General features: G+C 33.8%; 5 protein-coding genes across 6 annotated transcripts; 3 read left to right on the plus strand and 2 right to left on the minus strand.

Moving 5' to 3' along the window:
• Positions 1-6,616: 6,616 nt before the first annotated feature.
• Positions 6,617-11,643, minus strand: LOC131844843 (uncharacterized). Of its 2 annotated transcripts, none has more exons than XM_059193825.1 (4): positions 11,162-11,643; positions 10,862-10,972; positions 10,066-10,239; positions 6,617-9,002 (listed from the first exon to the last, which is right to left on the minus strand). In XM_059193825.1, the coding sequence occupies exons 1-4, from the start codon at positions 11,378-11,380 to the stop codon at positions 8,280-8,282; spliced, it is 1,227 nt and encodes a 408-aa protein (XP_059049808.1). In that variant the 5' UTR covers positions 11,381-11,643; the 3' UTR covers positions 6,617-8,279. The 2 variants fall into 2 exon arrangements, with proteins under 2 accessions (XP_059049808.1, XP_059049807.1); XM_059193824.1 differs by having other exon boundaries at positions 10,054-10,239.
• A 518-nt stretch (positions 11,644-12,161) lies between these two features.
• LOC131844846 (THAP domain-containing protein 2-like) lies at positions 12,162-14,356 on the plus strand. The gene is made up of 3 exons (XM_059193827.1): positions 12,162-12,401; positions 13,217-13,397; positions 14,050-14,356. The coding sequence occupies exons 1-3, from the start codon at positions 12,322-12,324 to the stop codon at positions 14,290-14,292; spliced, it is 504 nt and encodes a 167-aa protein (XP_059049810.1). The 5' UTR covers positions 12,162-12,321; the 3' UTR covers positions 14,293-14,356.
• A 1,969-nt stretch (positions 14,357-16,325) lies between these two features.
• LOC131844841 (probable serine/threonine-protein kinase dyrk2) lies at positions 16,326-183,370 on the plus strand. Its single transcript, XM_059193820.1, has 8 exons — positions 16,326-16,783; positions 174,750-174,897; positions 175,431-177,873; positions 178,302-178,488; positions 180,300-180,472; positions 180,978-181,203; positions 181,591-181,918; positions 182,156-183,370. Exons 1-8 carry the CDS (start codon positions 16,612-16,614, stop codon positions 182,643-182,645), a joined length of 4,167 nt encoding a protein of 1,388 aa, XP_059049803.1. The 5' UTR covers positions 16,326-16,611; the 3' UTR covers positions 182,646-183,370.
• On the minus strand, positions 88,391-89,245 carry LOC131844845 (probable palmitoyltransferase ZDHHC24). Its single transcript, XM_059193826.1, has one exon. It carries the CDS (start codon positions 89,225-89,227, stop codon positions 88,409-88,411), a length of 819 nt encoding a protein of 272 aa, XP_059049809.1. The 5' UTR covers positions 89,228-89,245; the 3' UTR covers positions 88,391-88,408.
• An 18,817-nt stretch (positions 183,371-202,187) lies between the features above and the next one.
• LOC131844847 (neurotrophin 1-like) lies at positions 202,188-233,721 on the plus strand. The gene is given in 5 exon segments (XM_059193828.1): positions 202,188-202,707; positions 227,556-227,753; positions 227,756-227,943; positions 230,872-230,990; positions 233,531-233,721. Coding segments are annotated over 5 exon segments (1,173 nt in total). The 5' UTR covers positions 202,188-202,230.
• The last annotated feature ends 25,561 nt before the right edge of the window (positions 233,722-259,282 follow it).

The following is a 259,282-nucleotide window of genomic DNA, read 5'->3' on the forward strand; positions in this document are numbered from 1 at the left end:
ACGTTATCCAGTGCCTCTGGAGCGGACAATCAGGTATATTCGCAACAGTTTTTAGGATGCTGTTTGAGCTCCCCCGAATTCTAGACATCAGTGATGCAGCTCTTTTACGCATTATGGCTTCAAATCCATCTGAGATATTTATCTCATCGCGATGATTTTTTCTTGTTGAGTTTTCTTGAGAACTTAGTCATTTCCGACAGAAAATTTATTGTAAAAAAAAGTAACAATAGTGATTATTTGTAATACATAAGTTAAATGGTTCGCAATTATGACTGTAAAATGGATATAAGTATTAAATAAATAAATTTTTAAACCGTTTTAAATGACAATTGTTAAAACTTATTTTTATTATTTATATATATCATTAGTAAAAATAAGTAGACAAAATAACCGAACTGGAGAAAATTGGATGGGAGATTAGGAATTGAATTCAATTAATAAAATAGATGATAACATTGATAACGGAATGGTGCATCCTGTGTATACGCTGTGTTGCCAGCAAAGAAAAATTGAAAGATTATGGATGAAATGCATCCAGGGAAATTCAAAAGAGCAGCCGACGGATTCAGTATTCTAGCGGTTTAGCACACTGCTTTACTTCTGATAGCCGCAGGGTCCATTCCTCACACTACCGTGCGAAATGTGTTCATATTCATGAACACATTGTTTATATCGGTCGGGGTGTCTTCTTTGTAGGTATATTATGTATCTGCTTACATAAAAAAGTATCTACGTATTTATATCAGTTAACTAGTACTCCTAACACAAACTGCTTGCCGTGAGACTAGATGGTGCTGTGTTAATTGCCCAATGTTATTTATTTAGTTCACTATGTGGAGATCAACTTGGCGGACTATATTGCAATTAAAACTAATCATAGGTTTCCATAAATAAAAAACAACAATTCTTGTTTGTAAATGACATGTAATTTAAATACTGTAAACAAGAGATCTGATATTTATTCCTTTAAGTAGGTACATAAAATTACATTTAATGTTATATTATAAAATTAAAAAAATCTAACACTATCCGTAAACTTCTTGAATTTTATAGTTGTATCTCGTAAGTTATGGGCACACTAAACTGATGTACAATCTAGGATTAAATCAATTAGCTTATTACTCACATTTGTTTTTTTGGGATCACATTTTGATGTGAATGATATAGATTCTTTGCATACCATTCAATACAATAAATTTATAGATAAATATAAAATAATATGTTAAAGTTATTGCACCCAAATCATTACATAGTATAAAACAAAGTCGCCGTGGCTGTCTGTCCATCGTTATATATGCTTAAATCTTCAAAACTACACAAAGGGATTTTGAAGTGGTTTCTTTTAATAGATAAGAGTGATTCAAGAGGAAGGCATATATATATGATACATGTTTACCCGTGTGGGGCGAGTTACTTTATAAAATATAGCAGAAATTTATATAAAACAAGTTGTCAAGATCGTAAAACAAATCTCTCAAAATAATACAGGTTAAATCCATGACTGTACATCATAACACAGGGTAGGTAGACTTGCTTAATTGTTTACGTTGTTAAAAGCGCAGCTGTCGTTTTATTTCATCTACGTAAACGAATTACGTGTAATAGAATTAATGCAATTAAAATTCAATTAGCAAAGTTACACTTGTATGTTAACTTACTGCTTTTTTGTTTCACGAAACAATTATAATACCACAGTCAGTAACAATTTTAACAAAAGCATAGACTAAGCTTGAGCACTTTTTTTCTTAGGCTTGAGCTGTATGTTATTTATATTTATTATTATTATTATACGCGCTAAATATTCTTTCGCTCTTTTGTATATACAAATATTATTATGTATATATTACGTATAATTTTTTATTCTGCTCGTGATCCTTCATTCTTGTCCCTGACGGACGGTAGCTAACAATACATCTATGCAGGTCGCAGTGATACAGATCTAAGCACCTGACAATAAAAATCTACTTGCATATACTGCTATATACGTAACTTTAAAATAAACTACATTTCACAACCATAAACTGAATATTTTATAGCATAACGAAAGATGTATATTTGAAAAATGTTAAATATATATGTAACTAAATATTTTAAGTGCATAAATTCTGTCACACGTAGTATACAAATACTATTCTACAGTAATTAAATTTGATATTATAACGATAATAATAAAAATGAAGTTATTTATTTAGTAATAAAATACAATTTATAAAATATAGAAAATATAGTGCAGTACCTATGCTTTCTAAAATTGAAATACAACAGTTTATACATATATAGCAGTTCGAAATAGTTAATAAAATCGTTGTTTACAATACGAAAACATTACGTGTAAATTGTCAAAATAAAAAAAAATTATTGGTAATAGCCTGAAAAAAAAATAAAACCTTGCATGTACATGTATGTATGTGTGAAATAATGGCACTTTGTATAATCTCTGTAAAATTGGCATAGTAAGACTTGCACGGTACAAACAGTTCATAAGTATGATTGTTTGTATCGGTCTGTCTGATTTCTTTGTACATTATGTATGTATAAAAAAAATATTTGCGTCACTTGTTCAGTACAAACAACACTAGCTCTGGCTTAGAACTAGATGGCGCTGTGTGAATTGTTGCTTGTGGAAATTGTGGTAGAATATATACCATATTATAATATGAAGCTCCTGAGATCATGCCATGACTGTTTTTCAAAGTACGTCCAACTTTTACAAAAGCTACGCGAGGTTACAAGAAATAAAATAATATTTTTTTCTATTTTATCCATAGTATGGGACACATTGCCATGTGCGTTGTAGCATGGTGCGGGTGGCAGTTTCCATAACGTTTTCATTTCACTCTTAAAAGTTGCTGCCTCAGTTGAAAATTTACAAATACAACTTAGTATTTTAGCTGTACCACATGCCTAATACATTACATCATTAATAACTGTAGTAAGTTAAATTTAACCCAGCCAGAATGTTCTAGATTCTAGTGTACCAAAAACAATAATATTAATAATCTCAGGACAATTTACACAGCGCCATCTAGACCCGATATAGACTAGATAACTGATACATAGATACATTTTTTTTCGTACATACATAGAAAATACCCAGACCGATACAAACAATCATACTCAGGAATACAAATGTTTGTGCTGTGCGTGGATTCGAACCCGCGACCATCGGAAGTAAGGCGGTGTGCTAAACCACTAGATCACCGAGGTCGTTGAAACTAATAAAAGCAACTGTCACTCGCGCCATGCTACAGCGCACATGGTATAAATGGTCAATATTAAGATTAGAACAAACGTCGCGATATTTTTAACGGTACAAAGTTAACATTAATAACGGTATAAATTTAATATTAACCGACTTATTAGTACTCTAAAGAGGTAGTTGTTAATTATTAATTTTATACTCCATGCACTGTGGTTCACGCGACTGTGAGTTTACATTTTGACACTTATTACTATAAGCAAGAGGTATAATTTTAATTGAAATTCATACTATAAATTATTTTCATGAATTTAAAGAAAATCACACTGTGTATGGAGTATAAGATATGACGACGTACAAAATATCTCGCATAGTTTACAAAAATGGGTGGACAGAACATGAGAAATATATAAAAAAAATATTGTCGTGCTTCTAGAACATTCCATAACATACAATTACATAACGTTACAAAAAAGTTAGAAAAGGCAGTGTAATAAATGGCAACACTGTAATTATTAATTAATACATTTAACGTTGCAAATACATTAAACTATTTTCTTATCATATATTTTCTGCAACATAGCAAGCTGTTTATTTTTCTATTCACGCTTATTTTTCTTTTTTTAAACTCCATGAGTAGTTATAATACATTTATACAAGAAGAAGCATATAAACTCTTCGTTTAGCTGCCATTATGTGTCACAAAGGAACATACTGTATACAGTTTTATGAAATAACTCTCACAATAACAATGTCTTTCTAAAATCATATAAAAACTAAAATATTATACACTTCTAAATAGACAACTCTAAAAAGTAGCACGTAATAAATATACAAAGACATTTTAGAAAAATAAATGCAGTAAATTAACAAATTATACACTTATATGATCTAATTTCGGAATATGGACTAAACCAAAAGTGGTATGAAAACGCACATATTGCGACATGTGCTTCGTTTCTGAAAGAGTCATCATAAAGATCATCATCAGAGCTTGGAAGCCTAGTGTTGACTGTGCGGCGTCCAGATGATACCATAAAAAAATATAAACCCATTAAGTAATAAAAAGGACTTCGTCAAAATAATACCTATATCAAAAAAAAATATATTTTATATAACTGGAGTGGCACACATTCTTATTTAACTGCACCTGATGGTAGGTGGTAACCATCGCCTGTTAATGTAAAACAGCATTGTTTCTTTTTTTATAACACAGGGGACAAACGAGGATGCGGCTCACCTGATGGTAAGTGATTACCGCCGCTCATGAGCACCCGCAATACCAGGGGAATTGAATTAAAAAGGAATAAGCTCTTTTCTTGAAGGTTTCATTATCGTATCGGTTTGGAAGGTGATTCCAGGATGTGGTTGTGCGTGGCAAAAAGTTAGAAAACTCTACTGTAGAGAACCGCCATTCATCCAGATGAGCAGGATGGTATTTTAGTTTCTGGCGGGTGGTACGGTGGTACTCAGCAGCTGGTATTAATCCGAACAATTCCTCAGAACACTCCCCGTGATATAAGCGGTAGAAAATGCACGGAGATGCAATATCTCGCCGGCGTATCTCTCGGTTATTCTATATGTATTACTTCCAATGTGTTTCCACTCCAGAGGACAAAGATATAATGTCTATTTATACATTATTTCGATTTCGTCATCTCATAATGAAATCTGTATAAACAATTTTAAAAAATACAATAAAATGAACTAAAATATACATTACTAGGAACAAAATAACCAATATAAAGCTATATTATCATATAAAGAACCAAACCATTGCACAGAGATACTACAATATATGGGACTCTACTAAATAAACTGACTAAATAATTATTTGTAAAACCTAAACACTATACAGTTATGTCTACCAACAATTCGAGATTTAAAGTGTTTACCATTAAGTAAAAACTAAACTACATTTATATTTGAAAGTATTATTTTGGCGGCCGTTACGTTAGAACCTCATCTCAAAATATCTTGTCTTAGCTATGTTTAAAAAAAACATTTTTTATACTTTCGTGTTTAATATACATTATTTAAATTATTAACCGGGTCTTAACACGAATAATTCTATGGCAAATGAAGGTATTTACCTCTCTCGACGTTTCGACTAGGTTGCACTAGCCGTGGTCACGAGCTGACTGTAGATCAATCAACTGTCAATGTAGATAGGTGACAGCAGTTTTTTCATCTACCGTCACTAGATTGTTCAACGAAAGTTACCGACACAGCACTCACGGTATTCGTACACTTACCGACTGTTGATACTACTGAACTTTGCTTGAATTTATTTATTTACCCGTTTAACAATATAAACAATGTGTATTAAACAAGAAAGTTTAAAAAGTTTAGAAGTAGTGTTAAAACTGTTGTTCACTATTCACAATAATATGCACGGCAATATTATCGCGATATCCAATGCCGTAAATAATAAAAAAAAGTAAAAAAATAAAAAGAGATTACGAGGGTGGGAGTCGTTTCGCCTTTGTCGTTGTCGAAAAAAGTGTTCTGATTATCGCTGTCGTAATTGTCGATATTTTATATAGATTTGTTAACTAAATTCGTAAATATTATTAGTTTAAGTACGAAATAATAAGGGAACGCAAGAGTTGATACTGGAAAGCATCTATTGTCGGTTTTGGCGGTAAACAGGTAACCCGTTCAAAAGGTAAGTTCGGACAAGCCCGGAGTTCTGGGAAGCCTTGCTGAAACCGAACCGGCAATCCTCGCAGTACAAGGTGAGTGCCTTCCAAATTATCAATTTCTTGCTCAAATCCTATTGTCGTAAATACAGTCCACTAAAGACAGCTGCATTCAAAATTATACGTTAGCTGTTTTCATAACAACTGTAGAGACACCCAATATTGATTTCTATCTAGTTATACATATGAACTATTTTATGTTTATCACTTATATTTTTAGCAAAAATTAAGTAATCACTGTATTATATCATGATAAAAAATTGTATACAATTCTACTAGTATATTAGTACATATGTATCTTAAATGTTTTATCACTCTATTAATTGTGAGGTATATTCTGGCATTGTTTAAATAGACATTTTTTTAAATTTAAAAGCTAAGCTCTTGTCAGTGGAGCTCACGCCACCTTCCACGATCTTCCATTAGTCCTTTTAACTGTTGATACGACACGACTCCAACTTTTTCTTAACTTGCTTGATATAGCTGTGTCTTGGTCTTCACCTTCCTCTCTTTCCACCTATTTTTCCTTCAATAATGTTGTTAATTAGTTCGTCGTGTCGTATCAAGTGCCCCAACCATTCCCCTGCCTATTCTCAATAATATTTATGATCTTTCTCTTTTCTTTAACCCTTTTAAATACTTCTTTTCTTATTTTATCTTTCTAGCTAATTCTTTCCTACCTTCAAGATATTATTTATTTATCAAATTTTAATTAATTTATAAAAGTCATTATAAAGTTTCTGGTATACAATAAGATGTCATGAGATGAGTTTCTATATAACAGACCGTTACAATTTGAGTGTATTTTGGCAGTGTACGATATTTCCTAATTAAGAGAAATTACTTTTTGAGATCATATCAACAATACATTCATAAATTTTATATTGTTAATGAAACAATTCATTCGTTTAGAATTTTAAATGAGCAATAAAATTTAAACATTTCAAGTAATTATTAAAATTCGACAATTTGGAATTCATTTACGTCAAAATTGGCAACAATGAAAATATAGTATTATATAAACATCAATATTTTAGGCGCTGTAACACTAGCCTAAATATAGGATCACATATATCTCCCAAGATTTTTTTTCGGACTACTCTATTGCTGTTGACCGCAGCTGGCCTTTACAGCTGCACCAGACAATAGGAGGCGAGTGCAGATGGCACTCCAAACCCGCGGAAGGACTTATGGAGCGGCTGAAGGCCAACTCCCGCCTGACGGATACGACTTTAGTCTGAGGGCACCGCTAGGGGTTCAAACCTCGGCCGTCATAATTTCCATCACCGTTTGAATTGGACGGGGAATCGATCGGTGGGGATCTCCCAACCAAATGTAATAAAATCTTAAAGACCACACCAGATCATTCCAATGCTTATTAGTTATCGCAAAACTTCTTAGTGACATTAACACTGAGTAGTCGGGCATTTTCCCACCAAATGGCGACTTGGCATGTCTTTTTATTTCGCGCTAAAATTCGAGTTTTAGTAAAATATTTTATATATTACGAACTATTTGATATTATTATGTTTACAAGTTTCCTGCGCCTTACCACTTCCCGTAACAAAATGAGTAAACTTATCTGTTGAGTTTTGTTACAGAAAAGAGTACGACCAGTTTAATCGTGTCCCAAAAACAGAGTGATAAGTACGACAGTATTGTCTTGTATTGATAATATGTATGATCCTATATATTTGACAGTATAACATGCGCCTAATGCATCAATAGCTGCAAATTGCTAAGCGGCGAGGCCGCTAGGTTCAATTTCGCTTGAAACATATTATTAAATTACACAACCATTAAAATCTATGCCCATGCAGCCACACTATATTCGGGGTCCACTAAATCCAGACATTACTTTCGAGTAACATTCACTATATTAAATTTATAATAACTTGTCAAGTATTTAAATAGCTAATGAACCTATGTTTGTAGATTACTAAGTTCATTGTAGATACCCAAATCAATTTCTAACTAATGAGTTACTATGTATTTATTAACATTATATCAAATAACAATACATTTACTAGTAATATCAGGCTTGTCCGCCAATTATTTCACTAAGAGTATTATCTGGATCTATATACCCTCATTTTCACGTCCATACTTAAAGAATTGGTCATATTTATGAGATTGTTCATTTAACTTGAAGTTGACAATTCAAATATTCATATATACTATAGCAAATTGCAAAGAACATCTTATAGAAATTGATTAAACTGTATAAAATTATAATCAGAAACAAATTTGACTAGTAAAGTAATGATTGCATGTCAAATTCAAATATTTATACACTCTATATAAACAGCATTTAAGCAGTACACAATGATCAATTAAATTCAACTGCCATACAAAAATCATACATAAAAGCTTTACAATTATGAGCTTAGTGTGTTGAGAGCACTTGTCTTATCACATATTTTGTTATCAGTCGAATGCAGAACTAATTTCTGCATTGGGTCTATAATTATTTTAGAATTGTCTTCATTCCTCATTTCTTGGTCTTTGCACACTTCACCTGTCGTATCTTTGATTGTACTGTCACTTACCATGCCATCAGATTCAACAGTTTTATTGTCGAAAACTGGAAAGAAATCATAATGCGACTTACCATTGCTCAATTCGTTATTGGACTTTTCGTTTTTTACTTTCTGCTTTTTCGTTTCATTTTCGCTGCTAATAGACGATATGTTACGTTTGGAAAACTCGTCCCAACCCTCTGTAGTTTTCCCATGTACAGGATTCCAATCTTTCCGGAAGGAGCTTGATGGTTTTGTCGTTTCATTCGATGAGAATTTCTGCTGTATATCATTTATTTGATTGTGATTCTCTCTGGTTGACACTATTTGACCATAGACCGGAGTACAATATGTGGTGTCATTATTGCTAGCGCTCCTGTTGTCTCTACTTGGATGGTTTTGATTTAATTGGCAATTGTTCATGCCTGAATCGAATTCTGATTTTTGACCAGCATTGAGGAGTATCTGTTTAGAAGATTTCACGATATTCTTCTTTTCGTTGGCAGGTCTGTTTGGGGAACAGTTGTCATTTCTAATTTTGTCATCATCATCATCACCACCAATACCGTCAATATCATACACCTGGAATTGGATAAAACATTTATTTAGACTTCATACAAATACTTTTTCTTTCATTAAAATAGAGTGTAATTTTAACACACAATTCTATCAATCTAATTCTAGTTATATTCAGATAGAATAGAAAATAATTTATTCAAATAAACTTCATTTAAACACTTTTGCATAGTCAACAATTTTTTTTTAAATCTACCGCTTATTTGGAAAACTGTCATCACAAGAAGAATAAGCAAGAAACTTGTGTGTTGCTCTTTTAAACAATCCTAATAATGATAAACTAGCGAGCCTGTATTCATATGACATTTTCATTCGAAAATCTAATTGGAATATACATAATATTTTTTTTTAATAATTGGAATAAAGAATTAATTTGGAATAGAATCTTTATTGAAATTAACTTTTTAATAGTCATGTAATATTATTTTTACTAGCAGCACCCGTGATTTGGTCCGTGCGGAATTTAACTTTATTTTTCTGAAATAATAGTAGCCTAAGTTATTACTTATTACATCAGCTACCTCCCAAAAAAAGGTCCCGTTAAAACCAGTCCAGCCATTTCAGAGAAGCCGGGACAAACAGACCGACAGACAGACAAAAATTTTAAAAAGTGGTTTTTTAGGTGTGTAAAAAAGGCTTATTTCAATATTACAAACAGACACTACAATTTTATTTATATGTATAGATGTATAGATTCTACTGCTCATTCTGAAAGCAGACATCTCAAGAAGGTGTGTGTTGCTCTCCTGATCTAAATAAATGTTATTTAATTAATCATAATATTTAATTAATAAGATTGGTTTAATTGGTAAAAATTTAATACACATCATACAACACACAAAATCTTTAATAAGTAATGCACTAAGATTTTATGTGAATAAAAACTATCAAATAAAATAAATAAAAAGGATATAAAAATAACATAAGTAATTCTATTAAAATGTTACCAAATTGAGAAGTATATCAAAACCAAATACAATAAAATTGAATCAAATTTTAATAGAGAAAGAAAAATAATGTAAGAAATATTTACAGTAAACAAAATTAAAAAAATAACCTTATACATTACATCTTGGCTCATTCCCTTTTCCCGTTCCCGTTTGTTCTGCACAGCCAGCCACACATCTTTCAGCTCACCGGCCAGGTCTCGATCTTTAAGGATGACAGGGTTTCGACTGAGTGATAAACCTGGGTTCATTGCTTCAACAAAGTCACAGAGGAGGCTGACCAGGGCTTCTCTATCCTAGAATTAAATCATAAAAGTCTATATTAGGTTAACATCTATATATGGTTTTACAATTGGTTTCTTCATATATGTGCAAGCAGGTATATTTACTTATGCATGAAAAACATATACAAAATCCAGTTTATTGATTAAAGCTTTATCTATATAAATTCCCTTAGTGTTGAAAATTAAAAAAGTTTAATAGTGTCAATTTAATAGTGTCAATTTGGGGAGTCCGTTTCTACACAGGGGAGCAGTTGTGAGGGGAAGGGAGCTGTTCTAATTCTCAAATCCCCACTTTGTTGGGAGCCATAGTTGTTGTAATAGTGAGAAAATCTTTAATTTGCCTTATTTGCTGTTAAGAATTTGTTATTACCTCTATTTCACTGTTGGTTTTCAAATAAAAAAAATTAAACTAAATTATTAATTTTAATGAAAGTTTATGTCTAAATACACAGATACACAAGTGATTCAAAAGTTTCTTGCTCATTCTTCTTATGATGAGTCTGCATTCCGAGTGAGTGGTAGTATAAAAACACTTGACTATTTATACGTGCATATATTAAGTTTATTTAAATAAAGATTATTTCTATGTACAGAATTGATAATAAAAAATATAAACAATGAAATTGATACTCACTGTGCGATTATCAGCGTTTTTTCCATTTGCCTTCAAGATGTCAGGATTTACCATAACCGCAAACACTAGTAGTGGAGGTTTGTTGCTATTCAGTCCACAGCCTTGAGGGATCTAATCACAGAATAACTTTATATGAATACAATGAATTTTATAAGCAATGATGAATAAAACTATTATGTACTTATTAATAATAATCTTCCACATTACTTATTAAACTTTAATATTGTTATGGTTAGTAAATAAATTATGAAAAATATGAAATCTTAAATTATAATTATGAGAGACAAATAGAATCCTTACCTGCATACCACCATATAACGGTATCGGATCTGAATATTGCTTGGGATTGGCTATTTTCTGCCATCCGAGCACATTTATGAATAATTTCTCTGATGTATCCTTTACTGTGTCCTGTATACACATATGAGGTTGCGGCGGATTTTTAAACTGGCGGAAGGCTCGTGAACCACGAACATACTGAATTGGAACGGATCTCTCCTGAGAATTTAGGTTTTCCATAGCAGTATTAATAAATGTAGAACGCGTATACTATTACTTTACGGTTGTATCGCTAAACATTCACAATAAAAACGAAAAATATCCATTGACATCTCGAAAGGTCCGACGTCCCAAGTTTATTGAACTCCGTGTAACCGCATCGAATCAACGATTACTTGTTACGAACTGATATATAACATTCAATACAATTTCTATTTTAAGTTTATGTTTACATTAATCAAGTATTACAAATATAGCCAAAGCTCAAAAATGTAAGTTAAAGAAAGAAATAAAACGCTATTTGGTACCGTCGAACGACGAAAGAGAAAGACTGTTTACTTTTTTATTATTTTTTTTTATCTTGGACTGAGCACAGAGTCAGCTGTCACTGTCATAGCTTTGTTCACGGACTTTCAAAAACTTCATATGTATGGTACTGATATTTATGCAACTGTATACATAATTGCAATTTAATTTTGATGAATAATTGTTAAAAATTAATTTTTGGCATGTATATATTTTGAAAGGTTTTGTCCGCTCATAACAACTCATGTAATGCTTCATTTAAAACGAAAAATTTATTCACTTTGAGTACAGATAATTCCTTTTTCTATTTCCTTTAATTTGAATAGTTTTTTTTCAAATCGGTCTTTGGTTCAGTCAATTCTTTTTCTTTTCTTTTTGTAATGGTTTGGGAAAATAGCAGTTTATTGATCATGAGGTTGATTGTCAACATGACATTGATAGTTCAATAACGTTAGAACTGTCATTGATCTGCTTTAGTCTAGTACCATTCTGTCAAAACAGAAATCATTTGTTTCATTTACAGTTATTTTTAATTTTTATGAAAATAGCAATAAATATTTTTTCCATAATTGAAATATAAGTTACTTATTATTTTAATGGATTTGACTTAAGAATCACGGATTTTTGTTTTAATATCTAGATATATCAAGAATAAGATGGTTAGCTGTGCAATCTCTAATTGTAAAAACAGTTCTGCGAAAATATCGAAAAATAAGGACGGAATCACATTCCATAGGTAAATATGGATAATATTTAATAGTATTAACTTAAACTTAGTCATGTCACTTAACTCTATTTTCGTATAATTTGAAAGGTGTTAAAAAATTACTGTTAGAAAAAATTGTAAATAGTGAATGAAATAATAGAAAACTTTAAAGTATCCTATATATATATATAAATCGTATATGGTCTATGTTATGAAGGTTGTATGAAAAAAATCTCAAAATGATATTAAAAACCATATAAACATAATTCAGAGATATAAACATCATCAGATTCAAAATAAAAAGTAATTTATTCATATACGATATTTTAGCCGCTTTTGAATGTATTTTTTTATACTAAAATTTCCTACCGTATAGTTCAGTATACAGATTCAATTGAGCAGAACTGGTAATAAACTCAATTAAGTTTCTTATTTTTTTAAAGTTTATTTGCAATGTTTATTTATATAGATGTTATGTCTAATGTTAAATGAAAATCTCGTGTATGAATAACTAAGCTTAACTTTATTCTGCGAAGCTTCACCTAGAATTTTATAAAAAAAAATTGTATGAGGTGGACTCAAATTCAAAGCCTTTATTAATTGACACAAAGTTATACAATCTAACATAGTTTTTAATTAAAAGTTTAAAATATTATAGAAATATTCTTCTTTTCTTCTTTCAGCATATATTTGTCCACTGCTGGACGTATGCCTCTTGCATAATCTTCCACTTCAGTCCTGCTGTCTTCCTGATATCAGACCATCTGGCAATCTTCCAGAAGTCTCTGAGTCAACATGTCTTTAGATGCCAATGATGTGGACTCAGATGGTTGTAATTATTTCAGATTCCCGAGAGACAAAGAGAGACGCCAACAATGGGAAGTGGCAGTCAACAGAGAGCAGGAATGGTCATCTACCACATCTAGTGCAGTTTGTTCGGAACATTTTGAAGCTAACGATTTCTACTTGACTGAGAGTGGTTTGCGTAGACTCACAGTAGATGCTGTGCCTTCTATAAATATTTCTGTAAGTAGACAGCATTTAATAACAGTTTATTTTCATTTATAATAATAGTATAGGATTATGGAACAAGTTGGAGGTGTCTTTTACCCATATAAAGGGACCAAATATAAAGAAACCAAATTTAAAATTGTAATTGTATTGAAAATACAGCTTAAATAAATATATTATCGGCATCACATGATAACTTGATATCCATGGTGCTGTTAATGTGGCAGTGACAGGCTATGGTGACTACATACCATAGGGGGGAAAGGGGATTGTTAGTAATGTGGATTGATGATCATATTGTGAGCAATGTACCATGTCAAGTTGGCCTTCACTTGGTTCCCCCTGGAAATCATCGTGATAAATTTCTGGTCAATTTATCATGATGGGCTAACAAGACCTTGTTCTCATTTTATCATTCTCTACTGCTAGTCCGCGAGCGTAAACCAGTTGAGTTCTCCATTTCATCGTCATTTAACTGACTAAGTGACCTGATCTCATGCTCATTTCTCATCCTTCACTGCTGGCCCGCGAGCATAAACCATTAGCGCAGGTGAGTTCACCATTCCATTATCATCCATAATACTACAATACCATAAGCTTCCTTAACATTCCAGTTACATAAAAAAATTCATACATCATTCTAAATTGATCAATTTAATATTTTCAGCCCTGCCAGGAACCTGAACCCACAATATCAAAACTACAACCTGTAGACATCACACCAACAGACACAGAGGAAATCATAGAATTAAAATACAAAGTGCGAAGATTAGAAATGATAGCCGAAAGTCGGAAGCGCCGGTTGAACCTCATGTGGCAACGGAAAAGGAGGCTCCGGAAGAAAGTTGAACGCATGAAATGTTTGATCAAACATTTGATCAAGAATAAAAGAGTCATGGAAAAAAGCTGAGGAGACTACGGCCAATAGAATACCTTTTAAAATACTATATGTCATTGAAATCTTTAAGAAACGTATGTGTAAGTGCTTATTCCTTCTTAAAAGGCCGGCAACGCACTTGCAATTCCTCTGGTCTTCTATTATTCTTGTGGTCTTCCGCAAGCTCTTATGGGCTGCTGGGCTCGTGCCTCGAGTATGTGCTCATTACCCGGGCGTACTGCTGAGGTCCCCTGGTGTTGCAGCTGCTCATGAGCGGCGGTAATCACTTACCATCAGGTGAGCCGCAAGCTCATTTGACCATAGGGGTCATAAAAAAGTCAGGAAAAAGAGGATCATTTGAAATAACTTGTCAGATATTAATTTACATGATATTTTGAATAGATTAACGTAAAAGTTAATTGTTTTAAAGTATTGTAAAGCTGAATAAAAATAATTTAATATTTGAAGTAAGTATCACAGGTATCCAGAGCAATAAGACTGTTTAAAAAGTAAGTACGATTAGTGCGTCATGCAGTGTCAACTCGTACGGAATACAGAGAAATATTTATAAACTTACAAAATACAATTTAATTTTAATTAATATAATTTATTTAGTATTTCCTTAAATGCCACTTCTCCCCTTGTAAAATGAGAATCACACACAAAAACGATGAGCTGTTACAACAAGGAATTGTAACGCATAAAAAAATCGTGTTGACTGATGATTACTATTAGAATAACTGTTACTATTAGAATAATTTAATATATAAAGATTTATTAAATTATTCTAATATATATATTTAATAATATTTATTCTGTATCTAAAATATAACCATCTTATCTTCTCCCATCGCGCAAGACCATGTTACACACACAATTTACGCGCTCTATTAATAAGGATTGTATCTAATAAAAAAAAGTGTTTGCTGTCATTTTATTTATTAAATTATTCAAATATACATTTTGAAAATGTACTTCGTTTTTTTTGTGACTGTAGAAAGAATTCTGAATGATTATTTGTGCTGATCTCTGAGCAATATATGAGGGGGGGGATTAGTAATGTGGAATGATACTCCATTAGTAAAAGTGTACTTAGAGTGTGAGGTATGTCCTCGTCTCATATCGACCACCAATAATCAACATCTGAGAGAAGCTTTGAGATTGATATTATCAGTTGGTTTTTTCGTTGGAAACCATCATTTTAAATTCCTGGTGAATTTGCCACAATTGGCATAAATACTGTTTACAATTTATATAAATTATAAATTTTTATAAATTAAAATTTATATTTAGGTATATATATAACTGACCTGACCTGATACACATCTTATCATCCTCCATTGGTGTTCCGCCAGCGTATACCACTGGTGCCCCGCCAGCGTAAACCGATAGCGCAGGCGGGTGCACAATTCCAATATCATCCTTTAAAAAAAAACTATCATATAGGGGGAAGGAGATTGTCAGTAATGTGGACTCATGACCTTATTACTAACAATGTACCATGTCAGGACCTCCACGCGGTTCCCCTGGAAACCATCGTGATAAATTCCTGGTGATTTTGCCACGATGGGCTAACTGACCTGACCTCATGATCATCTTATCATCCTCCACTGGTGCCCCGCCAACGTAAACCGTTAGTGCAGGCGGGCGCACCATTACATTATCATCTATAAAAAAAATATCATATTTATGAATATAAATTATTGTACCGTGCGAGGAATCGAACCCACACCATCACTAAGGTGGTGTGCTAAACCACATCACCGAAGCCTATTGATGTTCATGTATATGTATAGGTGAAGATTACCATTTTCCATTAGAAGGGCAGTTAGCTTACGTCTAAACGCTAATGATCATTTCACCCATAACAGTTCTATCACGCTGCAATTAATATGTAACGGTTGTGTTCTCTGATAACATATCTCTTATCTGCATTGGAAACGGCTACAGTTATGCCGGTTTCCAATAACTTCCATAGAAGCCTGCGCGCGCGCAGTGGGGGCGAAATCGGATTCTCCCACCAATCGCGCGCCAGTACCTTCGCTGTCGCTCGTGAGTGGCGCTCGTGTTGTGTTCGAAATTCAAATTTGAATCCGATTCGAAAACGTTCCGTTCCATTTAATAAATCTTTAACTGCCTTACATCTATTCGACTTTAAGAAGTGTTTGTTTGTTGTTCCTGTGTATGTGTTTAGTGAACGTGCAAGTATCCAAAACAATGTTGATATGTATGCACACGTATGTCATTGAATGAAACGCGTTAGCCAGTTGCAATCGGCGAAAATGTGACTGTTAGGTTGCGATACACTGGTGTTTTATTTGTACCAAGATGGCTATGTACTTTTGATTTATAATGTTTACAATGCGGGTCTTTAATAGGATTACGTTTGTGTGTGTATGCGCGTTGTTATTGGCCGTGCCTGTGAAGTGTGAGGATTCGACGGAGATTCAGGAGTCGGATGGAATTGTGGTGAATGATGACCAAAGTGACGCAAAGAAGGATGTTAAAAGCGGGGTTCTGCCAGGTAAGTTTTTTATTAGTATATATGGAGTGTTGCATTCGCTTGCATTAACAGTATATGCTGGTAGGACATTAATTAATAATAGGATGAAATCAGCTCAGTTAGCCCATCGGGGTAAAGTAACTAGGAATAAATCACGATGCTTTCCAAGAGAGACCGCGTGGAGGTCGACCTAACATGTTAGATTTCCAGCAATGTAGCCTACTAGTCTAGTCCCCATTACTAACAATCCCTTCCCCCTACTGACGGTATTTATGTATAATAAAGGTAGAGTCCTATTCGGAAATCTTTAAATAGGTAAATAATAAACTTACCATTACTAGACCGAAAGGTCAGCATTTATGAGCAAAGTTTACGACTGGTACACAGAATATATTTTAGCACAAATATTTTTATATCTATCTTTAATTTGTATTAAACATTTGTGGCGCAGTGGCATTCTAAATCAAATCAAAATATATTTATTCATGTAGGTCTTTTACAGACTTATTATATACACTTCTTCACCTTGTTTGCTATTCGGATTGAATGAAAGAAAACCTTGTTATCTTGCGATTATATCATTCATACATAGATAATATCTTTTCATCCTTCTTCCGTCCTTCGCTGTTACCTTTTTTGTAAGATTTTCCACAAAACGCAGGATCACGTTATCAATATGGGCATCAAATATATACATATACTAGCTTTTTCCCGCGGCTTCGCTCGTGTTAATTTATCCTCTTAGGGTTGGAATTAAAATCCTTTCTTAGGGGATGCCTACATCATAGTAGCTTTATGCATGCAAAGTCTCAGCCCGATCGGTTTGAAATTGACAAAGTTTCATACAAACTTTCATCCCCTATTTTATCCCCTTGGGGGTAGAATTAATCAAAATCCTTTCTTAGCGGATGCCTACGTCATAACATCTACCTGCATGCCAAATTTCAGCCCGATCCGTCCAGTGGTTTGGGCTGTGCGTTGATAGATCAATACGTCAGTCACCTTTGAGTTATATATATATATATATATTTAGATTTCGATATGTATAACTAGAGGAGTGAAGTATGAAAGGAATATTTGAATCGAAGTGGCAGAGGTAACTCTACTCCAGTAACTCGAATTAATTTTATTTGTTATCCATAACTTTAGACGAATACAGAAATACGAAATCAAAAATTTATTCTGGACATTTTAGGCAATTTTTGTGTATTAATATTTTTTCCCTACCAATTCATACATTTCATACATTCATAGCATACAGATTCAGTCGAGAAGAACTGGCACGAAACTCAACTCATTTCTTTTTTTTTATATATAAATAGACACATAAAGATTTTTGGGCACATTTGTAATCACGAAATCGAGTAATAAAACTACCAATCTCCTTAATCTTTATTTGTATCATATTCCTTATTAATTCTATATAAATTGTAAACGTATGTACTAACAAAACATAACCCAACTTACGTCAGCAGTCGGTTAACATTAAACAATACGCAAATCGAACGTGTATTAAAGAACAAACAAAAGACGTAGCAAAAACTCAGCCTCCACACTTAGTGGGCTACATAACACGGTAATGTAGCAGATTGGGTTATTCATATGTCAGATCGTCTGCCAATGCCATTATTTATTTGTTATCAAAGTATAGATATTTAGGAGGGTCTTACATTATCAATAAAAATAGTCATTACATTTTTTTAATCTACCGCTCATTCGGAAAGCTGTCTCATCACAAGAAGAACGAGCAAGAAACTTGCGTGTTGCTCTTTTGAATAACTTTATTATTACTTTACATTTTTAAGTTCAAGTGTATGAATACAAACCACCAATTAGCACTAATTCAATTAAATACTCAAATAGAAAAAATATTGAATATATAACCAACTGGTTAAACAATTAATCATTTATTCTCCCATCATTTTTGGTTTGGGATTTTTGTACACAATATGTGATAATGACGATCCCATCGTACCTATACTAAATAACAAATCTTAATTTTAATAATATATATAATATTATAAATGCGTAAGTTTGTAAGTATGGATGTTTGTTACTCTTTCACGTAAAAACTACTGACCGGATTTTAATGAAACTACAGTAATATATATACATCAGAATAACACATAGGCTATAAATAAAAAAGATATAATGTAAATTGAGTAATGCAGACCATTTTGCGCGGGTCACCTAGTATTTGATAATGTAATACCGCCTTTACAAGTTATATGGTGTCGTATGAAATAACATCAATGGGTGTTTTTGTTTTGACATTATGAATATCAATTTCAATATCATATGAATGATTTATGAGTTCAATACATATATATATATATATGTATATTTTGTTTATATAAATATGATAATTGGTTTGTAAATAATCATATTGTAGTATACGTATATAACTACCTAAAAATCTACAAAAAAAATATTGCGAAGTGAAATAACAGTCGTTTCAAATCTATATATATATAACTCAAAGGTGACTGACATAGTGATCTATCAACGCACAGCCCAAACCACTGGACGGATCGAGCTGAAATTTGGCATGCAGGTAGATGTTATGACGTAGGTATCCGCTAAGAAAGGATTTTGATTAATTCTACCCCCAAGGGGATAAAATAGGGGATGAAAGTTTGTATGAAACTTTGTCAATTTTAAACCGATCGGGCTTAACTTTGCATAGAGCTACTATGACGTAGGCATTCCCTAAGAAAGGATTTTCATAAATTCCATCCCTAAGCGGATAAATTAACGCGAGCGAAGCCGCCGGTAAAAGCTAGTTATCAATAAATGTGTTGTGTTTTAAAATAATAAGAATTTAAGCATTGTTACATAATATTTTATTACAATTGTTGTTAAATCCATTTTCATAACAATATTACAAGTTTGCCAATTGAAATGTTATGTAAAATATACATTGTTTGTTATCAGATAAAGTATTTTTATATTTGTAATATAGAGGCTATGCATAGATTAGACGGCCTCGGTGGTATAGTGGTTTAGCACCGCCTTAGTTCCGATGGTCGTGGATTCGATTCCGCACTTGGCACAAACAAATTTGTATTCATGAGTATGATTGGGTGTTTTTTAAATATAATATTTATGTATTTACAAAAAAATATATCTATGTTTTTGTATCAGTTACCCATAATACAAGCTTTAGCTAGCTTAACTTGGGTAGATATAAGCAGAGCTTGTGTTATGGGTAGACAACTTAGAAATAAATAGCTTTTTTTTTGTAAATACATACATAATATACATAGTGAACACCCAGACCGATACAAACAATCATACTCATGAATACATATTGGGGATGTGAGGAATCGAAGCCGCGACTATCGGAAGTAAAGCGGTGTGCTAAACTGCTTCAAACCTCATATATACATATTATATACGTTATCCTTACTAATATTATAAATGCGAAATTAACTCTGTCTGTCTGTCTGTCTCGCTGTCACGCCAAAACTGCTGCACCGATTTAAATAAAATTTGGTATACAGATAGTCTAGACCCTGAGAAAGGCCATAGGCTACTTTTTAATGCGAAGAAAGGGTTGTAACGGGTTGTAAGGGGAGATGAAACGTTCTATCGACATTATTAAAGCTAAAAGCTTGAAACGTATTTTCTAAGCTTTTGACTATCAATATGACATTCAAGGTTTGTACGAATTTTACCCTTAAGCGGGTAAAATAAAATAGGGGTTGAAATGTTAATTCCTCATCATCTGCTTCTTCCTTATCCCATTTATTTGTGGTCGTCGTAATATGTTTTTCGCTTCCATTCGTCCCTGTTCGCAGTCATCGCGTTATTTACTTACCATATCATCTTTCACACAGTCCATCCATCTTTTTTTCGGCCTTCCTCTGCCCTTATAACCGTCCACATTCATATGTAACACCTTTCTTAAAATATTATCCTCGTTCCTACGCATTACATGTCCATACCATGATAGACGATTACTCTGTTAATTGTTAATGTTAATTCCTCATTCGTCCTCAATTCCTTGCGAACGAAGTCGCGGGCACAGCTAGTAACTTATTACAAAGCATGTGAAATGTTCATTGCAATCAATCACGTTTTTTTATATATACAAAAACAATATTGTCGTATTGTGTACCTACTACATAAACATATTCATATTCGTAAGGCCTTTTACGTCTCTAAGGGCCAACTGGTTGCTTCATTAAATCATTTGTAACGTCTACGCAACTATAACTTACAACTCAAATAAACAATTCGTGGAAACAGCTTCGCCTATGTGTGATTAAGTAATTTATTCAATGAATTTCTAGAAATAGTTACTTAATGATTGATTACAAGATTCTAATACGCAAGTTCTAAGCTCATTATCTGCATATTTAAAAGAAAGCCATGGAGTCACTGTGCTCCTTAGCATTCCATGGTCCAACGTGTGATAGAGAGGGAAACCTCTACTATTTCCTGGGATTTGTCAATGGATTCACCGTGCGGGTGCCGGGTCCATCGCGTGACTGAGAATAAAACTCCGAGCATTCTCCGGGATTTATAACCCGGGTGTAAGTTTTATAGAACGTTTGCATCACTTAATTAACCACATTTTGTTATATTACAATAGAACCGATAACATTTATGATCTTCAAGACGGGCTTCATAGCAGCCAATGGATTCACCGTGCGGGTGCCGGGTCCATCGCGTGATTGAGAATAAAACTCCGAGCATTCTCCGGGATTTATAACCCGGGTGTAAGTTTTATAGAACGTTTGCATCACTTAATTAACCACATTTTGTTATATTACAATAGAACCAATAATATTTATGATCTTCGAGACGTGCTTCATAGCATCCAATGGATTCACCGTGCGGGTGCCGGGTCCATCGCGTGACTGAGAATAAAACTCCGAGCATTCTCCGGGATTTATAACCCTGGTGTAAGTTTTATGGAACGTTTGCATCATTGGATTAACCGCATTTTGTTATATTACAATAGAACCGATAACATTTATGATCTTCAAGACGGGCTTCATAGCAGCCAATGGATTCACAGTGCGGGTGCTGGGTCCATCGTGTGGCAAAGAACAACTCCAACCATTTTCCGGGATTTGTGACCCGGGTGTAGGTTTTACAGAACGTTAGCTTCACTGAATTAAACGCATTTCTTATATTACAATAGAACCTATAATATTTATGATGTAGTCTTCTACAGACCAATTTGCAAAAAGATATGTGAAGATTTTTTTATAGTATTTTTGAGTTTATTCGTTACGAACCAAAAAAAAACTTTCCTCTATATAATCTTTGGAAAAACACAATTGACTTGTAAACATTTTAATTTATTGTTGAAATCTCTTAGTCTACAAAGTGTGACGTTGTATGATGTCCTCGGTGGACAAGCGGTTAAGCACCGTCTTACTTCCGGTGGTCGCAAGTTCGATTCCTCCCACAGTACAATTAGTATTGGTCTGGATGTTGTCTATATATATTAATTATGAATTTATAAAAGAATGCATCTATGTATATATATCTCTTGTCTAGTACTTATAACACTAACTCTGTTTAGATTGAGACTAGATGGCGCTGTGTGAATTGTTCTAAGAGATTATCATATAATTATTATGACAATTACCTGAGAGGGGTCAAAAAATCATGAAATTTCTGTAGCAGTAGGTACTTATGGATAACCCCTAGTTGTTCCAGTAGCACATTTAATTGTAATACATGCAATACTACTATATCTTCTGCGTTAAATATGCATAAAAATGCATAATTAAAAGTCTCAGTCAATTAATATTTCATTAGCTCAGTTCATTTGACACAAATCATGTGAATATAAATAGCTTTTAGCGGATTTAGCCAGATTACTCAAGTAGGGTCAATGTGACATAATTGTGAAAAAGCCCTCAAACTGTTTGTCCATCTATGCATAAGCGTTTGTACTATACGACCGGACATATGGAGCACACACGTCGCTATTAAATTCCTTTAGAGGTATTTTATTTTTCGGACTATTCGTTCAGACTTTTCAATTAAATTATTTCCACGCTTTCAACTCGCTTGTAAATAGGAAATATCGACCTTCTTTGAACCGCACAACGCACGCCTCGCTTGCGTAACACCGCTGCCTGCGAAAGGCGTATTTCCATTACAATTGACGATAGTTAAAGTAATGCACCAACCTGTACGCCACGAGGAATACATACCAACTTGTCACTAAGTACCTACTTCCTACTGTTTAACTGTTACATGTCTGGCCACACTCACGACCGCTTTCTTAACTGTGTTGTAAGAACGGCACTAATTAGCTGATGGATTAGTATTGTTTTGTTCAATTTCGCTATTAGGATCACAAACATTCAATGCATTAGATTGACTTACTACTTCATTACTTTTAGAGTCTCCATGACCTTATAAATTAGTTTGTAAAATCTATAAACTATATTTGGAATATCTACTCCCGTTACTTCAAATGATTGCTCAATGAGTTAAACATAGATATCTTGAATGCATTTGTAGTTGTTGTTTAACCTTTTCTAGAATTGACCTGTAAACGTTTATTACCTACTAGAAAATTTATTAACGAATACTGCATGGCTACCTTAGCAAAGTTCAAGGAAAAATATGTACCTAATAGCTAATTCAATAATAAACAAAGTTGTAATTTGACCTAGATTGCTAAAGGTTTCAATTTTCACTTGGCAAGAAATCATTGGTTTTTAGACAAAATCGTGTGAAGATTATGATGTTTTTGCTCACGGAATAGTACTAAACACATGTTCTACATTTCCAAATTACCGAGCAATGGATAATGAACGAGCCTTTGATGGAAAATAATTTGTAACAGTATCAAGCGTATTGTCCTAAAAAATGTATGTTGCACATGTAGGAAATCCTAGTTTTGAGACAGTAAGTATACGTAGATGACTTTCTGAAGTCTCCTCAGACGGAGAGATGCGTGGTAATGCTCTAATACATTTGCAGGAATTCTAAATCCGCATAGCGGAAACAAAGAGCTGTTTTAAATAAAATTTCACACACGACAGTCGCTTACGTCCAGCGAGCATACAATTTCTTTGTGGTGCCGTACTTACGTATAGCTATCTGGGTATTTCGTAACAATCCCATTAGTCTCGCTTTGAGGTTTTGTGGTCATCGAACAATGAAAATCATTGTTCATCTCACTGGAATATGTTTTCGTTCAGTTATTTTTGAACGTTTTAATTTGTTACGGTTAAAAGATTTTTTAAATGTAGTTTTTACCCTTTATTTGGAAGGTTGCATATAATCCTTGTGCTATTTAAAATATCACTGCCCATCAATGATTTATTAGTGGAATGTTGTAAGCATTTTGTCCAATCAATAAACCATTGTTGGTATGTACTATTACTTTAGGAAAAATGACCTCCACAGGTTTGACATGTATAGATTTTAACGCTTTTCTATGTGTTACAACATTCTCCTATTTTTTTGGGTTCCCTTGATTAAGAGTTTCGATATGTTAACATTTTGTTGCGTCCGTCAAATTTATTACTTAGTCTTTTGTATCTGGAAGGTTGTGTTGCTCAATAATTACTGACGATTTATTTCGGGTATCATTGTAACGTACTTTCATATCCTAATATACATTTATTTTATTTATACGCTTTATTGCACCACAATACAAAAATTACACAACAAAAAAAAACAATTTAAATACAAAATATACATTGATGATACAAAAGGCGGTCTATTGCTAAGCAATCTCTTCCAGACTAACTTCCTTTACATTTTATAAATAAATTTTGATACAGCAATATATTAAACTAACTCATGTTAAAGTTGACACATTAAACTATTGCGTATCAACAAAGTCATGTTTTAGTTTTAGATTTAGATTTGAGTACCTCAATTTGGTAGCCAAATTAGTCAGTTTAAAATACAGAATTTTCTATAGATGGTAGTATTTCAAAATATCGCTCTTTGAAGAAGTAAATTTGCTAAATGACCTAGTAAGATAATGTGGCATTAATGATAAATGTACATTAATTTCTAATGCCAGCAAGTCACACCACTTCTATATTAACATTTTTATTTATAGCCTTTCTGGATTACAAAATTTTGCTCAAGAAAATCTTTGCATAGTATAAAATGAAGACGCTTTTGCTGTCTATTCGCTTAGATCTTTTAAACAACGCAACGGATTTTAATGCAGTTTTTAGTAATATTGATTGATTCAAGAAGAAGATTTATATGTATAATACATGAAGGTTCTTCATGTATTATATATATAAATCTTCTTCTTCGTCCGAAGATGAGATGGGTAGCTAATTAATAATAAACATGAGATGAAAAAGCTTGTTTTCTGATAATGAAGTGGTTAATAAATACTGAACACACGGCGTAAACAATATTTATTTTTAAATAAAAAGAAAAGTAAATTTATGGTGAACATAAAATTTACATACACAAACAGTCTTTATATCAACTGAGCGGAGCAGCCTCTTCCTGTCCAAACATGGGCTCGCAATTCACCACAATGGAAACGGCGTTTCCTCTCCAGAACAATAAGGTGCGCGCGCGCATGGATTCTCGTTGGCCTTTGACGGATTTTTATACAAACACGCTTATTGTTAATGCCAGTCGCGCTCTTTTGTGCTTTTCAATATTTCGATATCTGATTACTGGTGTTGTATTGTGTTTAATTATATTATGACAAGTTGCGTTTCTGATATCATTGTAATATAGGTCACGTTCAGCTACAAGCTAATTTCGTTTAAGTGCTATAAAATTATTGCTTTAGTATTTCTGTCTTTTTAAGTTATGATTATCTTTATTAACTTTTTACTTTGGTTCTTTATTATTTAACTCATTTGAATTGAACTGAATTAATTCTTATCGTGAACATGTACAACATTTATTTCAAAGTAATACCTACTGATTTAGCTGATTTTCTTCTCATGTCGAAATCATTCCGAAATGATATGTCAATATATTATAAGAGTCTGTAATAGATCTACACGAATAAAGATTGCTGTACTGTCAAATTTAGTTTAGTACTACTAGTACTAGTTCGTGCTTTTGTCCGCCTGGATTAGGATTAAAAATATCCTACGTTTTGATGTAATAAATTAGTGTATCATCTATGTTATTGTTTCTATATCTAATTTCAACGACTTGTGTGATTGTTTAATAAATAGGCAACCATCTATACATCTTTACTTAATTTTCCATCGATGAGACGATAGGAAAAAAAAAAAACAAAATATGACTTTCATTAGTAACGAGAGTAAATAGTTAATATTCATGTAGATTTAAAAAATTCGTAGATTTTCGTACTGATAAATACAAATGTTTGTGTCGTACGAGGAAAAGTACCCGCAAGCATTTTTTAAAAATTAAGATAGCCTATGTTACCTCTTATTACATCAGCTACCTGCCAATAAAAGTCCCGTCAAAATCGGTCCAGCCATTTCAGATATCAGCCGGAACAAACAGACAGACAGACAAAAATTGTAAAAATGTTTTTTTGGTGTATCTACAGCATCTATATTCATATGAATGTAGTAAAAAACGGTTATTTCAATATTACAAACAGACACTACAATTTTATTTATATGTATAGATTTAATTTAGTACAGATAATACTTCATTTGTGCCTTCAAATTGCTTATTCTGTTTTGTTGAATTATACTGAGGGCTATATGAGTTACGGTATACGCGCACGACTTCAAAATTGCGCAAAGCTTACCAAACATGAACAATGAATATTCAAAATACCAACCTTACTCTTTTTATTTAAAGTCTATAATAGCACATCAAGATCCACCTTTTGGTAGCACCATTTATAGTAAACCGATATGCAAATATGGACTGTATTGTTTAGAGATTACGAGTTGTAATAGCGTGTAGGTAATCTTAGCTCATGTGGTACAGATAATGTTATATGAGCATTGCAATTAGTTGGGTCGGTTTCAGTTGCATTTCTTATTTGGTAATATCCTCGTAGTTTGTGAGTAATATTTCTATATTTATTTGAGGTTGTGAGAGATTTGTGTAACATACTTTATCTGATGTACTTACGTGTTTATTACTATATAAAATCATTTAATAACTGTTAAAATTAAAATTTATGACTGCGTTCTGAAGATACGATGCCTACGGCTACTTTTTAACATCACTTCTCGCTATAAACAGGGAATTCGTCTTCACGCTGGAACCTAAGTGGTCTCGGACAGTGCGGTTCAGAGGAGCTTCCTCCCGCGTACACTTAGATTATAGAATGAACTACCTGCCGGGGTTTTCTCTAAAGACTCCACATGGTGTTTTTCGCCTATGAATAATCTATACATATAAATAAAATTGGAGTGTCTGTTTGTAATATTGAAATAACCGTGTTTACTACATGCATATGAATATAAATACGGTACATAACCAGAATAACATTTTTTACAATTTTTCTGTCTGTATGTTCCGGCTAGTCTCTGAAATGGCTGGATCGTCTCTGAAATGGCTGATGTTATGGATCGATTTTGACGGGACTTAAATTATTGGCAGGAATAAAAGAAAAACAAAAAATCTGACAACCATTACGTTATATTGTTGATTATGTTATAAGGATCAGTTATATTTTTTTATAAATATATATATAGACATCATAATTGAAAAAAAATTATTATATTTATGCTCGAACATATTCATTCATGTTATATATTTACAAAAAAAAATATCCATGTTTTTTATAAATTGTCTAATACATATATAACAAATTCTGCTTAGCTTGGGACTAGATGGCGCTGTGTGAGTAGTCCAGGGTTACCTTTATTATCTAAGTGTATAAGTACTTGGTGAATAAATTACATAAAGTTAGATTCATTTGATGACATTCCAAAACGCCCATACGTTTATATTGTGCGATCGTGTACCTATAAAGTTGGGACATACAGATGGTATACAGAATAAATTACGAGTACCTTACCTGACCTTAGTAATAATAGTGTTAGTATAGTGTTAGAAACTTACTTAAAAAACTTACTTAGTTTTACACGCGATGAACTATCGCGTGTATATAGGTAATGGGATTATTAAAAAAAACATAGCGTTCAATAAAAAAACATAGGTTATAAGTACTTGATTGACTTCGCTTCGCTCTGCTCACAATAAAAAACTAAATATTTAGGTCTATTACAGACTCTTATGATATATTATCATCACACATCTACCGTGAATTCGAGCTAAAAAGAACTGACATGGAACTCAGCTCTTATTCTTCTCAAATGAACTGGTACATGTTTACAAAATACATTTTTTAAAATTCAAATTAGAGAGAATAGATTGACCACCAGCATATGGTATTGCAATTCAAGATCATTAGTTTAGGTAGGACAGATGGAATAAAATTGTGAGTGTGTGAATTAGTGCTAATCGGTACTTTGTATTCACACACTTAAACTTAAATTGTAAGTAAGAATAAATTATTTAAAAGAGCAACACACAAGTTTCTTGCTTGTTCTTCTTGTGATGAGACAGCATTCCGAATGAGCGGTAGATTAAAAAAAAAATGTTATGACTATTCAAAGGTGCTTCAATGTAAGTTTATTTGAATAAATGATTTTCTATTTTATTCTATTCTTTTATTAAACTTCGTCTGCGTAGGTTTCTCAGTCACATCTATTTCCGCTAGCTTATTTTGTAAGGGTGAGATAAAAGAGAGAATCTCTACCCAACTACGATATATCACGCTCTTCGCGTTCAATATATATGGGTTTAGGATGTTGCTGGGACTGCTGGTTCTGCATCACTTTTTTTTTAATTTTATTTGTTTCACTGACATTATTATTTTTTATTAACATATTGACTTCAGCTGCGATTTGATACAGCAGAAGTTTTCGTAGGGCTAGTCGTGTTTCACTAGGTGTTTATTATATATATTTATATTCATGACACACATATACATATTTACATTATTTATATACAAAATAGTTTATGTTTATATATACATATATATGTTATTTTATATAATATTATATTTTATGTATTTACACATTTATAGTCATATGTGTTATTTATCTTTTTTAAATTATTCACTATTGTTTTAGCAAGTGCAACATAAGAAGCCAGAGTTTCCGGCTTCGTAATGATACTGGTCAACTTGTAAGGGGAGTCAATTTTCCTGTATAGAGATGTTTGCAGCATCGCGACAGATGGTATTCAAGCCATAATGCGCAAAAGAACTGCATCACTGATGTTAAGAATTCAGGGGAGAGCAAACAACCTCTAATATGGCAGATTGTCCGGTCCAGAGGTACTGGATATCGTTCCACTGTCGCAAATCCAGTGGTTCTGGACGTGGACACAGATATTTGAACTGAGAGCATATCTTTTTCATTACATAGTTACATAGTATAAAATAAAGTCGCTGTCGCTGTCTGTCCGTTTCTATGTATGCCTAAATCTTTAAAACTACGCAACGGATTTTGAAGCGGTTTTTTTTTAATATATAGAGTGATTCAAGAGGAAGGTTTATATATATAATATATGTACACCCGTGGGAAGTCGGAGTGAGTAGCTAGTATATTATAATTAACTAACATAGTTTATAAGTTTACCGTAACAGAATATGGATGTACATAATCCGAAATAAATAAGTAAATAATAAAATATATGAATATTTTAATTTTTTGTATGTACTTATGGTTTAAGAATTCCTCATAAGGTCAACGATAAAGTTCGTCCCAAAGTCAAATGAGGACGAATATCTTTGCGTCATAAAATAAAAGAGTTTAGTTAGGGACAATAATTAGTGTAAAATCGACAAACCTTTAAATAAACTGGTTTTATTAAATTATTTTGTTTCGTCATTCTCATTTAATTTACTAATGTAGCGTATAAGAAAAAAAAAACTTCACTAGGTTTACTAAGGTTATATACTGTTTTAAGTTTATAAGTATAATTAGTAATTCACGGGATCTTACCACGATTTATTTATCTTGAGTTCCCGATATTTCGGCAGTGTTTCAACCACCATGATCATGGGTAAACTGACGAGCAGCGGGTAGATGGTAGACAAACCACTTATGGGCAGACATACTTATTTGCCTATTTTTTTTAAACTGAAATGAAATGAAATGAATTGTTATTGCATAAAATGTGGTACATTGGATGTGGTATTTTGAATATTATTATATTGTTCGCACATTTAGTCATTTCTGACATGCAACAGACAATTGTCAATTGAAATATTGTCATTATACATTGCTCATCATTACATACATATATTATTATAATTAATTAATTTATTAGTATTAGTCACTTTTTCACCATTTGTGAAAAGTATTCGTCTATATTATAAAAGCAGTTAGATAAAAACCAATTATACAATTCTTTTTTTAATTTGCTTTTATTTAATTGTTTTAACTCCTTTGGCAACTTGTTAAATATTTTTATGGCCATTGGCCACTGGCATGGCAAAGGAGCTGACTGTCAACCTGGTGGTAAGTGGTAACCGTTATATAATACCTACACGAACACCATCACATATGTATTGTGATTTGGTAGACTATATACACTGTCATTTCTGAGAACTACAAGGCACGAGTATTTTCATAGAGATCTGTTGAGTTTAAAATAAGTTTATACTCATTCATACGGACCTTAGCCAAGTGTAGGCGAGGTTACGCTATAGGAAGATGTTATTATTATTATTCCAAAACACTCAAATTTACAATAACTTTGTACAAACTCTATCTTGCTCATTCCCATTGTATTTTTGTCTATCTACATCTTATTTTTCTCTCTCTATCTTCTATATTATCTCTCTCTCTCTCTATCATTTTAGGTACTTACATGTATTTATATAAATTATTTTTTAAATTAGCTATACTTGAGACTTCGTTCGCGTTAAACTTTATTTTTCTAAAATAAAACTAGCCTAAGTTACTCCTTATGACATCAGCTACCTACCAAAAATAGTCCCGTCAATATAGGTACAGATATTTCAGAGATTAGCCGGAACAAACAAATAGACAGATAAAAATTGTAAAAAATATTATTTTGGTGTATATATCATATTTATATTCATATGCATGTAGTAAAAAATGGTTATTTCAATATTGAGTTTATTTCAAAATTGGAGTGCCTGTTTGTAACACTCCAATTTTATTTATATGTATAGATATTGGTATGGATTTTAATAGACAGATACATTTATTAGTATAAATTCAAAATCATTTATTCATTCATATCTTTAACCGTCTTGGGCACGTTGTTTTTCAACACTATCGCTGCGTCCAGTTCGGCCAGCTACTTCAATTGAGAAGAACTGACCAGGAAATCAACTGGTATATTTTTTTTGTTATTTATTTAATAGACTGTAATCTTCTACAGTGTGAATTGGGCCTAATCCAAATGTTTAGAAGCGTGTGCCTACGCATACGTAATACACGTAGCCTCGCTGACTAGCTTCATTTTTATTATTGTTTTAAACGTTTGTGGGCGACGAACTTGAAATATAAACATAGTGTTAAGTTAAATTTACAATACCTTTAATCCTTACTTATATTATAAATGAAACAGTAACTCTGTCTGTCTGACTGTCTCTAAATCAAATTTGTTACACAGATAGTCTAGAACCTGAGGAAGGACATAGGCTACTTTTTAATCCGAATAAAGGGTTGTAAGGGGTTGAAAGGGGAAATGAAAGCTTATATGGAAATATCGACAATTTACGCGGACGAAGTCGTGGGCACATCTAGTATTCTATAATATAAGTTTACTTCTCTAAACGTGTTTACAGTCTCGCCCTGCCCATTCGGGCTGAGTGTAAATTGGGCTAGAAATTACAACCTCGTGTTTTATCTGCAGTTTGAGTATTCTAATGGGCCTCCCTAATCATTTATAGGGTGAGAAGGATAGTCTTAATAATGTTACGAGAGAGAGATGTAATATTAGTTGCGATTTAGAATTGAAATTACCTACTTACATCTATTAAATCTAAGTTTTTGTGGGGATTCGTAGTACTACTGTTATTTAGTTGTTACCTAATAGCTTTGGACATTATGTAAATCGACTATGACATATGTTTATCGTGTTTCCACAACGTACCTTGTTCTATTATTATACAGATTTTTGTAAACAATCAAGTTTTTTTTATGTCAAAACATTTTTATTAATTCCACTATACGTTCTGTATGTGGAACCTGTTTTTCTCTTTGTTTACGCATTTGATATTTTTTATGGTTAGTATGACAATATATTTTGATATTACTAGTATTGTAGTATTCTGTCCGTCCCTATGTATGCTTAAATCTTTAAAACTACGCAACGGATTTTGAAGCAGTTTTTTTAATAGATAGAGTGATTCCCGAAAAAGGTTTATATGTATAATACATGCACACCCGTGCGAAGCCGGGGTGGGTAGCTAGTCATATTATATAATTAAGTTGACGGCCTCGGTGGTGTAGTGGTTTAGCACACGCCTTACTTCCGATGGTAGCGGGTTCGATTTCTCACACGGTATTGACATCTGTATCCCTGACTATGATAGTTTGTATCAGTCTAGGTGTTTTCTATGTATATTATGTATGTATTACACAAAAACATATAATCATTTGTCTAGTAACCATAACATAAGCTCTACTTAGCTTTGGACTAGATGTCGTTGTGTGAATTGTATTGAAATATTATTGTAGGTCCAGGTAAAGTCGGATTGGCTAATCAATACATACATATTTTGTTGTAGTAGGTGGATTGAGCAATTTTTATATTTCAACATCAACAAAATATAGTAATAATTATATTTTGCACATTATCAATGAAAAAAAATTTATAATCAATGTATTAATAGAAAAATATATATCAATAGGTGATCAAAAAAAATTCAATAATGTACTTGGATTTTGAAATCTTTACAAAATGCAAAATATCCAACGGTATTCTGTATTTATTAAAACCAACTTAACCTCGTTCATTCTAAATAATGAATAGGATTATTGACACATATTCATTCTAAATAATCAATAGGATTATTGAACTTAACCGCAAATATGAATTAAGAAGCCGTGTTGCAATATGTGTGAGTTTTGTATTACGTGGTTTTTGCTAGATATCGAATAATAAACCATGTTTATTAAAACTAGACAGATTATAACATTTGTGGTGGAATTAGATAATAGTTATTAACACGGGAGTCAGCTTACATGAGAATTAGTGAAAAAAATATTATTTAGATATTAAGTATTATGCTACGTTTACATTCAGCCGCTTCCCCTGCCACTCGCGCTGCCGGAAATATTGCCGGGCGACAACTGAGCGAGAGGGCTGAATGTAAAAACACGCTGCCACTCGCGCTGTCAGTCCTTTGACTCGCGCACGAAAAACCAACAATCGCATGTGGCAGCGCCAATGGCATGGGAAGTGTTTCCACTCTCGCGCTGCTCACTTCCCTGCCCACCCAGGCTGAGTGTAAATTGGGCATTACATAAAATATGTGTCAGATATCGAACCCGCGACTACCGTAAGTACGCCGTCGCGGCGGTGCGTTAAACCGCTAAAACACTGAGGCTGCTCGAAAATAGGTTCCAACACTAAAATATTTTTTTAATCTGTATTAATAGTTCCTAAGATTGAAATGTTCAAACAACCCAACAGGGTGTAAGGGATAGCATGTTAGTGATGTGGACTGATGACTCCATTGCCAGCAATGTACCATGTCAGGTTGACCTTCAAATTGTTCCCCCTGGTGATAATTTCATGGTGAATATACCACGATGTGCTAACTGACCTGATCTCATGCTTATCCGATCATCCTCCACTGGTGCCCCGTCCGCGTATACCGTTAACACAATCGGGTGTACAATTCCATTATCACATTAGAAAAATCAACCATACAAACTTCTCAGCTTTAATATTAATACAGATAAACATAGAAGGACAAGGACAGTTGTATGTCACGACATGTCATCTAAAATCTGTCATGCACTTAAAACGTAACTATGACACGTACTGGAGTTGCTTACATCTACTAACTTGTACGTATGATGGTTAATCACGTTTTATGTCAACACACATGCCCTCTTTACGAGTTTTCTCAGCAAAGATCGAATGTTGGACGTGGCTGACAACATTTGAGAGTATTAATGCTAATTAACTAATCTTATAATGTCTTATTTGTATCAGACGGCCTCGGTGGTTTAGTGGTTTAGCACACTGCCTTACTTCCGATGGTCGCGGGTTTGATTCCTCCCACGGCATAAACATTTGTATTCATAAGTATGTTTGTATCAGTTTGGGTGTTTTCTATGTATAATATGTATGTATTTACGAAAAATAATATTTATGTATTTGTATCAGTTATCTAGTAGCCATGACACAAGCTTTAGCTAGCTTAACTTGGGTCTAGATGGCGCTATGTGAATTGTACTGAAATTATTATTATTATTATAGATATTGATAATTTAGATACAGCACTTTATGGATCTTACTAGCTACCTGCCCGGGTTTGCACGGGTGTATTATACATATAAACCTTCGGTCTGGTTGTTATCTATGGGTATGTATTTTTTTTTTATGGATGATAATGGGATACCCGCCTGCGCTAACGGTTTACTCTGGAGGGGCAGCAGTGGAGGATGATAATATGAGCATGATCAGTCAGATCGGTTATCCCGTCGTGACAAATTCACAAAGAATTTGTCATTATGGTTTCCAGGAGGAACCGCGTGGAGGTCGAATTGACATGGTACATTGCTAGCAATGGGGTTATCATTCCACATTACTAACAATCCCCTTTCCCCTATGGGTATATATTATGTATTTACAAAAAAAAAGTATTTATATCAGTTGTCCAGTACCTATAACACAAGCTTTGCTCTCTCTCTGTGTGTCTGGTTAGGGTAACCAGACACGTCTGGAGTATAATATTTTTTAAAACCACTAGTTATGATGACTTAGGCCCTCATTACAGCCACTGATAGTTCAGGGAGAGACCCCAAGTAGTGCCCATGACTTGTGACGCGGGAGTAGGTTTAAAGGGCCCTTTTAGAATGCATTAACACTCACCTTCACTACATGTGGTATCCTCCCAGTCCCAACTAATAAACTCCCCAATGCCTACAATATTCACAATTACCTAACTCTTATTTGTTTCATAATAATAAACACTCCAACCTTTTCGCTCCATAACTCCGCTGCGTCAGTTCCATCGATCCGTCAATCTACTTGTCAATGTCACAAAGATTATTTAGGCTCTGCCGTTTCATTTCAGGTTACTCTGAATGCCTTAGATAAAAAAAACATGATTATTGACTTTGCCATTTTTAATTAACTGTGTTTCACATGATATTTAACATATTATACTATGATAACGTGTCTGGTTACCCCGGCTGGAGTATAAGTATTGAGGATATGTGCTATATCTCACGACAATGTTCTCAAACCTTCCAAAGACATTGTCCACGGGCCATTGTATACACTGTACAAGATTGTGGTAATTATTTGTGGTAATTAATGTCGATGTAAATATACAATGGTGGTTGACATTGGCTGTACAATGTAGCGCGGCCCGGCCTTGTCTGCACCCTCCACGGTTGACATAAAAATATCGCTATATTTGTCTGTCTGTCAGTCAAATTAACAGCTGAATTAGGTGAGAGTGTTTTTAGTTGAGTTTCTTGCCAGTTTTTCTCATTTGAATTTGTGACTGAACTGGACGGTAGGGAAAATATTTGAATATACCTAGGTTTGTTGCCGGTATTTTGTGTATACATTGGACACATGTTGAGTCCGCTCCTCCGCTCGCCGAGGATTGTATGGGTTCCTGATGGATAAGAAATTTCAATCAAACAGTAGGTAAAGTTAGAAGACCTTTGCAGATATGTAAGCATTTTGTGGTATACTGCAGTCGATTATCTTTCGAATCAATCTTTCACATAAAATCAAAATAAATTAGCTTCGTTACCGGGGTGTTGTTTACACAACAGGAGACGTTGAGAGAAGCGTTTTTATTCTTAAAAATCTTGACCGATCTGATTTTTTTTAGTGATAAATGGTGGAAACCTGGTAGTCGACCTTCGATGAAGTTTTGATCTCGAACGATCGAGCCGTTTTGTTGATGAGTATTACATTAGAAAGAGTGCAAATCTGATCTCTAAGATTGTCCTGCTTCGCATTTCGCCCAAAAAACGGCTAAATTAACAATTACATTAACAAATTATTTTTGATTTCTATCCGACGTAGACGATTTTTTACAGTGTACAAACTTCTCAGGTAAAGACACGGATTCTTTACATAAGACTTGACAGCCTCGGTGGTCTAGTGGTTTAGCATATCGCTTTACTATCCTATGGTCGCGGGTTCGATTCCTCGCACGGTACAAACATTTGTCATTCATGAGTATGATTGTTTGTATCGGTCTGGGTGTTGTCTATGTGAAATATGTATTTATTACAGTTGTCTAGTACCCATAACACAAGCTCTGCTCAGCTTGGGATTAGATGGCATTCTGTGAATTGTCCTGAGATATTATTTATTTATTTATTTATAAGAGGCAAAAATATGCTATAAGAACATACAATTTTAACTTTGACTTGAGTACTCTACACTTGAATTAGTCATTCAGTTGGTACATAAAGGAAGTGATTGTGATGTGTGAGTGAAGTTTACTTCTACTGTTTTAATCTATCTGTCCCCGCTTATTACTGCTAAACCACGCAATTGGTTTAGTTACGGTTGTAAATATTTTTCTACTCGTTACACAAAACCACAATTATCATACCTACTCTATCATTAGCTTGGCGATAGACCAAAGTATATACTATTATAATAAAATAACAAATAATATTTGTGATTGAAAATTAAACCTAAGCAATGAGGGATAAGATATATTTTCTAACGACGTAGACTTGGAAAGTGTTCGTGTCACAGCGGGCACTTATGCATCACTTAAGCATGCGCTGGCGCTTTTCCCAACGCTGCTTTCTCGAACTGTACACGGTCGACGATGCGAAACGATAGAAACATAGCTATCCCGTTCCTTGTATAGGACTATCTCCGTCTATCGCTACAGATTATAGAATAAAAAATTATAACTTTCCATATAGAATTAAGTATAGACGGAGTTTTTAAACTACTGTTTACCAAGAATTCTTCTTTTCGTGATCAGAAAAAAATATTAACAATTTCCGCAAGTAGTGAACATGACAGTTACTGTTGGTTTTTTTGATGATTTAGATTAATGATCCATCACATTTATATGTTGAAATGATTATGTATATCGAATAGGTATTTTAAAAATCCTTGAATTTATTTAACATTTTACCAAGTGTTTTAAACGTAACGTTGCGTACAAAAGTACGAACAATACAAAGTAAGCCTCTTCACACAAACCTAACATCAGTGAGGAATTGTCAGGGGGTCTAATAGTAATATAGTTTTTTTTTAATTGATGATAATGGAATGGTGCACCCGCCTGCGCTAATGGTTTACGCGGGGCACCAGTGGGGGATGATAAGATATACATAATATCAGATCAGTTAGCATCGTGAGAAATTCGCCAGGAATTTATCACGATGGTTTCCAGGGGGTACCACGTAGAGTCAACCTGACATGGTATTGTGATGTGATGGTAATGAGTTGTTACTCCATATTATTAATAATCCCTTTCCCCTAATAAATATTAGTGAGATATAGTAGATTAAGGATGTTTGTAGACACTTAAAAAAAGTTAAGTAATATAATTTACTGACCAAATTGATATTATTATTGTAGTTATACATATTATCTATATAGATACTATGTATAACTAGATTATATATATTATCTAATCTATCTATATCTACTAGTTACTTGCCCCTGCTTCACACGGGTGTACATGTATTATATGTATAAACCTACATTTTGAATCACTATCTATTAAAAATGGCTGCTTCAAAATCCGTTGCGTAGTTTTAAAGATTTAAGCACACATAGGGACGCATAGACAGCGACAGCGACTTTATTTTGTGACTATGTAATGATGCTATAGTGTGTTTGTCTATCTGTTCTATAATATACAGCTGAATGGATCTTAATGAATTTTAATGTGAATATAGACTGTATTACGATGGTGGACATAGGCATCTTATATCCAAAAAATAATTAGGTACGGGATGAAAGTTTTTCAGATGAAGTCACGTGTAACAGTTGGTATTTAATGTACCTATCTAAGCAGTGATGTTAGGGAGCTCCGTAACCGTATCCGAAACTATCGGATATCCGATATGAAGAAATATCCGTAACCGTAACCGAATCCGAAATAAATGTGTCGGATAATATCGGATAGGGGCGGAGCCTAATTGAGACACGTTATGTAACCATTATTTTACTTTTGAAATTTCTTAAAAAAATTATATCCGTAACCGAAATTATCCGAAACTAACGGATAATCCGAAATAATTTCATATCCGCATCCGTATCCGTATCCGGTATAATAATCATTCCTATATCCGAAACCTATCCGTATCCGAAATTTCATATCCATAACATCCCTGTATCTAAGTAACGATTTGCATTTTGAGATATCGAAGCGGCTGTCGATTCGCTACCAACTCATTAAATAGGTAGATATCTATAATAATAATCTGATATTTATTTATATAATACTTGTTTGGATTACGTTTTGGAACTAGATATTATCATCTCCAAAAATAGTACGATTTTCCTTTCATCGTGTCCTTAAGACGTAATAATTATAAATATAGATGCCAAACTACGGACGGAATTTTTTAATGTATGAATATAGAATAATATTTACCGTTATGGCTGTATAGATCTTCTATAATTGAGAGGCTTTTGTAGCAAATCATTATTATTCTGACCTGACTGAATAACGGATGTGGAAGCATGCTAGCCTCATAACCTGCAGGTTTATATTAAATATATATACAATAATCGTGGCTAACAAGCATTCGGGGGGGGGGGAAGGGGATTGTTAGTAATGTGGATTGATAACCCCATTGCTAGCAATGTACCATGTCAGGTCGACCTCCACGCGGTTCCCCCTGGAAACCGTCGTGTTAAATTCCTGATAAATTTGTCACGATGGGCTAACTGACCTGACCTCATGCTCATCTTATCGTCCTCCAGTGGTGCCCCGCCAGCGTAAACCGTTAGCGCAGGCGGGTGCACCATTCCATTATCATCCACAAAAAAAAAAAACAAGCATTCGGGCCTTAGTAATGGTCATGGTAAAAGATTTTTGTAGAGTAACCTAAAACGACAAGATTGTCTAATTAAAAAAAAAATGCCCATGTTTATTTAGTCCAAATATATTATAAAGATATATAATGCGACTTGAAAATATAAAGTTTTTAAGATTTGTTAAAATAGTATGCAATATTTTTGCTCATTGTTCTTGTATTGAAACTGCATTTCGAAATTTAGATTTAAGAAAGGTAGATTAAAATTGTGACTAACCAAATGCGGTTAAATGTAAGTTTATGGAAGTAAATATTATTTCTATTACATTAGTCGATAAAATATATTATGATTTCATATATTTTTAGTATAATAAAATGTAGATTATTTATAAAGTTATTAGACGACAGAAAGCAATTACAGAGTAGGTTAGAATTTAGAGAATTACTTGATGCTTTTGTGTGCTAATAAATAAACAAATAAAGATGTCCGAAATGTCGAAATACAAGAGTAAACTCGTTTCTTTCTTTTATTTCCATAAACCAGATAAAGGTATATTCTGTGTAAAATATCTGTTTTACGGAGTCAAGTTTCGCAAGGACCTGTTAGCATTGACAACATTCCATCGCCCTCACGCTGCCGGGTTCCAACTGTGTCATATATTGTTTAAATGATCTTCCGATTCTATATTAAACTAGCCTTTATTCGCAACTTCGTCTGCTTTTTTAGATAAACGATAGAATTCAGTCAATTCAGTCGTTTAGTGGTGAAAAGGTTAAAAACAGACAGTTTAATGCAGATAGATTCATGTTATTTTGGTAGGTTGTATTTACAAAAATTTTGACTTAAAAATGCGAAGTTGTAATAATAATAATAAACTCTTTATTGTGCACATAGAATACAATAAGAAAAAAAAATGTTGTGTTGTACAATTTTGTTTCACAGAGCAGGAGATAAGTTTCTAAATCATTATTCATGAAAGAAATCGCGAAATTGCGTAAAATTTAATGAGTTTAGTTTATGTATTAAATGAATCTGACGAACATGAAAAACTTTGTCAGTTTCTGATAGAAAAACTGATACAAAATCATATAATCCATTTAATATCGGCCACGATGGGCCTGACCTGACTTCGTTCTCATCATATCCTCTTTCATTATTTATTTAAAAGAGCGACACGCAAGTTTCATGCTCGTTCTTCTTGCGTTGACTCTGCGTTCCAAATGAGTGGTAGAATAAAAAAATATGACTATACAGAAAACGTATTTATTAAGTTTATTTGAATAAAGATTATTTCTATTCCTATTACTGATGCCCTATTAGCGTACACCATTAAACAGGTGATGCACCATTCTTACTCATCTGATCTAATCCGAGAGACCAAGACACAGTTATATCAAGCAGATTAAGAAAAGTTGGAGTCGTCAGTCAGAGTCAGCAATGAAAGAGATTAATGGAAGATCGTGGAAAATATCAAGAGATGCACTGACAAGACCGCGGCTCTTAAATTGTGAATGAATGAATCCGAGAGGCTAGTAGGTTCGCTCCTGCTTAGTCAAAACGAACAAAAATAAATGTTTTTGACGATTCCATCTAGAATTAAAGTCCTGATGTGTATATTCTCGAGAGACTACAGCATGGGCTTTTTCAAGAAAGGTATATTAAGATTTCTTAAGGGTTGGCAACGCGCATGTGTGTTTGGTGTTTCAGGCGTCCATAGGCTACAGTAACCGTTTACCCTCAGATGGGCCGTATGCTTGTTTGCCACCTACGTGGTATAAAAAAAAATCTAAATAATTTTATCTATGAATACACAAATGATTCAAAAACTGGTATCTTATATAATTTCTTATTAGGCGTCATCTTTTTTGTTATTCAATTATACCCGCGTGGACATCGACATTTACATAATATTCCACGGATTATGTTAATTTGTTCTCGAACGAGTGAAACTGCCAGCATCTTACCAAATACTCGTTTTGGTAAATAGCTACTTGTAAACATGTATGTATATATGTATGCAAACTTAATTTTGTCTAATATAGTAGACTAGCTGTAGCCGAGGTTTCAACCGTGTGGAATTTATAGCCTACGTGTTATTCTGATTTAATTGTAAATTTTATTAAAATCCAGTAGGACATTTTAGCCGCTTATAAACGTCAAATATTTTATATTATATTTTTTTTCCTATCCCTATTCGCTATATAGATATAATTGAGAAGAACTGGCAAGAAACTCAATTGAATTACAATTTTATTCAGTATTATTTGCTTGAAACAGTAACAAACATACATCTATCCATCTATCTACACTCGCACTTCCGTGTCGGTGTACCAGTGGAGGCTGATATGATGAGCATTAAGTCAGTTAACCTATAGTGCCATGTATATCCGGAATTTATAAGGTTAGTTACCAGTTCTGCGTAAAGGAACCTGACATTACCAACAATCACTTTCCCTTTAGTTTAATCTTTTTATGTCCCGTCTCTTACTGTAGGTTGGCGATCATTTTGGCTCATTTATCCACTGCTCTTCTGAATAGGGATCTGGTGCTAATCCTGAACCACTGTCTTAAGTTCTTTAAACATATGGTGCGGCACCTGCCCTTTCTTCGTCGCCTCTGGATTTCTCCTTGAATTGAAACTATTTTTTTGCACTTTATAGCAAAAAAATAGTTGCAAAAGACCATATTTTCTATTTCGAATCATATGTCCAAGGTATTGCAATATTTACCCTTTATAGTATCCAACACTTCAAGTCTTTAATTTATAATGGAGTACACCCTCATTCCGCACTTTATCTCTCCTATTGTAGTTTAATACGTTTAAGATATAATAAACAAATCTGGCAAATAAAAAATAAGTAGGCTTGTAATTCGAACTGGACGAACAGTGGGTCATATCAGCGAGATCGATCCCGTCATGACATCGGCCCGCGGCTCCACAGCAGTTGGCGCTTTCTCCGCGACGCGACGAAAGTAAAAGTCGCTCGGACCAGTCACGTCTCAAATGTTTACAGTTGTGGCGGTATTGTGTTTCAATTATGGCGATAATACGCCTGCCAGATTGGATAATGTACGCACATCTTGATCCGTTTTGTTACGTCATTCTTTCTTGTTCCCTAATTATACCACAATCAAGAAGGACTTTAAAAAAATATATATTTTCTTATAAAATATTTATTAATTACTACACTATTGGCAGCTCCGCGATGGAGGCCGGTTCTTACAATACTGTCGAAATGTAATTTTGAATTGCTGCATCGTCAGCGAAACTGCACGTGGAAGAATTTTGTAGCTGATGGTACAGCCTAGATTACTGTAAGGGTTTACACACTATTGTATTAAGATGGCTGCAAATTATTGTTCTGTGTATAACACGTATATAACACCCTCACTGCTATTCTACACGATCTTCTCGACCAGCTGTCGTAATCGGTGTACGCACATCGTGATCAGGTCCGTTTTGTTACGTCATTCTTCTTGATAGTTCCTTCACTGCTGAGGATCGCGACTCTACACGATCTTCTCGACCAGCTGTCGTAATCGGTGTACGCACATCTTGATCAGGTCCGTTTTGTTACGTCATTCTTCTTGATAGTTCCTTCACTGCTGAGGATCGCGACTCTATACGATCTTCTCGACCGGCTGTCGTCATCGGTTGCGCTCAGGCGCCTGGTATAGTGCGGTGCTGACAGTTATATTCAGCTGACTAGATATCTTGTCTGACTATCGATTAGGATTTCACTTGAGGTCTTTTACAAACTTTACTTACGTACATATTTGTTACGTCATATTTATATGAGATAACTTGTGTTTTGCCATATCCTGGTATAGACCGAACTGTTTTTATATGCGTATATAGTCACTTTTAGTGTACAGAAAAAACCGAAATAATGTTTTTCTTAAACCTAATTATGTATCAGAAAATTGCAAACATTTTTACTGAAACTTTTTTTATACTACGAAACAATACGCCCAATCTGATGGTAAACGACTACCGTAGCTTATGGACGCTTGAAACACCAGGGGTATGCGCGTTGCCGACTCTTCAGAAACCTTAACATACCCATCTTGGAAAACCCCATACATACTGTAAGTCTTTCGAGAAAACCTCGAAGGTAGTTCATTCCACAATCTATGTGTACGCGGAAGGAAGATCCTTTAAAACCTCACTGTCCGTAACCACTTAGGTTCCAGCGTGCGGGGATGAATTTCCTGTCGATGGTGAGTGGTGCGATGGTAAAAAGTAGCCATGAACTATAACTAAAACATGTGACAGTTTTCGAAGATTAAACCAATATTCTGATGTATAAGCTGTATTACTGTAAATTTGCATTAAAATCCGTTCAATAGTTTTAGCGTGAATGAATAACAATCATCTATACTACCAAACTTTCGTTTTTATAATATAAATAAGATGGTTGCTACTTGGCATTTCATTATTTTCCATTCTTATATTACATAAGTAATAAAAATGTATTCTACATGTGCAGCATGATTATTATTATCATATTTTTATAAAACATATTACCTAGTCATCATAGAGTAGCACAAAATTATTATTTTGACATGAGATTTCATCCACTTAACAAACAATTTCCAATTACAGCACAATAGACTATAAATTGATCAGTCAGCATTTATAACTTTCATTTGTATATCTTTAGTGTCTGAGTGATATTTAAAATTTTTGTTATTTTACCGACATCAATATTGCCTACAATGGAACGAGAAGAGTCCTTGTTAGATAATACTGTTAAAAAAAAACGTAAGTAACATGTAGGAATTAGAGGTCAAATTGTACTTACTTTTAGGGTACTAAGGTTACCTCTTAGTTTGTAAAAAAGGCCTAAAAAAAATGTAGTACAGTGGACCCGCGGTAATCCGGCCCCCCTTGTAATCCGAAATTGTCTATTATTTGTTATTGAATATTACTTTGACAATATACTTCAGAGTGCATATACATACATACATATATAACATAGAATCTTATCACTGGATCTGTAATTTGTCGGATTACAAGATACTCTTTTGTAAAAAATTCCGGACTATAAGCAGAGGACCCTTAAGCAGCACTCTATAATCCGACAAATACGATGGTCCGACACTGCTGCAAAACTGCTGTATATGTATATAATATAAAGAATCATCATTGGATGTATAATTTGTCGGATTACTAGGTACTCGTTTGTAAAAAAATTCGGACTTTAAGGGGTCTTAGGCAGTACTCTATAATCCGACAAATTCGATAGTCCGACACTGCCCTGCAAAATGATTGTCGGACTAGCGGGGGTCCACTGTACTTCTAAAAAATCTAAAAACTTAAACAAATTTACTATAATACTACATATGTTTTTATATTCTTAAATCAACTTACTACATACTTACAATAACTATGTTTTTCATAATTAACTTTTACAACAGTAATTATATTGCTGTCCTGTATTGATTATATTTCATACTTGCTGTGCTCGCTGTTACCCGCATGAAATTACAGCCTATATGTCACTCTGATGTCTAAGCTATACTACTGTAATGTTTCATCAAAATCCGTTTAGTAGTTTTTACGTGAAAGAGTAACAAACATCCATACTTTCGCGTTTATAATAAGTATTAAGATTAACTTTATAGATGTTTTAAATAATTCTTATTTGTAAATAAAGATGTTCATATATACATACGCTATTACAACTGCCAATGACTACGCATATTAAAAAAAAATGTTTTTACTTTCCAATGAAATTCTTATGTCTGTGGTAATACCGGGTTGCCATCGTAGAGGACTGATGTCTAAAAATAAGCACAAACACTTAAACAATACCCACTACAATTATCTGCGAACATTTCATACAAGGTAACGGATACTTTTGGTAGATCAATCATTCCCAAATAAGTCGATTATTATAAAAATTTCCTCCATAAATCCTGGTAGATTACCAGCAAATATGGCGTTTATTTGACGTTGCTAATTGCTGGGCAATATTTGAATTTTAATTAACTTCACCTCGTAAAGCAATGTTAGTTCAAAACGAAGGTTGCTAGATCCATAAAAAAATTATGAAAACAGTTTAAAACGTACAATTCAAACTGATGCAAACACATGCGCGATGTGTATTTGTAAACAATAATTGGATTTGTTAAATATTTAATTAATTCACCTTTTAATCCACTATTAATTTGATATTTGAACAATGTTCCGTATATAGATATAATAATCATCAAATCAAATAATAATCTTTATTAAATTCAGAAGGATCGTTACAATATTATTTATACAATAGTGTACCTATTGTATAAATAATATTGTAACGATCCAGACAATATCAATCCTTTCAGTATTTATGTGTAGTCCTGGCTTCTGAACTAGCATTAGCCGTATGACAGAAGCCAGTTCCTTCAAACTGAAAATTAAACAGGCGTTTAAATATCTTTTATATCATATTTTATAATATAATAAGTTTATTATTGGACGAAGTCGCGAGTACAGCTAGTTGGCTGCACTCGCGACTTCGTCCGTGTGGAATTTAACTTAATTTTTTAAAATGAAAGTACCTTAAGTTAGTCCTTATCACAGCTACCTGTCAATAAAAGTCCCGCCATTTCAGAGAATAGCCGGAACAAACAGACAGACAAAAATGTTATTCTGGTGTATGTATGCATATACCTGTAGTACCTATACATATATAATAATTTTTTAACTGTACACATTATATTTACGAGTTTTGTAATAGGTAATAGCGTCGAAATATCGAAAGCTCTTAAATAATATTATTATTGTAAATATTGTATAACGTGTAAATAAATTATTATAAATTTCATAATAATTGGGTATATATAAAATACGTAATAAGTTTTTAAATAAGTTTTGGGTATGTATTCAATAAGTGTAATTTTCAAGTAGAAAAGTATTGTAATTTATTTATTTAATTCTAATACCTGTGATCTATATTATGTAAATAAACTATAATAGTATGTATATAATAAGTAACAAGTATGGACGAGTTTTTGGTTAAAAAGAAAAATTATATTTCTCGGTTATAATATTATAGACGACAACATATCAAGTAAATAACTACTTTATTAGCATACAACGTTATAATTTGATTTTCTCATTGCTTTCTTGATTTAATTGATTGATTTTAGAAATATGGAAGCGTAGCGGTTTTTGTATTAATTGCCGCATGCATTCTTATGTAAAATGTGAATACTATAACTATCAGATGGCAATTGTAAGTAACTTTGACGTAGTCTAGTGTTTTGAGTAGTCATTTAAAATGTTTGTGGCGGCGTGGTCGGGTCATTGGGCTCCCTAAAATATGGTCGAGCGCAGTGATGGCTGGCTTTTTCGTGAACGGGTGCTGCTTGTAGGGACTGGTCTGCTCTAATCACTATGACTGATTTCCTCTTATTAATTGTTTAACCAGTTGGTTATATACTCAATATTTTTTTCTATTTGAGCATTTAATAGAATTAGTGCTAATTGGTGGTTTGTATTCACACACTTAAACTTAAAAATGTAAAGTAATAATAAAATTATTTAAAAGAACAACACGCAAGTTTCTTGCTCGTTCTTCTTGTGATGAGACACCTTTCCGAACGAGCGGTAGATTAAAAAATGTAATGACTATTCAAAAGTGCTTCAATGTAAGTTTATTTGAATAAATGATTTTCTATTCTATTCTATTCTATATTATATACACTGTTTCGGCTAATACCTGAAATGGCTGGACCGATTTTGACAGCACTTTTATTGGCAGGTAGCTGATGTAATAAAGAGTAATTTAGACTATTTTTATTTTAGAACAATTCTGTTATACTTGAAAAATAAAGTTATATTCCACGCGAACGAAGTCGCGGGTACTGCTAGTTGTAAATAAAAACAAGTGTAAAAAGCCTGGATGGTATCAAATTCAAATTGAAAAATCATTTATTCATGTAGGACATTTTAGCCGTTTATAAACGTCAAATTTTTTACATTACAATTTTAATATTTTCCATACCGTCCAGTATCTGGATTGTGTATCATTGGAGTATACCAATACAAGTAATAATAAAAAAAACGGGTTTTATAGAATTACACAATATAAATTCCTTTTCTAAGTCAAATATTAAGCTACAGTGTAGTGCCAGTGAGATTGTAAGTACTCTATACAGATGAAAGTGGTCAACATATCGGCCTCGCAAACAGAAGTTTGCGAGGCCGATATGTTGAACACTTCCATGCTCCCAAGCATTGAGACCACCTACTTGATAGTGTTGTCATTATGGAATATCTTACGATTGGAACATCTATACATATAAATAAAGAGTGTCTGTGTGTAATACTGAAATAACAATTTTTTACTACATGTATTGAATATAAATAAGGTACATATACCAAAGTAACATTTTTTAAATCTTGTCTGTCTGTTTGTTCCTACCAATACAAGTAATAATTAAAAAAAACGGCTTTTATAGAATTACACAATATAAATTCCTTTTCTAAGTCAACTATTAAGCTACAGTGTAGTGCCAGTGAGATTGTAAGTGCTCTATACAGATGAAAGTGGTCTGTTCTGTTTGCGAGGCCGATATGTTGGACACTTCCATATTGGGAGCATTGAGACCACCTACTTGATAGTGTTGTCATTATGGAATATCTTACGATTGAAACATCTATATATATAAATAAAGACTGTCTGTGTGTAATACTGAAATAAATTTAACTACATGCATTGAATGGTTATAAGGTTATAAGGACAGAGGAAGGCCGAAAAAGAGATGGATGGACTGTGTGAAAGATGATATGGTAAGAAAGGAAGTAAATAATGCGATGACTGCGAACAGGGATGAATGGAAGAGAAAAACATATTACGACGACCACAAATAAATGGAATAAGGAAGAAGCAGATGATGATGATGATGATGTATTGAATATAAATACGGTACATATACCAAAATAACATTTTTTTTTAATCTTGTCTGTCTGTCTGTTTGTGGCTAAAAATGGCTGCAGATTAATGAGACAATTATATTGATGGAATAAAGTTCACTTAAAACTGTTATTTTAGAAAATTCTTTTATTTTATAGGAATGTTAAATTTTAAACGAAGGCGCGTGCGCAGCGCCAATTCATATAATTTAACTTTTAGTAACTAAAATACTGCTGTTTATGTCCCTATTTCATTGTCATAGTATGTGTTTGTGTGTTATATATATATATTGTTCATATATATCTGATGCGCAAAATGTTTTAACTCGCGCGCCACAAACATTTAAATATTGTTTGTCTTTGTTCGTTTTTAGCTCTGCCCGCGGTTTCACCCACGTGAAATATAGCCCATATGTTATTCTAATGCATAAGTTATATTAATGTAAAGTTTCATCAAAATCCATTCAGTAGATTTTGCGTGAAAGAGTAGGTAACAAACATCCACCCATACTTACAAACTTTCGCGTTTATAACATTAGTGAGATATTTACAAAAAACAATAAGTACCCACTATATCTGTCTAGTGCGCATAACAGGCTCTGCTTAGCTTGAATTCCAACTGTATATGTGCTAGTAGTGTAAGATTTATATAATTGTATATGCATATTGGTAAATCTAATCCTCCTAATAAAGATGGGTGACACTGCATGTTGTCAACTCACCCGGCCGGCCAGCGGTGGTTCTGGGCCAGACGGATAAGGTCTCGGTGTCACTGAGCAAAAACATCTCGGCTGGAGTTGTACAAAAGTAGAAATTAAATAAATATTATAATATTAAAGTAAATTGAAAAAGGCACGGACGAATATATCTGTGGAAAATTGTATTTAAATATAAAAAAAAAAAACTGTATATGTGCGGTATTGACCTTAAAATTGGCAAAATAATTAGATTAATGAGCCACAATTATATTCAATCCGTTCACAAAACGATGGCGAGCGGTGCGATGGCCAATTAAATAATACATAATGGTACTTTGCTAATTTGTAAGCAGGATAGATATTAGCATGAGTGTTTAGAACTGATGCGCAAAAGTCCATTAAATATTCGGTAGAACACAAAACAATGGGGTTTGAGAGGAGCTTCCTACCGCGTACACTTAGATTGTGGAATGAACTATCAGTCGCGGTTTCCTCGAGAGACTAGAGCATGGGGTTTTTCAAGAAGGGTATATTAAGGTTTCTTAAGGGTTGGCAACGCGCATGTGACATCTCTGGTGTTTCAGGTGTCTATAGGCTACGGTAACCGTTTACCATCAGATGGGCCGTTTGCTTGTTTGCCACCTACGTGGTATAAAAAAAAAATGGTTTACGCTAATCAATATATTGGCCCTAATTTCATATATGAATCTTTATATTTGTAATCATAAGATACCTACTTGATTTTTGAACATTTTCGCGTGTATCTAAAAAGCACTTCGAACTGACTATAGATGCAACATATTATAAGTCTCTGTAATAGACATAGAGTAGTTAGTACATGAATAAAAATAGTTTGCATCTTTCTATAATGTTGTTATAATAATATATTCTAAGTATTACTAAATAATATCTTATCACTATGACTGATTTAATCTTATTGTGTTTTTATATTTGAGCCTAAATAAATTAGTGCTGGTATCTACTTTGACACAAACGCGATTCACAGAAACAAGAGACTTAATATACAACGAGCAATGAGTGAGTGAGAGAACAAAAAAAAAATACAAACAAAATATAAGAACAAAAGACGAAAGAACGAGAAGAACAATAAATAAAACAAAAATACAAAACATAAAATGTAAGAACAAAATATAGTAAAAGACAATAGAAGACCAATAAATACAAAAGACAATTTATCACATATTTCCTTATTTCAATAACAAAATATAAAAAGAAATTAAATTAAATATATTCCTAAACCTAAGCTAAGCTTAATTTGCCGCAAATGTAACAACCAGCGTTAGTTGAGCTGTGACCATTATAACACCGGTTCAGACAGGATTCCATTTTAAATTAAACATTTGCAGATTGACGCAATGGTATACAAAGTCGCATATTTGTTTTGAATATGTCATTGTGGTTTCTAAGAATGTTTTATGGCAATATGTATTGTCCATTTGTATTTTGTTAGTGCGAGAATAACACTGTTTATCTCGTTTGTTGATTTACAGCATCGTTTTTGAGAGGAGTGTGTCCACACATTGCTATTACAATGTAGTTATTCTTTAGTGATAAGTCTTTTCATCTCTAATCAGAGACCTTGCATCTCCTTCAACCAAGCGATACTGTCAATCAAAATTTTCGATTGACATTCAATAATAATTTTAGTTTTCTATCTTTATATATAAATATAGCTACCCACCCGGCTTCGCACTGGTGTACATGTATTATACATATAAGCCTTCCTATTGAATCACTCTATTAAAAAAAACCGCTTCAAAATCCGTTGCGTAGTTTTAAAGATTTAAGCGTACATAGGGACGGACGGGACTTTGTTTTATACTATGTAATGATAATAATAATCTTAGGATAATTCACACAACGTCATCTAGACCCAAGTTAAGCTGACTGTTATGGTAACTAGATAACTGATACAAATACATAGATATCGCGGGTTCGTTTCCTAGCACGGCACAAACATTTGTATTCATGAGTATGATTGTATGTATCGGTCTGTGTGTTTTCTATGTATAATATGTATGTATTTAGAAACAAAAAATCTATGTATATGTATCAGTTATCTAGTACCCATAACACACGCTGTAGCTAGCTTAACTTGGGTCTAGATGGCGCTGTGTGAATTGTCCAGAGATTATTATTATTAAATCATTATTGAATTTATATTAATTTTAAAATTATTATGTTATACAATTTTTAAAACTACAAAGACATTGTTAATACGCAAAAAACACAAAAGAACTCAATCTGCCTTAAAAAGTTTCGAATTGTTTATTGTTTTACGAGTATAAACGGTTGGGTAAAGTTAAAAATCCTTACTGCTTTACAGCTTGAATATAAAAAAAAATCGTGGAATTATAACGAAGGTCTTATTAATCTTTAATCATAACTAATTATTCATAAGGAAGCTATGGTATTTAATGCCATAAGGCTTCATAACAAAACGTGATGTACTATTTATATTATACAATCAATAATTGGTAGGTACGTAAATATAATTGACCCGCGCATCGAACCTTGAACCGGAATAAACGTCTGTTCGTGGCCAGTACAATATAATCTAACAGCGTTAAGCGTATAATGAGTAATTAAACGATTATTACAATAAACTTTAATAAAAATTGTAAAATAATGATTAGTTATAAAATGCGTTTAAATAGTTATAAATTATAGGTATAAATATTTTAGTTAATTTACATAAATCTTTAACTAATTGTAAGCCCTAATGTTGTAGTTTTATTTTATTTGTGTGTAGGAAAAACAAAAAATATGTATATGTAATATATATATATATATAAAGATATGTATTGAGTAAAACTATTGACATAATAGAATGAAGTATAAAAGAACTAAATTCAAATACAAATTTAGAATAAAAAATACATTTGTGATTAGCCAGTTACAACAGTTAAGGGGGACCCCCTTTATAAGAAACGGTCAAAAAACAAACAAAAAATAGAATTACAAAAAAAATAGTTGCCAACCCTACACCATGTGTTTTTTAAAACATCAGCGAGCATATATCACTGCTTTTGATAGCTTTGACTTTTTTTTATCATGTTATATGTTTACTTTATAGACAAAAAGATATGTGCTAAAAATTAATTTTTAGAATATTTAAAAAACAGTGATATGCCTGCTGATGTTTTAACAAACACATAGTAGGTATAGGGTTGTCAATTTTTTTTATAATTCCTAGTCCAAAGTCAAGCTGTCTAAAGCTTATGTTACAGGTACTAGATAACTGATAAAAGAGTACATAGATAATTTTTTGTTTTCGTAAATACATACATATTATACATAGAAAACATCCAGAGCGATACAAACAATCATACTCATGAATACAAATGTTTGTGCCGTGCGAGGAATAGAATCCGCGACCATCGGACGTAAAGCGGTGTGCTAGACCGCCAGACCACCGAGGTCGTCAGTCAGTCATCAGTTTCTGAGAATAGTTTTGTTATCGTGAACATACAGGTTTGTTTTATAATAGAATAGAATAGAACATACTTCCGATGGTTGCGGGTTCGATTCCTTGCTCGCTTAATAAATTTGTATTCGTATGATTGTATCTGTCTGGGTGTTTTCTATGTATGTACAAAAAAATGAATACCCGGTGTCTACCCATAACACAAGCTCTGCTAAGCTTGGGACTAGATGGCTCTGTGAGTTGTGCTAAGATATTATTATTAATTTGTCTGTATAAATGTTTAACAATATGTCTGTACGTCATAATGTGTGGGATGCGATGTTTAAACACTACAAAGTAATGTAGTGGGCGATTGTATGTATATATATTTGTAGTTCACTCAAGCGATGAATGATGTCTTAATTCTGAATGTCGTAATGTACTCGTATTATAGAATTTACAAGTATGTTATAATGATAAACAACTTATCACAGTACATAATCTTTAGCTTCTTCCTTATCCCATTTATTTTTGGTCGACGTAATATGTTTTTCTCTTCCTTTCATCCCTGTTCGCAGTCATCCCGTTATTTTAATAAATAAATAAATAATCTCAGGACAATTCACACAGTGCCATCTTGACCCAAATTAAGCTATCTAAAGCTTGTGTTATGGGTACCAGACAACTGATACAAATACATAGATATGTTTTTTTTTTCGTACATATTATATATAGAAAATACCCAAACTGATACAAACAATCATATTCAGGATTACAAATGTTTGTGCCGTGCGAGGAATCGAACGCGCGACCATTACTAGCAATGTACCATATCAAGATGACCTCCACGCGGTTCACCATGGAAACCATTGTGATAAATTCCTGGTGAATTTGTCACGGGGTAATTGACCTGTCGTCATGCTCATCTTATCATCCTCCACTGGTGCCCCGTTAGCGCAGGTGGGTGCAACATTCCATTATGATCCAAAAAAAAGAGTTTTATAAGGTAACTAGCTGTTCCGGCAAATTGTAAAGGATAATTAAAATCCATTCCACTTAATCATTCCATCCCAGGACTCTGTCAAATAAAAAAAAATAGATCGCAAGAAAAGGTTAAACTGGATGAACACAATATAGATGTATTAAAAGTTTGTTTTTTTATGCTTAAGGAAATAAAAAATCAATCTGAATGGTGTCTGTTTGATTTTAACCAACGCCAGACGTTAGTTAATCTGAAGATTAACCTATCGCGGTTCTAATATTAGATAACCTTGCATTGATGTACTACTATCAAAGCAAGGTTTGACACGTTTTAATACTTACAATTATAATTGATAGTTTCATATGGTTTTAGTATTTCGCTTAGAACCGTGGTTATTAAGGACAAACACACATACCATCGTTTTAGTAGTCGAGATCGCGAGTAACGCACGGCTATGTAATGCAAGTGGGATGCGCTTGTTGTGTGTCCCAAGGGATGAGATGTTAGCGACGTTTGTGATATAATAAATTAGAGAGGTAGGTAGTAGGTTTAACACAGTTCTAATTTATTTTAATTCACAACACAATGCGCGCGCGCGTCAAGGCCGCTGTACGGTCAGTTCAGTACTGTAGGTAAGGGAGGGACAGAAACCGCGGGAACACAAACTAACGGACTCTAATATAATAATCTGTGCTTACGTTGATACAGGGTAGATTTTGAACACCCGTCAAAATCGGTCCAGCTCTTTCAGATATTAGCAAGAACAAACTGACAGACCTTTAATCTTTAATTTTTATTCTATGTACATTATATTTTCATTTGCATTTAATGAAAAGCCGTTAATGTGAAATTACAAATAAACACTTAAATTTTATTGATTTGTATAAATATAGATTTTAAAATAAGGTGCTGAATGTGTAGGTTATTTTTATACTACTTAGGTGGCAATGCATACGGCCTATCTGATGATAAACGGTTGCCGTAGCCTATGGACGCCTGAACCACCAGGGAAGCAACCTGCGCGTTGCCGACTCTTGAGAAGTTTTCTCGTGTTTGTCCATAAATAACAATTATTATATCGATAATCATTACTGCATACTATGTACTCGCCCCGGCTTCGCATTTATATATAAACCTTCATCTTGAAGTACTCTATCTATTAAAAAAAACTGCTTCAAAATTCGGTGCGTAGCTTTAAAGATTTAAGCATACATAGGGACAGACAGCGACAGCGACTTTGTTTTATACTATGTAATGATAATGTTTTATAATGGTACTGATACATATATATACATATATACATACATACATTAACGGAGCGACATATTTAAACGCCATTCGCTTACAACTCAAGCCCTAACTTAGGGTTGAGAGTTCAAGCAATGGGAAGGTTACCTCAGAAGGTCTGCAGAAGTAGGTTACACTATATGGTCATGTTTTTGTAATTTTGTTAAATATTTACATGGTTTTGATGGATTCGAACTGTAATGCTTGTAGGCCGTAATGACATTAACGACTTCTCATTTTCACGGTGTTTTGATATAAGTCTTTAAGTAGTAATGGTGCCGATGGTGATATAAATAATGTTTAGGATGTTTAAGGTAAAGGTCTAAAGCTGTGCCGACAAATATTGTTTAGGCATTTAAATTTCAATCGCTATTAAATTATAAAAAATAGGGGTTGATGATATAAGGGTGAAAACTTAGGGTGTATGTATTTTTTAATGCAACATTACTCATACATACATAGCCTCTAGTCGATACCCCTCTAGTCGATGTCCCCCGTCCAATTCAAACGGGGATCGAAATTACGACGGCCTGAGCCGAGGTTCGAACCCCTAGTGGTGCCCTCAGACTAAACTGGTATAACGTATCCGTCAAGCAGGAGTTGGCCTTCAGCCACTCCATAAGTCTTTCCGCGGGTTTGGAGTGCCATCTGCACTCGCCCCTAACGTCCGGTGAAGCTGTAAAGGCCAGCTACGGCCAACAGCATTAGAGTAGTCCGAAAAAAAAAAGCAACAGTACAATAAACGTTTAATTAAAAAAAAATTTTAGGTGTCTCACCCTAACCACTTAGGGGTATACCGAGGCTGCCTTTTAAGTCGTGTCGTTTGCCAACTTCCCGTGATTATTAAAAAAAAAAGCATATGACATTTACATCTTTTTGAATTTAGAATTCGAAAACAAAAGAATGTTTTCAGATTGGTCGAATAGTTTAATTGTATGTATTCAAAGGTGACAAGTCAGTTGTAAAAATGGAAATCTCTAAGGAAAATTTGCGTGCGATAATTTTCTACAACTTCCAAAGGGGATTATCGCGACTTCAGTGCTTTGAGGAAATCACTTCTATGTTTACTGATGTAGTACCATGTCTTAGAACTATAGAACGATGGTATTTAGAATTTCAACTTAGGCACTCTATCCTCAGTGACAAGCCACATGAAGGTCGTCCAAAAACCGCCATGTCGCTAGAGAATATCGAAGCCGTGCACGTACAACCTATAGGGATATATAAAAATTTGTTATAAACCTATTCTCAGACCTACTGAATATAATCTAGAATCGGTCGAGCCGTTTCAGAGGAGTATAAACACGCAACCTGTGACACGAGAATTTTATATATTAAATAAAGATAAATAACTAATTATCTTTTTATAAATACAACCGATTTTATATTTAATAATTGGATCTTTTATTATCGATTTTTCACCGATTTTTTATGCAATGTTGTAAAATAATAACACCTAACGATGATCTAAACATGGTCCAGAGGTTACAGAAAAGAAATACATTATTGAAAAGTTAATCAACAAACAAAACACCATAAACAATCATACTGATCTAATATATATACATATATGTATTTTACGAGGATCGAACTGGCGATCATCGCAAGTACATCTATTTATATAATTTAATTTCTACATTTTCTTATAATATTCATATATTAAACTGTCTTTTAAAATGAATTATGTTTTATACCGCTTAAAAATAAATTTCTTTCTTTCTTTTATTATTTCGAGCAACTATTAAATTTTTGTGTTGCACGGATACGGATACAGTACACGGAACAGACTAACGGAAAGTGTATGTTTAATTAAATTAATATTATTTCGTAAGTGATTGCAATGATGAAATAAGTCCATAAAATTATTCTTAAATAATTATAAATCAACAATTTTTTTTGTATTCATACTAAATAAAAAAAAATTGTATAAACTTCCTCAATTTAGGAAAAAAATTTGTTTGTTCGATTTTGAACTGGAGATTCAGGAAATTGGAAAAATAAAATCTAATTACTTAAGTAACATATCAGGTAGCGTAGATTTTATATTATACTAGCTGTTAACTGCGACTTTGTCTGCGTAGAGTTAAACTAGTTAATGAAAAATAAATAAAATTTCTAAGATAAAAATAGCTTAAGATACTCCTTATAACATTAGATACCTACGATTGAAAGTTCCAGCAGATTCCATCCATCTATTCTATCGGTCCAACCTTTTCACAGATGAGCAAGTACATACAGACTGACAATTTTTTTAAATAATTTATTTTTTCATACGCATTTAGTGATAAGTTGTTTGCCCGGCGGTTTCACTCGCCTTTTAATTTAGAAAAAATGGCAGTACCGAGGGATGATTATTACTTATGTTTGCTTAGTGTATATTTTAACTATTTCTTTTTGTTCGGCTACTAACAATCTCAACATGTTTATGAAGAAATACACTATCAAATTAACAAAAGGCTTTTTAAAAATTTGACTGGTATTTGCAGAGATTAGCACGAATCAAACAGATATACAAATAAACAAACGAACCCTTCAACTTTATACATTAGTATATATAAGTGCCAATTTTTTAATCATTTCTGACAGGTCACGACGCGGACTTCGCAGACGCACATTATGTTTCTTTGGGTGTTTTTTTTGACAGTTAATTAAATTTATTATAATTGTTAACATCAGACTTTTTTGTTGTTATTTTAAAATGTTCAGTGTGAAGATTATTTTTATACTAGCTGCGCCCGCGGTTTCACCCGCATGAAATTTATATCCTACATGTTATTCTTGTATATAAGCTGTTCAAAATCTACCCTGTACCATCGTAAGCACAGATTATTATATTAGAGTCCGTTAGTTGTGTTCCCGCGGTTTCTGTTCCCCTCCCTTACCTTCTGTTACAGGGGCCTGACGCGCGCGCGCCTGAAACCTACTGTGAAACTTCGAAGATATTTGAAGCCCAAGAAACCACCTAACATGACAAGCTATATCCCTATATGGTACTTTCCCTAACATTTTGGTAGCAGAGAGTATTTTCCCTGACATAAGCTATATTATGGTAAAATTTCATCAAAATCCGTTGAATAGTTTCTGCGTGAAAACAAAGTTTTTGAGTAACAAACATCCATCAATACTCACAAACTTTCGCGTTTATAATATTATTAAGACGACTTGAATGACAAGCAAGTAAGGGAGTGGATATAAGGGCCGAAAAAGAGGTGGATGGACTGTGTAAAAGATGATATGGCAAGAAAGGGAGTGAATAAAGAGATGACTGCGAATAGGGATGTATGGAAGAGAAAAACATATTACGACGACCACAAATAAATGGGATAAGGAAGAAGCGAATGATGGAATGCAAGCAAGCTGATACCTATATACATACATGAACAGCTCTACTGACATTACGTTTGCCCCTCCGATCCGCCCCGTCCAATTCAAAAGGGGATTGAAATTACGACGGCCTGAGCTGAGGTTCGAAACCCAGCAGTACCATCAGGCTAAAGTCGTATCTGAGCTAGCCTTCAGCCACTCCATAAGTCTTTCTGTCTGTCGTTTGGCTAAAGTTAGTAATTCGTTTTATGGCAAATGCGTAAGGTTTTACAATAAAATACCAGAGTCTGTTATAAATCTGCCAGAAAAAAGATTTAAATGTCAAATAAAACAGTTCCTTTGCAAAAAAGCTTACTATAAAATTGAAGAATTCGTTAACGATAATAATGTTTTTATAGAAAAACTTTAAATCTATAGCACTGACAATATTATCTGATTACATTAATAATGAGTGCATAGCGACTTCTATGTTGATTATCGCATGCCTCTTACTTGTTATACTGTAATTATTTATATAAAAAAAACATCTATTAAAAAGAGCAACACACAAGTTTCTTGCTCATTCTTCTTGTGATGAATCTGCATTCCGAATGAGTGGTAGAATCAAAATATGACTATTCAAAAGTGCTTGTAATGAGTTTATTTGAATAAAGATTATTTCTATTTCTATTTCCACGGGTTTGAAGTACCCTCTACACTAGCTCCCTATCCTCCTGTGAAGTTGCAAAAGCCAGCTGCAGCCAACAGCATTAGAATAGTCCCATTCATTACCATTCATGAGTACTAAGTTATACTAATATATTATTTACTAGCTATCCGCCCCAGTTTTGCACGGATTTACATGTATCATTACATAGTATAAAACAAAGTCACTGTCGCTGTCTGTCCGTCCCTATGTATGCTTAAAATTTTGAAACTACGCAACGGATTTTGAATTGGTTTTTATAATAGATAGAGTAATTCTAGAGGAAGGTTTATATATATATATATATATATATATATAATACATGTACACCCGAGCGAATCCGGGCCGAGTAGCTAGTTATACATTTAAACCTCTATTCCTAAAAATGCACTAAAATCCGTTGCGTTAAAAGATCTAAGCGAACAGACAATGGAATCGACCTCATTTTATACTATATAAAGATACTTAGAATCTTGGTCTTAAAATATATTTTAATTATGGAGTTATCATCAAAGGAAAATCTCCTAAGTAAACTATAATAGTAGAATCATTATCATTTTAATTTTGAGTATTTGCATAACATGTTATTAATTAGATTTATTATCACAGCGTTATAGCAAATAGGATTATAAATATGTTAAATATAACTCGAAATCATTCCGAACTGACCATAGATTTGGCATATCATACGAGTCTGTAATAGACTTACATGAATTTATATATATTTTGAATTTGAATTTGAATTTGAACTATTTATTTTCGACAACTAGTTATGTCCGTGACTTCGTTCTTATATATATAATAACTAGCTACTCGTCCTGTCTTCAACGAAATCAAATCCTCGGAACGGTGAGGTCGCTCCGAGAAGCCTGCGAAGACACCAGGAGTCTTCTGCGCTTCTGGGAGGAGCTTGGCTGGCTACTGTAGTAGTCTGGCTCTGCACGCACAGCGGGCCGAATGAGAGGCTAATTGCGGAAAATGGAGTCCAACCTACACTACACACTACACACTACTCGTCCTGTCTTCGCCCGGGTGTACATATATTATACATATAAACCTTCCTCTTGAATCACTCTATCTATTAAAAAGACCGCCTCAAAATCCATTGCGTAGTTTTAAAGGTTTAAGCATATAGACGGACAAACAGCGACAGCGACTTTGTTTTATACTATGTGATAACGATAGCACTGGCAAATAAATTAATATAACGCCATCTAGTCCTACGGTAAGCGGAGCTTAGTGTTATGGGTTCTAGACAACGGTTTTTTTGTAAATACATACATAATATACATAGAAAACACACAGACTGATACAAATAATGAAGTACATGAATACAAATGTTTGCACCGTGCGAGGAGTCGAACCCGCGACCATCGTAAGTAAAGCGGTGTGCTAAACCGCTAGACTACCGTAGCCGTCAAATATATCAATAGAATCAATGGTAATGTATATACATATATAATCTGGTAGAAATTTTGCGATAAGGCCGCCCACTGTTACCTCTACATTGTAATTATACTATGTTCTTTTTAAAAAAAATTATATACATATTAATTTAAGAAATCGTTATTTTCTTTCTGTGAGGAGGAAGGGAACAATAAAGAGTTTTTCATTCATTCATTCAATCTTTAAGGCACAATAATGCCTTAATCTCTACTTGTTAATATTCAAGGTTATATTGGAATATGGGTTTCATTGAACATCGAAATATCCAGTAAAGATTATCATAAAACTAAATATCATTAACTTGAAAATACTGAAATTATTTCCGATTGCGTACTACAATTTCCTCACTGAAATTTCAAGCAGATTTGCTTTGTGAAAAAGAGCAATATTATTGAGATTGGTGATTTCTATTCAATTTTACGCTATTGCTGAATATTTAATGGCATGAAGCTATTTATGTAATGCAAACAGAAACTAATTTTTTTAAGGTTTTGAACTTCTGAAATAATTTTCTGGGAGAAAATCCCTTAAGGTGTTAAGTCCGCCACATGTATTTGTGCATTAAATCTTTAATAAATAATTTTTATTTTAAGGTGATATGTAAGTACCATTTTTAAAGCTAGAAGCTTGATTTTAGGCTTACAATATTTTTCTATAACAGATTTTTAACTAGTGTTTTAAATCTTATACCTATCTGTATTATAATAATTTAAATAATAATAATAATCTCAGGACAATTCACACAGCGTCATCTAGACCCAACTTAAGCTAGCTAAAGCTTGTGTTATGGGTACTAGATAACGGATACAAATGCATAGGTATTTTTTTTGTAAATACATGCATATTATACATAGAAAACACCCAGATCGATACAAACAATCAAAACTCATGAATACAAATGTTTGCGCCGTGCGAGGAATCGAACCCGCGATCATCGGTCGTAAAGCGGTGTGCTAAACCGCTAGACCACCAAGGTCATCAAACGTCGTATTATCCAAAAACATACTAATGTTTATATAATTATACATAATATAAAATTTTACACGTTATAATAAACAATGCTTAAATTATGAATGCTCGAAGAGTTTTTTTTGCTATGTCGTGTTAACTATCGCGTGAGGCACTATTAATTAAAAATGGTAAAGTTAATAATCATGTTACTTCATCTAAGGCATTCAGAGTAACCTGAAAAGGAACGTCAGAGGCCAGAGGCTAAATAATCTTTATGACATTGACAAGTAGATTGACGGATGGATGGAACTGACGTAGCGGAGTTTTGGAGCGAAAAGGTTGAAGTGTCTATATTGTTATAAAAACAAATAAGAGATATGTAATTGTGAATATTGTAGGCATTGGGGGGTTTATTAGTTGGGACTGGGAGGATACCACAAGTAGCGAAGGTGTTAATGCATTCTAAAAGAGCCCTTTAAACCTACTCCCGTGTCACAAATCACGGGCACTATTTGGGGTCTCTCTCTGAACCATCTGTGGCCGGAATGAGGGCCTAAGTCGTCATCAAAACTAGTGGTTTAAAAAGTGCATTGCTAGAAATGGGTTTACTAATCCAAGTTGCGATTTCTAAAAGGGCCCTTTAAACCTACACCCGTGTCACAAGTCACGGGCACTATTTGGGGTGCTCCCCCTGAAGCATCGGAGGCCGGCATCAGGGCCATCTCCCTGGCCAACCGGCATCACGCCTAAGTCGTCAGGATACTAGTGATTTTAATAGTCGCATCAAGTAACAAAACCTCCCATTATTTTGTTGGTATACTTAATTTGACGGCCTCGGTGGTCTAGCGGTCTAGCACACCGCTTTACGTCCGATGATCGCGGGTTCGATTCCTCGCACGGCACAAACATTTGTATTCATGAGTATGATTGTTTGTATCGGTCTGGGTATTTTCTATGTATGTATTTACGAAAAAAAAATATCTATGTATTTGTATCAGTTGTCTAGTACCAATAACACAAGCTTTAGTTAGCTTAACTTGGGTCTAGATGGCGCTGTGTGAATTGTCCTGAGATTATTATATTATTATTATTATTAATGGCACCATCACGTTCTCGACTATTGGAGTATTAAAAACAAATTTTAAGTGGTTTTAAGACAAGCACGAATAACCAAGGTCTAAATTACGATTTAATTTAATTATCCAAATACTTGATGAAGATGTTATGCGAATGTTGTTCTAGGTGTATTTATGAGAATATGGTAAATTGAAAATGATGGAATTTGTGATTGAAATGTAATTAATTTAGTTATATATTCAGTATAAGACAACCTACGTCACAGTAGCTTTACGCATGTAAAATCTCAGCCCGGTCGGTTTAAAATTGACAAAGTTTCATACAAAGTTTCATCCTCTATTTTATCCTCTTGGGGGTAGAATTAATCAAAATTCTTTCTTAGCGGATGCCTACGTCATAACATCTACCTGCATGCCAAATTTCAGCCCGATCCGTTCAGTGGTTTAGGCTGTGCGTTGATAGATGACTATGTCAGTCAGCTTTGAGTTACATATATATACCTACTAGCTGTCACGGCAAAAGTTTTTTTGCCTTAAAATAAAAATTAAATTTAGGGGTCGACTACCCCTAACATTTAGGGGGATGAAAAATAGATGTTGGCCGATTCTCAGACCTACTCAATACGCTCACAAAATTTCATGTGAATCGATCAAGCCGTTTCGGAGGAGTATGGGAACGAAAACTGTGACACGAGAATTTTATATATAAGATTTATATTTAGAGATATATATAAATATATAAATATACATATATATATAAATACCATACATATTATGGTGCTTCTCACGATTTCCTCTCGGATAAAGATGACTCGCCGTGGATGCGGCTTTAAACGAATTTGTGACATTCAAAGGTTGGCGTTTGGAGGTAAATATGGTAGAAACGTAATTGCGTACTCAAGTTCAAAATAAATTATCGTATAATTTCTGATGTAATAACTTTTTTGTACAATACTAACTGCGGTTTCAGTTGCGTTTGTACAATACTAGCTGGGACTGCGGTTTCACTTGCGTGAAATTTACAACTTAGATATGTTATTCTGATGTATAAACTATATTATTGTAAAATACATTCAGTTATTTTTGCGTGAAAGAATATTAAACATCCATACACACTCACAAACTGGAAAGTTTCATCAAAATCCGGTCAGTAGTTTTTGCGTGAAAGAGTATCAAACATCCATCCATCCATCCATCCATCCACACTCAGAAGCTTACAGGTTTTAGTATTTATTAGTAAGATTAAGTACAATTTTTTTTTATTATGACCCCCCATCTTGTTTGTGAGGTCTGAAAGATTGTGAGATTTTTAATCCCTAAGCCTACTGTTGGCCCACTCAAATAATTTTCTTATGTTTTACATATACTGTTTACTAGCTGTACCAGCGACTTCGTCCGGGTGGAATTTAACTTTATTTTTGTAAAATAAAAGATTTTTTCCAAAATAAAAGTAGCCTATTACATCAGCTACCAGCCAGAAAAAAATTCCGTCAAAATCGGTCTAGCCATTTCAGAGATAAGCCGGAACAAACAGACAGACAGACAAAAATTGTAAAAAATGTAATTTTGGTGTACATACACAGCATTTCATATGCATGTAGTAAGAAATCGTTATTTCAATATTTGAATATCTCTCCACTCCAATTTTTTTATATGTATAGATGTTTCATATATATATCTAGTAGGTAGATCCAAGGTTATATAGATGTATCGTCATGTTTAAAGCTAGAAGCTTGAAAATTATTTTTTAGCCTATTGATTAAATATTTATTTTTATTTTTTATCATTCTTGAAGCTAAAACGATGAAACTTATTTATTTGAATAAGTCAATTGTGTTAATTGAGTTAAATATTTTTTCATTATTTACGCGGACGAAGTCGCGGGTACAGCTAGTACATATATAAAGGCTATATAGACGGTACAAATTCACAACGGAGACTCAAATACCTTACCTATTAAGTGCTCACAGGCACAACACATTTACAATTTACATGTCCAGGAAGCACAGTCATTTGCTATTAAAACTATGACGTTTTTACAGAACTATGGTTTTATAAATTGCAGGTAACAATCTGAATGGTCAGATAGCATTGTATTTCGCTAATCTGCGTCGGTTAATCGTTACATTGTTGGAGATCATTATACAATATACATACACAACACACATGCAAAACACGGAATACACTTTTTGTGGCGCTGTCGGTTGGCTATTGTTGTTTTTTGATATCATCATTACTTTAATTATGTTAAATAGTCACATTCGTAAATAAGATATTGCGCATAATTCTTTGTATTGTAGAAAATTTGTACTAATATATAGCTAGCTGAAATTTATAGCCTATGTATAAGCTATATTACTGTGAAGTTTCATAAAATCCGTTCACTAGTTTTTGCATGAAAGAGTAACAAACATACATACTCACAAACTTTCGCGTTTATAATTTTAATGATATGATATAATAATCTCAGGACAATTCATATAGCGCCATCTAGACCCAAGTTAAGCTAGCTAAAGCTTGTATTATGGGTACTAGATAACTGATACAAGTACATAGATATTTTTTTTTCATAATTACATACATATTATACATAAAAAACACCCAGACCGATACAAATAGATGGCGCTGTGTGAATTGTCCAGAGATTATTATTATATTATTGATTTAAATTTAGAAGTAAACTCTTTATTGAAATATACCATGTAGGTTAGTACAGTCTACACCACTTTACTATACATAATTTAATACCGGATGAAAGATGAACATGTTCTACTATATTTTTGTGATTGACTGTACCTCACACGTCCGTAATTACTAACATAATAACAAGTTGGATATTATGATGATATTAATGTGTTTTTTTTATTAATTCCACATGCATAACCTTGTAATTTTGTAAAGTGACATCTTGTCCATTTGTTTACAAAAATGTGTTCGAATACAGTTATTTACTTTTAGCAGATCTTAAGAATACAGTCAAAAGTGTGTATTTATATAAATGTTTATGATGTGCACAACAAAAATCTGTATATTTTGCCTGAAGAGGAAACGCTACTACACATCCTATGTGTTTGTAGCTCACTCAGGCATAAACGAAATATCTCCTTTGGAAAGTACTCTATCCTCAGAAGATAACGCCACAGCAACACGTGACATGGCTGCTTCTTCTTATTCGATTCGCTCTTGGCAGAACGGTGGTGGTCATTATGTAGCAGAGTGAGTGGGGGTTGTCATCCACCGTACAACAGCTCGCCACTTCTCCCTACTCGCTGCCATTCTGGTGCACTCAAATTCAAATTCAAATTCAAAATATCGTTATTCATGTAGGTCTATTATAGACTCTTATGATATGTCAAATCTACCGTCAGTTCGGAATGATATCGAGATGAGAAGAACTGACAAGAAACTCAGCTCGTATTTTTTTCAAATAATAGTGGAACATGTTTATGATAAATACAGTTATTAAAATTCAAATTTGGGAGAATAGAGTGACCACCAGCATATGCTATCGCAAAGAACAAAAAAATTAATCAGTGTTCACAACCTGAACAGACCAGTCCCCACAAGCAGCACCCGTTCACGAGTATGACGTATGAGCCAGCCATCATTGTACTCAACCATATTTGAAGCACATCGACCCGGCCCACCACGCCGCCACAAGTTTGAACTTTATAACGAGCATGACTGTTTCAGGTTACTCCACTACGTCAATTATATTATTTACAGCATAGGCTGTACCGATCACAGTTTTCACCCATTATAATATTAAATTTACATTATTTAATTTACAATATATCATTACAAAATTTATAATAAGTTTCTTTATTGTTATTACATTATCACCGCTCGTGGAGTGGACCGCTTACTGCTGTTTTTACTTGGTCGGTCCATCTAACCCATGGTTGCTAGCATGCTATATATATGTATATATTATTCTATTAATACGCAAGCCAATTTATCTATCTAAATGAGCATATGGACTTCACAATTGCCCCATAACCGGACAGTGTCCGGTTATGGGCCAAAATTTAAATATAAATTACTTAAAACGTACTATGATACAATCTAAGCGACACTTTCGCGTCGTCAAGGCGTGATGGGTTAATATACTCTTACACAATCATCAATGGTATCCATTAATAGCCATTCATATAAGTTATGAATGATCAGAAGGGTAATGATCATATTTCTCTGTTTTATGCCGAAGTTATAAAAAAAACATCTATTAAAAAGAGCAACACACAAGTTTCTTGCTCATTCTTCTTGTGATGAATCTGCATTCCGAATGAGTGGTAGAATCAAGTGCTTGACATGAGTAATGAGTTTATTTGAATAAAGATTATTTCTATTTCTATTTCTATTTCTATTTCTAAGTACTCTGTGAAAAATAGTCTGCATGGTGTCATTGCAATTACAAATTATACCTTAAATACTAGATATATAAAAAGGTTTGATTACGAGGTTATGGTATATAATGATTTATTTGTCTTTAACTGGCTTTATGTATTTTTATTGCTTCATTTTTTTATCGAATATGTAATGTTATATTAAGTAGTATGTATGTTTTTGTGTTGTGTAAAAGCAAATGTTAATAAATGAAATATTATGTACCCTGGGAAGGTATGTGACATCTGAGATACAGTATAATTCTATACTAGTTCAGATCGTAACGGTAGTCAAGTTTGCACTCTGAATATTTGTGGTCTCACAAGTAATCAGTGCTAATGTTTTTTTTTGTGGATGATAACGGAATGGTGCACCCGCCTGCGCTAATGGTTTACGCTGGCGGGGCACCAGTGGAGGATGATAAGATGAGCATGAGGTCAGGTCAGTTAGCCCATCGTGACAAATTCACCAGGAATTTAACACGATGGTTTCCAGGGGTAACCGCGTGGAGGTCGACCTGACATGGTACATTGCTGGCAATGAAATCATTAGTCCACATTAATAACAATCACCTTTCCCCCAGTGGTAATGATTTAGCGGATATATGAATTGTAGTGGATTTAAACAAAATAATATAAATACATTAAGTACTAGGTTTTTTATTTAAACGATACAGACAAGCATAACCGCCGCGTATCATGTGACATCGATCACTCTGTTATCAATAATCGAATCATTCCGATTTAATAGACGTTCAGTCATGACACAACACTAGCGTCATGAGTCTTCCGCATTCTTGTTGATTATATTAATGATGATTCTCTTATTATTATATACTACTTCACCCGCGCAGCTTCGTCTACTTATCTATTTATATAAAAGACTAGCTGACGGGGGTAAGCGACTTCGTCCGTGTAGAATTTAACTTCATTTTTCTAAATTAAAGTTTTTTTCTAAAATAAAAGTAGCCTAAGTTACTTCTTATTACATCAGCTACCTGCCAAAAAAGTCCTGTCAAAATCGGTCCAGCCATTTCAGAGATTAGCCGGAACAGACAGATAGACAAAAATTGAATAAATGTTATTTTGTTTTATGTGCTGTATATATATATTCATATGCATGTAGTAAAAAACTGTTATTTCAATATTACAAACAGATATTTGAATTTTATTTATATGTATAGATTAATAAAGAATTGCAATGGTCGTCGTCGTGGCATTTAGATCAACATTTTGTAACAAACTCAACTGTGATATCACAATAACTAAGCATATCACCCGAATATAATGTTTATCTCTAAATCAATCCAACGAAGCCATTGTTTCCTCATTTTGTAAAATGAAGTTACATAAATACCAATTTATTGCTTTTTATATAAATACTAACTGATCCGCGCGAATTTGTCTGCGTTTCATTCCCCCACCTTTTGCAATATTTTTCATTGCAGCTCCGCTCCTATTGGTCGTAGCGTAATGTTATATAGCTTAAAGCCTTCCTCGATAAATGGACTATCCAACACAAGAATAATTTTTCAATTCGAACCAGTAGTTCCTGAGATTTGCGTTCAAACAAACAAACAAACAAACAAACAAACAAACACTACACCTTTATAATATTACTAGCTACTCGCCCCGACTTCGCACGAGTGTACATGTATTATATATATAAACCTTCCTCTAGAATCACTCTAGCCAATAAAAAAAACCTGGGTACATAAAATTGTACATTTTATGTATCCAGGTTATGCGGACGAAGGCGCCGACAAAGACTAGTATTATCTATATATATTTCATGGGGTAACGTCAATCAAGGTGTTAAATAGGTACCTATTTGGTCACGGTGCTTTATTACCCACTGGCGTGTGAAAATGAGGGTAAATACTTGCCATCAACTAGCAATACTCAATTCTAGACCTTGTAAATATTATTCATAGAATCCATTATCAATATTCTTGGAATGAAAACGTTTAATGTTCACTTGGTTTTTTTTTTCAATGCAATACTCGTATTTAGTTAGAATGTTTATTCTATTTGATTTTATCATGCTTTAAAGTATCCACGGTAGATATTGTATATCTTTAACCTCTAACTAGCTAAGATCTGCGGCTACGCCTGCTTTTATGAGCTCTAGTTTGACCTGTCATTGAGAAACAATCGTATGTTTATGTCAAAATCCTTTCAGTTGTGAACAATAGATGACTGACATAGGGTCTTCTGTCTGTCAGACAGATAGTCAGACACTCTAAAGCAAAGTAGCTTTTGAGAATTAACTGTTTTTTATACTCATAAGCCACCTACTGTTTCAATAGTTTAGATAATATTCGGAGAGACATTTCCAAACGAGAGGACAGATTTATACTCATTTTCAACTTTTAATCTTTTCTCTTTTAAAGTTCTATTTGTCAACTAGCTACCCTACCACTTTCGAACGGGTATACATATAAACCTTCCTCTTGAATCACTCTATCTATTAACGAAAATCGCCTCAAAATCCGTTTGCGTAGTTTTAAAGATTTAAGCGTACATAGGGACGGACAGACAGACGACAGATGTTACTGCTATAAGGTATATAGTACTGCTATAGATTAATTAATCACAAAATACTTATTGATAAAAATTTACATATCAGTTTAGTATTTATTCAATATCAAGCGACAATCTCAGCGATTTAAAAAAAAAACAATATACAACATTATTTATTAACATGAGACCTTCCAGCCTTTTTTTGCGTTTATAATACTATATGCTGTAAATTTAAATATAAAATATAGCCTATGTGTTATTCTGATGCATAAGCTATATTACTGTAAAGTTTCATCAAAATCTGTTTATTACTTTTTGCGTTAAAGAGTAACAAACATCCATACTCACAAACTTTCGTGTTTATAATATTATTAGAATGAAGACATACAGTTTGATAAGCATCATCGACCGGCACTCATGACGAATATGGTCCTATACTATGAAGACGTGCGGGAGATAATCAGTTTTTGCGTTATAAAATTCACGAATACGATTTACTTGGGTATATTTCCAGTGACACGTACATTTACGTGATTTGGGACAAGTAAAAGGGATATTACATTATCATATATATCACTATATCCTATTTTAGTGTTATATAATTAGAGCATAGCAAAGAAATCTAATAGTGTTATATACTTCTAATAGAATAGAATAGAAAATCGTTTATTCAAATAAACTTAATTTAAACACTTTTGAATAGTCATAACATTTTTTTTATCTACCGCTCATTCGGATAGCTGTCTCATCACAAGAAGAACGAGCAAGAAACTTGTGTGTTGCTCTTTTAAATAATCCTTGTAAGTTCACATTTTTCAAGTCGAAACGTGAGTACAAACTACCAACCAGCACTAATTTATTAGGGTCAAATATAAATACACAATAAGATTAAATCAGTCGTAGTGATAAGAGCAGACCAGTCCCTACAAGCAGCACTCGTTCACGAGTACGTATGAGCCAGCCATCACTGCGCTCGACCATATTTTAGGTAGCCCAATGACCCGGCCCACCACGCCGCCACATATCTGGAATATATCATATATACGAAATATTGTAAAATTATAATGATATTATTGCAGTGTAACTAATATTATAAATGCGAAACTCGGGCTGTTTGTTTGTTAGAATGCTATGGAGTGAATGATAAAGACCAAAATCTAATATATCAAATTCTCGTGACACAGATTTCGTGTTTATATTCCTCCGAAATTTTATATTGTAACGATACATGTGTCCTTTGTTATATTGTTTGTGCTTTTTCTTTACTGTACGTTGCAAATAAAGTATATTCTATCTATCTATCTATCTATATGTATATTCAATAGGTCTGAAAATAGCTTTATAACTACTTTTTATACCTAAGTGTTAAGGGTAGCTTACTCCAACAATTTTTTCCCCGTTTTTCGATATTTTTTTTTATTTTTTTATTACATGGTATTAAAAATACATACAATCCAAAAATTTCACCCTTCTTTCACCAACCAACCGCTATTTTTTAATAGCGGTTTTATTTTTTATGGCAAAAACGTTTGTGGGGTCAGATAGTAAATATATAAAAATATGCAAAGACTTTGCATCACACGGTTTAATTACATGATCGGTAATTAAAAAAGTTAGGTTCCAGGTTTGATTCTCGGTCGGGGATAACAGTCGTTTAAGTATAAACAAAGATCACATCTAATGTTCGTAATTATACATACAACCTTCACGACTTTAATGCGGAGCGAGGTTATTGTCAATAGCATACAATACTAGATAGACTTGGTGTTTTTAAAACCACTAGTTATGATGACAACTTAGGCTCTGATGCCGGCCACTGATGCTTCAGAGAGAGCACCCCAAGTGCCCGTGACTTGTGACACGGGTGTAGGTTTAAAGGGCCCTTTTAGAATGCAATAACACTCATCACTACTTGTGGTATCCTCCCAGTCCCAACCAATAAACCCCCCAATGCCTACAATATTCACAATTACATATCTCTTATTTGTTTTTATAATAATAAACACTCCAACCTTTTCGCTCTAAAACTCCGTTACGTCAGTTCCATCCATCCGTCAGTCTACTTGTCAATGTCACAAAGATTATTTTGGCTCTGGCCTCTGCCGTTCCGTTTCAGATTACTCTGAATGCCTTAGATAAAGAAACATGATTATTGACTTTACGATTTTTAATTAATGGTGCCTCACGCGATATTTAACAGTATTTTTGAACCCAACTTGATTGCAGGATGTGTGCCTATTGCGATATCTCTTTAATTTGGTTTTTAATTGGTATTTTCTATCTCTGGACAAGTATTAAAAAGTATAAATTATCATACATTTGTTCTGAAGTTGAACTTACGCACTTTGATGTCTAAGTGGATACAGTAAATCACTCATATAATAATAATAATCTATACATATAAATAAAATTGGAGTGTCTGTTTGTAATATTGAAATAAACGTTTATTACTACATGCATACGAATATTAATACGGTGAAAAAATGTTATTTTGGTGTATGTAACACCAAATAACAAGTTTGTTTCTATTGTTTTATAGGTACTAGATAAATGATATAAATTCATAGATACATTTTTTTGTAAATACATACATATTATACATAGAAAATAGCCAGACCGATAAAAATAATTATACTCGGGAATGTCTGTACCGTTCGAGGAATCGAACCAGCAACCATTGGAAGTAAAGAGGTGTGTTAAACTGCTAGACCATCGAGTATATAGATACATTTTTTGTAAAACATACATATTATACATAGAAAATACCCAGACCGATACAAGCAATTATACTCGTGAATCTTTGTACCGTTTGAGGAATCGAACCCGCGACCATTGGATATAAAGCGGTGTGCTAAACCGCTAGTCCATCGAGGCATATTCATATTTGTTGTATAAAACAATGTTTTACACAACAATTTTAATTTTCTTATTAATGATAAGTACATGGCTTAACTACAGTGTTAATTGATAAGTGAAAGCGATTACTGGTATATCACAGCATTACGACACATCCAATTAGTTACAGCCAACAAAGCGTGTATGGAAACGAAATACTTTTGTATGATACAATACATTTTATACGGCGAATCTTATTTGAACACATGTTATGCAAATGTCTTATTTGTTCCGCGTGGGTACAGGAGAAAGTAGTTGTATTCAATTCTTTAAATATCTGTTTTTTTTTGTTCCGCATATAGCTTTAAAAATGATGATTCTTTCATACAACCTTTCATATCCGCTTTCAACCCCTTACAACAGTTTTTTTGTATTAAAAAGTGGCCTATGTCCTTTCTCAGGGTTCTCAAACATTTTTGAGTCGTAGACCCATACGTGCCATTTTTCGGTTTTGGGTAGACCCGCCATTCTTACCTAATATTGATTTTTTTGTAAATTTCTAACTGTAGTAAAGTTTAGTGTTAAAAACATAAAGTATTATAAAAACAATAAGATGACGGTAGTCGTAGACCCCTTGCAGTTTGTGATGGACCTCTGGGGGTCGATATAGACCACTTTGGAAATCACTGGTTAAGACTATCTGTGTAATAAATTTCATTCAAATAGGTTCATTACTTTTAGAGTGAAAGCGCGACAGACAGCTGTCGGTCTGAATTATTTTAAATTCAAAATTCAAATTCAAAATATCTTTATTCAAGTAGGTCTATTACAGTCTCTTATGATATATCAAATCTACTGTCAGTTCGGAATGATATCGAGATGAGAAGAACTGACAAGCAACTCAGCTCGTATTCTTTTCAAATAAATGTTGTACATGTTTACAATAATACACAGTCATTAAAATTCAAATTTGGGAGAATAGAGTGACCACTCTGCGAATTTCATATTTATAATATTAGTACCTACTGATATACCTATCTTGGTATTTGAATCACATGCTTGCAGAGATTTCTCTGCTCTAATAAATATGACAGATTTATTTTGTTACTCAAGTAGCTATTATATTTATTTACTTTTGTAAATCTTGCTACTTGGCAGTGTATTCATATAAATCTTAAATTAACATATGTTCAGCATCGACAACAATTATTTAAAAGAGCAACACTCATGTTTCTTTCTCGTTCTACTTGTGATGAGTCTGCGTTCTGAATGAGCGGTAGAATGATAATAATTACAAAATAACAGCAAAGCTAAGAAAATGCGACAATAGTGTATTTATTTATTAGAAATATAAATAAATATAAATATGCTGAACAAAAGACGGCATCATCGCTTAAAGCAATTGCAACCTAGAAATACAAAACATATCGTATGATTATAATTATTAAAGATTATTTCTATTAAAACGGTTAACTTAAACAAACACGTTATGTTTGCTAACAGGAAACGAATTCTAACAAAAATATAGCAATCATAGACACGGACTTATAGTTTAATAAAATCAAAATGTCCCAACACAGTTCCGAAATCGAAAATGAAGCATGCAAATTAGGCACTTCTTTCCGAAAAACCGTGACAATCGAATTGCAAGATCTTTGAACGGCAAATAATTGGACAGTCATGCTTATTAGGAGTAAAAAAAACCGTTTGTCATCCAACATCAAGTGTGGTTGTAAAACAGAGCGGACGAACTGGAGTGTCAGATAAATGCATATTTTGACCTACTATCCGGCCGGCAAGAGTTTGCGTTTCGGATAGGTCGGTAACTCGGTATCGAATGGGCAATGTAACATTGAACAGTCAGACAAAATTTTAAATATCTTTTATTTGCCTTATTAAGGAGTGATAACGTTAAAAATTTAATTATTATTCCAACTTACAATAAACGTATTAATTTTGGATTAATCTAAAAAAAATGTTCTAGACAACTATCGTATTTCAAAATAAAACAACCAACAGACAACCATAGACAATATTTAAAAATGTTTGTCTGTAAACTTTATTGTACAGTAAATACATTCAAATTAACTAAGGATACAGCGATCTTAAAAAATAAGTTGTATAATGTATTTATATCAGTTGTCTAGTACCCATAATACAAGCATTCTGTTCTTTATGACTAGATGATTCTGTATGAATTGTTCGGAGATATAATTATTTTAATACTATATAAACATTTGATATTTGGAAACTGTAAGTGTTGAATAGTTCATACATAATAACGATCTTTTCTAGTGAGTGCTAGTTGGTAGTTTGTAAAACTTAAAGTAACAATAAAATTATTTAAAAGAGCAACACGCAAATTTTTTACTCATTCTTCTTGTGATGAGACAGTGATGACAAAAAATGTGATGACTATTCAAGAGTGCTTCAATGTCAATTTATTTGAATTAATGTTTTTTTATTCTATTCTTTTCAATTTTAATAATTTTAAAATAAGATACAATTGCAGCTTGGATATTTTATCAGACTGCTTTAGACTCTACTACAGATATAGTAGTAGTTTTTTTTTTAATAATAAATACATGCTGCGAATGATATAACCGGAGTTACTTGTGAGTTTAATAAGAGATGTAAAAACTAAATCAATTTCGTCATTGCTGCCAGATCTCGTACATGATCATGATCATTAATTGAAATGATATGTGGACCATAAATCAAATTATCATTACAAATTAATTCTTAGTTAGGAGTTATCTTATAGTAATTAAATTTAACATACGATTAATGTGTTTTGAATTGCATATGATAATTTAATCCTAGTAATTATAAACCCACTTTAAAATATACTCACATGTCATCAGTAAGACGATGTTCAGTTATTACACTGTCAGTTTGTGACTTCAAATGACTGTTGATTGTCTTAGCTGTGTCTTGTCTTATCTTAGCTTGCTTTAGTTATTTGGAATTGTGACTTGTAGATATAGATTGTTTTTTTTTTCGGAGAACTAATGCTGTGGCCGATTTCTTGCTCTCTCCGCTTCTCTTGCTTTCTGCCGTCTCCTTCCTTGCCATTACCGCAGTATAATTAATGAATAAATAATTTATTATTAGGAACGATTGTTAATTCTATAAAATATTTTCACTGACATATATATTCAACAAAAAAGAAACTACGTTACATTTAGTAATGAAAAAGGTAAATTGACATAGAATAAATAATGGTATTTATCGTATATTCATCCATAATTATTATGTATTTACTGAAATATGTTTATTTTTAAGTTACGGTTATTACTCATCAAAATTTTTTCACTGTAAAATATGTATTTGCAATATAAATATACCTTTAAATATGAAAAACGTAAATTAACATTAAACGCAAATTAAAATAATGTCATTTATTTGATATTAATTTACAATTAACTAACTCTACACCGCGGTTTCGGCCGTGTTAATTTTCAATATAAAATATAGCCTATATGTTATTCTGATGCATAAGCTATATTACTGTAAAGTATCATTCAAGTCCGTTCAGTAGTTTTTGCGTGAAAAAGTAACAAACATCCATTCTTAAAAACTTTCGCGTTTATTATATTACTAAGTTATGTGACGGTTTATTTACTGAAATATGTTTATTCATGATTATATTTTTTCGTTTGCAGGTAAACAAACCTTACAGCTTCATTTCCAGCGACAACAGTAAGTGGATTAGTTACGGCTCTTTAAACGTCAGCACGTTTAACAGATTGCATTCACTCTGCATACATTTCTTCATGGCATTGACTAGTTTTAGGGTTCTGTAGTTTAGAGACGAGAGAACCCTTCTATAAAAGTCCATATCTATAAAAGATTAATCGGAAAGGGTATGCTAAAACGCTGACAGTGTAATATTACATAGTATAAAAAACTCGATATCTGTCTATATGTCTCTTTGTATACTTAAATCTTTACAACTATGCAACGGATTTTGAAGCGGTTTTTAGATAGTGGGATTCAAGAGGAAGGTTTATAAATATAATAGAATAGAATAGAATAGAAAATCATTTATACAAATAAACTTACATTGAAGCACTTTTGAATAGTCATTAAATTTTTTAATCTACCGCTCGTTCGGAAAGCTGTCTTATCACAAGAAGAACGAGCAAGAATCTTGCGTGTTGCTTTTTTAAATAATTTTATTATTACTTTACATTTTTAAGTTTAAGTATTTAATTGAATTTGTGTTCACATAGAACACAAATTCAATTAAATACTCAAATAGAAAAAATATTGAATATATAACCAACTGGTTAAACAATTAATAAGAGGAAATCAGTCATAGTGATTAGAGCAGACCAGTCCCTACAAGCAGCACCCGTTCACGAGTATGACGGATGAGCCAGCCATCACTGCGCTCGACCATATTTTAGGGAGCCCAATGACCCAGCCCACCACGCCGCCACAAGTCTGGACATTTTAGTGAGCATGACTACTCAAAACACAACAAACACACTTATAATTGTAAGTAGCTTTGACGTAGTCTAGTGTTTTGAGTAAGTTGGACTCCATTTTCCCCAATCAGCCTCTCAACTGGGCCGTTGTGCATGTAGAGCCCACGAGTATGACGGATGAGCCAGCCATCACTGCGCTCGACCATATTTTATAGCCCAATGACCCAGCCCACCACGCCGCCACAAGTCTGGACATTTTAGTGAGCATGACTACTCAAAACATAACAAACACACAATTGTAAGTAGCTTTGACGTAGTCTACTATACTATACTATATATCTACTGTAATTATTTATATAAAAAAAAAAACATCTATTAAAAAGAGCAACACACAAGTTTCTTGCTCATTCTTCTTGTGATGAATCTGCATTCCGAATGAGTGGTAGAATCAAAATATGACTATTCAAAAGTGCTTGTAATGAGTTTATTTGAATAAAGATTATTTCTATTTCTATTTCTATTTCTAGTGTTTTGAGTAAGTTGGACTCCATTTTCCCCAATCAGCCTCTCAACTGGGCTGTTGTGCATGTAGAGCCGAGATTAGTAAAGTAGCCAGCCAAGTTCATTCCAAATGTGCGTAAATTATTAAGCGAAGAAGTATTATATTTATGATTACAAATGTTTGTGCCTCGAATTTCACTACGATTACTCCATTTCTCGCAAGGAATGGAGTAATCGTAGTGAAATTCGAGGTAGTCAAAGTCAGATGTGTAATTAAATATACGGAACTCTATAAACAAGTTTAGTCTTGTCGATTTTTTACTATAGAAAAGTAACGACATTGCAATGGTTCACAATTCTTAACGATTATTTAACGGTTGTGAAAATGACGCCAAGACAGACCCATTGCAAGATGATCTTACAATTCACCTTTTTGTAATAAATGAACACGTTTTTTTATGCTTCTCCATTACTTTTTGCGAGACCGTAGAAGTGGTGACAGCAGTAATGTACCATGTTAACCAATAGTCATAATATATACGACAATTTATACAGCGCCATCTAGTCCCAAGCCAAGCAGAGCTAGTAGTACATCGCCTAACTCCGTTGGTCGTGTTGCGTGTCGCAACATTGACCACAATGTACACTGTAACTGTCCCGTCTACACTACCAAAGAACAGGACATCGGCGACTACATCCGGGCCCTTTTGGTTCGGACATAGTTGACGTTGTCCACCTATTTTTTATTTTTATTGGGTTGTTTGGGCTATTGTCAGATGTGTAGCACCTGTAGCACTGCGACCTACATAGATCTATTGTGCTCGCCCTTTTCAGAGTTCGCTACCTAGACCCGTCAGGGACAAGAATTGAAGGATATTCTTAGGAGCGATCGTTTTTATCTCCTCGGGATAGAGTGTAAACTTTCCAAAGGAGATATTTCGTTTATGCATGAGTGGGCTACAACCACATAGGATGTCCACCTAAGCTACCAGCTGATAATAATATTATTATAATAAATATCTTACTACATCTATATATGTCATATGTTATATATTATCTAATATATATATATTATATGTACTTATATGTTAGTCCTTAAAGTATATACATATATATTATGAGCCAAAATTGTTATATATACAAAACATTTCTTATACACAAAAATTATAATGTAAAAACTTGACGTTCATAAGCGGTTAAAATGTCCTACATGAATAAATGATTTTAGAATTTGAAATTAGTTACCTGAAGCAAATAAATAAATAAAATAAATATTTGTATTCCTGAATAGTCATGAATACAAACAAAACAAAAAAACACCTCGACCGATACAAACAATCATAGGATTTTTTGTATCGGTCATAACTTACACAACGTCACCTAGTCCCAAGCTAACCAGAGTTTGTGTTATGGGTACTAGTTAACTGGTAAAAATAGTTATACAGTTTTTTAAATATATACATAATATACATAGAAACATCTAGATCGATACAAATAATCATAATTATTAACACAAATGTTTGTACCGTACAAGGATTCGAACTCGCGACCATCGTTGTTGTATATGACCAAATAGTTATTTCAATCAAGTTTCTATTTTCATAATATACATAGAAACATCTAGATCGATACAAACAATCATAATCATTAACACAAATGTTTGTACCGTGCAAGGATTCGAACTCGCGACCATCGGTGTTGTATATCACCAAATAGTTATTTCAATCAAGTTTCTACTTGTCATTGTTCCTAGTGATATACTGTTGTTTTCATCAATTGCAAGTACTGAAGTCTTGACAGCCGATTTATATCGAATCAGACACTCATCGTGAGCACCCAGTGACATAATCGATTGTTGAAATTGGCGATCGGAAACTGATAATCGATTATTTCATAACGATTTGCGAAATCAACTTGCTGGTTACAATCAACTGATAAACATCGAAAGATGTATGAGTGTTGTATTGAAGTTTTAATGGAGATATTGACAGGTTATTTTGTGTACGTATATATTATACTAATTGTACATGCGGCTTCGCTCGCGTGGAATAGACGACGTACGAATTTCCATCCAAACTTTCACCCCCTATATTACTTCACTCTCTTAAGGGTAAATTATTTACAATTTTGAGTGTCATATTTATTTATATCTATAATTTAATAGTTTCACGCTTCTAGCTTTGAAAATGACGATAATTTCATAGAACCTATAATATCCCATCTCAACCCCTTACAACCCTTATTTCGCATTAAAAAGTAGCCTATGTCCTTAGGCTACTTTTTATTGCGAAATAAGGGTAAATAATGCGAGATAATCTAGACCCTGAGTAAGGTCTCAGGGTCTAGATTATCTGTGTACCAAATTTCATTTAAATCGGTTCAGTAGTTTTGGCGTGAAAGCACGACAGTTACACAGACAGGGTTTATTTCATATTTATAATATTACTAGCTACTCGTCCGGCTTCGTCCAGGTGTACATGTATTATACATATAAACCTTCCTCTTGAATCACTCCATCTTTTAAAAAAACGCTTCAAAATCAGTTGCGTAGTTTTAAAGATTTAAGAATACATAGGGACGGACAGACAGCGACAGCGACTTTGTTTTATACTATGTAATGAAGTAAGCATGACATATGTTTTGACAGGTAAATTTACATATATAATTTCAATTGAAATCTGCTGGGAAAAAAACTAACTACTGTATATTGTAAGGTCATTAAAATAATATTAGTACGACGTGCTGACTTTAATTTTGTAGCGCTTTAGCACAGTGATTGACCTCCAGATGGTCGCGGGTTCGATTGCCGGGCGATAGAAACATCTGTTATCATTTCATCACATTCTTCGTATCGGTGCCTACATATTACGTAATTTAAGTGCCTTATCTCATGCTTCAACCAAATTGGCTATACGGCGGAAGCAAATATAGTCCCTATTTTTTTTAAAGGATGATAATGGAATGGTGCACCCGCTTGCGCTAACGGTTTACGCTGGCGGGGCACCAGTGGAGGATGATAAGATGATCATGAGGTCAGATCAGTTAGCCAGTGACAAAATCACCGGGAATGTATCACGATGGTTTCCAGGGGGAACCGCGTGGAGGTCAACCTGACATGGTACATTGCTAGTAATGAGATCATCAGTCCATTACTAACAATCCCCTTTCCCCTCTATCGTCTCTATTGCAGAGTGCGGGCGAGTCCCAACAGTGTCTTGAAGGCAATTGCTTGTAAAATAGGCTGTCCCATTCTAAGAGACTGGGTGGGACAGGTAATATGTTAAAAGTTACATTTTTATTTTATATAATTGATAGATAGATAATTGATTTATTGCCAACATAACACAATTAATACAATTTACAATAAGACACAAAACAAGAAATAAATAATAAGATAGAAGTTGGCAATAGGAGCTGCCTCAGCTGTTGCTGATATAAGCACAACCTTAGTGAGGCACCTATACAGCGCTGGTTTTCAGGCACGCGATTTCGTCCACGTGGAATTTAACTTTATTTCTCTAAAATAAAAGTAGCCTAAGTTACTCCTTATTACATCAGCTACCTGCCAAAAAAAGTCCCGTCAAAATCGGCCCAGCCATTTCAGAGAGCCGGAACAAACAGACCGACAGACAGACAGACAAAAATTGTAAAAAATATTATTTTAGTGTATATACCGTATTTATTTTCATAAGCATGTAGTAAAAAACGGTTATTTCAATATTACAAATAGACACTCCAATTTTATTTATATGTATTGATTTTATTACTAACAAAATGGATCAGTTTGTTTGAAATAAAATTATTATTAAAATTAAAACACAGCTTCTTTTAATATTTATCATAATATATAAACAATTTATGTATTTCTATATATTATATATTTCAATAATTACGCATCATAAACAATTTTACTTACAGTATTACCATAAATACGAAAGTAAGTTTATTTGTTAATATTTCATATTTCAGCGACGTCACCTATTATTATGAAGTTTGTCATCAATCATGGTCAGATAAAGTCACAGATATAAGCTAGTAATAAGATGATCTCGGTGGTCTAGTGATTTAGCACTCCGCCTTACTTCCGATGATCGCAGATTCGATGCTCCGTACGGTACAAACATTTGTATTCCTGAGTATGACTGTTTGTATTGGTCTGAGTGTTTTCTATGTATATTATGCATGAATTTACAAAAATCTCATCACCATCTGCTTCTTCCTTATCCCATTCATTTATGGTCGTCGTAATATGTTTTTCTCTTCCATTTCAGTTCGCAGTCATCTCGTTATTTACTCCCTTTCTTCGACCTTCCTCTGCCTTTATAACCATCCACATTTATATGTAATACTTTCTTTAAAATATTATTTTATTCGTAGGAATTCGTATGTTATGGTATGGGTATATAATACGTAGGTATTATATACCCATACCATAACATACGATTAGATAACAGACAAAAAATTGTATCTATGTATTTATAACTCTTGTCTAGTACCCACAATAGATGGTAGATAAAAAACAAGTTGTTATGACTATTCAAAAGTGCTTAAATTAAGTTTATTTGAATAAATTATTATACTATTCTATTCTGCTTAGCTTGGAACTAGATAGCTCTATGTAATAATAACAATAATAATAATTTATTCATTATAGCAGAATACAGAGTAAAAATATAGAAAAACTTAAAAGCTAATATCGCGCTATGGGCTGAAAGGCCTTCCACTCAGCTGGTGCCGCATCGTGTCAATGCTGCACTGATTTTCAGAAGAGCCACTCGAAAGAAAGCAATAGAAATAAGAAGGAATTGTCCTGAGGTATTATTACTATAATATATCATCATGTTATGCAGAGGAACGATGTATAATATGAATGTGGATGGATGTAAAGGGAGGGGACGCGCTAAGAAAAGATGGATGGATTGTGTGAAAGATGATATGAATAAAAGAAGAGTATGTTCAGATATGACGACCGATAGAGAGCAGTGGAAGAGAATGACATACTGCGCCGACCCCAAATAATGGGATAAAGGCAAGGCAATGATGAATATATCAACGAAAACGAAAGTCCATTATATCATTATTCAGTGTGACCGGCGTAGTTACTGCGATTGAGAAACGATTTCAGGATTTCCGCACGATTTCTATCCTGTGCCAATGAAACCTATAACGTTTATTTCCTCAACATAATTTTAGTTTTTATACCTATAAATATATACACTGTGGCTGTAATCACTATTTCATTGTCAGATTATTGGTCATGTATTTATGTGTGTATGGTATATTTTTGTATATATATATGTATTTTATGTATATTTGTAGGAATATTTATGTATTCACATGTGTATATATATTTATTCATGTATATTCTATAAAATATTATAATATTATTTGCACCGCCCACAACTTATCTCTGCACAACTCATGGTTGCCTGGTAGAAAATGCCATCAGATGTTAAGTCCGCCATATGTACTCTTTACTTATGTATGACGTGCATTAAAGTTATTTAAATAAATAAAATAAATATAAATATACAGATTTGCTAATAAAATTATAACAACTAAATATCATAATTAAAGATCAAAACAACTCAGCCGTCTAGTACGAACAGGCCAGCCGTTTTAGAGATCAGCAAGAACAATTAGATATACAGACGAAATTTAATGTACGTATATATAACGTGGAGCATTATATTATATGTTATTTATATATTTACACTCATGAATAATGAGAATTACATATCGTCAGTTAAATAGAAAAATGACAGTATTCAAAATGTAATAAATAACACGACAAGCAATTAGTGTTTTTAAATTTATTTAAATTATTATTTGTTCCTTAAAGTTTTAACAAAAATTTACACAGAAATATTATATATCATTTTAAAAGTATTTAGATAATGATTAAGACGGCGTGGTTAATTTAATTGACTTATATAAAAGGAGGCAATTCTAGCTTCTAATTTTAAAAATTTCATTTTATTATTTTATCGACTATATATTGATTGACTTTAATAATCTTAAGTACCGTCTAAAATGTCCTGCATGAATAAATGATTTTTGATTTGTTTTGATTTGATATATATACCTTCATATGCATTTATGTGAATATCTGTTAACATGAAATTACAAACAGACTTTGATTTTATAATAAAATAAATTTGATTTAATTGTAAAATTGTTTGACGGCCTCAGTGGTCTAGCGGTTTAACACACCGCCTTACTTCCGATGGTCGCCGGTTCGATTCCTCGTACGTTGCAAAATTTTTATATTCATGTGTATGATTGTTTGTATCGGTCTGGATGTTTCTATCTATATATGAATATGTATTTAAAAAATCTAAGTATTTATATCAGTTATCTAGTACCAATAATACAAGCTCTGCTTACCTTCGGACTAGATGGCGCTGTGTCAATTGTCCAGGGAGATTTACATAATTCTCATTATGACAGACAGATCGACTTATATTACATTAATCCGGCATGTCTTTCTTTTCGCAAACAGCTTGCGCAACGTTGATATTTAAGTTTGACAGTTAGTGAGGTTGTTGTGTCTTTAAATTAATCATTTTTATAGTGGTCTCACGATGCTCCACTGATATTTGGAGTGGCACGACTTGGGTTGTCTGTACCGGTGTGCTTATGATTGCAGGAAAATGCGGGCATTATCATTCCGTGACATACAATTCATACATACAAATCTCACGTATTATTGGTAATTGTATAAAAATTAAATATGTATTAATAATGCATATTTATTTTTTATTTTTTTTTAAGTTTGCGGAAAACTGATGCCTGTAATAATAATATTTTATATGCAAATATAGGTCTTTGATAAGATGTTTATTGATTTCTTTCAAATATATAATAATAATAATAGTAATCTTAAGACAATTCACACAGCGCTATATATAGACAGCACTAGCGATACTGATAGCGCTAGACATCTAGACCCAAGTTAAGCTAGCTGATACAAATACATAGATAATTTTTTTTTCATAAATACATACAGAATCTAACCCGCGATCATCGGACGTAAAGCGGTGTGCTAAACTCTAGACCACCGCGTCCGTATATGTATACATACGGACTCGACAGTTTACCTAAAACAGCTTGCTGTCTAATTAAAAAACTTTTGAATATTATATAAACTCTTTTTTTCGTTTTTCAAGATTAACTTACCATACCCTATAAAGTTTTCGTCGTCGTGCTTGCCCTTAATGGTCGGCACCATTAAGGGTAGGCAACGAGCACGTGACACGGTTGGAGTTCCAGGGGGTACATATGGACAGCTAGTTTCCAAAACGGTACAGAAAAACAAGCCTACTGTCGTATCATTTGGTTTGTTATTGGTGTTTCCATCACCAGCGAGTCAGTCAGAAATATAAATTAACAAATAATTTATTTTGTAACAGCCTGATAAAAACGCGCTCGTTTGTTATTGGCGTTTCCATCACCAGCGGGTCAGTCAAAATGTAAATTGACAAATAATTTCTTCTGTAACAGTCTGACTAAAACTCGTGACCTTTTTGGTTTAAATCTGAACAATAAGTTACGCCGCTCTCAAATATTTATATAAGAAGCAATAAATTGTTTTTTATGTAACTTCATTTTACAAAATGAAGAAACAATAGCTTCGTTGGATTCATTTAGAGATAAATATTATATTATATTATTATATATATTACTAGTTCGAATTGAAAAATTACTTTTGTGTTGGATAGTCCATTTATCGAGGAAGACTTTAACCTATATATAACATTACGCTACGACCAATAGGAGCGGAGCTGCAATGAAAAATATTGCAAAAGGTGGGGGAATGAAACGCAGACGAGGTTGCGCGGATCAGTTAGTATTTATATAAAAAACAATAAATTGGTATTTATGTAACTTCATTTTACAAAATGAGGAAACAATGGCTTCATTGGATGTATTTAGAGATAAACATTATATTCGGGTGATATGCTTAGTTATAGTAATATCACAGTTGAGTTTATCACAAAATGTTGATCTAAATATCACGTCAAATCTCGAGGTCCTTGGCGTTGATATATCCAGTGACGTTCAGTTTTGCGGTCATTTGGAGGACAAGGCTAAAATAGCCTCAAAAAGCTTGGTGTGCTCAGTAGAGTGAGACGGTATTTCACGGCGGCCCATCGCTTGCAATTATACAAGGCGCAGATCCGGCCGCATATGGAATACTGTTCTCATCTCTGAGCGGGAGCACCACAATACCAGCTACTTCCATTTGACCGCATTCAGAACCGAGCAGCCAGAATCGTTGGTAATCAACGTCTATGTGACAGACTCGACCCATTGGCTTTGCGGCGAGATATTGCATCTCTGTGCATTTTCTACCGCATATATCACGGGGAGTGTTCTGAGGAATTTTTCGGATTAATACCAGCTGCTGAGTTTCACCACCGTACCACCCGCCAGAAACTGAAATACCATCCTGATCATCTGGATGAATGGCGGTCTTCCACAGTGCGGTTTTCTAGAAACTTTTTGCCACGTACAACCACATTGTGGAATCACCTTCCAGCAATGGTATTTCCGAACCGATACGATATTGAAACCTTCAAGAAAAGAGCTTATTCCTTTTTAAAAGGCCGACAATGTACATGCAATTGCCCTGGTGTTGCGGGTGCTCATGGACGGCGGTAATCACTTACCATCAGGTGAGCCGCATGCTCGTTTGGCCCCTGTGTTATAAAAAAAAAGTTCATTGCAATTCTTTATTAATCTACACATATAAATAAAATTGTAGTGTCTGTTTGTAATATTGAAACAACCGTTTTTTACTACATGCACATGCATATAAATACATGATTTGATTTGCACTCTTTGTAACGATACTTCTCCGAAACGGCTTGACCGATCGACATCAAAATTTCATGAAAGGTCAATTAAAATCTCCGACGTTTGCCATTCAAAAAAATTCTGATCTATCAAGGTTATGTTAAGAATAAACACGCTCCGCTCTATGTGACCTGGTGTGCAAACAACACCCTGGTAACAAACCTAGTTTATTTTCATTATATGAGAATACAAATTTATTCTATATATAATCGACTGCAGGTTACCACAAAATGCTTACATCTCTGCAAAGGTCATCGAACCTTACCTATTGTTTGATTAAAATTTCTTATCCATCAGTAACTATTCATCAGGAACCCATACAGTCCTCGAGCACGTGTTATAGCTATAACTGTCAATCAGACGCGTGCTCAGACTTCCTGCTACATTACCATGCGTTATAATGGCTACTTGCAGTGTTGCCAGCTATATGAATGTGATTTAGTTCATATAGTTCATATAAAAGCAATAATAATAATATACTTTGCTACTCTATTGTTTTAATATATATACTAGGGACGCTATAGACTTTGAACTGTTTAGGGATTTGAAGGAAGAACAATGAATGGTAAATAATTAACCTAAAATGATATATGCGAACTAGGATGTAATATATGTGTATACACATGTTATAGCACTAGAAATATGTACAACGGCTCAAACGAGGGGCTAAATGCGGAATAAAATTGTTCTAAAAATGTTAAATCACCAACGAAGTTTGAACAAAACTATTAAGACAACAAACAAACAAGACAACAAATTTCTTGAACATATTTATATCATACAAACCTCTTGAACAACCACCATATGAGTATTCGAATAAATATTCATAATTCATAATCACAAAATAAACACACTTTAATTATATTCAATAAGAAATTAGAATAATACTAAAAATATTTTTTATTAAACAAAACTTAAGTAATGATCTAACTAATAAATATCTTATATACACCCCTAATTTTTTTTTTTTTTTTTAGACAAAATTTTTAGTTTCTAATTTTTTATGATACAACATACAAAAATACATACAATCCAAAATTTTCACCCTTCTATCATCAACCCCTATTTTTTTATAGCGTTATTAATTTATATGGCAAAACAACGTTTGCCGGGACAGCTAGTCTTATATAACATTTTAAATTTGTAATAATCATACTCTTTTATTTATTACAGTAATAAATAAAATATAATTCTCCGGCTACTAAAGCGGGCAAAATCTGTCAGTTTGTGGTAAAACTAGCAGGATGGCAACACTCGTCACTAGTGAACGAGACTTTACGTAACCGTTACGTGTACTTACCTGCACGGATGGTGCAACGGGACTTGCCTTTGAAGTTATAATGACGAACGTGGCAGGTTCATTTGATGTTAGGACTTGGAATATATGATGGGTTATTATATCCTACATGGATGTATAGGAGTTGCAATCGCTTACCATCAATTCGTTCAACTTTAAATGTCAAGTACAGTCCCATTTCGAAGGGATTTCCTACCACGAACACTTACAACGTAGGATAATCTAGTGGAAGTAGTATTTATACCAAAATATCCTTTAATTTATATTATTATTATATCACCAAGTATAATTACATTTATAAAGAGTTAAAGTAAATTTTCTTGGCAGTACTTCTCAGTATAGGTTTTTACTCGAGTTGACGTTACCTTTGACTTTTATAATGACCTACAGGAATTAATGTCAGTCCCATTTCGAAGGGATTTCCTCCCACATACACTTAACATGTAGAATAATCTGATTGAGATAGTATTCATCCTAAATATAACATTTAAAGAGTTAAAGTTTCTTGTCTGTTCTTTTCAGCTGAGGGTATCTTTGACTTTTATAATAGACCTACAGGAATTCATGTTTTAATTCAATTTGTTCTTATTCTCCCATCTCTAAAGAAAATCTCACTAAATAATTACAGTACCTACATAAATCAATACAGTGTCTAATAGAATAGGATTTTTCAAAGAGCATACAGTAAGGTTACCTAAGGATCGGTTTTAGTAGATCTATTACAGTCTTCAAGCTAACAAGAAACAGCGCTTATTATTTTCAAATGTACTTGTAAATTATTACAAAAATACAGATTTATTTTTAAATTCAATTAGAAAGAATGTAGTGACCACCAGCATATGCTATTGTATTTATAATTAATGTTTGTATTTTGATCCTAAAGAACGTGTTGAAAAACTCAATTGACTTTCAGACAATGACAATTCGGTGTTCTAATATAAAATAAGTATATATAGAAAAAGAGAGTAAATAAAAACAGCATCACATGTATTGGTATTTTAGTTTAGAGAGGAGTTTATTTTAAAAGAAATACGGTTGAGAGTTTGGTAATGACACACTTAGTTTTGATAGGCCATGAAGATGAAGATACTAGAATTAATGGTATTTTTGTTGACAAAACTATAGAATATAATAATAATAGTAATAGAAATAGAAATAATCCTTATTCAAATAAACTTAACATAAGCACTTTTGAATAGTAAAGTTTTTTGATTCTACCGCTCATTCGGAATGCAGATTCATCACAAGAAGAATGAGCAAGAAACTTGTGTGTTGCTCTTTTGAATAAATATTGTTTTATTTATATTTACATTAACAAGGATTAGGCATTCGACAATCAACATAGAAACCGCTACGCACTTTCAATCAGATAATAATCAGCGCGAGTAATAGTAGTATAGTAGTAGTAATTAACAATACTAATCTACACTATCGGGTTCTTCCGCATGGTTTGATTGTTGATGTTGATTAACAAGAAGTAACTTGTGTATCTTTAATATAAAAAGGAAAATTACAATGTTACGATGTTGACGAAAATATTATTATGTATCTTATATAATCAACTGAATATAGGAACGAAAATTTATTTCTATAACTTAATTGTACAACTAAACTCAAACTAAAATCAAAAACCTTAAAAATATAATATAATAACTAAAATATATTATTAAAAAAGAGTCCCTTTAGGTAAATCTCCGAAGATACTGGCAGCGTTCCCTCTTAGAATAGCTAGACTAATTCTTTGTCCGAGGTAGCTGCTAGCTCTTCAGTCTTCCGTAATGTCGACTAACCTTTTTGATATTTCCTTGTATATTACTTCATGCCAAATACTAGATAGACATAAATACATGATTGTTTCAAATAAAAGTTTTAATTTACTTCCTCGTTTATACAATTATAAAGGATCAATCAGTTTCTTCACGAATAAAGTCTGATAATGGACTTTCAATAAAAGGCCAGAGTATTGCGAAATACCAGCGTCTACCAAATACACTTAGCAAATTATTCTTCCATCCAATGCTTCTCTTGGTACTAATATTCTTCGACTCATGAGTAGTTACACCTCTAGTTACATTCCTCATATGAAAACAGAATAATACCGTAATCCAAACAAGAAGCAATATATTTAATAAGAAAAACAATACATATAGATCTACTACGCTCATCGGTTCTGGAGTTATAAATCGCAATAAAGGATTGATAATTCTGAAGACAGATATCATAAAGCCATGCTCCTCAAGTTTAGATGACACATAGTAATAGTTGTAATATGAGGAATATAACATTGAAATTATAATGTAAAATAGGAAAAGGATGTAATAACGCCGGTTGTAGAGACCGATGCAAGTGGAAAAGAAAAAACAGTGGTGATCTCTGCCCAGAATGCAAACATTACAAGTTCTGCAGTGCCAGCTTCGCTGCGAGCGGTTTCTGTTACAAAATTTGCAGTAGATACCATCTTTGACGTTGTTTTTTGAACTGGCATCAGTTGCAATAGCCATTAACATGTTGCCACTTACATTTATGTAACAGAATATTGACAATATAACATGTATTGAATGCTTTACGACTGCCATCTCGAACATTTTTACGAGCGTTGGTTTCACTATCACCATTTCAAATATGAAATAACCAGGTATCAAAATAAATAAAATGGCGACACACTGCACTTTTTCGTAAGTGTAAACTGGTTTTTTTATACAATTTCTTGTTATTATATTCATGTTAAATGTTGTTGAAGATAGAATGTAGTAAAATAAAGCAATGAAACGCCTGGTGTCACTTAGGAATACTGTCAAAAACTGACACTATCAAGTTTAGTACTTTAGATAAGGACAAACTCTTTAGTGCATATATGTAATTTATTTATTTAATAAATCTTTAATGCACAAATAAAATAATGATGCGGACTTAACACCTTAAGGCATTTTCTCCTAGTTAACCATGGGAAACGCAGTCAACCATACAGCAAACAGAGGTTTATGGGGGTCGTGCATAAGAAAAATATTACAGAAAACCTATGAGATTCACCAGCAAGCTTGCCTGCACATCCTTGGATTCCTTACTGACACCGATGCTTTTAAAAACACAGCAAACTGTTGCCACCATTTCCGCCATGTTTCAGCTCTGACGGCGGGATTGCCATCCACTCGTAATTCCGAAGAAGGACGTGCGTGTTCCATTTTAATTAAATACAATCCGTACAGACACTATATTTAATGCTATACACACTAAATTTTATCTTCTTATTAATATTCTGCACTGTTACGTATTTATTTTATTTTACCCGCTGCCACCATGTAGTGAAACACAAGCTTGTAAGATGAATACTACTTTATTGACAGTTGAGTGTACTACTCACATAATACACTACAGTAATAAGATTCAATATACGGGTCGTGTCGCTAGTACTAATATAAAATAAGAATATTTTATATTACTTATTAAATAACTGAACAAAAAAACAACTAAACATTTCTAATTCTTTTTCTACTGTTAAAAAGTCACCGGACCGATGCGATGCTTCTTTTATTTCCGTTTTCTGTTGAAGTTTTTTTGTATGTTACACAAGTGATAGTAAAAACACTTTACTAGCTATTGTCTGCGGTTTGACACGCGTGATGTCGCAATTTTTTTTAAGAATTGAAAAATAAACTATATACCAAATTTAAATCGCCGCGCCGGCCGCTTTGGTTTAATGGACACACTTACTTCCTATGCTAGGCGGGTTCGATTCCTCATACGATACAAACATGAGTATGATTGTTTGTATCGGTCTGAGTGTTTTGCTTACCTTATTGTCCTGACATATATAAATTGTTTTTATTATATTAATATTTATTTTCTCCGGTGGTCTAGCGGTTTAGTACACCGCTTTACGTCCGATGGTCGGGGGTTCGATTCCTCGCACGGCACAGACATTTGTATTCATGAGTATGACTGTTTGTATAGGTCTGGGTGTTTTCTATATATAATATGTATTTATTTACGAAAAAAAACAAATATTTTTGTATTTGTATCAGTTACCTAGTGCCCATAATGAGTCTAAATATATATAACTTTGAGTTATATATATTTAGATTAACTGATCGACAGAAAGGTTTAAATGTATTACGCGTTATAAAATAGAACAAGCCCAGAATTTTACAGATTCATAATGCATCCGTATGAAGACGGACGGACGGATCACTAGTTATTAATTTTGAGTTTGAGTTTCAAATCCGGATTTTAACCTAAGCACATACCGGATATAATTGCAAAGTCCGGATATTATCCTAGAAAATATATACATATTAGGTATTATATGGTAGAATAAGGATTTATATGAGCAATTTGCAGTTGAATTACTGTCAGCCGTGACGGGCAAGGGCTACAAATGTCAGCATCGTGCGCGTGCGCAAATACCACGATCATATAAATTATAATGTATCCTACTGTTACATTTACGATAATACTCATTAATCATATAACAAAAAAGGAAAAGTTTTTTTTTTCAGGACAATTCACACAGTGCCATCTAGACCCAAGTTACGCTATCTAAAGCTTGTGTTATGGGTACTAGATAACTGATACAAATATATAGATATTTTTTTCGTAAATATATACAATACATATTATACATAGAAAACGCGCAGACCAGTACAATAAATAAATAAATATCTTAGGACAATTCACATAGCGCCATCTAGACCCAAGTTACGCTATCTAAAACTTGTGTTATGGGTACTAGGTAACTGATACAAATATATAGATATTTTTTTCGTAAATATATACAATACATATTATACATAGGAAACGCCCAGACCAATACAAATGTGTGCGAGGCATCGAACCTATGACTATCGAATGGTAAGGCGGTAAATATGATATCCCGTTACATATTAATAATATGATAACAAAAAAAATACCAGTTGGGTTTCTTGCCAGTTCTTCTCAACTACAGTATCTAGCCAAGCTAGCTTCAAATAAAAATTGAAGTATTATGAGTTGATATGTTCCTATAGTAGAGATCTGCATAGTGTGGGATACAATGGCGCTGTGAGAATTGTTCTGTGTTGTTATATTAAAAATGAATCATCATAACTGTTAATGATACAAGTTATGATATTAGAGCAGAGTTAGTGATTTAACAATCCATTGTTAAATGGTACCATCATCATAAAGAACGTTTAGTGTTAATGGATGCTGTACCACTTTTAGTGCTCTGTTGGCTAACACCTGTAACATATACTAGTCAGCCGCCCCGTCTTCACCTGTCGTAATAATTGTAGTGATTCTAGCTACATGAAAACAAAATAACTCACAAACTGTACTTGACTACTGCAAATTCACGATTTAACATGAAAATCTTCTCATCTGATATGGTTAGGCGGATCCCCATTTGGTAATCTAAATATATATATAACTCAAAGGTTATATATATAATATAAACCACTGGACGGATCGGGCTGAAATTTGGCATGCAGGTAGATGTTATGATGTAGGCATCCGCTAAGAAAGAATTTTGATTAATTCTACCCCCAAGGGAATAAAATAGGGGTTGAGTTTGTCAATTTTAAACCGATCGGGCTGAGACTTTGCATGCATAAAGCTACTATGACGTAGGCATCCCCTAAGAAAGAATTTTAATAAATTCCACCCTTAAGGGGAAAAGCTTGTTGAGAAATAATTTCGGTACTAACTATCAACCCCCATTTCTGCTCCTATATATTTCACTTTTATGATAAAAATTATAATACAATTGCCTAGGTACAATCTAAATCTATACAAATAAATATATTTGTAGTGTCGGTTTGTAATTTCGAACTAACAGCTTTTCACTAAATGCATATACAATGTACATGTTTTTATTTATAGTAGTCACATTAAAAAATAAAACAAAAAATAGTCTATCTATTCTTGCTAGTCTTTAAAATGGCTGTACCAATTTTGATTTGATATTCACCAGCACATAGCTTATAATATATATAAGGAGTAACTTGGGCTACTTATAGTATAGAAATTTTATATATATATATATATAGTAATTAAAAATAACATTTACATCCCATTCGGACGAAATCTCGAATCTATAATAAAATTAAAAATGTTCTGTAGTTTAGGAGTGAAAAGAGAGAAAGACAGACTTACCGTTTTGTTATACTGAAAGACAGACTTCATTTATAATATTATTCATCATCTGCTTCTTCCTTATCTCATTTATTTGTGGTCGTCGTAATATGTTTTTCCCTTCCATTCATCTTTGTTCGCAGTCATCGCGTTATTTACTTCCTTTCTTACCATATCATCGTTCACACAGTCCATCCACCTCTTTTTCGGCCTTCCTCTGCCCTTATAACCATCCACATTCATATGTAACACCTTTCTTAAATTTATAATATTCATTTATGTGTAGTGGTAGAATCAAAATATGACTAATCAAAAGTGCTTGTAATGAGTTTATTTGAATAAAGATTATTTCTATTTCTATTTCTAATATTATTATGTACACTAATAGAGTTCTCTATGTACTGGACCATTTAGACCATTAGCCATCATTAATGGCTTGTAAGTATTGTTGCCTCACCTGCAGGTCCATACAGCGTTGAGATTATTATCAATTTGTGTATGAGATGATGTGTTGGTACATTTGTAAAATTATCTTGCCTAATATACGTTATGCAACCGCCATGGGAGATCGGACAATACAATGAATATTAAATACATATTGTAATACACTATTATAGAATTAATAACCATTATATAGTTTTACGATAGCGTATATTCGTAGTGACTACCCTGAATTACATCAAATCAAATCAAAATATCTTTATTAATGTAGGTCTATTACAGACTCTTATGATATGTCAAATCTACCGTCAGTTCGGAATGATTTCGAGATGAGAAGAACTGACAAGAAACTCAGCTCGTATTCTTTTCAAATATGATTGTACATCTTAATCTGTTTGTGACACTTTATAGTGCAAATAGTGAAACTGAACATCAACAAATACAATACAAAGTTTTTTCTATTTTCGGTTGAATTTGAACCCATAACCTTTAGAACTTGTACCCAATCTCTACTTAGCTATGGACTAGATAACATTGTGTGATTTATTCAAATAATTTATAAATTTATTTCGTAACACTGAAGTTAATGTGAGCAGCTCACATAATTTGAATATCGTTAACTTTTAAACTTAATCAAGATTAGAACTTTCTAATCATTATAGATATAATCATATTTAAATAATGATGCTATAATAATAGACCCTATGGGAATGGATAACATAACAATCGTTGGTTCACACGAAGTTCACTCATAAAAATCAGTGCCGGATTCAGCCAGCGCTCTTGCCCTGTAGATTCAAACCAAATCCTATCAAAATATCTTTATTCATGTAGGTCTATCATAGACTCTTATGATATCTCAAATCTACCGTCATTTCCGAGTGATTTCGACCTAAGAATAACTGACGTGAAACTCAGCTCTTATTCTTTTCGAATGAGTTTGTACAGGATTACAGATTCATTTTTAAATTTAATTGGGGAGAATGTAGTGACTAACTGCTTATGCTATTGCATTTTTTTTTTAAACTAAAGAAAAATGTCTCATTGGTGTAGTTTCAAAAATGACGAATACAAATCCATACAAACATCGGATTAGCCTGTGAAACAGATAGAGAGACAAAAAAATTACAAAAAATTACATTCCCTACTTACTTATAACATTCCCCTGTCTCTGATTTTAGCGTTTTTTTCTATGTCCAGATATTCGACCTCTATATTATAGTAATACTGTAGAAGTCGATATAATAATAAATAAATCATATTATATTATTATTATAATAATAATATTCCTGGATAATTCACATAACGCCATTTAGTCCCACGCTAAGCAGATCTCGTGTTATGGGTGTTAGATAATCGATATAAATACATAGATACTGTTGTTTTTTTTGTAAATACATACATAATACACATAGAAAACACCCAGACTCATACAAACATCCATACTTATGAATACAAATGTTGGTAGATTAGCCGGAACAAACATACAGACAGACAGATAAAAATAAAAAATAAATGTTATTTCAGTACATTAACATTTTTTCACAGAAATAGCTGGACCGATTTTGACGGGACTTTTATTGGCAGGTAGATAATGTAATAAAGAGTAACTTGGGCTACTTTTATTTTAGAAAATTTCTCTAATTAACCTTCTTGTCAAATTCCACGCGGACGAAGTCATGGCTACAGCTAGTAAAAGAAATTGCTACTTTTGCTACTAGACTGATCCGGCACTGCAACAAGTGTGTTCTGTAGTACAGACAACAACTCGGCTAGTCGGTGAAAGTGTCCGAAACTGGTAAAACACGCGATAACGTCGTAAAAATAAATCAAGTGTGGTAAATCACGTAATATTGTATAGTTTTGTTATGTTCTGATATATGAAAGGTTACCGATGATGCATTGAGGTATTCGTCCTAGATATGCGGTTTTTATGTAACTAATGGGCCAACTGGGCACCTGATGAATAGAATAGAAGTAAACTTTAGAAAAATATATCCAATATAATCAGTTATATAAATTGATACCCAATATAATGAGTTAAATGATTTGATTTGATTTGAAGAAATATTCCAAATTAAGAACCTCGAGCAAATCTAGATAGGATAGTAGTAACTAGAATGTTGCAAGACGTCTATAATGACACTTAAAAATAACTGCGTTGCTTAAGTCAAGTAATTTATTAGTATACTGGTCACAATAAAACCCGATTTCAAATTCAAATTCAAAATATGTTTATTCAAGTAGGTCTATTACAGACTCTTATGATATGTCAAATCTACCGTCAGTTCGGAGTGATTTCGAGATGAGAAGAACTGACAAGAAACTCAGCTCTATCTATCGTATTCTTTTTAAATACATATTTTCTATAATACAGAATAGAGTGACAACCAGCATATGCTATTGCAAAAACAAAAATCTAATCTATCGTAACCTGAACAGGACCAGTCCCCAAGCAGCACCCGTTCACGAGTATGATGGATTTGCCAGCCATCATTGTACTCAACCATATCCCCTCCGATTGATCCCCCGTCTAATTTAAATGGGGATCGAAATTACGACGGCCTGAGCCGAGGTTCGAACCCCTAGTGGTGCCCTCAGACTAAAGTCGTATCCGTCAGGCAGGAGTTGGCCTTCAGCCGCTCCATAAGTCCTTCCGCGGGTTTGAAGTGCCATCTGCACTCGCCCCCTAACGTCCGGTGAAGCTGTAAAGGCCAGCTGCGGCCAACAGCATTAGAGTAGTCCGAAAAAAAAAACTCAACCATTTTAGAGGGAGCACATTGACCGGGCCACCACGACGCCACATTATATTTATATGACGATCCCAAATTGTTATGTACGTAATAATTTTGTAATTTTATTATCATCACCATTGCGCAGTACTGGGCACCAAAATGATACATCTGCGGAATCTTTACGTGAGTATAACTCGTATAATACGCAACTGGGTGGAATGATTATTTTTTATTACCCCTGCCCATCTTGTTAGAGATTGTTACTGTGATGAAATTTCATATTGACAACACTGTTTTCATAACTATATTTAGTACATCTCGATAAGAGGTTATTAAATTAAGAAAAAGAATAAACAGAAATATTAGCAACGGTTTGAGATTAGTGAAAGATGTCGGTGAAACAAAGAGTGAGGTAACCTCGTTATAGATTTGTCGATAAAATATATTAAAATTAATATTGTAATTTTATTTTTTAGTAACAATAATAAATAATGAGCTAAGTATAATACTGTAATAGATTAAAAAACTGATATTAATTTTGTTATTGCTACAGAATGATTATTAATACAATACTTTCAATTAAAATGTACATATATACATTTGACGACCTCGGTGGTCTAGCGGTCTAGCACACCGCTTTACGACCGATGGTCGCGGGTTCGATTCCTCGCACGGCACAAACGTTATTCATGAGTATGATTGTTTGTATCGGTCTGGGTGTTTTCTATGTATTATATGTATGTATTTACAAAAAAAAAATATCTATGTATATGTATCAGTTGTCTAGTACCCATAACACAAGCTTTAGCTAGCTTACCTTGGGTCTAGATGGCGCTGTGTGAATTGTCCTGAGATTATATAAATTATTTATATATTTTTATACATTTACTAGCAACATGGTCCGTGACCATGATTAATTCATATTATATTTATCCATCGCAAATTTTTTCTATCAAATTTTCATGATGAATTGTTAAGATGATAGAGTTATATATATTACAGGCGCGGAAGTGGTTTAGCATACCGTCTTTCAGTTTAGCGGGTTCAATTCCTCGCACGTTAGAAATATTTGTATTCATGAGTAGGATTGTTTGTATTTATCTAGGTTTTTCTATGTATCACAAGATGTAATTAAATATTTAGATCAGATGTCTAGTACCCATAACACAAGCTCTGCTTAACTTGGGACTAGATGGCGCTGTGTAAATGGTCCAGGGTTATTTATTTATTTATAGCAAAGTCGACTTGAATAACAAATCAAATCTGTCATAGTTATCAGAGCAGACCAGTCTCTACATGCAGCAGCGTTTCTGGAGTTCACAGAAATATGAAAACTGCTATTATTATTGTAGTCGTTTTTTTAATAGTCTACTAATTTCAAAAGTCTATTGAGTAAACTAATAATGCAAACAGAATGGGTGCGGCGAATCGGTTGGGAGCATCGGGCGTGTCGAATCGATTACTATTCACTGTTCGATGTATCGATACTCGATATACGGTCTCACGACACCGCCCTCTATTGTAGCGATAGGAATCAATTCAATCGAATTATTTAGTAGTGTAATTCGATAGTGTTATTAAAATTTGTTGTATCGATAGATGAATATGTTATCTATACATCCATACATATAAATAAAATCGGAATGTCTGTTTGTAATATTGAAATATGAAGTTATGAATAGCTACAGTACATACACCAAAATAACATTTTTTACAATTTTTATCAGTCTGTCTGTTCGTTCCATCTAATTTCTGAAATGGCTGGACCGATTATAACGGGATTTTTAACGACAGGTAGCTGATGTAGTAAGGAGTAATTTAGGCTACTTTTATTTTAGAACAATAAAGTTAAATTCCACGCGCACGTAGTCGCGGGAACAGCTAGTCAATAATATTTATTAAATTTATTACGACAGTAATCTTCTAAAAGATCTAAGCCTATCTAGAACTCCAGTGAGTTGTATAATAGAACGTGTATCTGAAGCTACAACTTTTTTTATATAATGAAATGGTGCACCCGCCTGCGCTAACGGTTTACGCTGGCGGGGCAGCAGTGGAGGATGATAAGATGAGCATGAGGTCAGGTCAGTTAACCCATCGTGACAAATTCACTAGGAATTTATCACGATGGTTTCCAGGGGGAACAGCGTGGAGATCAACCTGACATGATACATTGCTAGTTATAGGATCAAGTGTCCACGTTACTAACGATCCCCTTTCCCCCTGAAGCTGTACTAGCAGCCTCCTACCAGATTCGGTTGGGGGCTAATGGTATACGCTGGCGGGGCACCAGTGAAGGATGATAGGATGAGCATAAAGTCAGGCCATTTCTCTCAAATATATCACAATGGTTCAATCTTCCTTCATTCTTTCCAAATGTATGTGCACTATTAAGTATAAGTATGTCTATGTAGATATGTATTAATATGTATATATATTTATATTTATGTATATTTGAGTCATATATATTTATTTTTATTTATTACGTGCGCCACCTACCCTATTCTTATTTTTATTTCTCTATCCACCTAAAGGTAATCTGGAAGAGATCGTTTAGCGATAAGACCGCCTTTTGTATCAATGTATATTTTCCATTTTAATTGTTTTTTTCTTCTGTAATTGGTGCAATAAAGAATAGAAATAAAATAAATGGTTTCCAGTGGGAACCCGACATAGTGCAGAGGTTATTATTCCACATTAGTAACAATATTTTTCCCCCATAAAGAAAGCGCTGTTATGTTATGGTTATGGCAGAATGCGGAGGTACATAGGTCAAAGGCGTTACGATGCGATGGGTTACAAGTTACGGTCGTGTGCAACAGTTGTGGTTTAGATTACTATAAATGGCATTAGTTCAAACGTCTTGGGAATACTATTATAGATAGAGAGAATACGGAACTCCACAGCGTTGGGAAACTGATTTGATATTAACTGCTGCTAGTTCACTTTCTATCGTGCAGAAGTTACAGGAGAATCCATTTAACTGTAATTTTTACTTTCTTTGTGAACAGTACTACGAAAATCATTACATTACCACCCATTGGAACACTCTTGCGTTGATTTTCTGGAGGATTAAGATCGACATCTTCCATATCTATTATCTTATCACTACGAGTGATTTAATAATTTAATATTTCTTTTTTATTAATTAATTTTTATTTTGCATCCAATATTTACAATTTAAATTGTTCCCTGGTACCTAAACTAAGTAGAAACTTGTATGTTAGGTACCAGTTCCCTCCTCTTACAATTCACAATGTTTGGAATTACAATTTATAAAAAGACAATCAAATAAGGTATTAACACAAGCTTATCATTATTTACTTGCAAAGTATATGTGTATATGTGTGTGTGTGTGTGAGAGAGAGAGAGAGGATAATAGAAGAAGAAGGAGAGATAAATATTAATACGTGGACACTAGTGTTTCACAGTTTTCATTCTCTAGTGGTTTTAGCCTAATTATTAATCTTATTGTGTTTTTGTATTTGAGCCTAAATAAATTACTGCTGATTGGTAGTTTGTATTCACATTACGACTTGTAAAATGTGAACTTCCAAGGATTATTTAAAAGAACAACACACAAGTTTCTTGCTTATTCTTTTTGTGATGAGACAGATCTCCGATTGAGCGGTAGTCTATCACAAAATTGTTGTCTATTCAAAAGTGCTTAAATTAAGTTTATTTGAATAAATAATTTTCTATTCTATTCTATTCCATTAATATCAACCTGTCACGCTTTCGTACACTGTATTTCCGCTGCCTTATCTCAGCTTTTTTCTATACTACGATGGTGGCAAATAAGCGAGCCAGAGGCTACGGAATCGCATTTGATGGAAAACGTTTACCGTATGCTCTGGACTCCTGAGTCATCACGGGTGTTACGTTCTCGTAGCCGGCTCTTAAGAAACCTAAATACCCTTCTTGAAATACACCATGAATGCAATAGTACCATAGCATGTAGTATTTCGAGAGGATCTAAAAGCTTAATATACCCTTCTTCAAAAACCCCATGCAGTAGACTCTCGAGAGAACCTCGGCAGGTAGTTCATTCCACAATTTAAGTGTACGCAGGAGGAAGCTACTCTAAAACCGCACTGACCCAGACTCTTTAAGTTACAGCGTGTGGAGATGAATTCCACCCCTCCGATCGATCCCCCGTCCAATTCAAACGGGGATCGAAATTACGACGGCCTGAGCCGAGGTTCGAACCCCTAGTGGTGCCCTCAGACTAAAGTCGTATCCGTCGGGCAGGAGTTGGCCTTCAGCCGCTCCATAAGTCCTTCCGCGGGTTTGGAGTGCCATCTGCACTCGCCCCCTAACGTCCGGTGAAGCTGTAAAGGCCAGCTACGGCCAACAGCATTAGAGTAGTCCGAAAAAAAAAAAGATGAATTCCCAGTCAATGGCGAGCGGTGCGGTGGTAAAAGCTATCATGTCGAACAATTCTTCAGAACACAGTCCGTTGTATATTCGTTCATCACACAAAGCTATGCGAAGGTTTATCTCTGGTTGTGTTGTCGAGTATTAGTCTATTATCATTACATAGTATAAAACAAAGTCGCTGTCGCTGTCTGTCTGTCTCTATGTATGCTTAAATCTTTAAAATTACGCAACGGATTATGAAGCGGATATTTTTAATAGATAGAGTTATTCAAGAGGTTTATATATATATAAAACATATACACTCGTGCGAAACCGGGGTGGGTAACTAGTATTATAGATCTATATTAGTTTGCGATCGCAAATAGCCATAAAATACATTTAAAAATAAAATTATAAAATACAAATTTAGAAGGTCACGCATGGAACATCGATGTTGTTTTGTTTTACTTTACGGGCGAAGCTGGGGTGAGTAGATAGTCTATTACATAAAAGGTTTGACAGTAATGCAATATAAAAATAGTTTAATATATTGCAGTGATGTAATACACAGAGAATCATGCAATTACAATGCGGTCTGTGTATGCAATATGGAGTGCATTATACGGACACCATTTTTATTCAACTTGCAGTCATGTACTGACATGTAACTCCTTTATATTGTGTCATGGGTAATATATTTTGTATTTGATGTACCGAGCAACTATTTTTGTGCTCGAGTTTAAATATAGGTACACTGGTACTATCTGTATATATATAACAAAATAACAGTACCCATCCCGGTACTGTTATTTTGTTATATATATACAGATTTTGCCAAACTGATGAGGAAATGCCACTACACATCCTATGTGGATGTAGCCCACTCATGCATAAACGTAATATATATTACAATTATGCATATTTAAACTTTCTATACGATCTTTTGGAAAGTTTATACTATACCCTATGGTGATAAAAACCATCGATTCTAAGAATGTCCTTCAATTGTTGTCCCTGACGAGTCTAGGTAGCGAACTCTAAAAAAAGGCGAGCAAAATAGATCTATGTAGGTCACAGAGCTACAGGTCCAAGCAGCTGACAACAGCCCAAACCTCCCAATAAAAAATGACTAATTAAAAGCTAGCTATTTACCATGTCAATTTGACCTCCACGTGTCCTTGAAACCATCGTGATAAATTCGTGGTGTATTTATGACGATGGGCTAACGGACCTGATCTTATACTCATCTTATCATCTTCCACTGGTGCCCCGCCAACGTAAACCGCTAGCGCAGGCGGGTGCACCATTCTATTATCTATACATATAAATAAAATTGGAGTGTCTGTTTGTAATATTGAAATAACCGTTTTTTACTACATGCATATGAATATAAATACAATACATACACCTAAATAACATTTACTATTTTTCTCTGTATAAATGGATGGACCAATTTTGACGAGACTTTTATTGGCAGGTAGCTGATGTAATAAGGAGTAACTTAGGCTAATTTTATTTTAGAAAAATAAAGTTATATTCCACGCGGACGAAGTCGCGGGAACAGATAGTCATACATAAGACATAAAAAAGAAACGTAGGTACGTTTGAATTCGGACACAAATGTAGTATGTCGAGCGAGTCACGGAATTTGATATTTATACAATATAAAGGTGATTTAAAGGTAAGTAAATAAATATAAAATTAACAGCTATATGTACTGTAAAAGGTGACCTAATAAATAAGTGAATAAATCTGTATTAATTTGATATCTTAATTCAATTTAACAATAAAGCGTTAACTATATATAATAACAATTTTTTTATGAGTAACAAAGAGGGCCTGTTTACCATTTTATTATTCATATAGCATAATTAATAAACTTTAACCCAACAATTATAAATTACATATATTAAAAAATGGACTTTAATTTTTAAACATTTAAAGTCTATTTTTAAATATTTTTAATATGTTAGCTAATACATTGTTTAAGGTACGAAGAGGAACCTCTCAACATATGTATGAATTACCTTCCTAATCAATATCAATCAACATATATTAGTGTGATGTATGCACATGCTAACAGATATAAGATATAACATTTAGATATATAATTAGTATATTACATCTCCTCACCTCGCCATCATTATTCGAAAGTCGACCTTTTTGCTTTAACTGTTAATGTAAAATCTTGATATGAAATCTTGATTATAATCCGCAAAAGGCAATTACGAAAATATAAATTGTATTAGTAATGGATTACTTGAAACAAATTGATGATTGACGTGTATTTATTGTTTAATAACAAAAACATAGATTTAATCTAAATATATATAACTCAAAGGTGACTGACATAGTGATCTATCAACGCGCAGCCCAAACCACTGGACGGATCGGGCTGAAATTTGGCACGCAGGTAGATGTTATGACGTAGGCATCCGCTAAGAAAGGATTTTGATTAATTCTACCCCCAAGGGGATAAAATAGGGGATGAAAGTTTGTATGAAACTTTGTTAATTTTAAACCGATCGGGCTGAGACTTTGCATGCATAAAGCTACTATGACGTAGGCATCCTCTAAGAAAGGATTTTGAGAAACAGACGAAATATCTACGGCGGTTTCAAGCAGGAAATCACTCGATTCATACTTGACGTCAGTTCTGCAGACCATCAGTGAAGAGTAGTTTTTATTAATATAAAATAATAATAATAACAATCTAAGTACAATTCACACAGCGCCATGTAGTCCCAAGTTAAGCTAGCTAAAGCTTGTGTTATGACTACTAGATAGCTGATAGGAATACATAGATATTTTTTTCGTAAATACATACATATTATACATAGAAAGTACCCAGATTGATACAAACAATCATACTCATGAACACAAATGTTTGTGCCGTGCGAGGAATCGAACCCGCGACCATCGGAAGAAAAGCGGTGTCCTAAACCGCTAGACCACCGAGGCCGTCAAATATCTCCAATAACTTTTACGTGACCGGAAATTATGTCATTTAACTACCAGTTTAGCATGTAATTCTAACGGTTGTTACATACAAGTACTTAGGAACGAGAGTCGCCGCTTTTTCTCACACGATCACATCCTGTCTCACAGTAGGTAAATTAAGAAAGTTAGCAATATCCTCAGAGTTGATACTCTAACTGGTTTCTGTGGGAAATTGCCAAGTTAAATTTTTAACACACAAACAAGTATTAAAAATGTTTCTTGAGAATTTTGTTTGAAAAATTATTAAAGTATATACAGTATTTTTTATAAGCCTATATTTGATAATATAAATATTTAGTAAGTTTTTAACGCTATAGTTATTTTAAATATTTTTTATACTAATACAATATATTATATGAGAATACTTTGATAATATTGGCTGGAAAGATTTAAATTTATTATTATATAATTTGACATAAATTCAGGAACATTATTTGTTACATTACATTAGTACTTACATTTTTTTCAACACAATTTTGGATCTAAAAAACTGAGAAAATCTCTCAGAGTCTATAAAATTATTCACTTGAAAATGTTTGCTTTTGTGTCTGTTTTTATATGTGACTGACTGGTGAGGGAAACGTCAATATAAAACCAAAATATTCTGAGACACAGTGATAGGCTTGCTTTCTGCCAACTTGGATTTAAATGTACTAAGCAAAATGTGAGCATATCAACAGTTACGTGACAATTGACAATACCTTTTACTACTGCTTTACTTCTAATTTAAATATATATAACTCAATGGCGACTGACATAGTGATCTATCAACGCGCAGCCCAAACCACTGGATGGATCGGGCTGAAATTTGGCATGCAGGTAGATGTTATGACGTAGGCATCCGCTAAGAAAGGATATTCATTATTCTATCCCCAAGGGGATAAAATAGGGATGAAACTTTGTCAATTTTAAACCGATCGGGCTGAGATTTTGCATGCATAAAGCTACTATGACATAGGCATCCCCACAGAAATGATTTTGATAAATTCCACCCCTAAGTGGATAAATTAATACGAGCGAAGCCACGGGCAAAAGCTAGTCTTTATATATAAAAATTACGTGTCACGTTGTTTGTCCACGATGGCTCCTAAACTACTGAACCGATTGCAAACTTGAGTTGTACATTGTGTGCAATTTGATCCAACTTGAAAGATAGGATAGTTTACATCTCAATTCAATATCGCAATATTTCAAGAACTTTAGCCACAGTAATGCGTGGACGGGTCTGCTAGTAATATACTAAAATAAACGCCCACCTATCATCATCATCTGCTTCTTCCTTATCCCATTTATTTGGGGTCGGCGTAATATGTTTTTCGCTTCCATTCATCCCTGTTCGCAGTCATCGCGTTATTTACTTCCTTTCTTACCATATCATCTTTCACACAGTCCATCCTCTGCTCTTATAACCATCCACATTCATTTGTAACATCTTTCTTAAAATATTATCCTCGTTCCTACGCATTACATGTCCATACCATGATAGACGATTACTCTTCAACCTCTCTGACACCGGTGCCACTTTCATACTTCCTCTAATGTATTCATTCTTTATCTTATCCATTCTTGTCACACCACACATCCACCTCAACATTCTCATTTCAGTTGCATGCAGTCGTCTTTCATCCGTCGCCTTTACGGGCCAGCACTCTGATCCATACAAGGCAATAGGCCGGATCATGGTCTTGTAAATTTTCCCCTTAAGCTTAAGGGGAACACGCAAAAATAAACGCCCACCTGTCTTCAGTTAAGCTTGTCAGTAGTACTATCAGATCGTAATACTAAAAATACAGTGTAAAATATACGCAATCGCTTAAAATCGAATTTATTAACATAAAATACAAGTTTTTTCGTCACCATTCATTGATTGGTCAACGTGCCATCTTCGTAACTCTGCTCATTGCCAGTAGATGCACAAACGTATAGGTCACTGTTTAACTTATTTCTGTCCGTTTGCCTTCCGTATAAATATATATTTCACACGTTAAAAACGTGGCCGAGGTCATACCAGCTCTATAGGACGTGTGCTTCCTCTTTTAGCATACTATGTAGTCAGTTTATATAATAAATTTGAGTTATTATATGTATAATATGAATAATAAATAGAGTAACGGTTTAGTGGTTGGAACGTGATAATCGTCACCTATATAGGTATATGATTAGTACGGATGTTATAAATTACATTGTAATACCCCTAGATATTTCTAAGGATTAAGGCACGCTTTAGTATATTATAATTACACTAGCTTTTGCCCGCGGCTTCACTCGCGTTAATATATCCCCTTAGGGGTGGAATTTATCAAAATGCTTTCTTTGGGGATGCCTACGTTATAGTAGCTTTATGCATGCAAAGTCTCAGCCCGATCGGTTTAAAATTGACAAAGTTTCATACAAACTTTTATCCCCTATTTTATCCCTTTGGGAGTATAATTAATCAAAATCCATTCTTAGTGGATGCCTACGTCGTAACATCTACCTGCATGCCAAAATTTCAGCCCGATCCGTCCAGTGGTTTGGGCTGTGCGTTGATAGATCACTACGTCAGTCACCTTTGAGTTACATATACATATTTAGATATTTCTGAGGATTAAGGCACGTTTTTGTACATTGTAATTTCATATTTTTGCACTAAGGCACGAATTCGAACTTTGTAATTTTATATTTCTAAGAAGTAAGTCACGCTTTAGTATATTGTAATTTAACATTTTTGGGGACAAAGATACGATTTCGTACTTTGTAATTTTATATTTCTGACTAATAAGGCAGCGGTACTTTGTAGATTCGTACATTGTAATTTTACTTTTTTGAGGACTAAGGTACGCTTTCGTATTTTGTTTTTTAACCTGTCTGAGGATTAAGCCTTCATACTTCCTTACTTCGTTATTCACTGGTGTATCCATTCATAATGTATGTCTGTATATATATCCATACAGAACGTAGCATACGTAGCTTAGAAAGTAATTTGCTAGACTAATATATTGAAGAGGCCGAAAAATTTGAAGTCATTCTCACTCAATTAATACGAAAAACATTTTCTATATGTGTTCATGCTATATCTCATAAATTAACACTTAACTCAGCGTAATGAAATAAGAAGGTTCTATTTAACAAAATGTAATTATTTATACAAAGTTATAATTAGTATTATATCAAAGGCGACCGGTACAAAAAGCCCGGATCTTTCATTGTGTGCGCGCGCGCAGGAAACCGTAGTCTTCCTTAAACATTGTTTAGTGTTATTACACGCAGTTACAATGTTTATTGTAGTGAAGATGGGTTTATAATATCGTTATAGTAATCACGTATTTACATAATATGTACTTGTATCAGTTACTTATTTATAATGTATAAATTCCATTGTGTTCACTACGAGACAATTACATTTTATAAAAAAAAGAGGTTTTAATTTCAATTATATTTATTTAAATACTTAAATGTAGGTATTTTTTTATTGGGGGGTTTTTGGCTCTTTTCCAGAGTTCGCTACTTAGACCCAGACAAGAATTGAAGGATATTCTTAGGCGCGATGGTTTTTATCTCCGCAGAATAGAGTGAAAACTTTTCATAGGAGATATTTCGTAAGTAATATATAGTTAAGTGTAAGTTACGTCATGTTTTAGCGTATTATGAAAAAAGTGTTGGAGATAGATTTTTCTTTACTAATTTTGAACCATGTATGTACAATAAATTTTTAGTATTTTTTTCTTTTAGTGAGTTAGACATTTAGTATTACTAACTCACTAAAAGACAAAAGGTAAATCGGGGAGAAAGCCATATTGAGCTTAGTCTATTATACTTTATATATGTATATGTATGTGTAGTAGTATTGAGAGAAATATCTATTGAGATATTTCTCACACATATATATACATACTAGCTTTTGCTCGCGGCTTCTCTTGCGTTAATTTATCCACTTAGGGGTGGAATTTATCAAAATTCTTTCTTAGGGGATGCCTACGTCATAGTAGCTTTATTCATGCAAAGTCTCAGCCCGATCGGTTTAAAATTGACAAAGTTTCATACAAACGTTTATCCCTTATTTTATCCCCTTGGGAGTAAAATTAATCAAAATCCTTTCTTAGCGGATACCTACGTCCTAGTAGCTGCAGGTAGATGTTAGGACGTAGGCATCCACGTCATAACATCTACCTGCATGCCAAATTTCAGCCCGATCCGTCCAGTGGTTTGGGCTATGCGTTGGTAGATCACTATGTCAGTCACCTTTGAGTTATATATATATATAATATAGATACAAAGTATAATACCACTGACGCTAATCCATTAAATCACTTTCTCTCTGGATCGCTTTTACTTACAAGGACGACCGCTTTCTAACCGTACCATCACGCCATTGTGACCCTTATCATTGAAGCGATAATGAGAAGAATGGCTTGAATGATTTATAGGACGCGTTGGGTTTTGATCGATTGGAATATTTCGTAATATATATAATGCTTAGTGTAAAGAAACTGGAATGTTCTATTGTGGAGGGAATGAAATTGATGTTTACTTGACGACGTTTAAAAACAGACAAAGAGTTTGATACATATATATAAACAGAACAGTAAACAATTTTACCTATAATTAATTTAATAATTGATCTACCTACTTACACTAATAATAATAATCATAGGACAATTCACACAGCGCCATCTAGACCCAAGTTTAGCTAGATAAAGATAACTGATACACATACATAGTTATTTTTTCGTAAATACCTACATACTAAATTATACATAGAAAATACCTAAACTGATAAACATGATAAACATGAGTATGATACTTAAGGCCGTGCGAGGAATCGAACCCGCAACATCGGAAGTGAGGAGGTTAAATTACTAAACCACCGGAGCCGTCAACATTAAAGTTTAATTATTGAAAATACAATAACAAAGTTCAGAGATTATGTCAGAAAATGACCATAACCTTTGATAAGCGCTGACTATTAATCATTTTCATAATGGATATCTTAACGTATAAAAAATCGTGATATTTAATCTAAACTAAAAACTTTGTGTCTATTTAAATTTTCAATTAACTCTCCGGTGATTGTAAACAGCGATAACAAGTCAAGTTGAGCCGAGATACCACGATTTACTGCCCCCTGCCACGTTGAGTGTCAATTGTTAATTTCACTTCAGACTAGTACACCGCTTTACTTCCGATGGTCGCGGGTTCGATTCCTCGAACGGTACAAACATTTGTTTTGAAGACTATGATTGTTTGTTACAAAAATCTATCTAAGTATTTATATCAATAGTCTAGTACCCATAACGCAAGCTCTGCTTGGCTTAGGACTATCGGATATAGGAATGATTATTATACCGGATACGGATACGGATGCAGATATGAAATTATTTCGGATTATCCGTTAGTTTCGGATAATTTCGGTTACGGATATTATTTTTTTAAGGAATTTCAAAAGTAAAATATAAGTAGCTAATAAAATGGTTTTTATTGTACAATAAAGTAAACAAACTATATGAACTTCCTGGTAGGTCAATTTCCTATATATAGATTTATCATAACAAACAATATATAAACGCTTGGACAAAAGCATGTCGGAAAGTCATTGTCTGTCCGTCATGACACAAATGACAACAACCTGTAATACTGCAACACGCAATGTTTAGAAACCTAGAGTTTCTACACGTACATATAATTACCTGCACATCATGACTTGACGCATCATTGACATACTCATACTTACATTGGGATGGCATTTTTTTATATTGTCAGGTGCTATGACCTGTAGCAGTGCGAACTTTAGTACTACTGGCATTTTTTTAGGTCTATTATCAGGTGCATAGACCTGTAGTAGAGCGTCTATGCAGATCTATTGTGCTCGCCCTTTTTCAAAGTTCGCTACCTAGACCCGGCAGGGACAAGAATTGAAGGATATTTTAGGAGCGATGGTTTTTATATCCTCAATATGGTAATTAGTTGCAAATCGTGACTAGACGCATCATTGACGTACTCATAGTTACTGGAATGGCATTTTTTAGGGATATTGTCTGGTGTTTACCTGTAGCACTGCGACCTGCATAGATCTATTATGCTTGCCCTTTTTATCTAGACCCGACAGGGATAAGAATTGAAGGATATTCTTAGGAGCGATAGTTTTTATATCCTCAATATGGAATTAGTTGCAAATCGTGACTTGACGCATCATTGACGTACTCATAGTTACTGGAATGGCATTTTTTTGGGCTATTGTAATGTGCAAAGATCTGTAGCAGTGCGATCACAAAGTAGATTTCGTTTATGCATGAGTAGTCTACGACCACATAGGATGTGTAGTGGCGTTTCCTCTTCGGGATGGCATGGCTTCGTGTAGTATGTTTAAAATTATTATAAATATTCTTTAAAAACCATGATTTTCAAAATTTCCGCCTCCCATTCGACCGCGAACAATTACTTATTCATCTAACTGCCATACTGAGACGTTTCCTAAATTAGTTAATGTATTTATATCATTTTGTTTAATTCCGTTACCATTAGCATGTGTGAGACCACAAGTATTCAGTGCGGAAATCTGACCATCGCTACTGGAAGCTTGATCTTCCCATTAGTTATCAAATTTCGACCGTTATTTCTCTCCACCGATGTTGCGACTCGTATTTTGCTTCTAAACGAAGCATCATCAGGCGATTTATATAATTTGGAAGCCGAGTGTTGACTGCTTGTCTTCCAAGTACAGTTTAATCGTGGCGTAATTCAACAAAATAATATAAATCCAGAGGTCGCTTACTTTAAAAACTTAGAATACTGGGCTATCTAATCTCTGTTAGAATAGAATCGCTGTTTTTATTTTCCTATTCCTTCATTTAAACAACAACGGATTTTAATTCAGTTATCGTTATTATTTAAAGAATTTATTTCAAAAGGTTTATCTAGGAATATTTTGGAAATCGTCTGTTTATCTACGTGATTTCGCTGGGTAAATCGTGGCCTGGGGTAGACCTACAGACATCTCTCGGATCAGAACTCAAGACCTTTCAGCCTAAGGCGGGGTTCTGCAGATTCTGCCAAACTGAAGAGGAAACGCCGCTTCACATCCTATGTGGTTATAGCCCACTCATACATAAACGAAATATCTCCTTTGGAAAGTTTACACTCTTTCCCGAGGAGATAAAAACCATCGCTCCTAAGAATATCCTTCAAGTCTTGTCCCTGACGGGTCTAGGTAGCGAACTTTGGAAAAGGGCGAGCACAATAGATCTATGTAGGTTGCAGTGCTACAGATGATACACATTTGACAATAGCCCACTCAACCCAAAAAAAAAAGGCGGGGTTAATGAACCACTAAGTTACGACACTTTCGTTGTAAATATACAGAGAAAAATCAGCGTTAAAGGTGAATGTTTACTTACGTCAGCAAGAGTCCCGGGAACTGCTACACGATGGATGCTACAGGTTCCCTTTCTGCTACACGATGGATTTGACGCCGGCACGGTGAATCCATGAAATGCTTGAAAATTATTATATTTTTTAGAGACGATCTTCTCGTCTCTAAAAAATATAATAATTTTCAAGTTATTATACATTTGTAACTAGATAGTAAATATTTTTTTTGGTTTAAATTATACAAACAGCAGACAATAATGTGTTATCTAAGCCAGCGGCGTCCATGCATGACATGACACTCTAATATAGGTCTGACACGCTTTCATAATATCACAAAAACATTGAGATTAGGTATCATTTGCTTTTTACGAGTTAGTTGAATTACGACATATTATTTTTATATATAACTACGTGTATTTTAAATATAAACCTTCCTCTTGAATCACTCTATTTACTGCTAATTTAACGTTAAAATCCGTCCCATCATACTTTAAAAGATCTAAGCGAATCAACAGCAAGAACAGAATAAACTTTGTCAATTTTAAACCGATCGGGCTGAGACTTTGCATGCATAAAGCTACTATGATGTAGGATTTTGATAAATTCCACCCCTAAGGGGATAAATTAACGCGAGCGAAGCCGCGGGCAAAAGCTAGTTAGTACATAAAAATATACACAATTTACCACAGATTAACCTCACTACTATCAAATTATTCAATATTATTATTCAAAGTGCAAGTGGTTGCATCATTGCTATTTACACGATACGCACGATCCATCTTGTTTCGGTTATGAGCAGAATTAACCTACATTTAGTACTCATATTTTTACCATCCTATAGTTATTACTTGTTATGTAACGATATTACTTATTTCGTCGCATTATGCCCGCCATTAGGAACTAGGAAATGACCTGACCTCTTATTTTATGTTCGCGTTTCGATCGTTATGTTATTATTAAATTATCGTGCGCGACTCTCTTAGTGGCTAACATAATGTACCTACTAACTTTCGCTATATATTTTTCTTACAGTGTTATATATAACTTTCCTTAAAAATAGGAAAATAATCTACATATCCATTAATAATATAGATAAACGGGTTTTAACTAGTATAATTTTATAATAAATAAAACAACTTGACCAATACAAATAATGGAGTGGATACAAATAATACAAGTATACAAAGTTTTCATGAGAATAATTATTATTACATATATTGTTTATAGAATAGTCTGAGAATCCCTACTACTCGTACTAATTAGATCACCGGGGTCACCAAATAGCTTGGAAGAAACTAACAATTTAATAGCAGAATAAATTGTTTAGGCTCTACAACTGCAGTGCTGTATGTGTGCAGTCTAAGACTAAATATACAATAAAATAACACTTCAGGACATATCACACAGCGCCATCTAGTCCCAAGCTAAGCAGAGCTTGTATTATGGGTACTAGACAACTGAAATATACTTTTTTTTTGTAAATACATACATATTATACGTAGAAAACACCCAGATAGATACATGCAACCATACTCATGAATACAAATATTTGTACCGTGCGAGGAATCGAACCCGCGTCCATCGGACGTAGTGTGCTAAACCGCTAGACCATTGAGGTCGTCAAAAATATTATATATACTATGATCTACTTGTGCAACACATTCATCATTGAGTAACAGATATTCCAACAACTTAACATCGAAATAACATTACTAACTTCTATATTTATAACATTGGTATAGTTTAAAATGATCAGCTAGAAATAAGTTGTTAAACATTAAAAACTGACGAATTTTGTTAAGCAATGTTAAACATATATATGCGACGGTACCACTCACTAGGTGGGCTTGTTTGCTGTTACCACTCACTATTAGGTGGGCAGTCAGCTTGTTTACTGTTACAATTACATTAAAAAACTCTATCTGTAAAACAAATTATTCATAAATTACAGTGCAGTGTAATTACGCAAATATAATTTTATCTTGTAATCGAATAATCTAATAAGAATATTTAACCTATCGATTAATCGATATGAATCGATGCTGCGTAATACATAATCGATTACTATCTGCGTTTACATCTAAAAATATAAAGTCGAGCAAGCTAACTAATGAGGTAGTTCATATTTTTACGAAATACATTGAAATCACATCAAGGCCAACGAATAAAGATAATTTATGATACTTATAAGAAAACTGGCTTTAATTTAAGAAAAACATGTGTATAAGTTTACGGTTACATTACATAAAAGTAACTCAAAATTAACTAACGTTAAAGATCATTTCGACTCGGTTACATATTTCAGTTAATTTGACATTTAGTTTTTATGATTTTAATTAAAACTAAAAATTTTAATATAATAGGTTCACTAACCTATTAGATGAGAATTTGTAAATAATTCAATAATACATATTCTCATGTAATAACCTATTACATGAGAATGTGTATTATTGAATTTCTTGGTATTGACCAATGCTCATTAATATGTATCAATAATACATATTCTCATGTAATAACCTATTACATGAGAATGTGTATTATTGAATTTCTTGGTATTGACCAATGCTCACTGTGTATAATTTACAAACTGCAAACTCTAAACAAAAACTTTCATAATACCTACTTCGCAGAGCAGTGACCTGTGCGTGACGCTGTGTGTCATTTTTTATCTCGTGCAAATCCGTCGTGACTTTCAACGTAATGCGATGGTTTTTCTCTCTGTATAACGTTCAATAATATCACTTTAGGCAGAGAATATTATTACGTGAAAATAAATTATATTTTAAACTAGATGTTCCCGTGGAATTTAACTTTATTTTTCCAAAATCAAAGTAGCCTAAACGACTAAAAATTATTTTGTTCGTCTTAATTTATTCGTTCCGGTACTGATAGGTTCAAACTAATACATTTACATTCTACATCATCCCTTATTTTATTATTTTTCTAAAATAAAAATACCCTAAGTTACTCCTTATCATCAGCTATCTGCCAATAGAAGTCCCGTCAGAATCGGTCCAGCCATTTCAGAGATTAGACAGATAAAAATTGTAAAAACTGTTATTTTGGTGTATGTACCGTATTTACATTCATATGCATGTAGTAAAAAATGGTTATTTCAATATTATAAACAGACCCACCAATTTTATTTATATGTATAGATAAATTTAGACTTTTCTTTATGGCGATTCCTTTTCGAATTGCGCTGGGCATTCGCTAATATCACCTGCATGGTTCTCATTGAAGGGACCCTTCATATAGACGTGCAGGGAGTAGAATAGAAAAGAAGAGAAAATCATTTATTCAAGTAAACTTAATTTAAGCACTTTTGAATAGTGAACATTTTTTTTTTAAATCTACCGCTTATTCGGAAAGCTGTCTCACCACAAGAAGAATAAGCAAGAAACTTGTGTGTTGCTCTTTTAAATAATCCTTGTAAGTTCACATTTTACAAGTCGAAACGTGTGAATACAAACTACCAGAATAGAATAGAATAGAATAGAATAGAAAATCATTTATTCAAATAAACTTAATTTAAGCACTTTTGAATAGTCAACATTCATTTTAAATCTACCGCTTATTCAGAAAGCTGTCTCATCACAAGAAGAATAAGCAAGAAACTTGTGTGTTGCTCTTTTAAACAATTCTTGTAAGTTCACATTTTACAAGTCGAAACGTGTGAATACAAACTACCAATCAGCACTAATTCATTTAGGCTCAAATATAAAAACACAATAAGATTAAATCAGTCGTAGTGATAAGAGTAGACCAATGCCTACAAGCAGCACTCGTTCACGAGTATGACGGATGAGTCAGCCATCACTGCGCTCGAACATAGAGTAGCCTCTTCACGCTACCTTTAGACTCTAATACCTCCCCGGATAAGTGGTAGACTAATGAACTCAAGATCAAGCATCATGAAAATTCAACACATAAACTGTATTGTAGAACTCAAGCTCAATGATTTTCTATTTCGCTTTATGAATCTAAAGATTTTGTTGAAGGTGTTGAAATATGACTAACTCTAAAATATACACATACTTGTCTGTTTATATGTACGGTCATCTCAGGACAACGTTAATAAAGTGTAATTCAAATTCAAATTCAAAAATCATTTATTCATGTAGGACATTTTAGCCGCTTATGAACGTCAAGTTTTTACATTAGAATTTTTTTCCCTACCGTCCAGTTCGATATATAGACCCAATTGAGAAGAACTGGCAAGAAACTCAATTGAATTACTTTTTCTTTAAAATCCAGTTATTTACAATGCATAGGTATTTATATAGGTGTCTATGTCTAACATTAAATGAAAATCCCGAACATGAAAACTATTGCCATGCACGCTCGTCATTCAAGTAATCGTTTAGTGAGTAATAGGCCTTGCTCAGTAAATATGATTTAACAGATGTTTTGAATTTATTTAAGGGTAATTCCAATATATCCTTTGGTATATTATTGTAAAATTTTATACCTATTCCCATAAAAGACCTATTGACTTTTTTTCTAAACGATACTTGGGGACAGCAAGTTTGTCTTTAAATCTAGTATTAATATTATGAATATTGCTGTTTTTTGGAAATAAGTCAAGATTTTTATGAACATATAGGATATTTGAATATATTTATTTTTATTTATTTTATTTATTTAGGAAGATTAACGGTGTAATTTTACATGTTACTTGTCATATAGAATTGTCCTATGCCAATTAATAATCTTCGCCAATAGTATTACCAGATTAAATTTTTCATTAGCCAAATTTAACATATTGAAGTAATCACGTGACAGTGTTTCAGTTGTAGTTATACAGTACAAGTAAATAGATCAACACACCCACAAGTAGCGATGTATCCACAGAATACACAAATAAAGTACGGCTATGTACCGTTAAAGAATTGGTTACATATGAGTTTCCTAACTGAGGCTGTGCTGGAACAAAACAGGTCAATATCATGTGGTACATGGTTAAAAGATTTACATGCTCGTAAAACGAAAGTGTTCTCTCTGTATCTGGTCCTGACTGTAGGGACACTTAATATGGCTCTTTGTCTAAGTCTTAGGGTATTAGTTCTTAAGTTTATTTTTGATAGCAGCTCCGAGCAATCAATTCTTCCGTTCGCTATATCCATAAGATAACAGATATCGTTAATATTGCGTCTCATATACAGGGGTAGAAAGTGATACTTTCTACATCTGTCATAGTAATCTATAGAGCGTCATTTACATTTAAAATCCAAGTACGCAAGAAATCTTTTCTGGATGGCTTCTATACGCTGTGGATTTATAAACCTCGTAGTGCGGGTTCCATATTTGGGATGCGTACTCTAAGTGACTTCGAACATATGCGCAATACAATACTTTTAAGGTTTTAATGTTGCTAAAGTTTATTGATCTACGAATGATAAACCCAAGAGCCTTAGAGGCCCTGCTAACAATATAATTTACATGTTTATCAAATAAGAGCTTGCTGTCGTGAATTACACCGAGGTCTCTAAATTCCGATATTTGTGCTAGATTCTGATTTTTTAAAGTATAGCCCATGTTTAATGTTTTATGACATCGAGTAAATGACATGTAAAAACATTTCGATACGTTGAGATCTAATTTGTTACTATTGCAATAAGACTCGAAGTTAACAAGGTCTGATTGTAGATCTTTTATATCTTGACTACTGCGAATTACTTTTAGAATTTTCATATCGTCAGCAAATAGAATTATTTTTGAATTTTGAAAACATTTATTGATATCGGAGATAAATATAGTAAAAAGCAATGGCCCTAAAATGGAACCCTGCGGTACTCCGGAGGGAATTGGTGCCCAGGTCGATGTAAATCCACTCAGAACCACTGCCTGACTGCGATTGTCAATGTACGACTTGAACCACCTATGTAAGTCCCCATGTATTCCTGCACAGGTTAGCTTATTCAGAAGTAGTGAATGGTCGATGCGATCAAAACATTTACTGTAGTCAGTATATATCACATCGACCTGAACTCGCTGTTCCATACCCGAAGTTATAAAATCATTAGCGACTGAGAGATTCGATACCGTTGAGCGGCCACGTAGGAAGCCGTGTTGTTCCTCACCAAAAGAGCTTTTCAATGTGTCATATACCTGGCCATAGACTATTTTCTCGAGTATCTTAGCAAATAAACACAGTTTTGAGATAGGTCTATAACACTCGATATCACTGTTATCTCCCTTTTTAAAAATGGGCGTAACGAAAGCAGCTTTCCACACTATTGGAACTATACCCTCGGAGAGGGAACGATTATACAGAATACAAAGTGGTTTTACAAGGCTCTCTGCACAGTTGATAATGATATTTGGAGGTATATGGTCAGGCCCACCCGATTTGGAGGAGTCAAGAGACTATAAATTGAGAAGCAACGGTGAGAATATTTGCTTCTTTGAATTTCTCTCTTAATGAGTCACGACTCTTCATACTGTAGATCGCTGTACAATAAATCTGACATACGAAGATAGGCTCGCCCTGTACCGTGGTGCATTCAAATATACTCAACAAAAAGTTAACATGTCAAGTATTGCGTCATCACAATGTTCACAGAAGACATTGTCTATGCCTTGGGGAAGGGTATTGTTAATGTGGATTGATAACCCCATTGCTAGCAATGATACATTGCTAGCAATGTCAGGACCTCCACGCGGTTCGCCCTGAAACCATCGTGTTAAATTCCTGGTGAATTTGTCACGATGGGCTAACTGATCTGACCTCATGCTCATCTTATCATCCTCCACTGGTGCCCCGCCAGCGTAAACCGTTAGCGCAGGCGGGTGCACCATTCCATTATCATCCACAAAAAAAAATGTCTATGTCTACCATCTGGTATCATAGTTGGAAAGGTAATTTTTTTTATGAAAATAACAAATTCTGACCACACCACTTGATCCTATAAATTTTAATGTGGCCATTTAAAAGACTCTTAACCTATAGTCTCTTGGGAACTACAAATAATAATAGCCCATTTCTTAACTAAAACATTCGTGGAAGAATATTTTTGAGTATGATAGGGTTCTATCTAAATCAAAGGTCACTGACTCCTATGACAAACAGTCCGGTGACCGCCCTGAATATATAAAAAATACTTACCATAAATATAACACTGGAAATCATATTAAAGAGATTTATGTTTCTCTCTGACATGTTGTCAATTTATTACTGGCTTTAACGGAGACGTGCATTTTGCGAAAACTATTTCATATTTAATTCATTCTCTAAAGAATCAGTCACGAATTATATGTATACTAGCTACTCGCCCGGCTTCGCCCGGGTGTACATCTAAATATATATAACTCAAAGGTGACTGACATAGTGATCTATTAACGCACAGCCCAAACCACTGGACGGATCGGGCTGAAATTTGGCATGCAGGTAGATGTTATGACGTAGGCACCCGCTAAGAAAGGATTTTGATAAATTACACCCCTAAGGGGATAAATTAACGCGAGCGAAGCCGCGGGCAAAAGCTGGTCTATAATAAACGTATGCAATTAAATTATAACCTTAAAATTGTATTACAACATTATTTAAATCATCATAATCATTAAATAGCATAAAAACAATATACAATAATTTTTTTTTATGGATGATAATGGAATGGTGCACCCGCCTGCGCTAACGGTTTACGCTGGCGGGGCATCAGTGGAGGATGATAAGAGGTGCATGAGGTCAGGTCAGTTAGCCCATCGTGACTAATTCACCAGGAATTTAACACGATGGTTTCCAGGGGGAACCGCGTGGAGGTCAACCTGACATGGTGCATTTCTAGTAATGGGTTCATTAGTCCACATTACTATCAATCCCATTTCCCCTATACAATCTATAAACAAAGCTGATTGAATCATGTGAAGAGTAATCGTGACCTTGCAGCAATAAATGTGACATACAAACATTTATTATATTAGAGTTAACTTAGTAATTGACGACCTCAGTGGTCTAGCGGTCTAGCACAGCGCTTAACGACCGATGGTCGCGGGTTCGATTCCTCGCACGGGACAAACATTTGTATTCATGAGTATGATTGTTTGTATCGGTCTGGGTGTTTTCTATGTATGTACTTACGAAAATAAATCTATGTATTTGTATCAGTTATCTAGTACCCACAACACAAGCTTTAGCTAGCTTAACTTGAGACTAGATGGCGCTATGTGAATTGTCCTAATATCATTATTATTGTAATTCAATTATTTTTTAAAGAAAATAATAATTTTTTAAACCGTTACTATATATATTAGTAAATTTCAACTTCAAACAACAACTTCAATTCTTGTCACTGACGGGTCTAGGTAGCGAATTGAAAAAGAGCAAGCACAATAGATCTATGTAGGTCGCAGTGCTACAGGTTCAGGTATCTGACATAGGCCCAAACAACCCAATAAAAAAAATATACATATATTAGTAGTAGTAGGTATATATAGAGGGTCTGGCTCGGTAGTGAATGGTCTTACTGATCAACCAAGGATATTAGGTGAATGCTACCTTGCACAGCTTATTCATATGAATAATTCATCAACCACATAAATAAATACACAGCTATATGGACATTAAAATGTATCTGTTGTATTAACGAATACGTACATATATTTTTATAATAATAATTATTATTTATTTTATAATAGAATTAATCTCTATCGTAAGGTAACCTACTCTGTACAACTTTTGTGCTATCTGTTTTTTTTTATTATCTGTGATTATTTCTTTCACCTTGACCTTCTTCCGGTTTTTGTTTAGGCAATCAAAGATGTCGTCTTTTGTTCCAATAAATTATTAAATAAGTACATAAGTATCTAATTATTTCGCAATTGTCAACAATTTATTTGCTTGCTACATGGTAGTCCAGTACCATGCCAGGTTGACGTCCACTGGAATCCATCGTGATAAATTCTTGGTGACTTTGTCACGATGGGCTAACTGTCCTAACCTCATGCTCATCTTATCATCCTTCACTGGTGCCCCGCCAGCGTAAACCGTCAGCACAGGCGGGTCCATCATTCCATTTATTATCCATAAAAAAAGACTTTTACGCACTTTTAATTTTTTTTTTTTATAAAATATTATGTTCGTCTTCTTAATACAAACTCTCTAAATGATTTGGTGTCGACACGGCCGCAGTCCCGGACAGAGAGAAGTGTGGCGAAGCCTCAGAATACCATCAATTAATAGTGTTTAAGGGAAAAGGAGAAAACCTACTCTACTATACACATACTTGATATAATATTTCCGTGGAGAAGGTGAAAGATAGAAGAAAAAAGAAGAATCTAAAACTACACGCAAAGTGGCATACACTTAATTGTCTATGGAACGCAAGAGCGTAATATAATAATAAAAAAAACTATCTATATGTCACTTTCATTAATGTTCGTTTAGCATTTAGTAGTGAAAAGACAATATATTTAGTTAGCTACGACTTTGTCCGCGCGGAATTTAACAGATTTTTATCAAAATAAATAAAATTACTAAAACATAATTAGCCTAAGTTACTGCAAGCACAGTTAACATAATATTACATACTGCAAGTAAAAGACCCGTCAAAATCGATCTGGCAGTATTAGAGATTACCTAAGAAGCAAAGAAAATAAATGTTTAATTAAATAAAAATAAACTTTTATAATTACTACAAAGTTTTATGAAATTAAGACTGTTAGTGTTTCTCACTGTGATCTATTTATAATGCATTTAAAATCAATAAAATTAATAATAAATGATAGACCGTGTTGACAGAAAGAAAAGAAGTTTTTATTTTATTTTTAATTAATTATTTTATGGCTTTTATACAAAAAGAGGTTTCATGTGCTAACAAAGACAAACATAATAATATTAGCTATTTAGAGAATATTTATACATAGTGTGTATTTGTTGCTTCGAGCTATATTTCCCATTTTTATTAACGTATTCTCGTTAATGAAAATCAATGACGAGAATATTTTTCAATGATAATTTTTATATCATGAGTAGATATAATATACGTATCTATTTTATTATCTTAAGTGGTCTGTTATTTGAATAGGTCAATTTAATATAAACCTATTCAAAAACAGGCCCTATTAAACTAAAGACCTGACTTCTGACATTCTATGTATCACGGTTGCTTAATAGTAGCTTGTATCGCTTCACGGAAATGTACTACAATTGTTATATTGTTTATAGATCCAATTTATTATATGAAAGCATCGTGCCCTAGTAGTTTCTTACCAGACATAGACTCCAAAGGTCGTGAGTTCAATTCTCGCAGACTAAACATTTTGTATGTCAATTTACATAATTACAAAATTGTAGGTTATCACCTGTTTCATGAGAATTGTTACTAATACTGTTACTTAAGTTCTTGGTTACATTTTGTGTGTAATATTTTTTATGCATTATTTAAAAAAAGCAATTTAAATTAGCATTCTGCACTCCTCACTCACACTCATATAAACTATAAGTGTGCAAAGTTTCATTCTCATCCGTCCGCCCAATTATTGAAAAAAGGGGTATAAAGTTTTTGCTTATATGCATATATAGCCGTGCCCCCGGTTTCACCAGCATTTAATTTTAATATAAAATATAGCCTATGTGTTTTTCTGATGCTTAAGCTATATTACTGTAAAGTATCACCAAAATCCGTTCAGTAGTTTTTGCGTCAAAGAGTAACAAACATCCATACTTACAAACTTTCGCGTTTATAACATTACTAGCTACTCTCCCCGGCTTCACCCGGGTGTACATGTATTATATATATAAACCTTCCTCTAGAATCACTCTATCTATTAAAAAAAACCGCTTCAAAATCCGTAGCGTAGTTTTAAAGATTTAAGCATATATAGAGACGGACAGACAGCGACAGCAACTTTGTTTTATACTATGTAATGATTAAGATTCTGAACGATATGTTTGTGTGTTTGTATACTGTTATTTATTTATACGATTCTTCGCAGATATATAGGTCATTTGTACAGTCATCTGCATTCGATCGATACCCGTAATTCTAGAATGTTCTGACAGCAATGCAATTTATAATTAACTATACACATCTCGAATGGCGTCCAAATGGATTAATAAAAGAATATAAGGTCAGTCAACATTGACATTGGACAATACCAGTTGCATATACATATATATGTACATATATACTCGTTCACGCACCGCCTCGGGCGTCATACTCGGAACCATTGACATATAGTGGGCGTAACATTTTATTGAGCCAACATAACAATGATGAAATTGTTGATAATGTCGCGATATGTATTTATAATGATTTATCTTATATATATAAGATATGATGTAATTGGTGCTAATTGTAGCAAATTTTGTATGTGGTTATCGGTTGGGGGCGTCAATAAATTACGTGAGATGTTTAAGGGGGGAGAGGATCGAGTCAAATGTCATCTAAGGTTACGTTGGTGAGAGGGTGGTCTCGGCAAATATCACGCAATTTTTTACTGACTGAAACAAAAAAGAATTATACTATTTTGGTCCATTTAATCCAGATTGTACATGCTTATTACACTTATAGCTGTCAGTAATATTGATTACTACTCTTAACTAGTCGTTAAAAAGCACGAGGCAATTTTTTTTCTTATTACAATAACAATCCAACACGTTTACGTAAGAAACCTACATTTTGAAAAATCTCACGCGAGATTGGGGGACGGAACCGTCCCTCCCCTGGATGGGGGATTGAATAAAATCTCACGACATCTCACCAAGGAAGGAGGGACAGAAAGTTAAAAAATCACTACACGTAATTTATGAACGATCCCTTAGGTGTTATTTTTATTAAATGACTTGTAAAATGTGAACTTACAAGGATTGTTTAAAAGAGCAAAACACTAATTTCTTGCTTATTCTTCTTGTGATGAGACAGCTTTCCGAATAAGCGGTAGATTTAAAAAAAATGTTGACTATTCAAAAGTGCTTAAATTAAGTTTATTTGAATAAATGATTTTCTATTCTATTCTATTCTATTTGTATGTTTGGAGGGGAGAGGGGTAAAGCGCTGTAGCAGGGTGTAGATTAGACGGTAGGGAAAAATTATAATGTAAAAAAATTTATGTTCATAAGCGGCTAAAATGTCTATAACATAAATAAATAATTTTTGACTTTCAATTTGAATTTAAGCGAAATTCAACCCAGCTAGAATTTGTTTAAAGTAGTCTTAACTCTGAATCAAACTAACTCTAAGTCTGTCTGAATTTTATTTTAGACAGATTTCGAATATATTCGGTGTAAATAAAATTAAAAAACTGTAACTACCCCTTCGACCGATTCAAACGGGGATCGAAATTACAACGGCCTGAGCCGAGGTTGAACCCCTAAGGGTGTCCTCAGACCTAAAGTCGTACCCGCAGGCAGGAGTTGGCCTTCAGCCGCTCCATAAGTCCTTCCGCGGGTTTGGAGTGCCATCTGCACTCGCTCCCTAACGTCCGGTGAAGCTGTAAAGGCCAGCTGCGGCCAACAGCATTAGAGTAGTCCGAAAAAATTCCCTACCGTTCGGTGAAGCTATTAAAAAAACTGGGGTTTTTATAGGAATTAGAAAAACTACAAACAAGGTCAATAGTTATACATCATGCGAACAGTTTGCGTGCGCATGCGCAGCCCCAGTTATCCGCAGACCATCTTACTTTCAACTAATTAATACATTTCATGCGCTACGATTTAGTTAATTGTTCTATGATCGAGGTATAGAAACAATCTGGGTGTTTTCTATGTATAATATCGTCGGTTAAATAGAAAAATGGCAGTATCAAAATGTAATTTTTTTTTACATTTAATTGAAAATTGTTTGTATCGGTCTGAGTGTTTTATATGTATACTCAATAATATATATATATGTATTTATATACAAAAAAATATCTATGTATGACTGTATGTGTCAAAAATATGAATAGACTCGATATTTGTAACGGCCTCGGTGGTTTAGCGGTTTAGCATACCGCCTTACTTTCAATGGTCGTAGGTTCGATTCCTCGCACGGCACAAACATTTGTATTCATGAGTATGATTGTTTGTATCGGTCTGAGTATTTTCTATGTATAATATGTATGTATTTACAGAAAAATATATCTATGTATGTGTATCAGTTATCTAGTACCCATAACACAAGCTTTAGCTATCTTAACTTGGGTTTAGATGACGCTGTGTGAATTGTCCTGAGATTATTATTATTTTTATGAATCATAGTCATCAGTCGTCGACACCTTCAACAGGGTCTAGATGGCGCTGCGTGAATAGTCCTGAGATTATTATTATTTTTATGAATCATAGTCATCAGTCGTCGACACCTTGAACAGGGTCTAGATGGCGCTGTGTGAATAGTCCTGAGATTATTATTATTTTTTTATGAATCATAGTCATCAGTCGCCGACATCTTCAACAGGGTCTAGATGGCGCTGTGTGAATTGTCCTGAGATTATTATTATTTTTATGAATCATAGTCATCAGTCGTCGACACCTTCAACAGGGTCTAGATGGCGCTGTGTGAATTGTCCTGAGATTATTATTATTTTTATGAATCATAGTCATCAGTCGTCGACACCTTCAACAGGGTCTAGATGGCGCTGTGTGAATTGTCCTGAGATTATTATTATTTTTATGAATCATAGTCATCAGTCGTCGACACCTTCAACAGGGTCTAGATGGCGCTGTGTGAATAGTCCTGAGATTATTATTTTTTTTTTATGAATCATAGTCATCAGTCGCCGACATCTTCAACAGGGTCTAGATGGCGCTGTGTGAATTGTCCTGAGATTATTATTATTTTTATGAATCATAGTCATCAGTCGTCGACACCTTCAACAGGGTCTAGATGGCGCTGTGTGAATTGTCCTGAGATTATTATTATTTTTTTATGAATCATAGTCATCAGTCGTCGATATCTTCAACAGGGTCTAGATGGCGCTGTGTGAATAGTCCTGAGATTATTATTATTTTTTTATGAATCATAGTCATCAGTCGTCGATACCTTCAACAGGGTCTAGATGGCGCTGTGTGAATTGTCCTGAGATTATTATTACGGACACCTTCAACAGTTATTTCATTATCACCCACATTCAATGGCATGCAGTCGTATTTATTTAACCTTTGATAGCATCGCGCCGTGACCGCGGGCGGCCGACACCAGCACCACTAATAGCCTTATTGTTTCAGAATAGAATGTTAGTTTCGTGAGATCTATGTGTAAATATATACACAAAGAATTTTTGACGGCCCCATTAGTGTAGCTGTTTAGCACACCTTACTTCGTCGCGGGTTCGATTCCTCGCACGGCACAAATATTCGTATTCAAGAGTATGATTGTTAGTAATTAGTGTAGCGATTTAGCCCGCCTTACTTCGTCGCGGGTTCGATTGCTCGCACGGCACAAATATTCGTATTCATGAGTTGTTTGTTGTTTGATTGGTCTGGGTGTTTAAGGTGGCCTTAAGGAGGTTTAAGGGGGCTCTTGCCGACGCACGTAAACACTCACCTTTACCGTTGTTTCTGTCCCTGTCCACCCAAATCTGGTAGGAGCCTGCTACTGCATATATACATATATACAATACAATTTTTTGTACATAGATTATCTATACGGCCCCACCCAAACTCGTGAAGGTCGTATTAAACATTTTGAATGTATATTAATTAGATCATTTATCCTCTATTTTAGTATAATATAATATACATAAATATACATAAGTATTATTGTAAAAAGGTATCAAATACCAGCTGTGCCCGCGACTACGTCCGCGTAGAATTTGACTACATAAAGAAAAAAATTCGAACCCAAAAAAGCCAAAGAAAAAAGTTTCGTCGTACTAATTTCAAAAATGACGAATTTCCATACAAATTTTCATCCTCTATTTTATTTTACTCCATTAAAGATAAAGTTTTTACAAACTTTGAATGTCATAGTTATTTATATTTAATCAACAGCCTAAAAATTAATTTTATAACAAGTAACTTAACTACTTGCTTTAAAAATGACGATACTTCCATACATCCTTTCATCATCCCTTTCAACCCCTTAGAATCCTTTCTTCGCATTACTAAGTAACTTATATCCTTCATGCGGCTCTAGACTGAGTATCAATTTTTTATTTAAATCGATTCAGCAGTTTTGGCGTGAAAGCGAGACGGACTGACAGATTTATTTTGCATTTATATTATTAGTATGGATGATAAATTTATAAATACTAATATAAATATATTTATTGTGGACTATATGTCAAGTAAAGTTGTCACAAATATATATTACATACTATATCTGTGATCCGCTCCAGGAGCATACAATAATGAGCCGGATTATTAATTTTAAATGTAAGTCACCCATGTAAGTAATAATAAGCACAACTGTACACAATATGAGTCATTATTATCTTCGTCATTAAATGATTATGTGGCTATATCTCACATTATAATAGTCAATAGACACAACTTAAAATTTGATGATATTGATCGAATATTTTTGTTTACAATAATTTGAATAATTTTAACTTGATCAAAACTTTATTATTGTAAACAAAATCAATAATTGATCTAATTCAATCATATAATAGTCATTACTCATTTATTTATAAGACAATAAATATAATTGTGTTTGAATATAAATACAGTTCATAAAATATAGCCCTTGCCATATTTTTATGGTAAAAGTAGTAAAAGTTCTTATCTTCTTATCTTAGTAAAAGTTCTTACCTGGTATTGATTTTTGTAAATTTCTAACTCTAGTAAAGTTTAGTGTTAAAAACCTAAAGTAAAAACAAGATGTCTGCTGTCGTAGACCTACCACTTTGGGAATCACTGGTCTAGACTATAATATTTTTTGTTGAGAAACCGTAACAATAATTTATTTTTGTATACTGAATATATTAATAATAAAAATCCTTTAAATCTACAGGTACATTCTTATATGTTTTTCCAGTTCATAACGGGTATATCAAAATATGTAATATTGTGACTAAATTGACACAGCGGCATATAGTCCCAAGCAATGAGTGTATTATTGATACTAGACTACTGTTAGAAGTACTTCTATATTTTGTAATTACTTGCACAATATAGACCATAATCATATTAATGAATACAAATTATTACATCGTGAGAGGAATCGAACCTGAGACCATCATAATTAAATAAGACGCTAGACCATCGAAGGCGAGGCAGTTATGGTTTATAAACGATGTTTACCACATCCCATCGTGTAGGAAGCAAACGAGTTGCCTATTTTAGTTGTTTAAAAAAGGTAAAAGAGGTGAATCACAGAAAAGGCAGTAGAGTGGACCGTGCTTAAACATTTGTAAAGACCCAGTTACCCAGTATATGTATATGGTCCGTTGACATAACGCACAGATTCAGCGCGACATCTTAACTTACCAGGGCTACCACCTGTGGGTTTCTTGTACAAACTACCGGAATATTTAAATATATAAAAAAAGATAAATTAATATTTATAAAAAAACTAGCTTTTGCTCGCATTACTTTATCCATTTAGGGGTGGAATTTATCAAAATCCTTTCTTAGGGGATGGATACATCATAGTAGCTTTATGCAAGCAAACTCTCAGCCCGATCGGTTTAAAATTGACGAAGTTTCATATAAACTTTCATCCCCTATTTTATCCCCTTGGGGGTAGAATTAATCAAAATCCTTTCTTAGCGGATGCCTACGTCATAACGTCTACCTGCATGCCAAATTTCAGCCCGATCCGTCCAGTGGTTTGGGCTGTGCGTTGATAGATCTCTATGTCAGTCACCTTTGAGTCAGTGCATATTTGATGGATATATTATCTTGATCTTAAATAATAAAATCAGTATACATACGCATAGATCAGAAAAATATTACACAATATAATTAAAGTCAGTTAAAACCACTATGAATAAATAAATAAATAATACGAATATTTCTTCGGTTCGAGATGCCAGGACGCAATCATCTTACTAGATTTCGAATTTCGGTTGAAGTGTAAATATTTCAATTACTGTATAGACAACATTTTCTGCGCTATATATTTTTTTAATCATTAATAATATAACTTTATGGTAAATAAAGGCACCCTCTCGATCTTCCGTTGGACATTCTAGTGCCGCTAGTTCATAAACTGCGGGTATCTACTGACATTGACATCACTGTTACTCGGTCAGATCATGACCACGGCTAGAGCAACCTAGTCGAAAAATCGAGAGAGGTAAATACTTTTGTTTACCATAAAATAATTCGTGTTAAGACTAAGGTAACAATATAAATACATCAGAACTTGATTATGAGAACTTGTTTAGAAGTACGAAATATTTTGCCTCCTTTATACGAAATATGAAGTTGTAGTGTTGGCAACCCTAGCTGTCGAACTAGATTTTGAATGTATTGAATATAACAAACAAACAAAATGCCTTCTAACAGTCTAACGTTAACGGCTTAAGTTAATTAGTGAGATAGCTTTCTAAATTCTAGTGCATGAATATTAGTAATAATAATAATAATCTCAGGACAATTCACACAGAGCCATCTAGACCCAAGCTAAGCTAGCTAGAGCTTGTGTTATGGGTACTAGATAACTGATACATATACATAGATTTTTTTTTTGTAAATACATACATATTATACATAGAAAACACCCAGACCGATACAAACAATCAATACAAATGTTTGTGCCGTGCGAGGAATCGAACCCGCGACCATCGGTCGTAAAGCGGTGTGCTTGACCGCTAGACCACCGAGGTCGTCGTCGTCGTATTAGTGAATGGAGAGCGCCTCATTGGACCTAGTCTTACATAGACTTAAAACGTTGTTAACAAGTCAGTACAGAATAGAATAGAATTTATTAACTCGTTTTATATAGTAATAATATAAGAAGTAAAAGAATAATTTACACATTAAAAAAAAGCAGTCAATGTGGACCACAACTCAGCATAATGTCGGAAACATAGTTTCCAGCGCTGATTTTCAGTTGAAATAGAAAGTCATATAGTCAGAATAGAAAATCATTTATTCAAATAAACTTAATTTAAGCAGTTTTGAATAGTCATAACATTTTTTTTAATCTACCGCTCATTCGGAAAGCTCTCTCATCACAAGAAGAACGAGCAAGATACTTGTGTGTTGCTCTTTTAAACAATCCTTGTAAATTCACATTTTATATTTGAGTTTATAGTTTTTATATTTGAGCCTAAATGAATTAGTGCTGGTTGGTAGTTTGTATTCACACGTTTCGACTTGTAAAATGTGAACTTACAAGGATTGTTTAAAAGAGCAACACACAAGTTTCTTGCTTATTCTTCTTGTGATGAGACAGCTCTCCGAATAAGCGGTAGTTTTAAAAAAAAAATTGTTGACTATTCAAAAGTGCTTAAATTAAGTTAATTTGAATAAATAATTTTCTATTCTATTCTCAGCTTTTGGTGGTTATTATTATTACCTTTATTATAATTATAAATATTAATCACCAATTAACTACATTAGGTACAGTAGATTCGTTATTCAGGTGTATTTTAAGAGAGAGTTCAATTAAACTTAAATTAGCTTTGGTATTGTTTAACAGATGATTTCTATTCTCAGATAATTAAGTGAGTGAACCAACATTATAAAGTGAAAACAATTTCGGCGATGTCTATAAATTAGTAGTTTTATTTCTACAATATAGGTTAATTTAGGTGAAAAAAGTTTTAAAATGGTTTTAGATTTTATTTAGTCGATAAATTTTATACATTATCTGTTTAAACCATATAATTTGACTTGCTTAAACTAACAAAGTTTAGTCAAACAAACAATATGATATGACATTGGCAGTAGCGGCCTCGGTACCACCTTCAGCGACATTATATCAGTTACAGGTATTGTATAATTTTTGTAAGAATTTCATAACATTTCACAGTCCGTCTAAAAGATTTGTATTTGAACATAATGTTATAGGTAAGGTCATTGTTCAAGTGAATTATTTGCTTGACTCATTAGCGTGTCATTTGTCTGATGGATAGCGAAGTTCAAAGGTTCGCTTCTATTCGTAGAACTTGATAATGCATTTATTGACTACTAGCTGTGCCCGCGACTTCGTCCGCGTGGAATTTTACTTTATTTTTTCTAAAATAAAAGTAGCCTAAGTTACTCCTTATTACGTCAAAATCGGTCCAGCCATTTCAGAGATTGGCCGAAACATACAGAAAAAAATTGTAAAAAAATATTTTGGTGTATGTACCGTATTTTATATTCATATGCATGTAATAAAAAACGATTATTTCAGCATTACAAACAGACACTCCAACGTGAGAGACGAGTCGAGACGGCCTCGGTGGTTTAGCGGTTTAGCACACCGCTGTACTACTGATGGTCGCGAGTTCGATTCCTCGCACGGTGCAAACTTTTGTATTCATGAGTATGATTGTTTGTATCGGTCTGGGTATTTTCTACGTATAATATGTATGTATTTACAATAAAAAATATCCGTGTATTTGTATCAGTTGTCTAGTACCCATAACACAAGCATTAGCTAGCTTAACTTGGGTCTAGATGGCGCTGTGTGAATTGTCCTGAGATTATTATTATTATTTAAATGGACAGAATTAGTTAATTCCGTATCTGCTGAAATACATATAGTATTCTGAATTAAAAATACAAACTTCAAACATTAGTACTTTGTCTCAGTCATATCATTGACATCTCCAAATATTTTAACCTATTAGCAATAAACTACTATTGTGACAAGGTACAAAATTGTTTGCATATCGTAACCATACACACTACTCCGTATGAATACGCTCTTATTAAGGCAATCGTACCCACTATTAAGTACTAAGCGATAATTTCGCAATTCGAATAAATTTTAATCCATTGCGTAATGAGTAGCAACTCGTCATATATTTGCCTCTGCTTAGCATTCAGTGTCAACGCATTGTAGTAATAGATAGCACAATTGATCGACGTTTGCATTGTCATGTGCTAATTATATAGTGACGGTTGTAAGTACGTGTTTGAGCTTATCCTGCGCTCACGACTCACAGGAAAATGGGCTCTGAATATTTCTGTTAGAGGTCATTTTTCTTTACAACTGTTATGGTTGTTGTAACACTGGATCAATTTATAATTTCACAATTTGTTTTCATTCGGATTCAAGTTCGGAATAAAGGAAAAGATACTACTATATAGTATTTTAGATACAAGAAAAAAAATTCGTTGCAGTGTAACTATGTTTGTCTGTATTTATATAATATATGTGTTATAGAAGATGGGTATTGTGATCAATTTATTTAATAATAATAATCTCAGGACAATTCACACAGCGCCATCTAGACCCAAGTTAAGCTAGCTGAAGCTTGTGTTAGGGGTACTAGATAACTGATACAAATACATAGACATTTTTTTCGTAAATACATACATATTATACATAGAAAACTTCCAGACCGATACAAACAATCATACTCATGAATACAAAATGTTTGTGCCGTGCGAGGAATCAAACCCGCGACCATCGGATATAAGGCGGTGTGCTAAACCGCTATACCACCGAGGTCGTCGGTTTATATTTATATATAAATAAATTGATATTATGTTGGAAATTTAGTAAGCAAAACACAGAAGAGACCGTAATATAACCGAACGGGGACTGCTCTGCTCTGATAACTATGACTGATTTATTTTGTTACTCAAATAACCAGAGAGAGATGATAACCATCGCTTCTATAAACTTTGCCAAGCAGATGAGGAAACGCCACTACACATCCTATGTGGCTGTAGCCCACTCATGTATTAACGAAATATCTCCTCTGGAAAGTATACACTCAATCCTGAGGAGATGAAAACCATCGCTTCTATAAACTTTGCCAAGCAGATGAGGAAACGCCACTACACATCCTATGTGGTCGTAGCCCACTCATACATAAATGAAATAAGAATCTAAGAATATCCTACAGTGTTACAGGTCTTGACAAAATCCCAATAAAAAAAATGTACCAGACTCTTATAGTCTGGGAATGAGGTCAAGTAGTGCTGATGAATGATCAATTATTCACAAACACTATTACAGCGCTGTCTTATTCGATATAACAATCTATATATCTATAACATATTATATATCTAATTAGAATAAATGTATCATATAAACTCACACATTTAACTAGTGTTCATTAAATGTGACCTTCACAATAATAGGCCGATCGATCATTTTGCAATTCATCACCAATTCACAATTCATCTCTGATGACAGCGATCTACGATCGTATATTGTTGCGTATGCGCATGTAGATCAGTTACAAGTAGGGCGATTGTTAAGGCTGTTGAGAATTAAGCTGTGGGTGTTATAAATTATATTTTTATTAATTACTACTAAAATTTTTTTGGTAGTCAAAATATCAAACAAACTGATGGCAATTGGTAACCGTCGTCTATATACAGGATACTAGCTATGCCAGCGGTTTTATCCGCGTGAAATTTATAGCCTCATGTAATCACATGTACAAGCTATATATTATTGTACAGTTTCATCAAAATTCATTCAGTAGTTTTTGCGTGAAAGAGTAACAAACAATCCATTTATCCATCCATAATCACAAACTTTCGCGTTTATAATATTAATAATAATAAAAATGAACTCTATTGCATCCAATTACAGATGTTTTTTATAATGATCAGATTTTCCGATTCTTACCTACATACGAGTAGATAATCTGACGTATTAGTGGTAAAACTTTTTTTTTATATAACACAGGGTACAAACGAGCATGCGACTCACCTGATGGTAAGTGATTACCGCCGCCCATGAGCACCCGCAACACCAGGGGAATTGCAAGTACTTTGTCGGCCTTTTAAAAAGAAATAAGCTCTTTCCTTGAAGGTTTCAATATCGTATCGGTTCGGAAATACCACTGCTGGAAGGTGATTCCACAATGTGGTTGTGCGTAGCAAAAAGTTTCTAGAAAACCGCACTGTGGTAGACCGCCATTCATCCAGATGATCAGGATGGTATTTCAGTTTCTGGCGGGTGGTACGGTGGTGAAACTCAGCAGCTGGTATTAATCAGAACAATTCCTCAGAACACTCCCCGTGATATATGCGGTAGAAAATGCACAGAGATGCAATATCTCGCCGCAAAGCCAATGGGTCGAGTCTGTCACATAGACGTTGATTACCAATGATTCTGACTACTCGGTTCTGAATCCGGTCAAATGGAATTAACTGGTATTGTGGTGCTCCCGCCCAGAGATGAGAACAGTATTCCATATGCGGCCGGATCTGCGCCTTGTATAATTGACTTATTAACTTTAAATCCAGGTATACTTTGTTCAAAGTCAGTTAACTTTGTTTCACCTATATCTGCCTTAAGTTGTTTGCCCTATACCCATTGTTTTTAATTAAAGGATATGGCAGTAATATTACAGAATCTTGGATATTGTAACTGGCTTAGTGAACATCTATTTGCATTACCGATTACGCCAGTATATATATAAAAAGAAATAATATCTACACTAATATTACAATGCTGAAGAGTTTGTTTGTTTGAATGCGCTAATCTCACGAACTACTGGATCAAATTGAAAATTTCTTTTGTTGTTTGATAGTCCATTTATCGAGGAAGGCTTTAAGCTATATAATATTACGCTACGACGAATAGGAGCGGAGCTGCAATGAAAAATATTGCAAAAGGTGGGGAAATAAAACGTAGACGACGTTGCGTGTGTCAGCTAGTAAGTAATATACACACTTGTACCAACATATAGTATTAAGAATAAAGAGCGATAATGAATCGATATTATTGCAGTACTATAATTATCATTGTATTCAAAATGCTTGCAAACTCTTTGCGCCATTTTTATACATTTATTTTTCTATCAATTTTAAATAATAATAAACTCTCAGGACAATTCACACAGCGCCATCTAGTCCCAAGCTAAGCAGAGCTTGTGTTATGGGAACTAGACAAATGATATAAATACATGGATGCATTTTTTATTTGTAAATAATTACATATTATACATAGAAAACACCAGACCGATACAAACTCATGAAGACAAACGTTTGTATCGTGCGAGGAATCGAACCCGCGACCATCGGATGTAAAGCGGTGTACTAGACCGCTAGACCATCGAGGTCGTGGCATTAATAATAAAATTATTAATGTGGTCAACCCTGCATCGCGGTTTATTATAAAATAAATTATTATTACATAATTATAGAATTACCCACCCTTGCTATGCACGGGGCACTATACATATCAATCTTCCGCTTGAATCACTCTATCTATTGCTAAAAACTGCATTAAAATTAGTTGTGTAGTTCATTTAGATCTCTAAGCGAACAAACAGCGGAAGCGTTTCATTTTATACTATGTAAAGATTAAGCAGAAATATAATATATATATATATATATATGCAAACTTTCAGTTGTCTACTTACCCAACCGTCTTCAAAGAAGGTGGTAGTCGCAAGTCATTCAGATGTCAACTCATAAATCAGACATGATACCCGTCAAACGTCAAGTGTCCTATTGAAATATATACTTTATTGATACTGACAACATTTTGTTTATACACTGAATGATGGACAAGATGATGACGATATTGAAACCTTCTAGAAAAGGGCTTATTGAATAGCAGGAACGCACTTGCAAAAAAACACAGAGATACAAACAATTCTTGAATACAGATGTTTGTACCGCGGGAATCGAACCTGCGACCATCGGAAACGGTGTTCTAAATCACCGAAGCTGTAATTAAATTTATAGAATTAATTTTACTCTATCAAAATGTATGAACAAATGTTATGGTAAATGTTACATTTTCTACAACGCAATTTATTATCATTACCGCATATTATTGTTTACTAGCTGTAACCGCGACTTCGTCCGCGTGGAATTTACCTTTATTTTCTAAAATAAAAGTAGCCTAAGTTACTCCTTATTACATCAGCTACCTACAAAAAAAATCCCGTCAAAATCGGTCCAGCCATTTCAGAAGAACAAACACACAGACAGACAGACAAAAATTGTAAAAAATGTTATTATATATTTTGGTGTATGTACCGTATTTTTTTTATTATGCATGTAACAAAAAACTGTTATTTCAATATTACAAACAGACACTCCAATTTTATTTATATATATAGATGTATAGATAATAAAACATTCGAGATAATTCATGCAATCAAACATAATATAGTAATTACGTTCACATTATTTGGTTATAATTTGTCATGCGCAGGCGCCGCGTTCTGACGTTACATTGCGTCAGGTCTGTACGCCTGTCTTGTCACAATTGTCAGATTTAATTATTATATATTTATATGTCACTATATAAAATAATAAAACTATACGTCTGTATATCGAGACCTATCATTAATAATCATTTTGTAAGTTAATAAATAAATTCTTCGGTCATCAATTTGTCAACTTCTCAAATATTAATACATCTATTTCTAACACAATATCTTATAGAATGTAACAGACAATTAAAATAATTAAAACAATTGTTTGGATTCATCAAAGTTATGATGTAAATGTTTAATCAAATCGTAAAAGATATTGTACAATGAACAGTAGGTTTGGTACTTATAAAACTTTATATGATTGCAATTAAAATAATAAATAAATGAAATTATGTCATAACCTGAACTATAGTCTAGCGGTTTCTTACTGCACTATTTCCGATGGTCGCGTGTTCGATTCGATACAAAAATTTGTATTCATGAGTATAAACAATCATGTTTGCATCGGTCTGTATATTTTCTACATATATATGTTATTACAAAAAAATCTGTCTCTTTTGTAATACAAGTCCTGCTTAGCTTGAGACTAGATGACCTCGTGTGGAGTATCCTAATATATACATATATATATTATATAACATTATATAAAAGTATGGTAAATATTGTTTGAATAGTAAAGTTTCTCAAATTATTAGAAAAGAATACGAGCTGAGATTCTTATCAGTTCTTCTCATCTCGAAATCATTCCGAACTGACGGTAGATTTGACGTATCATAAGAGTCTGTAATAGACCTACATGAATAAAGATATTTTGAATGACTATTCTATTTACTACAATTCGGAAAATTGTTGTAATAGAAAAAAAAACTAGCAAGATTATATAAAAAGTACTTAAGATAATCTAGATTTTTATCCCAATGATTGACAATTTAATGATTCAAAATCAAAATATCCTTATTCGTGTAAGTCTATTACAGACTCTTACGATATGTCAAATCTACCATCAGTTCGGAATGATTTCGAGATGAGAAGAACTGACAAGAAACTCAGCTCGTATTCTTTTCAAACAAATATTGTACATGTTTACAATAATACAGATTCATTTTTAATTCATTAAAGTGATTATTTTACAATGTTAATTTTTCTTTTGCAGGTAAGCATGCTGGTTATACTGCAATTAACTTACAAAGATTGCAGTTTATTTACAATTAATTATTTACAATCCACGTAAGTACAATAATTATGACAATTACGCAAGGAAATGGAAGTAATATTTAAACAGGCGGATATGTCGTAAGTTAAAGAGAAAGTGTTTACTTTATATATAACTATCTACTCGCCCCGGCTTCGCATGGGTGTACATGTATTATATATATAAACCTTCCTCTTGAAACACTATCTATTAAGAGAAACTGCTTCAAAATCCGTTGCGTAGTTTTAAAGATTTAAGCATACATAGGGACGGACAGACAGCGACAGCGACTTTGTTATATTCTATGTAATGATGATGTTTTATTGAATGTTATTCTTAAGCCTTTATTGATTAGTTTGGTAGTATTGAGAGTTATAATATCGATGAAGCGGAATATTTGGTATTTTCTTGTTCAATGTACTGTAAAAAATAGATACAGACAATTTTATAGGAATTGTGAAACGAATATATTGTGAATATTTAAATTTAAGTATGTATATCTAGTAGTATAATAAATAGTGTCTTATGTGTGCCACCTACCCTATTCTATGTACATAAGTCCTCTCTTCTAGGTTGTCAGAGATTGCATTTAGCGATAAGACCGCCTTTTGTTATTATTTTACTATTTACTGTATTTTCTCATTATTTTATGTGTACACAATAAAGAGTTTTATTATTATTATTATTAAAATTGCCGATATTAAAACTATATATATACATAACTAGCTGTATTCGAGATTTCGTCCCCGTGGAATTTAACTTTATTGTTTTTAAATAAAAGTAGCAGAGTATATACCAAAAAACTCCCGTCAAAATCGGTCCTCCCATTACTGTGATTAGCCGGAACAAACAGAAAAACAGACAGACAAAAATAGTAAAAAATGTTATTTTGGTATTATGTACCGTATTTATATTCATATGCATGTAGTATAGAACGTTTATTTCAATATTACAAACAGACACTCCAATTTTGTTTATATGTATAGATGATAAATGGCCAAATATATACGCGTACTATATCGCAAGCATCCCCAAGGTATATAGTGTGTATATGAGTCTATTTTCCTTATAAATTGCTCCATCAAGTTCCATATTGTTTTCTTCTTGGAATGATGCCATCTATGATGCGTGTGCGCAGACAGGACGCAATAAATCAGCTATTGGATGTTGGTTGTTCGGCAGTCGGTACTCGATGTCTGTTCCCATGCTATTTATTGCCCTGCTTATATAATGGAAGTATATAGTAGACATATTGCATATTTTCTTGTTTGTATATATGTATACAAATGTTTGCACGTGCGGGGAATTGAACCCACGACCTTCGGAAATAATACGTTGTGCTAAACTGCTAAACCACTGGGGCGGTTAAAGGCCGTAAATATACACCGTTTTAATTTTTATACGGTTGTTGAGTTGTTTGTGAGTCTAGGTAGCGAACTCTGAAAGGGGGGGGGGGGGGGGGGTTGTTCGTAATGTGGACTGATGACTTGCTAGCAATGTAACATGTCAGGTTAACCTCCACGTGGTTCCCACTGGAAACCAGCGTGATAAATTTCTGGTGAATTTGTTACGATGGGCTAACTGACCTGACTTCATGCTCATCTTGTCTTCATCCACTGGTGCCCCGCCAGCATAAACCGTTAGCGCAGTCGGATGCTCCATTCCATTAACATCCATAAAAATAAAAAAGATCTATGTAGGTCGCAGTGCTACAGGTGCACAATAGAAAAAAAATAAAAAATTGTCTTTCGCGAAAAAAAAACTACAAAATGGATCTCGATGAAACTTTACAGTAATAATGCTTATACATCAGAATAACACATCCTTACTAATATTTTCAATGTGAAAGTATGGATGTTTGTTACCCTTTTACTCAAAAACTACTGAACTGTCCATCATGAAATATAGTATACATATTCTTGGAGGTATTGGGATAAACATATACTATATACTTGCTATTATAAAATAAATATTTTTTTATAAAAAACCAAAAGTAAAATATCAACGTTTTGCTACTTTAGCGCCATCTAGCAGCCAGTAGTGAAGTTATGCGTGCGATATCGCGAGTAAAAGCTAGTCTTATAGTCTCGTGTCACAGTTTTCGTTCCCATACTCCTGCGAAAGGGCTTGACCGATTCTCATGAAATTTTGTGAGCGTATCGAGTAGGTCTGAGAATCGGTCAACATCTATTTTTCATCCCCCTAAATGTTAGGGGTAGTCCACCTCTATTTTTATATTTTAAGGCAAAACAACGTTTGCCGGGACAGCTGGTAGTCTATAATTTCACGCAGATGAACAGGTACAGCTAGTATTATATAATAAATATATAGTAAACTTCAATTGCAATATATAAAGTGTACTCTCAGATTACTGTGAGTAATTATGATGCAGGATTGTTGCTTCACATGATAGCCAGTTGGTACGTGCGCAGTTGGTTTAACTGCGAGCCCTTTGTTCGTAGTGTTGTGCAATACAAGTTGCCGTTACTTATGCCTTGTTAGTAGATATAGATAGATAGCAATTTTTATTTGTAACCTAGTACACACATATCGGTTCAATTATAAACATTACAGAACGTTTAGATCAATACCATTTTCAAATTAAAAAATCATTTACTCATGTAGGACATTTTAGCCGCTTATGAACCTCAAATTTATTATATTATATTTTTTTCCTACCATCCAGTTCAGTACATAGGTCCAATTGAAAAGAACTGTGCATGAACAAATATTGCCATGCACGCTCGTCAGTCAAGTAATCGTTTAGTGAATAATAGGCTTGGCTCAGTAAATATGATTTAACAGTTGTTTTGAATTTATTTAAGGGTAAGAGACCTGCATAGATTTATTATACTAAGATGGTGGCGTAGAAACAAGCATACGGCTCACCTGATGGTATAAGGCTGCCGACTAGCGGCTACATATTCCTAGTATTTCAGGCGTCTTAGGTTAGAGGCTGGCCTATCGACACCTGAAAAATCAGGAGTTGTAGGAAGATGCATATATGTGCCATAACAATATAAAATGGCTTATAGCTCAGTGTGGAGAATCTTTCAAGCAGCAAAACACAGATTTTCAGTTATGTTCCCGAGGACGAATGTAGGATTGTAAAAAATTAATGTAATGAATTGTAACAGTAGAAAATAAACAAATAACAAATGAACTTGAAATTGAAGTACCTGTAGTATTTTATAAATATTGATAACTATAATATAGATACATAAATAAATTTAAATATATAATTGACTGACTGATCTAGCGTGTTAGCACAACCACAGATAACATAATGTTACGTACAACGCTTTACTTCCGATGGTCGTGAGTTCGATTCCTCGCACGGTACATGCATTTCGTATTCATTACTATGATTGTTAGTATTGCATATTATGTATGTATTTACAAAAAAGTATCTATGTATTTATATCAGTACTTATAACACAAGCTCTGCTTACAGTTTTTTTTTTTTTATACTACTATGGTGGCAAACAAGCATACGGCCCATCTGATGGTAAATGGTTACCGTAGCCTATGGACGCCTGAAGCACCAGGGGTGTCACGTGCGCGTTGCCGACCCTTAAGAAACCTTAATATAACTTAACTTCTTGAAAAACCCCATGCTGTAGTCTCGTGAGAAAACCTCGGCAGGAAGTTCATTCCACAATCTAAGTGTACGCGGGAGGAAGCTCCTCTGAAACCGCACTGTCCGAGTACAGTGGGACTAGATGGCGCTGTATTAATTGTCCAAGGTTATTTATTAGTTATGTCTTTATATCAGTTGTCCAGTCTAGTGAATTAACACATGCTCTGCTTAGCTTGGCACTAGATGGCGCTGTTTGAATTAGATTCTCCAAAATTAAAAAAAAACTTAATATTGCCATTTAATTAAGGTTATATGGATGTATCGACATATTTTTACTAGTGGGTTTTCTTATTTTTAATAGTGAGTGTATTTTATAGTATACTAGTTACTCGACCGGGCTTCGCACGGGTGTACATATATTAAGTAATGAACCTTCCTCTTGAATAGCTCTAATTATTAAAAAAACCGTTTCAAAATCCGTTGCGTAGTTTTAAGCATATGTAGATAGGGACAGACAGACAGAGACAGCGACTTTGTTTTATACTATGTAATGATATAAAGTTATTAATTACTAAACAGAATCATACCTCTTGCCTTTTTTGTCCATTCCTCTAGTTCGTTTGTAGTGACCACCTGTGAATGGCTTGTGGTATAATGTGGCAATAAATTAGAATTTTGCACACGTTACTGTATCATTTAGATATTTATAGATTATATACATCATACGACCTGTTTCGTAGAAATTTATTGATCTTATGCTTACAGGAAAATTTATAAATAGAATTATATTTTTTTGTTATATTATTATATAACTATGTATTGAATATATACATATATATATATGGATGTTTTATATAATATTTTTAAAGATGTGTTTGTAAACTTTCATACCCAATTTCAAAATGAATTTATGGTTGAATTTATCAATATCCTATTTAAGCGAACGTCTTCATCATAGTAGCTCCAATTTTTCATTTCAGTTCAATCAGTCGAAAATCTAAGAAGACTTATACAAACTTTCATCCCCTATTTTATCCCCATAGGGGTGGAATTTATCAAAATCCTTTCTTAGCGGATGCCTACGTCATAACATCTACCTGCATGCCAAATTTCAGCGATCCGACCAGTGGTTTGGGCTGTGCGTTGATAAATCACTATGTCAGTCACCTTTGAGTTATACATATATATTTAGATAAGGTTACTTAGAATATAATATAAAATAAGTATAACTACCGACTTCCATGTTGACGTATAAAAGACATCAACGAAATGTATTTTCATACAAAGTTTATTAATAAAGTTATTAGACATTTCAAAGGGAAGGGGCATTTAATTTTATATGATATCATATTTATATCTGCCGTTAAATGAATAAAAAAAAACAGAAATACTTATTGAATAAAGCCTATTAGTTTTTAAAAAACGACCTTGTATGGCGTTTTTTCCATATTTAAATTATTCAGACAAGGAATTCTATATTTTAAATATGTTATACATATACATTACTTCAAAAAAATAATAACAAAAACTATACCAGTTGAGTTTCTGGCCAGTTCTTCTCAATTGAAGTAGCTGGCCGAACTGGATGGCAGCGATAATGTTTAATGCCCAATTTACACTCAGCTCGAGTGGGCAGGGAAGTGTGCAGCGCGAAAGTGTAAACACGAGTGGAAACACTTCCCATGCCATTGGCGCTGCCACTCGCGCTGCCCGGCGCTCCCTCGATTGTCGGTTTTTCGTGCGCGAGTCAAAGGACTGGCAGCGCGAGTGGCAGCGTGTTTTTACATTCAGCCCTCTCGCTCAGTTGTCGCCCGGCAATATTTCCGGCAGCGCGAGTGGCAGGGGAAGCGGTTGTAGCATTAGCTACGTTTACATTTATGCCTGCCGTCCAGTCAATATATGACGTTCACAAGACACTTAAACATCCTATATGAAAGAAAGAAAGAAAAATATTTTATTCAGTGCAATGTAAAAAATACAATATAAACAACAAACGAAAAAAAAGAGCAATTAAAATGTACATATAATTAAACTTAATTTACCATAATTAAAAAATAAACATAAAATAAACATTTTTTTATATCCAATAATGCACTGAAATGGCTCCACTCAGCTTTAATGTATGTCCTAGGTGAACATACAGCTGGTTTTCAGTGGCACTAAAAATGTATATATAAAAGGGGGGGGGGGGGAGAGAGAGGGCACTATTTAAAATATTAATGATAATAATTAAAACAAAATTACAACTAATAAATACAAACCAATTACATATACTAGAGATAACAAAATAGAATAAAATAACATTAATAAATATAAACATTAAATATATATACAACTACTTTGCCGTAAGATTTATAGGTTAAATAGTACATAGATAATTCTTGTATAGTTTTTTAAAGGTGAATAATGATTTGAATTTACACTAATAAAAGTACCTCTCTATTAAATTATATCAGTATTATAAATAAAAATATCCAGTGACGTTCAGTTTTGCGGTCATTTGGAGGACAAGGCTAAAATAGCCTCAAAAAGCTTGGTGTGCTCAGTAGAGTGAGACGGTATTTCACGGCGGCCCATCGCTTGCAATTATACAAGGCGCAGATCGGGCCGCATATGGAATACTGTTCTCATCTCTGGGCGGGAGCACCACAATACCAGCTACTTCCATTTGACCGCATTCAGAATCGAGCAGCCAGAATCATTGGTAATCAACGTCTATGTGACAGACTCGACCATTGGCTTTGCGGCGAGATATTGCAGTGCATTTTCTATCGCATATATCACGGGGAGTGTTCTGAGGAATTGTTCGGATTAATACCAGCTGCTGAGTTTCACCACCGTACCACCTCGTACATGCTCGTTTGTCCCCTGTGTTATAAAAAAAAAAATTGTAAAGAGGACGGTTCATCACTGTAGCTGTAATTCCAAAGACCTGTATAATGTATAAAAAATATTAGTTGATTTATACATAGAGATTTTGAGAGGTCCACTGTTTAGTAGTTACAATAAATGTTATTTGCATAATTAAACAGGTTTAGTGGAATGTTGGATATAGCACAGTAGTAACAACTTGACACCTGTACCTTGACTATACAAAACAATATTCCATACTAAATATATTGAGTAAAAATCTCTCTTCAAATAGAGAAGAAAAGAATGAAAGAAAATAGTTTATTTGGTACATAATAATAATAAAAATAATTTTTCACGACCTCGGTAGTCTAGCGGTCTAGCACACCGCTTTACGACCGATGGTCGCGGGTTCGATTCCTCGCACAGCACAAACATTCGTATTCATGAGTATCATTGTTTGTATCTGTCTGGGTGTTTTCTATGTATAATATGTATGTATTTACAAAAAAAATATCTATGTATATGTATCAGTTATCTAATACCCATAACACAAGATTTAACTATCTTAACTTGGTTCTAGATGGCGCTGTGTGAATTGTCCTGAGATTATTATTATTATTAATTTTTAAATTATTATACATACTGGTTTAATAATTTTGTAGTACCAAATAGGTCTCCGCTCAGCATATGTCGCAAATCAGTGTTTTGCTCCTTGACTGAGTCTCCACACTGAGCTATGTACCACTTTTGCATTGCTACAGCAATACAAAACTGGAGAATAATATAGCCTACATAATAAGACAGCAATACAAACTACATGCATGCGAATATAAATATGGTACATACACCAAAATAACATTTTTTACAATTTTTGTCTGTCTGTTTGTTCCTGTTAATCTCTGAAGTAGCTGGACCGATTTTGACGGGACTTTTATTGGCAGTTAGCTGATATATAAGGAGTAACGCTTAGGCTACTTTTATTTTTAGAAAAAATCTTTTATTTAGAGAAATAAAGTTAAATTCCACGCGGACGAAGTCGAGGGTACAGCTAGTATAATATAATGTTAAATAATTTTAATATGAATTTCAGATTGAATAATTTATATTAAAATTGTATTTATATGTAAATAGGATTATTACTAATTTACATAATTTGTTTGTTTCTCATTCAGAATAATTTGGTACAATAAAAATAATTGCATTGTCACGACACAAATGTGATTTGCATACAGACAGCTGTATTGGAATGCTGCACAATTCAATATTGCACTAACCATATTAAACAACAGTTATAAAAGGTCCTATATTCAAAGTTAGTTGAAGGATAATCAACTTTATTTTTAGTACAATAAAATCGTGACTACGTAAAAATCGTCGAAGAAATTATGATGAAATTTTCACAGAGAATGAAAGCTATTATTACGAGTATATAAATTCTGAAGAAAGTCAGGAAAAAGACTTTTACAGGGGATTATAGAAATATATGTGGAATTTTTTAATACACCCTTTTAAAATTCGATTAAAATTAAATAATAGATAAAATATGGTTATTTAATTCTAATTTAGTAACAAATTATATTATATTATGGAAAGAATATCTATCTATACAAATAAATAAAATTTAGGCGTCTGTTTGTAATCTCAAATTAACAGCTTTTCATTATATACATATTATACATAGAAAATATCCAGACCGATACAAACAATCATACTCATGAATACAAATATTTGTACCGTGCGAGGAACCCGCAACCATTCGAAGCAAGGACGTGTGCTAAACTGCTAGACCATCGAGACCGTCAGTAAACACTTAATTAACACTTAATATAATACTTGTTCACAATTTAACAAAATTTAAACAATGGATACATAATTCAACAATTTACTTGTATCATAATCTCAGTCCGGAAGATGTCCTCTGCTGAACAAAGGCCTCTCCCAAAGATCTCCATGACGATGGGTCCTGCGCTGCTCGCATCCAATGCGTTTATTTGCATAATTAATGATTATTTAATATTTGTATTCATGAGTATGATTGTTTGTATCGATCTGGGTGTTTTCTATGTATATTATGTATGTATTTACGAAAAAAATCTATGTATTTGTATCAGTTATCTAGTAGCCATAACACAAGCTTTAACTAGCTTAACTTGGGTCTAGATGGCGCTGTGTGAATTGTCCTGAGATTTTATTTTTCTCTTTATTTTGGCAACAATTATTATTACTACTACAATTATTATTATTCAAACTGATACCCTGATACACAATTTAATGACGATTTTTAATGATAACGTAAAACTGTGCAATCTTGAAATAGTACTGCAATTTATATGTCATCAGAGTCATTATTACATTAATGTACATAATCGCGATGTAACAATGTACTATTGAAATCTATTGTGAAATAATATCCCACGTGTATTTCGGTATATTTTATACTTAATTATTCATTACTGTTATTAACTTAATTCTTAAAATAAATATAATATATTGATACGGATATGTTAGGGAAACTACTCTGCTACCAAAATGTTAGGGAATTTACTCTCTGTATATATATAGTGAAAATGAGTGGAAGCGTCAGTCACGTACCTGTATGGTTCTGCGGATTTCTTGGGCTTCAGGATCTCGAAGATATCTTCGCTAGCTTTCCAGTTTCACAGTAGGTTTCACAGTTCTAATTTATTTTAATTCACAACACAATGCGCGCGCGTCATGGCCGCCGTACAGTCGGTTCAGTACTAGGTAAGGGAGGGGAGGCAAAGGCGCGGGAACAGAAAACTAACGGACTCTAATATGATAATCTGTGCTTACGATGATACAGGGTAGATTTTTAACAGGCTATTATCCCATATAGGGGTAGATTTTTTTGTATTACCACAAAAAAAACTACCCCTATGTGGGATAATGTTACCACCAAATATATACAGTACACCACAGGCGTATATATTTGTATAATAATCTTTTCACATCATTACCTCTTCATGACAACTGGCCGCTTACAGACAAGTTATAGTTCACCTATAAAATATTCTCAAGTCATCCGTCACTCGCCTTATACAGCTCTGTTCCATATATACATTTTCTTTACGACAATTTATTGTTAAAATTATATTCTTTTCAATATACTCATTATTAGTTGAGGAGTTTATTTATAAAATAATCATCCCCACACACTGGAACCTAAGTGATCCTGAACAGTGAGGTTTCAGAGGAGCTTCCTCCCACGTACACTTAGATTTGTGGAATGACCTTCCTGCTGAGGTTTTCTCACGAGACTACAGCATGGGGTTTTTCAAGAAGGTCGGCAACGCGCACATGATACCTCTGGTGTTCCAGGCGTTCATAAGCTATGGTAACCATTTATATCAGATGGGCCGTATGCTTGATTGCCACCATCGTAGTATAAAAAAAAATTTACCGACCCCACAGTAATACAAATAATGGCCCAATGATGTGAGAGTCAATTCTCTTATCTCAGATTATATAGATAATTTATGATTTAATAATTAAAATATAACAAACGCCACTTAACTTCAACAACTCATCGTCAAGGCACGCAAAACGCGGCAAAACCAATAACCCAATAACGGACCGTATTCACGACTGATGTACTGACGGAGTGATTGACTGGAGACTGACAGTGTGTATTGTAGAATGACACTATCAAAGTAACGTATGACATGACACAAGGATAAAATCTTATAGATGTAACATTCTTTTATCGGTGTAAGTTATACATAAGTGTACATGTATACACCATATTCATCTTAGTTGGGTTGACTTTGCATAATAGTCTACTTGAGTACCTTTGTTTCACTTATTTTAGAAGATCACCTAGCAGATTGGTTTTTTTTAATAGATGATAATGGAATGGTGCAGGTGGTGGAACAATAGATGCAGATATAACTCACCACATAAATACCGGGTGGATGAAATGGAGGGAGCTCTCTGGGGTACTCTGCGATAGAAGAATGCCCATTCGCACCAAGGGCAGAGTATATAAAGCGGCAGTGCGTGCGGCCATGACGTACGGCTCTGAATGCTGGGCGCTGAAAAAGCACCAAGAGCAGAAACTCAATGTCGCAGAAATGAGAATGCTAAGATGGGCTGGTGGCATAACAATGCTGGATCACATCAAAAACATCCACGTTCGAGGTAGTTTTAAGGTGACTCCCATACAGGAGAAGATTTTAGAGAGCCGCCTAAAGTGGTACGGTCATGTCATGCGGACATCAGACCACATGACAAGAACAGTGCTTGACATAAGTACCCAGCTGAGAAGACGCGGCAGACCCCGTCTCACATGGATGCCCGTTATTGAGAGGGATATAAAGCGAGCGACCAAGGATAGAACGTCCTGGCGAAGACTGACCAGTCGGGTCGACCCCAAATAAATGGGACCAAGGCCAGGCAAAAGAAAGATGATAATGGAATGGTGCACCCGTCTGCGCTAACGGTTTACGCTGGCGGGCACCAGTAGAAGATTATAAGATGAGTATGAATTCAGGTCAGTTAGCCTCACAATTTACGTTCAACAGTGTAAGTCGTAAACAATAACGATTGTGGCATCGATACAGCTCATGATCGATATAATAGCATAATCGATGCACCCTTGAACCGAGTTCTACTCGAAATAATCGACTGCATCCTAAGATTTTTAAGATTCCAAAGACAATTGCTTTGGTTTGATGCTATCTATAACAGTAAAATATATATTAATACTTTCAATCTCTTGAGTTTCAATCTTTCAATTGTTGATTTACACAGATTCCAAATATTTACGACGATCTCGGTGGTCTAGCAGTTAAGCACACCGCTTCACTTCCGATGGTCGCGGGTTCGATTCCTCGCACGATACAAACTTTGTATTCATGATTGTTTGTGTCGATCTGTCTTTTTTCTATGTATAATATGTATGTATATACGATAAAAAATATCTATTGATTTATCAGTTATCTAGTACCTATAACACAAGCTTTAGATAGCTTAACTTGGGTCTAGATGGCGTTGTGTGAATTGTCTTGAAATTATTATTTAGTAATGTAATGATTGCTTATATATATATGTGCACAATAATGTCATGGATGGTTTTTTCTTTTTTTTTTAATTACTTGGTTCTCATGTGGTTAAATAGTTGGTTAATTTTTTTTTTCTATTTATTTTTTTAATTCAGTTTTCAACTCAGTGCTTATATAGTTAAGTAGATCAATGAAATCATTATTATCAAGTACAAATGATAATTGTATTCAATCATTTAACATACTTGTTAACAGTTAAGCATTCAACCACACTAGACTGCAATGTATGCTAATCTGTCTCTGGTTAAATGATTTATTATTGAAATCTTTGTACAAAGCGAGGTCTCGTGTTTGCATTATATTAAACTGACAGAACATTATTATATTTGACGGTCTAGTCCGGTTGTGTTGAATAGATGACCTAGAGCAGTTTAAACCTTCCGATGGTCGCGGGTTCGAGTCTCGCAAGATACAGATACATTATGATAATTGATTGATCTGGGTATTTCTTTGACGACCTCGGTGATCTAACCGTTTAGCACACTGCTTTACGTCCGATGGTCGCAGGTTCGATTCCTCGCACAGTGCAAACATTTGTATTAATGAGTATGATTGTTTGTTTATTTTTCTGTTTTTTATTTATTTGGTGCAATAAAAAGTATAAAGAAACAATAATAACAATAACCCTGGACAAGTCACACAACGCCATCTAGTCCCAAGCTAAGCAGAGCTTGTGTTATGGGTATTAGACAACTGATATAAATCATAGTTAAGACTGGACAATGTCTGTCGAATACGTAGTAAATAATAAATAATGCTTTTTTATTTGTTATTATTCATATTTAGATAATATAAGTCGGCGCAGCTGTTTGTTGCAATGCTTGCAGCAATAGATTGAGTGATTCAATAGGACGTTTATAAGTATAATACATGCTTGTTATATGTTGTATAGAATGTGCCAAGAAAATTAATATAATACAATATATAAAATATCCACAACATAAATAAATAAATAATCCTGGATAATTAACACAACGCCATCTAGTCCTAAGCTAAGCAGAGCTTGTGTTATGGGTATTAGACAACTGATACAAATACATAGATATAGTTTTTTTTCGTAAATGCATAGAATACAATAGAATAGAAAATGATTTATTCAAATAGACTTACATTGAAGCACTTTTGAATAGTCATAACATTTTTTTTTAATCTACCGCTCATTCGGAATGCTGTCTCATCACAAGAAGAACAAGCAAGAAACTTGTGTGTTGCTCTTTTAAATAATTTATTCTTACTTACAATTTAAGTTTAAGTGTGTGAATACAAACCACCGATTAGCACTAATTCAATGAAGTAATAAAATAGAAAAAACATTGAATATACAACAACTGGTTAAACGATTAATAAGAGAAAATAACTCATAGTGATTAGAGCAGACCAGTCCACACAAGCAGTACCCGTTCACGAGTATGACGGATGAGCCAGCCACCACTGCGCTCGGCCATATTTTAGGGAGCCCAATGACCCGGCCCACCACGCCGCCACAAGTCTGGACATTTTAGTGAGCATGACTACTCAAAACACCAGACCACGTCATAGCTACTCACAATTGCCATCTGATGGTTATAGTATTCACATTTCACATAAGAATGCATGCGGCAATCAATACAAAAACCGCTACGCTTTCATATTTCTAAAATAATTGAATCAAGAAAGCAGTGAGATAAACAAATTATAACGTTGTATGCTAATAAACTTATTATTTACTTGATATGTTGTCGTCTATGAATTCGTCTATCCTGTAATAGGCTTTCTTACACAAAAATTGTTTAATATAAGATTTGAATTGCCTCTGTCAGATTTAGTGCAGATTCTGGCAGTTTATTATAAAATCATATTACACATAGATTTTTTTTGTAAATACATACGTAATATATATAAAAAACACCCAGGCGGATACAAACAATCATACTCATGAATACAAATGTTTGTGCCGTGCGAGGAATCGAACCCGCGACCATCGGACGTAAGGTGTGCTAAACCGCTAGACCACCGAGGCGTCATAAATATATAAATCAGTAAATAAATAATTTATGTATGTTGTGTCGCAACGTGAGAAATCGCAATCTCCCATCGTTTATAACCATGGTCTGGTTGGAACAAAGCATTCTTTATTGTACAAATGGTTGTGAACAGATCCAATCTGTACTTGGCTACCTTTATTTTTAAACAATTTACAAAGCTTGATGCTTGTTGGAAGGTCAATTTAATTTGTGTTTTATGGGATGTAACATTATCGTTATTTCAGACAGTTATGGTACTGCATAACTACGGAGTTCAAATTCAATCTAGGGTTGGCAACGCTAAATTTAATAGACCAGGATTTGAAGTTGGAACAACCAGGACTTAGAAGTTCAAAGATAACTTTAACCTTAGGGTTGCTACGAAGTTCAAATTCAATCTAGGGTTGGCAGCGCTAAATTTAATAGACCAGGATTTGAAGTTGGAACAACCAAGACTTAGAAGTTCAAAGATAAATGTAACCTTAGGGTTGCTACGGAGTTCAAATTCAATCTAGGGTTGGCAACGCTAAATTTAATAGATCAGGATTTAAAGTTAGAACAACCAAGACTTAGAAGTTCAAAGATAAATGTAACCTTAGGGTTGCTACGGAGTTCAAATTCAATCTAGGGTTGGCAACGCTAAATTTAATAGATCAGGATTTAAAGTTGGAACAACCAAGACTTAGAATTTCAAAGATAAATGTAACCTTAGGGTTGCTATGGAGTTCAAATTCAATCTAGGGTTGGCAAAGCTAAATTTAATAGACCAGGATTTGAAGTTGGAACAACCAGGACTTAGAAGTTCAAAGATAAATGTAACCTTAGGGTTGCTACGGAGTTCAAATTCAATCTAGGGTTGGCAACGCTAAATTTAATAGACCAGGATTTGAAGTTGGAACAACCAAGACTTAGAAGTTCAAAGATAAATGTAACCTTAGGGTTGCTGGGGGGAAGAGATTGTTAATAATGGGAACTAATTACCCCCATTGCTAGCAATGTACAATGTTAGGTCGACCTCTACACGGTTCCTCCTGGAAACTATCGTGATAAATTCCTGGTGAATTATTCACGATGGGCCTACTGACCTTACCTCATGTTCATCTTATCATTCTCCACTGGTGCCCCGCCAGCGTAAACCGTTAGGGCAGTCAGGTGCAGCATTTCACTATCTTTCTAAAACAAATCTAGGGTTGCCAACGACAATTTAAAAGACCAGGTTTTGAAGTTAGTACAACCAGTACTAAAGAGTTCATAGATAAATGTAACCTAAGGGTTGTCAACCCCAAATTTAAAAGACCAGGATTTTAAGTTAAATCAAACAGGACTAAGGAGTTCAAAGATAAATGTAACGATATACGGCACAAACACGGTCTAGCGGTTTAGCACATCGCCTTACTTCCGATGGTTGCGGGTTCGATTCCTCGCAGGGTACAAATATTTGTATTCATGAGTATGATTGTTTGTATCGGTCTTGGAGTTTATTATGTATAATATTTATGTATTTACGAAAAAAATATCCATATAATTGTATCAGTTATCTACCCATAACACAAGCTTCAGCTAGCTTAACTTGGGTCTAGATGGCGCTGTGTGAATTGTCCTGAGATTATTATTGGATAATCTGTTCAGTTATTAAAACGTAACAAACAGACAGTATCATTTTCGAATTTAATTAGTATTTAAAACAACAATCTTAATTATATTTAGAGGTAATGAACTATTAAATCACAATGGATTATTTTATCTATTTAGATCAGGGACTGCTGAGATTTGGAGACCAAGTCTATGATCTAATAGATTACCTGTAAATAAAACATTACATTTAACTTTGAAAGTTATTAATCGTGCGAATAAATTCTTTAGTTAATAATCATATTGCTCAAGTTGCTATTATTTTAGCTGTTAAATTTAATGATATAACAACTATAATATCTACAGTAGATTAGAGATAGCAAAAAATGTTTTGCATCGAGATCTAATGATTAGTTTGCAGTAATTCAAGTAACCAAATTACAGTGTATAAGAAATAGATATTTCACACGTGCTATAAGTTAATAATCATATATATATATATACATATCTGTACATATAAAGAAAGTCTGTTTGTACTATTGAAATAACCGTTTTTTACTACATGCGTATTAATATAAATACGATACACACACCAAAATAACATTTTTTACAGTTTTTATCTGTCTGTCTGTCTGTCTGTTTGTTCCGTTTAATCTCTGTAATGGCTGGGTCTTTTTTGACGCGACTTCTTTTGGCAGGTAACTGATGTAATAAGGTGTAACTTAGGCTACTTTTATTTCGGAACTTCGTAACTCGGAAACGTTTAGGTCGTTTTTGATAGGAATTACACTTGCAGAATGTTAATATTATAAAGAGTAACTTAAACTACTTAAATTTTTAGTTGTTATAATAAAAAAAAAGATATTCCGCGCGGACGAAGTTGTGGGTATAAGGTAGTTAAATGTAGTAATAATGCAATAATATTTGACCATGGTTTTTATGCGAATGGACTGGCAAGTAATCTAACTGTCCAATTATTTGGTCACCTATCATATCGATATGAAAAGCATCATATATTGAATATGATGGCAGGAAATATTGGAATTAACCCTTAAATAAATTCAAAACATCTGTTAAAGCATATTTACTGAGCAAAGCCTTACTCACTAAACCTTACCTTGGAAAAATATATGTTTTTATGCACTAAAATATGTGACTATCTTTATTTTTACTATTTGATTGTACAGCCAGAAATAGACAAACCATTGACCTTCCGAAATTAAAGAATACATGGCATCGGAAACATGGCAACACATCGCGTGACAAATATAAAGCATGGATAAACATTATTTCTGAAAGCGTAGCGGTTTTTGTATTGATTGCCGCATGCATTCTTATGTAAAATGTGAATACTATAACTACCAGATAGCAATTGTAAGTAGCTTTGACGTAGTCTAGTGTTTTGAGTAGTCATGCTCACTAAAATGTCCAGACTTGTGGCGGCGTGGTGGGCCGGGTCATTGGGCTCCCTAAAATATGGTCGAGCGCAGTGATGGCTGGCTCATCCGTCATACTCGTGAATGGGTGCTGCTTGTAGGGACTGGTCTGCTCTAATCACTATGACTGATTTCCTCTTATTAATTGTTTAACCAGTGGGTTATATATTCAATATTTTTTCTATTTGAGTATTTAATAGAATTAGTGCTAATTGGTGGTTTGTATTCACACACTTAAACTTAAAAATGTAAAGTAATAATAAAATTACTTAAAAGAGCAACACGCAAGTTTCTTGCTCGTTCTTCTTGTGATGAGACAGCTTTCCGAACGAGCGGTAGATTAAAAAATGTAATGACTATTCAAAAGTGCTTCAATGTAAGTTTATTTGAATAAATTATTTTCTATTCTATTCTATTCTATTCTATTCTAATTCTCTATTCTTTTCCTATATTAAAGAGTGTCATCTAAGGAATTTACCTTACCTTGGAAAAATATTTTTTTATGTATTAAAATATGTGACTATTTTTATTTTTACTATTTGATTGTACAGCCAGAAATAGACAAACCATTGACCTTCCGAAATTAAAGAATACCTGGCATCGGAAACACATCGCGTGACAAATATAAAGCATGGATAAACATTATTTCTATTTATCTATTCTTTTCCTATGTTCTAAGGAATTTACCTTACCTTGGAAAAATATTTTTTTTATGTATGAAAATATGTAACTATTTTTATTTTTACTATTTGATTGTACAGCCAGAAATAGTCAAACCTTTGACCTTCCGAAATTAAAGAATACCTGGCATCGGAAACATGCCATCACATCGCGTGACAAATTGCATATATTTCCTGTGCGGTGTATATTTTGCATAATTGTTAGCAGTCATTATTACCGTCAGTATTTTGACGAGTCGCCGCAAAATTATGATGTAATCAATCACCAAGGTGAGATTGTATCGGGGACTGAAAGGATGTCTTTAATGTCTCCGGTGGAAGTCAAAATCATATGACAATCTAATTCCATTCTACATTCATCAATTTGTATTTAAAGTAATAATAATAATAATCTCAGGACAATTCTCAGTTCTGCTTGCAGCATTAGATACACGTTCTATTACAAAATTTACGGACACACAGATTTTTTTTTTTAGACAGGCCTAAGATGTTATTGGAGATTGTCGAGAGATTTCGCTGGTATACCTCTCGATTCTACTTTGACCGCGTATCAATTAACTTTATTTATTACGAAATTATGCTTAAGATTCGACCAGTTTAATTATTTCTATCTTGAATTAATCTATAAAATATTTGAACGCATGAAAATTTGTTCAATGGTTGCTGAACCTAATACAAACATACAGACAAACGCCGAGAGGATTAGGACAATGTTTTCTAATAGGTATAGGTATTCAATTGATGTAAAACATTAAATTTAATTCAATGAAAAGAAATAAAATTATTTTAAAATTTTCTCATATGGTTAGTGGGTTTGTAGGTCGTAGTGATATAACATTATGGTGTTTCGCATATCTAGTACAATACTGGTGTGGATCACAAATAAAAAAAATTTGAAATGAGTCTTTAATACCACAGTTCTAAAGTGGATTTTCCGAAATTTGTAATTTTTGAGTTAAGCCAGTACTATAATAAGTGTGCGATTTGAACGCATGAAAATCTATTCAATGGTTGCTGAGACTAATACAAACATACAGATAAACGGCGTGATATTTTCTAGTAGCTATAGGTATTACATTGATGTAAAACATTAAATTTAATTCAATTAAAAGAAATAAAATTGTTTAAATATTTTCTGACGTGCTACTTTGTGAGTTTGGTTTGGTTATGGTTGTAGTTATATAACATTATGGTGAACTTAACATGTTTCACATAACACTTATCTTAATGCACATTTACGACATAACATAATTGGATGTAGATGTTTTAATTACTTTTCATTAATGGTATAATTATGATAGACATGTCTTAAGATTTGAGAAATAAACAAGTTAATTACTCGTATTATATCAGTTTTAACCTACTATTCCCGCATGAATATATATTTACTTTTAAAATTAATTGTCGGATTAAAAACTTGTGATCCTGGCCTTTGCCTGGGTGCTCATATTTTCTGAGATTTCTCTATATTAAAATACTTATATATGTATAATGTAAGTGTCTCTGGAATAATATATCTACGAAACAGTTTGATGATTTTATTAAATATAATTATATTATACATACATATTATAAAAAAACTTGTGATCCTGACCTTTGCCTGGGTGCTCATAATTTTGTGGGATTTGTATATATTAAGATACTTATATATAATGTTAGTGTCGCTGCAATAATATATCTACGGAACAGTTTGATGATTTTTATTAAATAAAATTATATTATATATACATATAATAAATGCATCCATGCAAAGAATATCTTATATATAAAATTCTCGTGTCACAGTTTTCGTTCCCATACTCCTCCGAAACGGCTTGACCGATTCTCATGAAATTTTGTGAGCGTATTGAGTAGGTCTGAGAATCGGCCAACATCTATTTTCCTTCCCCCTAATGTTAGGGGTAGTCCAACCCTAATTTTTTTTTTAGACAAAATTTTTAGTTTCTTTTTTTTTATGATACAACATATAAAAATACATACAATCCCAAATTTTCACCCTTCTATCATCAACCCCTATTTTTTTATAGCGTTTTAATTTATATGGCAAAACAACGTTTGCCGGGACAGCTAGTAATATACAAGTAATATACCTATATAATATATAGGTATATTAATTGAATCTATGCTTTGCATGGATATTATAAAGCTATCATGGCTTTTATACATACTAGCTGACACTGTAAACGTTGTTTTGCCAAATAAATAATATATAGATATGTATATATTTAAAATGCAATATGTTTTGTGTGGCTCACCCTTATTACTTAGAGGTATAAGAAATATATAACAACCTAATTTCAGATTTACCGAGTATACATATAAAACTTCATAAAAATCGGTCAAGCCGTTTGGAGGAGTATGGTAACTAACATTATTATAAGATATTGATTAGCAATCTAATCAATATATATATCATCATCATCATCATCATCATCAGTCCGGAGGACGTCCACTGCTGGACATAGGCCTCCCCCAAAGATCGATATATATACTAAAATTAAAATAAATGGTTTTAAATTTTTTAGAATATACTTATAAGCATTTATATTAGGGAGCTCCTTAACCTTAACCGAAACTATCGGATATCCGATATGAAAGAATATTCGTAACCGTAACCGAATCCGAAATAAAAGTGTCGGATAATGTCGGATAGTGGCGAAGCCTAATTGAGACACGTTATGTAACCATTTTACTAGCTGTTTGTATTTTACTTTTGAAATTATTTAAAAAATTAATATCCGTAACCGAAATTATCCGAAAGTAACGGATAATCCGAAAAAATTTCATATCCGCATCCGTATCCGTATCCGGTATAATAATCATTCCTATATCCGAAATTTCATATCCATAACATCCTTATAAGCATGTCATATACATGTACAAAAACAATATTGTGATAGTTGATATCTAGTTGATATAAAGTGAACAATAACACAAATTGTCAAGTGAAACCACCAAATAATGTGGTGTATTGTTAGTTCTCATGAACGAGGAAGTCTGCAATTTGTCAGTACTGTACAATAACAATTTGGTGGCCATTTGTGTCAGCATAATGGTCGGATCATGGAGATTTTGAACACTGGACTGATTAAGTTGGCATTTATATTCTTGACGATGCAAATGTACTGTTCGTAATCATTATTGCATTTCGTAATGTTCCGTAATATTTAATTGCTTGTTAGGATGTTGTTTACGGTATAATTGATGACGGTTTAGCACACCGGTTTACTTTCGATGGTCGCGGGTTCGATTTCTTCCTTCTTAAAACGCCGCAAACGCATTTGCAATGTCTTTGTTATCATGGGCGGCTTTTGGATTACGAATCCTTATAAATTAATATATAAAAGAGAGAGTGGACTGTATTTATTGAAAAGAAAATAATTAATGGAAAAGGAAGTAAAAATACGATTTCGACCTGGAAGAACGTCTTCCACACTCCGAACACCCCAAAGTAAGTAATGTAACACCAAACTTACTCACCTTTGCTCAGGAACGTCCCGATGTGTAGTACTGTTTAGTGGCCACGCACTCTTAGAGTGTATATTTTCAATTGTTTTATTATTCTTTTTTTGAAATTTAAGTGGCCACATGTTTTTATATGTGGCCAGTATTACCGAGCGCCCTTTGGTCCAGTAAGCAAGCCGGTGATACAACCTGCTTGGACTAAGGAGGTTCGGAATACGGAACAGCGGCGATAATCACTAATCATCAGGTGAACTGCAAGCTAGTTTGTATTTCATTATCATCAAAAATATACTCCAACCACTCGCACTGCCGGAAATATTGCCGGGCGTCAATACTTAAAAGTAGAAACATTTTATTTGATTTATATGATCAAAAAAAATATAGATTTGATGACAAATTTACGACTTATGTGAGAAATTACTCTAAAATTTTCAAACAAGTTTGTATTGCAGCTAAATCTAATTTTATAAATAAACAAATTAATCAGTCCTCTGACAAAATTAAAACCATCTGGGGAATTATAAACAAAGAAACTGGACGGTCTGAAAAAGCCTGCAATCAATTCTCATTAAATTATGACAATAAGTTAATAACAGCAACAAAAGATATAGTTCATATTTTTCAAGATTTTTTTGCTAATATTCCGATTGATATTACATCTTCTCTAGACTCATCTCCAATTCGAGCAAAAACATTACTGGAGGCTAATGTCAGCCCTTGCTCTTTAACATTTAAATTTTCACATGTCAGCCCTTTTCATGTCATAAAAATATTCAAACAGTTAAATTTAAAAAATACGGAAGATCTCTGGGACATGTCAGTTAAAGTAGTTAGTTCATTCATAGATATTGTTGCTCCTTATCTAGCTACTATTTTCAATAAATGTGTTGATAATGGCGTGTTTCCTCAATTAATGAAATTTAGCAAATTAATTCCACTCTTTAAATCTGGAGATAGATTTGAGCTAGGCAACTATAGACCAATTTCTATTTTGCCAGTTCTAAGTAAAGTATTTGAAAAGATTATGTTTAACCAAATGTTAAAATACTTCAGGGATAACGGACTGCTTCACAGTCAGCAATATGGTTTCACTGCCGGCAAGTCTACTACTGATGCAGGTGTAGCGCTTATTACACATATATTCGAATCATGGGAAAACTCACAGGATGCTCTCGGCGTTTTTTGTGACTTGTCGAAGGCGTTTGATTGCGTAGATCATGAAACACTTTTGTACAAGCTCAAATATTATGGTATTAGAGATAATGACCTAAGTCTAATGAAAACTTATCTAGAGGATAGGGTGCAAACTGTAGATATTGATGGTGTAAAGTCTAAGGGAACTAATATAAAAATGGGCGTTCCTCAAGGTTCAATATTAGGCCCATTTCTCTTTTTAATTTATATAAATGACCTTCCCTACATGGTAGAGAAAGTTGCAGATATAGTGTTATTTGCGGATGATACTTCGTTAGTGTTTAAAATTGGTCGCCAATGTAATCAATTAGACGATGTAAATTATGCTATCTCTGCTATACTAAATTGGTTCACATGTAATAATCTATTATTGAACTCCAACAAAACTAAGTGCATTAAATTCACGCTGCCTAATGTAAAACAAGTAAATACGCAGCTATTGCTTAATGATGAAATAGTAAATTTTGTTAATGATACAGTTTTTTTAGGAATAACAGTGGACTCGAAGTTACAATGGGGGCCCCATATTTCAAAATTAGCCAGTAGACTTAGTTCTGCTGCTTATGCAATTAGAAGGATAAGGCAATTAACAGACGTGGCGACGGCAAAACTTGTATATTTTAGTTATTTCCATAGCATTATGTCATATGGCATACTGCTATGGGGTAAAGCTGCCGATATAAATACTATATTTATTTTACAAAAGAGAGCCATACGTTCTATTTATGGTATGGGTTCTAGAGAGTCATTACGTCAATGCTTTAAACAATCAAATATCCTCACCGTTGCCTCACAGTACATTTATGAAAATATTATGTATACAAGGAAAAACTTAGATAGTTTCAAGAAACTTAAAGACTGTACAAGTAGAAACTTACGCAATAAAAATAAGCTAATTTTACCTAAATGCCGTCTACACAAAGTTAGTAATTCATTTTATGGTAATTGCGTAAGATTCTATAATAAACTGCCAGAGTCTACGCTAAATCTTACAGAGAGGCAATTCAAATCTTATATTAAACAAATGTTATGTAAAAAAGCCTATTATAAGATAGATGAATTTATAGATGATAGCAATATATAGCAAGAATAAGTTTATTTGCGGACAACGTTATAATTTTAATTTTCATACTGCTTTCTTGATATATGATAGCGTAGCGGCTTTTGTATTGATTGCCGCATGCATCCTTATGTAAAGTGCGAATACTGTAACTACCATATAGTAATTTTTGTAGCTGTGACGTGGTCGTGTGGAATGAGTAGTCATGCTCACTAAAATGTCCAGACGTGTGGCGGCGTGGTGGGCCGGGTCAATGGGCTCCCTAAAATATGGTCGAGCGCAGTGATGGCTGGCTCATCCGTCATACTCGTGAACGAGTGCTGCTTGTAGGGACTGGTCTGCTCTTATCACTACGACTGATTTAATCTTATTGCATGATTATATTTGACCCAAAAAATTAGTGCTTGTTGGTAGTTTGTATTCACACGTTTCGACTTGTAAATGTAAACTTACAAGGATTATTTAAAAGAGCAACACACAAGTTTCTTGCTCGTTCTTCTTGTGATGAGACAGCTTTCCGAACGAGTGGTAGATAAAAAACAAATTGTTATGACTATTCAAAAGTGCTTAAATTAAGTTTATTTGAATAAATGATTTTCTATTCTATTCTATTCTATATATATATGTTTGTATAAATTTTTTATAAAGAAATGGTGCAGCCGCCTGCGCTAACGGATGGAGAATGATTAGATGAATATTTATTTATTTACTTACACAACTACTATTACAGGCTTAAGCCCAATATAGCCCAATATGAGGTCAGGTCAGTTAGCCCATCGTGACAAATTTAATACGAATTTATCATGATGGTTTCCAGGAGGAATCGCGTAGAGGCTGACGAACATGGTACATTGCTCGCAATACAGACATTTATCCATATAGTAATATGGATAAATGTCTGTATTGCGAGCAATGTACAAGCCCTTTCCACCCTATATACGTACGTACATATTATAATGTATATACATGCAATCAGGAGTGTATCACTCGTTGACTGTACACGATTAATCGTGTAATTACTTCATTCGCTGATGCTGGATATTTGGCCGGTGGGCGCGAGAACGTAATCGCTGTCGTGACACCGTGCCTTCCACAAAGGGCGATAATTACTCGAATATGATATCATATTTTGTACTAGCTGTTCCCGCGACTTCGTCCCCGTGGAATTTAACTTTATTTTTCTAAAATAAAAGTAGCCTAAGTTACTCCTTATTACATCAGCTACCTGCCAAAATAATTATATTATTATAAATAAAATTGGAGTGTCTGTTTGTAATATTGAAATAACGGTTTTTTTACTACATGCATATGAATATAAATACGGTACACACACCAAAATAACATTTTTTACAGTTTTTGTCTGTCTGTCTGTTTGTTCCGGCTTATCTCTGAAATGGCTGGACCGATTTTGACGGGACTTTTTTGGCAGGTAGCTGATGGAATAAAGAATAATTTAGGCTACTGTTATTTTAGAAAAAATCTCTTATTTTATAAAAATAAAGTTAAATTCCACGCAATTACAGCTAGTTATAATTAAATTAATAGTCCTCGATTGCTAACTGTACCTATTTTAAGTGGTGGCTATACTTGTTGATATTGAGCCAACAGCAATAAATAGCTGTTGGAACTCAACAGTAAACTATGCAAGAAAATGCGCCTCAACCTAACTGACCTTATCTCTAATTGACGAGGCAAGAATAGTTTTGTTGACTTGTTCAAATTCAAATTCAAAATATCTTTATTCATGTAGGTCTATCACAGACTCTTATGATATGTCAAATCTACCGTCAGTCCAATGAAAGTACCTAATGTTATAACAGCAATAATACTAATACTACGTTTACATTCACCCGCTTCCCCTGCCACTCGCACTGCCGGAAATATTGCCGGGCGTCAACTGAGCGAGAGGGCTGAATGTAAAAACACGCTGCCACTCGCGCTGCCAGTCCTTTGACTCGCGCACGAAAAACCGACAATCGAGGGAGCGCCGGGCAGCGCGAGTGGCAGCGCCAATGGCATGGGAAGTGTTTCCACTCTCGCGCTGCACACTTCCGTGCCCACTCGGGCTGAGTGTAAATTGGGCATAAGATGAACTCACTAATCCTATTGTTAATAGGTAAAATAGAATAATAATAGTATTGCTACAGTAAATTATAATTTTGATAGGTTCAAACAAAATCTGTATAATTTTATGCATTGAAATAACAGAAGAATAGAACTTTTTGTTCATTATTCTGGATTCAAAATATTCTTCTCCATTCGTTCACTTTTGGCAGAGTGTCGTGTCTTTTATTATGGTATATCTTGTGGTATGGTATCATAGTGATCTTTGGCGACAGAGCGCCTTGTAATTTGTCTCCATCTTGTACGGTTTTTTTGGTTATATAATTTAGTTTTTAGGCATACGTGGTGTTGGATTACATCCAGTTTTCTACCGAACTACACGCTAATCATATTCTTGTATTGATTGTGATATATTTTATATGTTAATAAATAAATAAATAAGACTGTAGTAGAGTGGCTCTAATTAGGGACGCGTATTGGTCGTTCTTTTAGAAAAACATATGAAGACATCTCAGATATTGTAAGTATTATTGTCTTATATATTGGTATGCAAACATATTTAGTTTGCATACCAATATTTTTTAATGTTGTCGTTATATAGATCCTTCTCCCATGAAGGGAATTTTACTAAACGTTTCAGATGTATATTTAGTTATATTATATTTATTTAGTTTACAATATATATTTATAATAATAGTTGGTGCAAAATTACCTTGTTAGAGTCTACACATAAGTTTTGTTTCATGGAAGTGAAATTAAGATTTAAACAAATTTCATACTTGTGTTATAATATTGAAATTATTCAAGTTCCTTGAAAGACTTCCGTAATATATACTATATATGGATATATATATATTTAATAGGTGTAATTTATATCCTTTTATTCTATACTCTAAAAGCGTTTCCTTTCGCTGTCAGCGATATAAAATATAATAAAAAAAGTTAATTGTACAAACCGCGGAAGACATTATTTATACTACTGTTTTTGCATTTGAATTTGCAATAAATAATCATAATTGCACGCATTTGTAATGTAATAGAGTGTGAACTAGTCTTAGTTAACTCAAGGTTTACCACCCGAGGGTGGACAGAATACTTGTCAAATTATATGTTATGTTAGCAGTTACATGCAACTACGTTCTCATTGATTTCAAATTTTGTTAATTAAAATTTCTAAATTAAAAGTAGCTTAAGTTACTCCTATAATATTAGATATCCGCGAGTGAAAGTCCTGACATATCAGTCCAGCCGTTTGAGATAAGCAAGAACAGACAGCTGTCTCTATGTCAAATATGTTCAAAATGATATTTTTGATGTTTGTGAAATCACCTTTCATACTTTCATATTGGTTTAGCTGTTAATTTGAAGTCACAAACAGACAAATGAATTTTTAGTATGCGTAACACAAGCTTGCATCAAAACTACAACTACACATCCTATGTGGTTGTAGTCTACTCATGCATAAACGAAACATCTCCTTTGGAAAGTTTACACTCTTTCCCGAGGAGATAAAAACTATCCTATCCTTCAATTCTTGTCCCTGACGGGTCTAGGTAGCGAACTTTGAAAAAGGGCGAGCACAATAGATCTATGTAGGTCGCAGTGCTACAGGTGCTACAAACATCTGACAATAGCCCCAACAACCAAAAAAAAACAAGTTAAGTTTAACTTGGGACTAGATGGTGTGAATTTCCAGGAATATTATTAATATTAGTATGCATACCATATATCAATTTTTATTACAAGGATTGCGTAGTTTGTATCTAGTATCAGATTTTTTTTAACTACTCTAATGCTGTTGGTCGCAGCTGGCCTTTACAGCTTCACCATACGATAGGGGGTGAGTATAAATGGCTCTAAAACCCGGAAGGGTTATAGAGCGGCTGAAGGCTAACTCCTGCCTAACGGATACGACTTTAGTCTGATGGGTTCGAACCTCGGCTCAGTTTATCGGTTAGTCGCAGCTGGCCTTTACAGCATCACCGAACGACAGGGAGCGAGTGCAGATGGCACTCCAACGCGGAAGAACTTATGGAACGGCTGAAAGCGAACTCCTGCTGATGATTTTAGGATGCCGCTAGGGGTTCCAACCTTAGCTCAGGCTGTCGTAATTTCGATCCTTGTTTGAATTGGAATGGGGATCGATCGGAGGTCGATACGTACGATATCGTCTTTTATGGATAATAATGTAATGATGAGCCCGCCTTCGCTCACAGTTTACTTTAGCAGGGCATCCACTGGTGCCCTGGATGATAAAATGAGCATTAAGTCAAGGCAAAGGGCAATTTACCACGATGGTTTCCAGGGGGGACCACGTGGAGGTTACCTGACATGGTACATTGCTAGTAATGAGGTTATTAGTCCTCATTACTATCAATCCCTTCCCCTTCCCCCGCCCTCCCAAGACTAGTCCATTTTAGTCAAGTAAAGGAACTGGACATTATTGCATCACGGATTTAGGAGTTATCTACCATGAAATTAGAATGCGAATGGATTGCTTATAAATTGGACACACTCTGCTTATTGTTTTATGTAATTTCATAATTGCATGTTGCATTAAAATTATTATAATCTTTACGATGATGGAGTGTTTGTTTTGTAGATTTATTATACCAGTATGTACGTTTATAAATTCTTCATTCCTCAATTTATTATTGCATTAAATATCTTTGAATTTCTCGGGTTGATCTATACTATAACATGCATGTATTATATATATAAACATTCCTCTTGAATCTTTAGGTAAAAACTTCATAAAAATCCATTGCGTAATTTGAAAGATATAAATGAACAGACACAGCCTTCATTTTGTACTATGTAAAAACTAAGAAATATATATATATATATATATACTAGCTGTCCCGGCAAACGTTGTTTTGCCTTAAAATAAAATAAAAAATTTAGGGGTGGACTACCCCTAATATTTAGGGGGATGAAAAATAGATGTTGGCCGATTCTCAGACCTACTCAATACGGTCACAAAATTTCATGAGAATCGGTCAAGCCGTTTCGTAGGAGTATGGGAACGAAAACTGTGACACGAGAATTTTATATATAAGATATATATATATATATATATATATATATTTGTACTATCCATTCTATTCATGCGCCACCTACCACTTTTGTATTTTCTCTACCTAAAGGTTGTCTGGAAGAGATTGCTTCTTGTGATAAGACCGCCTTTTGTACTTCCACATCTCTTTTCTGTATAATTCTTATGTATTAATTCTATTGGTGAACTAAAGTGTTTATAAATAAATAAATAATCACGAGTCGTTTATTTTTGTAATAAAATAATCTTCAAAAATATATCTCCAAAACAAATTTAATTGTAATCCGTTCAATTGTGAAAATGTATCATACAGATAGACAAACGGACAACCACACTTTCACTTTACATTATAATATTGTACAAATTATGGATATATATGATAGAATGAAATAAATTAGTGTTATGAGTAAACGCATAATAACACCTGCAGTCAGTGACCTGCATATAGTCGATAATGTTACCACATATGGCCTCGAACATATGAACAAGCACGCACGTTTCTTTCATCATAAATCTTAACTGAATTTGAACCTTATTCCCTTACAATAAAGATTAACTTCACAAACTGTAAGGTTATTTAAATTACTATTAAAACATGCGAATATCTACCTTAACATGCAATGATTTAGGGATCATATTACATTTTGACAATATGTCCTTTGTCATTCTTATTTGAGGACTTACTACTACCTTGTTTTGTGTATTTAATCTGAAAATCATTGGTTAGTGCTAATAAGGTTCATTAAGAACTAGCTATTCCCGCGACTTCGTCCGCGTGGAATTTAACTTTATTTTTTTTAAATAAAATTTCTTTCTAAAATAAAAGTAGCCTAAGTTACTCCTTATTACATCAGCTACTTGCAAAAAGTACCTTCAAAATATGTTAATAATAAATAAGAATTAATTTATATTTTTCTATATTTGATACAATAAAGTGTATAAATAAAAAATAATAAGTAGGAGTTAAGTTGCTCCTTACTTATTATTTTTTACGAGCTGTGCCCGCGAAAAATTTATAGACTATATGTTATTCTAATGTAATGTATTACTGTAAAGTTTCATCGAAATCCGTTCAGTAGTTTTTGCGTGAAAGAGTAACAAACATCCATCCACACTAACAATCTTTCGAATTTATAATATTTATAAGATTTAAACACTGTTTACTACAAGCAATGGAATGATACTTAATTTCAATGAAGAATACTTAATCATGTATTCTATAAATATATACCTAAACATAGAAAGAAAAAAATAAAGAAAGTAAAACATTTATTGACAACCATTATTGATATAAACATACATTTACACATTTGACATAGGTACATTTTACACATATATATATATTGCACACATACACACGCACATACATACATATACATATATAAACATAGTATACACTTATATGGATATAGTCTCATAAATACAAAGTTTCATTGAATCCGTGCAGCAATTCATACCTATGTGATTACGTTTTAAATTAAAACAAAAAATATCGCTTCCTCTGTCTACCTTACATAAACTATAATTAAATAATCGTGCCTTAAAAAACCAACCATTGTCATTGAATCGAAATTAACGGCACATGGTCCAAATTTGCATGGTCGGTCGTTCGATGAATATAAATTGAATTACATAACGCTATGCCTCTACTGAAGCGTGGTTAGAAACCAACTGGCCGGTTTAATTCGTAAATAATTAAATCATTCATTACAATAATAGTACGGCTACATTTATAAGTATCTATAGATTCATATTGTTGCGGCGGTCAAGACTTCCTGTTCAATCTACATGTAGGAATCTTTACGTACGACATGACGATTCAAATGACGTCAAATCTTGGATTAATAAAAACCTAGAACACAGAGCGTCATCTAACTAAGGAGCTTATCATATAGTTACTAAACAACTTTAATAATAATAATAATAATAATATTTATTTACTGTCAGAACAAAAGATACATAAACTTTTGAGTTCTCTCAAACTATGTATAAAATACCAACAGTACTCATACTGCGTATTCTGGACAAAAGGAGCTGACTCAGCTGATGCTGTGAGCGTAACGTTTACACGTACGCTGCACAGCGCTGATTTTCAGTCAGTCCCTCTTATTTAGAGAAATATAAATTTATGCGAGCTGCTTAGCAGTCCAAGAATTGATAATTTTTTACAATTTTTACAAATAAAACATAGAAAATTCAAATAAAATAAAAAGATATAAATATAGATGGAATTGCATTGTAAGACTTATATATTTTTTGTAATACATAGAAAACAGATCGATACAAACAATTCAAATTCATGAATACATTTGTATTCGGTTCGATTGGTCTGGGTGTTTCCTATGTATGTATTCACAAAAAATTTACATCAGTTGTCTAGTACAGAAGTTCTCACAAACTTAGCATAGGACTAGATGATGCTGTGTAAATTGTCTTGGATTATTACCACAGATAAGATAATATTTCATTACTATTTAAACTGTAAAATAATTTATAGAAAGTGTTTCACATAAATCCACACCTAAGATACAAATGGAATAAAAATATTTGTATTGTGTAAGGTATCTGCATAAGAGGCAGTCTACTCGCATTTATTTGATTCTATATTTATTTATTTCAGGTTACTAATATCCCATATTTTAAATACCTTATAGACTAACATTAAACTGTCGTACTCGTATATAAGATCGTCAGCTGTTAATTACAAATTATGATTGAATTGAATTTATTACAGTTTATTTATTATCTATATCTCTAAAGACACGACAAATATTGTTCAGGCAATCCTAGAGATCCATTTAAGTGTACTTATGCAATTCAACATAGAGTTCGCAGCTTAGTAAAAGGGCCCGAAGGCTGGGAAAATTCTGCATTTCGCAACTAGAGCACTAGCGTTAAGATGTAACTTTAGCACAGTCCCGTATTATATTTTATTTTTTTTCCTATTCTATGATGTTTATTGGCAATATATTCATTTTTATAGTCTATTATTTTATTTTATGTCTCCTATTTTATTAAAAGTCGTTTCTCTTTAGACCAGCCATATTACTTGAAAGATCCTTTCTCTCATCACCATTATCATTATCAGCCCACCGAAGTCTGGAAGAGAAGGGCTGAAGATCGTGCCCAGTGATGCCTTGGGAGAGGCCTATATCCAGCAGTGGACTGCTCTCATCACTGTCTGCAAATTTTTCCGCTAGTCCCTGGATATCATATCTTTTACGTCTAGAGAATCTTAGACTCCCTAGTCTAATCTGATGTTTCTTATTTTTCTTAAATGTTTGTTTGTGTTTCAAGTAATGAGGCTGGTGCAACGAATCTACTCTCATTGGTGTCTTATCTAATATTTCCGCTAGTCTCTGGATATCATATCTTTAAGTCGGGAGAATCTTAGACTCCATAGGCAAATCTGATGTTTCTTATTTTTCTTAAATGTTTGTTTCTCTTTCAAGTGATGAGGCTGGTGCAACGAATCTACTCTCATTGGTGTCTTGTCTAATCTTTCCGCTAGTCTCTGGATATCATATCTTTTAATTCGAGAGAATTTTAGTTTAAAATATAGTTGTATAGCCAGTCCCTATGTCTATTTAATATATTATAGAATGGTAGCTTCAACTGTAGGATTCTATTTCCTGTTGTTTGTTTGTGTTTGTATCGATTGCTCGGACGGCACATTCATGAGTATGATTGTTTGTATGTGTCAGGGTATTTTCTATATATATTACATATGTATTTAAAAAAATATATCTTAATATTTATATCAGTTGTCTAGTACCATTAACACAAGCATCGCTTAGCTTGGGACTAAATGGCGCTGGGTTAACTGTCCAGAGTTATTTATTTCATCATCATTACATAGTATAAAATAAAGTCGCTGTCGCTGTCTGTCCCTATATATGCTTAATTCTTTAAAACTACGCAACGGATTTTGAAGCGGTTCTTTTAATAGATAGAGTGACCCGTGCAAAGCCGGGGCGAGTAGCTAGTTAATTAATAAATAAGTTATGTAACGTTATCCTAAATAAAGATAAGATACTTTCATACTTTTTTATTCAAGTAAATTAACATTTCAGTACACCAAACTCACTTAGTATGTAATCCGAGCGTCCGTTCGTCCGTCCGTCCCATTCTCTGACCACATTACTCGGTCGATACCTTTCTATATAAATCACTGCGTTGAATACCTTGAATGTGGACTCAGATAGATCTTGAGCAATGCAATATATCCTTTAGTATTTCTAAATCGTATATCTGTGAAATTTATATACCTCTGGACATCCTCAGTGGTCTTGCGGTTGAGCGAGTGCTCAACCGCGATTATTGGAAGTAAAGCGGAGTCGCTTTACTTCCAATAATCGCGGGTTCAATTCCTCGCATGCTATGAACATTTGTATTCATGAGTATGATTGTTTGTATTAAGTCTGGGTGTTTTCTATGTATATAATGTATATTAGTATTTGTATCAGTTGTTTAATATCTATAATGTAAACTCTGCTTATCTTGAGACTAGACGACGCTGTGTGATTCCTCGCTTGGTATAAACATTTGTATTAATGAGTATGATTGTTTGTATTGAGTCTGGGTGTTTTCTATATATATTATAAATATGTATATAAGTATTTCTATCAGTCATTAAGTAGCGATAACGCAAGTTCTGCTTAACTTGTGATAATTAATTTTTATACACCTAAGTGTTAAGGGTGGCTCACCCCATTTTTTTTTATTTTTATTTTTTTAATATGTGGCGTTAAAAAACAGCCTTAAATCTTCACCATTCTACCACCAACCCCTGTTTTTTAAAAGCGATTTTAATCTATATAGAAAGCAACGTTTGCGGAGTCAGCTAGTCTTCCTAATATAGTATGTATAAATATATTTACACAGTATAAAATGAAGTCGCTTTCGTTGCTTAGTTCTTTTAAGCTACGCGCTACAGATTGTAATGCAGTTTTTAGCAATAGATAGAGTAATTCAAGAGGAAGGTTTATGTGTATAATATACACACGTGTAAAGCCGGAGCGGGTAGTTAGTATATATATAAATAAATTAATAACAAATTGTTTGAATGTATTAGCAAAACATCAAAAAGTGTATACCAATCGTTCTTCGTGTGATGACACAGCTTTCCGAACGAGTGGTAGATAAAAAACAAATTGTTATGACTTTGAATAGTCAATCAGTGCTTAAATTAAGTTTATTTGAATAAATGATTTTCTATTCTATTCCTTAATTGGAATACGCGCATCTAGAAAAATTAATAAACTAAAAATAACGACATCTAGTGGTACAAATTCGAAACTTGACAGTAAACAAATACTTCTCTCGTTGGATTGTACGAGCGTACCAGTAAAAACTTGGCATTGTTCCATTACAGCAACATTTGTACAGTTTCCCACCAGTCTAATAGGGTTTAATTCCTTTCCGCAATTTGGCAAAAACGCTCCATGTTGCAGAACTCGGCTCATTGTTTTTTTTTTAACGCAATATTTTTATAATTAATGTTGGGCAAATATGCGTTAATAGTTTATGCGTTCAATTTTTTTTATTGCGTTGTGTTATCATGGTTTTGTTTAATGAGGATGTTGTAATGTTATGTCTTCTTCTTTGTCCAACCCATGTTCCCAGTTTATCTGGGGTCGGGTCTCCCGGGAGTTTGGTATCTTGAGCACTTCTTTAACCACGTAGTCGTCTTCGCGTCTTTGAATATGGCCATACCAGCGTAAGCGACTTTCTCTTACTTTCTCCACAATAGGAGCCACTCTGAAGGAACCTCTAATGTACTCGTTGCGGACTTTATCCAGGCATAATGTTATGCAATGTTGTTGTATGCAACGCGGTTGTAATGTTATGTCATTGTTTTCATAATTATAGTAGCTGTGCCCGTGACTTCGCGCTGTGTACTCAACAAAAGCTCTCAAATATGGATAATTTTACCCGTTTTTTCAACATTTTTCACTGATGCTTCGCTTCTATTGGTCGTAGCATAATGTTATATAGATTAAAGCCTTCCTCGATAAATGGTCTATCCAACACAAAAATAATACTTCAAATCGAATCAGTAGTTCCTGAGATTAGTGCGTTCAAACAAACAACAAACTCTTCAGCTTTATATTTCAATTCGAAACAGTAGTTCCTGATATTAGCATATTCAAACAAACAGACCAACAAACTCTTCAGCTTTATAATATTAGTATAGATTTACCTATATTTAACACTTCCCATATGAATTAACCATTAATTTATTAGTTTTCAATATTTATTTATGTTTATTGCATGTCTTTAGATATATCTGTTTCTTATAGTACGCTAATGATTTTCGCTGACAGGACTTGTGGAGGATAAGATACATACACATAGATTTTTTTTTTTTGTAAATACATACATATTATACATAGAAAATACCCAGACCGATACAAACAATCATACTTGTGCAAATTGACGAGGACCATTTAATGATGGTGTATAGACCGGGACCACCGAGGTCGTCAAAGGTCTGTTAGCCCATCCTGGCAAATTGACGAGGAATTTAATGATGGTGTCCATTGCTAGTAATGGAATAATTACATCTATCACTCAATAATTACATTGGAGTTTAATTAAAATAATTTCTCTGAAGCGATCCAATCAATCTAACCTTGACATGGATAGAACTGCATGTAACTAATCATCTGTTAAATTAATTACATTACCATTATGACGCGTCATAATTATAATGTTACCAACTCTCAACCATTACAATTTGAATTCATTTAAGGGACGTATTTAATCATATAATTAACCCACTATACAATAAGAGAGGTCGCTTATCAAAAGAATTATTCGCAATTATTGTAATCGATTCCAGTTATGGGGTATAGAATTAATTACTTAACATTTGACGGCCTCGGTGATTTAGCGGTTTAGCACACCGACTTAATCGACGCGGGTTCGAGTCCTCGCACGATATACATTTGTATTTATGAGTATGATTGTTTGTATCGGTCTGGGTGTTTTCTATGTTACATATCTATGTTAACCAGTTATCTAGTATTTTCTATGTATATTATGTATGTATTTACAAAAAAAATATGTATTTGTATCAGTTGTCCAGTACCCATAACACAAGCTCTGCTTAACTTAGGACTAGATGCGGCTATGTGAATTGGAGACGTAAAATCTTCGGTTTAAACCGTTATTTGCGGTTATCTCCATCACTCGATCTCTATTATGCACTAAAGACCGATAAATTGTAAAAACCGCGTTCCGTTATGTAACGATTGCGAGAATTGTCTGCATGTGCGGTTTCCAGGTATAGTCATTGCAGTTGCCGTTGCCGCAAACTATGAATGAACCGTTACGCCTTACAATGTGGTTGTGAGAAGATCATATTAGGGGGATGATGTAAAAACATGTAACATTCTCTTATCTATAAAATCATTATATAGTATAAAAAAGTCGCTGTCGCTTTTTTATGCTTTTTTTAGGGACAGATCCTATAAGATATGTATGCTTAAATCTTTAGAACTACGCAATTTTGAAGCGGTATGTTTTAATACATAGAGTGATTCAAGAGGAAGGTTTATATATATAATACATGTACACCCGTGTGACGCCGGGGCGAGTAGCTAGTAAGTAATATATAAGTGTTTGAAAAGAAGGGGCTTGTTAGTAACGTGGACTAATAATTCTAATGTTAGTAAAGTCTCTCCACACTGCTCCTCCTAAAAACCATTGTGATAAATTTGTTATAATAGAATAACATTGTTAGCAATGGGGTTACCATTGCTGCCAATGTTGGTACATGGTGACATGGTTGTCAGGTTGATCTCCACACACCAGGACCATCGTGGTAAATTGCCATTTGCCAAAATGGGTTAATTGTCCTGTCTTCACGCTCATCTTATCATCCTCCTTTGGTACAACCAAACAACGCAAACCGTTATTGCAGGCGGGTGCACCAATCCATTATCATCCATAAAAAAAGCCTCAGAGAACTGGGATTACAACCTTAAAATTGACAGAACTTAAAAACTAAGTATGGATTAATGTAGGATACAATCTAAAATATGTACAACTTAAGTAAAAACATTTAGTTTTGTTTTTTTTTTTAGGTATGACAATATCTCCGTTGTTATACCTATATAATATAGACATTTCACGTTTGACAGGTTATAATTTTTTTATGTTTCTGACAGTACAATTGTTGTAAAAAGCGCAATGAATGCGCGTGCTCACGGTGCTCAATTCACAACTTAACTATGTGCAATCACGCGACGCGACGTGAATTTCTAATAAATATCAATATACACGCTATAGTTGAGATAAATTAGAGAAAATATAGTACTAAATAAAAGATTAAACATTTTCGATTAAAAAGAATTCATGTTTGTGTAATTATTATAAAATATTTTAAATTAAATTGCTCTTTTGAATTGACGTTCTATTCAAAAGAGCAACACACAAGGTTCTTGCTCATTTTTCTTGTGATGAGTCTGCGTTCCAAATGAGTGGTAGATAAAAAAAAAAACCATTCAACAGTGCTTCTATTGATTTTAATCAATAAGGATTATTTCTATTTCTATTTGCATAATTTGACTCGATTGTTTTTACTTATAGCTCTATTTATTTCGTTAATATTGTACAATCATTTATAACAATTTGTAATAGTACCTATAATTCGATATAATGACAAATTTATTTGAATAAAGAATTTCTATTTCTATTTCTATTTTTATTATTACTTATTTATTCATATTATATTCAAGAAATTATTCGGTTTCATGATTTAGAGTTGGCTATTCAAAGAAAATGAAATCAAAAATTCATACAGGAAATTGTAGCTGTTTACTACCTGTCCCGGCAAACGTTGTTTTGCCTTAAAATAAAAATAAAAAATTTAGGGGTGGACTACCCCTAACATTTAGAGGGATGAAAAATAGATGTTGGCCGATTCTCAGACCTACTCAATACGCTCACAAAATTTCATGAGAAACGGTCAAGCCATTTCGGAGGAGTATGGGAACGAAAACTGTGACACGAGAATTTTATATATAAGATGAAAGTCAAGTTTTTTATATTAATATTTCTTCCCTACCGTCCAGTTCAGTATACCGTACAGTGTATGTACCGTATTTATATTCATATGCGTGTAGTAAAAAACTGTTATTTCAATATTACAAACAGGCACTCCAATTTTATTTAGATTTCGACAGCCTCGGTGGTCTAGTGGTTTAGCACACCGCTTTACTATCCGATGGTCGTGGGTTCGATTCCTCGCACGGTACAAACATTTGTATTCATGAGTATGTCTGTTTGTATCGGTCTGAGTGTTTTCTATGTATAATATGTATTTATTAACAAAAAAAAAATGTATCTATGTATTTATATCAGTTGTCTAGTACCCATAACACAAGCTCTGCTTAGCTTGGGACTAGATGGCGCTGTGTGAATGGTCCTGAAATATTATTATTATTATATTATAGATTAAAGTTAACCTCCATATATCTAAACATGACATAAATGTATCGTGACAATTATATACTTACAGCTCCACAACGAGCGACGGCACATATCATACATTCGTCAAACTTTCTCCTCGTCATACATCATACAACTCATCGTGTCAAGGCCTTATATCTGAAGCATAGTCAGTACCAGGTCATTGTCTCACACCTCTGTGGGTGATGGCTAGGGTTGTCACAAATATTTATTTATTTATTATATATTTGTACACTTTTACATTAATACATTAATGAATATAGATAATAATAATAACTTACATAAAACTACTAAAACTTATACAACGACATATAACCCCAAGATAAGCAGAGCTTGTATTATGGGTCCTAGACAATTATTAAATACATACATAATTATGGTATGCATTTACAAAAAAAGTGTCTATGTATTCACTGTATATTAATTTTCCTAGGATTATTTATTTATATTTATTTAAATACACGTAGAAAACACTCAACTTTGTTTGTTCAAAGTAGTAGTTGGGAAACTATATTTAAAGCAAAATTTACTTTGAAGGTCAAAATTGTGCCCATTAAAAAAGTTAATTATATAAAAGCAAAATCTAGTTTAAATCTTTCAAAAAAGTTACTTTGTACAACCTTATTGAAGTCCCTACTAGTCATTCTTATTTATAATGATTGCAATTGTGGTGGTCATCACGCGATCCGTCACTCATTAGGCACTCATTTTTGTCAGCAATCAAGCAATAAGCCTCTAACAAGGTGTTGCGATAGAAACATACAACTATGATGGTATGACAGATTACTATGACTTTAATACTACAATAAATCAATCACATACCAAGCATCATCATCATCATCATGATGAGTGCGAGCACATTATTTTTAGGGAAAGGTGATTGTTAGTAATGTGGACTAATAACCCCATTCCTAACAATGTACCGTCTTAAGTTACCACAACGTAGTTCTCCCTGGAAACCATCGTGATAAATTCATGGTGAATTTACCACGATGGGCTAACTGACTTGATCTCATGCTCATCTTATCAACCTCCACTGGTGCTCGACCAGCGTAAACAGTTAGCGCAGACGCAAAGACAAATCTTATTTATATAGATTTGTCTTACGAAATCACCAATCTATAGGAGGGATCATCATCATCATTTGCTTCTTCCTTATCCCATTTATTTGTGGTCGTTGTAATATGTTTTTCTCTTCCATTCATCCCTGTTCGCAGTAATTCCGTTATTTACTTTCTTTCTTACCATATAATCTTTCACATTATTATTATTAATTGTTTCGATTTTAGAATTTAAAAAAATGTTGTTTCTGTACATCACTACAGTCTTTAAAATCTTAAAAATATGTTGTTAGTTAATTTTTTTTTCTAATTAATTACAGGTAGTCGACGGAACACAACACAGAGTAGTACAAACGTGACCAGAGACTCGTTGCTTCTGTCGGTGCTTGCTGCGAGACGGAAGCAATTTGGTGGAAGAGCACCAACATTGCTGAGTACACTACCATCATTAGCGCAAGCAGCTAGAAAGTAAGTAAATTTAGTTTCTTTTTATTTTATTGAAATGGTATAGAAGCTGGTTGGTCTTCAATGGTAAATAGTAACCTTTTAGCCTGCATGAAGAACACCACGTATATATGATGCCCGGGATGCTGCTCATACAAATTTTATTATTATAGAGGACAAAGATGTCATGCTTCGTATTAATAATCAAATAAACAATATATCTATTTATCTATCTTCGAATCCTGAAATTACTACTAAGCTTCGTGTACAAAGCTGCATGCAACAGCTTGTTAAAATATAGATCCAATGTAATGCTATAAGTATGAGAGTATCTTTATTTATTACTTTATTTGATTATCTGCTTAATCAATCAGTATGATATTATTTTATTTTACTTTAGATTCTCGTTTATTTAATCCACGTGATATTATAAACCAATAATAAAAATACCAAAAGCTAGATTAAATTGAAATCCATTCAATTATTCATGCAGACTATTTAACATTGAAATACCTTTTTAAATTCAAATTTATTAATAACATTTTTGTTATTTTCAGGAGCAACACAACATACGCTAAAATAGAGATTCGAGATGCAAATAATGTTACAGTAAAAAGAATAACATTTGAAGCATTGCCACTACAAAAAGTAACCACTGATGGCACGAAGGTAGTCGAAATAAAACCTCATGAAACCAGGCATTTATTTGTACCGAAAAATATTCAAGAGAATAAAAGTCGAACTGGGTTTGCAAATAATCGTAGACGAGATTCTGTAAATACTTATAAGGGACTTAGCGCTATAGAACATGTTAGCGAAAGTGGCGTAGTATATATTCCACCTGAAAAACTAGAAGGTTTGGATAGAGAAGTGGATTTAGATCCAGATGAAGAATTTCAGGTCGATGAGTCCAATCATGGTCTATATTTACTTAATTACTCTGATTCCGAAAATATAACAATTGGTCCACATTTAAATAAAACCAATATCGGTACGGAATTCAAGGAAAATATTACAACTACACCTGAAAACATAACCACACCAATAGCTAGTAACAATACCAATGAATTTGTATCGACACAATCTCAAAAGGAAGAATTAGCTGATAAACCAGAAACTAACATTATTATAAACAGCACTGAAACTAAACTATTGAAACCTTTGAAAAATTTAAACGACAAAGAGAAAATAAATCATACTTTATTTATGTCTGATGAAATTTATAATCATTTCCGCCCACTAGAAAGTGAATTACCTGTAGAAGAAATGGTCCCATTTATACAATTTGGTAAAAAACTAGATGGACAGATCATTAGTGATAATTTAACAAATTCTCCAACATTATCAGCATCAACGAAGTCAGTTAATTTTATTGCTGCTCCTTTAGAAAAGCGTAAATTTAACTCAAGGTATTCTGCAACAGAAAAATATAAAAATACTAGTGTTGACGAAGAAGAAATAAATGAAGATATGGATGTCTCTGTTGTTAAAAATATAATAGAAAAGAACAAAATTAGAAATACTGTGAAGGGACCTGCCCCGGCGCGACACGTAAACGCATACAGAAAATATTCAAGTAGTTCTCAAGCCACTACAAAATCTCCAAATATTGCAGAGTTAAATGTTACAGAACCTATAGTACTAAACGTTACACCAAATTATTTCAATAAAAGTAAAGAAATTAATCCAATTACTAATAGTAGTAATTCAACAAAAGAAGTAACAAATAAGACAAACAGTACAAATATAATAAAAGAGAATATGCCAACCAGGACTAATGCAACTATATTACCTCGAAATTACACTCGTAATTATTTTAATCTACGTCGTCGACCAGCTCGAGTAACGGCTGCTTTGACTACAGAAAATATTGTTCCAATAGGCGTTAATGCAACTACAGAAAAAGCTTCCACATCCGTTTATACCGCAGTTGTTACTTCAGTATCAATAACGTCATCTATGAAAGGACTAAATAAAACTGATTCTCTTACCAAAGAATCCGATAACAGTACAATACCAGTAGAAAATATAGAATTATTGAAGAATAGTAGTGCAATAAAACCAATTTATTTGAATGATACAGAAACTACTACAGTTCTGTCATCTACTAATAGACCGTCAAGACACAGGATAAGGATCAGAACTACAACTACAGAGAGTAGCGTAAATTCTACTCCTCGTCCTCCACCGGTAGTTTATAGACCTTCCGATCCTCCATTTATAAGTGAATTTTCAACAGGCAGTAGCGATTTAAAAAATGAAGCTACTACATCACGTATATCTGAAAGGCTAGCCAGTTTATTGAGGCAAAATGCATATGAAACCATAGTTAATGGAAGTACTGTTCGACCAAGAAATATTCTTAAGCGACGTCGCCCAACGACCACCAGTACTACTACATTGTCTCCCTCGAGTACAACGAGTTCGACCACATTCAGGCCACCTTCACCTGTTTATACACCTACTGAGAAATCTGCATCACAATCTACAATATCACCAACACTTGCGAGTACTGCAACTACTAAATTAGAAACAGACAAGACGACTACATTTAAACCGTTTATTGTAACTTCAAAAACATCTTCACAGTCTAGATCCAAACCTGTAATAATTGCTTCAAGCGCTTCATCAACGGATGTTAACACAACTGTTGCGAATATGACAAATAACGGTGAAGAAGGTTCAACGTCACAGAATGAAGAAGTAGTAATAGAAGCTGAAAAATCATATACGGCGTCATATGTATTAGCCGGTTTAGGTTTTTTGCCAATTGCAGCTATCGTAGCGTTTATTTTAAGAAATATATTAAATAAGAAAACAAAAGAAATAGATACGGAATACGAAGGATATTTTGATGATGGTGATATTAAAAAGGAATCACCAATAACAACAGTGGCGCGACCGCCTTTGCCAACGCCTAGTAAACCTGACCAGAAATGGGAGTTTCCTAGAAATAAATTGAGACTGCAAACTTTGTTAGGGCAAGGAAATTTTGGACAGGTAAGAACTAATAATCTTGAACCATATTCCTATTCATAATCATTTATTCTGTAGAAATTTTACAATTTTGTTAAATATTAAATTATTAGGTACATAGTAATTACAATTAAATTGTACTTGATAAACAGTCATATCAAAATTGAACTAAAATAATTTAATTACGTTGGTCTAATAAAGACTCTTACGATATATCAAAACTACAGTAATTAATTCGTTGTACTAATAAAAATTAAATGCCAAAAATTAAATTATTAACAAAGTATTTTAAGGGTAGTCTTAAATATATCGAAAATGACAGTTATTTTGTCGAAAGTGTTGCGCACTTCGTAGATTTGGAAAAGCTTTATATATATAGACTTACATTTTTCTTTAAACTAATATAAAATGTAAAAATAATAATAATAAATGCTGATAATATTCATTTTCAGGTATGGAAAGCAGAGGCTGATGACTTAAATGGACATGATGGCCTGACCCGGTTGGTTGCGGTAAAAAGTATCAAAGAAACAGCTTCGCAGAAAGAGAAACAGGAGCTCCTTCATGAAATTTACATTATGCAGAAGATTGGAACACATCCAAATGTGGTCACACTCCTGGCCTGTTGCACTGAACAAGGTAAATATGATTCTAAACATATTTTAAACAAAGGATTAAAATATGTTTTTTTTATTGGAATGCCAAACAAGGTGGTAGCCCATCAGACGGTAAGCGATAACCGTCACCTATATACATGAACAGCACCACGGACATCACATTATCGTGTGACACCCGTGATACCACTCAGGTGTTGTAATTTTAGAGAACTATGTATATTTCATTGGCCTACAACTGAAATATAGCTATTATAGCAATCGCCGGTGGAAGTCGGTGAGACTGAGGTAAATACACAGACATCGTTTTCCTATCTACTCCTGGTAGACATCTATCTAATAGTACATCAAGATATTTTACGTTTTTATAGTACGTTCGAGTCTCAGTGTAAGCGCGATCCGATGTGCACGTATTATAATTATTTTATTTAATATCGTAATTGCTCAGCGCGGCATAAGCCGTGCTAGTCGAAGTTCCAGCCATGTGTGACAAACTTGTGGCCAACGAACTCCTTGCGTTCCTGCAGCAGAAGCTGGACGTAATGGACGAAGTAAGTGCAGTCCAGATCTGTGTATCCAACTTCAGCCAGGACGACATCGCGAGAGCGAAGGCTCTGCTCTTTGAGTCCCTAAATAAGACTGATCAGATGGTGTCTCGTAGACGTGACGGGACACAAAAAAGCGTACAGGACATTATAACGCTGCTGAAGGAGACCGATCCAGACGACGTGCTGACTTTTGTGGCGAAGGATTTAAACAAACTTCCTCCAGTCACATTTGATCACGTCGATGTTACCAGCCTACTCAAGGATATCGTGTCCTTAAAAAAGAGTTTGGCAGATGTGACGCTACGTTTCAATGCGTCAGAGCACATAATTAGTGAGTTGCGCAAGGAAGTGGACAGTTTGCGCGACTCGCGAAAAGAAACTAGGTCACTTGATGCTACGAACATCAACACGCGCCGTGGGGCATGCCGCGATGCGTTCACGGCGGAGTCAGCGGTTTCGGCGTCGACACTGACGTCACCAGACGTGGTGTCACCGCCGGCCGCCGCGCCCCCCGTGCTCCCCGCCCGCAGCTCGCGAGCGCCGATACCGCTGCATGTGGAAGCAGCGCTAACAAAATCCTCGGTGCAACCACAGCGTCGAGATTTTGCCGCCGTCGTCTAGCAAACCGGCTGCTTCAGTACAGCGGCGTGTGCCAAAAACGGCACTGAACATTGACCCTACGTGTGCTGCCACTGGGAACCGCGACGATGATGGCTTCGTCGTGGTACAAAAGAAGAGGCGCACAAACAGGGGCAATAGAAATCATTGTGGCACTGCACTCACTGGGCCCAACTTTCTGCTGCGTGCTGCTACACCGACCACGACAATGTACCTGTCCCGTCTACATTACGCCACTAAGGAGCAGGACATTGTCGATTATATTCGTACCAAGAGTAACCTAACATTGAGGGTGACGCAGCTGAAGTCGAGTCACAACGCGAGTTTCAAAGCGTTTGTGGCCCTGGTCCCCACCGACTTGCTGCCCTACGACTACTGGGCGAAAGGTGTGGTGTATCGGCGCTACCGTGGCAGATTGCCATCTTCAGTGCCGTGATCACACAGACAATATGATTGTATTAGTTTTTAAATATTATATTATATGTATGTTAGTCTATAAGGTATTTATAATATGGGCCTAGTTGCCTGAAATAAATGAATAAATAAAAAATAAATAGTAAAAACTACACAAGTGGATATACTCTTAAAGACTTTCTTTTCTATCTTTTGTATCATATCGTTGATTACTTAACTTTTTTTTTTAATTTGATATGTTCATTAATGCTTTCAGAACCTTATCTATTGATAATGGAGTACGTAATGTGTGGTAAACTACTGACCTATCTGCGCGAGCGGCGATCAAGGCCTGACCGGTTTAGTGGAAGCGGAGCCCTCACTTCAAGAGATTTGACTGTCTTCGCCTATTGTGTCGCTAGAGGGATGGACTACATTGCTTCTAAAGGGGTGTGTAATTTTAGATATTTAAGAATCGCTCCTTAAACGAATGCTTGCTCTTAATGTAATATTGGACTTGAGAGACTAAAGTATATTCTAAAAATATATTGGTGAATGGTTAACAAATTTATAAAGTACACTTAGATTGTGGAATGAACTGCGTACCAATGTTTTTTATAGAGACATGAGGTTTTTTAAGAATGTGGACCGTTTGCTACATAGTCACCACAGTTGTATAAAAAATTCAATGTTTGACATTTGTTACTAAAATAATTATAATTTTCTAACAGAGACTTGATAAATATCTGTTTTAAGAAAATACTACACTATCGTATATTTATGAGAAATTTTCTTTTCATCTTCTGTAGCTTTAAAATTAGGAATGTGTATATCTAGATAACAATAGAAAATATTACTTTTTGTAAAATATTTTTTTCCAATATTTCATGCGACGTTGGGGTAAGTTTAAATTTCCAATGATCTTACATTATTAATCTAATGTGTGTAAGCGCAGATTGTGCACCGAGATCTGGCAGCTCGCAACGTACTAGTCGACCACAACAAGCTATGCAAGATCGCAGACTTTGGCATGTCAAGATGCGCAGGCGCATCTGCCAGAGCCGCTCGCTCGGCGTTGCCCGTCAGGTGGATGGCGCCCGAAGCGCTCTTATACAACGTCTACAGCCATCCGACAGATGTGTGGGCATTTGGTATATTGCTTTGGGAGATCGTTACGTTAGGTCAGTATTATATTTATTTAATCATTTCATTCATCATTATTATCATTATCAACATCATCATCATGATTATGAATCTAAGCTTTCATCTAAGAACTGCTAAGAAAACTCAGCTCTTCTTCTTTAGACTTAATATTGTATATGATTTCAAATATGTAGTTTTATAACAGAGTACTCTCAAACCAGAACAGGCTCAAAGACAGTTTGTCAACAGTTAGATGAGCAGATAGTTTTCTTTAACAAATAATGTTTTACCATTTCCTGCTCTAGCTGGTATATAACGAATTACGAGAAATCCCAAAAAAACATGGCACTCAGAATATCGTATTGTATATTATCAATTTGCATTCGTTTATGTTCTTCCTAAATTTGTATTCTTTTTAATTCTAGGTTCAACACCATATGCAGCCATGTCTGGCCGAGAAGTACTTGCCGCTGTTACTGAAGGATATCGTTTAGAAAGACCACCACATTGCAAGCCGCAGCTGTACCGAGCTATGCATTCTTGCTGGCATGCAGACCCATCACAGAGGCCTACTTTCGCAGATTTGAAAGCTCAACTCGCGGAGCTTCTTGATAATGAGCCCTCAGAAGGCAATTACGTGGATTTGGATTCGTTTTACCAAGAGTCTTCAGTTTATAGTGATCCGTCAGCGATTATAAATGATGATGAGGGATTATCAGCTGAATATGATAGAGAGCGTCGTGTGTTTAGAGAGTGAGTATTTGCTTTATCATTAACTAAAGTCAGATTTGTACAAAAATTGTCTGCAATTTTATCCATTTCAGAATGGACAAAGATTCCATACCTCTCTTTGTTACATTTACGATTTCATTCAAATGTATTATTTTTTTTACGAAAAAGATACATACTGAATTATAATAAAATAATATATATAAATATTAAAATATAGACGGAATAAAGTTATTCAACAAAGAAAATATGTTTTTTCAGATTGAACAATAAGCCTCCAGTCAAATTCGACAATCGTGCCTTCAATTTTAGAGACGAGGAGCTCCGTAACAAATTCGGTATTGGAACCCCACGGATGGGTGGATTCGGTATCCGCGACGTACCCTTCAATGAGAGAAACTTCTCTGACGGTGAATTCAACGAGCGGACCTTCACGGACAAAAACTTCACCGACAGGAACTTCGCAGACAGAAACTTCAGCGACAAAAACTTCAATGAACGCAACTTCAGCGACAAGAATTTCACAGAGAGAAACTTCACTGACAAGAATTTCAACGATACGACTTTCGCCGAACGGAAAGATGGGAAGCTCTCGACGTCCAGTTTCCATAGAGAAAGGGAGAGAGAGAATCCTTTAGTCAGTAGGAATAGTTTCAACGGTTTCCCTCGTATAGGTACCAGGGACGGCCACTTTCAAATGACACCTGACGGTAGGAACAAGAGGGTACCAGAATTTGAATGTGACATTTAATTTAAACACCCCTTTTTACTGTATGGAAAAATCTTTTAAAGACTGTCCCCCTGTCAGAGCGGTCACGAGAGGGTGTGTGGGATTCTTACCCACTATAAAACTACAGGGTGTATTTATGAGCGCCATTGCCGGAATCACGAGGTTATGTTCGCATTCTACCAGTCACCGGCGGCGTTGGCCCGCCCTGTAGATTGTGCAGGGCAGGTCCCAATTTATACACCTCTGATTGTAATATGGGCATCATTATTTATTTAATATTAGATTTTATTGAATGACATGTCTTTGGCATCATGACGTGTACTTAGTATGACTATATGATGTATTATAAATAGTATTGAAAAGCGAATCATGCAAAATAGGACCTTATTAAAACCATTACTACGTTTGTTTTTACACCGTCTTTTGTTTAATTTTTGTTTGTATTTGATTAAACTGAAATTCAATATACATAAATAATTTCAATGAGAATGCAACAAAATAGTATTTTATATGGTTTCTGATTTTATTTTTAAAACAGATCCGATATGAAGTATTTGCACTTTTAGTATTTAAAAAAGAAATGTTTTGATATAAGTTTTATTACTTTCAAACGAATTATTTAAATTCAATAAGCTTCAATAGCTGGAATATGATTACAATTGACAATCTTTATTTTTTTGTATTCCTCTAAGTTCTTCAGTCGTTCTTGGCTTTTAAGAGGGTATATCTTGTAGTATGATATCGTTGTGGTCAATTTTGAAATCATTTATTCATAGAGGACATTTTAGCCGCTTACGAACGTCAAGTTTTTTATATTATAATTTTTAACTTACGTTCAATAGCTAGAATATGATTACTAATCTTTATTTTTTTCTACATCTAAGTACAGTCATATAAAAAAATATCTACAGCGGTAATGCCTGATTAATCATAATATGTTTCAATGATATTATCATAAACTGTGTTATGATTAATGTATATAAGTATTATTTTGCCGGTGCGCACAGAAATGTGTTTTGTTTTCAGCACGTGTGAAACATTATTCGAAATAACATGTTATAGTTTCAATATAATTGAAATTAGCATAGTTAAAACTGTATTACAGTGGATCCGCGGAAATCCGGCCCCTGTCTAATCCGGCACCCCTTGTAATCCGACATTGTCTATTATTTGTTATTGAATATTACTTTGACAATATACTTCAGAGTGCATATACATACATACATATATAACATAGAATCTTATCACTGGATCTGTAATTTGTCGGATTACAAGATACTCTTTTGTAAAAAATTCCGGACTATAAGCAGAGGACCTTTAAGCAGCACTCTATAATCCGACAAATACGATGGTCCGACACTGCCCTGCAAAACGTTTGTCGGGTAACCGGAGGTCCACTATATGTATATAATATAAAGAATCATCACTGGATCTATAATTTTCCGGATTACAAGGTACTCTTTTGTAAATAAATTCGGACTATAAGGGGTCTTAGGCAGTACTCTATAATCCGACAAATTCGATAGTCCGACACTGCCCTGCAAAATGATTGTCGGACTACCGGGGGTCCACTGTATTGTATTGATATATTGTAAATAAACTATAATTTATAACGTTATTGTGTGTTATGTTTTTAGTATGATTGAGTATTATTTTTTGTATATCGGTAACATTGTAAATATGTTAGTTTGTAATTGTAAAGAACTGCTTTTTTGTAATGTAACGTAATAAATATATTGTTTACAGTTTTTTGTGAAGGTAGTCTATGTTTTGGTTGGATTTTATACAGAGTTTACACTGTTGGGTCACATAGTTGAATTATTTTACGTGATACTAAGTTTCTCATTTGTTTTTTTATGTGGAGTCGCTTATATTCTTATTACGATAAATGCTGTTAGCTTTTAGCAGTTTAGTAAGCTGCTTTCTTTATAAATAGGACTTAATTTTTTTATTAGGATAAATGACTTTGACTTCACTTTATTAAGCTGCTTTGTCCATCAATAGCAGTGGAATAAATTCCCTCACCATAACAATACATATTCCTGTATTTATTTTATAAATATAAAATAAATACAATATAAATTTTGTTACATTTGAATACACGAATATGTCTGTATTCATACAACGCCATCTAATCCCAAGCTAAGCAAAGCTTGTGTTATAGGTACTAGACAACTGATATAAATACTAAGATACTTTTAATGCATAATATACATAGAAACCAACCCGACTAATACAAATAATGCATGCTCATGAATACAAAAGGTTTGTACCGTGCAAGGTATGGAATGAGTTAGATGGCGCTGTGTGAATTGCCCTGAGATTATTTATTATCCATCCTTTCTTGCAAACTTCGCGTTTATAATTTCAGATAGATAATATAATTGATATGTATATAATCTATATATATATAACTCAAAAGTGACTGACATAGTGATCTATCAACGCACAGCCCAAACCACTGGATGGATCGGGCTGAAATTTGGCATGCAGGTAGATGTTATGACGTAGGCATCCGCTAAGAAAAGATTTTGATTAATTTTACCCCCAAGGGGATAAAAAAGGGGATGAAAGTTTGTATGAAACTTTGTCAATTTTAAACCGATCGGGTCTCAGCCCGGTTTATAATTGACAAAGTTTCATAAAGTCTCAACTTTTCATTTTACATGCATAATCTACTATGACGTAGGCATCCCCTAAGAAAGGATTTTGATAAATTTCACCCCTAAAAGTATAAATTAACGCGAGCGAAGCCGCGGGCAAAAGCTAGTTAAAAGATATAAGCGACAAAAGTATATTAATCTTGTTTACGTTGAATGACATATTGAATAGTTTTTTACACTTTTATTTAGTTCTATTTTATATGCACATATTCACCAAAAAAAATTTTTAATCTATAATGAATACGTAATGTATATTTAAGGTTTAATATGAATAATATTTATTAATTGTATCACAGCGGTGCTAAACGTAATTTCTTCATAATTGTTAATGTAAATATCGTAGTTTTTTTAAAATCACGTTATATATCTTGTTTGTCTTCCCTGGAATCTCAGTTCAATATTATTTTCTAGTCTTAATAAGTGTATGATACGGAACGTTACAAGATCTGATGTATTGTGTAAGTTTGAAGGATATATTTTATTACGAAATATAGAAATTATAAAAAAATATATACGGGTATTATTATTTCTGTACCGTATTCCGAACTTCTGGGTGAGCGCGCTACATCCTAGGTCTTGCCATCATTTACCATCAGATGAGGTAAGACCAAGCGCAATTCCATTATTAATAAAAAAAAAACTTCATTAGTATAAGCAGGTTATATCACCGGCTTGCTTACTTGCAAAAGGCGCTTGTTAATACTGGCCACCAATAAACAACATGCGGCCACTTAAAAGACAAATTTAAGGGGGGGGGAAAGGGTAGTCTTTGCAGGTTGTATCACCGGCTTGCTTAGTTTCAAAGGGCGCTTGGTAATACTGGCAACCAATGAACAACATACGGCCACTTTAAAAGTCAAATTTAAGAGTGGGGGGGAAGGGTAGTCTAAGCAGGTTGTATCACCGGCTTGCTTAGTTTCAAAGGGCGCTTGGTAATACTGGCCGCCAATGAACCACATGCGGCCACTTAAAAGTCAAATTTAATGGGGGGGGAGGGTAGTCTAAGCAGGTTGTATCACCGGCTTGCTTAGTTTCAAAGGGCGCTTGGTAATACTGGCCGCCAATGAACCACATGCGGCCACTTAAAAGTCAAATTTAAGGGGGGGGGGGGAGGGTAGTCTAAGCAGGTTGTATCACCGGCTTGCTTAGTTTCAAAGGGCGCTTGGTAATACTGGCCGCCAATGAACAACATGCGGCTTTAATGTCATTTAGGGGAGGGGGAAAGTCAAATTTAAGAGCTTGGTAATACTGGCCGCCAATGAACAACATGGGCCACTTAAAAGTCAAATTTAAGAGTGGGGGAAGGGTTGTATCACCGGCTTGCTTAGTTTCAAAGGGCGCTTGGTAATACTGGCCGCCAATGAACAACATGCGGCCACTTAAAAGTCAAATTTAAGAGTGGGGGGAAGGGTAGTCTAAGCAGGTTGTATCACCGGCTTGCTTAGTTTCAAAGGGCGCTTGGTAATACTGGCCGCCAATGAACAACATGCGGCCACTTAAAAGTCAAATTTAAGAGTGGGGGGAAGGGTAGTCTAAGCAGGTTGTATCACCGGCTTGCTTAGTTTCAAAGGGTGCTTGGTAATACTGGCAACCAAGGAACCACATGCGGCCACTTTAAAGTCAAATTTTAATTTAGGGGAGGGGGGAAGGGAAGGGTAGTCTAAGCAGGTTGTATCACCGGCTTGCTTAGTTACAAAGGGCGCTTGGTAATACTGGCCTACAGCATACAGGTAGATGTTATGACGTAGGCATCCGCTAAGAAAGGATTCTGATTAATTCTACCCCCAAGGGGATAAAACAGGGGATGAAAGTTTGTATGAAACTTTGTCAATTTTAAACCTATCGGGCTGAGACTTTGCATACATAAAGCTATTATGACATAGGCATCCCCCAAGACAGGATTTTGATAAATTCCACCCCTAAGGGGATAAATTAACGCAAGCGAAGCCGCGGGCAAAAGCTAGTATAAAAATATGTGTATACAATGACGAGTACAAGGGCGGTCTTGTCTGTTTTAACTTGATGTATTAATGGTATTCGGTGGTAATCAATTCGTCACCTACTCCTCACCCCGCGTTAGTCGCTGGTTCAGAGTGTTTACAAATATACCTCTGCCGATGCCTATTATCTAATCACTTTTGTGTACACGAAATAATAAATAAAATTGTCCCTATACTCACCCCAAATACACCAAAAATCCGCCAATTTGCACCAAGTTTTTAATATGCTCGCCGTAACCGCTGTTCGTTCCCGCGATACTGTCACTGTCACTCCAGAGGGCAGGATTTTTTCATATCCCCAACATTCAGACTTTATAGGGACGTATATATACATTTATAGTGTAGGTGTGTTGTGGTATGTTGAAGGTGTAATGCCGTGCGAAAAATGACAATAATTGCAGGAAAATTACACACAACCTTTAGGTAGACGGTGAAAATGTAAGTAAAATAGTAGGTGGTACAAATGATAACTCAACTAAGATAGGTATAAATAATACACGCAAATATACATAAATACGTAGAGATACGTAGAGACGTTATGGATATGAAATTTCGGATACGGATAGGTTTCGGATATAGGAATGATTGGTATACCGGATACGGATACGGATGCGGATATGAAATAATTTCGGATTATCCGTTAGTTTCGTATAATTTCGGTTACGGATATTAATTTTTTAAGGAATTTCAAAAGTAAAATACAAATAGCTAATAAAACGGTTTTATTCATATGTCAACATTTGGTAGAAATTACAATTAGCCTCAATTAGGCTGCGCCCCTATCAGATATTATCCGAAACTTTTATTTCGTATTCGGTTACGGTTACGAATTTTTTTTTCGGATATCCGATAGTTTCGGTTACAGTTACGGACTCCCTAACATCCCTGATAAATATATATAAACAAACATATGTACATACCTACATAAACATACATAAACTTAATAATACACATATCCATGGAAAATCTGAAGGAAAGGGAACTATAAGAAAAGGAAAAGTAGAACTAAAGGGAAAGGAAATAAATTTTTACTGATTACAAATATATAGATAATTTTTTTTTGTAAATACATACATATTGTACATAGAAAACACCCAGACCGATATAAACAATCATACTCAGGAATGTTTGTGCCGTGCGAGGAATCGAACCCACGACCATTGGACGTAAAGCGGTGTGCTACACCGCTATACCACCGAGGTCATCTATAGAGGTATATAATTACATTAGCTACCTATAAATTATGTAAGTAGTAAATCTCGAAACTGTCTATTACTAGATACCTAACTAAACGTACGAAGGTAAATACTTGGTTAATAAAATTCTGCGGTTTTTCATTATATTTGCATTCTCACTTTCCTCATTATAGAAGTATTGTTTGTAATGAATTTGAATGTAGCAATATATATAGTAACTGCATATACAGGTTGTTTATATTTGTATCTATACGTATAAATAAATAATTAAATAATTTTGCTTAGAATTTATTCCTTATATAATAATCTATATTATATAAATACAATTATACATATACTTTTTATATAATATATAATCTTTCAATTACCTAAAATTAATTACATTAATACATACAATAAAAAAAAACAGATAAAAAAAACACCTAAAAGTTAATTGCTATGATTGTCCCGTATCGTACCCGGCTTAAAGGTTCCCATAACGCTCGCAGCATTTCCACGTTGAATTGCTAGGGAAATCCTTTGCGCCAGATACAATCCGGAACGTCGATCATGGCCTCTGTCGACAATGCGCCGCCCCAACTCGTTTTGCTTTGTTTTTTAACATCCTAAATTTGTTATATAGCAAATAGCAATCTTACCAAACATTGATGATTATGCAGGCGCTCCATCACAAAAATCAGTAAATTATATGTCAACGTAGTATAATAAAAGTGGAGAAATGGGGAATAACGGATAAGGTAAGTGAACTGTATGGAAAGAAATAAGGAATGCACGTACCTGCGACTGTAGAGAGGGTGTATTCTTGCACAGCTGCTGCACTCAAATCAAAATTTCAATCACTACTTTTTATGTAATTGCAATTCAAATTCAAAATTCAAAATTTTTTATACATGTAAATCATTTTAGCTGCTTATGAATGTAATTTTTTTTCTATTATACTTTATAGGGATGCACGTACCTGCGACTGTAGAGAGGGTGTATTCTTGCACAACTGCTGCACTCGACGAATACAGGCACGCATACAATCAAAACTTACTTATTTTAATGTCAATATTATAGTAATTAATTTAAAGCGGAGCCCTCGGGGCGAGATGTCACCATTCAGTCTTAGTTAGTAGACGAGGCAATTTTTTTCGGACTACTCTAATGCTGTTGGCCGCAGCTGAGCTTTACAGCTTCAACGGACGATAGGGGACGAGTGCAGATGGCACTCCAAACCCGCGGAAGGACTTATGGAACAGCTGAAGGCCAACTGTCGCCTGACGGATACGACTTTAGTCTGAGGGCACCGCTAGCGGTTCGAACCTCGGCTCAGGCCGTCGTAATATCGATCCCAGTTTGAATTGGACGGGGGATCGATCAGAGGGTGGATCAATCGGAGGGACGAGACAATCGAGTGATCTCGGTTTACATAATGTGCGCGGGAAAGGGATGAAGATATGGGGAATGATACCATATCACTTGATATGTTTAAAAATGGCGCAAACAAGCAATTTAATAATACACAATTTATTTATAAGCGTACATGGTATTAAAAACTAGCTATTAATAGTTTCTTATTATCATTTTGCTAGACAAGTTCAAAGTCACTCAGAGGGCAATGGAGAGGGCTATCCTCGGAGTTACTCTGCGTGATCGAATCAGAAATGAGGAGATCCGCAGAATAACCAGAGTGACTGACATAGCCCGAAGAATTGCGAAACTAAAGTGGCAATGAGCAGGGCATAAAGCACGTAGGACAGATACCCTACCGTCCAATGTCAAACGAGCTTACAACTACTATACATATATAACTTGCTGTCCCGGCAAACGTTGTTTTCTCTTAAAAAAAAAAACAATTAGGGGTGGACTACCCAAATATTAGACTATTTAGGGGGATGAAAAATAGATGTTGGCAGATTCTCAGACCTACTCAATACGCTCATAAAATTTCATGAGAATCGGTCAAGCCGTTTCGTAGGAGTATGGGAACGAAAACTGTGAAACGAGAATTTTATATATAAGATATTACTAGTTTTTACCGGGGATTAATTCGGCGTGGAATATATCTTTATTTTTAATAAAATATATATAACATAAATGTTTTAAATAAAATTCGCTTATGTTGCACCTTATAACACTAGTTTACAACTAGTGAAAGTACCATTAAAATCGGTCTTGCAGTTTCAGAAATACAAAAACAAACAGACAGATAAGGTATTTTTATATATATTCCTCATATTTTCATATTCATGAAATCCTTTTTATTTGAAACTACAAACAGAGAACAAATTTATTTATTTGTATAAATAAAATTCATTATAGTACTATGCATGCAATTCCAATTATAAATAGAATAGAATAGAATAGAATAGAAAGTCATTTATTCAAATAAACTTAATTTAAGCACTTTTGAATAGTCACAACAATTTGTTTTTTATCTACCACTCGTTCGGAAAGCTGTCTCATCACAAGAAGAACGAGCAAGAAACTTGTGTGTATAAAGGTTAAGATATCAATATCTCCTTGTTACTTCACCATTCCTTTAAAACAAATCTTACAAAGCAAGCTTCTTGGCAGTTCAAATAGCTAAAATAAAGATACCTAAGCACTTTCTTCTTCTCATACTTCGTTCTTGTCAGAACGGTCATGGTCTTTACGTAGTGGGATGTGAGGCTGATGTAATCCACCGCACGACAGCTCGCCATTTGTCTCTACTGTCTGCCATTCTGGTACACTCGTGGAGTGGACCGCCTATTGCTGCTTTGATTTGGTCGGTCCATCGCATGGGTGATCGTCCACAGGGTCTAGTACCATCAACTCTACCCTGTATGACAAGTCGCTCTATGGATGCGTTGTTTTTTCGTGAAACGTGACTGAAGAAGTTAATAAAGCGTGATTGTGTTATTGCTGATAGACGCTGTGTAATGCCGAATTCATCGAGTACAGAAATATTTGTTCTAAGTTCGGTCCATGATACCCAAAGCATTCTTCTCCAGCACCACATTTCGTACAGCCTAACCTAAGCACTTTACACAAATACAAATACAGTATTTAATTTAATCAACCTGTATATAAAAAGGTACTTGTAGAACCAACCCCGCCATTGCTCAACGCTCCCCATGATAAACTGTGCGGTTAACGAAAGTGTTACGTAGTTTCGCGCATGCATTTTACTGTTAAAGTTTATAGAATGCTAACTGTATATTGCGGCTTTACCCGTGGTACCAGTCTAATAATGTAGATATTTGTTGGGGAAGGAATTTATGTACACATATATTTTGAGATCATCCATCTATAATTTCTTTTTTTATAGGTTCGTGCTCTAGTTAATTTGTTTTGATTATTTGATAGATAGATAAATTCTTTATTCACAATTACAGATACATAAGATACATGAGGTACAGAAAAAACACGAATAAATAAAAGAAATGTAGGTGACTTTATGTGCCGCAAAAGTGAAAAGGCAGCCAACTCAGCATAATGTTACAGATAACTGCAGCGCTGATATTCTGTTGGCTCCTTACTTATACTGTACTTATAACTAAAAAAATTACATAAATATTAAACTTCGAGCTCTTTATCAAAATATATAAAGTATGAATAAACTGTAAATAATGTAATTAATTATGTTATTAAACTATTTATACTACATAAATACTATAACAAGGATTACACATATATTGATATGGTGAAAGGCTCCGCGAGACTGATGATATTTCATTTATTTACAAGAGCAACACTCAATTTCTTGCTTATTCTTCTTGTAATGCTTTCCGAATGCGTTGTAGAATAAAAAAGAAACTGGACTATTCAAAAGTGTTTATATCAAGTATTCGAATAAATTTCTTTTCTATTCTATGTGTACCTTGGTAGGAGACCAGAACAATATTCCAACTTATTGATATACCTAATATATTGTCAGGTTTCTTACTGAATAGGCAGAGAAAATTCGTACTCGGCTTACATTCTTACACAGAACCCTTGTTTTATTCCCTATCGTAACTCGTCATATACTGAGGGAAATAGGTAATTGTTAGTAATGTGGAATGATCTCATTGCTAGCAATACACCATGTCAGGTTGACCTCCACGCGGTTCCCCCTGGAAACCATCGTGATAAATTCTTCGTGAATTTGTCACAATGGGCTAACTGACCTGACCACATACTCATCTTATCGTCTTCCACTGGTGCCCCGCCAGCGTAAACCGTTAGCGCAGGCGAGTGCACCATTCCATAATCACCCGTAAAAAAATCTCGTCGTATACTTACACTCCAATTCCAGAAATACTTGACTACAAATTCTTGACTTAAGTAAAAAATTTTCATAAAGATAGCTTACATAAATATTGAGAAAAATATGTTCTTATTGAGGGTTGTCACCTCTAATACTCCCTTAGGGGTTAGAGACATCATCTGCCATCATTTAAGGAGGATGAGGTCGGTACTTGGCGCGGGTGGTGTCCGCGAACGCCACTGGAAGAGGAGGCTGCAGAGCCTGCGCTGCCAGGTCCACGGCGGAATCGGTTCCGTGGATCTGGCGCTGGTAGCGAGCAGAGGACAGCTTGGGGTTTATTTTTTTGTGTATGATAATGGACCTGCTTGTGCTAATGGCCTAAGCTGGTGGGGCACCAGTGGAGATGATAAGATGAGTATGAGGTCAAGTCAGTTAGCCCATTGTGACAAATTCACCATGAATTCATCACGATCGTTTCCAGGGAGAACCGCGTGGAGGTCGACCTAACAAGGTACATTGCTAGCAATGGGATTTACTAGTTCCCATTGCTAACAATCCCCTTCCCCCCGCTTGGGGTTTAGTAGGAGTCCAGCAGTATTCATTCGCCTCTGACGAGGCGGGCGGACCTTCAATGCGGATTTACCTAAATAGAAAAAAGGTTAGGGCTAGGGTCATGAAACTAACCATGTTCTTTCTTGAAGAAAAATTACAAAGAGAAGATAAAATTACTTTAATATATACCCTATGCAGATTTCATATGATAAACTGGGCAGATCTTTTAGGAAAATATTATCTCTGTTCTATAAAATGTCAGTGACGAAATTGATTAATTTCAATAAAATAAAAACTGAAAAGCCCGTAAATATAAATCTAATACTTTTTATATTTCAACAATATTACCGGTTGTTATCTATTTATCTACGGTCAATGCCTAGACTCAATATAATTTGTGCAACAGTGCAGAAAGAGATAAATTCAAAACAATATTTTTTCTTAGTTTCATCATCTTTGACGTTTCATAATATTTTTATTTACAGGAAATGAAAGTAAAAAAATATATAAATAGCGCCATTATGCGCGAATCGATTATTAGGAGACTACCTCGGTGATCTAGTGGTTTAGCACACCGCTTTACTTGTGATGATCGCAGGTTCGATTCCTCGCACGGTGCAATCATTTGAATACATCAGTATGATTGGTCTGTGTATTAAGTCAAAGTGCCCAGTGCTCATATGGCTCCATGCCTATGGCAGGGAAAAGAAAATCTGTGACCCGATCAGAATAAAAGGGGGGTGCCTATTTCTTCCGACTGCCCGTCCTTTCTCTATGAACGGTCTGCTTGTCGGTCAACCGTTAAGAATGTCGTCGATAATGAAAAGAAATTGTTTTATAATGTAAAATATAATTAGTAAAGTTTCTATCTAGTTGTCCATCTTTTTACCTGTCGTATTCGTTTCTTGTCAATTGTTCTGGCTGTCCTAGTTACGTCTTATAAGCGGCCAGCAAGCAGTCCTGTCAAAGTGGCCGCAACACCCTATATTACTGGAGCGGGAACACAACTACTATTTTAATAAAAACCAAATACTAGTAAAAATGTGTATTCTTCCCAAAAGGGCTCACAGCGAGAAGTAACAAAACAATATTAGTTCGTCAAAAGTGGCATATAAAAAATAGATATAAAAAATATAAAGTTTATAAAAAGAATGGTAGACAATCTGCCAGCAACATCCTACCTCTCCTACATAGTCTATTGGTAATTTTATTATATATACTTTACTGCACTTGCAATAATATCAAATAAAACGATGTGATACAAAAACGTGAGCAAGTGTGGGCTTATCTCTGAAAGAGATCTCTTCCAGCCGACCTAACACTGTGACAGAGGTGGTAGTTAAAGACGACGATAGTGCGTTAGTTTAAAAAAAACATACAAACACTTACTAAAATATATAAACGACAATTTTATGAAAGGACAAAACAAACAAAATCCTTCTAGTCAGAAATAATGACAAAATTAGGTTATTTTTTCAGACAGATATTGTAATATAATTTCCTATAGCACTGTGTTAAATTGTAAACGATGTTAGCAATGTTACTTGTTTATTTGTATGGATTCAATTATATTGTAACACCAACGGGAGGCGAGGCTAAACGGTTTGACTGAAATAAGAAAACAAATATGATCACGACTAAATTCCTAAGCGAATAGTGATCATTTTTTATACTATTTGGTATGACAAATATGATGGGTGCCCGGTTATATTTGCGACTATCTATTACCAGCAAATTTAACAACAGAAAGGGTTAAATCTACCAAAGGATACAGTATATCCTTTGAGAGTTTGAATGTATTAATTATTAGATGTTTTCAATTTAATTAAAGTTAATTCCAGAGTCGACACCAATATAAGTACAAATTGTAAATAAACTGGCTTAAAAAAAAGAAATTCAGTTGAGTTTCTTGCCAATTCTTCTCAACTGAATTTGTATATTGATCTGGACGGTAGGAAGGAAAAATTTTAATATAAAAATTTGACGTAATAAGTAATAAGCGGCTAAAATGTCCTACATGAGTAATTATTTTTGATTTGATTTGATGTAATAAATATCTTATAAATATAATAAACGTGCAAGTTTGGAAGTATGAAGAATATATTGATGGATGAATGTTTGTTACTCTTTCACACAAAAACCGAACGAATTTCGATGAAGCTTTACAGTAATATATATAGTTTATGCATCAGAATAACATATAGTACAATAACATAAATCTATAAATTTCATGCAACCACGGGCACAGCTAATAAATAATATTTCGAAAATAAAACTAGCTATCTGCGAGTGAAAGTTCCGCAAAAATCGGTACAGCGGTTTCACAGATTAGCAAGAACAAAAAAAACAGAGACAAAAATTTGTAAATTTATTTTTTTGATGTAAGTACAGTATACCTACAGTATAGTTGTATAGTATAGTATACTTTTAAATGCATTTAGTGAAATGCTGTCGATTTGAAATTACAAACAGACATTTAAATTTTATTATTTGTATAGATATTAATGGCTATTAAAATCAAAGTCAATAACATTCATTCATTAGAACTGGTTTAGCCAATGGATGTCAATATTATTACTATATGTAATACTCATATCTATAATATATAAAGCTGCATTACGGTGACTCACTCACTGATTGACATAGTTGTTCTCCCAGAAGGAGCGTCCGGGGGTCGAGACGATGTATGGGGGAAATGTTCCTTTGGCTAGGGTGACCACGAGAAAATTCCGAAATTTGGGAAAATCCAAGATGGCGGACAAAGATGGCGGCTAACTTTTACAGTTTCGCTCGGATCGATTCCGTTCAAAGAGTGATTTGGCACGTCTCGGCGGGACCCAGAATATGGCGTAAAAACAAAAAATTAAAATCCAAGATGGCGGCGAAAAAATTGCCAAAAACTGGTTGAAAATTTTCTAGGGTTTCAAAAACCGAAATTCCCAGGGTAGTTGCGGGGGTGCTGGCGACACCGGTTGTAGGGCATAGGAAACTCGAAGGATCCGACCTCTAGGGAAAATTATGAAATTTCGAAAATCCAAGATGGCCGCCGAGTTGGGGGCGTGTGAAATTGGTCCTAAAAATCCGGATTATTTTCAAAGTCATTTTTTAGGTACAGGGCAACCCCGCAGCGAGTCGGCTTCTATGGGGCGATGATGGGTCTCGGTATAAAGTATTGCCAGCGCTAAAAAGAATTCCCGAATTTGGGGTAATTTGGGAGAAATGGTCCAAAAAGTGGGAAAAAATTTTTTCGACATTTTTGACAAAAGAAGCATCAAGGCCTATCGAGAAACATCCCCTAAAGGGTTTTAGGTGGGTTTTGTTGGAATTTGCTGGCAACACCCATACATGGTATGACCAAAATAGAAATTGGGGTGTCTCTCCAAAAACTGAAAAAGGGTACTTGCGGGGATGCTACCGATCCCTATTGTAGGGCATTGGGAGGCTGAAAGACTCGGCCTCTAGGGAAAATTATGAAATTTCAGAAATCCAAGATGGCGGCCAAGCTATGGGAGATTTAGTTTTTGGAAAAATTTTAGGATATTTTCAATCGCGTTTTTGCTGCACATGGCAACCCCGTAGCTAAACGCCACCTACTGACATGGGTAAGTCTCAGTAAGAAGATTTGCCAGGGCTAAAAATTTTCCCCGATTTTGGGTTAAATTTGGAGAAAAGTCCCATAAAGTGGGAAAAATTTTTTTCGACATTTTAAATGAAAAAGTCTTGTTGGTCTACCAAAAATCGTCCCCTGAAGGGGTTTAGGTGGATTTTGTCAGAATTTGCTGGCAACACCCATACATCATGGGACAAATTTTGAAATTGAGGTCTAGCTTCAAAAACTGAAATTGATAGGGTACCTACGAGTGTGCTAGCTCAACGCACTGTACGGCGTCGGATAGCCGAAGGACTCGGCCTCTAGGGAAAATTATGAAATTTTAGAAATCCAAGATGGCGGCAGAGATAGGGGAGTTTTGCTTTTCGGATAAAATTTGGGACATTTTTAAATGTTGTTTTAGGACACATGGCAACCCCGCAGCGAGTCGACTTCTATGGAGAGATGATGTGTCTCAACACAAAGTATTACCTGGTATAAAAATTTTCCCCGATTTTAGGGTAATTTTTGAGATAGGTCCTAAAAAGTGGGAAAATTTTTTTTGGACATTTCAAACAAAAGAATGATGAAAATCTGTCAAAAACAATCCCCCTATTGAGTTTAGGTGTTTTTTGTCAGAATTATCTGGCAACACCTTACATCAGTTTTCTTAGAGAATAGAACTAGAAGGAGTCGCTGAGGCTCTATACAATGTATGAACGAAATGTTTCTGTCACTAGGGTGAATATGTCAAAAGTATTAAAAAGTAAAAATCTAAGATGGCGGCCGAGTTAGGGTACTTAATTTATGTTGACAATTTTAGGGACTTTTTAAAATTCAATTTTGGGGTACAATTAATCCCTGACGCGAGTTGACTTCTATAGAGCAATGGAAACTCTCGGTGGAAAATTTTACCTGGTCTAAAAATTTTCCCCGATTTTGGGGTAATTTCGGAGAAAAGTAAAAAAACGTGGGAATTTTTTTTTTCGTTAATTTGAACAAAACAGTGATGAGCATTGGTTCAAAATCATCCCCCAAAGGATCCTAGGTGGTTTTTGTCAAAATCATCTGGCAGCACCACACATCGATTTTCATAGTAAACCGTACTAAGGAACTAGAGGTGTAACCTGGGCCCTGTACAATGTATATATGAAGTGTTTCTGTCACCAAAATGTATGTGTTAAAAGTATTTAAAAAGGAAAAATCCAAGATGGCGGCCGAATTAGGATACTTTATTTATTATGACAATTTTAAGGTCTTTTTAGTAAATTCAGTTTTGTGGCACCTATCAACCCTGCAGCGAACTGACTTCTATTGAGGAATGGAAACTCTCGGTGCGAAGTATTAACTAATTTTCATAGTAAACAGTACTAAGGAAGTACTAGAAGGAGTCACCTTACATCTGTACAATGTATGGACAAAATGTTTCTGTCACCAAAGTGGATAAGTTAAAAGTATTTAAAAAAGGAAAAATCCAAGGTGGCGGCCGAGTTTGAGTATTTTTTCTCTGATGATAAATTTACCTGGCTTCCCTGCAGCGAGTCGACCTTTATTGAGCCGTGGTAGATTTCGGTTCGAAATATTACCTAGGTTACAAATGTTCCCCGTTTTTTGGGTAATTTTGCAAACCCAAAATGTGGGATTTTTTTTTCGACAAACTATATATAAGAGCAACGGAGATCTATAATAAATATCATTTTAATAGTTATATGCGATTTTTTGTAAAATTAGGTGGCAACACCATGCATCGATTTTCGTAAAAAGTAATATTTACTAAGGACCCACTAGAAGGATCGTGTCTCTGTACAATATATGGACGAAAAAGGAAAAATGGTATGAAAATTTTCCCCGATTTTGGGTAATTTAGAAGACAAGTCCAAAATGTGGGATTTTTTTTTCGATATTTCAAACAAAATAATGATGGATATCTGTCAAAAATCATCCCCTTATTGGTTTTTGTCACAATTATTTGGCAACATCTTAGATCAGTTTTCTTAGGGAATAGTACAAGAAGAAGTCACCGAGACTCTACATAATGTATGGACGAAATGTTTCTGTTATTAGGGTGAATACGTCAAAAGTATTAAGAAGTAAAAATCCAAGATGGCGGCCGAGTTAGGGTACTTTTTTAAATTCAATTTTCGCGCGTACCCATCGTCACTGCAGCGAGTTGACTTTTATGGAACAGTGGAAACTCTGGGTACGAAGCACTATCTGGTCTAAAAATTTTCCCCGATTTTAAAGTAGAAGTAAAAAAAAACGTGGAATTTTTTGTTTCATCATTTTAGACCAAACAATGATGACGATCTGTCAAAAATAATCCCCAAGGGGTCTTAGGTGTTTTTTGTTAAAATGAGCTGGCAACACCATATATAGATTTCCATTGTAAACAGTACTTAGGAACTACTAGAAGGAGTTACCTTGGCTCTGTACAATGTATGGACGAAATGTTTCTCACCAAGGTGTATATGTTAAAACAACTATTTAAAATGGAATCATTCAAGATGGCGGCCGAGTTAGGGTACTTTATTCCCGATGACAAGTTTAGGGACGTTTTAAAACTCATTTTTGGGGTAGTATTTTATTTCTTACAGCAAGTTACTTCTATGGAGCAAAGACGTGAAGTATTATATAGGCTACAAATTTTCCCCGATTTTTGGGTAATTTTGCAAACCTTAAATGTGGGAATTTTTTTTCGACATTTAAACATAAAAGTGACGGGTATCTATAATAAATCTCATCTTAATAGTTTTATGCAATTTTTTGTAAAATTAGGGGGCAACACCATGCATAGATTTTCGTAGAAAGTAATATTTACTAAGGAACCGACCGAATATTTTAAAAGGACCGTGTCTCTGTACATTATATGGACGAAATATATCTGTCGTCATGTAATATATACGTCAGAAGTATCAAAATGGAAAAATCCAAGATGGTCGCCGAGGTTGGCTTTGAACAAAATTTGGAAGATTTTTTTATTTTGGTACATTGTAACCATGCAGCGAGTCCGCTTTTATGGGATGGCATTGAATCTTAGTATTGCCAGCGCTAAAAACTTTCTCCGATTTTAATATTTATGATATTTTAATTAAAAGAGTGTTGAGTGGTTATTATCAAAATTATTTGGAAAACTTTACTATGAAAACCGATGTAAGTTTGATACATCGGTTTTCATAGTAAACTATTAGAAGGAGTTGACAATGTATGGACGAAATGTTTTTGTCACCCGGGTAGCTAAGCCAAAATAAAAAAAAATAAAAAGTCGAAATGGTATATAGAAAGGTAGGTTAGGTTAGGTTTTGTATTGCGACTCTTACAGTAGAAATTATGGCCTCAGAATAATATAGTAAACAAAAAAGTAGGTTAGGTTAGGTTTTGTATTATGATTTCTACATTATAAACTGTGAACCCAAATTAATATAGTATACAGAAAGGTAGGTAATGTGAGGTTTTGTATTGTGCCTATTGCAATAAAAATTAAAGCCACAGGTCGAAATGGTATACTGAAAGTTACGTTTGGTTAGGATTTCTATTGCGACTCTTACAGTAGAAATTATGCCCTCAGAATAATATAGTAAACAAAAAGGTAGGTTAATCTCTACATTAAAAACTTATATATATAGTATACAGAAAGGTAGGTTAGGTTAGGTTTTGTATTGTGAACATTACAACATAAAGTTTTGCCACACTGTTACAATTTGAAGTCACATGAATGATTTCGTATCAAAACAGACAACTCTACTTGCCAACCAAGTCTATTCGAAATGAAAACCGTCTTCACAAAAAAAATCAGCGACAACGCCTCGCGGGCCTCTTGAGGCCCGCGCACACACGCACCCTCTAGTTCTAATTATAACAGTCACTACATTATATATTTTTATAAATGAATGAAAATGGAATGATTCAATCACCTGCGCGATTCTGTACTAGTGTCCGGCCGGCATATACCGTATAAGCCGGCGGGACACTAGTACAGTATCATAGAATCAGAATGAAGTCAGGACATCGACAGGAATTCATCCCCACACGCTAGAACCTGTGGTCTCGAACAATGCGGTTTCAGAGGAGCTTCCTCCCACATACACTTATATTGTAGAAGTAATCACCTGCTCAGGTTTTATGGTGAGACTACAGCATAAGATTTTTTTAAGAAGTTAATGTTCCTTATGGGTCGGCAACGCACACGTTACTGTTTACCATCAAGAGGGCAGTATGATTATATCTATAAAAAAAAATTGAGCAGATTTTTTTTATTGTAATTATTACACTTGTTAATTATTATTTATTATTATTAATTATTACAAATCATATAATATCAATAATCAAAAATCATATAATCATATTATAATATAAAATATTACTACGATTGTGACATAATAATATAATAATATGGATGAATGGAAGCGAAAAACATATTACGCCGACCCCAAATAAATGGGATAAGGAAGAAGCAGATGATGATGATGATGATGATGTGATATAATAATATAATGCTGGGATAGACAGACGGACGCATTGATAGACAAAAATTCACCATAAACACTCCGTTTTAAGTAAAATCACTGTGATTAAAAACTATAAAAATGTATTTGTAAATCTCAACATGTACAGGAGAATAACTGAAACATTAAACATGACTGTTTTACACTTAAAATGAAATATTATTCCCAAAATAGAAATGACAGACTTCAAAAACCCCAATGATATAACATGTTTTAATTCAACAATGTTATTTTTGCCGTCACCAAATCTATTCATATTAAGTCATTGAAAGGGAAAGCTGTATGCAAACGAGTTTTATGGGCCGCAACTGTAACTTGTAGATACTTATTCGAATACTATCCATGGCTTTCGTAATAATTTGATAACACCATTTAACCGTGAAAGCATTTTTACGCATCGAAAAAATCAAGTATCGACAATGCAAATCACTACAAAAAACACAACCGACGCCGAAATTGCCCGTCAACTCTATTTTTAAAACGAATAAGGTATAGTCTTGATTAAATTTTAAAATAACAATGGTAAATATAAGTTTGCCGATTTGCCAAACTATACAGTACGTAATCCTTTGTGCTTTGTGATGGTGCGATGTAGTGACATTGATAATTAGATGACTTATCATAATCTAAACAACGGTGACCCTAAGGTGGTGAAAGTTGGCAGTTCCGGTATAATCTGACACCTGTAAATATGAGAGATGAGATCTGTGTGTGTGAGAACGCGCATGCATTCATTCTACGGTGAATCGAGGAAGGCAACGCGCGCGCACCTCGTTCTTACAACGGCAGGGACAAACGCGATTTTCTATGTTAATAATGTGAAAATGATTATGTGTGCTCCTTAAATAGATTATTTAAAAATTATGACATTGAGTTGAATCGTTTAAAATGGCGTACAAAGTAGTATCGTTATTTGTAATTTTATGTATAGTGAGGGGAGAGGACAAGATTAAAGACTTTGAGTTCCAGAGCGATCCGGATGAAATGATGATAGCCCAGGAGTCTAGGTATTATCAGACTATAGTCAAACCTCCAGTGAAGATACTAAAACCTGTGGGGGTCACTAATTCCCACAGACCCCAATATAATATAGACTCTATAGAAGATGAACCGTTATTTGAGAAGCAAGCGTTAACAACAAGAAGAACAATTAATTACACTCCGTCTTACAAACTGAGATCTAAGGAAGGGATGATAAAAGACGCGGTGATGAAGGCAATGGAAAGGAAGGACCACGTTGGCAAGTTTGCGCAGATCCTCCCCATCATCAGAGCGATGTCGGGAAACCAGAGAGTGGCGCTGGCGTCTCTGGTAGCCAGCCAAGTCACGACACCTCCAGGTAGAGCGCCGTTGAATTTAGCGCAGGTAAGATAAATTATTACTTAATAAAATGTAACTTATAATGATATTTACTTAACTTAACTTCATAATATATTGAACCTTATTATATTACGGAATAAATAGAATACATATACATATTTATATAATATATATATATATCTTGCTAGTTATTTATATGTATTAGCAAATTTAAAATAGCTCTCGCTAATACCCCACTACGCTTTCTGCTTCTACCCTAAGGTTAGCTGGGAGAGAATGCCATACGGCTTTCAGCTCGCCTCTTGTACAACATTTTTTTTTATTCAATAAAGAATAAATAAATAAATAAATAAAATATTTTTAATAGCAAACTATGAAATCTTTGATGTAAAAGAGATACTCAAACAAAAAATAAAACATACCAATAGTTTTACATATAATTTAATTTATGTATTTTACAATGGATTTAATCAAAGTAAATATGGAATTAATAACATATAGTTATTAATCAAGATACATAAAGTATTGTATAATGATTAACTAGTTAAATACCACATTATTTATAAAAAAATATCAGTAAACATTTATTAATTTACTGATAAAACTGTAATTCAACAATAAGCGGCAGGCGTGTATATTTAGAATAAATATACATTAAGCAAGATCTATGTATCTTATATATAAAATTCTGTTGTCACAATGTTAGTTACCATACTCCTCCGAAACAGCTTGACCGATTTTTATGAAATTTTATATGCATATTCAGTAGTTCTGAGAATCGGCTACTATCTATTTTTCATACCCCTAAGTGATAAGGGTTCTCCACCCCTAGCAATTGTGTTTTATTTTTGGTCAATTTTTTTTAATTAAAAATACATACAACCCTAAATTTTCACCCTTTTATCACAAAACCCCTATTTTTTAGAGCGATTTGAATTTATATTTAAGGCTAGTAAGTATAGAAACTTCTGTCATTTGGCTTTCTCTGTCTAACCTGTAGGACCTGGAGTTAATACAACCATCACAAATATTACCATACTGTTATGTATGTATAATTTATGGGGACGTAGTATAATGCCTCTAATACGCCCCTCCGATCGATCCCCCGTCCAATTCAAACGGGGATCGAAATTACGACGGCCTGAGCCGAGGTTCGAACCCCTAGTGGTGCCCTCAGACAGTTGGCCTTCAGCCGCTCCATAAGTCCTTCCGCGGGTTTGGAGTACAATCTGCACTCGCCCCCTAACGTCCGGTGAAGCTGTAAAGGCCAGCTGCGGCCAACAGTATTAGAGTAGTACGAAAAAAAAAGCCTATAATAGGGAGGAAAATGATTATTAGTAACTAGCTACCTGCCCCGGCTTCGCCCGGGTGTACACCCGTATTATAAGCCGGAAAACTTTAAAACTACGCAATGGATTTTGAAAACGCTTCAAAATCCATTGCGTAGTTTTAAAGACTTAAGCATATATAGGGACAGACAGACAGCGACGTTGTAACTTTGTGTTTATATACATTAATACTATTGATTACCATACAGTACGTATAATTTATATAATGTAGTATAATGCCTATGAAGGGGATTGTTAGTAATATGGACTGATGATCTCATTGCTAGCAATGCACCATGTCAGGTTGATCTCCATGCGGTTCCCCTGAAAACCAGCGTGATAAATTCCTGGTGAATTTGTCACGATGGGCTAACTGACCTGACTTCATGCTCATCTTATCGTCTTCCACTGGTGCCCCGCCAGCGTAAACCGTTAGCGCAGGCGGATGCACCATTCCATTATCATCCATAAAAAAAAGGAAAAGGATTGTAGACTTAGCCAGCAATGTGCCATTTATAAGGTTGACTTCCACGCGGTTCCCCCTGGAAACCATCGTGGTAAATTCCTGGTGAATTTTCACGATGGGCTAACTGCCCTGACCTCATGCTCATCTTATCATCCTTCTCATTTTAACATCCACTGATGCTCAATCAGTGTAAATCCCTAAACGCTTGCACTATTCCATTAACATCCGTTAAAAAAAATCTGTAATAATATATTCCTCACAAGTCAATAAGATAATGTCATGCTCTATTAATTAACCGCAGAAATCACGATACTGTGAGTTTAACATCAACTGTAAACTATCTGAGAATAGAAATGAGGTCTGTGAATATAAGTACTTCATTTCCATAATGATTATCAGTCTTATTAATATTACTAGCTGTACCCGCTACTTCGTTCGCGTGGAACTTAACTTTATTTTTCGAAAATAAAAGTAATTTAAGTTACTCCTTATTACATTATCTATCTGCCAAAAAAAGTTCCGTCAAAATCGGTTCAGCCATTTCAGAGATTAGCCGGAACAAACAGACCGACAGACAGACAGACAGACAAAAATTTTAAAAAGTGGTTTTTGTGTATGTACCGTATTTATATTCATATGCATGTAGTAAAAAACAGTTATTTCAATATTACAAACAGACACTTCAATTTTATTTATATGTATGTATGTATATATGAAGACATAATTGTTAAAAAAGCCTTAATATTTATATAATTACTAGCTGTCCCGGCAAACAATGTTTTGCCTTATAATAAAAAAATTTGAGGGTGGACTACACCTAACATTTAGGGGGATGAAAAATAGATGTTGGCCGATTCTCAGACCTACTCAATACGCTCACAAAATTTCATGAGAATCGGTCAAGCCGTTTCGGAGGAGTATGGGAACGAAAACTGTGACACGAGAATTTTATATATTAGATAACAACTATATTTATTGCACATATTATATGTTAATACGTATATTGCAAAAATGTTATCCAGAGGGGCTGAAGTGGTGTTGGGAAAGTGGGGGGAAGGTATATTTGGTTTTTACCCCTCCTCAAAAATAAGATCGCGGCTGCCCATAACCATGTTCTGAAAGATCGTAAGTTTCAATTGGAGGTTGTGAGTTTCACTGCCTCAGCCAAACAGTGAATAAATTTTATTTTCTTAATAAACAAATAAAGAAAATAAATCCAAGATATTGAATCAATGTAAATAAAGAAAAGATGGCAACCGGTTCTCTCAGAGTTATGCAATATTACGACACTGTTATAATTATTACAACTAATTAATTATGTAACAAACTTGACGCGATCGGATGGACTGATCTCAAAATGACGGAAGTGTATTGCACCTATAAATCTATACTAATACTAGCTTTTGCCCGCGGCTTCGCTCGCGTAGTAGTAAGTATTATTATTAATTAGGTGTAGTTTTTGCGGCTCTACTTTTTGTTTAGCGTGTGTAAAAAAATTAGTAGCAAGCAAAATCTAAGAAGATTTATACGAACTTTCATCCCCTATTTTATCCCCTTGGGGGTAGAATTAATCAAAATCATTTCTTAGCTGATGCCTACATCATAACATCTACCTGCATGCCAAATTTCAGCCCGATCCGTCCAGTGGTTTGGGCTGTGCGTTGATAGATCACTATGTCAGTCACCTTTGAGTTATATATATTTAGAAGATAGAAGATTACAATGCTGAAGAGTTTATTTGTTTGTAAGAACCCGCTAATCTCAGGAACTACTGGTTCGAATTGAAAAATTATTTTTGTGTTGTATAATCCATTTGTTGAGGAAGACTTTAAGCTATATAACATTACGCTGCGACCAATAGGAGCGGAGCTGCAATGAAAAATATTGCATGGGGAAAGGAAATGCAAACGAAGTAGCGCGGATCCACTAGTTGTGATTATCTATATAAATGTAAGACAGAATTGGAGTCGTGTCGTATCAAGGTTTAAAGCATATGATGGAAGATCGTAGAAAGTGTCAAGAGCTCCACCGACAAGAGCATCGCTAATTAAATTATGAATGAATGAATTAACTTGTTAACCGGATTTGTAGACACTAACACAAATTCCGTGGCGCTGCCCGTCTATTCGCATAATATTCACGTTTAATAATGTAGCTTGAAAGGAAGGAGATTGTTAGAAATGTGAATTGATAATTCATTGCTAGTGATGCATGTAGAATGTCCAGTTGGCTCCATCTTATCTTATCTTTTCGTCCTCCACAGTTTATCACAGTGTGTGCAGAAGAAATCATTTTGTAGTTTTGTTTTCCCGCGTAAACTGAATGCGCCACAGACGCAGAATATTGCACGGCGCGCAGATGCAGTAGGATGACGCGTCATGGCAGTATGCGCGATGTTAGATGACGCGTCATGGCAGTATGCGCGATGTTAATACTATGAGTATTAACAATATATAATACATGAACAAATAAAAGAACAATAGCCCTAATTTACTGTAGCGTGTCATTGAACCTATCCGTAATATTTATTTATTTTCTCTTGAGTTTATTTCTCCTTTTTTTTTCTTTATTGTGTAATGTAAAGGTTGTACTGTAAAAAATATAATTAAAAAAAAATACATTCATACGCAGCTAAAATGTCCTACAGGAATGAATTATTTTTAATTTTATTTGATTGTAATATAATATAACATTACTCATGAATAGGTCTATAAAATTTTTAACTTTGGTATTATTACTAGTAATTTTTGATATTATTATTATTATATTCAAGCGGAGGTTTATTAATATTCTTAATTTATGTGACTATTTTGACATTGTTATTTTAGATTTAAATTATAATTTTGTATTTTTAAATTCGACACATTCAAAAATACAAAATTATAATTTGTCGTTATTGTTTTTGTTAACAATAAATAAATAAATAAAATAAACAAATCCGTCTGGTGGCTTCTCATATTTTTGCGTTCAAACAGACAAACGTTTTATATAGTGGTATCCATGCTCATATTATCCACATCACAATAAGTAGTCGTATTATAGAGATTCTCAGATATTACAGATGACCTGAATGGATCTCCATAACTCGAGAATATACCTCTTGTTTCTAAACAGGCTTTTTTGACCTACAAATTAAAACAAAGCAACTTCTCTCATGAGAGAAATGGAAGGAAATGAACATTATTAATCATCAACAATGGATTGCATATTAAATCAATATATTCATAATTAATAATAATAATAATCATCTACAGGTATCGTACCTTATCACCTACATCATAGCCTGAAACAATTAAATATACAAAAAACACTACATCACTCTTCAAAAGGCTGCCATCTTAAATATCTGCCGTACAGTCCGAAAATTTCTCGAAATCGATGAAAAGGATATAACACCAGTCACACCAGGCACACAATAAGTACACACACACTCACACATACATATACGCGCACACACACATACACACACTCTGCACTTACTTGGTTTCGGCCCGTAAGTGTGGAGGAAACCAGCAAAAGCTGAGAAAAAAAAAATAATAATATTTATTCATGATACACATTTACATTTTAATTTATTGTAATTATGTAGGACTATTGCAGACATATTATAAGTACAATAAGTAACTCTGGACAATTCACACAGCGCCTCCTAGTCCTACGGTAGACAGAGCTTGTGTTATGGGTAAACTGATATAAATACTTAGATATTTTGTAAATACGTACATAATATACATAGAAAACACCCAAACCGATACAATCATACTCACGTTTGCACCGTGCAAGGAATCGGACCCGCGACCATCGAAAATAAACCGGTGTACCGCATACGAGCCGATAAGGAACTTGGCACAGTTCTCTTGGCAGTATGAAAGTTCAATTATTTTCATAGTTATATGGTATACCGCGTGGTATATAATATACCGCGAATTGGCAAACGTAGTGTAGGACGCCCCGCATCTGTGGAGAGTAGACATACGTTGAGTTGCGGGTGGTAACTGGATGAGAAGGGCTGAAGATCGTGCTCAGTGGTGTGCCTTGGGAGAGGCCTATGTCCAGCAGTGGACTGCAGTGGGCTGATGATGATGAATATACAATTAAGATAATTTATAAACTATCACAACTAACAAATAATAGTTTGACGACCTCGGCGATTAGTAGTTTAGGTTAAATTTGCAATGTAATGTTAAATTCGTCTGAGTCGAGGTTCGAACCCCTAGCGGTGCCCTCAGAGTAAAGTCGTATCCGTCAGGCGGGAGTTGGCCATCAGCCGCTCCGTGAGTCCTTCCGCGGGTTCGGAGTGCCATCTGCACTCGTCCCTATCGTCCGGTGAAGCTGTAAAGACCAACTGCACCATTAGTGTAGTCTGAAAAAAAAGCATAACATATTTAGGATTCTGTGTGACATTAAAGTGACAAATAGCAAGAATGACAAAAAGAAATAAATATAATAGCTGCTTGAGTAACAAAATAAATGCCAATAATCCAGTACAAGATACGTGTTTGTTTTGTAAAACAAACATTTATTATTATTATTGCCATGTCTAACATAGCGATGTACAAACTTTAAAACACTTCAAAAAACACTCCCACATAAGAAAGTGCTGATGTTAATCTGTTTATCATGTAGTGGCACACAAAACTTGTCTATGTCACCATTATACGCCGCTGTAGTGGACATTACTCATGTATCACGATTATGAGTGTTTTATATTCACTGGTAAAAGTATTACTGTTTTTAATACACATTTTAAAACTATGAAAGCGTTCTTAAACTCTACTATTGAGTAAATAAATATGTTATATATAAAAATCAATATTTACTTATCAATTCTTATATTGACTCAATGTTGTTCTTCTAAATTTGAATATAAAAATGAATCTGTAATTTTGTAAAAACGTACATCTCTCGTTTGAGAGCTCGTTTGAAAAGAATAAGAGCTGAGGTTCTTGTCAGTTCTTCTCATCTCGAAATTATTCCGAACTGACGGTGGATTTGAGATAGCATTATATTATGCTGTCTGTACTGTCTATTACATAACTTTTTAATTATAATAATAAACTATTTAATTAAATATCAATATAATATGTAGCTTATATGTTATTCTGATGTATAAGTTATATTACTGTAAAGTTTCATCAAGATCCGTTTAGTAGTTTTTGCGTGAAAGAGGAAGAAACACCTATATTCATAAACTTTCGTGTTTATAATATTAGGCTTCGCACGGGTGTACATGTATTATATATATAAACCTTCCTCTTGAATCACTATCTATTAAAAAAATCCACTTCAAAATCCGTTGCGTAGTTTTAAAGATTTAAGTATACATAGGGACGGACAGACAGCGACAGCGACTTTGTGTTATACTATGTAATGATTAAGATGCTATTGGTTTTATTAAAATACCCGTATTTACGCCTTTACCGGACGAAAATGGGGGGGAGTATAGAGGGTGTGGCTGGAAGGACTCATGGCTATCTTCCTCCTGATGGTCTTTAGTCCAAAGACACCATCAGGGGTTCGAATCTAGGCTGAAGCCGCCGTAGTTCTTTTTATCTATTTATCAAAGATACACTGAATGACTCGCTAAACTGCAGAGCAGTTTGTTGGTAAGATATGACTGTTTATTAATACTTTATGTACTTATTAATACTTTATATCTACATCTATGTACATAAATATACAGATACTTGACATAATTATTACTTTAGTAACAGTATTCGTAGATGTTGCTGTCCAACATTTTGTATATTGAAATATATTTGCAAGAACATTTCTGTATTTATTCTGTGATACATCCAAATTTTGCTGGATATATTTTAAACTCAATGGCCAGCATACCATCATGGCGCGAGCTGTTTTATGGGAGTTTCCCTCATATGAACGTCAGGCACGAATATTTTTTTTTATGGATGATAATGGAATGGTGCACCCGCCTGCGCTAACGGTTTACGCTGGCGGGGCACCAGTGGAGGATGATAAGATGAACATGAGGTCAGGTCAGTTAGCCCATCGTGACAAATTCACCAATAATTTATCACGATGGTTTCCAGGAGGAACCGCGTGGAGGTCAACCTGACATGGTGCATTGCTAGTAATGGGGTCATTAGTCCACATTACTACCAATCCCCATCCCCCCGCACGAATATTAATTAGGTAATACAGGAAATAAATTAAAACATAAAACAAAATTTACATTCAAAAATCATTATAATCAGTGTATAAAGTTACCATAGCTTCTTACTCTAAAACCATTATGAAATATTTATTACAATTATTCTCTGCCATGGTTGAGTGGTAGATAATGCCTCATGGTGTTAAGTCCGCAATATCACAGATAATATAATATTACATAGCAATATGTACTTTAAAATTATGTGCATTAAAATTTAAATAAATAAATAATTACACAATTTTACGTTGTAAACCTTACGAAAGTCAACAGATAACAAATATGCACTAATAGCTATTTTGCGACACAGTTATACCACATAGAAAATTGGTTCCCACCATTGATACAACTTTTTACTTTTCTATTTTTTTGCGCGGCGCCGAGTAATAAGCTGTGAACGGGAAACCATTTCAGAGATTACACTGATATGCGGAAAGTTATAAGAGGGAGATTTTGAATAGAGTGGTTTATATTATACTAGGTACTTACCCCGGCTAAATATATATAACTCAAAGGTAACTGACATAGATCTATCAACGCACAGTCCAAACCACTGGACGGATCGGGCTGAAATTTGGCATGAAAGTAGATGTTATGACGTAGGCATCCGCTAAGAAAGGACTTTGATTAATTCTACCCCCAAGTGGATAAAATAGGGGATGAAAGTTTGTATGAAACTTTGTCAATTTTAAACCGATCGGGCTGAGACTTTGCATACATAAAGCTACTATAACGTAAGCATCCCCTAAGAAAGCATTTTGATAAATTCCACCCCTAAGGGGATAAAATAGGTGATGAAAATTTGTATGAAAGTACTGTAAAGCCGATAAAACTACACCTAATAATAATACTTCTTAACGCGAGCGAAGCCGCGGGCAAAAGATAGTTATACACATAAACCTTCCTCTACAATCACTCTATCTATTAAAAAAACCGCTTCAAAATCCGTTGCGTAGTTTTAAAGATTTAAGCATACATAGGGACGGATAGACAGCGACCGCGACTTTGTTTTATACTATGATTTCTGTAACCAAGTATCGTAGTAATAATAATCCTGGACAATTCACACAGCGCCATCTAGTACCCATAATAGCTAACAAGCTAATGAGACCCTGTGTTATGGGTACTAGACAACTGATAAATAAGTAAACACATAATAAAATGTATAAGAAATTCCCAGACTAAAACAACAACCATACTCGTGCAAATGTTTATACTGTGCAAGGGCTGTTAGTACCTGCTACTTAACGAATTGATTAACCTTTTTGTAATTTTATTATTTCTATTTCTGTTGTTACAAATTCAAATTCAAAATATCTTTATTCATGTAGGTCTATTACAGACTCTTATGATATGTCAAATCTACCGTCAGTTCGAAATGATTTCGAGATGAAAAGAACTGACAAGAAACTCAGCTCGTATTTTTTTTTTAAATGTTGTACATATTTACAATAATACAATTTCATTTAAAATTCAATTTTGGGAGAATAGAGACAAGACTAATACTATATTTTTTTTTATTGAGTTATTAATAGCCCTATTGTCAGGTGCATGGAGCTGTAGCACTGCGACCTACATAGATCTGTTGTGCTCGCCTTTTCAAAGTTCCTGACCCGTCAGGGACAAGAATAGAAGGATATTCTTAGGAGCGGTGGTTTTTATCTCCTCAGAAAAGAGTATAATCTTTCCAAAGGAGATATTTCGTTTATGCATAGTAGGCTACAACCACATAGGATGTGTAGTGACGTATTCTCTTCAGTTTGGCAAAATCTGCAGATCTTTACTACTACTACTTTTTAGTCTCAACTAATACTAACTGAAAGTCTTATTTATTAATATGGAATGCGTGATTATATGGTAGTTCTATAGACATGAAAATTAAATTAATTTCGTTAAACAATTTCACAACAAGACTAAACATGTCCACCTCTTTTGTAAACGGTTTTCTATGTTGTATGCTATGGTTTTATACCAATCCTTACTAATATTACATACGCGAAAATAACTATTTCTCTATGTCTGTCATGCTTTCACGTCAAAACTACTGAACCGATTTAAATGAAATTTGGTACACAGATAGCTTGACCCTGAGAAAGGATATTAACTAAAAGACATTGACTATTTTTTATCACTACGACTGATTTAATCTTATTGTGTTTTTATATTTGAGCCTAAATAAATTAGTGCTGGTTGGTAGTTTGTATTCACACGTTTCGACTTGTAAAATGTGAACTTACAAGGATTGTTTAAAAGAGCAACACACAAGTTTCTTGGTAGTTCTTTTTGTGATGAGACAGCTTTCCGAATGAGGGGTAGATTACAAAAAAATATGTCTATTCAAAAATGCTTAAATTAAGTTTATTTGAATAAATGATTATCTATTCTATTTTAAAGTCTGGAGATTTAAAAAAAATTTAATTCAAAAGTGCTTAATTTAAGTTTATTTGAATAAATGATTTTCTATTCTATTTTAAAGTCTTGTGTTTAAAGGGGAGCTGAAAGGTTGTATGGAACCATCGTCATTTTCAAAGCTAGAAGCTTGAAACTTATTTTTAGGCTGTTTTAAATATAAATCAATATGACATACAAAGTTTGGAAAGTCTAACCTTTATCGTGGTAAATTTTACACTTAGACGAGTAAAATAAAATAGGGTATGTGAGTTTGTATGGAAATTCGTCAGTTTTCAAACTAGAAGGTCATGTCAAGTCTCATTTGTGAAATAATTAGCCTAACATTTTAAAAATCCAAGGTCACTATTCCACGCGGACGAAGTCACAGCCATACCTAGTAATCTATATATAATAGCTTAAACGTCTAAAAACATATTGAAGCAATAGCGTCTATTGTTTCAAGATTATGTCTGAACAGAAAGAATCAGCTTCCACTTTGCAGAGAGTTTCATTAGAGAATCGAGATGTCGGAACGGGGCCATTTTTTGCCACACCGTAAGTACATACATACACACGCGTATATGTATTGCATAAATTGAAATATGGAGTCTATATTGTCTTTGATGTTAATGCTGATGATGCTTTATTTTATTTGTCTATAACCAGCTAACTAGTTTTCTACCTATTAGTAATAAATATTTATAGCAAGCACTTAGGAATGTCAAGATAACTTTTTAACTGACAGAGAAACACATTTTTATATACATACAGTACATATGCATGACTTTATGCATTCTATTGTAACGTGATTTACTAATTGTATTCATCCTTACCTGTTCTTTATCTTTGGTTCTGACCTGTTTAAATGTGTAACTGGATTGTTTTTAATTAACCAATTTAAATATAACTTTAATATTAAAGATAAATTCATGAGGTATCTGTTATTGGCTTTACTAACTATGTAATACTATATATTGTCTATAAATTGTATAAGCTGTTGATTACTTAAAATAAATAAATAAATAAATGGAAAACTATGGAAAAAACTATTGACAGGATATAATAATGAAGTATATAAAAGAATAATTACATAGTATAAAACAAAGTCGCTGTCGCTGTCTGTCCGTTCCTATGTATGCTTAAATTTTTAAAACTGCGCAACGAATTTTGTAGCGATGTTTTTAATAGATGGAGTAATTCTAGAGGAAGGTTTATATGTATAATATATGTACACCCGAGCGAAGCCGGGGCGAGTAGCTAGTATAAAATAAAGTCGCCATCGTTGTCTGTCCCTTTGTATGTTTAAGTCTTTAAAACTACTCAACGGATTTTGACTGTTTCTTTAAATAGATAGAGTGATTCTAGAGGAAGGTTTATATGTATAATACATGTACACCCGGGCGAAGCTGGGGCGAGTAGCTAGTGTACTATAAAAGAACTATAAATTTAAATACAAATTTAGAATAATAAATACAAATCTGATTAGCCAGTTACAATAAACATTGTGGAATCTTCCAGCAATGGTATTTCCGAACCGAAAACGATATTGAAAATAGAGTTTCTTCCTTCCTAAAAGGCCGACAAAGCACTTGCAATTCCCCTTATGTTGCGGATGCTCATGGGTGGTGGTAATCATTTACCATTAGGAGAGCCGCAAGCTCGTTTGTCCCTTGTGGAAATATCATGTACTGCTACAAATAAAGGAATTAAAAAATTATTATTTCGCGCATACTCTACTGAATTGTTTTTAATGAAACTTTACAATAACATTATAATATACTTAGCAAACTTCAACAGTACAGCACATCCTTATGTATTATTATATATCTACTAGCTGTACCCGTGACTTCGTCCGCTTGGAATTTAACTTTATTTTACTAAAACGAATAATTTTTTCTAATATAAAAGTAGCCTAAGTTACTCCCTATTACTTCAGTTAATAAAAGTTCCGTCAAAATCGATCCAGCCATTTCAGAGATTAGCCGGAACAAACAGACCGACAGACAGACAAAAATTGCAAAAAATATTATTTTGGTGTATGTACCGTACTTATATTCCTATGCATGTTGTAAAAAACGGTTATTTCAATATTACAAACAGACACTCGAATTTTATTTATGTGTATAGATTTAATAGGAGTAAGTAAAATTCCCTGGGAACTTGGTATTAGAAGGAGAAATTATTCTTCAAAGTCAAGAGATCCATAAATCTTTACAGATGAAATTTAACTAACGGTTAAGTCATAATGATAGTGAATGGTGACTTAATAAATAACTCATTGTAATTTTAATGACAATTGTATTATAATATCCCACGTAATTGTTCAGAGTACTCTAGCGTAACTTTTTACTTTCAATTAAATAATTTCTCTGTGGAACGGAGGTACTTAGTTTTCATCTATACATAAAAATAAAATTTGAATGTCTGTTTGTAATATTGAAATTAGTAGTTATTTTACTACATGCTTATGAATATAAATACAGTACACACACCAAAATAACATTTTTAAAAATTTTTGTCTGTCTGTTGGTTCCGGCTAATTTCTGAAATGGCTGGACCTATTTTGACTGATGTAAGAAGAAGTAATAATAATAATAATAATATATTTATTCATTTTTTTACACAATGTCAGTAATTTATAGGCCGTAACATCTTTTTTGGCAAGTAGCTAATGTAATAAGACGTAACTTAGGCTACTTTTATTTTAGAAAAATAAAGTTAAATTCCACGCGGACGAAGTCGCGGGAACAGCTAGTAGAGTATCAAAATAGTCAGGTCAAGTCAGTTAGCCCATAGTGACAAATTCTCCAAGAATTTATCACGACGGTTTCCAGAGGGAACCGGTGGAGGTCAAGCTGATATGGTATATTGTTAGCAATGGGATCATCAGTCCACATTACTAACGATCCCCTTTCCACCTTACTATATAATATTATGTTATTTGTGCCTATCATCATCATCATCATCATCATTATCATCATCAGCCCGGAAGACGTCCACTGCTGGACATAGGCCTCCCCCAAAGATCTCCACGACGATCGGTCCTGCGCTGCTCGCATCCAATGCCTTCCAGCGATCTTGACCAATCGTCGGTCCACGTCGGTCCAGCGTGGGAAGGCCTCCAGCAAGGTGGACCGACGATCTGTGGCTATACCAACATAATAAAACAGAGACTATAGCATGGTGTTTTCTAGAAGGGTTAAGGTTTACTATGGGTCGGCAATGCGCATGTGACCCTGGTTTTTCCGGCGTCCATAGGCTATGGTAACCGTTTACCATCCGATCAGCCGTATGCTTTTTTACCAACGTCCTAGTATAAAAAAACTGTTAAAACTCATTAAGCTACTATTTATATTTTACTAGTTACCCGCCCCAGTTCCGCCCGGGTGTGTATGTATTATATGTATAAACCTTCCTTTTGAAATACACTATCTGTTGCTAAAAACTGCATGAAAATCCGTTGCGTAGTTTACCGATATTTTCGGGACTTATTGGCAAATAACTGATGTAATAAAGTGTAAATTAGGCTACTTTTATTTTAGAAAAAAATTCTTTTATTTTAGAAAATGACAGACAGAAGCGACTTGATTTTATGATTTATGTTATTCACATTTTTTTTTTGGTTTATTTGTTTTTTTTTTTTATAATTACGACTAATAATTAATAATTAAACTTAAAAACTATACAATCTTTACGAACGATAATGAATATCGTTCTTAAAGATTGTTTAGTTTTTACGTTATTTACATAGTGGTTCATTTATCTGTTTTTTTTTTAATAATTACGTCTAATACCTGTTAATTAATAATTAAACTTTATTATCATTTTTAAACCAATTAATTAGCAAAAGATTTAGACTACGCTTAGATGTTATTTGGAATCTGTTCTTAGCAAATGCTCCAACGGTCAGATATAGTCGACTGGTCACTAAGCATTCCATTATGAATATGTATCAGCTGTCTACTGCGGGAAAAATGGGAAAATTAAAAACAGATAGCAATCTTAGAGTAAGTGAACGAAAGATGAAGTACAATCTTAATTCAATTATTAATAGTATAAAACAAAGTCGCTGTCGCTGTCTGTTATCCATTATATATGTAACAGCAGTCTACTGCGGGAAAAATAGGAAAATTAAAAACTGATAGCAATCTTAGAGTAAGTGAAGAGCAAAGACGCGAAGTACAATTTAATTAACAATTATTACATAGTATAAAACAGAGTCGCTGTCGCTGTCTGTTATCCATTATAATGTATCAGATGTCTACTGCGGGAAAAATGGGAAAATTAAAAACCGATAGCAATCTTAGAGTAAGTGAAGAGCAAAGACGCGAAGTACAATCCTAATCCTAACAATTATTACATAGTATAAAACAGAGTCGCTGTCGCTGTCTGTCCCTATCCATTATGAATATGTATCGGATGTCTACTGCGGGAAAAATGGGAAAATTAAAAACCGATAGCAATCTTAGAGTAAGTGAAGAGCAAAGACGCGAAGTACAATCCTAATCCTAACAATTATTACATAGTATAAAACAAAGTCGCTGTGGCTGTCTGTCCATATCCATTATGAATATGTATCGGATGTCTACTGCGGGAAAAATAGGAAAATTAAAAACCGATAGCAATCTTAGAGTAAGTGAAGAGCAAAGACGCGAAGTACAATCCTAATCCTAACAATTATTACATAGTATAAAACAGAGTCGCTGTCGCTGTCTGTCCCTATCCATTATGAATATGTATCAGCTGTCTACTGCGGGAAAAATGGGAAAATTAAAAACCGATAGCAATCTTAGAGTAAGTGAAGAGCAAAGACGCGAAGTACAATCCTAATCCTAACAATTATTACATAGTATAAAACAGAGTCGCTGTCGCTGTCTGTCCCTATCCATTATGAATATGTATCAGCTGTCTACTGCGGGAAAAATGGGAAAATTAAAAACCGATAGCAATCTTAGAGTAAGTGAAGAGCAAAGACGCGAAGTACAATCCTAATCCTAACAATTATTACATAGTATAAAACAGAGTCGCTGTCGCTGTCTGTCCCTATCCATTATGAATATGTATCAGCTGTCTACTGCGGGAAAAATGGGAAAATTAAAAACCGATAGCAATCTTAGAGTAAGTAAAAAGCAAAGACGCGAAGTACAATCCTAATCCTAACAATTATTACATAGTATAAAACAGAGTCGCTGTCGCTGTCTGTCCCTATCCATTATGAATATGTATCAGCTGTCTACTGCGGGAAAAATGGGAAAATTAAAAACCGATAGCAATCTTAGAGTAAGTAAAAAGCAAAGACGCGAAGTACAATCCTAATCCTAACAATTATTACATAGTATAAAACAGAGTCGCTGTCGCTGTCTGTCCCTATCCATTATGAATATGTATCAGCTGTCTACTGCGGGAAAAATGGGAAAATTAAAAACCGATAGCAATCTTAGAGTAAGTGAAGAGCAAAGACGCGAAGTACAATCCTAATCCTAATTACAAAGTACAAAACAAAGTCGCTGTCGCTGTCTGTCCCTATGCTTAAATCTTTAAAACTACGCAACGGATTTTGAAGCGGTTTTTTTAATAAATAGAGTGATTCAAGAGGTAGGTTTATATATATAATACATGTACACCAGTGCGAAGTCGGGGCGAGTAGCTAGTTATATTATAAATGTGAAAATTGGGATGTTTGTTACTGTTGGCGACCGAAAGCGGAACTCTTTTGATATTTTTATTATTTTAAAATTTTTGAAGAGTTCTTTTTTACATGTCATGTTATTTGATATACTTCAATTTATTGTATCATTCTCTTATTGTCTTTCGTATAGTTCGCAACTATATTCTAATATATACTATTATCATATAAACTACAGGTTTTCATCATTTAGACACCCATACAGTCCACCGATCCATTACAGTTACTCTTTCACCCAATAACTACTGAACGGATTTTGATGAAACTTTACAGTAATATAGCTTATGTATCAGAATAACACATAGGCTATTTGTTATTGAAATTTGGCGCGGAAACCGCGGGCACAGCTAGTAATAATTAAATAACCCTGGACAATTAACACAGCGCCATCTAGTCCCACGGTAAGCAGAGCTTGTGTTATAGGTACTAGAGAACTGATATATATACTTTAGATATTTTTTGTAAATACATACATAATAAATTCAAAAAATTCAAAATATCTTTATTCATGTAGGTCTATTACAGACTCTTATGATATATCAAATCTACCTATGTCAAATATAATATATAATAAGATATCACCCAGACTGATAAACAGTCATACTCATGAATACAAATGTTTGCGCGGTGCGAGGAATCGAACCCGCGACCATCGGAAGTAAAGCGACGTGCTTAACCGCTAGACCAACGAAGTCGTCAATACCGTATCCGTACTATGTAAGTGGTATGACCCGGCTTGTAACCAGTTACTTCAAAAACACATCATCTTTTACATTATGCGGAGTGAATTTAGAAAAAGTTTCTTTTTTTGCTTAAATTGCTCCAGTGAAAACTAATCTGGATTCTAGATCGAGTTTTGAGACGTCTAATTTCTAACCGACTTTAAAAAAGGAAGTTTTGTAATGCTACTGGATTTTTTAGGTTTTTATTTTTTTATTAGAAAGTTTGGGCTATTGTCAGGTGCTTGTGTACCACTGCGACCTGCATAGATCTATTATGCTTGCTCTTTTCCAGAATTTAAGGATAAAAAAATTAAGGATATTCTTAGGAGCGATGGTTTTCATTTCCTCAGTATAGGGTGTTGATTTTTAAAGTCACTCAGTACTTTTATCCATGTGAACTGATTTTTATGATTCTTTTTTTATTTGAAAGTTGGTCCTCCAAATTTTATGTTCAAGATCTGTACAGTAGTTTGTGTTACCTTTAATAATAGTCTACTTGATGGACAGTGGCAACCGTGGTAAGTTTAACGGTCAATGGCTACCATACCACTTAAGTGGACTAGTATTGACAGACTGTTTGAAGGTTGCTCTGCTGAGCTTGGGACTACTCCAGACCTACTAATAACAAATAAAACGTTGGAAGGTGATATTACGTATAAATAATTTTATTTATTTTTATTTTTTAAATATACTCTTTGTACAACCCAACACTAAACTCTGGACTACTACAGCGTCCTCGGGTGTTAACAAATAAAACAACCAGCGATGTTGGATTGTTGAACTTAAAAAGGCGTTTATTTTTAAAAAATGGCGTACATATATACTTAGTAATACAACGAAACCATATCGACGTCTACTTTTAACACAGCGCCATCTAGTATGTAGCTCGAGTACTAAAGCTTCTATATAAAATAACAAACTTGTACACTCTTTATTGCACCAATTACAGAATAAAAAAAAAAACAATAAAAATAGAAAATATACATTTTGAATCACAAAAGGCGGCATATCGCTAAGCAATCTCTTCCAGACTACCTATTATAATATTATCTTCCTCAGAACAAAACAAAACTAAATATAACCCCACTAGTATTCTTAAAAATCCTTACTAATGTTGTACATGTGATACTACTGATTTAAATAAAATTTGGTACACAGATAGTCTAGATTCTAAGAAAGGATATAGGATATTTAGTATGCGAAAAAAGGATTCTAAAGGGTTGAAAGGGGAGATGAAAGGTTGTATGGAATTTTAGTAATTTTTAAAGCAAGTACTTAAGCAAATAAAATAATACATTTTAAAGTAAGACTTTAAAATGTATTGTTAGGCTGTTGACTAAAAATATAAATAAATATGACATTTAAAATTTGTAAAATATTTACCATTAAAATAAAATAAAATAGAGAACAAATGTTTGTATGAAAATTCGTCATTTTTGAAACGAGAACGATGAAACTTTTTCATTTGCTTTTTTGGGTTAGATCATTAAATATTTTTTCCTTATTTCGTCAAGGTCAACTCAGACGAAGTCGCAGACATAGCTAGTCTAATATAATCTTATGTGGGTTTACACATAAGTAATACCTTTTTAAGTGCGTATTCTTCTTACTAATGTGTATCATTAGTAAGAAGCTACTTGGCATGATAGCGTGTCGAATAAAATGCCAGTATCGCGTGATCGTTAATTTTTCTTAGGAAACTGATCAATTCAATCGTACGGTTGCCTACTGTACTATTATGTACTCATATGTGATCAAATCAATATTGAAACCAAACTTGGAAGCGTTGAAGCTTATTAGTAATTATTAAATTACTGTTGAAACTATGACGGTCGATTGTCAAGACCAGCCCCTGTACTGCAAATTCAAATACAAAATATCTTTATTCATGTAGGTCTATTACAGACTCTTGGGGTATGTCAAATCTACGGAAGGATTTCGTTATGAGAAGACAAGAAACTCAGCTCGTATTCTTTTCAAACAAATGTTGTACATGTTTACAATAATACAGATTTATTTTTAAATTCAAATTTGGTAGAATAGAGAGAGAGGCTTGCGAGATATATCCGAACTGTATTCATTGCCTGATGATGCCTCGTTCAGAGGTGAAAAACGTGTCGCAATTTGGGTGTAGACTCAGTAACGGTTGGGATTTGATCACCAATACAGGAGGTCGTAATGGTATTCAAGATACACACTGAATATTTGTAATCACACATGCTAATTGTAGCAGAAAAATATCTACCTCTACCCTCAAATTTGGGAGAATAGAGTAACCACCAACATATGCTATTGCTAAAGCAAGTAGTCTAATCAGAGTTCGTAACCTGAATAGACCAGTCCCCACAAGCAGCACCCGTTCACGAGTATGCCTTCAGAACCTACTCATTTTATTTTCATCACGTGGAAAAATCTTCTAAACACCCTCCCCCCATCAGAGGGAAAAAATTACACGGTGTACCAATGAGCGCCATTGCCGAAGTCACGAGTTAGCATCCGTGACTCCGGCGGCGTTGGGTCCTGTAGATGGTGTAGGGCCGGTCCCATCTAGTTTTTAGGGCGACCTATTTCGCCCTACTTAGTTGTGGAAGCGAGTTACGAGCACGCCTCTGGGACTGTTTGATTAAGTCGTTGTTACAATGCGAGGACTTCGGCACCAGTTACGAATAGAGGTGGGGCGTGGTTTGTTACGCAGCTGTAGGCTGAAATTGTGGGGGGATCAGGCGCCCACTCCATCTCCCCCTCTTCCGTGAGATAACTTTCTCGCAGAAGGAGGTTACCGCCAGCCATGACCTCGCGCTGCTCACCACAATTTCATCTACAACCAGCAACTAGAAATCAACCCTCACTATGTGGGTGAAGACACGGCGCTCATCCGTAAACGCTGGACAATCTTCCAGGACTTAGAGCATATCCTACTTATTACAGTAGTAACTTCACTATTAAATCATACCGAAACGAAACAAAGCATGCCCCTAGACTGAAATTGGTGCAACAGAGGTACCCAAACAGTCTAGATCTGTAGTAGACTATGATCCGACAGTCAGAAATATAAATTGATACGCATAAGTTTTTTTGGGATTCGACTAGAATCGAACTCACGACATTGTGGTCTCAGTCGGAATAGTAGACCACTACGCCACGACGGTCTAAAGATAATGATAACTCAGGTCAGTTCACACAGCCGTATCCAGCCCCAGACCAATACAAACAATCGTATTCATGAATACAAATATTTTGCCGTGCGAGGAATCGAACCCGCCACCATCGGAAGTAAGATAGTGTACTAAACCGCTATACCACCGAGGTCTTTGAGATTTATATAATTTCTAGATTCCACTATACTTATTTTCTAATAAAGCTAAGCTTGTAGATTTATTATAATATAAACATGCGCAAACAGCATCCTAACAAGTATTGCAAATATATCAGATTGTCCACTCCAGAGGCACTGGATATCGTTGCTTGTGGACCCAGTGCTCTGGACGTGGACACAGATATATGAATTAAGTGTGTATGTATATTTGTATATTATAATTTACTAACATAGTTTCTAAGTTGTTCACTAACACAATATGGATGTAATCCGAATGAAATAAATAAACAACATACAATATAAATTTCCATAAAGCACAAGATTTTAAAGACATTATTAGTAATGAACTCGATTACAACTTTACGCCGGCGTCAGTTATATTCTCACCCACTTTCTTTTTAATTACGATCCGTGAAGCTCGAATGACCATATTTATGGTTTACTGTTGTATTTTTATGCTTCTGTTACACTTCACAGTTAAAAATGTTTGCAGATAAAGTATAATTTATGGTACGTTAAATGCATAACAACTACTTTTTTTTTAAAGTGGGTTATTATTAGCTACATCTTACTAATATTATAAACGTGGAAGTTTGTGAGTGTTTATGAATGCAAGGATGAATACTTGTTACTCCTTTACGATAAGTCGTTTTTGAATTTGATCTTTTTTGTAAATACATCTAAATATATATAACTCAAAGGTGACTGACATAGTGATCTATTAACGCACAGCCCAAAGCACTGGTCGGATCGGGCTGAAATTTGGCATGCAGGTAGATGTTATGACGTAGGCATCCGCTAAGAAAGGACTTTGATTAATTCTACCCCCAAGAGGATAAAATAGGGGATGAAAGTTTGTATGAAACTTTGTCAATTTTAAACCGAACGGGCTGAGGCATTGAATGCACAAAGCTACTATAACGTAGGCATCCCCTAAGAAAGGATTTTAATAAATTCCACCGATAAATTAACGCGAGCGAAGCCGCGAGCAAAAGCTAGTAGTTAATATACCGAAAAGAGGCATCGTTAGTTGGCATGGTTGAGCATTCGCAACTTGAATTAGTAACCCCATTGCTAGCAATGTACTTTTAAACCACTAGTTATGATGACGACTTAGGCCCTCATTCCGGCCACAGATGGTTCCGGGAGAGCACCCCAAGTAGCGTCCGAGACTTGTGACACGGGTGTAAGTTTAAAGGGCCCTTTTAGATTGCATTAACACTCACCTTCACTACTTGTGGTGTCCTCCCAGTCCCAACTAATAAACCCATAATGCCTACAATATTCACAATTACATATCTCTTATTTGTTTTATAATAATAAACACTCCAACCTTTTCGCTCCACACTCCCGCTACGTCAGTTCCATCCATCCATCAGTCTACTTGTCAATGTCACAAAGATTATTTAGGCTCTGGCCTCTGCCGTTTCGTTTCAGGTTATTCTGAATGCCTTAGATAATGAATCATGATTATTGATTTACCATTTTTATTAATGGTGCCTCACACCATAATTAACAGTATCATGTCAGTTTGGCCTCCACGCGGTTACACATAGTAACCATAATATTAAATTCCTGGTGAATTTGCCACGATGGGCCGACCTAACCTCATCTTGTCATCCTCCACTGATGCCCCGCCAGCGTATACCGTTAGCGCAGGCGGGTGCACCATTCCATTATCATTAAAAACAACTGCGGTTTCGAGAGTGGTTTGAGGAGCAATATTAATTTTATTTTTGTTAAAATAGACCTTCAGTTCTATAACTTTAAAGTTCAATTCAAGTCTTATTTGGGACTGTTATTTTAACAGGTTATCTATTGCTTACTAGATGGAGTTATGGAGTTAAAGATTATGGTTAAGACGATAAGGTCAGGTCAGTCGGGTCAGTTAGGCAATTGACGGAGTATGGCTGTACTTTATCTTATACCACCATACCATTATACACCATCAAAAGACGTTACAAATAGTTTTATGGGCAGATTACTGTAAATAGTTATAGGTAGTATATAAGCTGACGAACAAACAGCTCATTACACTTTCATTTCGATCACTTACGTCAGTAATTCACTTTCCCTGGCCGATTTTTTACAGTTAAAATATTACGTCAATACAGATTCATTCATTACGCTTCTTTACATCATATAGATTAATCTTATCTTATCTTAAATCTAACGAAAGCCACAACAAGGTACAGAGAGATGTTAGTGCTCAGAATTATTGCTGCATGCCCCTTATCCCTATCCATACAAAACGGGATACTGAGGAAATTTTCTACAATAAATAATTAAACTCGATGAAATTTTTTGTACCTCTATTGTACATTATCTGTACATCTGTATTATATTGTATTTTACTGACTAACCAATGTAATTGTGTATCTACTTTTTAATTTTGTTGTTAATATTACAGTGCCTTATGTGTGTATTTAACGTAAATAAATATTTTAACTATCTATCTAAATTTTGTCAATAGTACATGCAGTTAATATGAACATTTCACTCTAGTTAGATTTACTTTAAATATGTTTATTTTACGATCTGAAAATTCATTATAAAAGCACTATTTTGTATTTTATTTCAAAGATTTTCACAAAAAGAAAGGTATCTTTAGCTCATTCGCATGATCTAAAGGACGAGGAAGGATATCGACGGAAGAAATATCCGGTTTCTTCGTGGTAACTTAAAAACCGAACTTAACCAAAAACTCATTTATATTTTTTTATTTAAAAAAATCCTAATTCATATATAGATAGTAGTTGAAAATTATTAAATACCAATTTTGAATGTTCTATCTGGAAATTTTAAATAGTTCCAAGTTACAATTCCGATTTCTTCCATCGAGATGTTCTATCACCATTCGTAAAAATATAAAAAATATATATATATATATATATATATAACAGTATGTAGATTTCTCCATCTACATCCTATGATAACCTGGAAGAAATCGCTTTTCAGCGATAAGGCCGCCCATTGTTTTGCTCGTTGCCTCATTCCTTTGCCAACGTTGTCTATTTATACATATTTATATATTAATAGTGTATACAAATGTTCGTTTGTATCCTATGAGAAGAACAATAAAGAATATTCATTTCATTTCATTTAATCAGCAAATAAAACAACTTTAAAACATTGTTATTAGTGTCAATGTTCCCTGACATAATACACTATTATGATTATTCAACAAACGTAATTAATATGAACAAGAATTATACTTGAACCGCCGTACCAAATTAGTACAATGCCAATATTTTTGGCTTTAACATAATACCGAAAAAGTGGGCCTAGGTTTTCCCATAACCTTAATAATGGAGATAATGTAAACAATGCTGATGTAATATTCAATGAAACGTATATTTTGATGATAAGGTAACGCACAGCTATTGTGTTAATATTACAAACTTATTTATTAAACTGCAGTAACTACAATAATTACAAAAAGCTGTATTAGAGAATGTCGGTGTACGTGACACCCCTGGTGTCTCAGGCAAGAGCGCTTTTAGAGAATTTCGTTCGGAAACGCATATGTGGCACCCCTGGTGTCTCAGGCAAGAGCGATTTTAGAGAATTTCGTTCGGAAACGCATACGTGACACCCCTGGTGTCTCAGGCAAGAGCGCTTTTAGAGAATTTCGTTCGGAAACGCATATGTGACACCTCTAGTGTCTCAAGCGTTCATAGGCTATGGTGACCATTTACCATCAGATGGGCCGTATGCTTGTTTACCACCATCGTAGTACAAGATTAATAATTAATATTCCTGGGTGTTATTAGATTTATAGAATACTAGCTACTCGCCCCGGCTTCGCACGGGTATACATGTATTATATATATAAACATTCATCTTGAATCACTCTATCTATTAAAAAAACTGCTTCAAAATCCGTTGCGTAGTTTTAAAGATTTAAGCATACATAGGGACGGACAGATAGCGACAGCGACTTTGTTTTATACTATGTAATGATGTTTTTGCAGTAATTTATTGTTACTTAATTTTAATTATTTTTCAAAGAAGCATAATTTTAATAATTAAGAAATAAAATAGGTATATTAATTTAATAAGACCTGTTCTGATTCATTGGTTAATCAAGAAAATTTTAATCACCAGAATTTAATTGAGCAATAAATAATAAAAAATACTAAATAATTGTTTTGGTTTTCTATTATTTAAATATAGTTCTCCATAAATATATTATCTTATGTACTTTCCATGTACAAACAGCATTACACATATTTTTATATACATTTGTGGTCGCAATGAAGCACATGACCCATCTGATGGTAAACATTTACCGAAGTCTATGGACGCCTGAAATACGAGGTCCTTAAGAATCCTTAAGAAACCTTAATAAACCCTTCATGAAAAACTCTCATAATATAGTTTATATATATAAAGTAAATATTACAAATAAGTTGCATTTACCTTATTTAAAGTTATATTATAACAACCCTATGCTGGAGTTTATGTATGTATACATATAAATAAAATTGGAGTGTCTGTTTATGTGTTTTGTGTTATATAATATTGAAATAACCATTTTTTACTACATACATATGAATATAAAAACGTTACATATACCAAAATAACATTTTTACAATTTTTTTCTGTCTGTTTGTTCCGGCTAATCTTTGAAATGGCTGGACCAATTCTGACGGGACTTTTATTGACAGGTATCTGATGTAATAAGGAGTAACTTGCCCTACTTTTATTTTAGAAAAATAAAGTTAAATTCCATGCGGACGGAGTCGCAAGTACAGACAGTATTAAATAAGTTGCAAAGTAATATTTAACAGACGACCTAATTTTACGTTCCAGGTGAGATCGATGTTCGGTAATGATGCAAACACAACGACAGACTTAATGCTACCAATACTATTAGACATGGCGAATTTAATTAGACGCGCCGTCAGACCTGGCAAGCAGTTGAGAGAAATCACACAACCACTCGTACCACAGGCACAAATTTCAAGACGATCATTCACAGAAGACACGTTAGATGAAGAACCGTTCGATGTATCATACCCACAGACATCCACTAGACCGCCATTCATTCAGAGATTAAGAAACCGCAGAATCATACCGCAGGAAATCAATCACAAAACGTAGCGGACGAAAAAATCGACACAAAAGACACTAAAACAACTGATACTGAAACCAATTCACATAAAGTTTATGACAATGTAAGTATACAATATACAAATATATCTTCAAAGGCTACAAGAACACATCCGGCCAGAATTGTGGAACCAACCACAATGTGGAATCACCTTCCAGCAATAGTATTTCCGAACCGATACGATATTGATACCTTCAAGAAAAGAGCTTATTCCTTTTTAAAAGGCCGACAACGTACTTGCAATTCCCCTGGTGTTGCGGGTGCTCATGGGCGGCGGTAATCACTTACCGTCAGGTGAGCCGCATGCTCGTTTGTCCCCTGTATTATAAAAAAAAAAGAATTCGTTTTAGCCAATCAAAATATTTTTATTCATGTACGTCTAAGAGATACCTAAGACAAATTTACAGTCAGTTATGAAGGACTGACAAGAAACTCTGCTCTTATTCTATTCAAATGAGCTTATAAATTATTACAAAAGTACAAATCATTTTTTTAATTCAATTTAGGTGAATGTATTTACCGTTATCTTATGTTACAATATTTTTGTCTATTATTTTGTCTTTATTCTAGTAATTGTTAAACTAACAATTATTAAAACTGTATAAATATTTTTAAACTATATATTACAATAAATTCAATCTTATCTTAAGAATTATCTCATTAAATTATTCTTACTAATATCACAGATAACATAATATTGCATACTAATATTATAAACGCGAAAGTTTGTAGTTTGACGACCTCGGTGGTCTAGCGGTCTAGCACACCGCTTTACGTCCGATGGTCGCGGGTTCGATTCCTCGCACGGCACAAACATTTGTATTCATGAGTATGATTGTTTGTATCGGTCTGGGTGTTTTCTATGCACAATATGTATGTATTTACAAAAAAAAATATCTATGTATCTGTATCAGTTATCTAGTACCCGTAACACAAGCTTTAGCTAGCTTAACTTGGGACTAGATGGCGCTGTGTGAATTGTCCTGAGATTATTATTATTATTGTAAATATGGATGAACGGATGAATGTTTTTACATGCAAAAATTGCTGAACGGATTTTGATGAAACATCACTGGCGGGTGAAACCGCGGGACAGCTATTGTATTTATATAACCTATTTGTGAATGGACCTACCTACACTCATTCATACACTAGCTCCATACCCCGTCTTCATACGTGTTTATTAATGAAACAAACTTAACCAAATCTTTCATTGCTACTAGAATAAATATAAATTGGAAAATAAAGTAATTTCAACTACATTATAAATTTATTCCGATTTTCTTTCATAGAAATATTTTATTGAAATTTACAAATACAAAAACAAATTTTTACAATTATATCACCCGACCTGCAGTGACGTGTTCTATACATGCGTTATGTATTTTTTTATATTTATATTTGTGTTGATCTGTTGGTTATCATGCTTTCATATATATGATAAAATTTTCATTTTTTGTTACGTGTGATTTACTACTAACATAATTTTAGATATAATAACACAATTACTGTCTGTACGTACAATCTTTTAAGGCAGTGTTATTACTGACAGTCATGTGAAAGCCGTTAAACATTTATCTGAGTACATTACGTGTCAGAACATGCATTACACAACCATATTCATAAAAATATAAAAGTTCAAGTGAATTTGATTTGTCTTGGCGCCTTAACAACTTAACCAATTTTCTAGAACTAAAAGCTTCGCACGGATGCTGTAATAATCTTTGAATTTCTCGGCATGTTCTATAGTATAACATGCATGTATTATATATATAAACCTTCCTCTTGAATCACTCTATCTATTGCTGAAAAGGTGGACCGACGATCTGGTCAAGATCGCTGGAAGGCATTGGATGCGAGCAGCGCAGGACCGATCGTCGTAGAGATCTTTGGGGAGGCCTATGTCCAGCAGTGGACGTCTTCCGGGCTGCGATGATGATGATGATGATGATGATTGCTGAAAACTGTATTAAAATCGGTTGCGTAATTTAAAAGATATAAGCGAACAGAATCCAGCAGCGACTTTATTTTATACTATTACTAGCTACTCGCCCAGACTTCGCACGAGTGTACATGTACATATATAATATATATATACCTTCCTCTTGAATCACTTTATCTATAAAAAAAACCGCTTCAAAATCCGTTGCGTAGTTTTAAAGATTTAAGCATACATAGGGACGGACAGCGACAGCGACTTGGTTTTATACTATGTAATGATAAATAAATGTTAGGTACATGGACTAGTCCATGTTTAGCCTAGTTGCCATATAAATACTATAAAATTCAGTAATTTAATTTAAACAATAATTGAAAGTTTTATTTTTATATCAACTTATCGCTGTCAACATTTGATTTATAGTTATATAAGTGCACTGTACAAATTGTCAGTTAGACCTTGAACTGCAGTTTTAATTATTATTGTGTTTAATTTAACATTGTAATATTAATTAAACCTGTGTAATTACGTGTAGTTTATTGTTGTATTGTTAATTAATTAATATATTAGGCTTTTATAATAGAATGTAAATAATTAATAGTGTATTATAAATAAAATTGGAGTGTCTGTTTGTAATATTGAAATAACCGTTTTTTATTACATTCATATGAATATAAATACGCTACATTTATGGAAATAACATTTTTTATAATTTTTGCCTGTCTGTCTGTTTGTTCCGGCTAATCTCTGAAATGGCTGGACCGATTTTGATGTTTTGAATTTCACGGAAGAAGTCGCGGGAACAGCTAGTATAATAATAATTTTTCGACTTACTAAAGTTGACGGTCCTCGGTGGTGGGGTTCGATTCCTCGAACGATACAAACAATTGTATTCATGAGTATGATTGTTTGCATCGGTCTGGGTGTTTTAGATGTATTTTATATATGTATTTACCACAAACAGCCACTAAACCACAAAGTTTTAATGTGTTACTTTAAAACAAATTTCAGAAAAAGTCTCCAAAGATTTCAGCGTCTACTGAAGCTGTGTCAACTGCGAGAGCGGAACTCAATACAACCAAATATGATAACAACACAATAGACCTGGCAGCAGACTCCACCAATCAGACCCTGGCACAGGATCTACCAGTAGCTGAGAAGTTGCGAGCACTTAACAGATATATCGACCGAAAAGGTAATCTATGACATTTCTTTTAATGAATAATAATTATTTTTTTACTGGCTGACTAATGGTATACGCTGACGGGGCACCAGTGAAGGACGCATGAAGTTAGGCTAATGAACATATAGTGACGAATTCACCAGAAATTAACAACAATGATTTCCAGGCAGACCGCGTGAAGGTCCATCTAACATGCTATATTACTATACTTCATTATGAACAAACCCTTTCCTTTTCTATATTTTTTTTGTATATGATAATGAAATGGTGCACCCGCCTGCGCTAACGGTTTACACTGGCGGGGCACCAGTGGAGGATGATAAGATGAGAATGAGGTCAGGTCAGTTAGCCCATCGTGATAAATTCATCTGGAATTTATCACGATGGTTTCCAGGGGGAACCGCGTGGAGGTCAACCTGACATGGTACATTGCTAGCAATGGGGTCGAGAGTCCACATTACTAACAATCCCTTCCCCCTTCCTTTTCTATACTATACTATCTGTAATCTAAATTTAAGTAGCCCGGCAAACGGTGTTTTCCCATAGACCTTAATATCACTATTGGGGGAAAGGGGATTGTTAGTAATGGGAACTAGTAATTCCCATTGCTAGCAATGTACCATGTTAGGTCGACCTCCACGCGGTTCTCCCTGGAAACCATCGTGATAAATTCCTAGTGAATTTGTCACGATGGACTAACGGACCTAACCTTCATACTCATCCTATCATCCTCCACTGGTGCCCCGCCAGCGTAAACCGTTAGCGCAGGCAGGTGCAACATTTCATTATCAACCCAAAAAAATATATCACTATTAAAAAATAGTGTGACGGTAGAAGGGTTAAAATTTTAGGTTGCAATATGCATATATTTAATGACGAACCATAAAAAAAAAAAAACGAGATCTCAAAAAAAAATTTTGTTCCTTAGTCCCTTAGGGGTATGAAAAATAGTTTACGTCCTATCCCTGCTGATTATATACACAAAATTTCGTAAGAATCGTTCACGCCGTTTCAGAGTAGTTTTGTAACATGAGAATTTTATAGATCGTCTATATAAATTTAAAGTACAAAAAGGGAAGTCAACTTCTGAACCACTTTTTTATGTCATTGGAAAGAAAAAGGCCCATAAAATATTTGCTCAAAAAAGAATCATTACATTAATATAATATAATATACTTAAAGTCACATAATAAGAGGATATGATAAATGGAGTAAGAAAGTGATAAGATGGTATCCCAGGGAAGGAAAAAGAAAAAGAGGCAGAGCCCACACAAGTTGGGATGATGATATTAGGACAGTGGCAGGAGTAACACAAGAAAAAGAAGAATGGAAACGATTGGAGAAGGCCTTTGCCGATTGGCAAACAGATCTACAGACATTAAAAAAGATCCAATTAATAGAATAATTAATTCGTTTTAAGTTTTAAAGCTTTATGTTTGTTTTAACATAATGTATAAGCTGGATCTGAATAAAGGCTATAATAATAATACATACTTAAAGCAAAAACTTTGTACCACTTTTAAAAAAAAATCGCACACTTATATAGTTTACTAGCTGTCCCGGCAAACGTTGTTTTGTCTTAAAATAAAAAAAAAAAATTAGAGGACTACCCCTAACATTTAGGGGGACGAAAAATAGATGTTGGCCGATTCTCAGGCCTACTCAATACGCTCACAAAATTTCATGAGAATCGGTCAAGCCGTTTCGGAGGAGTATGGGAACGAAAACTATGACACCAGAATTGTATATATAAGATGTAGAGAAGGAGTGTAGAATCCTATTTTTTTTTTAATTATACAACTATCATATACTTGACCCACACATGCATAGATGTATAGCTCTTTGACAGTCTAATCATAACTATTTTCAAACTTATAATTTAAATTAATTTCGACCATTCAACGACCAGCAGTTAATCTAAAACTGTCTTTATAAATAACAGTATTTTCTGCATGGGTCCAAAAATATATTGAATAAAACAATATTGCGACTACAAATTGAGATGTACGCTATCCCATCTTTCAAGTTGGATCAAATTGCACACAATGTGCAAATCAAATTTGCAATCGGTTCAGTAGTTAGGAGTCCATCGCTGACAAACAACGTGATGTGACACGTAATTTTTATATATAAAGATTACCAGTAACCTTGTGCAACTTAGATAATATGCAAATCTTCAAGAAAAATCATAAATAACTGTTGTTATCTAATTAAACGATGATAATTTTACGTAAATTTGTTAAACCATTGTGCATAAATGTGCTAAACAAAATTTTCGAAACTATAGGACACAGTTACCTAGATACATCAATATAATAATTGCAATTATATATGCCTAGTCAGACAAACTCAATATTGTCTTATAAGCACTGCCGTGTCTAAACTATGTCACCCCACTTTACACTTTCCTATTGTTATTTAGTATATAAGATCAATATTTTTATGTAAATTTTATCAGAATATTATCATCTGTAATATACATCGTCTCAACTGACAACATCGTATTATTACAACTCGCAACAGAAACCAATCTCTTACAACTATAATTTCAGGCAACTTGTTTAGACGGGGTTCCTACTCGCCTAAACCTCCAGTTGGCCGCAGAACTACAGCGGAACCGACCCTTAATCCTATCAGGAGACGGCCATTACCAGCGAGGAAGCTGCCGACACCAAGCGAGCAGGCCAAATGCGAGCTGTTCACAAACTCGCTGTGTCTACATGCAGACGATTATCCAACGTAAGTAATGTAGTTACTGACTACATTTGAATGCACCTGTTAGGTATGTTAGTAGTGGCGTAGCTACCTAGGGGCTAGGCGGGGCAGTGCACCGGGGCCCTCAAGTTCAGGGTTCCCTCGAACCCTTACCAGAAAATCTTGATCAGACTGAACTTTTCAAAATTTCTCCAATTTTCAAAATAAATATGATAGGTTGCAACCTGACTTTAATCATGGCAACTCAGTTGAGAGAAATTCGAAAATTATACCTTCGAAATTCCTCTAAATTCTTTCTGGTTGGCAGTTTTGTTAATTTGACGGATAGCGACATGTGCCTTTTGATAGAATAGAAGAATAGAATAGAATAGAAAATCATTTATTCAAATAAACTTACATTGAAGCACTTTTGAATAGTCATAACATTTTTTTTTTTTAATCTACCGCTCATTCGAAATGCTGTCTCATCACAAGAAGAACAAGCAAGAAACTTGTGTGTTGCTCTTTTAAATAATTTATTCTTACTTACAATTTAAGTTTAAGTGTGTGAATACAAACCACCGATTAGCACTAATTCAATTAAATACTCAAAAAGAAAAAAATATTGAATACATAACCAACTGGTTAAACAATAAGAGGAAATCAGTCATAGTGATTAGAGCAGACCAGTCCCTACAAGCAGCACCCGTTCACGAGTATGACGGATGAGCCAGCCATCACTGCGCTCGACCATATTTTAGGGAGCCCAATGACCCGGCCCACCACGCCGCCACAAGTCTGGATATTTTAGTGAGCATGACTACTCAAAACACCAGACCACGTCATAGCTACTCACAATTGCCATCTGATGTTTATAGTATTCACATTTCACATAAGAATGCATGCGGCAATTAATACAAAACCCGCTACGCTTTCATATTTCTAAAATAATTGAATCAAGAAAGCAATGAGATAAACAAATTATAACGTTGTATGCTAATAAACTAATTATTTACTTGATATGTTGTCGTCTATGAATTCGTCTATCCTGTAATAGGCTTTCTTACACAAAAATTGTTTAATATAAGATTTGAATTGCCTCTCTGTCAGATTTAGTGCAGATTCTGGCAGTTTATTATAAAATCACACTTTTAGCACAATAACACTTTTAGCCCCATTTTTTTATTTGCCCCTGAACCCTTGGTTACCTAACAACGCTGGTGACTAGGGGCTGTATTTATATTCAGATTTGTTGTGTATAATAATAATAATCATCTTTATTTGTGTCTAATAAAAACTAATAAAATTGTTGCTTATATAATAATAACATTTAAAAGTAATGAAGAAGCATAACTCAGTGGGGACAGTGAGTCCACCCTCACTGTTATTCTGTTATAGCCTTTATTAGTAAATTAATACAATAAGAGATCGACGACGATGATAGCACTTAAGTTCTAAACTACTAACAAAGTATACATAAAAACTGACAATAACTGAACATATAAAATACCAGAGTCTGTTATAAATCTGCCAGTAAAAAGATTTAAATGTCAAATAAAACAGTTCCTTTGCAAAAAAGCTTACTATAAAATTGAAGAATTCGTTAACGATAATAATGTTTTTATAGAAAAACTTTAAATCCATAGCACTGACAATATTATCTGATTACACTAATAATGAGTGCGTAGCGATTTCTATGTTGATTATCGCATGCCTCTTACTTGTTATACTGTAATTATTTATATAAAAAAAATCTATTAAAAAGAGCAACACACAAGTTTCTTGCTCATTCTTCTTGTGATGAATCTGTATTCCGAATGAGTGGTAGAATCAAAATATGACTATTCAAAAGTGCTTGTAATGAGTTAATTTGAATAAAGATTATTTCTATTTCTATTTCATAAAATATAGGTGCTTTATACGTAAATATAGGTATTTTATTATAATATAAGTAAATTGCAGACATAATTAGTATAAAATAGGTAACAATGAACAGAACAATAATTAATCAGTATGTCTGCAGAAGACGCCATTTTGTAGTATTTTCTATTTTCGCGCGCAAACGTAATGCGCCACAGATGCACAATATTGTACGGCGCACAGCCGCAGTAGGATCGACGAGCGCGTCATGGCTGTATGCGCGATTTTAATACTGGCACAGATAACATAATATTACATAATACTAGTATGTAAGATTATCTTATCTGTGATACTAGTATGACTATTAACACACTTGCAATAAGTATTTATTTATTTATGGACATGCATGAACAATAAATTTATATATGTATAATAAATTAACAATACACATGGACTTTATTAAAAGTAAGTAGCAATTAATAATCTTCTTTAGTTATTATTAAAAAGAATAGAAAAGTCTTCATTCAAATAAACTTAAATTGAGGCACTTTTAAATAGTCTTCACTTCTTTTTTTTTAAATCTAGTTTAAGTTAAAATATCTGTATACAAACTACCACATAGCACTAATTAATTATTGATACTGTTAAAAATAAATTATTAGGACTCGTGAAGGATTTGAACCTACACCCTCCGACTTTCTAGGCTTGCTGATTATGTCGGTGCTCTGACCTATTGAGCTAACGAGTCTGTTGCCGCCATAGGGATATTCAAGCATCACTATATTTGAAATGACGTCACTCCGACTACCATTAGTCATGAAGGCCAAAACACAAGGCCATTATAACCGTAGCTATTGTTGGATTTTTTTCTATTACTCACTAGCGATACAACCCGGCTGTGCTTGTGTTTTTAGAAATTTTATAAATACTGTAATTAATAATCTCTATTCAAATAATGATGTATTTTAAAAAGTGAAATAAAGAATATATAAGATAATTTCCTTTTTTCGGTAATCGTTTAGCACCGCTTTACCTCCGATGGTTGCGGGTTCGATTCCTTGCATGGTATAAACATTTGTATTCACGAGGATGATTGTGTGTATTGGTCTTGTTGTTTTCTATACATATTATGGAGATTGGTACTAGATGACGATGTCGGAATTATTACAGTACAAAAAATGTTTTATTTTAAAATATTTTATATTTTAAAAATAAAACACTGCCTATGTTACTGGCTGTTAATATACCATTTTGTAGTTGAAAAAAATCGTTTAGGTCTATTAAAGTTTTTTTATATTACCTATTATTATAAAAAAATAACGGAATCCACTTTATAGTATTAAATAGCAATGAGTGACTATATGCATATACTCGTAGTTAAAATTCCTAATAATTTACGTAGGTAGTTATGTGTCGCTTAATAATTAATATATTATACAATCGTTTTCAAAATTTTAAATACCTTACTTGATTCTAATTATAAATATTATTTACAAGCAAAATTAAATAACAAATAACTCATAAAGTCAATAAAAAATATAAGTACTGGTGTCATTACCTAATTTAAGAAGACAATGAGGATTTGGTCCTTTTCGCGAGCTTAAGTTACAACAAAAATGTAACACTTTGTTGCGGGTGGAAGAATAATAAATATCACTCACTTCTAACTCGGCCATGTTACACAAGTGATTCTTGCTCTGTACAATTTTTTATATTACATGTCTAAATAAGTAAAACATCGAGTTCCACTAAAGAAATTCCAATCTTGTGCTAAAACAGGTCCCTAATTTTCATTTACGCATTGCGCAGTTACGCAGATTGGACGGATGCATGTCAAGGTCACACGGTTAGTGTTATTATTGAAAAATGTGGGGTGAAGTAGCTATGTTAGTAATTTGCACAACTCCCATTGCTAGGAATATATTAGGTAGTCCTAATGCAGTTCCTCCTGAACCGATAAATTCATGGAGAATTAGACATGATGTTCTAACTGACCTGACATCATGCTCATCTTATCATCCTCCACTGGTGCACCGTTAGCGCAGGCGGGTGCACCATTTCATTATCATTAATTTGAAAAAAAATCATCATCTACCAGAAATCGCAGGGGTGAGGGATTAATGACCCCATTGCTAGTCAACGGCGGATCCAGGGGGGGTGTTCATGGGTTTCATGACCAGCTGAGGGGGGGGGGGCTCAGCTGGTTCCAGGACTAAGGTGGACCATTAATTGAACATAATGATTTTATTTATATATTTTGTCACCATACAGATTTTATGTAACTACATACCCTCAATATTTAATTAATTTAATATAATATAATAACTTTTAACTTGTATTTAACGTTTTATTGTTAGCAAAATTAAATTATAAGTTCTTGACTTGGCCACGACCCTGTGACCCTGTGACCCCCTCCTGGCGCCATGACCACGACTGTGTGACCCCTCCTGGCGCCAAAGCTGGATCCGTCCTTGTTGATAGTACGGTTACAGTAGCATTGATTATATACATAGGTTTTCAATATATTTAGAAAAAAATCGATGTATTTATATCAGTTATCTAGTAGGTACCACAACACAAGCTCTGATTAGATTAGGACTAGATAGCACTGTGTTAATTGTTCTGGGTTCTTCATTCATTGTACCTAAACTCTTGACAGGTCGTGGCTTTCTTGATGGTATGTCCTCATTATCTACCTTGGCGACAGAGCTCCTCGCAATTTGTTTCCATTTTTTTTAGTATATTTGAAGCAACCTACAGTATGAAAATAAAATAAAGTTATTGATACAAATTGGCAATGAGCATTGAACAATGTCTTATAAATATAACATTGTTATCAAGTGCCTGATATGCAGTTAATCATATCATATCTGTTGTGACATCAGTTCAGCTACATTAGTTTGTTTACCGCCACTCGGTGAGTAATAGAAAATGACGTCAGATCGGTTGACGTTATTCCTCATAATATAAAGCACGTTTTTGAAATACGCGTAATGCGACTCGTTAGCTCAGTAGGTAAGAGCACCGATATCTTCTGTTGATTGATTATCGGAGGGCGGAGGTTCAAATCCTTCACGAGTCAGATTCCTTTTTTACTTTTTTTATTATATGTCATATTAATTGTTATCTATACAACTGAGTGTACAGACGAAGTTACTGGTAAAAAAAATGTTTTTTGTATGTTTATATTTTTCCTTTGTATTAGTATTAATTGAGGATGTACTTACTATTGTTAACTATCGTGTGACGCACCATTAATTAAAAATGGTAAAGTCAATAATCATGTAACCTGAAACGGAACGTCAGAGGCCAGAGCCAAAGTAATCTATGTGACATTGACAAGTGGATGACGGACGATTGAACGGAGGCAGCGGGAGTTTTGGAGCGAAAGTGTTGATATTATTATAAAAACAAATAAGAGATAGATAATTGTGAATATTGTAGGCATTGAGGTGTTTCTCTCCTGACTAACCGGCATTACGCCTAAGTCGTCAGGATACTAGTGATTTTAAAAGTTCAGAAGCGGTACCAATACCGCCTACAAATTCGACTGTAAGGTAATTCTGACTAGAAGTTGTGGTAAGTGAATTTACGTTAATAACACGCATACCATTAAACGCAGTTTCTCACTTGTTTTATTGAACTTTTGGATGAATTGCTTTCTACATATTAAATAGATTTAGTATGTACGATAACTTGCGAGAGTAATGACATGACATGTAGCACGATATTGAGGTATACAATATACCTAAGAAAGAAGTATTATGAATACATTAAGTATAGAACAACATGGCTATCTAATTAGTTTAAAATACAGAGTAACTATTGTTATGTTATTAATGCCTATGATAGAGTATGATAGGATATCAACAGATTAGAAACAGTTACATTAACTATGTTGACATACAGGTTGAACATGAGAACACATACCATGTTATACATATAAACAGTGTAATGGTATTGCTGAGTTTGTTGCTAATTCACAGTAAATTAGTCAAACTTACTGTTCAGTTTTGTGTGTTTGTTCTACGTGAATTGAATTGAAGAATTGTTATTATTTCTTTACATAGGTACACATATATGTTTGATGATCCCATTTCAGATAAATGACAATCACAGGCATAGTCCAGGTATATGTCTTGATGGTGGTTATATTCCCAAATTGAGACACTGTCATATGTATATATATTATATTGGTTGATACTTTGATATGTGTTTATTAATAAATTAATAAAGCATATTAATATAGATAGACACAATATATTGTTGACATAAACTGATACCAGCAACATAACATGTTATATTTCATAATATTAGATATTAAAGACATTTTAGATGCTATCTCATGATTAGCTGTGAAGCTCTCAGTGAAAATAGTACTTAACTCTGATAGTACAATTATTATATTTATTTCTTGCTGTGTTTTGAATTTTATATATATAGCAATGGCTAACAATTGGTAGTAAACTCCAATGTTAAAAAACCAAATAACTGTAAACTATTATTATTAATAGTTCCTTATTTAATCATTAATTAGTATAAAATCCAATTGAGATCTATTAGGATCCTCAAGGTTATCATAATCATATGATATTGATTATTAATGTGTTGAAAAAGCACCTAGAAATGATATCCAATTCCTCAAAGGTGTCATATTATGCTGGAATTATATATTATATGTATGCTCAGATTGAATGTATTATATGTTTGAGCAATTGGTTCACTTCTTTGATGCTTCTCTTGAAATTCATTAGAATGGCCCTTAGCAGCCATTGTTGATCAATAAAGGTACTTAAAGGTCCTGTGCAGGTACCTGTAGCTATGTACATTTGTCATTTGAGACAATGTTTAGTAAGTGAGTGTTGGAATTTATAAGCACCACATTAATATGTGACATGTTAGAAAGTGATAGATTACAGGTAAGACTATTCTTACATGGTTCAGTTTTATAATTTATGAAGTTGTCTTTTAACCTAAAGAAAAGCTTTTGGTAACTCCAGAAATGAATGTTGTTGGTTCTTGATTGTATTATTGATTGTACAAGAAACCTGTTGAATTTTCTAAACAATACTTGAGCAACAAGCTTGTCTTTAAATTTACTATTAGTGTTATGAATATGAATAAAAGTTTTTGGAAATAAGTTAATATTTGTGTACATACAGAATGTTTGGATATATATATTGAGTCGCAACAGTGAGAGTATTTGCCTTTTGATGAGTTATAACTCTCCATACAGTAAATTGCACAAAATGTCATGATTTTATAATATGAATATGTACAACATACGACAATTGTTATCACAATAATGAAAATAGACTATTGTAATATATTGCAATGTATTGCTATATTGTCCAATCTTGTGTAGTGCATAAGCTAATGAACTGAAGATTTGCTGCAAGGATCTGAGCTTAAGTTATCCATTGAGTTTTATTATTTAGTATCATTTGTAGAATGACAGTACTAAGAAACTATAAAGTGGACAGATTCATTGTTAAATCTGTATTGGAATTGAAATGTGAACCACGGAGGAAATCATTGTTTAAATTCAAATTGTATTATATATTTGTGAAGTACAGATAATAAAAAAAAAAAAACAAGTAGAATATATTATTGAATATGTATATCAGAAGATAATAACTGATTTAAAGCATTCATGAGTTAATAATGAACTCATCTTGAAGTTAGCACATGGATTGTGTCAAACAGTGTGGTCTAGAATTGTGAAATTTGGATAATAAACTTTATAATTCAGATATTATGGCAGGAAAATGGAAATAAATGAGTGCATAGCACTCTTGTTGTATATAGGTATGGACAGATGGGAGAGAATTAAGTGAATACATGTAAACTGTGATATGGTGAAATAGAGGAGAAAGGAAAAATTGGATACTATTTTTAAATGGTTTATGTAACTTACCTTCTATGTATTTGTAGACTACAGGATTATAAAATATTTTATGATTTGACTAATGAAGTTTCTGTATATTAATTAGTTATTATTAAATAGTCTCTGTGGGAGGCAATGTTAAGATATTCAAAGTACATAAGCTTTAAAATTATTATAGAGGAAAATTATGAGACACAGACAGACAAGATTGTTAGGAAAGTAAAGAGATATGGATATTCTAGAAAACTTTGCTGATGACCTTGGTAATGTGGTTATTAATAGGCTGCATAATTGTCCATGCATGGAAATTCGTTCCCATTCTATACAACCGTTATATATTTATGAGAATTCCTGATTGTTGGTGTTTTATGCTATGCCTTTATAAGCATGTGGTTTGTTTTATTTAATATAACTTTGTTACCAAAGAGGATGAGACTGAAGTTAGTCGGTTTTATGAAGATAGCACTTCTATACTGTGGCAAGCTTCCAATTATCTTCTGTGAATCTACTGTACTGTAGAGGACAGTGCATGGTGATTTCGGTATAGCTATGACAGGAATATATAAGTAAAAAAAAAAAAAAGAATAGGAAAAATCCTCAATATCTTGTGAACACAAGTTAATCACTGCAAATGTAACTTAGATTGAAAGTGAGATGTTGGTATCCGTTGGGATGAACAGTGATTCACAAGCACAGTATCAGTATAATTTATAGAAGAAAAAAATATATAAATAGTAATGATTCAAAAGAAAATTGTATCATATGTACAGGTATAAATACATATAGTAATGCCTATTTAACATTTAAATAGTATTGTGATTGATTGGATTGTAGGACGCCATATAATGAAATGAAAAATTTATAAGCCATATATATATATATAAGAAAATGGCAGAGACGACAGACAAAAGAAACGTAGGACAGCAGAAAAAAAAAGATAAGCAGATGACATAAGAAAAAAAAAGGAAACAGCAGGAGAAGACTGGATGCAAACTTCCATAGAGAGAGACATGGATAGTCAGTATGGACGAGCTGGTTTATGAATATGGATACTGGCGTAATTTATGAGATTTTTATATGGTTTACTGATGGATAATAAACTACTTTATGAATAGCATATATGTAGAATGAAAAATAAATACTGCATGGTCTAAGTTGTAAGTTTTACATGTTATAGAGAATTATTTGTTGAGAAAATGTTTGCGAGCTGAGCCATTGTTCTTTAATTATAATGGTATTATAGTGAATACAAATTTAAGAAGCACAGGTAGTTAAAAGAAAAACAAAAACTAAAGGACAATTGATTGTTGTTAAATGTATGAGCATTAAAGTTTTGAAAAGTGTACATGGGTATACTAGATTTAAGTTGAAAGGATCCTATTGAACCTATAACTGTTTTAAGAGACCTTTATATCCAATGCAAATAAAATGAGAGACAATATAAGTTGTGGAAGTAAGGCTATATCTGTCAATTTAATCCCAGGAATATATAAGAAAAGTTACTAGAGGATATAAATGAAAGTTAAGATATAAGAAAGTTAAATATTGTTAACAATAGATTACAGTTTACAGTTATAAATTACTGTTGTAGATGGTTTTGCCAATTTTATTAATTTCTAGTTAACCTTTGTTAAATCTTGAGATATTGTATCTATTAAGATTTTAATTGGTTGAAAAAAAAAAAGAGTATAATCGAAGCGTATAATGCTAAATTAACGAGCATGTAAGAATTGTTGGTATACATGTTGACTCAATTGACTGGAATATGAGATTGGATGTGTTGTATTTAGACCATTGTCACTTTTGACATAACTGTTGAGTTGAAGTAAAATAAAAGTGTTAACTAAGGCTTTTAATAGTAAACTCATCAACATATAATAATTGATGTTGTCACTTGCATAGCATACGAGAACGGATGTATTAAATAAGTGAGGGTGTTTTAATGTTGAATTGTACAAAATTACAGGTGTAGAGATATTGGAAGTTTATAATAATAACGGTGATGTTGTTTTCAAATATTTGGTTGATATTGATCAGATAAATAAGATTGAATTAAATTTAAAGCGTTGTCTTTGACGACGACGGAAGTTAAAATTTTTATAAGTAATGATCAACGCAATCAAATGCTGGGCATTTGATTCCATAGATTAGTCTGAGCACCTATATGCACGTGTATGTGTGGCTGAACGCCCTTTGGAGAAATCGGATTGACTATTGTACTAACTAAATAGTTTAAATTGAAATTAATCCTTTCAGAATTGATTTTATGTGTCTGTTGTAATTAATGGGAAATTAGAAGAGGTGCTAATTTATAGAACCCAGACACCGTATACAGACACTTTAGAAATATTATGAATAAAGCGCTCGAGGTGTACAAGATAGTTACACTGCAAGATTGTAGTAAGGACGATCACAAGGTAAAATTTGATACACCTCTATGGAAAATAGTCGGTAAATATACGCGGTGAAGAGTTGTACATGAACGAATAGATCTGAAAGATTAAGGAATGCTAGTGATACAATGATGAGTTACAATCGATGACAAGCTGAATTATGAGCAAAGTGGCTAATAGAACGGGCGGTTGATATGACAATGAAAAATGATTTGCAATACTTTGATGAAATTATGAGATTAATATAATAATCATATGACTATGAATACGATTTATGGATTTTAAGGTAAATGATGGTGATTTAGATTTGATGATATACTGATGAGATGATTGCGCTGAGATCGCGGCTGATGGTTCCGTATACGTTAGTTCACGGAGAAAATGGGGATCCGCGTGTGCTCAATGCGACGTACAACGAACGACTCGCTTTTTGTTGATGCTACTCAAGATTTGGTAGATAATAATAGGAGTAGGGTATGTGGTAGTAATATATTGCATGTTCGTTCAGACATTGGTAGATACTAGATATATATCAACCAGATATATAATTCGAATTTGGTACATAATTAAATTGAATTAACTTATGATTAACTGTTATAAAGTCCTTTAAAGCGTTGGAGAAATAGTAAAATGGAACCAGGAAATCCAGTTCTTAAAGATATGTAATAGAATAAAAAGTAATAGTAAATTTTGATGGGAGTGCATATAACCCATAGTTGAGTTGCAATGTAGAGCACTTGAGGCTGAAGTAAAAATAGCATAGTACCATAAAGAATATGACTAGTTGGAGGCCGTAACTCCTTGCGTGCGCAAGCGGTGAATGCCTCATTGAGAAAATGACCAGTTGTTAAATATTTGATGTGTTTCAGTTGGAGGCCGTAGTTCCTTGTGGCGGCAAGCAGTGGCTGAGTCTAATGAGAATCTGACCAGTTTGAGGCCGTAGCTCCTTGTGTGGGCAAGCGGTGGCTGAGTCTAATGAGAATTTGACCAGTTTGAGGCCGTAGCTCCTTGTGCGGGCAAGCGGTGGCTGAGTCTAATAAAATCCAGATCTGTTGAGACCGTAGTCATAGTGGGCAAGCGGTGGCATTTTTTTAATGTTTTGTTTTAACAGGTATTTCACTAATTAGCTAGGCAGCCGTGTTTGCAGAGATGCTGACTAGTACCTGGTGTGAAAAATTAAGTGATACAACTTAAGGCGGAAAAATATAACAAAGACTGAAGTCATGATGTTGAAATGTAATGTGTAGTTGTCAGTGGCAACTTTCATATTTTAAGTATGTAAAGTATCTCAAACTAAATTTTATATGATTTTAATTTTATTATATTACCCGATGTTAACTGTTATGATAATATCGAATGAGGCCCTTCGATAACGTTGGATGGCCGAAGTGGCTACGAATACCATCGATAAAATATAAAGTGAATAGTAGGCTTACTAAACTCACGTTCGTTTGACGAAAGTTAGTAATTCGTTTTATGAAAATTGCGCAAGGTTTTACAACAAACTCCCAGAGTCTGTACTCAATTTGCCAGAAAAAGAAATCAAATGTGTCATAAAATATTTTCTTTGTAAAAAAAAAAAAAAAAGCTTATTGTAAAATTGAAAAATTTATAAATGTCATCATTTATAAATCAGTGTTTTTTTTTTAGAAAATATCTAACTTGAAATTCATAGCGCTGTCAATGTTGTCTGATTGAACGGAGATTAAGTGCGTAGCGGTTTTTATGTTGATTGCCGCACGCCTGATCCTTGTTGTTAATTAAATATAAGTAAATCAATATTTATTTAAAAGAGCAACACACAGGTTTCTTGTTTATTCTTCTTGTGATGAATCTGCGTTCCGAATAAGCGATAGATTCAAAAATCTTGACTACTCAAAAGTGCTTATATTAAGTTTGTTTGAATAAAGATTATTTCTATTTCACATTAATCTGGAACAGTGGGTTTTGGTTTATGTTAAACTGGTGTTGTAAAGAAAATTGAGATCAGTATCTACAATCATTTATAGTTCCCTAAATGTACAGGGTTCAAAGGGTGCAATAGATTACTTGACCAGTGAGCTGATGGTATTGTTAAGTAAATCATAACTAAAATTCAATGAATTATGTTATATTAAAATAATTCTCTGGTAAATCAAGAGTATCGTCGAAGTAAAATAGTAGTAGTAGTATTGAGGGTATTAGAAGCACTTGAATAATATTAACCTGTTATTTTCTATTGGTGAGGTGAAGGCAGGCAGCGATTTTGTTCTAATTTTATGTCACGAGAATATTACTTTCTCTTTATATTTTTTTCTCTATATATGTAGGTAATTAAGTTTTACCTTTTGTAATGTGATATGTTAAATTTATCCGTTAAAATATTCATGATGAGAAATGTCAAGTTCTATTTTGGAGGTATAAAAAAAAATGCAATGTTCATAAGATCGGAAACTTACATTGTGATGGTGATATGTTACAGTCTGACTCATAGAAGTCAATCACCGCCAAATAATTGTTTGTTACTCTAAAAGGTTGTTCATGTTTTTGGGTGATTTGGATTATGTAAATTAATATATGTTATGTTATATTTTGTGCATTCTGAATGCATGCCGAAACTTAGCTCTGTTAGTATTGATTTTAGATTGTAAACCTTTGACAGTATACTAAGATAGTCAATGTTATGAAAGTAATGTGTATCTTTAGTTTATTTAGTTAAGTATTTGTTATATGATCCTGTAGACACTATATCCTTTGATAAGCATGACTACGCTCATCAGTTACCTATGTGTCTGGGCCAGACACTATTGCAGGATGGCCGACTGTTAACTATCGTGTGACGCACCATTAATTAAAAATGGTAAAGTCAATAATCATGTAACCTGAAACGGAACGTCAGAGGCCAGAGCCAAAGTAATCTATGTGACATTGACAAGTGGATGACGGACGATTGAACGGAGGCAGCGGGAGTTTTGGAGCGAAAGTGTTGATATTATTATAAAAACAAATAAGAGATAGATAATTGTGAATATTGTAGGCATTGAGGTGTTTCTCTCCCTGACTAACCGGCATTACGCCTAAGTCGTCAGGATACTAGTGATTTTAAAACAGTGTATCTTTTGCGACTGATTAATGTGTTGTTTTTTAATATTATTGTGCATCGGTTTGTTTGACACTATTAACGTTTCTAACATGTCCGCCCTACGACCAACGAAATCAAGCAAATTTTGAAGTTTCAACCGACATTGAGAATCACCGGTGTTAATTGAAAATAATAGTGTTTTGTGTTGCTCCCATTCGCGTTCTGTGATGGGATCGAATTTTGAAACGATTATATAAATAATTAGTGTGTCCCAATGTTCAGTAGGCTCACCGAGAATTTTTAATGCGCGTATATTCTTAAGTACAGTGTCGATAAGCTTTCTCAATAACTCCGGTGATTCCTTTGTCAATGGTTGGATTGAAAACAATGCTTTAACGTGGTTATGAATTAGTAATCTATTATTATCATACCTATTTACGAGTAACTCCCATGCAACGGAATAGTTAGCTGCAGAAAACTCTAGTGAGTCTATAACTAATTCAGCGCTACCCTTCAATGATGATTTTAAATAATGAAATTTTTGTATTGCGCTTATTTCTTTGGAGTTATGTATTAGTGATAGGTAACAATCCCTATACTCCAGCCAATTTTCAAAGGAACCGTCATAGGAAGGTAAAGATAAGGTCGGCAATTTCATTAAATTAAGAGATCCTTTATGAGAATCTTCGGTAGATTTGTCACCAGATAGCAACTCATCAGCCCTAGCAATCACACCGTAATAATTTGTTTCAAATTCTTCCCTATGCTCTAATTGTTCATCGATATCATCAGAATACTCTTCAATTTTAGACTGAACTTCATTAAAATCGGTTAATAGAGAAGATGCGCCTTGTATGCGTAATTTGAATTCGGCTTTTTTGAATGAAGACGGTTGTAAAAGGACCGATTCTATGTATTTATGCAATTTTGTTAGCCTACCTTTAATGACGCCTCTTTTGCGTATATATAGACTTAATTCACTAGTCTTATTAGGAGATCTAGTAGGGGATTTTACGGGAACTGATAAATTAGCCTGATCCATCATTGGGGTTGTGTGGTATGAATATGGAGTACTCACGTTTGCGAAATTTGAAGCGTTGACCGTTGACTGTAGTCACTAGCACCGATCGTAATTTGCGTGAAGTATTAACACACGACACTAGAAACGTTGAAAAAACAGTATTAACACAGATGAAGAGGAAGGTTGAGGGATATCTTGGCTGGTACGTCTTACCGAACTGCGCTTTATTGATGTTGTTCGATATATTGATGTGCTGTTGCTGCCTTTTATCCAACAATTGTCCTCCTCTGGTTGCTGGTTGATGAAGATCCGGGTACGAAGGTCCAAGAAATTATGTTAATTTGTTTTTTGGTAAGGAAGAGTGTTTTTAAATAAAACTGTGACCTCTTCTCATGAAGCGTTTATTGCAACAACTTAACGTTTTTGAAATTACATAGGGGTGGAGTATCCACCCTTTTTATTGGTGCTCATATGTGTCGCGTGATGAGCGGTGCTTCTCACTGGTCGATTGACTGATGCCGTCATCGACGCTAGATTTGACGTCGACCAGTGGTGGTTGAGGATGGCGCCTGTGACTTTGAGCATTATACTACTCACAGCAGATTTGCTACTACTGTTTTAACAATTTATTTTCCTATACAATTTTTATACACATTTACCTGAACCATATCTTCATTAAAAGATTTTGTAAAGTGTGAGAAAAATCCACACGATGTGATGGATCTATGCAAAGCTGGTTTAATAGTAATGGAAATACGATTATGCCAAATAGTGAAACAATATTGTAAAATTGTAAGTCAGCAAAAAGTCAGTCATCAGTCATATAAAAATCATTAAAAGAGAAGACGAGAGAATTATTAAACAGATAAAAACGATATATAGAAAATATATAGAAATAGACAGTATTAAAGACAAGAATATACAGAAGTAGATAAAGCGTAGATCTGTTTGGTCTACGCTTTATCTATTTCTGTATATTAAAAAAGTAAGAAGTAACCATTAAGCTAAGAAAAGAAGATGTCAAAAGTAGCTGGTCGAAGACAATAAAATATCATACAGTTTTGGGATTTTGAACCGTGTAATAATGTATCTATTTATTTTCCTATACAATTTATATACACATTTACCTGAACCATATTTACATTAAAAGATTTTGTAAAGGTGGTGTGCATATATATATATATATATATATATATATATATATATATTAATTGATATAATATGTATATATATTATATATATACATATTATATCAATTCTACGTCTTATTGTGCATGTATGCAAAGTCTTCGCTAAGTTTGCTCTAATTGGGATTATTGATTATATGAACCAGGTAGGTACACTAACTAGTTACAATTGTTAACTCAACTAGATTACAGACTCTGTGTATCATGTGTAAAATATAATTAAAATATTTGTTCCACAATATAATAGACCTGTGGAAGAATATACTTTCGTTAAAAGTAGGATCATCAAAATAATATAACAGCAATAAAAACTCCTTTTTGAAGTCGGCTATCATGACGATAATAGTGGTAAGTGATGCAGTTTGGGGTGACCGATAATGTTTGTAATAAAGTAGCATATGGCCCTCGATCCCTCTCATTAGCGTACTACAATGGATGGCCGACGGAGCGGAACTTATCTATCAGTCGACTGTGAACTACCCTCGATATCAACTAAATCAATAATATATATAGCTCGCTGTAACTGCGACACTTCTAGCAACAATACTGTACCGGTCTAAGATAATATGAGTACTAAGGAGAAGGGATTCTTAATAATAAAAATTGCTAGCAAATTACTATGCGAAGTCGACATCCACTGGTCCTGCGTTGGTCTCCCCTGGAAACCACCGTGGTTAATGCCGATGAATCGCACGGGTAAATTCGCTACTAACAAACTTGATTTCATATTCTGACATTCATAACTATTATCTTCCACTAGTGTTCCACTGGCGTGTACTGTTAGCTATGATATACCATCCTACACATTATTTAAAAAAAATGACATTATATTACAAAAAACTACACAGTTTACACAGTACAGTTTTAGATACATACATAAGAAATGAAGACGTAAATAAATTGTTATTCATTACATTTGTACCTAACGAGTGTATAGACGTAGCCATATTTTAGTTCAGCAAATATAATAATATATGTATGTCTGCGGTCTTACTATAACAACTGTATTAAAAAGAATAATAAGTAAATTTATAATTTATTCAATGTCACCTGTAGATTTAGTAAAAAGTCGTCTGCGGGGATAACTCAGTTAGATGAGATCTAACTCAGCTTCTAAGCTTTATGTTTCGGATAAAGGGATTAGACAAGATGAGATAGACAGAATAAGAAGCACGATACCTTTGTCCTTCGGAATGGCAATGCATGAACGTCACATGTTAACATGATTTTCGTAGCAGTGTTAATGTACATATATGGGTGATGGTTACCACTTCATTGGGTATCCCGTTACGTTGTTTGCCATTAATTCAATTACAAAAAAAAATAGCAGATATTTGATTATTTGTTTATTACCATATTCTTCATAAAAGCAACGTCACATTGAATAATATGGAGTAATAAATAACACATGATCATAGCACTCGTTTTCAAATGTCATTGCCATTTTGATTGGATCACACAATGTAATCATTATTTATTTACAAGCCACTGAGCGCAATTTTATTGAATTTGTATTTATTTTACCAGTATAATTTGTACTATGCGTAGGAATTAAGGAAAGTATATTTGTAACAACTTCCATTATTACGCAGTACAATGAGGTCAAAATGATATACTCAACTGATTAATTGAGTTAAAAAGAAAGATACGTATATATTATATTAGATATTTCTTCTCTGAAAAATAAATATAATATTATTGCTTACCTATAGACATAAATAACTCAAATTGCAAAAAATTATATGTCACCTCGTGTGACTGCGTTATATTAGGCTAAGATGATGAACCAGAGATAGATAGATCAGAGCGAAATATGTCAACCTAACAACATAATCATAATCTATGTATGTGTGTAATTTAGCGTCGACAACGCACACGTAACCCCTGGTGTTTCAGGTGCCCATAGGCTGAACATTTACCATGAGATGGGCTGTATTCTTATTTGCCATTATACTAGTATAAAAAATATATATAAACTAAATCTTTTAGTACATACTTAGGTCAAAACTTCTAGAAAACGTAAGTAAGTCCACTAACTAGCCTGCGCCTTGGACTTCCCTTTAGACGAAAACTTGTTACAAGTTCAAGTTACCATAACTTATGCCATACGCTGGAGCAAATGTAGTACAGTCAGAGCAATAAATTCCATTCTTCTTTCATTCTTAACACATTTAAGAAAGAAAAAAGAAAGAAGTTTATTGTCACCCAATTGTATATATGTATACAATTACAATACCTACTATATAAAATTTCAATACTACTTTATTAGTTGGCAACATGGCTCATATTCAGTATATGCTGTGATAGCTTACTGTCACAAAGCTGATATTCTAATTACTACAAGTGTAAGTCACATATTTTCTTACGATTTATTATATGTCACTTGAATGGCAACAAACTTACCATATACCAAAGAATACCAAGTACCACGTAGCAGGCAGCCGTCACTACGGACATGACCAGTATCATTGTCATCAAGGTACTCCTGACACGTCCTTGGTACTTCTAATGCTTGTTATACCTGAAAACTATATATAAATACAGCTCACAAATCAAGCTGATTGACGAAAGAAATTGGTGGGATAAACATAATCAAGCAGAAGACTAAAAATTTGATGCTACTCACAACTACACTAATAATAACTCAATACTTTTATTGTGAGTTTTATATTAAACTTTTTTTGATTTGTAGCATATGATTGTCAGCATAAAACTTCTAAAATTTGAAGAAATAACACAGATTAGTGAAGCATACCTCTACTTCTTACATGTTCATTTATATTATTATAGTACTATAAAGTGATTTATTATTTTAATTTTATTACTTACGTACATATAAAAATATCATTTTATCTTTTGATCCTCAGAAGTCGTACGGATTATTCAAATTAAATCCACGAATGAATAAATAAATAATATATTATAATCTGGCTGTGATAAGGTAAGCGTTCATTTATTATATTTTCAGTGTTTATTTTATAAAATGATACCCTAATATAATTTATTCTGGGATATTAAAACGCATAAATAACGTAACTACCTATTTCAACAACTAGTGATAAAGTAATGACAAGTAAGTGTATTTAATAAAAACATAACAATGAGATAATAGAAATAATAATAAGATAGTTTACGAACCTCCAATCGTAAAGTGCTACAATTTAATTTGCAATTTCTCGAACATGAATATTTTTATATTTAAGTATTTGTTTTATTTGTGTACAACAGAAAGTTATCCTTCGTTAGACGTTAGATTCACGGACAGTTTATATATTCGAAATAGAAGTGTCCTATTTTATATTGTTTTTATACAATTGCTTCTGTCAATGTGCTTTGATATATAACGCCGTACAAGCATCTATCTACTCTCCATTATAATTACTTTTAACATGGCAAACTTCATAACTACTTATTCATAGATAAGCAATGATTACTTACTGTATATCAAGCCATATGTGGTTAATAACAGTAACCGACAGCAGTGTATATCAAAGCTCGATATTAATATCTATTAGGTAAATATGTTAATGGTTAACATGACTCTACATGACCTAGGCTTGTTCTAATGCTGTGAAATACATTATAATATAAATTAATCTGATTGAGTAAAAGATAATTAATTGGCTCCGTTACAAGTAGGTAACCAATAATTTAATTTTTAGAATATTTCACCATCGCACTAACTGCCAGAAACTAGAATATCATCCTGAACATCTAGATGAATGGCGATGGGCAATGATATTTCCGAACCGATACGATGTTGAAATCTTCAATAAAAGAGCTTATTCCAAAAGTTATAGGCCCTTTTATTGTAATTGGCAAATTAGAAATGCATTTCAGAATAAATGCACTACTCAGTTGCCTGGTGTTGCGGGTGATCACAGGCGACAGTAATCACTTACCATCAGGTGAGCCGCAAGCTCGTTTATTTCTTATGCTATAAAAATATATGTAAAATTACTTCACAGGAGGTAGATAATGCTATAAAAAGAGTTCTCCAGTATTCTGTCCTCTTATGGATAAATCAATATAGAAAGGTATATATTTCAGTGTTTCTTGACAAATCAGTTCATGATTATATTGTACACGGGATGAAATGTAATTACCTTCCGTGCAAACTTTCCTCATCCCCAATTATTTCAGCTTTGTTATTGTTAAATTGGAATCTCGAAATTTATTAGGATGTAGATCATACTACGTATAAAGTGTGATATAGGCTACATCCTACTATAGTAATCATAATTAGTTACTTTTCATAGTAGGTAACAATTACCTTAACCTTAGAACAATAAAGCTTAATGATTAACGCCTACCTATATAAAATATTTCTAATGTGATATTATTTCATTATTAAAAAAAGTGCTTGGCTAGTCTCTATAACATTATACATATATTTTACTGTTTTATATTATTTTTATTACGTAATGTATATGTTATAACTATTATAACTGTTATAACTATTACTCGCCAATTCGACTACTATTTAATGAAAATATTAGCTGTCTTTTAATAGCTAATATTTATTTTTCGTGATATGGTATCATTATAGTATATCTATTTACATATATAGTAAAGGTAAATAATTATTTATTTCTATAATTGTTATAGAAGATAAAGAGTCTGCATAATTATATATATATATATATATATATATATATATATATATATATATATATATATATATATATTAATTTTCATAACCACCAATCTCTTAAATATCCATGTAGCAGAGCGATAAGCGGATTTCCCTACAGTTAACAGTGCGACATCGTAATAGGCGCAGGATTTAATTATTATTAATTACACGCTCTAGGCGCACGTTAATAAGCTTGAGGTATTAACTTAATCCTTTCAACTCTTCATTCCTTGTCGACCCTAACTCACTTTTGGTTTTTCATTAATACACTCGCACAACCAATTTTCCAGTTATCTCCTGAATATTTATGCATCGCGTTCTAAAATTAGATGTACAAAACGATGCTCTGTCAACCATTGACTACTGTCTTCCATATCCAGAAAGTTTTGTTGATTTAATCATATTCGATAATGACAAAGTAATTTCTATTAAATTGCTAGGTACAATAAATTATAATACTTTTTTCGGTAATTAACAATTATCATTAGTTATATCCCAACTATGACACGTAAGCTTGTCACGTATGGAATGTATGGTATACTTGTAATTGTTAATAATCGTTTAATTATGCTATATTCAACAAATTTTTTTTTTTTTTATATAATAAAAAATAAACTATTTTATTTACATTCTTTATTTATTGCACACAGAAAAAATTAAAAGGTATACTTAAAATATACGGCCAATATTTAAAAAAATATTTAAAATACCCCACTATGCATTAGGTAGGTATAACTTTTACTTACCTATTTATGTCTAACTATTTTTGTTCGCGATTACATTTGTTTTTAATTTATCCAACAAATAGTAGAAATTCCATCAACATAATTGGATTGCTACATGTGTACAGTTTACGTAGGAACCTTAAACTACTCTGCTAATTACTTTCACAAATAGTTAACTGTAACTATAACACTTTCGTATGACTAGTAAATAAAATTTGTATCTGTTTATCTGAAATATAGGAGTTTCAATTGTGTCTAATGAGATACAGATGGAAACTCTATATGAATGAGATACATGTTTGTGTATGGCAGAGTGAGATTCTTTTTGTACTATTTATGATAATATAATTTATATTGAAAGTTTATATTATTATTAAACAATTGCCATCGTATGTACACACGTGCACGCCGTGTAATACACCGAACATATCACCTTTTTGTTTTGCTTATCACACATGACACAAACTTATTCATTTTATGTCTAAATATATTGTCGACATTTATAGAACTGTAACTGTATGTGATTAGTAAAAATCAAATAAACGATTTTTTTTATATATTTATTTATCTAGTACAGTCAGATTTGATTTTAACCGAGGTAGACTTTACAAAGTCGTCTGCGTATGTAGGCTGGTAACCAGAGCTACATTTCAGCTGCCAAGCAACTTGGTTAGTAAAATGGGTTTCGCTTGAGGGGTGAAATATGGCAGAAAGAATACTATGTACGGAATAGTGTCATGCATAACATTGTACCAAATGCGTCATGTAATAACGTAATGTGCATCTTGCTGTTCATGTATACACGGACGGATGCCTCTGTCCATCAGGTGGGTCGTCGAATTTATTTATCGTTCCCATTGTATAAAAAAATACATAATGTTATTATAAGTATATTTTCTTCTTACCTATGTATGTATATGTAACGAAACATTTTGTATATTTTTTTTACAAAGACACAAAACCGAAATTGAAGCTACGTTAGAATGCGAATTAAAAGCATTATACCCTTCACATCTCTCAGACGAGACCACAAACACGTATGTTGAGATTGTCTTTGTTCTTTTTACGAAACATATTACCGCGGGTTGTCTGGGTTCAACTTAATTTTACGCAAACTTCACACGTCCTATAAAGTATATAATTAATTATATTGTGACGTATGTAAGAATAATGAATGTGTTTATAACTAGTTCTATATTGTAACATGTTTTTTGTTGTCACCTGTGATACCTGATGACTCTTATACAGTGATTTCATTGCCTAATCTGCATTGTATTGTAAATTAGAACAAAACCTTTCAAAGCGAGCTGCTTGGCAGTTGAAATAGATAAAACAAGAGGTATTCACACAGGTAGTAATCTGTGTCAGATAAAATTTGAAGAGAGATTGTACTAACACATTTTATGTCACATTTCATTAAGATCCGTCCAGCTGTTTAATCGTGAGAAAGCACCAAAGTGACAGACTGGACACTATTATATTCTGCACTCGTACTTACGCATTTATTACATTAGTATGGATTAAGAATAATATGTAACATAAATGCTATTAAAATATCAGAATTGTTTTCTATTAATTATTATATGCTACGTAAAACCCTGTTTCTTACCCCTGGGATGCCAACCTTACAACTAGAATTCTTGTTCAAATACGGGATTTTCCCCCATATATAAGTTTGTACAATATTTTTACTTATGAAAATCAGTCGAAATACGTGATATATGATGAACTATATTAGGTTGTACGAGATATTATCAGACTTTTTATTTCTTCGTACGTGGCTGTATTTTAATGTTGGCAACCCTGTCTCACCCTCTTGCCAGATGCGCTCATTCAGGGACGAAGTGCAGTGGTCGTTAGTACTGGCCCGGCACGACGCCAAAGATGCGGGCTTATTTGCTTATTTATTCGCCTGCTTTCTTTTAGATAAAATATTGCCTGTGTCTATGTCCATCCTTGTGGATTGTTGAACTTTTTTTATGTAGTTAGAATGACAAACAAGTTGGTACACATAATTGTAAGTGATACCCGTCGTCTGTATACATGAACATTATGTGATGCCCTTGATACCACGGATGTGTTTTCATAGCGGTTAAATAAAATGTTAACCTTTCAACCAAAATTTTATACTGTAAATATGCTTACATAGGTAGCTGAAATATGTGATATTGCGGTGTACCCAAACAGAAGGAAAAAAACACGGTTGACCTGAAGTGATGCTGTGACCGCGCGCTGTCTCGTAACCGGTTCACCGTATAAAATTAAAATTTTAAACAAAAGTTGTAGAGAATTATGTATTCTACAATGTTGATAATAAATACAAATAGCAAAAAACCCATAGGAAATGAGATATTTACAAAAAAATCGATTTTTGTGACCTTTGACCTTGAAATTGAATAGTTGCGTACACCCTACCATATGTAGGTTTTGAGACTTGAACTTTTAGGGTGTCAATATACAAGTATTTACTGACTTAGCTGGGTATCACAAATTCCGAGATTCATACCTAATTTAAAATTGACTGGACTATCTTTATTAGGTACTCAATTAAACCTATAGTAGTTAAATTCTTTCACAGGTCTTGGCTTCGATCACCCCATAATACACAGAATTTTAAACATCTCAATGATCACGTTATTTAAATTGTGTGTTTTTTAATATTTGATCAATTAATGACACTTTTATGAAACATAATTGGAATTTTTCAATTTACAATATCTTAAAATGATAGCAAACTTCTTGCTACATTTTTATATTTCTTTTTTATAATTTATTGATACATTATATTATTACATTGGTCTTTTCAAGTATATCTGATTCTGTGGTGAACTCTAAATTGTATAACAATAATATATTAATATTCATTAGCATTATCTCCGCTTATAAGTACTATTGACAGGTGTGTAGGTATGTGACAGTGTCTATAACACAAGCTTAGTACAGAACTGGACAGCGCTATTTGGTATGTGTAGGTTTACTATTATTAAATGTGTGTTGTGTAGTACCTATTGAGTAGAGAATCTATATCAAATGTTAATTTGATAATCCATAATAGACTTAATTACAACCGTATTTGAGGAGGCGAATTCGATTGAGAATGTGGCTAAAGTTCATCTTTGAAGAGATTGTACATGATTAGAAATCAAAAGTTCGCGTCGCCCTTATCAAACTTGAACCTTACTTAAATTCAATTTTGGTTCAAACAACGTTCCACAATAATCATTTTATATTAATAGCGATGGGCTTGCATCTGAGCTTTTAAAATGATGGCTTAATACACTTCAATGCAAGCTTTACGCTCCTCAAATTGTTAACACATTTACAAAAAATATTTGTTTCTAGTGAAGCAAGCCTGGTTCTGATTATCATTTGTTTGGAAAAATATTAATAGGTTTGTTAACACTACTTCATGTTTTAGTGTTTTGGTTGTTTGTAATAATGGAAATTTTCTTTTTTATATTAATGGCAAACAAGCTGGCTACCTCAGGATAATCATTCCAAGGGACTGATATTTATGGATTATCCTGTAGTTTTATCATAGAACCAAAACACAGCTTACAAAGCAAGCTACTTGACGACTGCAGTACCTACTGCATATCTACCTAGATAGAGATGTGGGTACCTACACAAACGACGTTTTACCAAATTTACTTTAGTATCTAATTCTCTATGAATTTAAAGGTTAAAACTGTACCTTTAAATTATATTTTTAATCTATATTACAAAACGACGAGCAATTCTAAAAGTGAGAACGGAAAAACGAACAATAGAAGTTTAAACAATTAAATGTATCCTCCTACTTGAAATCCTTTTTACAAAATTTAACCTTTTTAAAGATTATATTTTGTTTAAGCTTCGTTTTTAACCTACAGGCACTCCGGTATAAAATGGAATTACTTACTGTAACTACATGAAATTAGACATTTTTGAAAATGTCCGAGTTCAAATTTATTTTATTACTATCCACCTATTTCAATATAAAATATTCCTTGATAAATTTATTCGTACAGGGTTTTTATAGTATTTTAGACATAGTATATCGATAAAAACATGAAACGATAAAATTTTTAACATTTACATATTTTTTATTAGGATTCAAATTTCAAACTATTTATTCCTGTAAGACAATTAAAAACTCGTGCAAGTATTTTTTTATTATTTTTAAAAATTTGCTATCCAATACGACAGCGGCGACAGCTTCACTTGCAATCAAGTACCAAGAAACTTAGTAATACATTTCTTATCTTTGAAACCGCCTTAAACTTCTATAAATCCAAAGTAAACTAAAGGTCAAGTAATATTTTTAGCTTTAGGTTGAAGTACTTACGCATAATGTTGCTAAGTAAATTTAATTATTATAAAATATAATTATTGTGATAATCATTGCGTCTAATTTAATAGATCTCGTCGTTAAAAATTATGTAAAATTGTGGTCAAAAGTTTTGATATTATATAAAATTCTTTGAACAAGTAACATCGCCTGGCTCATGTTGCTTACGTCATAAATGGCGACGACGAAGAGCATCTGTATCCAGCCGCATAGTTCGGAAGACCCCGTCAGGAATGCGAGTCTTGGTGCCCGTCAGTGGCAGCCCCCTTCCTACCCTCTACCGCCCAACTTACCGTATGCCTTTGTGTGCACGCCACTAACTTCACAAATTAACCCTTCAACACCTTCGCGATCGATACAGAAGGCAAATCCATAAATAACACAGCCGATTATTTTATAAAGATATTTTAATAAACATTTTTTCTGTAAAATAGATTAATTAAAACTGACATTTACAACAAACAACTATAAAATTCTTTGTATTCTTCCTCTAACACTAATTGCGTTAAT

This window comes from Achroia grisella, unplaced genomic scaffold, assembly GCF_030625045.1.
Source record: "Achroia grisella isolate CSIRO2021 unplaced genomic scaffold, CSIRO_AGI_Agris_v1 utg4142, whole genome shotgun sequence".
NCBI lineage: Eukaryota > Metazoa > Arthropoda > Insecta > Lepidoptera > Pyralidae > Achroia > Achroia grisella.

Bases quoted from the DNA above. Each gene is read 5' to 3' on its own strand.
- LOC131844843 (XM_059193824.1), bottom strand. From the start codon at position 11,380: ATGGAAAACCTAAATTCTCAGGAGAGATCCGTTCCAATTCAGTATGTT. The intron at 10,973-11,161 runs GTAAGGATTCTA...TTCTGTGATTAG, and splicing joins CGTTATATGGTGGTATGCAG to ATCCCTCAAGGCTGTGGACT. The intron at 9,003-10,053 runs GTTATTTTTTTA...ATCCAATTCCAG, and splicing joins GCCAAGATGTAATGTATAAG to GTGTATGATATTGACGGTAT.
- LOC131844846 (XM_059193827.1), top strand. From the start codon at position 12,322: ATGGTTAGCTGTGCAATCTCTAATTGTAAAAACAGTTCTGCGAAAATA. The intron at 12,402-13,216 runs GTAAATATGGAT...TAATTATTTCAG, and splicing joins GACGGAATCACATTCCATAG to ATTCCCGAGAGACAAAGAGA. The intron at 13,398-14,049 runs GTAAGTAGACAG...TAATATTTTCAG, and splicing joins TGCCTTCTATAAATATTTCT to CCCTGCCAGGAACCTGAACC.
- LOC131844841 (XM_059193820.1), top strand. From the start codon at position 16,612: ATGTTTACAATGCGGGTCTTTAATAGGATTACGTTTGTGTGTGTATGC. The intron at 177,874-178,301 runs GTAAGAACTAAT...ATTCATTTTCAG, and splicing joins GGCAAGGAAATTTTGGACAG to GTATGGAAAGCAGAGGCTGA. The intron at 181,919-182,155 runs GTGAGTATTTGC...ATGTTTTTTCAG, and splicing joins GAGCGTCGTGTGTTTAGAGA to ATTGAACAATAAGCCTCCAG.
- LOC131844845 (XM_059193826.1), bottom strand. From the start codon at position 89,227: ATGAATATAATAACAAGAAATTGTATAAAAAAACCAGTTTACACTTAC.